This window comes from Globicephala melas, chromosome 10 (genome assembly GCF_963455315.2).
Source record: "Globicephala melas chromosome 10, mGloMel1.2, whole genome shotgun sequence".
Classification (NCBI taxonomy): Eukaryota; Metazoa; Chordata; class Mammalia; order Artiodactyla; family Delphinidae; genus Globicephala; species Globicephala melas.
Window position 1 is genome coordinate 9,785,913 of NC_083323.1, and position 247,856 is coordinate 10,033,768.

At 53.7% G+C, this 247,856-nt stretch overlaps 7 protein-coding genes and 2 long non-coding RNA genes across 29 annotated transcripts; 7 read left to right on the plus strand and 2 right to left on the minus strand.

Moving 5' to 3' along the window:
* Positions 1-5,891: 5,891 nt before the first annotated feature.
* Positions 5,892-8,312, plus strand: LOC132597915 (uncharacterized). The gene is made up of 3 exons (XR_009565415.1): positions 5,892-6,142; positions 7,620-7,789; positions 8,243-8,312. It is a non-coding gene; the product is annotated as an uncharacterized lncRNA (long non-coding RNA).
* Positions 8,313-25,183: 16,871 nt separating this feature from the next.
* Positions 25,184-49,487, plus strand: CSNK1E (casein kinase 1 epsilon). 6 transcript variants are annotated; one of them, XM_060305703.2, is made up of 11 exons: positions 25,186-25,436; positions 28,920-29,007; positions 37,570-37,680; positions 37,822-37,970; positions 39,304-39,532; positions 40,556-40,726; positions 42,024-42,172; positions 46,312-46,504; positions 46,604-46,743; positions 47,342-47,404; positions 48,451-49,487. In XM_060305703.2, the coding sequence occupies exons 2-10, from the start codon at positions 28,932-28,934 to the stop codon at positions 47,372-47,374; spliced, it is 1,251 nt and encodes a 416-aa protein (XP_060161686.1). In that variant the 5' UTR covers positions 25,186-25,436; positions 28,920-28,931; the 3' UTR covers positions 47,375-47,404; positions 48,451-49,487. The 6 variants fall into 6 exon arrangements, with proteins under 6 accessions (XP_030711831.1, XP_060161686.1, XP_060161687.1 ...); XM_060305704.2 differs by having other exon boundaries at positions 48,454-49,487; XM_030855970.3 differs by having other exon boundaries at positions 25,187-25,436; positions 48,295-49,487.
* Positions 49,488-63,100: 13,613 nt separating this feature from the next.
* Positions 63,101-110,891, plus strand: TMEM184B (transmembrane protein 184B). Of its 4 annotated transcripts, XM_060306117.1 has the most exons (11): positions 63,103-63,237; positions 77,734-77,896; positions 86,500-86,749; positions 88,271-88,436; positions 100,111-100,201; positions 100,719-100,794; positions 103,573-103,664; positions 104,639-104,808; positions 105,278-105,472; positions 107,499-107,519; positions 108,477-110,891. In XM_060306117.1, exons 3-11 carry the CDS (start codon positions 86,558-86,560, stop codon positions 108,716-108,718), a joined length of 1,245 nt encoding a protein of 414 aa, XP_060162100.1. In that variant the 5' UTR covers positions 63,103-63,237; positions 77,734-77,896; positions 86,500-86,557; the 3' UTR covers positions 108,719-110,891. The 4 variants fall into 4 exon arrangements, with proteins under 4 accessions (XP_060162099.1, XP_030711834.1, XP_060162100.1 ...); XM_060306116.1 differs by lacking the exon at positions 77,734-77,896 and having other exon boundaries at positions 63,101-63,237; XM_060306118.1 differs by lacking the exons at positions 63,103-63,237; positions 77,734-77,896 and adding an exon at positions 65,241-66,260.
* A 1,632-nt stretch (positions 110,892-112,523) lies between these two features.
* Positions 112,524-132,113, minus strand: MAFF (MAF bZIP transcription factor F). Of its 3 annotated transcripts, XM_070046420.1 has the most exons (4): positions 121,789-121,990; positions 120,706-120,772; positions 114,914-114,979; positions 112,524-114,339 (listed from the first exon to the last, which is right to left on the minus strand). In XM_070046420.1, exons 3-4 carry the CDS (start codon positions 114,947-114,949, stop codon positions 113,887-113,889), a joined length of 489 nt encoding a protein of 162 aa, XP_069902521.1. In that variant the 5' UTR covers positions 114,950-114,979; positions 120,706-120,772; positions 121,789-121,990; the 3' UTR covers positions 112,524-113,886. The 3 variants fall into 3 exon arrangements, with proteins under 3 accessions (XP_069902521.1, XP_060161780.1, XP_030711837.1); XM_060305797.1 differs by lacking the exons at positions 120,706-120,772; positions 121,789-121,990 and adding an exon at positions 132,062-132,113; XM_030855977.2 differs by lacking the exon at positions 120,706-120,772 and having other exon boundaries at positions 121,789-122,056.
* A 6,079-nt stretch (positions 132,114-138,192) lies between these two features.
* On the plus strand, positions 138,193-187,924 carry PLA2G6 (phospholipase A2 group VI). Of its 8 annotated transcripts, none has more exons than XM_030855982.2 (18): positions 138,199-138,278; positions 144,599-144,725; positions 146,627-147,015; positions 158,227-158,442; positions 159,465-159,648; positions 161,232-161,419; positions 163,621-163,717; positions 164,891-165,073; positions 168,649-168,757; positions 169,793-169,951; positions 171,747-171,825; positions 174,230-174,393; positions 176,123-176,273; positions 184,460-184,596; positions 184,968-185,122; positions 186,307-186,474; positions 187,006-187,079; positions 187,229-187,924. In XM_030855982.2, exons 3-18 carry the CDS (start codon positions 146,717-146,719, stop codon positions 187,371-187,373), a joined length of 2,508 nt encoding a protein of 835 aa, XP_030711842.1. In that variant the 5' UTR covers positions 138,199-138,278; positions 144,599-144,725; positions 146,627-146,716; the 3' UTR covers positions 187,374-187,924. The 8 variants fall into 8 exon arrangements, with proteins under 8 accessions (XP_060161921.1, XP_030711843.1, XP_030711842.1 ...); XM_060305939.1 differs by having other exon boundaries at positions 146,762-147,015; XM_030855984.2 differs by having other exon boundaries at positions 187,186-187,323.
* Positions 187,925-188,891: 967 nt separating this feature from the next.
* On the plus strand, positions 188,892-215,896 carry BAIAP2L2 (BAR/IMD domain containing adaptor protein 2 like 2). Its single transcript, XM_030856002.3, has 14 exons — positions 188,892-188,942; positions 190,038-190,113; positions 190,794-190,880; positions 191,363-191,424; positions 200,092-200,163; positions 200,387-200,503; positions 201,325-201,471; positions 210,910-211,062; positions 211,384-211,522; positions 211,690-211,912; positions 214,016-214,174; positions 214,506-214,713; positions 215,178-215,221; positions 215,422-215,896. The coding sequence occupies exons 1-14, from the start codon at positions 188,892-188,894 to the stop codon at positions 215,495-215,497; spliced, it is 1,614 nt and encodes a 537-aa protein (XP_030711862.1). The 3' UTR covers positions 215,498-215,896.
* A 2,024-nt stretch (positions 215,897-217,920) lies between these two features.
* SLC16A8 (solute carrier family 16 member 8) lies at positions 217,921-222,468 on the plus strand. 2 transcript variants are annotated; one of them, XM_030856001.2, is made up of 4 exons: positions 217,921-218,134; positions 218,869-219,012; positions 219,254-220,075; positions 222,041-222,468. In XM_030856001.2, exons 1-4 carry the CDS (start codon positions 217,921-217,923, stop codon positions 222,355-222,357), a joined length of 1,497 nt encoding a protein of 498 aa, XP_030711861.1. In that variant the 3' UTR covers positions 222,358-222,468. The 2 variants fall into 2 exon arrangements, with proteins under 2 accessions (XP_030711861.1, XP_060162497.1); XM_060306514.1 differs by lacking the exons at positions 217,921-218,134; positions 219,254-220,075 and having other exon boundaries at positions 218,885-219,012.
* Positions 222,469-224,523: 2,055 nt separating this feature from the next.
* On the minus strand, positions 224,524-241,410 carry PICK1 (protein interacting with PRKCA 1). 3 transcript variants are annotated; one of them, XM_030855999.3, is made up of 13 exons: positions 241,214-241,410; positions 240,813-240,910; positions 239,569-239,680; positions 235,969-236,097; positions 234,064-234,130; positions 232,673-232,762; positions 230,248-230,301; positions 229,431-229,493; positions 228,332-228,465; positions 227,847-227,939; positions 226,976-227,026; positions 225,827-225,971; positions 224,524-225,362 (listed from the first exon to the last, which is right to left on the minus strand). In XM_030855999.3, the coding sequence occupies exons 2-13, from the start codon at positions 240,851-240,853 to the stop codon at positions 225,088-225,090; spliced, it is 1,254 nt and encodes a 417-aa protein (XP_030711859.1). In that variant the 5' UTR covers positions 240,854-240,910; positions 241,214-241,410; the 3' UTR covers positions 224,524-225,087. The 3 variants fall into 3 exon arrangements, with proteins under 3 accessions (XP_030711859.1, XP_030711858.1, XP_030711857.1); XM_030855998.3 differs by having other exon boundaries at positions 241,161-241,409; XM_030855997.3 differs by having other exon boundaries at positions 241,063-241,409.
* LOC132597957 (uncharacterized) lies at positions 236,820-238,231 on the plus strand. The gene is made up of 3 exons (XR_009565469.2): positions 236,820-237,068; positions 237,159-237,324; positions 237,565-238,231. It is a non-coding gene; the product is annotated as an uncharacterized lncRNA (long non-coding RNA).
* Positions 241,411-247,856: the final 6,446 nt, after the last annotated feature.

Genomic DNA, 247,856 nt, shown 5'->3' on the forward strand with positions numbered 1-247,856 from the left:
CTGCTAAGTGCTCTTCACAGACATTATCCAGTCCAGCGTTGCTCCTGCTGTGGCCCCCGGGGAATCCAGACCAGGTCACCGGCTGCGCTGTCAGGTATAGTAGCCACGACCCACAGGGAGCCCTTGACTCGTGGCTGGTCGGAGTTGAGAATTGCTGTAAATGTAAAACACACAACCGATTTCGAGGTCTTAGTACTTAAAAAAAGAATACAAAATATCTCATTTATAATTTTTTATGATTGATTACATGTTAAAATTATACTTCAGATAAATTGGGTTAAATAAAATATGAAATTAAAATATTTTATTTATATATTAAATAAATTTTATTTTATGTATTAAAATATATAATTAAAATTTTCTGTAAGAGACTTTTCACCTGTTTCTTTTCACCTTGTTATGTAATTAGTACTAGAAAATCGAAATTGGCAAATGTGGCTTGTATTTGTGGCTCCAATTTCCACAGGACAGCACTTGACCAAAGGTGCCCATTCCTGGTTCCCACCCAAGACCCCTGACAGCCTGTCTGGGATGGGACCCTGGGACCTGCATTTTAACAGGGTCTCTTCAGGGATTCTGCAGACCACCAAAGTTTGAGATGAAGCTCCAGAAATATTTTTGGCTTGTTCACTATTATATTTTTCAGGATCTGACACATAGTAGGTGCTCATTAAATGTTTGTTGAGTGAATTAGCACATCCAATGCTCATAGTAGGTAAGTAGAAGAGATAAGACATTAAAAAAAAAAAAGTAACTATGGGACTTCCCTGGTGGTACAGTGGTGAAGAATCCGCCTGCCAATGCAGGGGACACGGGTTTGAGCCCTGGTGCAGGAAGATCCCACATGCCGTGGAGCAACTGAGCCTGTGCACTACAAGTACTGAGCCTGCCTGCTGCAACTACTGAAGGCTGCGTGCCTAGAGCCTGTGCTCCGCAACAAGAGAGGCCACCGCAATGAGAAGCCTGTGCACTGCAACGAAGAGTAGCCCCCGCTCGCCACAACTAGAGAAAGCCTGTGTACAGCAACGAAGACCTAACGCAGCCATAAATAAATAAATACATTTATTTTTTTTAAAAAAGCTTGCTGCTAAAATACGTCTAATTAAGAAAAAAAAATAGTAACTATGGAGTTCTGAATACCAGCTAAAAACCCAAAATTAACTTATATGTTCTGAGAGGAAATATGGCCAATATATATTGCTAAAGAACATTATCTACATAATCCCATCAAACAAAATATTTTTATATAAAGGACAAATGATCTGGTTTCTTCAACAAACAAATTGCAAGGAAAATAAAAGAGTTAGGGTAGGAACCTATAGATTGAATGAGATGTAGGAGACATTGACCAACTACATGCTTTCACAGGCCTTATTTAGATCCTGAATGAAACAAACGAATAAACAAACAAAATGACATTTGATGATGTTAGGAAATTATTGTTACAGGATGATAATGGGACTTGGGTTTTTTTTTTAAGTCCTTTCCTCTTAGAGATACATATTCAAATATTTAAGGAATAATTTATATGACATATGGGATTTGCTTTAAAATAATATGGGATGGGGGAGCTGGTGGGTATAAATTTGTTGATTTGGTATATGTCTAAGCTGGTTGATGGTTACATGGGAGGCCATTTATACAATTCTGTACTTTTGTATATGTTGAAAGGTTTCCATAATACAAATATTTTCAAAATAAGAAGTCAAGTCACTTCTCACTAAGGCCAACTGGTAGTTCAGAAGTGATTTGACCCAGATAAGAAGAATAGTCCTTCTTTACCTGGGAAAAGATCAAAATCAAAAGATGTATCATTATTTAAACAGACAAACCAAGCTTCAAGACAAAAGCATTATTAGAAACAAGGAATATGTAACTCCAGGAAGATATAACAATTCTAAACTCTTATGCACCTGATAACACAACTTCAAAACATACAAAGCAAAACAAGGAGACATAAACAAATCCATTATCCTAATCAGAGATTTTATCACAACTCTTTCAATTGCCGATATATCAAGAGGATAAAAGAATTGCTAAGGATATGGAAGACATAAACAAGAAGATATTAAATATCATTAGTAAACAGGAAAAGTAAATTAAAGCCACAATGAGTTGGAATTTTACTCCCACTAGCTTGGTAAAAATTACAAAGTTGAACAGTTCCACATTTGGCAAGGATGTGGCTCAGTGGGGACTCTCCTTCCCTCTGGGTGGGAGTAAAAATTGGTTCAATCTCCTTGGAAAATAGTTTAGCCTTGCCTAATAGAGTTGAACATGTTGCACACACAATAATTCAACAGTTCTCCTCCTAAATTTGTTATTTAAGAGTACATATATGTGACCAACCTATAAGGGAAGTCAGAAGAGGAAGGAGGGTGCAGCTGCGGAGGGGCACAAAGGTGTCCTTCTAAGATGCTGGCAAGTTTTATGAATGGTGAGGACATGGATGTCTGCACTGTTTTCCTTTGAATTGTATATTTTTTGCATGTACATGTTAACAATAAAAATGCTATGCCTATATATTTGCCTATATCACGTCTCTATGTAAATGCATAAGAGGTTGGAAGGAGACCCCAGACTGTTCACAGCAGCTCTTCCTAGAGAGTGTCATGCTGGGGGGGGGAGGGGCAATTCATATTTTATTCAAGTATTTCTTGATTGTTTGCATGATTTTACAGTAAGTGTGTATGACCCAGGTAATTTTTTTTTTTTTTTTTTTTTTTTTTGCGGTACACGGGCCTCTCACTGTTGTGGCCTCTCCCGTTGCGGAGCACAGGCTCCGGACGCACAGGCTCAGCGGCCATGGCTCATGGGCCCAGCCGCTCCGCGGCATGTGGGATCTTCCCGGACCAGGGCACGAACCCGTGTCCCCTGCGTCAGCAGGCGGACTCTCAACCACTGCGCCACCAGGGAAGCCCTGACCCAGGTAATTTTAAAGACCCAATTAGAGCAACGGAAGCAAGACAAAACCCAAATGCAATTAACATGAGAAGAGTGAATATGCCGAAAGGGCATTTTAGGAGGCAGGTCTGTGGAATGGAAAGAGCTGTCACTTTCTGGTAAGTCATGTGATTTCCCTAAGGCTCAGTTTTCTCATCTGTAAAATGGGCCTAATGGGGTCTGGTCTCATGGGGGTCTCTGGAGGACTGGGTGGGATGAGATGAGTGAAGGGCCTGGCTCAGCCCTGGGCCCACCGTGAGTGTTCAGTGCACAGAGATGCACGTGAGAGAGGTTCGAGTATTTTGGAGTTCAGAGGAGGGGGTAGAGAGTGTGAGATGGGGAGCAGACTCAGCTGACTCAGCTGGGGGAGGTGACATGTGTGTGCCAGCCTTGGGGAACTGGGAGAATGTGGAGATGGGGTAAAAGAGTGACATATTTAGCTGGTGGATAGGGGGTGAGGAGGAAGGGGCTTGTCCAGGCTGGCCAGGTCTGGGGATGGGGGCAGGGATGGGGGACGAGGTGGGGAGGGAAGAGGCTTCCCTCAGGATAAAGGCTGACACAGGCTTCATTTGGAACCAGAGACATCATGCAAATATATGCAAAAGACCATGCAAATTAACCCAGCTGGTGGCCAGTGGGAAGAGGACCCAGCTGGTGATTTTGTTTCTGTAGTGTGGCCCAGGGCCACCTGTAACAGAATCACCTGGGGAACTTATCCTAGTCCCCTGCCACCCCCAAACCCACTGCTTCCACCCTCTGGAGCTGCAGCCCGGGAGTCTGTATGTTTAAGGAGCTCCCCAGGTGATCATTTACTTCTGAACTCATTTATTAAACATGCACGTAATGTGTTATAATTATAACACATTATGATATATGCACGTTATGATATATAAGATAAACATTCAGACAGAAAAGTAAATCTCCTTCTCTCCTCATTCTCCACCCCTATGCCCAGAGGCAACCACCAGTACCAGTTCCTTTGTGTCGTTCTGGAAGCGACTCTGCACATTCCCAGGTGATTCTCTCTGACCTTTCAGATCCACAGCGTCTTGGAGTCCCAGGGTGATGTCTCTGGATCATTCACAGACCAAACTGTCATTCATTCATGCCTTTGTTCACTCACTCAAAATTCACTAAGAGCCTGCGGGACTCATGCCAGGCACAGCCCTGCCCCCAGGAGCTCACACAAGAGGGGGAGCCATTCGCAAAGGCAGCACTGCCCAGTGGCTAGCTCCCAGCTCTGCAGTCAAGATGCCCTTTTCAGCAAGACCCTCACTCCCTGAGCCTCCACATCCCCAAATGTATCAGGTAGTAATGGTACCTGGCTCTCAGGGCAGTGATGCTGTGGGTCAAGAGAAATGATGAGAGCAGAGCAGGCTCTTCAATAAATGCTTATTTCCTTCCAGAAGACAAGCCTTGCCTGGAGCAGAGACAATGAGAACAGGGAGATTTTTCCAACATAGGCTGGCTTGGCTCGGGGCCAAAAGGAATGAATTGAGGGTGGGAAGGGGCTTCGTTATCTCTCCCCTCTCTCAGGAAGAGATCTCTCCAGGGTGGAGTTTTGGGTGCTCTGGGGCCTGGGAGAGCAGCTGTGACTACAGCATCCCTTGGCCTGGTGCACAGGGACCCCAGGTGATAGAGGAGCCAAGCAGCTCCCTCTGGATCTCTCTGAATCAGCCCTTACCTTCAAGGCCTGCCTCCTTCAGGTAGCCTTCCTGACTGTTCCAGCCAGAAAGGGAAAGGGAAGGAGTGTTTATTACCTGCCGGGCTTACTAGGTGCTTGTCACTGGGCCTGGCACTTTCATACTTCTTAAAATCTAACTTAATCTTCCCAACCCCTCCTGGAGGGAGATAGTTCATACCATTGCACAGGTGAGGCAGCTGAGGCTTGGGGAGGTGAAGGGACTTACTCAAGGCCACACAGGGAATCAGTGGCTGGGTATTTGTCTCCATGGGGGCTCTGAGCCTCTCCTGTCCTCTCCTTGGGACTCCTCCCCTGAGGGCCTGAATCTCCCAACAGTAAAGTCCCAGGGCCTGTGGAGGGACTGGGATCGCTAGGTTCCTGTAGCTCAGACACTCAGAACTCAGTGACCCTGGCTGATCTGGCCTCTTTCCTCCTCTCTCTAAGCCTCGATGACCTCATCTGTCAAATAGGTAGATTACCTCACCTGTCATAGGGAAGGTGTCTGTGAGAACATCTACACACACAGTCCGTCCTCAGCTCCTCCCCCCGCCCTCTCCAGCTCCTCCAGCTCAGAAGGCCCCAACAAGCTCAGCACCCCCCAGGCACCATCCAGGTCCACGGCCCCCATCTCCTGGGCCAGAATCCTGAGCTCTCCCTTGAAGTCGCCCCTTCCTTGCCCCCCACACACAGTCACTGAGTCCTGTAGCTTTTCCCAGCAAAGAGCTCAGCAGGCTCCTACTCCCACAAAGATACAAGCTCCTCCCAGGGTGGGCCCAAGCCAGGGTCTTAGTTTGAGCCGCTGAACTCTAGGAAGCCCCTCTGTCAGGTTCCAAAGCCTCACTGTTTTCGGGCCAGCACATAATTCAGCTGTGGCCTGGACCCCTCCAAGGCAGAGCGATCACCAACACTCAGGGCCACCTGTTCAAGTGACATAGCCTCCCAGAATCATCCCAAGTTTCCCAATTGTAAGTGAACGCATTCAGGGCACTTCTAGGGGTCGCAGTCTCAGTCCTGAGAGTTTTGGGTAGTCAGGGCCCGTCTTCTCTCTGCCGGTGCCCCTCGCGTCGGCCCTGGGCTTGGCACCAAGGAGCACCTCCGCCCCGCGTGACCCGGACCCGGCCTGCAGCGCCCTCAGCGGCCACGTGGGGGCAGCAGGCGCGCGCCCTCCGCGCCGCCCGCCGTCAGAGTTCTAGCCCTGGGAGGCAGGCCAGGACGTTGCGGGAGGGAAAGCATCCGGGAAACGGGGGGGACCTGGGCCTGGGGCTGGCCGGGCGTTGACTCCCCGCTAGGGCCCCAGGCGGGTCGCCTCACCCCCGCAGCCTCACTTTCCCCATCTATCAAGTGGACACGGCAGTCTGCAAGGGCCTTTTTGACCCTGGCAATCCGGAAGCAAGATTTAGTAACAAACGGAGAGGGGCTTTTGTGCCAGGTGTCCCTGCTCACAAAGCAAGGTCCTGCCTTGGTCTGACCGAAACCTCTCATACCCAGGTGGGGAAAAGGAGCCAGGAGAAGGAGGTGAGTCCCCTGAGGTCACACCTGACTCCAAGCCCAGCTCCCTGCCCATGGAGATCCCCATCTGCAGACGGGGGAACCCGAGTCCCCAAAGGGGAGGGGATTTGCCGGTGCTCTCACACGAGGACAGGACAACGCTGAGCCTCTGTCTCTGCCCAGTGCGCCCTCCACTGCCTCCCTGGAGGTTTAAGGACTTAGCAATCCCACCTCCACCCCTTACTTTGACTTGGAAAATTAAACGGAACAGGAATTGGCAGCTCACTCTGCACGCAGCGGGAGGAGGGAGAGGCTCCACAGGCCCCGTGGGAGGTCCTGGACTCAGGGAATAGCCCCCTTCACAACCTCCGGAGTGTCTGCCATGTGGGCCCTGGCAGACCCTGAGGGCCAGGACCTGCTTCCCACTTGGCCCTCTTCCCACGTTGCCTCAGGGCCAGCCTAACACAGCCCCTTCCATCTCCCTCATGGAGAACCAAAGCTGGGGGTGGCCTTCACAGCCCCTGTGCGTGGCCTGTCACACGTGCACGACACAGCAGCTAGGAGAGGCAGATGAAGATACTGACGTTCAGAGTGGGTCAGAGGTGGGGCCAGGACTTGAACCTCCCTCTCTCCAGGCTGTCTATACCACTGAGCTGCCCACTACATACCTCAGAACAGGAAAGGAGGGCAGAGGGGATATTTGCTGAGGCTCTGCCTTGAGCCCGGCCTGGACCTGGCATGCTTGCCTCATGCAGAGCTCCAGCTGCTCTGAGAAGCAGCCCCATCATGTATTCCACTTACAGATGAGGACTGAGCCGTGGCCACCAGAAGGAGTGAGCAGACTGGGATTTGAAGCCAGGTCGGGTGGCTCCCACACCTTGGCACAGAGCCCAGGGTCTGACCTATCTCCTGCACAGGGGCCTGCAGGCTGCTTCCCCGTGTGGTCCCAGAGCCCAGAGACCAGCAAGGGGAGCAGGTTTCTAGGGTGGGTTGGGCAAGTCAGGGCACCTCCCTGTGCCTTGGTTTCCCCAGCCCTACCCACTCAGCACAAAAAAGTACTAAGGATGGGAATTCCCTGGCAGTCCAGTGGTTAGGACCCTGTGCTTCCATTGCAGGGGGCACGGGTTTAATCCCTGCTCAGGGAACTAAGATACCACAGGCTGCACGGTGTGGCCCAAAAAAAAGAAGAAAGAAAAAAATGTACTAAGGAGAGCCTTCCAGCCAACTGGGCTAGCGTGTTCCAGTCAGTGCCAGTGGTGGGGGAGAGCATCATGGGCCAGGCTTCCAGGACACCCCCGCCCAGGTTAAGGAGAGAGGGAAAGGCACAGCCAAGGGCAACCAGTGTCAGCATCATGGGCCATGATGGGAGTGGCAGGGCCAGAGGATGAGGGGCTGATGTCACGATGGTGACAGAGTTGCGGTCCTCCCCTGCCACCCAGTGCTCAGATCCAGGCAGTGCCCAGCCTTGGCACAGGGTGGTAATAGACACACTCTTGGCCTCCAGGACTGCCCTGGTCAGAGAAATATGTCAGCAGAAGGGCCAGAGGTTGCGCACCCTCTTCATCGTGGTTGTCATCGTCATCACCACCACCATAGTCATCAACGACTCCAAAGAAGTTCAGAGAATTTCCTCCTGACCCGAGTGAAGCCCACTGCATGGAAGCAGGAGGCTGGGTAAGAAGCCCTCTGGAGGCCTCCCCTGCTGGGGTAGGGAGAGCGGGCAGAGGCTTGAAGCCTATCGCATGAATTCTCTGCCTGGGAGTCCGGGAGACTTCTCAGAGGAGGTGGCCTCCTCTGAGCTTTAAGAGACAGGTTTACGGCTCCACTCGTATGCGGTACCTGAAGGAGTCAGGTTCACAGAGACAGAAAGTAGACTGGAGGTTGCCCCCAGCTGGGGGAGGGGGAGTGGGAGTTAGTGTTTAGTGGGCACCACGTTTCAATTTGGGAAGATGATGGTGGTGATGGTTACACGACAATGTGAATGTACTTAATAACACAGAACTGTGCTCTTAAAAAATGGCTAAAATGGTAACTTTAAGACATATATATTTACCACAATTTAAAACACACACAATTTTCATTAAAAATTTTTTCTTTTTTTTTTTTTTTTGGCCACACGTCCTGCAGGATCTTAGTTCCCTGACCAGGGATCGAACTGGTTCCCCCTGCAATGGAAGCGTGGAGTCTGGACCACCAGGTAATTCCTTAAAATTTCTCACTGAAAAAAATTTTTTGATTGAAAAAACCTTCCAAGAAAAAAAATGAAATTTACATTTTATTTAAAAAACAAGAACTGAGCTGGAATTGGGCAAGCAGAGCAGGGGAAAGGGGAGTCCTGCAAAACTGTAGAAGAGGAAAGAGAGTGTGTCCTCAAAAGGCAAAGGCACTGAAGTGGGAGCACAGAATGAAAAGGAGGAAGGAGGTGGGGCAGTGCTGGGGGCGGGGGGCGGGGTGAAGGCAGGCCCCGCCCCGGCCTGAGATCCCAACCTTCCCCACACAGACTCACACTGAACGAGACATTCCAGGCTCCCGAGACCTCTCGGTCATCATAACTCAGGGAGTCTTAGTGTCCTATGGTCCTCCCGCCCCTACCCCAGCTGTCACACACAGACCAGCCCTCTGAGAAGACCCTCAGGTCTGTCCTCTGCTGAAAACCTCCTGGGACCCCCGCAGTCTACAGGATAGGATCCAGAGGCTTTGGCCTGGCACTCAAGGCTCCTGGCCCCAGGTGACCTCTGCCATCACTCCTCGGGGGGTTGCACCAGACCCTGCACCCGCCCTCTGGGCACCAGCGCCACTTCAAGGAGTGGCCCTGTAGGAGGCTCTGCTCCTGGGGTCCTCGCCCTGCCCGCCCCCTCCCTCACTGGTGCCTTCGCTCTCCCTCCCTCTGGGAATGCCTTCTCCCGTGTCCTCCGGCGGCGTTGACCTTGCTTCCTCTTCTGAGTGCCTCCTGTACGTCGCGTCTCCACAGACTCCAGGTCCTTCCTGGTGGCAGCGCACAGTAGGAGCTCAGGCGGCATCTGCTGAAGCACTGGTTTAAAGAAACTTTCCCGTCCACCCTCTTAACTCAGTGGGTGCAGGTGGAGCTGGTAGAGAGTCAGGTGTCAGGAGCCCTGGGTTCCTGCCCTGTTGAGATTTGCTGTGTGACCTCAGGCAAGGGTTTCCCCTCTCTAGACTTTGCATACAACCTTCTAGGAAGTGTGGCCTCCTGGGAAGTCAATCCCGAGGACGTGCTCCATCAGAGAGCAGTAAAGGTGGGGCAGAGGGAGTCATCAAGTTCCATGACCTGAGGGCAGGGCACCCTCATTGACAGGGCCAAGGCCATAAGCCCACAGTGGAGTTTTCTGGGTGCTCACACTCCCACACCCCCAGAACTCTGCCCAGCACTTAGCTGAACCCGCCCTGGCCTGCCGGAATGCCAGGGAGAGGCCAGAGTTCCATCACCAGCGCCACTACCGCTGTCTTGCTCCATGTCACCGCCGTCATCCTCATCCCCACCATCATCAAGAAGCTAGAGGGCCCGCCTCTGGCCTGCTCTCTGTACACCCCGTGGGCTGGACAAGAAGGTCTTTCTAGGCCCCTGGGAGGGGGCTGGAGGGAAGCCCCCGTGATTCTGTCCCCGACCTTCTCAGGAGTGCAAGGGAGGGAAGGGACCCCACTTGACTGAGCACCTGCAGTGTGCCAGGTACAGGGCTCTATTCTCCATCAACTGCAAGGCGGGATTATTTCCCCATCTGAAGCAGTGGCTCAGAGAAGTCAGGGTTGCACAGTTGTGGGTGCACAAGGGGGGGCTTCAACCCAAGTCATCTCACCTTCAGTTTGCTCATCCCCCTGCCCGGTGACCCCGTGCGCTGTGGGGAGGTGCAGTGTAGTTAGCAGCCAGGCTTGGGAGCCTTCCCGCCGGGGTTCGAGGTCAGTTCTGCCTCTTACCAGCCACATGATCTTGGGCAAGCCACTGCCCTGTACACCAGAGTTCAGCTGTTAACCGGGGATGCTAATAGCACCGGCTGCCAGGTTGGCCCGAGGGCCGGGTCAGCCTGTGGAGAGCACGTGGAACAGAGCCAGGCACACGGTGGGCGGTGGGCGGTGCATAGGCCTGGGCCAGCAGGATTAACATTTCCCTGCCAGGTAAACTCCTCCTCCTTTAGTACCTTCCTGGCTACCCTCCCACGCCCAGCTGCCCTTCCTCCACGGGAGCGTTTCTCACCCTTCGAGGTGAGGGCCAGTGACACCCCTGCGCCCCGTGCCCCTCCTGAGAGCGGGCGGGCCTGAGTGTCCTGCCAGCCCCTCCCTGCATCTGGGGCCCAGCCCAGGGCTAGCCTCAGCTGATAACTGAATGGGTGAATCCGCATCCGTTTCCTCTTCCCACTACTGCCAGCCACCTCACCTCCCAGAACTTCGTGGAATCTCCCCTGACCTTCTGCTGCCCCATCTCACAGCTCAGGCCACAGGCTCTGTGGTCCTCCCCAGCCCTCATCTCTCCACTCCACCCTTCAAGTACAGGAGGGGGCTGTCCCTACAATCTCTCCACTGCCCTGCACAACTCCTGGCCTCAGTCCTGCCTTCCAGGAGCCTGGAGTCCTGACATTCCCCTACCCACTGGCTGTGTGATATTAAGCAAGGCCCTGCCCCTCTCTGAGCCCCAGGGATGTCAGCTGTAAAGGGAGGAGAAGAACCCACTTCTCAGTGCATTGCTCTGAGATTAAAGAGAGGAGGTGGGGAACTCTTTGTAAACTGTAAAGGGTCGTGCACTTTAGAGATCTGTATTAGTGGGTGCTACATGCTGGCTGGAATGGGAGTGGAGTGGTGGGAGCTTCAGGATATAACCCCAACACGAGCTGGGTTAGAAATCCCCTCCTTTCTCTCAGAAGAACTAAGTGGGAGGAGGCTTGTGTCCTGTGGCCTTGGAGTCAGAAGACTTGGGATCAGTTCAGTTGAATTCATTCCTGCCTGGCCTGAGTTCCTGCTTTGGGCCAAGACCTGTGCCAAGCACTGGGACCAGGTGAATCCACGGTCTCTGTCCCCAAAGGGCTGAGAGCCTGACGCGGAAACAGTTCTGGAAACCCTTTACCATCAACAGCGTGAACCAGGGAGCCAAACAAGGAAGCGTGACTGCTGTGAAGTGGGGGAGCTGGCGGGTCCTAGAGGGGTTCCCAGAGGAAGCAGATGCTGCATAGAGTGAACTGGAAGTGGCCGGAGTCTCCGTCTCCCCCAGAACTCCCTGGAAAGGTCTCGAAAAGCTGCAGAGAGGAGGCAAATTCAGTCTTGAAAGAAACTGGCGTAATTCAATCATAAAAATAATCCCATTAATTTAGTCAAAGAACCACTTAATTGAATTTCTTTCCAAACCCAGGCCTATTCAAAAAGCCAATGAATCCAAATGCTACTGAATTTAAAGTAAACTCCCAAATAATTTAGTGAACGGGCCAGTCCAGTCAAGTCCCTGATAAATCTAGCCTGAGTCATCCCAGTCCCATGACTGCTCATTCAATCAGCTTATCCTTTTTTTAAAAAAAATAAAGTGTAATTCAGGCAAACAATAGTCCACTTTGGTCAAATAACCAGAAAGTTCAGGATGAAGAGTTAACTGAGAAATCCATCACGCCTGCTGGCCAGCTGGGGTGGCATCACGTGGTGATGGCCAGCGGGAGGGCCAGGAGCCATGGATGTGAACTGGGTGTTGGCTGCCCCCTGCACCCCAGCCTTGTGCCTTCAGGGAGTCATTCTCCAGCTCTGAGCCTCAGTATCAACATCTGAAAAATGGGGAGGTGGCTGCGAGAATTAAAACAGGAAAGCAAGGAGAGGGCACCCTCCTTCCCTCGTGCCCTCCTTTACCCGGGGTGTTGTAGGAGAGGAACCTGCAAACTCTGTCGACCCGCGAGTTTCCCTTTCTGTAAGATGGGCTCTTAAACTTTTAATTTAATGTCGTTTTTGGAATGGAAAATATTTTCACATGGATCAAAATTCAAAAGTTACCAAGATGGTACAGTAAAAGTCTCCCTCCCATGACTTTCCCTCAGCCACCCATTTTGTCTCCTGGAGAAGACCCCAAATCATCAGCCTCTTATGTCGCCGGTCAGAGATATTCATAATATAGATAGAGGGACTTCCCTGGTGGTCCAGTGGTTAAGACTCCACGCTCCCAACGCAGGGGGCAAGGGTTTGATCCCTGGTCGGGAAACTAAGATCCTGCGTGCCACGTGGCGTGGTCAAAAAAGATAGATATTTTTTTTTCACTGAGCAATACTTCATGTAGATCTTTCCCCATTTGTACATAAAGTGCTTCCTCCTTCATTTCTATGACTTCATTAAGGTCCATTGGATGAATGTTCTATTCTATCAGCTCCTTATTGATGGACATGATTCCAACACATAACACACACACTGCTATGAACAGCCCTTTTCATAAGCCAGTTCCCTCCTGTGCATTGATACCTGTAAGATAAATACCTGGATTTGGACTGAGGTCAAAGGAAACGTGCAGTTCTCATTTCGATGGGTGTCGTCATTGCTCTCCTCCGGGGCTGTACACACTTACTCTCCCTGGGATGAAGGGGCCTGTTTCCCCGGAGCCTTGCCATCAGTGTGTTACCCAAATTCTGTATCTTTCCCAAGCTGATGGGTGAGAATGGAATCTTGGTGTAGCTGTCATTTGCACTTTTCTTAGTTTGAATGAGGCTGCCATCTTTTTTTCTTTTTAATATTTATTTATTTATATTTGGCTGCATTGGGTCTTCGTTGCTATGTGCAGGCTTTTCTCTAGTTGTGTCGAGTGGGGGCTACTCTTCGTTGCAGTGCGCGGGCTTCTCATTGCTGTGGCTTCTCTTGTTGCAGAGTATGGGCTCTAGGCGCATGGGCTTCAGTAGTTGTGGCACGTGGGCTCAGTAGTTGTGGCTCGAGGGCTCTAGGGCGCAGGCTCAGTAGCTGTGGCCCACGGGTTATCACTAACCCTGTGATTTGGGCAAACCACTTCTCTTCTCTTAGCATCAGTTTCCTTATCTGTAAACTGTAGGATAAAATAGCAGACCTAGTCCATGATCATCAGTGGATGCTAAGATCCCTGGGTAAAAGTTTGATGGGGAACTTTATAACAGAAGGATGCGGTCAACAACACCTAAGGCCACTGGTCAATCTCAGCATCGCTAAATGGTGGAACAACCCCATACTCTATGGCTCCTGCTCTGATGCACTGGGAGGGGCACAACATCACCCGTGAAATATCCTTGAGAAAATCATTGACTCCAAATCAAATCAAGCCTCCAGCCTTTAGAATCGACATCTAATTACCAGTTTATAGGAAATACGGGGGATAGTGGAGCATGTTAAGAGACACCACAGGGATGCAGTCAACCAGTTCTAGACTGTGGGAAACTCGATCTGGAATACTATTCAGCCAGAAAAAGTACTGCATCCCCGAAGTACTGATACATGTGACCACATGGTGGAACCTTGACAGCAAGATGCCAAGTGAAGCCACTTGCAAAAGGTTGCACATCATGTGATCCATTTACATGAAATAACTAGAATAGGCAAAAGACAAAAGTACATTACTGGTCACCAGGCGCTGGAGGAGGGCGGAAATGGGGAGTGACTGCTGGTGGGTATGGGGTTTCTTTTTCTGGGTGATCAAAATGTTAGGGAGTTAGATAGAGGTAATGGTTGCAAGACCCTGTGAATCTACTAAAAGCCACCAAGTTGTATACTTTTTTAAACGGTGAATTTTATGTTACGTGAATTATATCTCAATGAAAGACAGAGAGAGAGAGATTTAAAAGATATATCAACCCTATATAGGGTTGGAGGGAAGTTCAGAGAGTGGGGTATGAATTGAAGAAAACACTCGAGGAATCAGAGGTTCCCCCTGTCCCTCCGGAGATCATTCCTTACCCCAGGTGATTTGAACCTGGAATCCGAGGACCCAACTGTTCTGTGTAAGCGGGGGAGGGGGGTGGATGTGGGGTGGTGGGAATCCCAGCTCTTTCTCGGTTTCTCAAGGGGTCCCTCACTCTGGAAGAGTGGAACCTCCCCTCTCAGTCCGCCCACCCCCGGGGGTCGCACTTGGAGGCACAGCTGACGGCTGGGGGCCCGGTCCGAATGAGGCGTACGTGTCGGGGGAAGTGTCCCCATCACCTCACCCCGCAAGCAGGAGAACCACGAATCCCCGCGGGGCTGGAAGCCGGGGCGGGGCCGGGAAGCCGGGGGCGGGGCTGAAGCGGTGACGTCACAGCCCCGCCCCAGGCAGGCTACCTCCTTCCTGCGCGCTGCGCCCTAGCTGAATCCTCACCTGGAGAGACAGGTGTGCGCATCTTCCATCTCGGAGGCCAACACGCGAGTGTCAGGTAAGCGTCAGCAGGAGTTCCGACTGGGGGCTGGGAGGAGGGTCCGTGGTGAGACTCCTCACTGGACGCAGAGGAGAGCCTGGTCAAAGAACGGAGCGGGTCCTGGGTCTGTGAAGGTACTGGTTGCTCCCCAAACTCCTACCATATCTCTCGGTTATAGTCACGTTGTACAGAAAACGTAGGCTTTGGAGGGATCTGAAGGAGAGGAAGCTGAAGAGGAAACAGCAGGTTTCCAAATATTTCGACCACAAATTATTTTTTTACATGATATCTCTGCTTTGTTGTAAAAGTAATGTGCACTGATTGACTCTTTGGCAACCGGACAAAAATAGGAAGGAAATCACCCATGGTACTAACACATAAGCAAAACAACTGTGGATATTTTGATATATTTCCTTTCAATCTTTTTTCTATCCACAATCATTTTAATGTAATTTTATACTGTATTTACAATTTTTGTGTCTTGCTTTTCTCCTCTTAACATTGTGTCATAAGCATTTTCTCATGTTGTTATTAGTCATTCGTGTATGTGTAATCATTATTTTTAATGGCTGCATGATGTTGCATCTGAAGGATGGGCCATAGTTGGGTACCATTCTGAACCCTTGGAGGAAGGATTTGCGGGGGAGACAGGGAGGTGTAAGAGAAAAAACATGGGCTCCAGGTCAGGCAGGCCAAGACCTCTGCCTCCAACAGTGGGATCTTGGGAAAGATCTTTGCCCTCCCTAAGCATCAGTTTCCACATCTGGAAAATGGCTACATAAAGCTATTTCCCCAGAGTATTGTGAGGATTAAGTGAGCTAATTTATGTAGAAACCCCCCCACCCACCCACCCCACCGCATGGTTCTGACAGAAAAAGGTTCCATGTGTTAGTGAGTTTGGAGGAGGGATTTGGACCAGCGGAAGCTGCTGAGGGAGTGGAGTAGGGGAAGAGCTGGGGAGAGGGGGATGGGTTCTTGGGAAAAACCCTAGAGTGGAGAGGTCTCTGGGTCTGGGGCAGATGGGCATGAACCAGCATCCACTCTGTGTCGGCCAGGCACAGACAGGGCCCCTAAGGCAGGGCTGGTGACCTCCAGGCCCTCAAAGGCTTCAATTCCTTGGGACGAGCTTCTGAACGAGTTCAGAGTGAGGGGAGTGGACAAAAAGCAGAAACTGAGGCTCCGAGGACAGGTGATTTGTTCAGCATCCACATAGGCAGCAGTAACGAGTACATGTGGACTCCAGGGCTCCTGACTTCCCCAGGGGTCTCCACACCAGAGGCTACTCAAGGTAGGGGGAGGAGGAGATCAGGGGTGAGTCACCAGCTGCACTTAGACCAGGCCAAGTTGTGCTTAGAGAAGACAGAAGTCTCTGTTCTTTGAGCCTCCATTTTCTCATCTGTGAAATGGGGATAATAACTCTCCACCTACCTACTTAGTACCCACTGCCAGACCTGTCCATCCACAGGTAGCCAGGGCCTCCTCCACTTTTAGGGGCCCATTCAGTCATATACCCTCACCCTGAACTCCTCATCTTCTTGATCCCCTGGCCATCTTCAGAGGGGGTCTGGGAACCTGTCAGCTGAACCAGGCAGGTACCTGTGGCCACACCTCAGTTAGGGTGGGAAATCCACGCTCCCCTGAGCCATCTGTTTCTGGACCTGGGAGGTTTTGTTCTGTGTTTCTTTCTTTTTTTAAAACAATTTATTTATTTATTTATTTAGTTTTGGCTGCGTTGGGTCTTCATTGCTGCACGCAGGCTTTCCCTAGTCGCAGCGAGAGGGGGCTACTCTTCATTGCGGTGCGCAGGCTTCTCATTGCGGTGGCTTCTCTTGTTGCGGAGCATGGGCTCTAGGCGTGCAGGCTTCAGTAGTGGTGGCACGTGAGCTCAGTAGTTGTGGCTCACGGACTCTAGAGCGCAGGTTCAGTAGTTGTGGTGCATGGGCTTAGTTGCTTCGCTGCATGTGGGATCTTCCCAGACCAGGGCTTGAACCTCTGTCCCCTGCATTGGCAGGCAGATTCTTAACCACTGCACCACCAGGGAAGTCCCCTGTTCTGTGTTTCTAATTTGGCTCTCCTGTAACGTGCCCCTATAGCCTGCTCCCGCTGGATGAGAAAGGGCTCTGAGCCCTGGTGGGAACTCCTGAGTATTAAGAAAATCTTGTAGTGAGTGTCTACAGTCCTCTGAGGCTATCTCTTTCTGCCTGGACTGTCACTCCAGGACAGTAATGAGGGTGTCAGGTGCCCCTAGCAATTGGGTATCTGGGGTCTCTGATGTTCTGAAGCAGAATTGGGGAGGTCACTTTCCAATTCACGGAAAATTGGAGGTAGCCCGTTGCATGGTCACAGTTTTTAAGTCATTTAGAGTGACAGTCAGTCCCAGGACCAGAACCAAGTCCCTGCCTTGGGCCTGGGAAATGATACTTTCTGAAACATCCACACCTCTGTTGCCCCTAAGAACCAAATAACGAATACTTATTGAGAGCCTCATTTACCAGCCTCTTGTTCTAAGTGCTTTAGAGCAATACTATGAAACAGACACATTATTGTCCCTGTTTTACAGATGGTGAAACTGAGGCACAGAGAGGTTAAATAAGTTGCCCACGTGGAGCCAGGGTTCAACCCCAGGCATGCTGACTCGAGCGTGCATTCCCATTACTGCTGCCTCTTTAGCCTAAGGTGGTGTCTGATTTGACACACGTCTGTTTTTCCAAATACATCCCTTTGTTGTCATCTTCTGCGTGGACCATCAGGGCTTTCTGGGATTCCTCACACTCCGTTGGTGTCTGTTGATGTCTTGACCTATGTCTTAACCCTGGTCATACTGATTTCTAATGACTCATTCTGGGTCCTGGATCTCCCACAACAGACACACTCCACCAGAGCAGGGCCCACCCCAAGGCCCAGATGAGGTTTGGCCCTGCTTCCCGTAACTGAATTGGTAATTACTGCATCTGACACGCAGGTGTCAAGCTCCGGGCTACAGACTTTTTGTCCATCACCTCTTTTAATCCACCTGAGGTGAGTACTACTGCCACTCCCATTTCCGAGAGGAGGAAATGAGGCTTAGGAAGGTTCTGTAAACTCACCCAGCCACATAGCCCGGAAGTAACTGAGGACTTGAATCCAGCTGGTTGAAGCAGGGTCTCTACCACCAATGCCTCTCAAGTGAGAACTCATTGCAGGGGTCCTAAACACTAATGCAAACTTTGGCTGCACACCCAGTCTGTACAAATACTTTTGAACATGACTTTTGTTTTTAAATGTATGTATGTTACAACTTAGGTATATATATATATATATATATATATATATATATTCTCTGTGCTAATGTGTGTATTATAGCACAAACATTAGGGACTTCCCTGGCGGTCCAGTGGTTAAGACTCCACGCTTCCACTGCAGGGGGCACGTGTTCGATCCCTGGTCGGGGAACTAAGATCCTGCATGCCGTGCTGCACAGCCAAACAAACAAACAAACATTAACATAGAATATTCAGAAGACTAAGATGAACTAAGAATACAAATTCTGACTTCTTTCCTTCCCGCACCCCAGTGGATCACTGCATGAACTTCCTGGGGTTCTACAGGCATCTGCTTTGGAGATAGCTACCTTAGTGGACAAGAGAATCCCTGGATGTTTCCAGAGCAGGTGAGCAGACTCATTCAGCGGAGGCCTCAGATACACAGGCAGGTCTGGGTTGGCATGCACCGAGGGAGGCAACGGCAGATTGGGGCACAGTCCCTGAGGCAGGGTGAAGCTCCAGGGTGGGTCTGGGAGGGTAAATGGAGTCTTTCATAACCTTTATGAACATTGATTCTCCTCAACTCTCTCAGCCTCGGGCTTCTAGCTGTGAAACAGGTGGGGCGATCTCCAACGCACGGGATTGTTGTAGAATTAAACAAGATTCAATCCTAAGTGTCTAGTGCAGCGCGTGGCACACTGTCTGTCCAATAAGCTAGTTCAACTTCTCCGTCTTCTTCTCATCTGTGCGTAAAACTCGAAGCTGCTCTGAGCAAAACGAGTGGATAAATCCCATGTTTAGCTGTTTGGAATTGGAGACCCTGCCAACTTCCACCTTCCTTTTCAACCTTCTCCCCAGAGGAAGAGGGATCCCCGGTGCCATTGGACTGGTCTCCCCACAGTGGCTCCCGCCCCCAAATATCTGAGGTTCCCTCCATAGAACATTCACTTGGACTGTTCTTCCTTATCCTCTGTTTCCACTCCACCCTCCAAATCCCACCCATCTTCAAGTCCCCCCTCCCCCACCCTCCCCCACGGCAACTCCTGAATCACTGAAGGGGCTTGGGGGCAGTCTGGTCAGAAGGGGGCTCAGGGACTTGTCTGGATGCTGTATTTGTGTAGCATTTCACATGAAGTTAAGAAAACCCAGGTCATGTATCTTATAGAATGCCCCAGTGGAGGGTGAGGGGGCAGCTCACCAGACTTTGGTGCCTCCGCTGATCCCAGGTCCCGTGGATCTGTCCTCCTGCACTCACTGCTGGCATGTTCTCTCCAGCATTGGTTTTTTTTTTTCCCCACGCAGCATGCAGGATCTTGGTTCCCCAACCAGGGATCGAACACATGCCCCCTGCAGTGGAAGCGTGGAGTCTTAACCACCGGACCGCCAGGGAAGTCCCTCTCCGGCACTGTTAGTCCGTCTTTTTCCTGGGTATACCCAGCCTCCCCAGGCAGATTGTCACCTCTCGGCGAACAGGGTCCAGTGTGGCTCTCTCAGGCCCTGCAAGGAGTTGGCATCAGGAAATGTTTGTGGACAGACATGTGACATGCTGAGGAGACGATGAGTCGCAGCAACTATGCTGAGTTGAGAAGTGTTGTTGTGGGAATTGGGATTATTAGCCGTGGCAATCATCGTAGTTCCCGCAGCCCGGCTAATGAGTGGTTGTGTGTCCCGGGGATGGGATTCCTTGGATTCCCAAAGGATGGAAGGAGCAAGTTTTGGAGAGAATCGACAGCAGTGCGAATGAGGGAGATTGTGCCGGGCAGAGAGGTCAGGTGAGCCCAGAGGGGCAGCCAGGTGACAGGCTGAGTTGAAGGAAGGAGGTGGATGGAGGCATTGGGGGTGGGGGGGTGGGCTGGAGGCAGGCTGATGTGATCCTTCGGTGATGCTGGGTTATTGTTAGTGTTCACTGTGCCTTTGGACACGTGGCAGGCATTCCTAACTCCACTGGGAGCTGATTTCCCTTAAGAAGACAGCAGCCCAGGGATTGCTGAGAGAGGCTGTGTGCAACTGAGGGGGCGGGCCGACAGCCCACCACAAGAAGGCCAAGAAGGCTGGGAGGGGGTGGGGAGAAACCACAGGCCTGTCCCTGAGGGAAGGCTGTCAGGCAACATCTGACCCGGGGATGGGAAGTGCCAGGCCCTGCCTCCACCCCAGGGACCACATACCCGTGGCAGAGTTCGTGGCAGAGTTCGCTCATTGCACAAGTATTTATGGGGCACCCATTACCAGCTGAGCACCCACGGAGCAGCTATAGAAGGGCTTCTTTCTCTCGGAGCTTATGTTCACGGGCATTAAAAATAAACAAGCTAACGTTTTCAGCCTCTAGTAAGTTCCATAAAGACAATAAGTCAGGGTGATCCAGCAAAGAGGGACGGAAGACAAGGGGGACCACTTCAGATTGTGTGGTCAAGGAAGACCCCTGTGAGGAGGTAACATCTGAGTTGCCGTTTGAATCATGAGATGGAGGCAGCCATTGACGACCTGGGGAGATCATTCTAGGCAGAAGGAATGGTCAGTGCAAAGGCCCTGAGATGTGACAAAATGAAAGACCAAGGGGAGAAAGGTTCAAGGTGAGATCTGAAAGGCAGTTTGGGGCCAGATCATAGCAGACCTGGAAGAGAGCATGGATTTCACGCCGACAGAAGGGGCCATTAGTGTATTTTCAGTAGCAGAGGGACATGATCTCACCATTAACAGACCAGTGTGGTATCCAAGTAATCCAGCTGGGTTCAGCATGTAGTTGGGAGACAGAGCTGACGGGAAGTGCATGTGTTTTGAATATGGGGGTGATGGTGGGAAGAGAACCCTTTCCACTGAGCCCAGATGTGTGGGACCTCAGGAGCTCTCTCCACAGAGTGCCGGATGTGGAGCGTGTAGGCCGTTCCCCATCTGGTGCAGCCTTAAGTTTACAGACAGGGAGACTGAAGAAAGAGCCTTAGAAGTCTCTTGTCCAGCCTCCTGGGGGCTGTGAATTCTCCAAGGTCCCCCTGAAACTCAGTGGCTGAGCTGGCACTCGAACCTGGGCCTCCTGGGCCCTGGTCCAGGCCTGTTGCTAGCCCGCCCTGCTGCCTCTCAGCTGAAGATGGCAGAGGAGGGAGGAATCACTGCCGGGAATGACCTGACTAGTCACGACGATGTGGTGAGGTCACCCAGGAGAAGCGTCGAAAAGCAGTGGAGACTGGAGAGGGCAGGCCGAGGTGTCAGGACACTGCCGTGGAAGCAGCCAAAGGTTGGGGGAGGGCACCCTGGAAGGCTCTGGGGGCAAGGAGCCCAGGTGAATGGAGCAAGGCAGCATTTTCAGGCTGGCATGCCTGAGGAGGACCTCTTAGAGCAGAGCCTGTGTGGGCCACTGACCCTTGAGGGTCTTGGGAGAGACCCAAGTAGGAAGACCCCAGAGAAACTTCTTGCAGGGGCTTCCTAGAACCAAGACCACAGGTAGAGACAGAGAGTGGGCAAGGCCAGTGGCTCACTGGGCCCAGCTAGGACTGCATACCTCCAACCCACGCCCACCTCGAAGGGGCTGGTGGCGGACCCTCCAGGGGGAGGTGAGGCGAGGAAAGAAGCTGGAGATGTAGCCTGCACCGCTAGAGGGAATCCGAGACAGGCAGCTGCATTCACTCCCTGTCCACTCCTTACAGCAGTAACAGGATCAACATCTTCCTCGTACTCGGGGCTTCTCTGGACCAGGGTGTTTCTGCGCGTGATCATCTGCGTTAGCTCCATTTTACAAATGAGACTCAGAGAGTTTAAGGAGCTTCCTGGGGTCCCATAGTTAAAAGGTGGCAGAGTCAGCATCTGAAGGCCGCTTCTTAACCACGGTGGGCTGCTGTCTTGGATTCCCTCTGTGACCCTGAGCAAGGCTCCCTGAGTCTCTGCCTGTGAAATGATGGAGTTGGCATAGATGACCCCCACTAGCCCTGTGGCTCTCAACTGGGGCCCAGAGTTGCTTCTCTAGTAAAGGAGCTCAGGGGTCTGATGGAGGGAGCCAGGGCCCTGTCCCGGAGCTGTGTTCTCCACCAGCCTGGGCGAGGTGGTTAAGAGAGTGGGCTCTGCCAGGCCACTATCTCTGCTGAGGATAGATGTGAGGACCGAATGCAGGTATCGGGTCTCAGAGAGGGCCTGGCACACAGTAGGTGCTGAATAAGTGATAGCTCTTCATGTGTCCTCAGAGAGAGTGGAGGCTGTCCCTTTACCATCCAACCATTCACTCATTCAGCAAATATTTGTTAAATCCCTCCAGTGCGCCAGACACCAGTCTTGATACTGGTGACGCAGTGATGCCCCCAAAGATCTGTAACTCCCTGCTTTCATGCAACTGATATTCCAGTGGGGGAAGGAGACCAAGAAAAACAAAAGTCAAATAAGTACTATACAGAATAAGTTAGGTAGTGGTTAAGTGCCAGGAAAAAAAATGAAGCAGAGAAGGAGAGGCAGATCTTAAATCAGGATTGGAAGGCCTCCCTGTGAAAGGGACTCGAGAGTCCTGACCTGAGGGTGGTGAGGTGCACAGCTGAGGGAAAAGTGCCCCAGGCAGCGGGAGAGCCAGGTCTGAGGTCAGCCTCAGGGCACAGATTGTGTAGGGTCATTTTGGGGACCCTCCCCTGCTGCCTGGTAAATCCATGGTGACCTCCTCCTCCCCACACCCCACCCCCAAGACTCAGGTTGCAGGTCCCTTGGGGGTGGTGCTGAAATCTTTCTCGCCATCACTGGCCACCGCAAGGTCCCCAGTCCCGTGCTCTGGGGTGCCGGGGAAATAGGAACAAACTGTCTGGAACGGCTCCCCTGACCAGTGCAGAGCAGCTAAAACCCAGGGTGGGACCCAGTGATCAGCTCTTCACTGACACGTGTCCCAGGCCCAACTGCATCTTCTGGGTGGGTGGGTGGAGATGTACAGAGGGGGGCTAGGGGAACTCCAGCCAGACACACCCTTGGGCTTTAGAGTTGAGAGTTAAGTCCCAGGAGGAGTCATTGAGAATCCAGTCTGGAGAGAGAAGTCAGGCCCAGAGGCTGCTAGAACTCTGTTGTAAGTTTTCTTTCCCTTTGGAACTGCCTCCCCTCCTTGGCTAGGTTTTGTGTCCCCTCAGTTTCTCCTGAGAGTTGAGCTGCAAAGTGCTTCAGAAGGACCCATGGGTGGTCTCAGAGGGGAGTAGAGAGGAGGAGAACTTGGGTCCACAGAACAGCTAATCAGGGAGGGGGTGTGGGGAGCATTCTTCCAAGGCAGAGACTGGGGGGCGATGGGATGGGGGGTGTGTGTGTGTGTGTGTGGAGAGGCCGGGCGCAGGCCTTCAGGGGAAGAGTGGGTCTCAAGACTGGTTGACCAGGATCTTCAATAGTGGTGCAGAGGGGGGTCAGTTACAAGTTCTGGAATGGGAGGGGACATGTGACAAGATTGGGAGGGGAAGCTGGGACATCTGACTGTTAATGTGTACCTGAGGCAAAGGTGAGGAGCCTCAGATTCCTCTCTGAACCTGGGGAAAGGACAGAGTAGGATTTCATCTGTTGTTGAGAGGATTACATGAGATAACACCTTTCCCAGTGCCGGGTACTTCGTAGAGGCTGGAGGAGTATCAGTCCCTTCCTGGAGAGGGAGGGCCGGCAAGCAGGGCCAGGTTGGGAGGTTGGGGTGGTGAAGACAGAGGACACGGTGGTGTATCCACCCTGCTCAGTAGTGCTGGGGGGCCCTCTGCCTGGGACCCTAGGCCTGGCACCTTGTCTCATGTAGGAGAACCTGCAGGCACAGGGAGGGCCGGCTTCCCTGGACACTGGAAGCAGGACTCAGGGTCGGTGAGACTGGGACGGAAACAGATGGCGAAGGGAAGGGCATTGGGAGCCGAGCCTGGCGGCTGGCCTCTAGGGCAGGCCACATTTGGAGACCTCCAGGGGATGAGGGAGTCATAAAAATGGGTAAAACAAGTGGGGGCCCTCGGACTTTGATAAATGTGGGTGGCTGCCGCCCAGGCCTGCTGAGTATGGTCAGGGCCCAGGGCGCGTTTGGGCCCAGAGTGGCAGTTCTCCCAGTGCTTCGAGAGAAGTAGGGAATACAGACCTGTCATATGAAATCTTCCCATCTTCAAACACTGGGAATCAGTTAGCAGAACAAAAGAAATAACGAAAAACACCATGCAAGCCAAGCAAAGCCCACCACTTTTGCTGGTGACCCTCTTCTCGGCAAAAGTGGCTTTGAGGGCAGATCCCCAGCTGACTGCCCCAGGCCTCTCCTGGGAGGCTTGTCCTCACTCTCCTGCTTTTGGAAGTGAGATCATGATAGACTCATTTTCCCAGGGACCTATGAGAGAACAGAGCCATCTCGTGCTGTGTGGTCCCAGGCCAACCCCTTCCCGTCTCTGGTCTGCAGTTTCCTGGGCTCTGAAAGAAGAAACCAGTCTGTGGGGCTCCTGACAGTTTGGAGAGTGTGTGTGACTAAGTCCCTCAGGCTCGAAGGAAGGTGTGATTGTTCTTGAAGTGACTCTTCCCAGGAACCTTGCTTCTGGGACGGATGCAGTGCACTCCAGCATTTTGTGTGTCCACAGCCACAGTTGTGTGCGTGAATGGATATGTGTCATAATTTGGAGCTTTGCATGGTACAGTGTAAATATCATTTTAATAACTCTGCCCTGGAATCTTTCATCGCCTGCTCTGGAAGCCAGTAGGAAGCCTTAATTAATTCTCGGTGACCTGGGGAGGGACGGGTGTTCCCTCCCGATTTGCAGATAAGGAAACCCCAGCCCAGAGCTGGGCGGGGACTTGGCTGAATGTGCACCACTTGGGGGACCCTGGCTCAAGTGTTGGCTCCATGGCAGTGTGTGGGGTCTCTCATTAAACGAGTGAGGACAGGATTGGGTTGGAGGTCAGCTCTGTACCCATCAGTTTGAACTGCCGGAAGAGGAAGAAGGGTGAAGAAAAAGGTCTTTGCATTTGTTTTTTCCATGGGAGCAGAGCGCAGCATAGCCCCAGCTACCTCTCTGGGCCGTTTGTCAATATCCCTCCGTCTCTTGCTGTCCGGTCAAATCGCTGGCCCCTGAGTCAACCTGGCCTGTGTGCTCTGCAGCACTCAGAGTCCCGAGGCGGAGTGTCCCCCAACACTGTAAACATTCTCCTTTTGCAAACACCGGCCTTCAGAGGGGCCCACTACTAGGGTGTGAGAGGAGAGAGAACCGGGCAGAGGGGAGAGGAGTGTTTGGGTCTAGAAGAACCCAGCTTTTTGTGCGCCCTCCTCCTCCCCACCCCCTCCCAGGTTTTTCCACGTGTGCCCCCACTGGATCAGGGTGTCAGTGTCTGTGTGCGCTCCTCGGCCCCACACGTAAGGCCCCGTTCCTGCAAGGTGCTCCTCGTGAGGCTGGGGGGCCGTGTTTCCTGGCTGCGGGGCCCCCCAGCGTCCCCGGGAGCGGAGGGCGCGGGCCCTTTAAATCCTCCAGGGCGGCGGCGGCGGGCCCGGGATGACATCAGCGGGCGGGCCCGGGGCTCAATGGGAGCCGGCGGGCGCGCGCCAGGCGGGAGCGCGCGAGCCGGCGGCGGGGGCGGTCGGGCAGAAGGGCCGGGAGGAGGGAGGCGGCGTCGGCTGCGCTGAGATCCCAGAGCCTGAGCCCGGCCGGGACGAGCGGAGCGGAGCGCGGCGGCAGCGGCGGTGGCGGCGGCTGGGCCAGGAGAGGCTGGCGCGCCCGGCGGCTCTGCGAATCCTCCGGCATCCGCCCAGGCGGGCCGCCCCCGCCCGCGGCAGCTCCCCGAGCAGCGGCCCGGCACCGGCGCCTTCCCGGCGGGGTAAATATTGGGGGGCCGCGGGCCCGCGGAGGGGCGCAAACCTGGGGGGAAACAGGGCTCCCTCCGCCTCTTTGTTTTTGCGCGAGAGGGAGGGGAGGAGAGGGCGGACACACGCGCGTTCGCACTCGGGTATGGGGGGGCTGCCCGGGCGCCGCCCGCTCGGCCCGGCGAGGACAAAGGCGCGACTGGGGACGAGGAGGAGGAGGGTGACTATTATTTTGCAGACTTGCCCGGGGGAGGCCCCCCCAGTCCGGCCCGCCTCCCCCTCCCCCAGCTGGACCGTTCAAGGCCCCAGCCAGCCGGGGCGGCCACCCCAGGCTGCGATTTGGGGACGCTGAGGGAGGGGGTCCGGGACTGGGGTGCTGGGGTGCACCCGATACTGTTGATTCGGAATTCTCTCCCAAACCCTGGGGCTTCGGTAGGGTTCACCAGAGCATTAGCAGAGCCCCCAACCCCTTCGCTCCTGGCCTGGGTGCTCCAGACCTGGGGGTCAGCAAGGCTGCTCTCCCGCATGTTGGCTGGGGGCGCTTGGGGGGCCCTGGGGTGATGGGGTGTGTGGTCACCCAGCCACCGATTCTGTTTTCCTTTGTGGAGAGAAAGAAAGGGGTGGGGGTTATTTATCAGATCGGATTCTCCCGTTTCTGCGTGTGAGAAATCCATGTTTTGCAAGTCCCTGTGGAACATAAAACTATGTTTGTGCCCCGGTGTCCTTAGAGAGAGGATTCCCAAGCTCTTCACGCCCAAACTCAAAGTGGGGTGAGCCCCCTCCCCAACTTTTTCCCTTAGTTTTCTTGCATATTTTCTTTTTGGATCAGCCTTCGTCAGGGAGATAGATTTGGGAACAGGGGAAGGGGATCCTGAGTGTCTAAGTTGCACCCAATAAATGCCTGTTTGGGGCTCCTTTGCCTGGGTGTCTGGGATGTTCCTCCACTTTTTATTTTAATGGTCCAGGGACAAGGGCCCTGGCTGGGGAGGGGGGTGGGCAGGGAGTAAGAAAACTGCCCATGTGCCGTTCTGCTTGGTAGTTTGTCTAATTTTTTTTAACCAGTTGAAACTCCGGAATCTTCATGTCCGCCTTTTTTTTTTTTTCTTCGTTTATTCCAACGCCAACCCCCCACCCCGCCCCCCAAAGGAGAGAAGCAGCAAAGAACTGGAAAGCCTCTTCCATTCCTGACTCAAGCCTCTCTCCTCTCCTCTGGGAGGCTTTTGGGGAGACAGTGCTGGGACAGTCTAGGCTCTCCTTGGGGCCCTGGCCCCCGGGGTGTAGGAGGGACGCTGGCGGGTCTGGGTGGTAGCCCAGAAAAGTGGTGGTTGCCTGCAGGGCTGATTGCTCCCTCTCTTCTCTGCCCTTCTCTGCCGACAGCCCGGTGAGTGGGGAGGGGTTGGGGGGTCATGTGCAGTGTATTTATGTAAGACACCCAGACGGAGGGCACGGGTATTTATATAACCCGGCGTGGGTATTTATGTAATATAGGATGCGGGTGTATTTATGTTCCTTTCCTAACCTGCGGCTTTCCCGGCTGCCATGTGTGGTCTCTGAATTGGCCTTGGCGGAAGACGGACAGGGCCGGGGAGGGGGGGGGGTTGTTTGTGTGTGTACACACCCGCCCGCCCCCCACCCCCTTCCCCAAGCAGGGCTCACAGTGTATGTCTGCGTTTCTTTCTTCCTTTGGAGTGTACACACGGGACGATGTGTATGTGAGGTGTGTGGCATGTGAGTTTCCCGCATATGTGGAGTGTGTTCTGCTGGCAGCCCTGGCACCTCAGCTGGGACTGGCCAGGCGTGTGGGCAGAAGCCCTTGGTGGAGAGCCCGGAGTTTGGCTGGCGCCGGGTGGAGCTCCTTCCTTGTGACCATTGGTGAAGGGCTAGTGGCGGCTCCCTGGGAACTAGTGCTGGGGCTGGGTGTCTCTCCTGGGCAGGAGCTATTGGCTCCTTGCCTCCGCTGGGGTGGAGAGCTCCAGCCTGACCAACTGTGGAATAAAGCCCTCCCGTCTCCCCTCCTGGGTGGGTCTGGCTTTTGGGGTAGTACTTGGCATGGGGAAGGGGCAGAGCCTCTGTGCCGCACACAGCTGCTTTTCCACCTTCCTGTTTTGTTTGCCTCCTGGCCCTGGCATGAAATAGGTCCTGTTTGAGAGGGTGGAGGCTGCCAGGTAGGGCAGCAGGAACCCTGTCTGGGTCTTAGGGGAGGAAACTGTCACGAACTTGCTGCTGGGGTGGGGTGGGGAGCAGGTGGCGTGTCCTCCCTGGGCCTCAGTTCCCTGTCTGCAGGGAGCGGCACCTCTTTATAGTTTTCTGCACTTGCCCTCTCGTAGACCCTCTGAGATCTTAGGGATCCCCCATCCCTCTCCTTATTTCACAGGCCAACCCTCCCCATCCCCCAGAGCAAAAACCACCTCCTCCTGGCCTTTTGAGTTTCCTCCTCTGCTGCCCAGACCTTTGCCCCAGGCCAGAGCAGAGGCATCCCTACCAGGGTGGCCCCTGATGTTCCGTGAGCTTGGACACCCAGGGTGGGGCACAGGAAGGAGGGAAGTGCTCAGGTCAGCGCTTTCCCCCAGACCTCCTCCCACACCACAGAAGCTGGTCCTTCAGCTCAAAACCTGGCTTTGGTCCCCTCAGTTGCTCTGCAGGGCCCTCTTAGGAGACCCTCCTAATCTGGAAGAAAACCAGCCCCAAACTGTTCATCCAAAGAGATCCTTGCAGAGAGTCCTTTGTGAGGTTCTTGGTGTTGTGAGGTCGAGAGAGGGAGAGGACCAGAAGGTGGATGTTCTGGGGGCCCCTTTCTTGCCTTCCCCGTGAGTTGGGGAGGAGACCTCTCTGGCAGGGCACACTGCAGACTTGCAAGGTCTGCCTCTGGGAAGACCAGCCCAGGCTGTGAAGACCTGGCCTCCAATTCTTGGTGCTGGAAGCTGGAGGCCTGGGGTAAGGATGGGGGCACGGGGATCCTGTCAGTCCTGATGGGGCTGAGGAACTCCTTTGGTGACAGTTCAAGCTGTCCTATCCCTGGAGGTTGGAATTTGCTGGTGGTTGCCATGGCCGCACCCCCAGGGTGATCAGCTCCTGCATCCCACCTCCCCATCACCCCCTTTGTCCTTGATTTTCCTATCAGAGTCTTTGCCCATTGTGACTGGCCTGCCTCTGAGAGGCTCCTATCGGAGGGTCCCTGAACGAGTAACCCCCGAGGAGATGCTTGCTTTGCTCTTTTCCTCCTGGGCCTTGTCTCTAGTCCCCATTCTGCCTGGCTACACTGACACCTGTTCTAATAGCCTCAGCACAGGTGGAGGCTATTGGGCTTCCTGACACCTGGTTGCTCTTAGGCAAAGCAAGGCCAAATCCCTTCCTGGACGGTGGGAGGGAGGATGGTGGTGTCCTAAGTTTCTCGTGGCTTTTCCTGACCTTTGGTGGGGGAAGAGTGGGCTCCGGGGGCTAGGCCCCCTTCCCAGCTTCCCTCTTCTCTGACCCTGTGTCTCTGCTTACTTTTGCAGCAAGAGTGAACCATGGAGCTACGTGTGGGGAACAAGTACCGCCTGGGCCGGAAGATTGGGAGCGGGTCCTTCGGAGATATCTACCTAGGTGAGTGTTTCTGGCTCCAGCTCAGTGGCTCTGGAGCCCCTGGGACAGCCCTGGGCACTAGGAGGAAAGATGCCAACATTTCATGCTTTGAAGTCAGAACGTGGCTCTGGTGGCATGTTTTGGTCATTTTGTCCCCAGAACCATCCCAGGTGGGGAGGGAAGCAGCAGGCTGGGGGTGAGGCAGGCCGAGGGGCTCCTCAGTCAGGGCAGGATGGGGTTCCCACTTGCTGCAGTCTGGGCAGAGGAGTGTATTTTTAACTCTGGTTTCTAGCTGCAGATGAGCTGGGTCTCCAGCTGGGCGTGGGAAAACGCAAGCTGGGTTAGCACCCCTGTCTCTTGTCTCCTGGGGGAAGGATGCTGGTGGACAGAAGAGGCTTGAGCAAGCTGATTGCTCCCAGCTAGGCCCCCTCCCTGTGGTCCGGCCTCTTGGAATTCAGCCCAGGAAGGCTTCGGAATGACGCAGGCTCCCCCGTAACCTCAGGGCCAACCTCAGGGCTGGGGCGGGGGTCGGTCTTAGCTTTTAGGATCTCTCTCCCTGGATGCGCTTCCTGTTGAAAGTCTGAGTTTGCTCTCTTGTTGATTAAACAAATCACTGCCATCTCACCCCGTCCTTGACCCAGGAGAATGCCCCTTTCTCAGCTGCCCTGGGGGTGCGGGGGCACAGTCAGGGGGCGCGGCCCTTCCTTGGCAGTCGTTGGTCTGGAGGGGAGAGACTGTGTTGGTAATCGTGAATTGGAGTTGTTAGAGCAAGGTGGCAGCCCCTGGGGTTTCTCGCCATTCCTGTCCCTGTGCCCTTGGAAGCATCTGTGCCTCTGTTTCCCTCCTGGGAAAAGAACAATAAGTCAGTTCTGTCCTGGGCGGAGGGAACCGACAGGCCAGTGTGCCATGCTTGTTGCTTCAGAGCTCGGGGGTTCTCTTCCTCAGTGGTCTGGGTCCCTGCCCTCTTAGGGTATGAAATCTGCTTCTCGGTGAGCTGCCCCTTCCCCATCAGAGGGGAGGGGCACACGTATGCCCACACTCTCTGGACAGTACTCAGGCTGGGCTGGGCCCTGTTTGAATGCCGTCTTCCCTCACAACAGCCTCTAGAGATGGTGCCGAGCTGTCCCTGCTTCACACATTGAGACGGGGGCGGCACAATCAAGTTGGCCACCGAGGCTTCTCTCCAAAACTAGAAAAGACAGGGAATTCCCTGGTGGTCCAGTGGTTAGGACTCTGCACTTTCACTGCCAAGGGTGCGGGTTTGATCCCTGGTCGGAGAACTAAGATCCTGCAAGCCGTGTGGCGTGGCCAAAAAAGAAAAGAAAACAAACAAACAAACAAACTAGAAAAGGCAAACTTCCTACCCACAGGCCTCCACGGGAGTGAGAGTGTAGAGGACAAAACGTGGGAGAGAGCCGTCAGACCTGGCTTTGTGCGGTTGGTGAAGGTTGTGTGATACTGCTGCCTGGCCCACGAAGGACTTTCATGAGGCACAAGTGAAATGGGCGCGTGGGAAATCATCTTGTAAACTGTAAAGTGCCAGCCAGATGTGCAGGTCATTGTCAGACACCTAGTAGATCACCCTCCTGTGAGCACTGCAGAGCTCAGAACAGAGGGAAGGAACAGTGCAGGCTGGAGCTGTTTGAAAGGTTTGCTCTGTGACTCTGAGCTCCTCTGGGGGGAGGCGGGGAGGCGTTGGGTTGTGTCCACCTTCTCGCCCCAGCGCCCAGCACGTGGGGGCTCAGTGAAGGCCCTTCACATGAATGAATGAGGAAATGGGGGCTGTGACGTGCAGAGGCCTGTGAAGCGGCTTCACTTACGGCAGGAGAGAAGAAGGTGGGGATGTGGGGGCAAGTTCAGGTCCCCAGTCGATCTCTCATGTGCTGTGTGACCTGGGATCTGAGCCTCAGCCTCTCTCCCTGAGCCTCAGCATTCTCATCTGTGAAGGGGGTGCCCATCTCCTTACTGTTTGTGAAATTGGGGTGGGTATAAAGGACCCTCTTATCATGGAGGCTTTGGGCTCAGGACTGAAGCCTGGAGCCACTGGCTTGAGGGCAAAGGGCAGGGAGAGGCAGCTTTGGGCTGGTGCATACCTGCTGCTAGACAACACCCAGCCCCAGGCCTTCTCTTTGCAGAAGGGAAACTGAGGCCCATAGATGGAGGGGCAACCCAAGGTCATTCAGAAAGTCAGTGTCCCTGGTCCCTGTGGTGGGACCTTGCTGGGGACAGTACTTCCTGTTTATCCAGTAATCATCTAGTTCATTTTTAAAAAAATATATTTATTTGTTTATTTTTGGTTGCATTGGGTCTTAGTTGCTGCGCACGGGCTTTCTCTAGTTGCGGCGAGTGGGGGCTACTCCTCGTTGCGGTGAGTGGGCTTCTCATTGCGGTGGCTTCTCTTGTCGCGGAGCATGGGCTCTAGGTGCGCGGGCTTCAGTAGTTGTGGCACGAGGGCTCAGTAGTTGTGGCACGAGGGCTCAGTAGTTGTGGCACGCGGGCTCTAGAGCGCAGGCTTAGTAGCTGTGGCGCACGGGCTTAGTTGCTCTGCGGCATGTGGGATCTTCCCGGACCAGGGCTCGAACCCATGTCCCTTACATTGCCAGGCGGATTCTTAACCACTGCGCCACCAGAGAAGCCCCCATCTAGTTCATTTTAAAAACTAGGTCCGGGTTTACTCCCCTTTGTACAGGCTTTGGAGTAAATTCTACCAGGGTTTAGGTACTGGCGTTTCTTTTCCTCACTGTATGCCCTTGAGCAAGTGATGACCTCTGCCAGCCTTGGCTTCCGCATCTGTAAAATGGAGTTGCGAGGCCTCCAGGGTGGTGAGAAGTAGTGAGATCACAGCATGCAAAAACTGCACATGCTTGGCCCTGCAGTGGTGCTTTTATGTTGTGTCTGTCCCCCAACCCTCAGTCTTGGTTAGGGTTTGCTACTGTCAGGAACTGGGTCCTTTTGGGCCTGAGCTAGGGGGTAGGGAGCTGGTTCTCTGCTGGCTGCACAGGCCTCGGGGACCCTGGCCTGATGCAGTGTCCTCCCAGCTCCTTCCCGGGCCCCTCTCGCTGGTGTGGGGATGGTAGTGATTGTAGGGCCTCCCCGGCTGGCCTCACTGGCTCCCTTTGTTCAAAGCTCTGGCCACATTCTTGTCACTGGTGCCAGTGCCAGGGCCTGACTCCAGATGGCCTCTGCAGGTGGGGCTGGGTGCGGCCTGCAGGCCCTGCTTTCCAGGATCGACTGAAGGCGAGCACATTTGTGGATGTGGCCGCAAGGCCTATACTCCTCTTCCAGCGCCTCCTCCCTCTCCCCTCGGCATCGTGCGGGGCCAGCTCTGGTAGGGCCTCGCCTTGGCTGCATGGGGTCCGTCAGTGGCCGAGCCTGTGCCACCCACTCTACCAGCCGCTGGCCATGTGCCTCAGGAGCTCTCTAGACCTCTTAGTCTCTGGTCCTCAGTTGCAGATGGGGTGATGGTGTGGGTACTGCCCACCTGCAGTCCCGCCCGGCCCCCGATTGTACCGTCTGTGAGTGAGCCCCCGCCTCAGCTTGATCCTCCCCCTCCCCACCTAGAACTTGCCGAGCTCCCAGACCCTCTAGGGCTGGCCAGGTCTGAGCCCTTCTCTACGTCCAAGTTTGTTTTCCACACTGGCTCGTCCCCCGACAGGGCTGCTCGTTCTCCGAGGGGCCAGGGGCCACCTCTGCCGCCTTTGCCTGGCACTTTTCACTTAATCAAAGTTATCCTTTGTTGTTCCCACAGAAGGTGAGCTGAGCTCCTCCAGGGCAGGGCTGCCTCAGGTGGCCCAGGGCTCGGTATGCGTCTGGTGATTGAATGAATGAGATGCTAGGGAACTGGAGTAGAGAAAAAAGCAGGGGTTCTAGAGACTAAGTTTCAGATCCTGGCTCTGCCCCAGCCAGTTCTGTGTGACCTCAGGCCAGTTACATATCCTCTCTGAGCCTCAGGTCAGTGGTTGTGAGAAGTGAGGGAGGTCAGAGAGGACTGGCAGCTTCCTGGTAGAGTTCAGAGGCAGTGCAGGGGTCTGGTGGTGGTGGGACCCGTAGGCAGCTGTGACAGCTTTCCAGCAGTTGCTTGGGGTCAGAAGCCTTTGCCTAACAGCTTAGGTCCCTGTTCAGGGAAGTTGTGTGGCATTTGGTCATTGACCTTTGGTGTCTCCGTTTCCTCGTATGATACAAACAGTAGTACTGGCAGGATGGTGTAAGAGCTCAAGGGGACAAAGGGCTTTTCCCCTCCACCTCCCCATTTCGGGAAGGGGCGTTCTCCGGGCACCTCTGCTCCCTGGGCAATCTGCTGAGTCATAAGTGCTGAAGGCCCTGCATCATCCAGTGTCTCTTGGTCTCTTCCCCCTGCCTGGGCGGGGCCGCCATCGACTGGACAATTGCAGCAGCCTCCTTCCGGGTCCCACCCCCTCCACACCTCAAGTCCTCTCCAGTCCTTTCTAATACACCAGTGGGTCTCAACAAGGGGAGGGAGGCCAGATTTTGTCTCACAGGGGATGTTCGGCAAGGTCTGGAGACATTGTTGGTTGTTTCACCTCAGCGTGGGGGTGTGCTGCTGGCAGCGAGTGGGTAGAGTCAGGGATGCTGGTAAACACCCTGCGGTGCACAGGACTGCCCCAGAGCAGAGCGTCAGCAGTGCCCCTGGAGTCTCAGGCTCACGGCCAGGATCGTAGCTTGGCATCTGAGCCCCTTCCCATCTCCCCCGACTCACCTCTTCCACTGTCTTCTTCAGCCACCTCGAGCTCCAGCTGCACCAGACCACCCAGCGTTCACTGCACCCGCTCCTGTCGGGCCTTTGCACGTGCTGTGACCACAGTCTGGGATGGTCCTGCTCACACAGCAGGAGCCCTTGCAGCCTTTCCTCCCACTGCATGGCCACTGGACTGCAGTGAGCCCCAGCTCCCCCCCACCCCCATCCTCACTGTCGCCTGGAAACGTGTGAGGCTCTCCCCAGTGATGAGTTTTGACGTGTCAAAAGCACTTTACAGTTTGCAAAGCACTTTCTCTCCCATTGCTCACTGGATTTGGGAATCCACTTTTTTTTATTTTTAAGTGGTTCAGAAATGAAAACACAAAACCAAAAACCAAAACACAAAAACATGCTAAGTGAAAGAAGCCAGTCACAAAAGATCACATATTCTATGATTCTCTTTATATGAAATATCAGGAGTAGGCACGTCCATAGAGACAGAAAGTGGATTAGTGGTTGCCTAGAGCTGGGGCGTTGGGGGAGATGGGGAGCGACCACTAAGAGATGCAGGTGTTTTGGGGATGGTGAAAGTGTTCTAAAATTGATTGTGGTGTTGGTTACATGACCTTGTGAATATACCGAAAACCACTGAATTGTACACTTTAAAGAAGTAATTGTGTAGAACGTGAATTATGTCTCAACAAAGGTGTTGAAAAAAATGACAAGACGTAACATGGTATCAGAGAAGTGTCCTTTTCCCCTCCTGTCCTCATCCAACCCTGCCCCGTCTTGACTGGTTTCTCATGTTCCTTTTGAGTGTTTCTTTATGTTGATACAAACAAACACAGATACATATTGTTTCCGCACTTTTTTCTTTAACCACTGAAAGGAGAGCATATAATACATACTGTTCTGTACTTTGCTTTTTCACTTCCTGTATCTTTGAGATCTTTCCACTTCTGCACCGAGAGAGCTTCCTCTTTTCTTTCTCCATTGTGTTCCGTTTTATGCATGGGCCTTTCTTTATTTAACCAGTCCCCACTGCTGGACATTTGGGTTGTTTCCAAGCTTTTACTGTTGCAAACAGCCTAAGTGGACAGCCTCCTCCAGGCCTTATTTTGCACTGTGCGAGGGTATCGAGTAAAGTCCCCAGAGTGGGAGCTGGAGGGAGCCGAGAGGCCTTGCAGCCAGGCTTCCCCGGTTCACACGGCGACCGCTGGGGAGGAGCGACCCCTCCCACGGAGAGCGCAGGCCAGCTCGGGTGGACGTGGTCTGTTAATATTTATTTGTTCACTTACTGTGGCTGCTCTGGGTCTTGGTTGCGGTACTCGGGGTACTTAGTTGCAGCATGCCTGCAGTACCTAGTTCCCCGACCAGGATCGAAACCGGGCCGTCTGCATTGGGAACTCGGAGTCTCACCCGCTAGACAACCAGGGAAGTCCCTGAGTAAGCCATTTTTATACTAATGATTTCTTTCTCTCTCTGTGAAGTGTGTGCTTGAATCCTTTACCCTATTTCCTATGGAGTCACTGGTCCTTTTCCTACTGCTTTGTGGGTGCTCACTGTATATTAGTGTGATGTTAGCTCTTTGCTATTGATAAGCGTGTGCACTATTTCTTAGGACTTTGTTTCTGGTGTTTTTGCCGTGGAGAGGGATTCGTTTTTTTGGAGGAGGGAAGGGAGACTTTTTTTTTTTTTTTTTTTTCTTTAATGGCTTCTGGATTTTAAGTCAGGATAAAAAGCCTTGCCTACCCCCAAATTAAAAGGCAGTGCTCCTTTCTTCTAACATCTCGTTGTTTTACTTTTTTATTAAATGTATAAAACATGTCCATGGTATAAGGCATCCTTCCCAACACCCAGTTGGAGGGGGACATGCCTGTCACCTTGAAGGCCCCTGGTACCCCACCCCACCCCGTCCCGCCCTCTGCTTCCCCCAAACAGAGGTAAGCACTATCTTGACATTTTAAGTTATTCTCTTCTGTTAGTTTTATCGCATGTTTATATCCCTAAACTATATATATTTCAGTGTTGTGTGTTTTGAAATTGAGACAATTAGAACTGTGCTTGCATCCTTGTGTCTCTTCCTTCCTCTTTTTTTTTTTTCCTTAAATTGAGGTGAAATTCACACAACATAAAATTAACCATTTTAAAAGTACACAAGTTAGTGGTATTTAGTACAGCCCCAGTGTTGTGCGACCGCCATCCCTACCTAGTTCCAAGACGTTTTCATCACCCAGAAGAAAACCCTGCACCTATTAAGCAGGCCCGTCCTATCTCCCCCTGCCCCCAGCCTGTGGCAACCACCAGTCTACTCTTTGTCTCCATGGATTCAGCTGTTCTGGGCATTTCATATAATGGAATCAGACAGTATTTCTTTGCCCTTCGGTGTGTGACTTATTCACTGAGCGTAATTTTTTTTTGTTTGTTTTTTTTGTTTTTTTTTTTTGCGATACGCGGGCCTCTCACTGTTGTGGCCTCTCCCGTTGCGGAGCACAGGCTCCGGACACGCGGGCTCAGCGGCCATGGCTCACGGGCCCAGCCGCTCCGCGGCATGTGGGATCTTCCCGGACCGGGGCACGCACCCGTGTCCCCCGCATCGGCAGGCGGACTCTCAACCACTGCGCCACCAGGGAAGCCCGAGCGTAGTGTTTTTAAGGTTCACTGATGTCACAGCATGTGTCAGTGCGCCGTTCCTTCTCAGGGACAGGCAGAGTCTGCTGTCCACGCCTCTTTTGATGGACGTTCAGGTGTCTCCACCTTCTGGCTCTTGTGAACGGTGCTGCTCCTTGCTGTCTGCACTCAGGGTTCAGATGCTGCGAGCCACCCACTTAGCCATCGTGTATGCCTTCCACTGCCTGTGGCATCCCCGGGGCGCTTGCACCACCCTGTAGCCGTCCTTCTGGTGCTGGACTTTGTGGTCTTTGTTGCTGTGCAGGTCCTTCGTGTCGTCCCGGTGCTCACGGTTCTGAAGGGCGTACACTTGGGAGTGGACTGGCTTGGCCAAGGGTTTGTGTGTGTTCAGCTTTGCCAGGTAGAGGCCAACCTGGTTTCCGAAGTGGCTGAGCCAACTTACACTCCGATTTTTCCCCCCCATACTATATTTTGCTCCACTTCGGACTTCCGGTGCGTGCTGTGAGCTGGGCTGTTTTTTCCCAGATGCCAGTTATTCCAAGGACGTTTGTTGCATGGCCCCATCTCGTCCCCTGATTTGAGGTGCCAGCGTTATCCTGCCTGTCCTCAGTTCTTCCAGTCGTCGTGCCCTCCTCCGGACTTTCTCTGTTGTCTGTGTGCTAAGACTACACCGTTTAGTTGTGGCAGCTCAGTTCCGCTTGGCCCCAAGGAGCCAGCCTCTCAGCCTGGCCCCCAGCCCTCCAAGTCAGCCCACCCCTTACTGTAGCTGGGGAGACTGAGGCCAGGTGCGGCGGGGATTTGGGTCTTTCTTGAGACAGCCTTGCCCCCCTCCCTTCTCTCCTCCTCATCCCCACACCCCAGTGACCTTACCTGTCTTCAGCTCGGGAGTCCTCAGTAGCTCCCACGCTCCAGGATGAAGTTCCCCTTACTGGTCTGTGAGCGTTTTTCGGCTGTGCCCTGACCCCCCTCGCATCCAGCCTTCCTGCTGCCCCAGCCTCCGGTTCTCTGAATGGTCCATAGCCCTCACCTCCTTCCCCTGGCATGAGCTGCAGCTCTGGCTCTCCCCTCCCACCCAGGCTGGGTCGGGTGCCTGCTCTGTGTCCCACAGTCCCTCCGCTTCCCTTGGATACAGGGCCGGGCCCTCTGCACAGCCTCCCCCAAGGGGCGCTGAGCTGCTTGGGGGCAGACACTTAGTTGGTCCTGGTCTGACGCTGCCTGCCCAGCTGAGTGTGACCCCGGTCCCTTGCCCCTGGCAGGTGCCAACATCGCCTCTGGTGAAGAAGTTGCCATCAAGCTCGAGTGTGTGAAAACGAAGCACCCCCAGCTGCACATCGAGAGCAAGTTCTACAAGATGATGCAGGGGGGAGGTGAGGGCTGGAGGGGGCTGGAGGGGGCGGGGCCTGAGGAGCTCTGTGCCTGTGCAAGTGCTTGCGCACGCACGTGGGAGGGGCCCTGGGGCTGGGCGGGGTGGGGAGTGACCGACCCTGACAGCCCTGCGTCCCCCGCAGTGGGAATCCCGTCCATCAAGTGGTGCGGAGCCGAGGGAGACTACAACGTGATGGTCATGGAGCTGCTGGGGCCCAGCCTCGAGGACCTCTTCAACTTCTGCTCCCGCAAGTTCAGCCTCAAGACGGTGCTGCTCCTGGCCGACCAGATGGTGAGTCCCCCACCTACCCACTCGGGCTGGGGACTGGGCTCCCAGCTTCCCTTCCAACCTCCACTGCCCCGTCGTGCCAGTGGGTGCTGGGTACCCAGCTGGAGGATGCTGGAGCCAGGAGGCAGTGACAGCGACGTAGGACGGGCCTGGTTCCTGGACCAGGACCACGGGACCTTGACCATCAGCCGTGGTTGGGGGGTAGGTAGGGAGGAGGTATTAAAATGCAGGTTCCCAGTTTCCACTCCAGACCTGCTCGGTTGGGCTTCCGGGCAAGGCCTGGGACCCTGCCCTCAGGTGAGCGTAAAGCCTGTGATCACACAGACCTGGGTCCTGTCCCTGTGGGGTGACCGTAGGTGAGCTGCTGGGCTTCAGTCTCCTCAGGAGCGTCTTCCCTTTGCTGGGTTGTTGTGCGGTCACCTGGGACGCCACACGGTGCCTGGACCAGAGCAGGAGCCCACGGACAAGCAACGCTTAGGTCCTCAATCCCTTTATAGGTTCAAGGGAGGAAAATTTTAGGAAAAGAAAATTTAAAAAGCATAGAATTCTAGCCCTGGAATGATACGTGGAGATCTTGTTACACAGGGGTCTGTAGCTGTGGCTGCCCTCCAGAACGTCTGCAGACATCCTCCAGTTTTAGGCTAGATGTGTGTGTGCAGAGGAGGGTTGTCAGATTCTCATAGGACGGGAGACTCAAAAAGGGTTTAGGAGATACTCAGAAGCCTGAGGCCCAGGGAGGGCACCAACCTGCCAGAGGACCTATTGTGTGCCTATATGTTAATTTAAGTTTCTAACACATTGTTTAAAGGAAGACGAGGGCCTGTGTGTCCGCCTTACTTTGGTGTCCTCTGGAAGCCAGGGGACAGATCCTGTCGGTGTGCTCCCTGTCGGTGTGCTCCATCTCTGTCACCCCTGCCAAGTTTAGGGTTCACTGGTCCTCCTGTTCCCCCCAGTCTGGTTGCCAGAACAGCCTTCGAGATGCCTCTTTGGTCCCTTGAGGGCCTCTCATGTCCTCTGTGGTGTAGAGCCAGGCAGGTGAGGCCTGAATGCCTTTCTGGGCTTCATTTCTAGATCTTGCCATTCGCTTCCCTGCCTTGCTCTCTTTCCTTTGTCACAGCGAACTTGATGAACTCTTCCTTCAGAGTTCCTCTCTACTGTCACTTCTTCCAGGAAGCCTTCCGTGACCCGACCCTTGAAATCATCATACATGGTGATTGCAGACTGATCTGGCCCTCCCCCCCGGCCCGTGGCAGGGACCACGGATGTGTTTTCCATCTGTACAGCCCCAGCCCCTCTGTGGAACATGTGCTGAACGACTTGCTCTCCCCTCCCCCAGATCAGCCGCATTGAGTACATCCACTCCAAGAACTTCATACACCGGGACGTCAAGCCCGACAACTTCCTCATGGGGCTGGGGAAGAAGGGCAACCTGGTGTACATCATTGACTTCGGCCTGGCCAAGAAGTACCGGGACGCCCGCACCCACCAGCACATCCCCTACCGGGAAAACAAGAACCTGACTGGCACTGCCCGCTACGCCTCCATCAACACCCACCTGGGCATCGGTGAGTGAGCGAGGCCCGGGAGCAGAGTACACCTGCGGGCTGCTGGCCAGGACCCTGGCTTTCCTTCTGCAGCCTGGGTTTATTCCCCTGGCTGGCCGCACAGGCAGGTCTTCTCTTTCACAGGAAGAGCTGTGGGGTGCTGAGCACCCGCCCTCTCGTGCCTTACTCATCCCCGCAGCAGCCTTGGTGCGCAAGGCTGTTTCCCCATTTTTTTTTTTTTTATAAATTTATTTATTTACTTTTGGCTGCCTTGGGTCTTCGTTGCTGTGCACAGCCCTTCTTTAGTTGCAGCAAGCGGGGGCTACTCTTCGTTGTGGTGCACGGGCTTCTCACTGTGGTGGCTTCTCTTGTTGCAGAGCACAGGCTCTAGGCGCGCGGGCTTCAGTAGTTGCGGCACGAGGGCTCAGTAGTTGTGGCTCGCAGGCTCTAGAGCGCAGGCTCAGTAGTTGTGGCGCAAGGGCTTAGTTGCTCTGTGGCATGTGGGATCTTCCCGGACAAGGGCTCGAACCCGTGTACCCTGCATTGGCAGGCGGATTCTTAACCACTGCACCACCAGGGAAGCCCTGTTTCCTCATTTTTACGTGTGGGGAATGCTGGCTCACCGTGTGACACAGGTCGCTTAAGGTCATACAGCTTAGCAAGTGCCAAAGTCAGAACTGACCCCAGCCCTGTCTGATGCCACTGCTCGAGCCTTATCCGCAGGGTGGGCCAGGCAAGAAGGCCCCGGGGTGCCTACTGCATAGTTGCTGAATGAATGAGAGCCTGAGCTGGAAAAACTAGGCCTAGGTTGTGTTGGAAAAGCTCAGCCTCGGGCCCCTTCTCTGTAGAAGGGGGTGATAACAGTGCCTGTTCGTAGTGGGGCTGCAGCAAGCCAGCATGTGACAAGGGGGGGGCTCGTGCTGGGTGCACGGGGGGGGGTCGTTCCCCTCAATCAAGGAGCATGTCCTGGAGAAAGGGGTCCTGACTCCCGCCAGCCGGGAGCCCGAGTGGACCCTGCCCCTCACCTCGTCCTTGACTCTGCAGAGCAAAGCCGTCGAGATGACCTGGAGAGTCTGGGCTACGTGCTCATGTACTTCAACCTGGGCTCCCTGCCCTGGCAGGGCCTCAAAGCGGCCACCAAGCGCCAGAAGTACGAGCGGATCAGCGAGAAGAAGATGTCGACGCCCATTGAGGTCCTCTGCAAAGGCTACCCCTGTGAGTAGCCCAGTGGGGCAGGTGGTTAGCCTGGGACCCCTGAGGCCCCTTCTGAGGGGCAGACGAGCCTGTCCTGGGCTACCACTGCCTGGCACCAGAACGTCAATCACAGGCTCTGCCACTGTTCAGGCACAGCTAGGAGGCCTGGCTGGTAAATAGCGAGTGTCCCCAACCCACACTCCGACCTCACCTCGTAAGGGCTGAATGTCAGGAAGAACTCCGGACCTTCCTCTTCCTGGGAGTCTCCTTCACTACTCTCACGGAACACCTCACTTCTGACACTTCTGGTCACCAAAGGTCTGGGGTTCTTTTCCCCTCAGCAAGCCATTCTCTGACACCAGCTGGGTGTCCTAGAGTTTAACTCAGTTCCGACACTATCTCCCTGGAGGTAGTGTCAGATCCCACAGGGTAAGGGCTCCGTCCCACAAGGCTGTCCCCACCACACTTCAGATGCCGGTCACGAGTCCAGGTTGCCACCTGTGTGTCTGGTTGATGGGCTATAAATAAACCTGAGGTTCCCATGACTCCCTCCTTGGGTTTGATTAATTGGGCTCACAGAAGTCAGGGAAGCACTTACTTGTTTACCAGTTTATTAAAGGATGTGGTAAAGGATACAGATGAACAGCCAGTGGAAGAGATAGGTAGGGTGAGGTTTGGGAGGGTCCCGAAAGCAGGAGCTTCTGTGCGTGGAGTTGGGGGGTGTCACCCTCCTGATGTGGATGTGTTCACCAACTGGGAAGCTCTCCAAACCCCATGCTATTGGGATATTTATGGAGGCTTCATCACGTCGGCACGGGTGATCATTGACTCCATTGCCAGCCCCTCTCCCTTCTCTAGAGAAGTGGGTGGGGCTGAGGGCTGGAAATTCCAAGCTTCTGATCATGGATTGGTCTTTCTGCTGACCTGCCCCCATCCGGGAGCCCTAACCCAGAGTCTCCTCCTTAGAGCAAAAGGTGCTCCTACTGCTCTTACCACCTAGGCAGGTACAAGGGCTTTAGGGGCCCAGGGGCAGGAACCAATATATATATTTCCTGTTGTCTCACAAGGGTCCTCTCTTGCCTCTGATTTTCAGAGGAGGAAATGGAAGTTCTCCTCCTGTGGCCTAGAGTTCCCATCGGGCTCTTGACAGTCTGAAGTTCATAGATTGTTGTAGGGAGGACGGCCTCTTGGACCTTGTCTTGACCCCTCTTAGACCAGCAGTATCTGTAGGGACGGTGGCTGGGTGGGACTGCGCCGGCTGTTGGGGGCCCTGGGGGCACACGGGCCTCATGGTGACACCTTCTGTCCCCTCCACCAGCTGAGTTCTCAACATACCTCAACTTCTGCCGTTCGCTGCGGTTCGACGACAAGCCCGACTACTCCTACCTGCGCCAGCTCTTCCGCAACCTCTTCCACCGTCAGGGCTTCTCCTATGATTATGTCTTCGACTGGAACATGCTCAAATTCGTGAGTCACCTGGAGGCCGAGGCGGGCTTGGGGGACTGGATTGGGAAAGCCAACGTGACCCCGTAGCGGGTGGGGCTCCCGGAAGATGGGAGCTATGAGCCGGACAGTGCAGGTGACGTCACCGGGGTCCCGGAGCCCCCTTTCTCCTCCCACTCCAGCGTCATCTGTGCTGACGGCACGTGCTGCTGCGGTCAGCGGGGCCCAGGCGGGCACCACCTCCCACCACACCCAAGAGGGCCTGTTTGGGCCTTGAGTCCATCTTGGGTGCCTGGATGGGTGGGGCCCAGATGGTGCTGGTGGGCCCCCCTGCTGTCTTGATCGTGGCCTACACCATCCTGCTTTTGTTGCTCTGTACCTCCCAGGTGGCGGCCTTCACTGAGTCCCCCTTGGCCTGCCTGGACCCCTTCATTGTGGTTTCCTTCTTCCTGGTCATGGGACCCTGGGTCTTGCTAGGCGCCTCCTCTCTCTGTCTCTGTCTCTGTCTCTGTCTCTGTCTCTCTCTCTCTCTCTCTCTCAAGAGTCTTGCGGGTGGGGTGGGGAGAACTGTTGTAGTCAGCTGGGCCTAGAGCTCCGGAATCTGTGAAATCCTATGTCTTGTTTCCCGTCTCTTCTGGAAAAGGGGGCTTCCTCGAGCCAGGCTCAGCCCCGTGACAGCGACGCTATTGCACTGCCCAGGCCCCGCCCCTGTGCCTGTGCCGGGTCCATGTACCCACCCACGTACTGGTAAGGACCCTCCAAGACCTGGCCTCCAAGACGTACTGCTCAGCGGGGTGAGCACAAGAGGCTGAGCCCCTGCTGTGCTCTCTCTGTCCCTTCCAGGTGCCTGGCACCCCTGGGCACCCAGGACCCTCCAGATAGGCCCATGGAGGAGCTGCCCGCCCCACACTCCTGGCCTGTGGTCTGGACCTCAGGGCCCCAGTTCTGACATCCCCAGGTGTGCCTGAGCCCACCGGGGCTAGGCCCAAGGAGACATCCCTTGGCATGGTGGGAGTACAGTGGAGAGGCATGATGGAGAAGGCCCTGCTGCAAGATTCTTGGGGACAGATCGGCTGCCTGATGAACAGAGCCTGAAGGAGGGACGATGTTCACTGCCCTGGAGGGGCCTGGTGGCAATGGGCCCCAGGAGCAGCCTCAACCGGACCCTGTCGGTGGCCTCTGTATCGAACCTGAACTCATTAAACGCCGCTACCTGTACTGCGTTCCATCGTGGCGTGCCTCTTGGTGGGTGCCCTCGGCCTGCCCCACCAGATGCTCAGGACCGAGGCCTTGTTCTCCAGGACGCTGGGATCGGCACTTGGTCTTGTGCCCCTCCTCCCTCTGGCTCTCAAACTGTGGCCTGGTACTGTTCCCTAAGGAGTGGGGCAGAGGTTGGGGGTCCCACAGGCCGAAGGGCCCCAGGGGTGAGAGATGGGCAGTGGGGCACCTTTCACCCCAGACCTTCCGGCTGGGAGCACAGCTGAGGGCCCGGGGCCAGCTCTTCTTGCCCCAGGGCACTGCTCAGGGCACTGGGCACCCGCTCATCCATGTAGAAAGCCATTCCTGAGCCTGGTTCTGGGCTGAGTTTGGCCCTTTTCTCGGTATAGCTCCAGGAATGGATTTTGCATCGTCCAGGCCTGTGCCCTCCAACGTGGTAGCCACTGGCTACGTGTGGCTAATTTTTAATTAAAATTAATTAAAGCTGAAAACGTACTTCCTCAGTTGCATTTGGCACATTTAAAGTCCTCAGGAGCCACAAGCGGCTGGCTAGCGGCTGCCATGCCCAGCAAGGCGGATGTGAACATACCCATCATCACAGAAAGGTCTGTGGGACCTGCTACTCCAGATGGCTCCTCACACAGCTGCTCGTGGGACCATCCAGCCGACAAGATCTCGCCTCAAACCAGGCCGGGAGCACGCTCTCCACCCATTGCTGGCACGCTGACCCCTTCCTGGGATTCCCTTAGAGACAGGCCCTGGACTCAGAAGCTGAGCAAAGGCGCCAACAGCCTTATCCTGCCCCGATCTCTGACTTGAGGGCCATCATACTGGATAATCGGGCACCTTTGACCCCATCACCACTGGAGTGAGCTCAACCGCCTCCGCTGCCCCTGGCAGAAGTATCTGCAGACACGTGATGGAGACCTTCCACACTTTCACCTCGAGACCAAGCCCCTCCCACATCACCCCTTCCCCGCTGCAAGAAACCTTCATCAGCACCTACCAGCAGACTGGACACCATGCTGGACGCCGTGGGCCGCAGACTCTTCCATGGGAAGGATCCTGCCCTTGACTGAGAACTTCCCTCCTTGGAGTGGCCGCCTCGTATCGTTTGGCATCAGGGCCCTGGAATCCCCGGATACCTGGAGCCTGGGATGTTGCTCTCAGCACACAGAGCCACTGTGTTCCGAGGTCTAACTAGCTGGCCAGGGGGAAACTTGACACAGCCAAGGACAGGGGTCCATACGACACTGGTGAATGCTTGTGTGACTCTGATGTTGACCTTTTTGTGTTTTCACATGGGCAAATAAAAAGCCGAGAGACCTCCCTGGTGTGCGTTTCTTGAGGCATCACTTGGGTTGGTTGGAAATGGAGAGAGTAGCTCACCTCAGCCTGCCGCAGGCCTGAGCCTGCCGTTGGCCTGAGCCTCCTGAGGCCACAAAGGGCAGGGGCTCCAGCCCTCCGCTCATCCACGGCCCCTGGGCTGTGCACCTCTGAGTGAATCCCTTGGCTTCACTGAGCCCGAGTTTCTCCCACCAGGGAGTGAGTTCATACCTGCCTTGTGGGGTTGATGTGCCCTCTGCCCATGGGATGGGATGTTCAACAAGTGGCTGCTGCAGCTCATATCATAGGTTTTGCTGTGCTTCTGGCCGGACATTCTCTTTGCCAGTCTGTAATTGAGTGGGTGGGAACCCGGGGTGAGGAGTGGAGGTCGGGAGATGCTGCCCTGGTGCTTCCATCTTCCAGGCTTGTGGGTGGGAGGGCTGGGAATGTGCATCCCTAGAATGTTCTGCTAGGTCCTCTGGGGGTGCGGAGAGCAGAGCGGGACTGGGTGGCGGAAGCCTGGGTTCACACCCCAGCTCTGCTCTGAGCTGTGTGGCCCCAGGAGGGTCCTGAGGCCTCTCTGGGCCTCGGTTCTTCAGTAGGATTCAGGGATCATTCTGATTCCCAGCCGCTATCTCCCGGAATTGCTTCAAGTCAAAGGGCCACCCCTACCCCATCTCCCAAGGACAGCAGGGCCTTCTCCGCCAGTTCTCTGGGAGAGACAGGGTTGCAGGAGCCCGCACCCCGTGGCCCGTGAGCAGGCCCCCAACTCAGCCTGCAGGTCTCTCCGCAGATGCGGCCCCCCTCATGCCAGCCCCCGCCCTTCCCTGTGGACGACCCCAGGACCAACTAGGTGACGCGGCCAGGCGCCGCTCCCATGCCGCACTCCTCTCTGGGCCTTCCTCCTTTCCTCCTGCACTGGGGGTGGCCGTGGCCAGACGGCAGAGCCCCCAGGGGCTCAGGCACCCCTTCTGCCACAGCCTGCCTGCTGGGCCTCTTTTTCTTCCATGGGGCATCTAGCCCATTCCTTCTCCAGCTCCCATCCCAAGGCAGGCAGCATCTGTGCGGGTCCCCTGGGCCTCTTGGTTGTGGTCCCCACAGCACCTGCCAGAAGCCATTGCCAGGTCCAGGGGCAGGGGAAGAACAGCCCTTTGAAAAGATCTCCTTGCTAGGCACTGGGAAGCCTGGTTTGAGCCTGGCCCCACCTCCAGCCAGCCTTGTAACTCTCTCTCTGCGCCTCTGAACACCTGCCCTGCTGTATTTGGAAACCTTGAGGAGCGGGGGCCCCTCTGTATACGGAGGGGACCCAGGTTGGGGGGGCCACGGAGTACCCTTGGTTGTCTTGGGGCACGCGACCTCCCTCTGCCCCTCGGGCCCAGCTTCCTCCTTCCGGGCAGTTGTGTGGCTTTGTTTCTCTGTGCGGTGTGATCATGGGTCATTTCCAGGTCTCTTGGGCTTCCTGCTTTGTGGGGAGGAGGTCGGACCAGAGGGTTTCTGAGATGCCACTTCCCCAAGACGCCCACCTGGCCTGCCTCCCCCCGCTCTGACCCCGAGGGAGTGCCAGATCCCGGAGCACGCTGACCTCGCAGGGCTGACCAGGTCTCATGTCACACCCACAGGGTGCAGCCCGGAACCCCGAGGACGTGGACCGGGAGCGGCGAGAGCACGAGCGCGAGGAGAGGATGGGGCAGCTCCGGGGGTCCGCCACCCGGGCCCTGCCCCCTGGCCCGCCCACTGGGGCCACCGCCAGTCGGCTCCGCAGTGCGGCCGAGCCTGTAGCTTCCACCCCTGCCTCCCGCATCCAGCAAGCTGGTGAGCAGACACCTTGGGCAGCGCACGGGGCCCGGCGGGGGCGCGGGGCGGCCGGGGCCCCAGGTGCTGAGGGCAGCTTCCCCCCTCTTTGCCCTCCAGGCAATACTTCTCCCAGAGCGATCTCACGGGTCGACAGAGAGAGGAAGGTGAGCATGAGGCTACACAGGGGCGCACCCGCCAACGTCTCGTCCTCCGACCTCACTGGGCGGCAAGAGGTCTCCCGGATTTCAGCCTCACAGGTGAGCTGCCCTCACGCCAGCCCTTCTGTGCCTCACAGCCGAGCCAGGAGAGGTAACCGCCCCAGCAGGCGGTAGAGCTGGAACCCAGCCCTCTGCCAGGGGCCCAGACTGCGTGGGTGGCGGGGCGCTCACAGAGGAGGGGCTCGTGGTCCCTGCCATCAGCGAGCCCCCGCCGTCCCGGTCAGCACAGGATGGAGGGATGGGTGGACCCTGTCGGCTGGCCCCACTTAGGGGCCATGTTTGGGCTAGGGAAGTTGGGAAGGGGGAATCCGGGGTTGCCCAGGGAAGGGGTCCGGCAGAGGTAGGCAGGAGACCTGCTCTGGGCCTGCTGCCTATGGTGGAGGAGTCTCAGCAGGACAGGCTACAGGCTGGGAGTCCAGCGGCTCCATTCACGTGTGGCCTTGAGCAGCTGCTTTGCCGCTGGGGGCAGGGTTCTTGTCTTACAAAACAGAGACATCCTGGGTCCTTGAGATCACGTACCCCTGCCCTTGGCTTGAGGGGCTTGGGTTGGGGGTGGGGCTCCACGGTGGGGAGAGACTTGCCGAAGTGCCGTGGCCAGCAGCTCACCCCTCCCACCTTTCTGCCTCCCTTCCCAAAGACGAGCGTGCCATTTGACCACCTCGGGAAGTGAGGAGCCACCAGCGGACCAGTATTTGCTTAGGTGAGCCGATGTCTGCTGCGGACATAGCCCCGTCAGGTCTGGAAACGCCCACGGCCCCCTGGAGGAGCCCAGTGTGTGCGCTGAGCGGGCCCGGCCCACGCCAGCTAACTTCTGCTGGAAAACTCCCTCTTGCGTGGGGCAGTCCTCCATCCCCGCTTTGCCTTAACTATTCTGGAAGGTTGGTAGCAGGGACTGAGCCCGGGGCCCCACACCGCCACCTTCCCCAGGGCTCTAGCCTTGTCCCAGCCTCTGGGCCGTTAAACGCTTCGTTCATGCAGAGCACGTAAGACAGGGCCCTGTACTCAGGAGTTTATCTGCTGTCAGAGAAGGCCCTTGGCGGCTCCGCAAGCCCAGGAGAGGCCCTCTGGCTAGTGTGGGCCTCCATGGAACTTGTGGTTGCCCGAGGCCTTGAGGTGGGATGTCGCAGCTCTGCACTCGGGCCCCGCTTGGGAACCCGCTTGGGGCTCCTCTGGCGGTACGTAGGGGGATGTCGGAGCTCCCTGGGGAACATGTACATGGCCGGCAGCGGCTTACATTTCACAGGCTTGACCTCGCACCAGGACATCTTGAGTACGATCTGCTTTTTGGAAATGTATTCCACAGGTAGCTCTGGGGCATAAATCGGAGTTGACCTTCGTCAGACCCCAGGCCCAGGAACCAGTCCATCCGTGGCAGGGTGGGGCAGATGTGTGGCTGGGGGTTGGCTGCTCACCGAAAGGAGGGAGGGAGGCTCTGTGTCTTTTCTGTGAAAGTGGAGCACCTACTCTGTGCCCCAGAGAGGGACCAGCTCAAAGCCTCGGGGGCAGGAAGACAGGAGCTGAAGGCCGCTGGCAGATGGGTGGCCAGAGGCAGATGTGCACCTGATCTGTCTTCTCTCTCCCCCTTTCTAGTGTCTTCACTGTATTTTCTTTTAAAAAAACAACAAAAAGATGGGGAAAAAAAAACCACTCGAACAAAAAGAAACAAAACCCAGCACAAAACCAACGATGGATTCTATTTCGAGTCTTTTTTTTTTCTTTTTTTTTTCTTTTTTTGCCAATGGCAAGAAGATGGGATGCCCTCGGCATAGAGGATCCTCGTCCCTTCGCACTTCCCGCTGCCCACAGCCTTCAGGCTGCCAAACGCTCCCAGACATCAGGCTCCACTTGGCGGACGCCACGGCCCTGCCACGGCCGCCGCCTGACATGGCTGGGAGGGGGACACTTCTGCACTGGAGCTGCAGCAGGTCCTCACGGGCCCTCAGGAGGTGGCCTGAGGAGCTGGGGGAATGGATTGGTTGGTCAGAGGCAGGTCCCACTGGGTATCCATGAGCCTTGGGACCACGGGAGACGTGTGCAGCCCCACCCCCCTGAGATGACGGCCGCCGACTTTCTGTGTTGGGCTTTTGCCAGTGCCCCCCTCAGCGTTTGGGTCCCTTCTTTGCCTGTCCACAGAGACCTTGAGGAGGGGGTGGTGAGGCAGGGGGGCCAGGAGTCCTTGTGGGCGTGTGTGTATGTATCTGACCTGTATCTCCCAGGACAGCAGATGTGCCGCCCACCTGCCAGGCCGACTTTGTGTTCTCATGCCCCTGACGAGGACATGGGGGTGGGCGGTGACCTCCATGCCCCTCAAGGAGGGCACAGAGGGTCTTTGACACCACCGACCCCTGAGACTGTCATCAGCCTGTGGTCCCCCTTTTCTGGTCTTAGGGCAGAATCTGTGGAGACTCCTGCCAGAAGGCATCTGGCTCCTGGGTTATACATTAATTCCCTGGTCCTGACACTCACCTGGGGTCAGGCCTGGGCACTGGATTTATCCATCCTGCCTAGTTAACACTCGTTTTTACTTTATTTTTGTTTGTTTTTTTCCATGTGTGTATTTCCTAATTTATTTACCTCTGTTTCCCCTTTATTTTCTTTTTCTTTTTTTTTAATTAAAGAGCAAAGCTTTTTATTACTTTGTAATTTAAAAAACAAAAAAAATACTGATGAACTTTGGGGGGAATTTTGTACTTTTTTCCTGTGTAAATATTGGACTTTTTTGAGCTTTATTGTGGTTGTTAATTTGAAGTAATAAAGTAGAAAAGGATAAAGTGACATGGGCAGCCCTTGGTCCACCCACCTCTTTGCTCTGGGGGCTTCTGTCCAGCAGACCTGGGAGCCGGGGACGGCTGAGGACACCGGGGAGTACTTGGTACCTCCCTGGGACTGTTTTAACCCTGTGCTTCAAAGACCACACACAAACCACCTGGGGACCTCGTTAAAAAAAGCAGCTTCTGACTCAGGAGGGCTGGAGTGGGGCCTGAGAGTCCGCATCCGAACAAGTTCCAGGTGATGTCCACAGCCCAGGACCACACTGAATAGGAAAGTTCAAAACGCTCTTCACATGATCTTATCCACAATTCTGAGTTATCTTAGCCATTAATTCTGAGTTAGGTGTTAATCTCCCTGCCTTCAGATGAAGAAACAGTGTGAACGTAAAATAACTTGCCCAAGACCACAGCTCTCCTGGGTCCAATGGCACCTGTGCCACAGATGAGCCTGGGCAGTTCCTTCAGCCAAGCTTTGATAAAGGAACAGCCCTCAGCCTTGGCTGCCTTTGTCTGGCCAGCTTACACAAGAATTTGTCTAGCAGCCCATGTTTATCCAGCACACATTACTTTCCTGCTTCTCATTCATTAACCCAGAAGCCACTGTTGCCACGATCTCCACTCACAGGCAACAGCTCAGCCTGGGGAGGGGGTGGAGGGCTCAGAGAGACCGCTTGTAAGTCCTGGGCATCGCTCAAAACCCTCATGATTCAGGTCCCTTCCAGTGCTGGCGTTCGAAGACCCTATGACCCCACAGCCTGGCTCAGGCCTGGTCAAGGGTCTCCTTCTGGCCCTCCTTGTGAGGCTGAGGCAAAGGTGGGTCCTTATTCTTAACCACCAGGAGATGCCAGAGGGCCCTGCATTGTAGGCAGTGAACCACAGGGAGACCTGCGTTGGAGCAGGGTGACAGTGTAGTTGGTGATTCCTAGCCCCTCCCATCTGACACCAAACAGTGTGATGTTACCAACTGTGGGCGCTAAGGGGAAATACAAGGAGTTAATCTTTTTTTAAAAAAAATTTTAATTTATATATCTTTTGCAGGGAAAATCTTAGGTCCTATTAATACTAATGTGCTTATTTGCTGTATCCTATAATATACGTAAGTTCCAAAATTACAATTTTAATGTTACTACTAAAAGTATACCTATGGATGGGAATTCCCTGGCTGTCCAGTGGTTAGGACTCCAAGCTCTCACTGCCGAGGGCCCAGGTTCAGCCCCTGGTCAGGAAACTAAGATCCCACAAGCCTTGTGGCCAAAAACAAACAACAACAACAAAAAGTATACCTATGGAGTAAAAAGTTTTTTACAGGTTTTTTTTCCCCCTTAGAATGTATCTAAGGAAATACTGTCAGAGTATAGTGCCCAGAAGTAACTTGAAATTACTCTTTTCTCTGTGCTCTGTGTGGTTATTTTATTCATTTAAATAATGAATGGGTGGGGCTTCCCTGGTGGCACAGTGGTTAAGAATCCACCTGCCAAGGCAGGGGACACAGGTTTGAGCCCTGATCCGGGAAGTTCCCACGTGCCATAGAGCAGCTAAGCCCCTGCAGCACAACTACTAAGCCTGAGTGCTGCAACTACTGAAGCCTACGTGCCTAGAGGCCGTGCTCCGCAACAAGAGAAGCCACTGCAATGAGAAGCCCGCGCACTGCAACGAAGAGTAGCCCCACTCGCCGCAACTAAAGAAAGTCTGCACACAGCAACGAAGACCCAACGCAGCCAAAAATAAACAGATAAATAAATAAATTTAATTAAGAAGAAAAAAATGAGTGGGCTTCCCTGGTGGCGCAGTCGTTAAGAATCCGCCTGCCAATGCAGGGGACGCGGGTTTGAGCCCTGGTCTGGGAAGATCCCACATGCTGTGGGGCAACTACGCCCGTGCGCCACAACTTCTGAGCCCACGTGCCTAGAGCCCATGCTCTGCAATAAGAGGAGCCACCGCGATGAGAAGCCCACGCACTGCAACGAAGAGTACCCCCGTTCGCCGCAACTAGAGAAAGCCCGGGTGCCACAACTAGGAAGACCCAATGCAGCCAAAAATATATATATATATATATATATATATATATATATATATAATGAGTTAGTGTGTCCCTCCCCTTTTGGTTTAATTCTGTTTTTTTGGAGGTATTACATATATGAACGTCAAGCTATATAAAAGTCAAGTAGCAATTAGAATCACTCCCATCCCTGCCCCCTCCACTGTGTTCCTACCCACGATCCTCATTGGTTTCTGGTTTGTCCTTCCTGTGTTTCTTATTCAGGGAGCTAATGTATAAGAGAGGGGGTGGTGGCTGACAGCCTCTGAGGAAGTGATATTTAAGCCAGAGGAGTGACCAGGATGCGTCAACCATGCAAACAATTTATTTTTATCGAGTATGCCAAACAACTGCCCAGAAATTTTGCCCAGACTGGAGGGGGCAAGCATGCCACTTGGTGAATCATTTTTATTCATGCAACAAACATTGACTGGGCTTGTGGATGCCAGGTGCTGGGCTGAGGTGGAGTGGAGTGCAGGGGTGAGGGGTGGAGAGCACAGGGTTGGAATCCAGAGGGCTGGCTCCATCTCTCTGTGATCTTGGGCACTGTCTGGGTCTCGGTTTTCTCTGTAAAGTGGAGGTGGCAATACCTACTTCAGAGGTTATGGGATTAAATAAAACCACAGGTGCACGTAAGGGCTGAGGAGGCTCCTTGTGCCAGGCTCTTTTCCCACCCTCTGCTCATAACGGTCCTATGAGGCGGGTGTATTATGATGCCTGAGGTGCAGTGTCCCATCCTCCTAACCTTCACTACAGTCGGGCGCCTCTTAAGTGCTCAGTAATGGTAAATACACATTTCAGACACAAGGTGTGACTTTGGCTGCCAGGGGCCACAGTTAAGACTCAGGTTAGCAAGTGGTTCATCCCAATCCAAGATCCAGTTTGAGACACCCAGTGTGAACTAGGGACAAAAGAGGGAGGAATGTGTCTGACGTCATCAGGAAGGTGTTTCAAAGATGCTTGAACTGGGACTTCCCTGGTGGCCCAGTGGGTAGGACTCTGCGCTCCCAATGCAGGGGGCCCGGGTTTGATCCCTGCTCAGGGAACTAGATCCCGCATGCATGCCGCAACTAAGAGTTCGCATGCCACAACTAAGGAGCCGGTGAGCCACAACTAAGGAGCCTGCCCGCCACAACTAAAGGAGCCCTGCTGCAACTAAGACCTGGCACAACCAAATAAATAAATAAATTTCTTTTTTTTTAAAAAAAGATATTTGACCTGAGCCTTGAAATGTGAGTTTACTGGGTGGTGGCGGCCGGGTTTGGGGAAGGTGGTGAGGTGGAGACAGTCATTACCAACCAAGGAAACAGCGTGTGCAAAGGACCAGCTTGATACAGAGTTTCCAAGCTCAGAGGGGGAAGAAGATCTACAGCAGCCAAGGCTGGAAGAGGCAGAGGCCAGATCCCAATGGCCTGCTTTCCATCCGCCAGCACCTGCACTGCGGGGGACCGCTGATTAGAGAAGAGGACACCGTGGATGTGAACTTGAGGAGTATGATTCTGGGACATCCGCCAGCACCTGCCCTGTGGGGGACCGCTGATTAGAGAAGAGGACACCATGGATGTGAACTTGAGGAATGTGCATCTGGGAACAGTGGATAGGGAGATTGGAGGATGGAGAAAGGGGACAGGGAGAGTTGTTAGGGAGCTATGGTCACAATCCAGGCAGGAGGCAACCAGAAGGCAGGGGTGACTGAACCGTCTCAGAACGCTGTGTGCTTAGCCAGCTGAGAGAGGGAGTCGGAGGCTCTGAGGTTCCCTGCCTGGGAGCACGGCAGGACCACTGATAGAAAGCTAGAACACGGATGGGGGACGTGCATTCTCAGCTCGAAACTAAGGGGGCGCGGCCAGGGAGGGAGGAGCAGGGCTGGGGGCGGGGCAAGAAGGAGGAGGGTGTGGTCAGCGGGCTCAAAGCCACCGGGCAGAGGAAAGGGAGGCTGGCAAAAAAACAAGCTTCCTACTGATCATTTTCCCCTAGTTCTTTTCCTTTTTCTTTTCTCTTTTTTAAATTGAAGTATAATTCGTGTACGAAAAGCGCACACATCTTTAGTGTACACGGATCCATAGCTTTTTACCTGTTTCTGTATACCCGCGTAATCACCACCTGATGCAGATGTGGGCGATTGTCAATACCCCAGCAAGTTCGCCCATGCCCCTTCCCGTGCAATACTCCCCCTCACAGACACACAGGTGACCACTCTTCTAAAAATCAACAGGTGACCTTTCGACTGGGGTGGGTGGGAAGTGGGGGGAAGAGGCAGCTGAGGGTGAGGCGTGGAAGGGGGTGGTTTTGAGACTCCAAGAGATCTGCTCTCGTTTGGAGGCCAAAGAACCCTGGAGAAGGGGGATTGACGACTGGATGGCAGAAGGTTTGGAGGAGGAAGGAGGGGAGGAGACACCGGGAGAACTAGGTCTGGGACAAAAGGAGGGACTAGGCTTCCTCTGAACTTGGTTCATTCACGCTCCCCCACGCCCCGTAAAACACGAGCCATCCACGCCCCGCGGCTGCTGCCTCCTAGGTGGTGGCATCCCCTCTCCTTTCCTACCTACCTTTTGATGCCTTCCCCCTCCCTCCGCAAGCCAGGGCCTCCCATGGAGGAGTGGATGGGGCAGACCACTGCCGTCAGCTCCAGTCGGGGGCGGGGTCACTCCAGCGTAGCTTTAGAACCTTCCACTCCTGTGTTCCGTCTCATTCCCTTGCCTCCCCCTCCCCCACCCACACTCTATTTCAGAAACAGATACAGGAATAGTTACAGCCAAAATGCTGTGCCCCCATGTCACATCCTCTCCCAGAGCCTGCAACACAGGTTCCCGCAGGAACCCATCTAATCCTTCCAAGGAGTAAACCCATTCCAAGCTCCAACCTCAAGCTGCCCAATCACCAAACATCTACCCTCGCTCAAGCCACACTTCTCTGGGGCCTGCTTTCCGGGCTGCACGTGAACTGGTGAGGGAGAAGGGGTCTGGCGAGCCGGATAAATGTTGCCATGGTGACACGGAGCCACCTTCCTCCTCTTCCTCTGGCCTGCTCCCTGCCATCCTTCTTTTCACCCTAGCCTTGAGGCACCAACAGCATCTCCCTGTCCTCCCAACTGTCCCATGTGAGGCCATGTCCCGTAGCCTATTGAGGTTCAGGAAGCTGCACATCTGGAGCCTGGCTTCACTGAGGCTGCGCTACCCATGCAGGAGACACTGATGGGATGGGAGAGCAGTCCAGCCAGCAGCCAGGGTGAGGGGAGCAAAGGGCCGAGTCCTGGGGTACTGCCCGTTTAAGAAGGCCCCACTGGGGACCTCTACAACAGATCTCTGCAGATAGTAACTTGGGCTCCTGCAGGCTCCTGGGAGAATAGCATCTCAGGTAATTATGCCTCTCAAAGCCTTTCATCTCAACATCTTCAAAGCACCTATGGTCAAGGTGCAGCCCCTCCGAAGTCATGCCCTCCAGGTCACTGCAGCTCTGAGGCTGGGACACCAGGCCTCTTGCTCCTCCTCTTCTCTCCTCTTTTTTTTTTTTTTTTTTCTTTGTGCAGTACGCGGGCCTCTCACTGTCGTGGTCTCTCCCGTTGCAGAGCACAGGTTCCGGACGCGCAGGCTCAGCAGCCATGGCTCACGGGCCCAGCCGCTCCGCGGCATGTGGGATCTTCCCGGACCGGGGAGCGAACCCATGTTCCCTGCATCGGCAGGCAGACTCTCAACCACTGCACCGCCAGGGAAGCCCCTCTCCTCCCTCTTATTAAAAGCTTTCTCAGGAGACCCTGGACCGAGCTTCCCCAGCTCCTGCATGTCCCTGACCGGTGGGAGGACCTCCCTTTTCTGATGGCAGTGCTCAGGATAGTTGGTTGCAACCTGGGGTTTTGTAGAGAAGCTGAAACAAGTTCCTAGTGATTCCAAGGAAACTGGCAGTAAATCTTTCTCTTTGGCCTGTTTTCTTTTGCTTGTCTTGGCTAGGTGAGTTTGAAGTGGGACTCACCTCACCTCTGTTGGAGGTACAGGTGAGCACGTTTGTGTGTGTGTGACTGACAGGCAGAAAGAGGAAGCTCCTTCTCTCTGTGTCTCCAACTCAGGGTCTTTTCACAGCAACCTGTAAATTATCACCAGCCACATCCCTGATTCACACACACACACACACACACACATACACACGACCTAGACGGTGTCCCCAGGAACGGCCTTGTTCTGCTTGCTGATGGCCACTGATGCCCTGAAGATCACCACCCTAAGAGGAAAGGCTTTGTGAAGTCAGAAGCATTTTCTCTCACTGGCTGATTTTCCTAGTTCCCTGTGGGGGCTACTGTGGGTTCCGGGTTCATTTAACAAACATTCACGAGGGCTCCCTGTGTGCCGGGTTGCTCAGGTGTGACCTTGGCCAAGTAATGATGCCAAGGTCTGTGCCTCAGTTTTCTCATCTGCCAAATGGCCGTCACTGCTGCTTGTTGAGATAATGAAGAGCTTAGTATATTGCCTGCCACATAGCAACTGCTCAATGAAAAGTAGCTGTGATGAAGATGATGACCCTGTGCATCAGGTTCTGAACAAAGATGACTAAGACCTAGTTCTTGTTTGCCCTCTGTTCATGTGAGGGTCCATTCTCATGAATTCCAGAAAATTACTATGCATTTTATTTCTTTTTTAATTTTTTAAATCTTTTGGCCACACTGCACAGCTTGTGGGATCTTAGTTCCCCGACCAGGGATTGAACCCACACCCTCACAGTGAAAGAACAGAGTCCAAACCACTGGACTCCCAGGGAATTCCCTACTATGCATTTTATTTATTATTTTTAAAAATATTTATTTTTATTTTAATTAATTTTTCTTTTAATTTTTGGCCGCGTTGGGTTTTCGTTGCTGCGCACGGGCTTTCGCTAGTCGCAGCAAGCAGGGGATTCTGTTGTGGTGCGTATGCTACTCATTGCGGTGGCTTCTCTTGCTGCGGAGCACGGTCTCTAGGCGTGCAGGCATCAGTAGTTGTGGCTCACAGGCTCTAGAGTGCAGGCTCAGTAGCTGTGGTGCATGGGCTTAGTTGCTCCGCGGCATGTGGGATCCTCCTGGACTAGGGACCGAACCCGTGTCCCCTGCATTGGCAGGTGGAGTCTTAACCACTGCGCCACCAGGGAAGTCCCTATTTATTTATTTATTTGGCTGCACTGGGTCTTAGTTGCGGCTTGCGGGATCTAGTTCCCTGAGCAGGGATCAAACGCAGGCCACCTGCATTGGGAGCGTGGAGTCTTAACCACTGGACCACCAGGGAAGTCCCCCCTACTATGCATTTTAAATCATACACACACACAAATAGACATACACACATATATTTCCATAAATGATACACCTAATACTGTTCTGTATGATATTTTCTTTTTTCCACTTAATGACATACCCGGGGGAACCAACGTTTTATCAGGGACCTGAGGGAGGGGCAGGAATTAACTAGGGAAAGGAAAGGGTGTGAGTAGAAATGTGTTCCAGGTGATGGGAACAGCAGCAGCAAGACCCGGACACCAGACACAAAGTGGCTGCTGGGGATAGACTCACTGATGGCAGAGTTTCAGGCAAGTTCATCAAAATCATCTCAGTTGGGCCTGTTTATGTTTTCAGTTGCAAACAGGAATTTCAAAAAAGGCCTTCTTACTGTTTATATATATTAAAAACAGCACTTCCAGGACTTCCTTGGTGGTCCAGTGGTTAAGACTCCGCAATTCCAATGCAGGGGGCGCAGGTTCGATCCCTGGTCAGAGAACTAAGGTCCCACATGCCATGCGGCGAGGCCAAAAATAAAAAAACAAAACAACCCCCCCCCCCAGCACTTCCTGAGTGCTTATAGCATGCCAGGCCCTGTGCTAACAGCCTTACTTGTGTTATTTCATCTTCACATCAGCCCTGAAATGATGGTGTGGTTATTAACCCCATTTTACAGATGAAGAAACTGAAGTTCAGAGAAGCTTAGTGATTTGCCCAAAGTCTCACAGACTGTCAGTGGTGGAGTCGGATCTGAACCAGGCAGTCTGGCCACAGTACAGGCTAAAGGCTTCCAAAAAGCCACCCCATCCAGATGGCTCTCGTAGTTCCCTCCATCTCTGCTCTGGTTGAGGTTACACTTCTGCCTGTCCCTGATCTTCCTTTCTGGGTCACCTGGGAGAGCCACTTAAACTCCCTGAGCTGCTAAACATCTGAGGTTTTTTCCTCCCCAGCACTCTTTCTTGGTTCTTTTGGTCACGGCATCCCATTTTCCTTAAGGGGCCCACCCTCCGTCTCAGTGCTTTTGGTTCGGTAGGAACTGACTCCTCCCACTGGCTCCAGGGGCGGAGCCATTGACCTAGGTCTGGCCAATTGGAGCACTGCAGTTCCTGGCTACAGTGATTGGCTCAGAGATAGGAAAGAGATCCAAGATGGGCCAATCCGAGGCAAGTATGGCACAGAACTTTCGGAATTCTTAGGAAAGACGTATTCTCTGTGCCTTTGCGGGGTAAAGACTACCTGGGAATGAGGCCGAGACACACACACACGCACACACACACCCAACAGAATGAGAGAAATAGTGTCCTAATGACGGTGTGTGAGGCCTCAAATCCAGCTCTGCCTGGCACTTCCTAATTAAGTGAGCCCTTAAATTCCCTTCCTTTGTTTAACTTAGTTTGAATTGGATTTTAGTCCGTTGCAACCAAAAGGGTCTGATTCAGGTAAAAAGTTAGCTGGGCCTTCAGCAGCCCCATGCTATAGACTGCAGCATGACTGTCAGCTGCGTGCAAAATACCGTGTCGACATCTTCATACATATTGATGGGGAAACGGAGCCTCAGAGAGGCAAAGCCACATGCCTAAGATCATACTGCTAGGAAGTAAATGGAGCTGGCCCTGTGCTCTGCCCTCCACACCACACTGCCTCTCCAGGACACCTGGCCAGGGCTCCCACAGCATCCTTGGGGAAACGTGGGAGACGCAGAGACTGCAGGTAAATGGATTCAGAGTGCTCTGGGCTCTGGGCCACTCATTAGCTAGCACCAGTGAAACTGGAGGGAAGGGGGGCAGGGCACAACCTTTGAAAGAATGACATAGCCTGAGGACATGACATAAACTGATTAGAACCGAATGGGTTCACTATGGCAGACAAGTCACTTCCACTAAACCTTGAGCCTCAGTATTCGATCACATCAGCAAGCTAAATGACACACCCACAGGCACCGTGACAGCTCCAAGACAGGTCATAAAGATCAAAGGTGGATGGCGGCCCAATTCCTGGAAATCCCCGCCCCTTCCTAAAATAGCTGGAATACCCCTCCCAATCATTAGCCTACGAAATTACCCACCCCCATAAAAATTGACAACCCCATACCCTGGTGCCTTTCTCATGCTCTGAGATGGCCCACACCCTGTGGAGTGCATTTCTCTCTAAATAAATCCACTTCTTACCTATCACTTTATCTCTCACTGAATTCTTTCTGCCATGAGACATCAAGAACCTGAGCTTCATAAAGTCGAGAAACCAGGTGTGTTATCTCAGCTGGAAAACTGGGTTTTGGCCAGGTTCGAGTCCCAGCCACGTGGGTTCAAGTCCGAATCTGAGGTGCACGGTTTCACCAGCACGGCTGAGGCCCTGGCTCTTTCCTCTGCACTCCCCTACAGATGCTAGGAGTGGATTTTGGATGCAGAGATAATCCAACTTGATCCCTATTAACCTTGAGAGGCCCTTAGTCTGGTGGGGGAGACAGATGCATTCAGATGAATTATGATGCACAGAGAGAAGAAAACAGAAGGGAACAACACACCATTTCTTCTTCTTTTTTTTTAATAAATTTATTTCTGGCTGTGTTGGGGCTTCGTTGCTGCGCACGGGCTTTCTCTAGTTTCGGTAGGCTGTGGCTACTCTTCCTTGCGGTGTGGTGGCTTCTCTAGTTGCGGAGCACGCGCTCTAGGTGTGCAGGCTTCAGTAGTTGTGGCATGCAGGCTTTAGAGCGCAGGCTCAGTGGTTGTGGCGTACGGACTCAGTTGCTCCGTGGCATGTGGGTTCTTCCCGGACCAGGGATTGAACCTGTGTCCCCTTCATTGGCGGGCAGATTTTTAACCACTGTGCCACCAGGGAAGTCCCAGACCATTTCTTTAAATAACTTTTTTCTTATTTTGAAGAGATTGCATGCTTTTTGCAAACATTTTGGAAAATACAGAGAAACAAAAATTAAATAAGGGAGAGAGAGAGAGAAGGTAACCAATATTCATAATTCTGCCACTTAGGAGAACCCACTGGTAACATTTTGTTATACTTCCTTCCAATCTTTCTTCTAAGCCTAAAAAAAAAAAAGGTTTGTTTTAAACAGTTCAGTGGGCTTCCCTGGTGGCGCAGTGGTTGAGAGTCCGCCTGCCGATGCAGGGGACACGGGTTCGTGCCCCGGTCCGGGAAGATCCCACATGCCACGGAGCGGCTAGGCCCGTGAGCCATGGCTGCTGAGCCTGCCCGTCCGGAGCCTGTGCTCCACAATGGGAGAGGCCACAACAGTGAGAGGCCTGTGTACCGCAAAAAAAAAAAAAAAAAAAAAAGAAGTAAACAGTTCAGATCAGGCTATCATGCAAAGTTATTACTACCTTTTCCAGTCAGTATTATTCCTAATCATTTCCCCTTCTTATTTGAAATGTGTAAAGTGGCTGTTTCAGTATCTACACAATATACCATTGTATGGATCTGCCATAATTTACTTAACTATTCTTTGATGAATTTCAGCTTATTTGCGATTTTTTTGTTGGGGAGAAACTAATTAGACCAGAATGGAGGAGAGGAGAGTGAGGGAGGTGAGAATCAAGAAAGAACCAAAAGATGACATCGGATTTGGCCTTTGAAGGAAGAGTAGTTGGTTGCTGGAGGTGGAGAAAAGCTCCTTCAGTAGCCAGTGAGCAGGGGTAAAGGTGACTAGTGGGTTGGGGAACTGTTATAATTGTCCAGAAATAAGGGGACCTGAACCAGGATAGTGGCCCCAGCATGGAAGGGAGAGGGGCCGAACTGAGTGGCATCTTTGAGCCAGGGTGAATGGGCATTTGCATGGAGTGGGATGGTGACAGAGGGGTAAATTTTTACTTCTAAATTAGACAGCCTGGGGAGAGGATGAGGAAAGCCAGGGAGCAACAAACTAGGGCTCACAGTGCCACCTGCTGCTGACCTGCCATGTCACTCAGGCCAGGTGACTTTCTGTCTTTGAGCCCCTTTCTGGCAACCCAAGCCTAAAAATACCCACCACCTGCCCCTGCCCCTGTCAGCCTAGGGCCTCTGTAAACTGAGACTCAGAGCGCCCTTAATGAACAGGGGCTAACAACTTGAGTCAGGGTGTGGTTTGGCCTGACCACTCTGGATGTCAAATCGTGTCTGGTTTCTATGCTAAGCATAAGATATGGTGGTAATTAAGACAAGGACTTTGCCCTGGGCTGGGGGTGGTGGTGGTGGTGGTGGTTCATGTGCAGGGAGGAAGAGCTGGGAAGTCATGAACAAATGATGATGATGCAATTGATGATAAGCCTTGTTTGTGTGCTGGAAAGCCCTGAGCAACTTCCTACCTGGGGGCTGGGAAGGACTTTTCCTAGAGAACTCTTCATGCTACAGAACGTTTTGAAGCATGTTCTCTATACCAACACCTGTACTAAGTACTGGCATTAGATCAGGACACAAAAAGGACAAAAATCTTTGTCCTTGTAGCGCTTACGTTTTACTGGTGGAAGACAAACAGTAAAACAGGCAAACTATGTCACGATAGAAATTAAGTGATGTGGGAAAAACTAGAGCATGGAAAGGGGGAATCGGGACCGCATGTAAGGGGTTTGGCAAGTTTACTAGGGTGGTTAGGGCAGGCCTTACTGAGTGGGGAACACGTGAGCAACCCCTTGAAGAAAGTGAAGGAGGGGGCATTCAGGTGTCTGAGGGAACAGCAATCCCAGCAGAGGGAACAGCCAGTGCCAAGGATTTGAGGTCAAGTGTGCTTCATTTGTTCTAGGAACAGCAAGGGGTCAGTGTGGAGGGAAGCAAGAGGAGGAGATGAGGTCGGACACTGCTGGGTGGATGGAATGTTAGATGAAGCAAAGCTCTGCAGGGATTTGTAAGGACTTCGGCTTTTATTCAGAGTGAAATGCACAGCCAATGGCAGGCTTTGGGCAAAGAAGTGCGGTGTTCTGACTTAGGTTTTAAAAGAATCCCTCTGGCTCCTGCAATGGAGTAGACTGGGACACAGGGCAGGGCTGGAAAAAGGGAAACAGGTTAGGAAAATGTTGCAATAACCCTGATCAGCTTGGGCTGCTATAACAAATTACCATAGATTGGGTGGCTAATCAACAACAGACATTTATTTCTCATAGTTCTGGAGGCTGGAAGTCCGAGATCAGGGTGCCTGCTAGCGTGATAGATTCTGGTGAGGGCCCTCTTCTGGATTATAGACTGCTAACTTCTTACCGTATTCTCACATGGCAGAAAGAAGGCTAGAAAGTTCTCTGGGGTCTCTTTTTTAAGGGCATTAATACCATTCATGAAGGCTCCATCCATATGACCTAATCACCTCCCAAGGCCCCAGCTCCTAATACCATCACATTGGGGGTTAGGATTTCAGCATATGAATTTTGAGGGGATAAAAACATTCAGTCCATCACAAGAATATTGCAATAATCCTGGACAGAAAGTGGGTGGGGTGGTGGCAGTAGAGATGGGGTGGAAGAGGTCAGAGTCTAGATATATTTTGCAGGTACAGCCAACATAATTTCCTGCTCCAGTGGGTAAAGGGGTGAGAGGAGGGATTCAAGGATGATTCCAGGAGTTCTAGGCTGGGGGCTGGAAGGATGGAGCTGCTAACCGTTCTGGTGGGGAGGCTGTGACAGTGCAGGTCTCTGCGTTTGAGAGGAAATGGTTCTGTTGTGCGTATGTTGACTTTGAGATCCTGTTGGAACCTCGGGTATGAGATGGTGAGTACACAGTTCACGGGGGGAGCCTGGGCTGGGGATAGAAATACATTTGGGGATGTTGAACACACCAAAGCCGGAACTTGATTGGATTTTATGTTTTTTAGTTAAACTGAGTTGGGTGTGAACCTGGCAAACAGAAATGGGCTAGGCGGTTTGAATGATATCTGAAGAAATTTGCTAGTTAGGCCACCTAGAGCTCGGTGGGGCAGGAAGGAAGCGCTGCTAGGTGGAGTGGGAAGAAAAACCTCTTTCTCTGTTTTGCAATTTCATTTCGCGTTATTGCACACAGCACCTCAGTATGCATTCATTCCACAATTCCACATGCATCCTTCACTCGACAAATAGCCGTTAGATATTGTTTCATCTTCAAACAGGCCCAAATGGAGGAAAAGAGGTGAAGCTCCATGCAGCCAGCGAGTGCCAGGGACAGAGCTTGGAGCCCAAGACTCTGTCCCTGCACCCCAAGAAGCTCACTGGTGGGCAGGGATCGGAGTGGGATGGAGGTTGGGGAGGCGACTCATGACTGGTTTACGATCGGCTGGAGGAGAGCGGGATCGCTCCCACCACCTGGGGTTTGGGACGGCGGCTCCTTTAAGGCCGGGAGGGTGATCTCAGCCTCGCGCTCGCTGCCCCGCCCTCTCCGGCGGCGCGCTCGGTGCGCAGGCGCGCCGCGGCGGCACTCTGCTGGGCCCGGGACGAGCCGACGGCGGCGAGATACTAACGCTGCGGTGCCGTCAGCCTGCCTCGCTCTCACAGTCCGGCTGCCGCGCGTCGCCCGCACACGCGCCGCCATGGGCTCCTGAGGTACCCTACCCACCGGCCCTGAGCAGGAGGCCCCGAGGGGTCGGCCGAGGGCTTCCGGGGGCGGCGGGGCTGCCCCGTTCTGGAGAGGCCCGCTCGGGGGGCGCCCCGCGGGTCGCACTGGCCGCGGGTCCCCGGGCGGGGAGCGGACGAAGGTGGCCGGCCTGGCGGGGAGGGAGGGGGCGTCTGCGGCCCCGCCCGTCTCGCCCTGCGCTCTCTCCCCACCTTGCGAGGTCGCGGGCCGCCCGTGGGTGTGCGCTGCCCCCTCCTCGCCAGCGTGGCGGGGCCCGCGCCTGGAGTGTAATCGGACCTGCCCGTGGGGGTGGCCGGGAGAGAGGGGAAGCGGATGGACAGGCCCTTTGCAAGTGGGATGGTGTGCGCCCGGTGGGTGTGCTGGCGCCTGGCACAGCCTAGTGAGTGGGGGAGTCGGCCTTGCCCTGTGCGGGTAGCTGTGATCTGGGCTGGTGGCTAGCCTGGCGAGGCCTCTGGGGATGCGTGCATGAAGGTGTACACGCGTTGCATACAGGTCAGCAGTTTGGAGGGGCACCGGCAGGAACCTGGGGCTCCAAGGATATGTGCTTGGAAAAGGAGCACAGAGACTGGTTTAGGGTGTGTGCATCCGTCCCAGACATTTCTTCTCTGGGCACACTGCTTGGGTCTAGTGCTAGTTGACTCTAGGCCAAGGCAAGGAGATGGGGTTGAGAGGTGGGCGTGAGTATCTGTTCCCAACCCGTATCCCCTCTGGGGTTGTGCAAGGCCAGACATTACACACCCACACACACGCACACGCCCACACCCAGGGCACTGTGGGGCAAAGCAGGTGTTTGCACGTCTGATACCTGCGTGTGAGGAGAAGGGCGTGTATTATTTATCTGACTGCTGGGTGCTTTATGTAAGGAAGGAAGCAGCAGTCTGTGCCCTGGAGGCCCTTGCGCTGTGGAGGCAGCCAGGCAAATAAGCTCACGCACCTGCAAAGGCGGCGCAGGTCTCAGAGGTGTGACTCCCGCACAGCTTGTGGGTGCAGCATCCCTTCCTATCTCCCTTCCTTTCCAGCGTGCTTGGTGGGCCCCCTAGGCTCTGCACATCGGGACATCTTGCTGGAGGGTGCCGTGTGTATCAGAGCTGGGACCGTGGGGTGGGAAGGCCCCAGCGGTCAGGTCTGTGTGCCCATTTTATTAGGCTTTGAACAGAAACACATGATGCCCCTGGGATCCAGGACCTCTCAGGTCGGTCGGGGAATCAAACTTAGAATCAAGTAGTCACAATGATGTGAAAAATATAAAACAATAGAGGGGATGCAGAGTGGGTTCAGTGCTGGGGGAGGGGAAACGTGGCCAGCAGAAAAGGTTCCAACATGGGGTGGAGGGGGCGAGGGGAGCTGAGCTGAAACTGGAAGGCTGACTAGCATTCGTCTGATGCTTTGGTGCTTTCCACGTATATTTCCCCACTTAATTCTCTCGGAGGCTGTGCGTGGACAGAACTGTTTGTTATCCCTCTTTACAAATGAGGAAACTGAGACCCAGAGGGAGCACGTGACTCCTTGTCCATGTACGTGGCAGGCCTGGATGGAGTCATCCATGAACCAGGACCTCTCTTGCTGCCAGGTGTGCTGCCTTGTAACTTACTGAGCATCTACGACATGCCAGGTACTATGCTAGGGGCACAGGGGTCTAAAGATGAATGGGACCTGGTGCCTGGCCGCTACGGGCTTCCAGTCTGCTGGGGAGATGGACGTAGACAGTGACCCCAATCCAGACACAAGGCCCCCATAGCCAGTGTGCATGGAGAAGTCACCATCAATTCCCCCCAAGAATTGGCCACAGGCAACCTGGCTCCTTTGTGCAGCCTCTGGGATCCTGGATGTGTTTTAAGTTGCTCCCATGTGGTAGTGGGTTACCCCAGGAACCCCTTCTAAAGGCCTCCAAGTGGGTGGGAAGAAGAGCTTCAGGGCAGAATGGGTGCAGGTGATCTTGTCCTAGTTCACTGGTGTTGGCCGAGTTCTGTGGAGCTCGGGCTTCTGTCTGGAGGCTGTTTTCTCCTCCTCTGCCTTTGAGGTTTTGCTCCTGGTTTCTGGCGGGCCGGCCGAGCGCTCTTCCCCAAGAGGGGCTCCATGCTATTTCCAGTCCCTCCTGTGCTCATTTCTCCCTGTGAATTCCCTGGAGTGGGAAGGCAGAGTACGGTCCTTTATTGTTTTGAAACCAAGTAACTGTGAATACCTTTCTCACTCTGCTGGGCCTTGAGACTGGGGATTTGGTGTGTGAGTTGTGGAAGGCCAGCTGCTGGGCCCTGGGAGAACTCTGGGGGGGGTCTACCACTGGACCTTCACAGGCAGTGAGCACTTGCTGAAGACCTACTGTGTGCCCAGCACCGTGCTGAGTCGTGGGTTGTGTCTTTTAAGAGGCTGTGGTTGGCTGAGGCTGTCCACCGTGTAACAGATATGCGACAGAGAGTGCTCTGCTTGTGGTGGAAACAGAGGGCCCTAGTGGGGCCGGAGGACAGTAGGAACAACAGCCTGTTCATTAAGCACTTACTGTGTGCCAGGCACAGTTCAAAGTGCTTTCATGACCGACTGAGTTTCATCCTCCCACCACAGTGAGGTGGGAACAGTTACCTTCACGTTTTGCAGAGGAGGCAGCCTAGGAGGGTAAAGCCGCGCTGGGCTGTGGAGCTGACCTTGGAGCCCACGCTCTTCCCCCACTAACCCTGGGGTGTGCCCGACATCATCGTAGAAGCGAAACCTCCTGCACCTTGAAGGACGACGGGGAGTGCTCTGCCTGTGGAGGGAGAGGGCATTCTAGGCAGAGGAAGCCCCCCTGCGCAGAGGTGCGGAGGCCTGAAATACCTCGCCCAGACATGGCTATGGTGGGCCCAGGGCGTGAAGACCTTTGAAGGCCCCACTAAGGAGTTTGAGCTTGACCCCGGTGTGGTCACCAGGGAGCCCTGAAGTTTTCCAAAAGGAAGCGACAGCCTCAGCCGCGTGTTCCGGGACAGTGTGCCCGCGGCTCCTTCTTCCTTCGTTCCTGCAGGTAACTCCAAGGAGACTGGGCCTTTCCCTCCTTTGCTTTCCCTCGGGTCACTGGCATCCTTTTCGGTCCCTGCTGCCTTGCGCTTCTATCCTTCCAGCAGCTTCTGGTCCCGACAGCCCTGTGTGACTCAGGACAGGCCTCTGGAGCTCACTGCTGTAATGCTGGCTCTACCCTGGCCTCCGTGGCTGGCGGTAGGGTGGCCCCCTGAACTGGAACCGGGTTCTTCCTGGCCCTCCCGGGTCTGGCAGGTCCTTGCTGACCTCTCACACTGTGGCTGTGGACAGGGTGGGCCGCTCCTTTTCCCCCATCTTCCATCCTCCAGACCCCCATGCTCATCAGTGCTATAAATACAGGCAAAGGGGGGTGGGGATGTGTGGGTTCACTGAGGGGATGCCTGCCCTCCCCGCCTGCTTTGCTGGGTGTTGAGCGACCAGCTGAGCGCCCCAGTTTGTCCCTCCCTCCAGGGCTGAAAGACTAGGGGTCTTCGCACAGGATGTCTGCTGAAGCACAGCTTTGGCTCTGGGAGCCCATGGGTGTAGGACGTGAGGGGAGGAATCAAGGAAAACTTCTGAATTGGGTGCCTGGGGAGAGGAGGCGGAGAATTCAGGAAGGGGACAAAAATGGTCACTGGGAGCATAGGAGAAAGAAGCACCCCTTTGGGCTCCGGGGAGAGAGGGAGGTAAGCTGAGCCTTCTGGAGGAAGAATTGGGAGCTGCGGCTCTCTTGTTAGCTCCATGGCCTTGGACAAGTTGCTTACCAGGTTCTGATTCCCATTCTTAAAGAATAGCGGGAGATGATGCAACTTCCTTCATTTGTAAAAGAGGAGTAATAATAGTGGAGCCGTGATATGGCTGTGACGCTCTGATGTCTGCGCGGAGCTCAGCACAGCATCCGGCTGTACGTGGTACGTGCTCAGTAAACACTGGCTTTCATTGTTACCTTACAGGCTGTTTAATTTATTCAAGAAAGAGGTGTTGCACGCCTGTATGCCAGTGCAGGGAGCTGAGTCCAGCTGGGGAGAACCGTTCCAGTTGTCATAGGTGCTCTGAGGGAACACTGAGGCATTCCCGCCTGGGCAGGCACCTCTCTGACCAGGTGACGTTTACGCTGTCACCATGTATAAGGAAGCAGGTTCCAGGCAGAGGGAACAGCATGTGCAAAGCAAAGGTCTGAGTCCTTTGTCTGCAAAATTGTTTGGCATTGGGGCTCAGCACGTAGTAGGCCCTCAGTAAATGTTAATTGAATGTGATCTTCTTGGCCTCAAAGAGGACAGGAAGGGGAAGAAGTAAAGTGTGAGGGGCCCTGGAGAGAAGATTTGGAAGGTCCCCCAGTTTCGGATTGTCTCCCGTTTCCTGCCCATTTTGTCTACCTCTGCCGGGTGGCATGTGGTGCAGGTACCTTAATGCAGTGCAGCTAAGCTGCCAGTGTTCTCATCAGGGACTCGTGCTAGGCCCCTGCTTTGTCCAAGTCCTGGGAGGGGCGGTGCTGGAATTAGGCTGCGTTTGTTCACATTCCTGTTTGCTGCTGTTTAGTGCATCTGAAACCCTATGCTTGGGCAGAACTTAGAAGGATGACATGGGGCCTCGGTCTGGTTGGTTGTTTTTCCCGTCTTGGATTAATGGTGGCTCAGTGTGTGGCACGATGCCTTGCACAGAGTAGGTGCTGAAATCGCTTTGACTAACAAACCAACAGTTGGATGGGTTAGTATCATTGCCACACAGGATAAAGCTGGAATTATTCTTGAGAAGTGATAGGTCCGAACAGGCTTGTTTACTAGAACTGAGTTATACCAGGAGCTGACAGGTACATTAAACAACCTTGGGTGTGTTCAAGGACAGGCTCCGTCCAATGGTCTGGAGGTCTCAGGCCTGGGCTGAGAGGCAGGAAGCCCCACAGTCACCTCCTTTTCCTTCTCCTCTGGGGCGGAAACCAGAGAGGGAAGATCCCACCCAGAAAACTTTTGTTCCTAACCTACTAATCACTTCCAGTTCTACCATGTTTTTAAAAGATCACACACAGCAAAATGAGTATTTCATGGAAGGTTTGCAGTGTTTCAGCCTGTGAAAAACAATGGGGTTCTCTGCTTTTGAAAATAGTACTTGTTGATTATAGTAAATTTAGAACCCAGAAAAGATTGGAGGATAAGAATAGAAATCACCCCAAATTTCTAAAACCAAGAAATAATCACTGTTGAAGAGTGGGCATATTTTCCTTCTAGGCGTCATTCCTGCATTAGCTCATTGTTCACATAACACCGAGCTGCAAGCGTTTACCCATGACATGAAAGTTAGCCGTAGATATGAAAGAATCAGAGAAGTTCTAAAACAGAGCCCCTTGGTGCTTTATTTCAAGGTCTGTAGGAAAGACGAGGTCTCCACCCTTCTTGCTGGATGGCACGATGATGTGAGGAGCAGGTGGGGCACTGCACAGAGTCAGAGAACCTGGTGATGACCTTGGGCCAGTCACTTGCCCTCCAGTGGGGTTATTCATCCTCCTCTGCCCACCTCCTGGCTGCCACAGGGCTCACTCAGATGAGGTCCCAGGTTAGAAAACCTTGAAATCCACCCCGCCCACAAGAGGAGGGCCTGGTTTCTGTCTTGGAGGGAGAGCCGGTCTTCACCGTCAAGTGAAGATGGATAGAGAAGGGATCCCCCTGAAGACTTCAGTATCCTTGTTCGGGAGCCACGATCTGAGGACCCTGTAGCTTCAGGCCATGGGTGGTCCCAGGACGGCTGTCCCCAGCCCTCACCTCAACGAAGCGGGTGGAATGAGACCTCTGGAAGTTACTACATCTGCCGCCCTGAAAGTGATTTTCAGATAAGACAGCCTCCCCACCCTGGGAGAAGTGTGTGGAGTTTGGTGCCTTTATTTTTCTCCTGCTACAACCCCTGTGGGCAGCATGCTCGCAGGGAGGCCCCGTCCTGTTGGCAGGTGGCTGAACACCTCCACTCTGCTGGATGGGGCTGTTTCCCAAAGCCCTCTGGGTTATCTCTTACAGGAAAGCTCCAGGGGAAAAATAACTAACCCCACAGCTGCTGCTGCTGTAGCCACTGGCAGAGGCTCCTGGTCTCCATCTCTAGCAGCCGTGGTTTTAGTTCTGTCTGGAATGAACAGAGAACCGGGGATTCCATCAGCAGTCATTTCGGGTGCCTGCAGGCACAATGATAGGTGTTGGTGAACGGATGTGTGTGAGGAAATTAATATTAATTAATGTTAACATACTGTTTAGTACTAATGTTACTCTTTTTTTGTTTTTAATCTAGTTTTTAAAAATTTTTATTGGAGTATAGTCACTTTACAATGTTGTGTTAGTTTCTACTGTACAGCAAAGTGAATCAGCCATACGTATACATATATCCCCTCTTTTTTGGATTTCCTTCCCGTTTAGGTCACCACAGAGCACTGAGTAGAGTTTCCTGTGCTAAACAGTAGGTTCTCATTAGTTATCTATTTTATACATAGTATCAATAGTGTATATACGTCAATCCTAATCTCCCAATTCATCCCACTCCACCCCACCCCTTCCCCCTTGGTATCCATACATTTGTTCTCTACGTCTGTGTCTCTATTTCTGCTTTTTATTTATTTATTTTTTAATTAATTTATTTTTGGCTGTGTTGGGTCTTTGTTACTGCACATGGGCTTTCTCTAGTTGCGGCGAGCGGGGGCTACTCTTCCTTGCAGTACGCGGGCTTCTCATTGCGGTGGCTTCTCTTGTTGTGGAGCCCGGGCTCTAGGAGCATGGGCTCAGTAGTTGTGGTGCATGGGCTCTAGAGCACAGGCTCAGTAGTTGTGGCCCACAGGCTTAGTTGCTCTGCGGCATGTGGGATCTTCCCGAACCAGGGGTTGAACCCGTGTTCCCTGCATTGGCAAACGGATTCTTAACCACTGTGCCACCAGGGAAGTCCTCTGCTTTGTAAGTAAGATTATCTGTACCAGTTTTTTCAGATTCCACGTATATGCATTAATATATATTTGTTTTTCTCTTTCTGACTTACTTCACTCTGTATGACAGTCTCTCCGTCCATCCACGTCTCTACAAATGACCCAATTTCGTTCCTTTTTATGGCTGAGTAAGATTCCATTGTATATGTACCACATCTTCTTTATCCATTCCTCTGTTGATGGACATTTAGGTTGCTTCCATGTCCTGGCTATTGTAAATAGTGCTGCAGTGAACATTGGGGTGCATATGTCGTTTTGAATTATGGTTTTCTCTGGATATATGCCCAGTAGTGGGATTGCTGGGTCACATGTTAGTTCTATTTTTAGGTTTTTAAGAAACCTCTGTACTGTTCTCCATAGAGGCTGTATCAGTTTACATTCCCACCAACAATGTATGAGGGTTCCCTTTTCTCCACACTCTCTCTAGCATTTATTGTTTGTAGATTTTGTGATGATGGCCATTCTGACCGGTGTGAGGTGATATCTCATTGTAGTTTTGATTTGCATTTCTCTAATAATTAGTGATGTTGAGCATTTTTTCATGTGTTTGTTGGCCATCTGTATGTCTTCTTTAGAGAAATGTCTACGTCTTTTGCCCATTTTTTGATTGGGTTGTTTGGTTTTTTTTGGTATTGAGCTGCATGAGCCGTTTGTATATTTTGGAGATTAATCCTTTGTCAGTTGCTTCGTTTGCAAATATTTTCTCCCATTCTGAGGGTTGTCTTTTCATCTTGTTTATGGTTTCTTTTGGTGTGCAGAAGCTTTTAAGTTTCATTAGGTCCCATTTGTTTATTTTTGTTTTTGTTCTCATTACTCTAGGAGGTGGGTCAAAAAAGATCTTGCTGCGATTAGTACTAATATTACTAATCCTCACTGGAATTGGTGTAGGGCTTTGCAGTTTGCAAATTGCTTTTCACATATATCATCTCATTTAATCCTCCCACTGGCCCTGGCCCCTTGGAATTATTGTGCCTACTTTGTAGACGGATAGACTGAGGCTCAGAGGGGTGAATTTGCCTAAGATCCTGTGGAAGGAAGCACCCAGGTTTTTGATTTCGAATCCTGTGTGCCCTTGCTCCTCTGAGTGACCCCTTCAGCACAGCCGTGGCCCCCAGAGAGCCTGTATTCCCACTGGGAAGGCCAGCAGGTGGAACTGCTGCTTAGACTTGGAAAGAGCGTTCATAGAGGATCCGGTCAAAGCTGTGGGGGCCCCAGGAGACAGCAGTCTGCTCTGCCTGCTGGTGTGCGGGGGGCCCAGGCTCCCTGGGGGAAGGGCAGTTGAGCTGGGGGCTCTGATGGACAGTGGAGGTGGGCAGGTGGAGAAGCAGGGGAGGGCTTTCCAGGTAGCAGGACCACCTGGAGCACAGGTACTGGCAGGTGAGTGGAGGAGTGGAGGGAGGGAGCTCTCCCAGAGCAGTTGGCGTCAAGGCCTCACCTCCTGGAACAGAAGTACATCTCTACATGTTTGTCGGTAGGTTTTAAACAAATAAGGCCTGTGAAAATCTAGATTTAGCAAAACAGTACATACTTGCTTTACAAAGAAAGCTTGATGCCCTGGGCAGTGGTTAGAAAAATGTTAATGGCGATATAACCTCGGTGCATTTAAGTATGATTCGATTTACAGGCGTTCCTGGCTGTCCAGTCTGTTGGAGCAGAGCACGGGCTGGGAAACGGGAAGGCTGGCGAGGGTTCTGCCTCTCAAATGCTGGCTTTGCTTTGCCAAGAGGTGTCTCCCGCTTGGTTGGGGGCGGAAGACCATTTCTTCCATTTGCAGTTCTCAGTAGTTGAGCCAGATTCGTGCGGGTGGGAGGAAGCCCTGCCCTGCCCGCTGCATTTACCCAGCTGTCCTCACTCACAGGGAGGACACTAGGTATCCAGAGGCCCTCCTCCATCCTCTGCCAGCCACCGCTTGATGAGTGAGGTTTAGGTGGCCATGGCTGTTACCTAACAGGTCCGTGATGGACACAGCAGTAAATGTCGTGGAGCCTGAGTGTGTCTCGCATGGCTGTGGTGTCCCTACAGCTCACGCATGGGAAGTGGCCAGAGGTGCTTGTCACTCGTTCAGGATAGCTAGACTGGAAGCACCCCGCCGTCTCGGGCTCTGCACTCCCACCTGTCCCCTCCAGACCTGCTTCTGGTGCACGCTCCGTGGCCTGCCTGCTCTTCCCATGGCGCCTTTGCCCAGGGAGACCAATTAGGGTCAGGTGTCGAGGTGACTCCAGTCATCTCCCACACTTCCCCCTGACCTGGGACCAGGGCACCAGAGCCTGTCCGTTCTGGGGACGGCCGAGGGGCTGAGCGGGTCTGGCCCTTCACTCACAGGTGAGGAAATGCGAGTCCATGGACCAGGACCCTGGGCGAGTTGGGGCTGATTTGGGTCCAGAGCCATCTCCCGACCTAGTGCTCTCTCTGTGTCTACTGTGTCTTCATCTGGGCATCCTTGGAACTACATGTTGTCAGTATTTTCCCCAATAATTAGGCTTATTTTTTGGATGAGCAATTAAGATGTATCCTGCCTCTCTAGCAACATTTTCAAAATTACAGATCCTTGAAGGCTTTCACCCAGCAGTTGCACTTCTAGGAATTTATCCTACAGATGAGTTACCACGTGTGCAAGGTTAGTCATGGCTGCCTCATTTTTAATAGCAAAAGGTTGGAAGCAACCTGAAAGTCCATCAGCAGGGGCCAGGGACAAATTATGGTCCATCCAAACCATGGACAACTGTGCAGCCATAAAAAATAAGATGGAGACTCCATGCACGGGTACAGAACAGTCACCAAGATAGATTGCTGTGAAGGTAGCGGGTACAGGACGTGTGTCTGGTGTGCTTCCATCTGCGTGAAAGTGAAGGCAAACAGAAAGTGCATTTGCTTATGTATGTGCTCAGGGTCTCTGGGGATTCACACGAAGTCGGTGACTGCAGTGTCTCTGGGGTGGTGGCTGGTGCCGGGAGACTGTTCACTGGAGACCCTTCGTACGCTTTGAGTGCCGATTCATGTGAATATGTGACTTTTTCAAAAAGTTAAACTGAATACAATTAAATAAACAAGAACCATAAGAAATGTATCCTCACCCTCTTGCCCAGTGCAGGAAGGTCAAGGCTACCCCCTCAAGGACCAGCCATCCTCATTCAGGCCCCTGACCATCAGCTAATCAAGAATGCAAGCTTGGGTCTCAGGAAGGGGACCAGGTGTATCTCGGGAAATCTGACCCGTGGCCCCAGCCCTGGAGAAATGTAACCACCTCCCTGTTGTCTTGCTTGTCATCTAAATCCCTGCTCTGATATGCTTATTTCCTCTGAAACCTTCAGGGGCTTCCCCACTGACACATAAATAAAGACCCTGTCCCAGGCCCTGTTTACTGGGTCCCCTGTTGTTGAGCCACCCTTGACTGGTCGCTCTTTTCTCCACGTGCCTCCTCGCCTTCCCGCCTCCGTGCCTTTGCTCATCCTGTTCCCTCTGCCTGCTTGCCTTTCCCTCTCTAGCAGTCTCCACGTGCCCAAATCCTCTCTGCCTCTCAAGGCCCAGCTCAGACCTCCCCTGCTTCTTTATCTGTTCCTCTCCATTGGCACTTAAGCCTTTTACATTGTGTCCTGGGTATCTTGATTCCCCACTGGCTGTGGGCTCCTTTAGGGCAAAGTCCACATCACAGCCCCTGTTTTGTTAGATGTTTGCCGAGTGGGTGAATGGTGGCTGCTCTCTTCGTGGTGGGATCGGGAGCCATGGGGGGCGGGGCCCGTTTCACATCTGTGGACGGTGGTGCCTGGCACAGGGCAGGCCCCCCCTGCAACAGGAATAACAAGTCGTATGCCCCAGGGCTTTGTGTACATTCTTTCCCTCATCCTCACAAGGACCCATGAAGTGCTGTGGTTCAACTGTGGTTCCCCCGTAGCATGAAGAAGCAGAGCAAACATCTCGTCCAGGTCACACAGTTAGAAATAAGATTTGGACACAGGTCTGGCTGCCTCCAAAATGCCTGCCTTTGATCAGCTTATTCTACCACTTCCCCTGACTCATGAGTAATACTGATCCCTTGGCCCACTCTTATTAACTGCCCCACTGGCCACGGGCAATCTTATATTGTTATTTGAGTGTATTTTCTTCCCCACTGGACTGTAAGCTCTTAAGCAGTTAGAGTCTTGCCGGAGATACGCTTTGGACTTAGCACATAGAGGGTGCTTGAAAGTGTATGTTTATTAACCGACTCCAATAAAGTATACAACTAGACGCACAGTGCGATGGATTTTTACCTCTGTAAATACCCGTGTAAACCACTGTCCAGATCAAGCTGTGGAACATTCCCAGCCTCTCCCTGGGGGCTCCCTGGGGCCTCCTCCATCCAGGTCGTGAACCTCTGAGGTAACCACTGTTCACACCTCGTCACTACTGACTGTTTTTGACCTTTTTGCAAATAGAGTCTCATACAGGAAAACCTGTAGTGAGTCACCCAGGTTGTGTAGAGCAGTCCTTGCTCACTGTGCCACGGAAGTTCACGCTGTTTAAATATACAGTTGACCCTTGACCAGCATGGCTTTGAACTGTGTGGGTCCACTTACACATGGCTTTTTTTCAATAAATACATACCGTGCTACGTGATCCACAGTTGGTTGAATCCGAGGGTGTGGAACCACGGATACAAAGGGCTGGACTCTAAGTTATACGTGGATGTTTGAGGGCCGGCGCCCCTGACCCATTGTTGTTCAAGGTTCAGCCATCCCTGTTCATTCTGAGGATAGGCATTTGGGTTGTGTCCAGGCTTTTTCTGTTATAAACAGGCCTGCAGTGAAGTTTCTTGTTCTTGTCTGTGTGGCGCACATGGACTCCTGTGGGGTGTGCACCTGGGGTGGAACGCTGACTCGCCCAACTTAGTACACGTTGGCATGGATGAAGTTCAGGCTAGGATTTCTCACTGGGGTGGAGCTGGGCTGCTTTTTTTGAGTTTTATTTTATTTATTTTTTTATACAGCAGGCTCTTATTAGTTATCCATTTTATACGCATCAGTGTATACATGTCAATCCCAATCTCCCAATTCATCCCACCACCCCTACCACCCCCACCACCCCGCCACTTCCCCCCTTGGTGTCCATATATTTGTTCTCTACATCTGTGTCTCTATTTCTGTCCTTGGAGCTGGGCTTCTTACCAAAGGGGTCCCAGGGGTCAGGGCAGGTTCAGGGATCTCAGTTTAGACAGCCTGCACCCAAGGGCTAGCGGGACTGTTGAGGGTTCCGCATCCAAAGGGGACCCGTTTGCTTAGGGCTGGGTGGGGTTTAGCTGGATGAAAAGGTGGTCTCATTAGAGGGACACAGAGTCTAGCTAGAGAGACCGAGCACTGGCCCATCCGTTCTCAGTTTGAGAGAAAACCGTAAAGATCAAAATTTGGCCTGGTATGTGTTGAAAAAAAAAAAAAAAGACTTAATTACAAGGCTGAATTAAGTAAGTGTTTGCTGAAGGATTTTGGATTACTTTGTTGTTCTCTTTTATTTCTGCACCTACCCCCCCTGCCCCCAACACCAAGTGAAGGACAGATACATGATTGGATGGTTTTTCTTTCCTGTTGAGAGATTCGTGGGAACTTGACCGCAGGAGAACAGGGACAGATGTGGAACCACTAGCGTGGCCTCAGCTTGTCCGTGTTGATCGAAGGGGCGTGGAACTGAGAGATGGGACCCTGCCCCCTCGTGAGGGCATGTGATCCTTTTTCCAAAGCCTAACCAGGCAGCACCGCCCAGCCCTTGGCTACGCTTTCCCTCTAATCTCCTCTGGAGAAGGGCCAGGCTGTGGGTTGCTGACCTGCTCTGATGTGGGTCAGCCTCCCCCAAAAGACAGCCACCCAGAAGTCCACAGAACAAACAGCCCCCAGAGACCAGAGGGCCCGTCATCCCCAGGCAACTGAAGTGAGAGCAGTGGCCAGTTCAGATTAACCGTGCTCAGGTCAAGTGCTGCTAGTGAGCTCTGCGAAGGTGGAGATTCCTCCGTGTATCTTAAATAAAAGAACCGAAACCCCTCCCAGGCTGCGTTCGTATTCCGTATTCTGGAGATGTGCGTGCGAGCGTGTTGCCAGCCCAGTTTGGCCCGTGGGTGTGTAGCAACTGCCCGAGCGAGCACTTCATGGGTGCAGCTCAAAAGGCTTTGAATCTGAAACTGATGAATGAAACTATGACCTCAGAAGATTTAAAAAAAAGAGCCAACTACCAGAGACAGGACTGGCCCGGGTCTCAGAGACCATTGGGAGTGTGCTCGCTCAGCCTGGCTGAAGGATGCAATGATTGAAACGGGAGTGAATCATCACAGGTCACGTCGTACGGTGCCGGGCCCTGTTCGCAGTGCTTTCCTTATAGTGACTTGTTTCTTCCCTACGGCTCCCTCGGAGCTAAGTGTGGCTGCAGCCAGGGTCTGCCCGACCCTGTTCCCTTGATCCCCTGAAGCCTGGCTTTCTGCACCCACAAGGTGCACTCTGTCCAACCTTGCGGCTTGGTGCTCCCCAAGGCCCTCTCTGGGGACCTTGATACCCCTGCCAGGATGTTCTGACTGCAATAAAACCTACTCCACACGGCTGTCAGGAGCACTTTGTCAACTGTAGAGTGCCACAGGCCTGCTCTGGGTACACCCCTGGCCGAGTGTCTGTCAACATATCCCCAAAGCAGTCATTCAGCAAATACTTTTTCATCACAGTACTTGGTCCCTGCCCTCATGGAGCCCCACTTACAGGATGTTAAGGGAACACATCTAATCACAATTATGGTCAATACCAGGGAAGACATGCCACGTGCAAACTGTAATAGGCCGTAGAAGGGGATAGCTACAAAGGCAGGTGGGAATAAAGATCTGGGGGTGTGAGGGGGGAGCAGGATAACATGCCATTCCTGGGACTTGGTACAAGGATGGTGGAGGGTGTCAAGGAGTTTTAGAGTTGGAAGGAACTGCAAAGCCCAAACATTCATTCGCTTGCCCCCTTATCCAGCCAAAGCCTGTTGAGTGCTAACCATATCCAGGCTCTGAGGTAGGTGCCGGGGATCAGAGCTACACATAAGACATGACCTCTGACCTCCACAAGCTTGCAGGCTGGTTGGGGAGAAGACAGGGATGAGTGGTCACCCTTCAGAGGTTCCTTGATCAGTGTTCCTGCCAGGAGACTCCTAGCCCTGTTTGACTGGGAGCTTCCTTATTCTGGCAGGACATTGCTAGATCGTGCCAGCTGGTACAAATGTGTCTACCTTGGCAGATTCTCACCTTCCTGTTGCTCGCACCAGGTGGACTGGGCTGTGTCCTGACGGAGGCACGTAGGACAAGTTCTTTGCCCTCGTTGGTGTGGCTCTCCACGATGGAAGATGTGTGTGAGATGGTGTGACTCAGCCTCCATCCTTTGCCCTCACCCAGCCCATCCCTCCCTCCAGCCAAAGGTCCAGGTCCTTAGCTGAGCTCTGGATGGTGGGGAGGGGACCAAGTGACGGAGAGCCGGCAGCATGCAGCACGTGGCTTAATGCCGGACATTCATCAGTCATCTGATTGATTCTTCTCTTCCAGGTCCCTGCTGTGTGTCTGGCACTGTGCCAGGCCTACAGAGAATTGACTCAGGTGTGGGGAGACAGGAACACTGTCAGAACAAACCTCACGGAGCGAGCACGGTGCGGCTGGGCGGGAGTGAGTGGGCCGGCCCTCGGTGAGGCCGTGACGTTGAGGATGACCTGTGAGTGAAAGTTGTCACCCGCCACGAGGACCAGGGCAGAGGGGAGGGTGCGTTGGCACAGGGGCCAGAGCTACATGTGGAGGGACCCGGTATTGCCAGCACTTAGGGAGGGAGGCTGGGACCCAGCTGGCAGGACCCTGGGCTCTGCAGAGGAGTCAGGACTGCATCCCACCTTCAGAGCCTCACATGTTCTCAAAGGATTTCAGGTCAGGAGGCGGGATGGGGTCATGTTTGAAAATAAGTGAAAAAATAAACCACACTGGATTCCTGCTTCCTTGAGCATCTGCCTCCCCGGAGCTCTGGAGGATGGGCCACGCCCAAGTCCCTTCTCCACCTTTCTGGAATCCAGAGCGCTCGAAATCCCAGGGGTTCTTCCTAAGTCTGCAGCAAGCTAATTTCGTGGCAAAATTCTGACCTGAATTGATGCGAGACTAATTAGGGTCTTTAAAAATATCTCACCTTTCTCTGTGGAAGTACTGTGTGTTTGATTTTGGGGTGCCACCCAGACCCCTCTGGGGGGTGTTACTGCCTAAGCACCATATACAGCACCGTAATCCTTCCTAAAGTCTGAAAAGCTCTGAATTCCTAAGCTCATTTGGCCCAAGGGTCCTGGTTATAGCACAATGCACCCAGGAAACAAATTTGGAGACATCCAGTCCCGGCTGGGTGGTGGCGCTGAGATTCCAGCTCAGTTTCCCCAACTCAGAGCCTAGGATTGCAAGGGAGGCGGGTGAGTGAGGGCCTGGGTGTGGAGCCACCTTGCCAGTAGGTGGGCCACTGGGAGAGAGAGGCAGGACTGGGCCTTGACTGGGCTTTTGGTCTGATTCAGCCTGGGACTGAGGGCGGCGGGAGGGCAGAGGCAGAGACATTGCAGAGAAAGTTAAGAGCCATGTCATCGACTGGCTTTTTCCACTGCTTACAGCACCACTCTTTAGACCTTCTCTACCCACACATCCCTATGAGTAGAAGAACTTTGGGGGCATGCACCCCCAATATATGGAGAGTGATGAAGTTATTCTATACTTGTATTACGTTAGTTATACTTTGTATATCATAAAACCTACACCAAAAATGGAAATCAAAGGATGAGTTAAAGATGTAATAATTTTTAAAAATTAAAAAAAAAAAAGTTTTGTTGGTGGTACAAAAACCTTTTGACTTCATGTACTTATTTTTGGAAACTGTCCTCTGATGCTCTGGGAAAGAGCCGTTTGTTTAGATACTTGGTTTTAATGGCCGCCGTCCCTGAAAAAGATCCCTGCCCAGGACATGTAGCTGCACACAGAGGAAATGCATCATTGGCTTTTTTTCTAAATCGGGTTACTCATTTTTCCATCCCATCCACTGTGTACGCAGAGGATTTGTTGAAATTTGGCTAGTACATTTCCATCCTCCCTGATGCCAATCAGATGTTCTTGTGAACTAAATGGAAGGTATTTTAAAGTTCTTAACACATGAGTCCAAAACCCACTCAAATGCTTTGGAAATTTTTAAACAGATTAGAAAATTCTGTTACGTAGGCTTTTAGGAGCTCAGATATGAGCGTTTTTGTAAGTTACAGACATACTCTTTTTGGTAATAAAATCCTACAACAGGAGAAGCATTTTCACATATACTTTTCCAGAAAGCTCTGCCCTAACTGAGGTTTCTTTCGAAGAGCAGTTCCTTTCTCATTCATTGTGATAACATGCCTTTCCTGTGAAGGGACATATTAAATATGCCTTAAGATGTTTTTGAAACATCCCTGGGAAGCATCTCTCTGATAACCAGTGGTCATAGGAAAAAATGGGGAATTGGAACTTTTTTTTTTGGTAAAAGAAAGATGTGTTGGGCTTCCCTGGTGGCGCAGTGGTTGAGAGTCAGCCTGCCGATGCAGGGGACACGGGTTCGTGCCCCGGTCCGGGAAGATCCCACATGCCGCGGAGCGGCTGGGCCCGTGAGCCATGGCCGCTGAGCCTGCGCGTCCGGAGCCTGTGCTCCGCAATGGGAGAGGCCGCGGCAGTGAGAGGCCTGCGTACTGCAAAAAAAAAAAAAAAGATGTGTTGCGCTCCGCTGTTAGGTTTGAGAAATCTTTCTGATTGCATTTCTACAAGATAACCAGTAAATCTCTGATACAATTTCCTGAGTGACTGCCCATCTCTTTACAAATTTGGTGGAAAATTCTACTGTTCTACAGTCTAAAGCTTTTTATTGTGGAAAATTTCTAACACAAGTAGAGTGCATAGTTTTGATAGAATGCATTTCTACCCGTCAGTCACTCAGCTGCAACAGTTAGCAACATCTGGCAATCTTGTTGCATCTGTCCCTCTCCCCCTTTTCAAAGAGCAAAAACCCAGATGTCATGTTCTTTTTTGCCCTTAAGTAGTTCATTGTACATCTCTTCTTAATAAGAACCCTTTAAAAACTTTTAAATTTTGAATAATTATAGGCTCACAGGAAGTGGCAAAAATAGTATGTAGAGTCCCATGTACCTTTTTTCCCCCCAATGGTGACATCTCAAATTACTGTAGGACAGTATCAAAACCAGGACATGGACATTAGTACAGTACTGTTAACTAGACGAGAGACCTTATTCAGTTTTCACTGTTCTTATGTGTGTGTAGTTCTATGCAGTTTTGTCTCCTGTAGACCCCTGTAGCCGCCACCACTATCAAGATACAAAGTATCTCACCGCCTGGAGGGAACTCCCTGTGTTACCCTCTGGGTATCTGTGTGCCCACTTTCCTTGCTGCCTCCGCCAACCACTAATCTGTTTTCCATCTTTATAGATCTCTCATCTTGAGAATGTTATATAAACGGAATCGGGCAGTATGTGATCTTTTGAGATTGGCTATTTTCACTAAACATAGTGCCCTGAGATCTGTTTGGACTGTTGCCTGTGTCAATAGTTTGTTCCTTTTTGTTGCTGGGTAGTATTCCATGGTCTGGATAGAGCAGAGTTTAACCTTTCACCCGTTGAGGGACGTTTGGACTGTTTCCATGTTTTGAGGATTACAAACACAGCTGCTGTGAACATTTGTGTATACGTTTTTGGGTGAATTTACAATCATATCTCTAGGATAAATGTCTAAAAGTGATTACTGGGTTGTATGGTAGGTGCATGTTAGTTTTACAAGAAACTGCTAAACTCTCTTCCAGAGCCGCTCAGCCATTTTATACTCCCACCAGGAACGTATGTGAGAACCAGTTTCTCTGCATCCTCACCAGCATTTGATGTCACTGTTTCGTATTTATATGTGGGTAGTGATATCTCATTGTGGTTTTAGTTTGCATTTCCCTAATTGCTAACGTTGAACAGCTATTTATGTGTTGGCCACGATCCTTCTTGAGTGAAATGTCTGTTCATGTCTTTTGCGCATTTTCTGATTGGATTGTTTGGGGTTTTTTTGGTTTGTTTTCTTTTTTTACTGTTGAGCTTTGAGCATTCTTCCTATACTCTGTGTTCTAGGTGCTGGTGTGTTGGGTATGTGGCTGGAAGATATTTTCTTCCACTATGTGGCTTGTCTTTTCATCCTCTTCACAGAGCCACAGCATGAAAGTTGTTACTTTTAGTGAAGTCCAGTCAATTTTTCCTTTTACAGGGTCATGCTTTTGGTGTCAAGTCTAAGAACACTTCGCCTAGCCCTAGGTTTCAAAGATTTTCTCCTGGGTCTTCTAAAAGTTTTGTAGCCTTACACTTTACATTTAAATCCATGATGCGTTTTTGAATTAATTTTTGTATATGGTATAGGGTTTAGGTTAAGGTTCTTTTTCTTTTTTGCTTCTGGATATCCAGTTGTTCCAGCACTATTTATTAAAAAGATTATTCTTCCTCCATTGATAAGGACTTTTATTTTTACATACCCACCATGCACCTAACAAAATCGGCAAGAATTCCTGTGTGCTGTGTATTTCAAAGAGGTCTTCTTTCAATCATTGGTTTGTTCGCACCAGGACCCAACAGGGTCTAGTAGACATTGCATTTAGTTGTAATGTCTCCTTGGCTTTGTTCCATAACAGCCCCTCAGCCACCTTTGTTTATAAGCCCCTAACTCCTGGGAGAAACCAGGTCATTTGTCCTATAGACCGTCCCGTGGTCTGGCTTTGACTGCTACTTCCTGGCGGTATCATCTGTTTGGTACCCTCTGTATTTCCTGGATACCGGTGGTTAGTTCTAGCGACTTGTTTTGATTCCAGTTCACTTCTGGGGTGAGGGTCCTTCCTAGGTGGTGCTGTGTGCTGCCTGTGCACCTCACTAGGGGGCTCAACACTTCTGGCTGCCCCTCTTTAGTGACGTTGACCTTGACTGTGGGTTTGGAGGGTGCTGCCTGTTCCATCCCTTATCAGGTTCCCCATCCGCCTCTCACTTAGCGGTTTCATCGTCCGCTGATGATCTGTATCTATGCCCATTATTTGTGTTAGGAGTTGCAAAATGGTCATTTTTTTGGTCGCATTCTGTCTCCATTTACTAATGGGCTTGTGTAAAGCGGAACACTCCCCCGACAATGACGTCGTTACCCTCAAATGTTATAGACGAAGCAGCTGAAGCTCTGAGAGATGAAGTCAAGCCAGCAGGCGGTGGAGTCCGGCAGGAGCTCGGCTTGGTGACTTCACAGCTGGAGCTCGGTTATGCCCCATAGAGACTCTGCCCCAAAGTCCCTGCCACTTCAGAGCCTACCCCACCCCTCTCCCCAGCCTTGGCCAAGGCAGTTGGTGCTTCCTCGGGGTTCCCTGGGTGCTCGGCACTCACCCTTGTGCAGTGCGGTGGGGTAAGTAAGGCCTCTGGGTACCCCTGTTGCATCGAGCAGGCGTGTAGAGGAGCCGTGAGTCCTTGAGGCCGAGGCCGGGTCTTCCGTGCCCAGCACAGCACCCAGAGGCCTCCGGATGTGTTTGTTGGAAAGATGACTCCAGTGTCTCCCCTCAGGCTCTCTGCCTGACCCTGGCAGAAGTTTAACGTTCAGTCAATTAAGAAAATACAGGGGACCTGCCAGAGCATCTGGGGTTCTGAGCTGCATCCGTGTATCCCCACCTCTGGCATGTGTGTGCCGCATTGAAGAAAGGCAGCCGGGGGGGTGGGGGAGGCTTTTCCCTGGGGAGCAAACTCCCACTTCTCCCAGGTCCGGGGCTCCACCGGACCAGTGTCCTGCTCACCTGTGGGACCCAGGCAGGCAGAGATCCTTTCCGGGTAGGTGCCCGTCCCGAGTGTGAAAGGATGGGACCCCAGTGTACATCCTCTGCCACCAGCACCCACACTCTGTGAACTTTGCGGGGTCTAGTGCCGTGAGCTGCCTGGGGTCCTGGGAACAGGGTGAGCTCTGGGAGACAGCCTTCCAGGAGCTGCCTTCACCTGCCTCTCTGGGTGCCGGGGACCCTGCATCTGTAAGTCAGAGCATTGTCTGAAGTATTTTGGGGGGTGATTATGAAAACCCTCAAGTCATTTGGTGCTACCCCAGGAAGCTGTAAAACCCAGTTTCACATCATTTTTCTCATCTCTAAGATGTAGATAGTGTTGCTTTACTTCAGAATTGCTGTGAGAGAAAGCATGAGATCACGCTGGGGAAAATGGTTTGCAAACAGCGAGGGCCACCCGAGAGTGAAGTAAACGGTTTGTATATCACAGGGCCCCCAGTACGAAACATGGCCAGCGTGGGTCGGGCCGCCGGAGTGCTCCCCCAGGTTGTGGCTTCCCCTCCTGGGAAGTACCTCCCTCCCCTTCCTGCAAGAAGAAGTCAGGGCCCTGGTGAGATGGCCGTGACCCCTGTCCTGGAAGGGGGCTCTGGAGCCCGAGGGCAGCTCATCCACGGCCCGGGTTGGTAGACAGTAGGCACCTAAAACGTGTTATAGGACCTGGGTTTAAGTCCAGCGTCTAATTTGGGGGCAAGTCACCTGCCCTCTCTTGAGTGGGCTTCTTGGGAACCATATGACCTACATAAGGAGGGCACTTGAGTGTGAGGAAGCAGAGTCCCAGCAAGAAACGGGGCGGAGCCTTCATCAGCTCCCACAAGCTACATAGATGCCCTGGAGGGTTACCTGTGGTGCGGGTTAGGGTGGGGTCAGAGCTCAGCCGTCTCCCCTCTGGGGAGTCTGTACAGGGCCTTCTCAACACTGTCATTTGTAGAGGACAAAACAGCCTTTGACACACCCAGCCCTTGCTCAGAAGGAGAAGATTGGGGAGTATTTGTACTTCCTGAAGCCCCCCCTCCCATTTCCTTGTGTTTGTTCATTTAATTTGGGATGACAGACAAAGATGATGATTTACAACCCAAATCTTCTTTTTCTGGAAATATTTCTGGCACTGCTTTTCAGTTTTGCAACCATACTTACAGGAGCTATTCTTAGACTTGTCACTGTGTCTCTTTTTCAAAGCACCACCAGTCTTTATATAGGCACCTTCTCCAGTTTTGAGTTTCTTTATATAGATGACGTCTCCAGTTTTGAGTTTTTAATCTAGATTCTTCTCTTGGTTGGTGTGTTATAGATCATTTATTTTTATAGGAAAATAGCAATATAGAGGGCTCTCCTGGGGTAATAACTTACAGCTAATAGCAGACATGGCTCAGATGGGGGCAGAAGGGTGGGGAGATGGTGGGCAAAGAACCTCTTCTTCATTGCGGGGTCATGGTGCACCCCAAGAAGGCCCAGGGAAACCTCCCGTTGGTGTCAGAATGTTTTGGCTGAGAATATCAGCTCAGACTGGGAAGGCACTGGGAGAGGTCATCTGGGCTGACCTCAGGGTTCAGGCTGAGATGGTTGGGTTTGGGGGTTTGGCCATTTTCTGGGTCAGGCAGTGGGGACCCTCTGGGCCCAGTGAGCCCGTGCGGACACACGGCTGGTTGGGGTGGAGCTGAGACATGAGCCCCGGCCAGGGCTCTTTCGACTCTCACCTTTGCATCTGTTTGCATCAGTGGTTGGTTGGTCCCCTGGTCCATTGCAGGCTAGTCTTCCAGGGCCTCTGTTGCCAGGAGGCTCCGTGGCCCCAGGACGGCGTGCCTAACCTGTCAACAGGTGGCAGCACTGAAAGGCGCTTCCGTCAGGGCCTTGGGTCTCGGAAGCTCGCGGATGCAGGAGTGGCCAGCCCGCCCAAGAGCAGTTCCGGGTGGTTCTGACAGAATGGCTTTGCTCTTTGAGAGCGGTTCTAGCCCCGGGCCAGCATTGGTCCCTGTTTGTAAACTTGCCAGGAGATCCCTCACAACAGCTCTTCCCATAACATCTGGGTTGCCATCCAGCGTGAAACCATTAATTTGTTGCCACCAGGAAGTGCAGGGCTGACATGACAGCCCGCCTGGGGTAACTGCCTGGGATCCTGGAGTGCCATCCTGTGTCCCGCCCACTCCCATCTCTCCCACCCAGAATCTTCCTTTAGGCCAGCTTCCTCAACTCTGTTCTTTGCTTCTCTCTGAAGTATCTCAAAGTCCTTTTGGAATAAGTTGTGAAAATCAATAGATAATAAAATAAATGTTACAAGTGGCCTTGGTGCTCAGCCCGGTGCTGGGGATTTAAAGATGGAAAAGTGGTCTTGCCTCGAAGAGTAGGCAGACTTAGGAGGATAAACGCGAGCCAATGACAGAGCGGCGTGTTACGTAGAACAACAGAGGCGGGTGAGATGCGTGGAAGTACCTGACTGGGGAAGGTGAACGGGACAGGCTTTTAGGAAGAGTGATACATGAGCTAAGTTAAAAGGTGAGCAGTTTGTTGGTGGGGAAGGGCCGCGAAGTCTCCAGAACGGCACAGCTGGTTGGGGAGGAGTGGATGCTAGCCATCAGGGAAACTGGGGAGAAATGGCAAAGAAGAGACACGTACCCGTAGAGGGGATGCCTCAGTGCTGAAGTGATCTTGCTAGACCCGGAGGTGTAAAGATGGGCGGAGCCAGCAGGTAATTACTGAGCACCTGCTGTGTGCCCACCCTGTTCCAAGTGCCAGAGATCCAGCCGTGAGCAGAGCGGGGCCCCTGCCCTCAGGGAGCTTGTGTCTGCTGCAGGAGGTAGTTAATGAACATGTGAGTAAGGTACAGTTTGTCAGATGGAGTCGGATGGTAACGAGTGCTCTGGAGAGAAATCAAGCAAAGCAAAGTGGTCAGGAGCGCCTGGGGTGAGGGAGGGTTTGCCACATTTGAGCAGGTGGTCAGGGCAGAGGCCTAAAGGAAGTGCGGGAGTGAGTTGTGTGGCTGGGCAGAGACAGCCAGTGCAAAGGCCCTGTGGCAGGAGCAGGCTTGGCGTGTCCAAGAAACAGCAGGAGGCCAGTGTGGCTGGAGGGAAGGATCGAGATGGGAATTGTGATGAGATCAGAGAGCACGGAGGGCCCGTGTGCTCTGTAAGGACAGCAGCTTATACTCCGACGGAGATGGGAGCTGTCGGAGGGTTTTGAGCAGAGGAGGGACCCAATCTGGCTAACATCTTAGAAGGTTCACACGGCTGCCGTGTGGGGATGGTGTGGGCAAGGGCAGAAGCAGAGAGATCGGTCAGGAGCCTGTTCCATTAATCCAGGGGAGACATGCTGGGGGCTGGAGTGAGACGTGGTCAGGGTCTGGTCACATTTTGAAAGTGGAAGTAGAGACCTGGAGGGTTCTTTCCAACACCGCCACTGACGCTTGGAAGGAGGCTAACGTTGCGCTTCCCTCTCTCTAGGCCAGCTCATCGCTTACCCCGAGGGTTTCTCTCAGGAAGCCCCCTGCTGCCGGGCACCATGACTGTGAGGGGGGCCGCACTGGCCCCAGATCCAGCGTCGCCCACAACAGCAGCAGCCTCGCCCAGTGTCTCCGTGATGCCCGAAGGCAGCCCCACAGCTATGGAGCAGCCTGTGTTCCTGATGACAACCGCCGCTCAGGCCATCTCTGGCTTCTTCGTTTGGACGGCCCTGCTCATCACCTGCCACCAGGTACCCAGGCCGGGCAGGAGCCCCTGAGCCAGTGAGCCCCAGCCCTCTAGGGAGGTCCTGAAAGGTTTGTTGTCCAACAGAGTGTTAGTTAGGCCAGGCCAGGCTACACTGCAGTAAAAAATAAGCCCGGAATCTCAGGGGCTTCACCCGGGGGAGTCAGGTTCCCACTCAGTCAGCCCAGTGCAGGTCAGTTTTCGTTCTGTGGCTCCAGCATCTTGCAGCTTTTAAGACATCATCCATCTGACAACTGTGGGGAGGGGCGTGTGCAGAAAGCACTCTGGGTGTTTAACTTTCTCAACCAGAAATGGCCCACTTCCAAGGGCCAGAACTGGTCATGTGTCTAGCCTAAACTGCAGGGGAGCCTGGGAACTGTTCAGGGGCACAGGATGGCAGTGACCCCTTCGCAGATGAGAAAATTGACACCCAGAGAGGGAGGAGGGAGGGGAACCAGCCTAGTCACGTACAGGTTGGTGGTGGAGCTGGGATAGAAGTCAAGTCTCACGTCCCCCTGTGCTCGCTGTCCCCGGGGAGGCTGCCATGGGCTGGGATGTGCCTTGGCTGTCCCAAGAAGAAGGTTTGAAGGTTGCCAAGCGAAGAGGGGAGGCTGAGCCTGTTCGGGTCCCAGTGTTCCCTGTCCCTTCTAGAACTCGACTGCTTCCAAGGTGGTTGGCTCACAGCAGATGGGGAATACTTTGTTCTCTTCCTCCCAAGCCCAGGGCTCGGCTGGGCCAAGCATGAAGTCATGGGAGCGGAGACGAGAGACTCTGGCTGCTGGGACTGTGCATCGTGGTTAGAGCAGTTCTTGGCACTTGTATGCAGCTTTTTTTTTTTTCTCCTGCTTTCTAAAAACCACATTGCATTCTCCCAACTTCCCAGCAAGGCAGGCAGCACTGCACCTGTTCAACAGATGGGAAAATGAGACAGGCCATCACTGCAGCCATTCAGCCAGGAAGTGCTCCCACCTTCTGCGAAAGTGAGGGTCCCGTCCCTCCCGCCCTCTACACCATAAGTTAGTTAAGGGACGGGCTGGGGTGGGCGACCACCTGGACGCCTGTGTGTTAGCTCCATGCCCCAGGGGCCAGGTGTTTAGAAAGGCCAGGCGGCGGAGGGACACGCACACGCGTGTTAATAGCCTCCTCTGCACCAGGCACCCAGTTCCCAAACCTGGCCGTGCACACGGGTCCCCAGGGAGCTTGTCACAGCTGTGGATGCCGGCACGTCCCTGGCTGATGTGCACGGTCTTGGGCGTGGCCTCGTGGCCGGTGTCTGTGTGGTGGCCCTGGCGCCACCACGCGCAGCCTGCAAGCTTCACGCGCCCTGTGGTTGATGCTCCCACAGCCTCACGACGGAAGTTTTGTGTCATCACACTTTACAGAGGAGGACGCCAAGCCTCAGGGTTGAGTAACTTGGTCCCAGCGCTCGTGAGGACGGAGCTAGACACGGGCTGGCCTCCTCCTTCTGTGGAGCAGGCGGGCCAAGGCGGGCCGCGGGCCCTGACTGACCCGGCCCCTCTGCCCCCAGATCTATATGCACCTGCGCTGCTATAGCTGCCCCAACGAGCAGCGCTACATCGTCCGCATCCTCTTCATCGTGCCCATCTACGCCTTCGACTCCTGGCTCAGCCTCCTCTTCTTCACCAACGACCAGTACTATGTGTACTTCGGCACCGTGCGCGACTGCTACGAGGGTGAGGACAGCGCGAGTGGCGCCGGGAGGGCCAGGGGAGGGGGGTGCAGAGCTGGGCCGGGGGCTGTGCACCCACCTTGTCTGGGTGTCCCAGCTTCCTCCCTGAGGGGCCAGCCGTCACTTCTTGAACCCCTTCACGGTTTCCATCCAGGTACCAGCACACATGTAGCCAGCGTCTCATCTGCTGAGGCGCTTTTGATGTGGCCCCCAAACACCTCCACAGATACCTGGGAGCAGGGACCCTCCACCTGTGTCTCATTTCTCAGTGCCGGCATCTCTGATGGGGGAGTGGGCAGCAAATAAGTGGTCCATTTGTAGGTAGAAGCCCCAGGTACAGACAGGTAAGGGGCTTATCCAGGGGTCCGTGGTAAGGTGGTAGCAGGACTGGACCTCCCTCCCCACGTGTCTTAACTCTGAGGGCTTTGTCCCTGGAGGAGCCTGTGCTACTGGGACAGGTGACTCGCTGCCTTTCAGGGGGCAGTTCTCGTGTGTGGTGTGAAAGCACCACCCGCTCCTATACCGCGTTGCGAGCACCGGCCAGGCCCTGTGCTGGGCCCTGGGCAAGCCCGCCCTCAACCCGCCTGCTCTCCGGACATCTGTGCCACCTAAACTGTCAGCACAAGGAGACAGGGACGCTCTCTCCCAGTGGCCCTGGCCTGGGGTGGGCAGGGAGCAGCGTCTTAGAGAATGAGTCAGCGTCCGCCATGTCGTACCGTGGATGAGCGTTCATTCTGGGCAGAGAGGAGTCCCAGCATGCTGGGCTGGGAGGTGCTGGGAGCTGTGCAGGGGGCCGGCCGCGGCCAGAGGAGAGACCAACAGCTGGAGGGCATTGCCATGGGAGCAGGGACGGGGACATACAAAGCCTTGTGGGACATAGAGGGAAACTTAGATTTTCTTTTTACTGGTGATACACAAATATACGATGTGATTGGAAACTGCAGTTTAGAAAATCTCCAGGTGGTGGGGGGGTGAAGGGGAGGGGCTGGCCAGAGGCCCCAAGACAAGTCACAGGCCAGCGATGCTTTGGCCTGTACCCAAAGAGGCCAGCAGGGATGGGAAGGAGGGCCCTTGAATTCAAGACCCCTGCTCTGATGCCCACCCTCCTCTCATGGTCCTGCGTTTTCCCGTTTTCTCCCCATACCTGCACTGTTGGTTTCGGGTAGAGTGACCAGACCTGGTATTCCTTATGCCGAGGCCCGGCAGCTCTGACCACGACTGGTTATTTGCTTCCCAGACCCCAGAGGGCTTTGCCCCAGCCCTGGGCTCAGTGGATATTGGGGTGCAGCATGCTCATCCCCAAAGAAGCTAGAGTCTCTCTTCTTGTCCCACTTTGAACCTGAGGACTCGCAGGGCACAGGAAATGCCTTTGGACTTGGCGGGGGAATGCAGGCACCTGGCAGGCACAGACTGAGCCCCACCAGCCGTGCGGTCACGTTGACCCCTTTTCCCGCCCACCCGGCACATCAGTTTCCCCAGTGGCTGCAGAGCCTCCTCCTTCATCTTGCCTCCAGCATCTCCTCGGAAAGGCCTCCCCGTCGCTCCCGCTCCCAGCCCCCTGTCCGAGTCCTCTCGGCCTCACCGTGGTTTGCAGTTAAGCTCAGACAGCCTGCGAGCCCGGTTTGCTCCGTCTCCCTCGTGGACTGTCAGCTCCATGAGAGCAGGAATGGGCGGAGAGCCTGTGCGACAGAGCCAGGCACGTGATGGGTGCTCACTCCTTCTGCATTTTTCGAATGAATAAGGGACTTTATTGAACACCTGCTGCATGCCTTGCGTTCGCCCACGTGGGGCCTCATTGAATCCCCAGGCTGGCCCGGCTCTGTCAGGTGAGAACACTGCGGCCAGGCGGGGACCTGCTCAGGGCATAAGTGGGGCTCTAGCGCCTGGTGTTCCTGGAAGCAGTGGAGTCCCCAGGGAGACCTTTGGGCACCTGGGGAGCTGTAAAGGGGAAGGTGGGACTGAGAACCCTTTTCCGTTCAGCTGCCAGCCTTGCCCGGTGCTCAGGAGCAGCCAATGCCGACTGGTTTCTTGAGAAGCAAAGAGCTGATCCCTGCTGGGGGCGGAGGTGGGGGGTGTCTCCTATGTGATGGGGGGCAAGTATAGGCTCCTTTCTCTCCTGGGCCCTGAAGTCTGGGGCGCATGGCAGAAGGGGGGCACCGCCGGGGCCTCCGCACCATCCTCACTCCAGGCCTCAGAGGCAGCAGCAGATGGTTGGTAACTCCCCCCACCCCAGAAGCCCTTTTGTTCAGGCCCTGCCTGTCCCAACTTTCCTCCCAGCCACGTAAAGGTCCTCCCGGGAAGCCTGCTGCCCTGCGAAGCACATCTCCTAGCAACGCTATTATCCGCTTGGCCTCTCCGAGGGAGTTTACAAACAGCACAGCAGCTGCTGTGAAGTTCAGACTGCACCCCCCCCCCCCCCCCCCCCCGAGTTCACCAGCTTGCAGTGTCTGAGTCAGTGGGCTTGGCCCTGGCCTGGCCAGCTCGAGCACCTCTGCTCTGTCTCGGACCCTCCGCTTTTGTGGTCTTATCTGCAGCTGCCAGCAAGAGCTTCCCCTGTAGAGTTGGTGATGGGGTGTGTTCCTTACACTTCAAAAAGAAGCCCCTCCCCGTTCATTCCTCCTCCCACCCTTCCTCCTCAGTGTCCCAACGCCTGGAGCCAGCCCGTCCCGCAGGCCAGGTCAGAGCCAGACTCTCTGCCGGGCATCGCAGGGACATTTGCTTTTCTTTTTAACAAAATTAAAACAACTAAAATTTTACTTTTATTAAGGTAATACATGCATATGTTTGAAACACAGAACTGCCCCAACTCCTCCTCACTCCCAAAGTCATCCTGCTTTAAACTCTTTAAACCGGTTTCTTTTTCTAGAATAACCTAAAAATATGATTATACTGTTGTTTCTTGATTTTTCAATTTTATGTAGTGTTCTATAGTGACTTCCTGCTGTGGAAGGTCTTGATTTAGGTCTGTTACCTCCAACTACACACACACACACACACACACGCACACACACACACACACGCACACGTTTTCTTTCCTTCATCTTTTTAATGTGACCCTATCATGATTTTTCTTAGTCTGTGTTCAGCGTATACATCATTACACGTCTGTAAATGTTGTTCAAAGCTGAGCCTTACAGTGTCCCAAGACGACGTTTCCTCGTTTGACTTCATTTTTCCTCTGGTTACTACTTGTCTTGCTTTTTGGTTTGCTCTGTTTTCTGTGTCTCTATCATTACTTTATTCCGCAAATGCTTCAGGCAAGTGAAAAAAGAAGCCCTCCTGTCAGTGACGCCAGACACATCAGCTCGCCTCCTAGCTCTAGGGTTTCCGGGTGGTGGTGCTCCTGGAGCCCTGCCCTTCTTGCTCCCGTCTGCACTGCTTGCCCTTGAGGCCTCCTTCTGCTCAGCTGTTGTCCTGGGTCTTTCCTTCACCGTCATCCCGGGAATCCTGTCGCCTCTCCTGTCGTGAATCACCTGCTCCTTGGATGCCATCTTTTCCACTTTTGACGTCTGCTCTCTTCTTAGTTCGCGCACGTCTAGGAGCTCCCTGAGAAAAAAAGTTGCATGGGAGTTTTGTTTTTTGAAATCTGAAAATTATCTGCAAATATCTTTATTATATTGTTTATTCGATTGGTGTTCAGTGGGAATATGATTCTAAATTGGAAATCATTTTCCCTCTGAATTTTGAAGGCATGTTTTTCACATTCTCTTAGTTTCCAGTGTTGTTTTTGGAAAGTCTGCTGGATTCTGATCCTTAATGATTGTATGTGACCTTTTTTTCCCCCCCCTGGCTTTTAGGCTCTTGCCTTTATCCCCATTGTCCTGAAACCTCACAAGCGGTGGGATGTTCATTGTGCCGGGCCCCTGATGGGCCCTTTCAGTTCAGTGTGGAAGCAACCCCCGTCCTGTGGTTCTGGGAAGTTTTCCTGAATGTGTTTTGATCATGTCTTCCCCTCCGCTTTATTAGCCCTTTTTCTGGGATTCCTGTTAAGCAGAATGTTGCACTTCTGGATTGAGCCTCAAATTTCCTTTACAATTTCCTGGGATTTTCCATCTCTTTTTTGTTCTGCTTTTCAGGAGGTGTTTTTTTTGTTTGTTTGTTTTGTTTTTTAATCGTTACCTTTGAGCTTTTCTGTTGAAGTTTTTTTCTCTCTCTCTCTCTTTTTTTGGCTGCATTGGGTCCTCCTTGCTCCATGCAGGCTTTCTCTAGTTGTGGCGAGCAGGGGGCTGCTCTTCGTTGCTATGTGTGGGCTTCTCATTGCGGTGGCTTCTCTTGTTGCGGAGCACGGGTTCTAGGCACACGGGCTTCAGTAGTTGTGGCACACGTGCTCGGTAGTTGCGGCTCGCGGGCTCTAGAGTGCAGACTCAGTAGTTGTGGTGCACGGGCTTAGTTGCTCCACGGCATGTGGGGGTCTTCCCAGACCAGGGATCGAACCCATGTCCTCTGCTTTGGCAGGTGGATTCTTAACCACTGTGCCACCAGGGAAGTCCCTCTGTTGAGGTTTTATTTCCTTTATCATGTTGTAAAATGTCAGGAGCTCATCCCTGCTCTCTTTTTCCTAGCCTTGTTCTTGGTATTGGTTCTTCTTTTTCTGGGGATGCTAATTACAGTTTTCTTCTGTTCCCTGCATTATCTCTGTCTCCTGAATTCCTTCCATCTGTTTGTTTGCTTTGCTCTTTGACCTTTGGGTAAGAAGCTTTCCTCAAATGTCTCAGGTCCTTGGCTATTTTTTATATTTAAGAATGGGGGTTTCCCTGGTGGCGCAGTGGTTGAGAGTCTGCCTGCCGATGCAGGGGACACGGGTTCGTGCCCCGGTCCGGGAAGATCCCACATGCTGTGGAGCGGCTGGGCCCGTGAGCCATGGCCACTGAGCCTGTGCGTCCGGAGCCTGTGCTCCGCAACGGGAGAGGCCACAACAGTGAGAGGCCCGCGTACCGCAAAAAATAAAAATAAAAAAAGGATGGGGCTTAAAACTGCTGGGCCTCCTCCCAGTTGGGTGATAGGACACGGGGCGTTTCCTCTTCCATTTTCGTGTGGTGGCGGGGCAGACACCAAATGAAGGCTTTGATTCTGGACCTGTTTCCCCAGAGAATAATGTTCTCATCTCCTGCCTGGGAGGAAGGAGCTGAGGGGCTGAGCTACAGGTGCAGCCCGGGAAAGGCCTTGGACATCTCCCCTTGGTATTTAGACTTCCTCTCTCTATTTTCTGCAAGTCTTCGCGTTGCTGTCCTGAGCTGGGCCAGGTTCTGTGAGGACAGAACCATCACAACCTGTCTTGAAAGTAAAAAGCCCAGAGCTCCACGTGGACACTTGTAGGCCAGCGTTTCCGTTTGCACCCCTACCCACAGCCATCAGAGCTGCGTGGTGCGCCCCGTCTTCGGGTTCCTGGGGTTCTCACTGGCTCCCTCCTGCCCCTGGGGTTAGTGACCGTGCCGCATCTTCCAGAGCTTTGGTCGACATCCCTTGTTTGCTGCCTCTGGTGCCATGTCCTTGTCCTTGAAGGTTTGTACCTTCCCCCCATTCGTTCTCACTTCAGGGGCATTTCAGGGGAGAGTGGAGGTAAACCCTGCGAATTTGGAGGTGGTGTTTCCATTTTCCAGGGAGAAGTGAATGCTTGTCCACGGTGCCCCTGCTCTGCAGCTACTGCCTGGTAAGGGCCGGAATTCACAGAGCCTAAGGAACGTGCCACCAGGGTGTAGGGGGCAGGCAGGGTGGAGGGGTAGAATCCAACCCCCTTACCTACATTTAGTGTTTGATTGTGTTTGGGGTGAGAGGTAGCCCCTAAAGTTGACTCTGAGACAGCCTGGGGAGCTCTGTGGGCAGACATGTGGGTGGCCAGAGCTCAGACGAGGGAGACGCCCTCCACAGGTGTTTCGCGCGGCACTGTTTTCTCAGTAACGTTCGTGTGGCACGTCACAGTTTACCATGCAGTTTTCATTACTGTTAGCTCATTCTCACCTCTCAATTACCTGGTGGGGTATATATTATCACCCCCGTTTTACAGATGTGAAAAAAAAATTCACGTAGGCTAAGAAACTTGCCCAAGTTACCCAGAGAGTGATTGCCAGAGGCTGGACTCAGCCCTGGGTCTCTGAGGCCTAGGAATTGCTCCGTGCCGGCTTGGTGAAGGAATACAGGACAAGTTTCTCCCCTGCAAAAGTGTGAACTCTTGTTAAGGGAAGAGATTTTACATGCATGAAAGAAGCAAAGGATGACGCCTCATTTTCTGAAAGCTGTCCCGGTTTCAGATTTGGGACAAAACTTAGCTTCCTGGAATCTGGCCCAAGTAAAACGTCTTCCCAGGTAGGGAGCACACAGCCTGGATGAATACCGCTGAGGACCACAGAAGACCCAGAGGCCAGTGTGCTGCCAGGAGGACTCACGGGCTGGTGGTGGCCCTTGTTGGCCATGGCTCTGAGAGAGCCAGGAATCAGAAGAGCTCAACCAATCAGAATAAAGGCAGACATCCGGAAGAAACAAATAGAAAGAGGGACCAGAATCAGTGTTTCGGGTGGCAAGAAGCATCAATGAGCAGGAACGGCAAAGGACAGGAAAGCTATGAGGAAGGAAGAGCAAAGTGCCGTCGGAGCAGCTCAGTGTCTGGGGACAGGTGCTTAAGGAGGACCCCGCCCACCTGGCTGTAGCACGTCGCATCCGTCGTTGTCAGCGGTGATCACCAGTCACAGAAAAAGCAGGAAAGAATGTTTGGGTGCCCCTGTTTACTGAGCAGAGAAGGTTTCTGTCCAAAGTGGTCAAAATTAAGTTTTCCGGGCTCATCCACAAGGTACTCTGAAATATATCTTTCCAAATAACCAAAGTATTTCTGTGCAGCGAAAAGGGCTAGGCCCTGAGGCCGGCTTTAGGGGCTGCAGGTGTGTGGAGGAGGTGAACTTGGGATCGTCAGTGACCTGGAGCCAGTGTCACTTGCAGTGGGGGACTCACGAGGACAGTCCTCTGCAGCTGGCAGGGACAGTCAGAGTGTGCTTCTTAGCGGGTCCTCTCTTGAAGTCCCTCGGGCCCCTGAGGGCTGTGTGGTTGCAGTTGTCAGGCCAGGGGGGATGCTGGATGGGAGGCTGGGTGGAGAGTAACCTCTTGGTCTGCAGCTTCCTGTCCAGACAGCTCTTGGTAGGAGAAGTTGCCAGTGAGGAAAGAAAGCCTTGCATCTCAGGGTCGGAAGGGACCCTAGCTTCCGACCTAGCTGCTTGGAACCCCTTTAATGTCTCAGCTCAGAGGCTGCCTAGCCTCTGATTGCATGCTTCCACTGGCAGGGAGCTCACTACCTTTCATCTCTGAAGACTACCTGCCAGAAATCGTTTCTTATACTAAGCTGAAGTCCTAGGATCTGCCCCTGGGATGAGTGGGTCCTGTCTGACCGTCTGGACGAAGGTGGTCCTCACTTATATGAAAGTGATCCCTAATGTCTTTTCTCCAGGCCTCAAGTCTCCAGTGCCATCCTCCTTTCATCTCCATTCTGGTCCTTTGCTCCTGATTGTGTGCATTTGTCTCTAGTTCCTTTAAGATTTGGTATCTAGAATGGAGCTGAAAGTTCCAGGTACCTGATTTTCCAGGGTGAGAAAGAGAGAGGCCGGGGTGGGGTGGGCGGGAACCCATCCCTTCCCTCATGCTGGATGCTCCCTGTGGGCCCCTTGGTCACTTGTGTGTCTGGGGCCTCTCCAGGGGACCAGAACTGGAGCTGTGGTCAGAAGTGTGGTCAGGCGACAGTGCTGCTGGTCGAGAACCCCACTCATAATCTTTTTTGCTCTTCTGATGTCCAGAGCCAGCATATCACTGTGTTTGTTCCTGGGGTGTGTGTTGAGTTGTCCAGCTGGGGTGGGGGGTGGGGGTATTTTGCATGGCTCGGAAGGGCATTGATTTGTCCAGATGGTCAATGGGTCTTGGTGTGGGCTGGTTGAGGAGATCGCGAGGAGATTCTGTCTTGTCTCCCTTCTCCGAGATGCAATATTGACTCACTAATGACTCTTTAACAGACACCGTCAGCAAACTGGTATTTGGCCAGACTGTCTGGCCCCATAGCACTGTGAAAAGGTCAAAAGTCCTGAACTGAGAGATGGATGAAATTTGATGATCTGACCAGTTGAGTGCAGAGCTGCATATGGACAGACAGGTGGACCACGTAATCAGGAGCGTGCCGCGTGTGCTGTGGCACAGGAAAGGATGTGAGCTCGGGCACCAAGCTCTTCCCAGGAGTGGATTGCAGGACAGCCTAGCCTGGTGGTTCTGGACAGAGAGACTGATGAACCTTGGCCCCCTGTGGCCTCGCCTGAGGGTTTTGTCTTTGGGGACTGGAAGTCTGGTCACCTTGGGGAAGGTGCAGCTTCCCAGGCTGTGACAGGGTGAGCTCCTTGAGTGCAAGACTGAGTGTTGGCCATACCTGCCTGCCCCGCCTCTCTGAGCCTCACCTGGAGCTGTGGCCTGTGTCCATCCATTCGTTTCGTTTGTTCCTTCCGTGTTGATTGAGTATGGAAGTGTCAAGCCCTTTGGTGGTTGTTGTGGGTGGGCCTCGGTTCCTGCCAGCAAGGTGTTTACAGTGTTTACAGAAGACAGTGGGTGACACTATGGACTGTTCATCGTGAGCACAGCCTTATAGATAAGGCATCACACTCCCATCCCTACGGCCCATCCTCACAGCAGCCTCACCAGGAAGAAGCTGTTGTTATCCCCGGCTTAGAGATGAGGAAACCGACGCACAGAGCACTTAAGAAACTTGCCTGAGCTCACACAGCTCCTAAGTGGTGGAACCATGATTCACACCCAGGCAGTCTGGCTCCGGGATCCATGGCTTTCTGGCTGCTTTATGCTGCCTCTTGTACTGGAAGGATCAGACAGATCAGCAGACAGATTGTGGGGTGTGATGTGAGCATGGCGACAGGACGGGGGAGGCCGCCAAAGACAAGGTGGCATCTGAGCTGGGTCTGCCTCTGGGGTTTAGCAGAGAGATCGGGATGTGCCGCCGAGGGGAGGTGTGAGAGATCACGGCGCGTCCTGGGAACTCCGGAAGTGGTTTTACGTACATTCCACTTACTGTAGCTGTGTCCATAACTACCCCCAAACAGACTAGTGTAAAACAGCCATGTACTGTGTTCATGGATACTGCACGTCAGGAATTTGGACAGGGCACGCTGCAGACAGTTTGGTCCTGCTCCGTGGTACCTGGGCCTCAGCTGGAGACCTGAAGGCTGGGGGAGGGGCCATCTGATGTCTGGTTTACTTACGTGTCTGGCAGTTGACGCTGATGTCAGCTGGGGGCCTCACTTCCTCCCCCACATGAGCCTCTCCATGTGGACTCTCCACGTGGGCCAGCATGGGCTTCCTCACCGCATGGTGGCTGGGTCCAAGGGCAAGCGTCTCAAGAGAGGAAGAGCCGGAAGAAAGAGGCCTTTTCTAAGCCCAGCATCAGATGTCACTTCGCTTCCGCCATGGTCACCCCAGTTCACCCAGATGCAAAAAGAGGGAAGAAGACCCCATCTTCTGAGAGGAGTGTCGTTGTCATGGGATGTGGCTGCCTTTGGAAGATACCGTCAACCACAAGACAGCTGGACCCAGACTGGAATGGGCACATCCACCCTACTTGGCCTTATATGGTTCTGGACGAAGGTTATTAGCAGCCTGACATCAGATTGGGCGTGATGCCCCCCGCCCCTCACCCCCGTGCCGTCAGATACCCCGAAGTTTCTGTCAGTGGAGAGTGATCTGGAGCCCAGTCAGTGGAGACTCCTGCAGCCACCAAGCATCCCGAGCTGCTTCCGTGTCGGACAGGCAGCTCACAGGGCCCTCAGCCCCGTCAGGGGACAGATAAACAGTAGTGGCCGTGACAGCCAACACTGAGAGTGCTGGCCACTCTCCTGAGCGCTTTGCATACTCACTGAAATCCTGCCACCTCCTAACTCCGTAGGGGCTCTTTCTGTCTCCATTTTAACAGGTGAGGAAACTGAGCCACAGAGAGGCTCCCAGCAGAGTCACACTGCAAACCCTCTGCTGTGTGTCTCTAGGGGGACGGTTGCAGCACAGGTGACAGATGCTGTGGGTCATGTTTATGCAGGGTGCCACTTGGGCCCCTGTTCCCCAGCCCCAGACGTGCAACCTTACTAGGTTAGAGCAACTGAGGGGCGTACAGCCCGCAAATATATTCCTTTCCACGTTGCTGAAGGCCAACTTCTACCTCCAAACGTACGGCCAGGATTTCCTGTGTTCCAGTTTCAGGCAGTCGAGCGTTTGTGGTGTGGTTAGTATGTGCCGAGGGCTGGGCCCACGCTCGAGGGAGAAGCAGGCTCCCAGTCGGTAATCACACTCCGGGGGTGGGCCGGGCAGGGGCACAGCGTCCGTCCGCAAACCGGTAGGTTCCGTGGGTGGGGACGCATGAGCCCCCATGGTGGTGGCCGAGGACTTCTCATGGTGGGTGGTGTCTGACAGGTTGATGGTACCAGGAGGTCAGAGGACAGGGCGTCCAGGCCGTAGGATCTGCAAAGACAGAAACACGGAGGGCACGAGACCCTGCCGAGGGGAAGGGGGCACCTAGTGTTGCTGGGAAGGAAGTGTGACGGGTGGGCAGGGACCAAGCCACCTGGCGAGAGATCTTGAGCTGAGCTAGGGGGCTGCACCGGGGGCCCTTGAAGGCCCTTCTGCTGCACCGGGGTTGGCCGGTCAGATAAGAAGGAGCCCGCTGGCTGCAGGGCTGCTGGTGCCTCTCCCTTGATCTTATTATCCCCTGACCCCACCTTGACCCTCCCCTTGGCCTCACTCCTGCGCTGGACACGTCTCCTGTTCCCCTGCGCTAGGTCCCTGATCTGCCTCCTGCATCCTCTCCTCCGTGGCGTCCTCCGCTGTGCACCTTGTCCTCCCCTCCACGCCCTGGCTCCCGGCACTTCTGTGTGCTTGTAGCACCCTGCAGGCAGCAGCCTGCCTTTGCTGACCCCGCAGAAGTCCTCTGAGCAGGAGACCGGTTACAACATAGCGCTGTATTTGCGGCATTTACAGCGTGCTTCTACTGTGCCCTAGGTCGCTGTTGTAAATTTCGGATCTCTGTGGGTGATGTCAAGCTGTGTCATGATTCAGGATGAGCTGGCCCAGCTTCCTAAGGAATTTGCACTCTATTTTGTGCACCTCTCATAGGTTTTGTTACAGCTTGTCATGCTGTGCTCACTGAGATGCCGCTACACGCTGCTGAATGCATAAGGGGTTCTATCTCATTCTTGCTGAGCATTTCTCCTGAGATCCCTCTGGAGAAAGTTTTATTGTTGCTTTGTCATAAAATTGTGATCTGTGACACACAAACAGAAAAGTGCTTAAAGCTAATAACTAACTGTAAAGCCGAAACCCAGACCACGCACACTGCCAGCTCCTCAAGCCCGCAGCACCCCGTCCCGAGCTCCCCTCCCACAGCTCCCCACACGGCCCTGGATTTGGAGCTAATCACTTTCTTGCCTTTCTTTGTGGTGTGACCAGCAGTGTGTGTGCGCCTCCCTGAACAGCATGATTTAGCCGTGACTGATTTTGATTACAAATGGAATATTCACTGCGGATTCTTATGTCCCTGAGGTTCCCTCCCCGTTGCTGCCTGTGACTGTGGTTCTTTCACTTTCGTTGCTGTTTAGAATTCCACCATCTGTTTATCCGTCCTGTTGATTTGAGTGCTTTTTCTCTGGCCATTGTTTTCACAGCCTTGGTCATCTATAATTTCCTGAGCCTGTGCTATGAATACCTTGGGGGGGAAAGTTCCATCATGTCAGAGATCAGAGGGAAGCCCATCGAGTGAGTATGAAGTCCCCCCGGCGCCCCCCCACACCACCCTGTTTCCTGGGCCTGACGTTCTCCGAGCTCTCCTGGCGTCAGCTGGTCACACAGACCATCTCTGCCCGTGACCTTGACCTCTGCCTCTCCCACACTTCCTGAGCGAGGCCATTCATTGGAACTCTTGGGAGGGCCTGTCTGGCTCTTTCTCCTCTCTCTTCCTGTCCTTTGCTGTTTGCCTGTTTCTCCCTCTTGTAGTTTTTACGTTCAGTGCCTTTTAAGTTGGTTTGTTACCCCAAGGTCAGTGTCTCCCTGCTCCTGCATATACCCTACTGCATATGCAAACACTCTCCTGCTTCTCTCCCTGTGCTTGGCCTTGTGCTCAAAGACTGCCCAGGATCCAAGCCCCATCCTCGCCCTACCCCGCCCTACCCCAGCTTGTCTGGATCTGCAGGAGGGTGAGGGCGGCCTCCCGCAGCCCTGCCTTCCTGAGTCCGGCTCTTTGCTCACCAGCCCCTTCTCTGCTCGCCTCTTCCAGGTCCAGCTGCATGTATGGCACGTGCTGCCTCTGGGGAAAGACTTACTCCATCGGATTTCTGCGGTTCTGCAAGCAGGTGGGTACCCCCAGCAACTGCCCTGGTCAGGAGTTGCAGGCCAGGCACCAGGAGCCTGGGTCTGTGCCCTGGAGTAGCCGCTGCAGGGGCCGTGCTGCCCCTGGTTGACATAGGGACAAAGACGGGTATAGGGCCCACCTGCAGGGTTCCCGTTTCCTGTGAGGCACCCCAAGCCCCAGCACCCACTCCCTGAGCAGTTAGGGGTGCACCTGCATGGGTGGGGTGTGCTCAGAGGGGAAGCAACAGGCCTCCCAGGAGTGCCTGACGCAGCCCTGGGCAGGAAGTGGTCCCAGACTCCTGCTCGCTTTGACCAAGTTGTGGCGTGTGAGTGTCTGAGGAAGTGCATGGCGAGTCTAGAATCTGTTTGAAAACTTCTGATTAGCTGCGGCTAGAGGCCAGGAGGGTTTCTGCATTAAAGAACATGACAGAACAGGCCTGAGCAGCCTCTGGTCCCTTCCCCCATTTCCCACTTGTCAGGCAGTCTAGCAGCTTCCAGTTTCCAGAGCTGCCGCCCCAGTGGCCTCGAGTGGCCTGGGTGGAGGCAGTGTGGTGTTGTGCGTAAGTGCACGGGTCTGGGTGTCTGACCATCTGAGTTTGAATTCCAGCCTCTCCTGTGACTGTGTGACTTTGGATAAAGTACGAAACCTCTCTGAGCCTTGGTTTCCTCTTCTGTGAGATGAGTGTAATGATACTTACCTCAAGGGATGGTTTGAGGAACAGGTGAGGGAAAGCCCTTAACACAGCCCTGGCTCAGAGCCCGCTGTCCCTTGCCCGGGAGGCAGGCAGGCACCACGCCCAGCTGGCATGACCTCGATTTAGTCTCCTCTGGGGCTCCACAGGGCCTGTCAGCCCGTCCAGCATCATGCAGCGTCGTCACGAGGGGAAATGAAACCCACGGCGCATCACCGTGACCTGCGGGAGGACTGGCCTTTCTGCTCCCTTTTGGGCGGGGCCGTGCCTGCAGTGCAGACGCACCCACAAAGCACTGCCTGGGCGGCCCAGTCTGCAGTTCTGCTTCCAGATCCTCCTTCCCTAGGGTGTTTCTAAATTCAAAACCTCCCCGCAGGACCTGCAGGGAAGGAGTTCAGACTGTCTTGGGTTCAGGGTGGGGCCTGTCAGAGCCATTGTTTACCAGCGCTGGCCCAGCTGTGACTCACCGCCTTCTTTGATGGTGATGTTGTGTATGAAGTTTTGACCCCAGATCACTAGCTGGGTTGCCTTGTTGCAAATTATTCCCCAGCCCTGTGGGCTTTGATGTTCCACTGCTGTTCCTGGAAGTGGCAGGGTCAGGTAGTAAAAGGAAAGAGCTGAAGAAGCCTCCTCCCCCCTTTCCCACGTGACAGAGGACACCGCAGCTTTGTCACCAGTGCCGGTGCCTGGGTCTGAGTCTCCTGGAGAGTTTGCCTCTTCTGCCACTTCAGCTTCTCTGTGCCTCAGTTTCCTCATCTGTACCCTGAGGACGCTGACAGTACTTAGAAGTCACGGGGCTGTCGTGGGCCCCAAGTGAGCTGACCCGGGGCAGCAGCAGCCTATTGGCAGGCTCGCAGGGCTCGCCTGGGACACGCTGCTGACCCTCCCTTTCCCCAAAGCGTGCTGGTCCCGCTTCCCCTAGGGGGCGGGGGGCAGGGGAGTTCTGTGGGTTTGCTGACAGCAGCATCGCCCCTCTAGCCCCCGTCACACGCACCTCTCCTCCTGGCAGCCACGCGGCTCAGGCCGCCCCGGGCTCCCCTGCAAACTGCACTCGAGCCTCTCTCGGGACAGAGACTGTGGGTTCCACGGGTTACTGTCTCTGCTCCGGGCCCTTGTCCCATTTGGAGGCACGCTAGCTTGGCCTTGTTAGATGGCTCCCGTCTCCACAGAAGGGGCCTCGTGGCTTCGACTTACTTGGTTTCTAGAGAATCGCGCTTCTGGTGATCTTATGGGCACCGAGGGTGCCTCTGGCGTTTACTGGCGCCTCTGTAGGGACGTGTGGAAACCTGGCTGAGGGATTCTTCCCGTGGCAGAGGCCTCTGCTGAGCGCTCAGAAGTGGGAGACCTCCAAGGACGCCCCGTGCGGTCTTGTTCTCCAGTCCCCGCACAGCGACCGTGCAACACGGGGCTGGTTACAACCATCTACCGTGAGCAACCGCTTGGAGGCCGGGTGACCGCCCCCTTGGGCTTCGGCAGCGGTAGTTGGCAAAAGGCCAGAATTCAGACGCCTGCCGCTGCCGGGACTCCGGACCTTGGGCTTCAGGCTGCCTCCTATTTTATGCTCCTGTGGGGTCATCTCCATCCCCAGTAAGACCCCAGCTTGACAGAAACCCTGGACCCAGGCCTAGAGCATGGGGCAGGGAGCCAGACCCGGGGCAGACAAGGAGACCCTCACCTGCCTCTGCTATCTGGGGCTACCTCCCTGCTGCCGCCCCTCACCAGCACTTAACCCCTTGCACTTATCCGCTCTCTGCCCCCGGGCCGAGCTCATGCCCCTGGCATGAGCTGCTCGCTCTGCCCGTTCCCGCGTCCCTGGCACATTCACGGTGGCCCCTCCTCTGGTGGAATCTCTGTCTCCTGCGTCTCCGCCATTCTTCCTTCACCCCATCCTGTCTTCTCACGCAGCTGCATCGCCCTGTTACTGTCTCGTGTGTTTTGCCTTCCCCTCCTGACAGCAGTTCCCCCAGGGGCAAGAGGTTGGGCCGCCCCCATCCCCTGGCATCCAGCCCAGGCCCAGCTGGCCAGAGGAGCTGCTGCTTCCGTGGTTTCTGTGCTTATCCTTGACTCTTGACCTTCTCTCTGCAACAGGCCACCCTGCAGTTCTGCGTGGTGAAGCCGCTCATGGCCGTCAGCACCGTGGTCCTCCAGGCCTTCGGCAAGTACCGAGACGGTGACTTTGAGTAAGCAGCGGGTCCCCCCACAGCGCGTGTGGGGAGGAGTGGGCGGCCCTGCCCTGAGGCTCGTGCCCTGGCCTCCGATTGCCCCACCCCCGTGTCCATCCTCTGAGTGGAGGCCAAGCCTGACCCCGGCCTTCCTCCCGCCTGCCGCACCCCTGAATCTTGGGGCCGGAGCCTGGCAGTGGTACCATCGCACTCGGCCCCGCCTCTGGCACCAGAGTGAGCGCTCAGCGTCTGTCACCTTCAGGCTGCAGAGTGGTGCTGGGTGGGGGCCGGGGAGAGCAAGAAGGGACAGTGACCATCCCAGGGCAGGGGGCGAGAGGGCCAGGGCCCTGAGGGCCCCGTCTCGAGTCTCCTCTCCTGTGTGAATTGACGCACACACAAGACTGGGGGTGGTTAGGGGAAGTGACCACGTGGCCCACGTGGCCCTGAGCTTGCACGCACTTCAGACACACTCCCTGTACACTACACGACAGCCCCCAAGGGCCGGTGAGCAAACAGAGGCTCACTGGGGACGTCCCTTGGCTCAGACGCAAAGAGCAAAGCTGAGCTTCGGAGGGAAGACATATGGGAACATATGTATATGTATAGCTGATTCACTTTGCTATAAAGCAGAAACTAACACACCATTGTAAAGCAATTATACCCCAATAAAGATGTTAAAAAAAAAAAGCTGAGCTTCGTGTCCCTCTGACCATCAGTCTGAGGCCCCGCCCCCGAGGACACCTGGAGTCCTCCACCAGGAGCGTGGGCACCGGAGCTGCAGGTGGCAGGGCTGGCCTGTTCTGCAGGTGCTCACCCGTGCACTCCCCGCAGTGTTTAGACCGCTTTGATCACCCGTCCCCTCCCTTTGATGGCTCGGGGAGCATTGCTGAGAGCTGTGCAGAGTGGCATGTGGGCAGGGCAAAGGGGGGAAGGAGGCCCCTTGTCCCGCAGAAGGGTCAGTTCAAGCCAGAGAATGCTCCCTGTTCCCACAGCGTCACCAGTGGCTACCTCTACGTGACCATCATCTACAACATCTCTGTCAGCCTGGCCCTCTACGCCCTCTTCCTCTTCTACTTTGCCACTCGGGAGCTGCTCAGCCCTTACAGCCCCGTCCTCAAGTTCTTCATGGTCAAGTCTGTCATCTTTCTCTCCTTCTGGCAAGGTGAGCCTCCTCCCAGCCCCTGTGAGGCTGGCCTGTGCCCCTCTGTCCCCTAAGCCTTGTCCTCTTCCTCCTGCCCACTGTCCCCAGTGCCCCGAGGGCCCAGGCCATGGGGCTGTCCCTAGGCGATCCTGGCCTGGAGCTCAAAGGGACCTCTGTCCACTGAGCACCTGTGGGATGTGATGTCTGGGCCCTCAGGGGCCTTTCACAGGAGCCATGACTGTGGGCGGGACTGCTTCCTGGACAGGGGGAGCCAATCCAGGTGGTGTCCAGCCAGGACCTGGGGAGTGTGGTTTCCCTGAGGCCTTGGCCTGTGTCAGCATCCCTGCCCAACAGGAGTAACCGTGGACCCTGCTTCCAACCTCCCTGGGGAGTGTGGCATTTGGGGGGCTATAAGGAGGAAGGGAGATGGGGAAGGGGTCCAGTCTGGGACCAGACGCCCATGCCTCCCCTTCCACACCTCCCCTTCCAGGCATGCTCCTGGCCATCCTGGAGAAGTGCGGGGCCATCCCCAAGATCCACTCGGCCCGTGTGTCGGTGGGTGAGGGCACCGTGGCTGCTGGCTACCAGGACTTCATCATCTGCGTGGAGATGTTCTTTGCAGCTCTGGCCCTGCGGCACGCCTTCACCTACAAGGTCTACGCTGACAAGAGGCTGGACGCACAAGGTATGAGCCAGGGTCTTGGAGTCGACCCCCCTAGTAGGAAGGGTGCTTCCCGGCCCCGCCCCAGGGCCCCTCCTGCCTCCCAGGGTCCTTCAGGTGTTGATGGGTCAGGTCAGGGATCCCAGGTGTAGGAAAGGGGCCACAGAGGTCCAGGCTCCCCTGTCCCCCGTCACAAGGTGTCAGGGTCAGGGACTGGTCCTGGAAGCTACACCCACCTGTCTCTTGCAGCAGATCTGGAGTATGGAGACGATATAGCACAATATCCCCATGGGAAGGTCAGGACAGAGACCCGAGAATAAGCAAGTTCCTGAGGGTTCCTGACATCGAACACTGTTATCCATTTTGTCCTGTAATTCCCTTGTCTCTAAAGCTCTTTTTTTTTTTTTTAACCTGATCCCTTCTAAGAAACAGACTCAGATGGTAATAGCTTTTAACAGCTTTCTTTTTACACCTGCTAATCTTCGCTTTGTTAGAACAGCAGTTGGCAAGCCCGGTTGTATATTAAGGTGCCCTGGAGAGTCTTAGAAGTCCATGCTGTCCAGGCCCCACCCTCGGAGCTTCTGCATAGTTGGCCTGGGTTTGGGCCTGGCAGGATGTGCTGACAGATCCCCAGGTGATTCTAACTTGCTGGCTGGAGAATCAGGGGCTGGGGGCTACCTCTGGCTGCTGCCGGGCAGAGAGGGGATGCTCATGGGGGCGGAGGAAGAGGAGGCTCGGGATGCCTGAACTGACTCACCCCGTGGGGGGGCGGGGCCTGGGGAGGAGGAAGCCTCCTGGTCTAACACATCCACCCCGGGGTTTGGCTGCTGCCAGCTCCCTGCCTGTGGGGCTGAAAGCAGGACCCACTTGCCCAGGCCCACCACCTGTGCCCGCCTCGGGCCCCGGGAGCGGCATGCTGAGAGGAGTGTAGAAACGCTGGCCTGGCCTGGCCTGGGCAGGGCTCCTCGGGCCCCCCACCTCTCGCCCTACCTTCCTTGTTCTTTCCCTGGTTGGGAAGAGGCCTTAAGATACCCGAGGCCGCTGGAAGCATGTGGACTGAGTCACCCTCCAGGCCCCGCGACTCGGGCACCTGACGCTTGCAGCCTGGGCACTCTAGGTACCTTTTCCGGATTGCATTCTACACTTAGTGCTGGGCGCTGTGCTGGCCAGGGCTCACCGCTGCCGGCCGGCATCCCACCTGCTGGCTGACACCCTCCCAGTGTTGAGGGCGATGTCCCTTCGACCTGGTCCTGACACCCTCTGCCCTTGGGAAAGTCACCCTTATGCCAGGACTCTGAGGCCGTGGCCAAGAACCCTTTCTACACCCTTGAGGTTTACCATGGTTCAAGCTGGCGCTTCTGCACTAGTGGCCCTGCAGAGGCTCTCCGCGGTTGCCTGGGCTGTCTTCCCGTCCACCGCCCCCAGACACATCCAGCTCCAGCCAGAAACAGCGTTGTCAGGCATCCAGCTGTAGTGGGGATGCCAGCTCAGCCCAGCCCAGCCAAGGTGCTGAGAGCCCTTGTCCACCACTGTGCTGGTCCCAGGCTGGTTGTCCACCCACTAACCGCGGCGCCCGGCCCCTCTCAGCCCGTCAGGGTTGGGTGCAAAGCCGTGGTGTGGTCAGTACACGTCACCTGCCCCCTCCTCCATGTCGCGTCTGTGGAGTGTTGTGAGGTTTGTAAAGCAGGCGACACGGGCTCAGCAGTTCTAGCTAAGCCTGAGGAGAAGTGGGGTGGGCGGTCCCTACTTCAGTGCGGAGGTGGAACTCCGACCAGCGTTCTGGGGGTCCACTCTTTGTCCCCCACCAGAAGAAAGCGTGAGCCTCGGAGGAGGAGTCTCCTAGGTGGACACGCCCCGCAGGCCCCCAGGGGGCAGCGGGCTGCCTGGGTGCGGGCAGGGCCTGGGGCGGGGCGGGCAGGGTGCGTGGTGCGGTGCCGGCCTCGGTGGTGGGCACGAGGCGTTCACTCAGCTGTCTCTTGTCTTCTCTGTTTCTCTGACTCCTCTCCCCCTCCCCCTGCCCCGCTTTTGCCCCGGGTTTGGCCGCGGGCAGTGCCGACATACGGCCCTTACGGTAGGTTCTGCTCTCAGTCTGCACGTCTGTCCTGCACGTCAGTCCTGGTCCCTGTCACCAGCATGTGTGTCTCCCAAGCTCCTTCGCTGTGTCCCCGCCTCCTCCCCCCCAGGCACCCCTGGGCGGCAGAGCCCAGAGCACGCGCCTCCAAGGGGTGCCCTCCGTAGAGCTTTCCTGTTTCCGTCCTGGTCTCTCATTGTCCTGGAACATGCCCTGCACTGTCTGGGGGCACGGTGCCTGTTAGTGGGGAACTGGGGAGTTAGTTCTGTTCCGTGGCAGAGAGCGTGAAGGGGAAAAGAGCATGCACGTTTGAGTCTCAAGACCTGGGACCAGAGTCGGGCTCACCCCTTCCATCTCGGTTTGGGGGCCTGGGCCATTTCTGCCCCCCCAGAGCCCTTGGGGATGATTTGTTAGGGAATTACGAGGACGTACCTCGAGGCAGGTGGCCCCTGTCCTGTCAAGAGCCAAGGTGTCTGCTCCGCTGTGGGTCCAGGCCCCTGTCGGCCTGTCCTGATGGAGCGGGTCCCTGGTCCACTCCCCAGAGTGGAGGGGAGCACCCCGCAGGCGAGAGGGGCCTGGGCCAGTGCTGTGGAGGCTGGGCCCCTCCCCTCCACTCCCTGTCTCCAGTTGGCGCGGAGCTTGTCTTGGCCTCCCTAGGGTGCTCGGGCTCGCGCCTGCAGCACACCAGTCTCCACCCCAGCTCCCTTCCCGCCTGCCAGACTTTCCCAAGTGGCTGCTTACCTTCTCCCCGGGGGTGCGTTCCACTCTGCACCCCGCCAAAGGAGCCATTTCTTTGCTTGTCCCTTCTCATGTCCGGGACCCCATTCTCTGTCCCAGGAGGGGTTGGTTAGATGACACAGCCTTGGGGCAGGGGTTCGGTCCTGGGACCAGGGGCAGGGGGCCAGCTGCCTTGCCTCCCGCTGCCCGGACCCCTCACCCCCGCCTCCCGCCCTGCAGGCCGCTGCGCCCCCATGAAGAGCATCTCCAGCAGCCTCAAGGAGACCATGAACCCGCACGACATCGTGCAGGATGCCATCCACAACTTCTCGCCCGCCTACCAGCAGTACACACAGCAGTCCACCCTGGAGCCCGGGCCCACCTGGCGCGGGGGTGCCCACAGCCTCTCGCGCTCCCACAGCCTCACTGGCACCCGGGACAACGAGAAGACTCTCCTGCTCAGCTCTGATGACGAGTTCTAGGTGCGGCTGCTGGCGGGGAAGGACTGGGACCTTGGCCCAGGGCAGGGTGTGCCCCTCCTCCAGCCTCACATCCAGGCTGGGAGGCAGGCTGCCACAGCTTCGGCAGTGCCCTTTAATTTATTGGACCAGAAACACATATCGCTTCAAGAGGAACAGCCAGATGCTGTCTGCCCAGAGGATGGCCCAGGCTCACCCAGGAGCCTTCAGGAATGTTTATACAAGGCCAAGGCTCTACTGCCTGGACGACGGGCACAGGACAGTGGGAGCGACTCCCATGCCCCTGCAGCTCGTCCTTTGGCGGCAGCATGTTGGGACCAGCCGTGCCCAGGCCCAGACGCTTGTGTTGTGGACCAGCGGCTGCAGCCTTCTCTGCCCCTCCCCCAAACACCGTGCAATACTCTGACCCGGGCTCTCCCTCCCGCCTGCTCCCTCCCCTGTCCCCCTGTCTGATGCTAGATTAGCCTCACCCTGGGCAGGAGGAGGGAGGAGGGAACGGATGCTCTCTGTGGACCTTCCTCCTGACCCAGGCCTAGCTGGCATGCTGCAGGGGTCAGAGCCAGACACCAAGAGCCATGGGTCCCACCTCAGAAGGGTGCTCAGGTGCATCTGGGCTCCTGAGTGATCTCTCTGTGGCTGCACCTCTGCCTGCCTCGTGCCCCTTCCTCCTGGCCTGCTGAAGACAGCCAGCCGCCCACACTGCTCTCCCACTTGCGGTCTTTCCTCTTGAGAGCATTTTGGGTAGAGCCCTTGCTTCCCAGCTATTCAAAGGGTCAGGGGTTCCCAGCCCTCCTTCCCAGGCTGAGCAGTCAGCACCTCCGCTGGATCCTGGTCTCTCTCCCTGGGGCTGCTCCCTCCTGTTTCCTGGGGAGGGTCTGGTCTCCGCATTTCAGACCAGCTTCCAGCTTCCGGAGGAGCACCGTTCTCCGGGAGGGAGGAGGGAGGGATGGGGCATGTGGCGGGGAGCCAGGAGATGGGAGACTCCTCTCTGGCCCCGTATCCAAACAGGGCCCGGTGTCCTGCCTCATCTGGCCCCAAGGCCCATCTCTTCTGTGCCTTAGTCACATATGAAAGCTCCCCCTCACTGGGCCCTCAGCCTGTCCCAGACACTCCCTGGGGGCCCCCTGTTAAGCTGCTGGCGCTCAGAGGATCCTGCAGTGCTGGGCCAAGCGCCCTTGGACAGGCCTCGGGTGGCCAGGACCACCAGTCCCCTCCCCCTCCCCCACCTCCACGCCCATATCATGGAGCCTCCCGGGGCCACAGCCCCCAGGCAGGCCGGGCTTACGCTGGCCACTGTCTTCGGAAGAGCCTTGTGATGGGACACAATGCACGTTCATACAGGCAGAGTGTTCTGTCACTTGAAACCCAGAGAGCACATGGGTTTGGGCTGCAACAGCCTGGAGGAGGGGGCAGAGCGGGGGAGAAGGGCCTTGCCCTGTGGGCGCAGAACTTCGCTGTGGCATCTCTCCTTCTGGCCACTCTTGGACTGAACTGTGCCGAGGTCGGGAGGGGGGTTCCATCACAGTAGTGTCCCCCGGCCTCCTTCAGTGACCAAGCCAGCTCTGCAGGTGGCAGGCGCAGAGGCCTGCATGTCTGGTACCGGAGACCAGCTCTCAGGCCCCTGGTGGGCCTGGCCGGTGGCGGCAGGCTACGCAGGAGGCAGCCCGTCCCAGGAGGACCTCTATCCACCCCCACCATCTGCTTTCATGAATCTGTTTCTCTGATTCTCTTTCCAGGCCAAAGTGTGCTGCTGACTCCCTGCCCCACTGGTCTTTGCCTACCCTGCTACCTGCCCGCTGGCATGGTGGATGCAGGGCTCCGTGGCAGGGAGCTAGCAGCCCCTGGGGGGCTGGGGGCTGGGAACGCGTGCCCGACCACTCCACCCCTCCTTCCTAGGATGTGTAATCTGCCTTGTCTTTTTATTTTTTATTTTTTTGTTAATTTTTTTCCCCAATAGAGTAGCTCTTTGTACATAAAAAATACTTGAAAAATTAATTGTATGATGTATGAGAAGACAGAGTCCCCTAGTTTTGTATCTCGTGTGTGACTGCCATGAGTTCCACCAGAAAGCCGCTCTATTTTGGTCTCTGTGACATTTTAAATGCGTGACAGAAGTGAGCAAATACAGTGAGAAAGAAATATATATATGAGATAATATAGATTGTATTGAATTCTCCTCTGCCTGTGGGTAAGGCTTTTTCCTTCCTCTTCTTCGTCTCCCTTGTATGTGTTTGGGGGTGAGTTTAGTGGTTGTGGACAAGGGTGTCCTAGGAAACCCCCTTCCTTCCGGGTGTAGGTGTAGGTAATGGGGCGATTCCCATTGCCAGAGACTGAAGTTGGGGTCCAGGCCCCTGTTGGACAAAGTGTCTCCCCCTCCCCTGGCCAGTGGGACATGGTGGCAGCCTTGGTCACTAGGGGTCCACCCTCCTCAACACCCCACAGGGCTGACGTGCACAGTGGGTTGATAGCTCGTACCCAGTTTGGTCAACCAGATGGGGGGCCCATACTCTGGCAGCCCCATTCCTGCAGGTGTCTCCCAGGGGTTGGAAGAGATTTCCCAGTCCTCATGCCTCCCAGGCTATCTTCCTGCCTCCCTGGGCCCACCCTCCACCCTGGGACCCAAGGCGCCTTCCCCCAGGGGTAAGGAGGCCTGGAGCAGGGCCTGTGGGGCAGTGGGCATGCGCCAGACACCTGGCACCTTCCTACCACCGCCGCATGCCTTCCTGGGGCCTGGCCTGGCTGACGGGGGCACTCAGGAATGCAGCGTGGGTGGGGGCAATTCCCAGCCCAGCCAACCTCCACTCGTCCCCCTGACAGCTTCCTGCTGCCCTTTCTGCCGGCCTGAGCGCAGCGTCTCTGGATCAGGATCCTGGGCCCCAACCTGTGAGGGGAGAAAGGCCTGTGGACCAACCCAAACCGTGTGGTTTGGCCCTTCCCCAGCTCTCAGATCCTGCACCTTCGACAGGAGCAGCCTTCTCCCAGCCCCGCCATCCCTCCGTACCCAGCCACGCAGAAATCCTCCTCACCGCTGTCAGGTGCGCTGGGTAAACTTTCACTCTGCGTGTTAAAGCTTGCAGCCCCTCAGGTTCCCAGTGCTTGTCACACCTACGCCCTTAGAGTACCTTAGTTGTACACATGGGTAAACCGAGGCTGCAAGAAGCGAAATAAGTCATCAAAGGTCATACAGCTAGAGAAAAACACACCTCGATTTCCCTGACCCACAGACCACAGAACACCCCATTGGGCTAGCAGATTGGGTTGAATTACAGGGAGTTTGGGGCCTAGGATGAGACACAGGGTTGTGCTTCAGGCCCGCAGGCGGGGGTTGAGGAAGCTACTTCTCTCCCTGCTTCTCAGTGCCTTTTGGAACACGAGAATATTTTTTACTTGGCTGTAGAAAATCTGACCTCAATGTGAAAGGCTGGAAAGATTACTCTTCAATCGGGGAATTTTCCTCCCTGGGCGGGGCTGTTTATTTGCTGAAGGGATGCCCAGGGAATTTAACCCCCCATATCATTATCCTCCTGGCTCTGCCTTCCCCAGGGAAGCTCCTTGGCCCCAGGCAACCAGATGGAAGGACAGATGTTTGGGCACCACCCTGCCCGGTTCCACCTCCGCCTAACCTGCCCCCGCACCAAGCCTGGGTGCAAGAGCTAGTGATGGGGCACAATTCTTTCCTCTGCAAATTGGGGCTAACCTTCCCACCCAGCAGAGGGGCCTGTCTGGGGTTGAAAGCAGAACCCCCTCTTGGGCCCCTCATTCAGAACCCCCCCCAAAAAAACATAGACCAGGACATACACTTCTAAACTGTGGAAAAAGAGAACTTGACTTTATTCAGAAAGTCTACAAAATACAGAAGGCGGATAACTCGCTTACTGTAAGTCAGAAAAATAAATAAATTCCGGGGGCTGGGCAATTGTTTTTAAAAAACATTTTTTGGTTGTTTTTGCCATCCGGCTTCTCCTAAGTATAAGATAAAATGTGATTTATTTGCAGATATAAAATATAAAGTCCAGCTCAGGGCCACACACCACTTTTCCCGGGCAGTGGGCGCTGGGCTCTGGCTGGGGAGAATAACTTAGATTTGTGCAATAAATAAACAGCAGGGAGGAGCAGCTGTATAGTTGGGGGCGGGCAGGCGGGGGAAGGCTCGGGCTGGGCTTCCCAAGAGAATGGCGATCAATGGCAGTGGTCAGCCCCCATCCCACAGGGTGGACAGGTGGGACCCTTCCCTTTAAGGACCCCTATCCCAGGCTGCAGAACCATAGGATCTGTCTTCTCATCTCCCCACCGCCACAGTGGTCACCTCCTTGGTCCCCTTTCTCTTTGGCTGGCCAGCTCCCTGGCTGCAGGGAGAGCCCAGGGTTGAGCCTGGCCAGCTCCTTCCCTCTCTTCCATCTGTGTCACCTTCTCTCTCCCTCTACTTCTTTTCACCTGACTCACAGAGAGCCATCTCCCAGGCCACGGAGGCCCTTTCACCACCTGTTCAGGCCCTGGCCGCTGTCCCCCTGACAACCATGGCTGGAATCTCAGGGCAGCGTGGGAAGACAGGGTTCCAGCTCCACCACTAAGCATATGTGGCCTTGGGCACGTCCGATAGAGGCCTGTTTTCTCATCTGTTAAGTGGGCTTCACTAGGTGATTTCTAATGAGTCTTCCAGCTTTGGAAGGCCAGGCATCCGGGTGCAAGGCGGAGGCGGGAGCATCAGCTTCCCAGCTAGACAGCCCCACAAGACCCATACCGGGCCGAGCCTAGTCCTGTATCCCTGGCGGGTGGGGAGGGGCTGATGGCACAAGCTGAGCTGTTACAGAATGAGGGGTGGCCGTCTTCCCCTCGATGGCCCTTCTCTAATCCGCTCTGTATCCCCTCCTCCCAAACTAAGAAGTCTGAAATTTTCTACCAGAGGAAACCCCAGACCCCGACCCCACCTACCTCCTATCTCATCACCGTTGCCCCTCCCCAGGGCCATTAGGTCCCAGTTTCAGGGGCCGCAGGAGGAAGACAGGCTCTGGGGAGGGAACGTGTGTGTTCACCACGGGGGCTGGTGGCTGCAGAGATATGGCACTTGGAGACAGAGACTGCGCTTAGGCACTTAGGGAAGGCAGCTGGGGTCAGAGGGGCCTGTGGTTTGGAGAATGGGCGTGGGCTGAGCGAGCTTGGCTCGGCGGCCACTAGGAGCAGGCGGCGGGGCCGGGGGCGGGGCCCGGGCCGGGGGCGGGGCCGGGGCTCGGGGCTGACTTGACGATGGTGATGACGCTGGCCGGAGCCACCAACGCGGCGGGCCCGCGGGCGGCGGCCACGGAGCGGGCGAAGCCCTGCAGCGCCTCGCACTTGCCGCGCAGCGCGTCGAGCTCCAAGCGCATGGCGGCGTTCTCGCGCGCCAGCTTGTCCACCTCGCGCTCCAGCTCCGACTTCTGCTTCTGCAGCTCCTCTTTCTGGCACACGCGCTTCACGCGGCAGCTGGCTGCGTAGCCGCGGTTCTTGAGTGTGCGGCGCCGCTGCTTGAGCCGCGTCACCTCCTCGGCTGAGAGCCCGCGCAGGTGCCGGTTCAGCTCGCGCACCGACAGCCCCATCAGCGCCTCGTCGGACAGGTGCGGCGTGTTCTCGCTCAGCTCGCGCTTGATCTGCGGGCAGCAGGTCGGGCGCATGGGGAAACTGAGGCCCAGGGTCACAGTGCGACCTGCGGGCCCAGAGCTCTGGACCTGGCGCGCAGCAGGTGCTGGGGACGGCTCCCCCTCCACCGCTAGTGTTCCCCCTTCACCGCCAGGGGCACTGAGGTGGTGGCTGGACTTGCTCCAAGACTCGGAAGGGGAGCAGTAATCCCGAAAGGGGAAACCGGGCCAAACCGGGATCTGAACACAAAAGGAGCCACCCCAGAGCTCAGCCCGGATTCTAACCCAGCGACCGGGCCTGGACTCAGCTGGAGAAACCCAGGAAAGCACCTTTGAAGTCCTACAGCCCAGGGAACGTTGTTCCGATGGGGAAGCAGGTCCAGAGAGGGAAGTGACCTGCCTCGGGGCACACAGCCTGTGGCCAGAGCCCTGGCCTCTTGGTTCCCAGCCCGGGGCCCTTTCAGTGGCTTCACGAGTGCTGAGCCACTCCTGGGGATTCCAGGAACTGAAGGGGAAGTTGGGATGGGAGCTCAGCGGGGGCAGGGAGGGAGGGGAGGACCAGAGACAATAAGGGCTGCCTTCTCACCTTCAGGGCTTTGCTGGATAGGGGATCCACAGACATGTTTGCAGAAGGTGCCCTCTGGGCTGAGACCTAGGGGAGACAGGAGGCCAAGGTCAGTTTTTTTTCCCACTTGGAATAAAACCCAAACACACTACCTTGGCATTCAAGGCCCCCGCTGTCTTAGAACTCATCTCATACCACTTTCCTCTGGCCCAGTGGTCCAGCCACAGTGGCCTCACTGAGTGGTTCATTCCAGCCTCAGGGCCTTTGCTGTTCTCTTTACTGTTCTCTTCCCTGTTATCTCCCCATAGACTCTTCATCATTTAGGTCTTTGCTCAGTGCCACCTGTTCAAAGAGGTCTAGCTATCCAGCTAAACCACTCCTTGTGCCATATCACATAACCCCATCTACTAACCCACAGGCACCCCAGACTCATTTCCCACTACCGCCCGCCTCCATTCTGCACTCCAGCCACAAGGAATTTCTTTTTTTTTTTTAAATATTTATTTAATTTATTCATTTGGTTGTGCTGGGTCTTAGTTGCGGCAGGCAGGCTCCTTAGTTGAGGCACGTGGGCTCCTTAGTTGTGGCATGCATGTGGGATCTAGTTCCATGACCAGGGATTGAACCTGGGCTCCTTGCATTGGGAGCACGGAGTCTTAACCACTGCGCCACTAGGGAAGTCCCAGAATTGCTTACACTTCCTCTCACCCTATGCTTTCTTGCCTTTGGGCCACCCCAAACCTTGTGACACTTCTCCCCCCACCCCCACTTTATCTGGCAGACTCCTACTATTCAGCCTTCTGCCCTGGACGTAGACATCTCCTCCTCCAGGAAGCCCTCCCAGGCTCCTAGGACTTGTTCAACACCGCCCACCCCAGCAGTTCTCCCCTACGTTGTAATGGTCTGTTTCCTGGACTCCCTACCAGACAGGGAGCTCCACAAGCAAGAACCAGGCCCAGGCAGCTTTGGGTGCTGAGGCTGCCAGCACAGAGGCTGGCAGGGAGCAGGCACCGGTGAAGTGTGAATGGGTCTGTGACACTGTCCGTCACCCAGCTTGTCAGAGTCTGAACCGAGTGCCAAGCCCAAGCCCCGCTGAATACCATCGAGAGACAAACCTCCTGGCCCTACCTCCGATTCTTCCTGCTTTCCATCTGCCTCCTGGCTTCTGCATGGCAGGGATGGTACACAGACACCAGGAGGATGGGAAGGGAGCAGAAGGGATTCTATCCTCATGACTGGCTCCCAGGTGGGGTATGGGAGAGGAACATGGGATTAAGGGTAAAGCCTGGGTTTGAGTCCCATCTCTCTTTGCTCCAGGCTGTGTGACCCTGGGCAAGCCACTCCACCTCTCTGGGTCTCCACTTTCCCATCTGTAGGATGCAAACAATACCTGCCTCGCAGGGTTTTGGTGGAACTAAGTGGTACAAACCGGAGAGGTCAGTGAGCACCTGGGTGGTTATTAGAATTGCTGAGTCTGTCCAGGAGGGGTTGGGCCTGTCGCAGTTCCTGGGACCTCGCTTTGATTTGGCAGCTCCGGCTGGCCAGAGCCACACAGGAAAGGTCCTGAGAGACCGTCTGGCCCCTGCCTCCTCACTTCACCCAGGGGGAGGTGGAGACAAGAGAGGGGCATCTCTTGCCTGAAGTCACACAGCCGGTGAATGGCTGCCTCCCCCCAAATCAGGAGGAATTCTGAACACCTGTAAAGGCCCCAGGACTGAATCCTGATCCCTTTCACACCATCATCACCCCAGTTCTCCCAACAACCCTGTGAGGCCAGAGATGTCAATAGAGTAGTCCAGGGTCACACAGCTAACAGGGGGTGGATCCTGGGACTGAGGCCACATTGAGCCACGTGTCTCCTCCCAGTGTGGCCCTTACAGGGCACCCTCTCTGGGCCCTGTTTCTCCAACCCTGTGAAGCGGAGGACTTGCCAGTCTACGAGGCTGCCCAGCTCTGATGTGCTAGGATTTGTATCTGGTCTGCTAGGGATATGCAAATGACATACAGATATCCAGGCCCCCTGGCCGGTTGTTCAGGGAGCGGGGGTGTTAGGTGACACCCAGGCAGTCTGGGCTACACGGAGAGCCTAATGGGAGAGGGGAAGCCTCTCCTGACGTAGGTTAACTGAGAGCCTGCTGGCCGCTGAGCACAGGGTGCTAGGGCTGATGCAGAACTTGGGAGGAACGTCCCCTCGGATACGTCATTTTTCCTCTCTGGACCTTGGCTTCCTCACTTATAAAGTGGGGACAATCATCATAGTATTAGCGTGTAAAATACAAGAGGCTTAGACAAGATCAGAAGTGGCAGATGGTTGGTTTATCTCACCATCGCCCCTCCCTCCACTCCTAACACAGACGTCAGTAATCAATCACAGCACTTTTTCCCACTGAGGTTGGACACAGCCCCTGAATCTTTCTCAGCATAGCACTGTTTTCCACTGAGCTTGGACACAACCTCAGAATCCTCGTCAACACAGCCCTCCAGATTAGGCCCAAGAGGAAATTGTTGGCCATGCCCTCTTCTGTCTAATGGCTGAAGGCCCCACCCCCTCTGCTGGCTGTGATTCTAAGTACTTTGGGGCCCTAGGGAAGCTTTGAACCTGTTCTTCCCTCCTTTCATCTTCCTCCTCCTGACCTGGCCTCAGTAGCCTCAAGCACATGCTGGATGTCAGCTGAGGCACCTATGTTCGCGCAGGAATGTCCTAGCTCAGCAAAGTCAGGCAACCACAGAGGGCGAGTCACAAGAAGGGGGACCTTTCTGATAACCTCAGGCTTTCAGCCTCCAACTCCAGGCCAGGGGCTGCTGGGCTGTCAGCCAAGGGGCCAGGGTCCTCCACCAGGCTGCCTCGGCCAGTCCGGTAGACCTGGGACCTGAGACAGCAGCTGTTCCAACCTCCTTGTTCTGTAACTGAAGCAACAGGGCAGCTGTTTGGCGGCAGTGGTGGGTTGGAACCCAGGAGTCCCGACCCCCAGCTCAGGGCTCTTTCTTCATTGCCAGTCACCGCACTTCCCCCACTCCCCCAGCCCTGCTTCTTCCCTTTTTCTTCTTGAGGCCGGCAGAGCTGACCTCTGGGGTCTGCAGGTTCCTAACATTCCCTTGGAGGCCTGGAGAATGAACTTACCCTTGGGGGATTGACAGCTGCCCTGCCCAGTCAGCAGCCACATCCCAGGCCCCCTAGTAGACGGCCCACCCGCTGGCATGGGCTCCTCGCTGACTGCTGAGCCACTTTGCTTCCTCTGTGAGGACAGAGGGGAAAAATGTGTTTTCCTGGGCCTTGGCAGCCAGCACGGGTGGAGCCTCCTCCCTGCTGGAAGGGGAGCAAAGCTGGGAGGACCCAGCTGGGAAGTGGGAGCCTGGGGGTCCAGCGCAGGTTCTGCCACCTGCTCACACCCGCTGTGTGACTTCAGGTATGCCACTTCCTCTCTCTGGGCCCAACACGCCAAACCACCAAGCCTAGGGTACCTCCTAGCACTGACAGTCTCAGAGTTTAGAGTGTCAGATTCTGGCCCAGAATGGAGCTCCAAGACCACTAGCAGAGTAGAGACCCTGGAGGAAGGGAAAGGAAATCAGGGAAGGCTTCTTGGGGGCAGGGGCATGAGAACACAAACTCAGAGACTATCAGCCTCAACCCTCCCTCTGCTCCACTTGCATAGCCAGGGACCGCTTCCTCTTTCAGCTGAACCATGACCAAAGCCACCTCCTCACTGGCCTCTAGTTGTGCCTGCCTCCACCTCTGACCCCACCATCCATCCTCCCCCAAGAGCTGTCAGAGGGAGCATTACTGACACAAACCTATAAACCTGATCATGTTCGGCCCATTTCAAAACCCTAGGACGCCAGCCTCCCTTCCAGCCCTTTGGGCCTCCACTATGTTCTCTCCCCACTCTCTTCCAGGATCCTCAGGCTGACAATAAACGAATGAGCACCCAGTAAACTCAACCATCTCTGCACTTTTCCCAGAGGGTCGCACGGGGTGTGTGTGGAGGGGGGTGGGGGGAGGATGTCACCCGGACCCTGAAGTATCTGCTCGCTTTGGAGAAACTGCTTCAAGAATCCTACAGCCCATGCCCAGGCTTCTTGCTTCCCTGGGGTTCCCAGGCCTTTTTCTCTAGGTGTTGTGGAGTTCTACCAGAATACTGACCCAGTGCTCGTTCATTCATTCAATCAGCAAACACCCAAGAAGCACCTACCCTGTAGGTGCCAGGCTCAGTGCTGGGCTTCCTTAGACCCAAAGTTGAATCAAAGCCCCTGCCCTCAAGGCATTCATAGATGATCATCACTTGAACTGACAGCCTGGCTGACTGGTCACCTCCTCAGGGAAGCCTTCCTTGATTGCCCTGGCTAAGTCAGAGCTCTGTTATATACTTTCTAACCACAGTGACTTCCCCCTCATACCACCCATCTCAGCTGTGGTTTTACATTTAGGTTAGTGGCTCTTCCTTCAACTTCATCTCCCTTCCTTGACTGTAAGCTCCCAGAGGGCAGGCTTTGGATCTGATTTGTTCACCATGTTATCCCCAGCATCTAGGCCTTGGTGGGCTCCATGGCAATGCAGGCTAAAAGTGTTAGGACTGAGGGAGGCATAGAGGCCAAGGGAGCCGACATTGGGTCCTGGACCCTACTGAAGGCCCAGGGGTGGTTCCATGGGAGGTTAAACCTCTCAGTACTAGCTTTCCATTTATGACTGAGTCAACCAGCCATTCCCTCTTGCCCCCCACCCCCCTGGTCCCTAGCCCTACGCAGGGATGTTTCTTGCCCAGCTTTGAGGATGGGCCTGCTTGACTCCTGTGCTCCTGGCAGCCGCCCCCCTTACTTGGACTCCACATACTTCTGGACACCCTTGGCCTCAGCCTGGGGTGGTCGGCTCTGCTTTCTCTCCCACAGTTCCCCTGGAAATTAGTCTGTGTGTGCAGGCTGCCATACCTCCCCCATTCTACTCCCATCCTACCACCTTGGATGTTACCTAGTTCCTGTTGCAGATGGGGACATGGAAGTTCCCAGCTGTGGTAGCTGCTCAAAGATTCAAAGTTAAAAGTTTATCTGATCGGACTTCCCTGGTGGCTCAGTGGTTAAGAATCCACCTGCCAATGCAGGGGACACAGGTTTGATCCCTGGTCCGGGAAGATCCTACATGCCGCGGAGCAACTAAGCCCGTGCACCACAACTACTGAGCCTGCGCTCTAGAGCCTGGGAGCCACAACTACTGAGCCCATGTGCCTTGAGCCTGTGCTCTGCAACAAGAGAAGCCACTGCAATGAGAAACCCACGCACGGCAACGAAGAGCAGCCCCCCTCGCTGCAACTAGAGAAAGCCCACATGCAGCAACGAAGACCCAGTGCAGCCGAAAATAAATAAATAAAGTAAATTTATTTTTTTAAAAAAGGTAATCTAATGAAGCTCAATGCCCTCCTCCCAACCCCCATGATTCTGTAGCCTTGTGGGTGGGAGGACAGGGAGGGCAGAATAGGACCAAGGAATCCCTAACCCCCAGCCCACCCCTCAGCCTCCCTCAGCAGGGGGCTGATGGGGAGGGGGCAGGGTGAGGTTGGGGGCCCCACCCCTCTCGCACTACCCCCTCATGCGCCAAGACCAGCAGTCCCACTGCTTGTTTTCCATGCCTGGCCCAGGCCCTCAACTATCTCCTCAGGTCCAGTCATCCATAGGTCTGTCTGACTAGTCCCACCTGTGAACTGAAACCACCAGGAGTGCAGAAACCAGCTCCACCCCAACCTTGGGTTCTCACCCTCCCTGACCCAGCAGGTACAACCTCTAGAACCCAGACCACCCAGAGGAAGCGTGGTATCCCTTCCTACCTCCGACTTTTGCCGTGGGTTTTTCTGGCTCTTCCTGTTTCTCCTGAGACTGAAGGGTTGGGCAACCCTGGGGATGAAGGAGAGTCCTGAGGGGAGAGTCTGTCTTCCCCCAGCTAGCCAGAAAACCTGGGGACAAGGACCTGGACCCCAGCCTACTTTGTTGCCAGACCCACTAGGGTGCTGGGGCCAGGGGTGGCCCCCTCACCTCGTCGCCCAGACGAGCCCGGTGGGATCTTTGATATTTCGCCCCACCCTGTGGCTGAAGGCGCCGGCCCTGGGCGGGGGACAAACACCGCGGGTCACATGGCTGCGGTCCTGGGAAACTCCGGGGAGAGCAAGGGCCTGAACGCCGCCGGCTGGTGGAGAGGAGACAACCCGGGAGAGAATTCCCGGACCCCTTGTGACTATGGACTGGGGCGCTTCTCTAGCTGCGTCCCTATTCCGTGTTTATTCCTGTGGTCACTCTCTCTCCGAGGTACGCTCCGCTGGTACACAGGCGCCAGGATCCTTATCCTCCTGGGAGCGCGCGGACACACACACACACACACACACACACACACACACGCACACACACACACACACACGCACACTCCCCAAGGTACACGGCGCAAGCACGCACCTGACGGCATACCCAGGAAGGTGGCCAGGGAACACACACGCACCGCCGCCCTCGGACGTAAACAAACCGCGCACGCACGGCCCGCGGGCACCGGTCCAGGGACTGTTCTCACCGAGTCACGTACTTTCACACACCGCTCCCGGCCCCGCCTGGGCGGACGCTGACGCTCGCCAGCCCGCGCTGTCCCTTCCTGCCTGGCTTCGCCGCCTCTCGGCCTGCGCCCCCCAAATGGGGCCCCTAACCCCCGCACCTCGCCAAGCTTGCTTCGGCCGCGTCTCGGCCCCGCCGGACCTCTGCCCTTCCCCCCCCACCAGTCGTCAAGCCAGTCGTCCCGGCGAGGGATCCACGGGAGCACCGACTGAGTGAGCCCCGGCGCCCTGCCCCAGGCACGTTCCCGGGGTGCGGAGACTCTGCCGCCTCCGGGTCCCGCGCGCCCGTCCCGGTCCGGGACCAGCGACCCTCACCCGCCTCTCGGCCTGCTTCGCCTGGCGTCCCTGGCACTCGCGGGTCCCGCTGCCTTCCGAGCTGCTGTCCCGGCCCGCGCCCTGGTCAGTCTCCCCTCAGGTCCCGACCGCGGGTCGCTCCGAGCCCAGCTCCCGGGAGCGACGCGCCGAGTTTTGTTGTGGGGCGGGAAGCGCAGGGGGCCGCGCGGAGTTGTAAGGCGAGCTTCCCGGAATTACTCACTCACAGGATTCCTTTCATTCATAAAAACTCAGTCATGCGGTGACGTCACCTCCCCGGCCGCCCCCCGGCCCCGCAGCGTCCTCCCAGCTCCTCAGCCCCGCCCCCTTCCAACTCCGCCCCGGAAGACCCCGCCCACATCGAGGCCACGCCCCCAGAATTTTCAATCCCAGTTAGAGCGCGGCTAGGGGCGTTCACGTGACACCTCACTAGAGTCGCTCGGATGAAGGTGTCATTTGTCTCATTTTACAGTCGACAGTTCTGGGCCTCCTTTCGACCTACACCCTCTGCCTTGATGATCTCATCTAGTCTCGTGGTTTTAAATGCCATCTATAGGCTCAGGAGCTCCAAATTTGTATTTCCAGAGCGAACAGCTTCTCTGAGTTTCAGACTGTATCCAACTGCCCACTCAATGCCTCCACGTTGGTACCAGATGGGGCCTGCATACCCTGCACGGCCAAAATCCAACTCCTGAGCATTAACCCTACCTCAGCAACCCACACCTCCAGTCTCTCCCACATCAGCTGTTCAAGCCCAGACCTAGGAGCCTTGCCGCATCCCTTTCTCCTTCCTCTTCACTTCATGAGTCAGGCTGGCTCCACCTCCAACCCTACCCTGCATCTGACCACTTCTGGCCACCCCCAGTCCTACCACCTGATCCAGGGACCATCAACTCACCTGGACAATGGCGGAGGGCTCCTGATAACTTCTTCACTTTGCCCCTAAAGGCTTTCTTTGCACACCAATGTTCTTCTCGAAACAAAGATCAGATTGTTTCACACTCTCCCACCCTCTGGCTTAACGCCCTCAAAGGTTTCCCTTTGCATTTAGAATATAAACTGTACTCCTCTCTTTGGCGTACAGGGCCCTAAGCCATCTGGCCTCTACCCAGCGCTGCAGCCTCACCTCCCGTCTCTCTCCCCTCACCATTACTCTTCAGCCACACTGCCCTTCTTACTGTTCCTCAAACACACTAAGCTCATTCCTGCCACAGGTCCTTTGCACTTGCTGTTTCCTCTTCTGTTCACTGCCTGGCTCTTTCTCATCTTTAGAGGAGCTCAGATGTCCCTGCCTCAGAGACGTCTTTCCTGACAGCCCTGGCTAAAGGAGCCCCCACCTCTGAAATTCGTTTTTATACTACCTTAATATTCCCATAGGGTATTATCTTGCTTATGTATTTGCTTATTATTCAGTGTCTGTCTTCAACCAGAATGTAAATTTCATGAAGGTAGAACCTTGTCTATCTTGCTGACCACTTCACGTCCTGTACCTAGAGCAGTGCTCTGTACATAGTAAGCCTTCAATAAACGCACGTTGAAGAAATAAATGAGTGAAGGCTCAGAGAGGTAAAGTGACTTTCCAAAGTCACCCAGCCAGGAAGTATAAGAACTTGAGTCTGAATCCAGACCTAACTAATTCCTGATCCAGACGTTTGGGGCTCTGTCCAACTGGGTGGGGCCCAGCATAAACGTGGGGATGTATTCAGGGCCTGGAGCTCCACCCAAAAGAGGCGGCTCTGGGGGCAAAACGGGAGAGTGTCCCAGTTCCTTCTTTTCTTTGCTCATGGTGTTTCCATTGCCTGAAGTGCCTGCTGTCACTCCAAGAGCCATGTCTTTTTTTTTTGAAACTGACATCACAGCACCTACCTTATCTTACTGAGTAGGGCCTAGGACCTCCCCAACTGGGAGGTCTTTGTGTGGAGCCCTGGTCACCAGCAAGGCTCCCTCTTCCTTTGATGTAGTGTACTTTGATTTCAGAGCCCTTGCTACGCTTCCTTGCCTCTGGGCTGTGGGCCTTTGTCCACCTGGGATTGTGACATCTATCCCTTACCTCCCAAAGGCCTTGGGTTTCATATGCAGAATGGCCCACTAGCTTCCCAAGTGACCAAATATTGCAGCAGTTATGTCTGGCACTCAAACAATTCCCCTTACCTTATATTTACATATCAAGGAGAGCCACTCATGTTACCTCTTGGGGTAAAAAGTTCTCAGTTTTAGAAACTGCACAATTGCGATTGTTTTCTTTACCCTCCATTTTCAATGAGCTTTTCAAAAGCTGAGGTCATAGTAGGTGCTCAGCTAGTGAATGAATCCCCAGTGGGTCTGCACAACGCCCCTGGACACCAGGCTGCCTAAACCCTCTCCCATCCCCTGCCTGCCTGCACTAGGGGGTCAGGGCTTCAGTATCCACCCAGCAGGGACTGCTCCCCACGGATGTGTCTCCCTTTCTGGTCAAGGTCAAGGGACATGGTGCAATGTCATATTTAAAAGTGGGAGCTCTCTGGCTTGAAGGGGGTTCCTAATGGCCAAATCTGGGACAATTTGAACATCAAAAGAAGTAACAGTAACCATGGATTATAACCTACTGAATAAGAGAGGAATCCAAACTGATATGAATAAATAAATGAGAAAACTCCTCCTTCAAGTAAAAAGAAGGACAGAATTAGAAAATGACAATTAAGACCACAAAGTCATAATCGATTCCTCAAAGAATCACCAGTGGACACAAAAATTTGATGAGGAACATGATATTACATGGGTCCAAAGTATTTCTCCATGGACAATTATTAATTACGAATAGAATGATTGTAACTTTACAGTGGAGAAACCTGGCAGGTAGCATCTTCACTAAGTGACCAAAGTTAATATCACCAGGAATGGGACAAATTGACATGCGTAGCTCCTAAACGATTCATGGAGAAGGAGACAGCATCACTTCTGTGGTGTTCCTGCCAAAAATTCATACAATCGCTCTCCTCATGAGGAAACATCAGACAAACCTAAACTGAGAGAAGTTCTATAAAATAACTGGAACTGTATGCTTAGAAAAAATGACAGGATCATGAAAGATAAAGAAAGGGGAACTGTTCCAGATTAAAGGAGCCAAAGGAGATGATCGAATGCAACGTGTGACCCAGAATTTTCTTTTGTCATAAAGGACGTTATTAAGATAATTAGTAAAATCGGAATAAGGTCTGATAATAGTATCGTATCGATGTTAATTTCCTGGTTTTGATCATTGTCCTATGGTCATGGTAGAGAATGTCCTTGATTTTAGGTAACACACACTGAAGTGCTTAGAGGTAAGGGGCATCTATCTGCAATTTACTCTCAAATGGTTCAAAACGAGATTGAGAGAGAACAGATTATTGAGAAAATGTGATAAAATATTTACAATTGGGGAATCTGGGTGAAGTGCATATAGAAATTCTCTACCATTCCTGCAATTTTTGGCTTAATAAAGAAGTAGGTTTTTGTTTGGTTGGTTCTTTTTTCGGCCGTGCCACGCGGCATGCGGGATCTTAGTTCCCCCATCGAACCTGTGCCACCTGCAGTGGAAGTGTGGAGTCCTAACGACTGGACCACCAGGGAAGTCCCTGTTTGTTAGTTTAAGGTAGGGGCTGTCAGGAATTCCCTGGCGATTCAGTGGTTAGGACTCCAAGGTTTCACTACTGAGGGCCTGAGTTCAATCGCTGGTGGGGGAACTAAGATCCCGCAAGCCACTCGGCCCGGCCAAAAAAAAAAAGAAAAATTAAGTAGGGGCTCTCAAGTTAGCCTGTGGGCTCAAATCCCAGCCTCACCCACCACCAGCTGAGTGACTTAACCTCTCCCTGCCTCCTTTGTAACCTGGGTTTACTAAAAGCGCCTGCTTCATAGATTGTGAAACAATTTCTTGGGTTCACACTTAGAAGCATTGGGCACAGTGTCTCGTATGGAATACTGGGTTAGAGAGAGATGAGTCCTCTGGAGTCCCCTAGAACACTCCCTCTGAGAACCTGCGTCTTCCCCAGGTGAGTGACTCGAAGCCAGTGAAGACCTCACCCTGCCCAGAGACCCCACCTCCTGTCAATAGGGAGTGGCCTTGTTGCCAGTTTCTAGGGATAGAGCCACCCTCTGCCAGCACAGTCCAGCAGACTTCTAACCGGCCCAGCTAGTCCCTGTTCACCTGCTCGAGGGTCCAAAACACCAAACAGCACCCAAGCAGATCCCTGTGGGACCCTGGTGCACAGTAGGCACCTTGCCCAATAGTAGCAGCTCAGTAACCAGGCTTGACCCAAGCCAGGATCTGCAGCTCAGATCGCACCCCTGGCTGACCCCAGAGTGGGGCATTCCTTGCTCCGAGCCTCAGTTTTCCACCTGCAGAGTGAGAGTGTAGAATTAGGGCAGTGGTCTTTAAACAATCTCAAACCACAGTAAACTTTCTTCACATGAAAGTTGACTCTGCAGAATGTCCCTCCTCGTAAAACAGCTAGAAGCTGGGCTGCTACGGAGGAGACCGGGTTTGGCTTCAAGGTTCCCCTGTTGAGGGTTCTCTGGAGGCCCTTCCTGCCCTGAGATTTGATTTCCAGGCCCCCATGAATGTCTGTCCCTGGACCCTGGGGCAGCTCCATCAGCTGGGCTGGGTCCCACATTTCCTGCAGGGCCCTCTACTAGGTGGGAGTGATAATCAGAGGCACCCCTTTCGGCACCTTCAGGCACCTTATATTGTCCCAGTTCTTCCACCCACCGCATGGCCCACATCAGTTTCTTCTTACAGCTTATTACTTCTGACTATACTTATTCCTATTACGTTTATGAGATGCTTCCTTTGAGCCAAGCACAGCGCTAAATGCCTAAACCTGTTTGCATAGTATATATTTTCCCATAGTGTATCTTTTCTCCCACTGCTAAACAAAACAATCATCCGAAACAAAAATTACCTGTACTTTTTATCACATTTCAATATCTTTATAAATTCAACTTTTCCTTCTTACCATAGCCCTCCCCAGTGAGGCGGGACGGTGGTGCAGAGACAATCATCCTCATTTTAAAGCGGACGTTCTGGGGATGACCTTGAGCCTTCAGGAGCGACGTGGGGACTCTCTGGAGGCTGAGTGTCCTCTGTGGTGCCGGAGGAGGGCGAGCTCTGTTCCTCTAAATCCCAGTGGTCAGACTGGCTCAGGTCTCAGCATTTCTCTGGGACCGACCTACCCCAGGATGGTGTGGAATACAGCATATTCACCTGTCACCCAACCACCATTCTGCTTCCAAGGCTGCATCTCTCCACTGGATTGGTGAGAGGATTGTCAGTGTTTTGCTCCTGGGCCTACTTCCAGCTGCTTATTTGTGTTTTGTTGGTTTGTTTTGTTTTTAATATTTATTTATTTGGTTGCACTGGGTCTTAGGTGCGGCAGGCGGGCTCCTTAGTTGCGGCATGCGAACTCTTAGTTGCGGCATGTATGTGGGATCTAGTTCCCGGACCAGGGATCGAACCTGGGCCCCCTGCATTGGGAGCTCAGAGTCTTATCCCTGGACCACCAGGGAAGTCCCCCAGCTGCTTATTTGAATCCTTGCTCTGCGATGCACTGCTTCCTGGCGGCAGTCCTCACTCTTCATAGTCACTGAGGCATTGGACCAGCTGTATGTTCGCGGGGATGCATGGCAGAAAGCTGTCAAGGCAGGCCTTTTGGTGCCCTCGGCTTTCACCTTTGCTGGGTGGGCTTTGTTATTTCAACTCTCATGATGCGGGCATCTGCAAAGCTGTGGCTATTCTGTGGAAGTTCTGACCCTTTAGACATAATACCTTGAGAATTGATTGTAGACCAGCTCGCCTTTGCTCCGTCATGCCATTCAACTCACAATAACAAGGAAATAACAGATAAGTCCACTGGTGAGACAAACCTCTTCTCCTAATCACCTGGTTATTTTTTTAAATTTTTTAAATTTTTAAAATATTTAATTAATTAATTTATTTTTTGGCTGCGTCGGGTCTTAGTTGCGCACGCGGGATCTTTCCTTGTGGTGCGCGGGCTTCTCTCTAGTTGTGGCGTGCGGGATCAATAGTTGTGGTGCAAGGGCTTAGTTGCCCCACGGCATGTGGGATCCCCTGCACTGGAAAGCGGATTCTTAACCACTGGACCACCAGGGAAGTCCCCTCCTGGTTATTTTTAGAATGTAATCTTTGAGGAAAGATGTAAGAGGAGTTGCATCCAAAAAGCTGTCAGACTGAGTTCTGTATGCTGGGGAGTTAATGGGGTGTCTCTCAGCTTCTCACAAGACTCACAGTATAACTAAACATTATATATGAGCTTTTGCCTTTTAATTTATCAAACTCTTACAGGGAATTCAGCTTTATTACTCTCAATATCCGATCAAGCATCTATATTTGTCCTAGGATGATGGAGAAAGGGAAAGACTGTTATTTCGTAAGTAAAGGCTTGGCAGAAAATTAGGCAGTGTTCAGTTTTTGCAAACATCCCCTCTCTGTTCAGTTGATACCAGTTACCAATGGTTCTGTGTCCCAGGGAAATTTGAAAATTAGAAATGCTGATATTTCACATTACTGATTTCTAAATCCTAGGAAGAAGAGCCTGGAGAGTTTCTGAATATAGAGAAGTTCCATGGAGGGAAGAGGTCCCTTTATAGACGTTTCAAATTGTTACAGATTCTAAACTGAGACTTAATCCTCAAATGTGTTTGTTTTACTGGTCCTAAAATAATCTGTCCACAAATATAAAATTATAAGTAGTAAGTTGTTTTTTTTCCCACTGTGGGAATCTCTAATGTGAAAATGTCTTCTATGAAGGTAAAGTTTTTTAAAAATCAAATGCTATATAATAAAAAGTAAATAAATAAGGCAAGCTGAGGTTCTGACTGATTTATGGGTTCACTAACTGTCCAGGGAGTACCCTCCTGTTGCTGGGTGTGCCTGATGCCCTTAATCCTCTTCCCACATCTTAGGAGTTAGATGTTGCAGGTGAGGAAATTGAGACTCTGAGTGGTGAGGAAACTTGCCCAATATCACACAGCTAGTCCCCAGCAGAGGAGGACTTGAACCCAGGTGGTCTGACTCAAGGGCCATGCTCTCCCACTGCCCAGGGCCAGGCATAACCATGGGCTTTGTTGGAGAGAGATATCCCCTGTCACGTGGCCATTCCTCCCCCTCTTCTCCCTTCCTACTTTTAAATCATAAGGCAAACTAGGGAGGGGCTGGCAAAGGGTGTCCCTGCACTGGGCTGCTGTCTGCAAGGGTCCTGGGTCTGGGCTAGAGATGGTCCAGCAGGGAGAAAAATGAGTTTGAACAAATCCAGACAACCGTAGTAACTACTGTTGTCCCGTTTATGAGACACTTCCCTTGTGAACCTTTTATCTCACAAAACGCTGTGAGATGAGTGTCTTTCTTGTCCCCACTGTGCAGATGAGGAAACTGAGGCTCGGAGAGGCAATGCCATTTGCTCAGGACACCCCAGTGAATAAAGGCCCTCACGACCTCTGTGTGAATATGAGCGTTTCACTGCCACTTCACCAGCTTTGGGTGTTCCCTTTTTTTTTTTCTCATGGCCACGCCACATGGCATGTGGGATCTTAGTTCCTCTTCCAGGGATCGAACCCATGCCCACTGCAATGGAAGCACGGAGTCTTAACCACTGGACCACCGGGGAGGTCCCTGTTCCCATTTCTTAAGTTCTGCTAATTTTCTAGGCAAATAACATTGTCTTTTTTAAATTTACATTTCTCTGAATATGAATGGGCTTGGACACATTCCCTTACTTTTGCTCATCAGTTGAGTTTCTTCTCTGCAAACTGACATTTCAGGGTACTGAAAAGTACAGGTACATTTCTCTGTACTCTGCAAACTGACATTTCAGGGCCCTGAGACTTAGAACTGTACAGATGCCCTTTTTTCTCCCACCCCTCCATCATATTTTCCCTCTAAAAACTTTTTCCTCCTGACAGCTTCAGTGTACTTGGAAATCTGCCACTCCTAGTCTGAGTCCTTTCCATGCCCCGAGCCTGTAAACCCATAACCTTGGGCACCTCGTTTGTCTGCTACTCTTCTGCCCTGCCAGCTGCTCTGGGCTTCGGAGAGAAACTACCACCGTGAACACGACACCCACAGCAACAAGACTCCACTGCGAAGTCCTCCTCCAGTCACAGCCAGGCACTCGGGGTCCCTGATCACCGCCTCCCTTCTCCAAACCCCATTCTCGCTGGCCTCGTCCTCGCCCCCACCTGCGAGGCCCGGCCTCAGCTCCCTGCACTGTTCATCCCCTCCCTCTCAGTCCCGGCACAAGCTGCTCCTCCTCCGGCCCCAAAGCTACCTCCCTCTCTTCTTTCCTGGACCCTCAGACTCACCCTCCGGCTCCTGTCCTCTCAGCCCCGAAATTTCCCCAAGCGGCTGCCATCTGTAACACCCACTCCCCTACATTTCGCTCCTCCACCCACCCAACCTTTGCCTTTTCTTCCCTTTTATGGCCAGACGCTCGAGTCGTCTCTGCCTCTGAGCCCTCCCTGCCCCCTCCCCTCCCAGCCTCGCTCCAGTACCCACAGTCCTCTGAAGGGACTCTTGCTGAGGTCCACGTGACCTCTCTGTTGCTAAATCCGGGGCCCATGTTCCGTCCTAATCTGTCTTGTCCTTTGACAGCCCTGGACCTTGTTGCTCCCTCCCCTCCTCCTTTTGATACACTCTGGCCCCTGGTGTTCCAAGGCGTGGGTTTCTCTCCTCCTTTTTCAGTCTCCGTCTCTGGTTCCTCTTGACCTCTCGGTGATCAGTGATGCTCAGAGCTTCCGCCTTTGCCCGCAGTCTCTTCTCCCAGGGGAATCTTATTAACCCTCAAGAGTCCAGGCAGCATCTGATGCTGATGACTCCCTAATCTCTCACTTGCGCGCCTCTGTGTCTCAGGGCCAGATCTTCTTAAACAGCTACACAGTAGATGTGGATTTCCCCCTGCCCTCCCCCCATCCCTCCACCCCCCCGACCCCCCCCACCCTCGCTTCCAGTACGTCCAGCCCACCACAGTCACAGCGCCACTCAGCGTCACCCTCCCAGCCTGCACCCCTGCTCCCCACACATTTCTCAGATGGGTTGGTGACACCACCTTCCAATCAATCACCTTAGAGAGAAACCAGGCCACCATCCTTGCCTCACCCCCGTCCCTCAATCCCACAGCTAACCCGTCACCAAGTCCCCGTGGTCTCCTTAGCTTCCCTCCATGCTCCGCTCTCTTCGCTCAGCCATGGTCTCAGTTCAAATCACAGCATCTCTCCTCCTGGACATGGCAACGGCCTCCTGCCTGGCCTCCCTGCCTCCAGCACCTTCTAATCCAGCCTCCAGGGGGAAAGTAGAGAGAGCTTTCTAAAACCTAAATTGGACCCGGACACTCCTGGGCTCAGAAACTTCCACGGCTCCCCACTGCCTTCAGAACAAAGTTGACACTCTCTCCACAGACCTTCTAGGTCTGGCCTCTGCCTCCTCTGACTGCCCAGCTCTCACCCCTCCCTCTGGGCTCTTCCATACCGCCACGCTTTGGCTCCTGTAGACCCCTCGACCGGAAACTCCCTCCCCAGGTGCAGCTTGTCCTTCAATATCCAGCGCACAGGTCACGTTCCTCAGCGAGCTTCCCGAGTAACCCCCGGGCGGACCCAGGCTCCTGCCCTCACGGTAGGGATGGGCCCCCTGCACAATGGCACTTTTCCCTCCGAGTTCGTGTTCCGTGTTTTTGTGGCTGTCTTCTCCTCTTAATCCACAAGTTCCTTAAGGACTAGAAATACATCTTTTCATTTTTGTGTCCCCAGTGCCTAGCCCCGGCCGTCATGCAGTTGTGGCACAGTAACTATTTGCTGGATGAATGGAGGAGTTGCCCTTGCTCCGCAGGGGCTGGGCCGTGTCCTAGGCTGGAGCAGTGGGGCAGGCTGGGCAGGGGAGGGAGGCAGGGAGGGAGGGAGGGAGGGAGGGAGGGAGGGAGAGGGTATGGTTAATTTCCTAAAAGGTCCTTCTGCCCTGATAGTGGAGGCTGTGTCCACTCGCCGGCTGTCCGCTGTGCCCTGCCTGATGGGATCCTCGGGGAGTCCCTGCCATGCCCCCTGATGACTACTGCGTCCCAGAGACCATTCGATTCAGCCTGCTCACAAATGTGTGATTTGCAGCAGAGTTTCGGGAGCCCCTGGGACATAAACAAGGGCCACCAGGACAGAATGTAGATCATCCAGGATAATTCAAACATGCATGGTTGCCCAGTGGGTTCTGCCCATGTTCTTCCTTCGGGACCTCACCTCCTCTCCCTGCCATTTAACTCACCGTGCCTGGCCCCTGTCATCACCCAAGGCTTCAGACCCCCTCTCTGCTCTTGGCCTCTGGTGGTCTTCTCTATCTTGGAATCACCTCCTTGAGGGCTGAAAGGGCCTCTGTAGGATGCTGTGTGCCCAGCACCCTCTTTTCTCCTGATAATTCTGTGCATGCCCAGCTAGAGTGGGAGCTGCCAGAGCTGATGGGCTCGGGGGTGGGCACACAGCCCAAGCTGACTCAGTGAGAGTCATTTCCAGGAACTAAGGGAAGAAGCTCAGTCCATCTCCAGTGCTGAGAGCTGTAGGTGGTGCGGGGGCTACGTTCCTCGCTCCTGGGCAGAAGAAGCCAGAGAAGAGAGTGAGATGGCTGTGCTGAAAGACAGAGGCCGTGGAGGGCCTGTTTAAGGCTCACCGTGAGGTCCCTCCAGCATTTGGCCGGTCACCTCTTTCTTGGATTCTGGGAGATTCTCTGGTTACTTTCCAGTCTTTTTGCCTGTTTGCCGGTGCTAATTTGAGTCGGGTTTCTGAGGCTTCCCATCAAGAGAGTCCTGACTCATTCTGGTCTCTTTCTTCTTAATCCCATAGAACGCTGTGCCTCTTACTCAGTCCTCTCTTCCAAAAGCTCTAAAATTATGGTGGTATTGCCATATTAAATTAATTTATATACATTTTAGAAAACTTTAGGCTGAAGACTGACTGGGAATATGATTTACAGTTGCTTAAGCAGGGAGGTTTCTGTCATCACAAACAAAACCGGAAGCTCATTGCCTTGTCAATCGGTGTAGTCATCTGGGATATTTGCAACTATCCTAGCTCCTCTTCTTCCGGCCGCCTGGTAGGACTGCATTTCCCAGCTCCCTTGAGGTTGGGCGTGGCCACGTGATGCGCTTCGGCCAGTGAAATGTGAGCAGAAGACTCAAGCGTCACTTCTGAGCGGCGGCTTTAAGACCCAGGGCCTGATTCACCGCATCCCCAGCCCCGTGTAGAGCAGAGGCCCCTTCAGCCTGGGTTCCCGAGTGATTTTGATAAACAGGACGCCCCGCCCACCACCCTCCCACATCAGACACACAGTGTGAACAAAGATGTTAACTCAGTTAAGCCAGCGAGACTGTGGGGTTGCTCGTTACTGCAGCATCCCCTAGCCTATCCTGCCTGACGGAGTCTGGAACATCATCTGCTGTCAGTTCGTGATCTCCTCAGGAAGACCGGATTTGCCTTTATTCCAGTGCCTTTTCACAACAAACAATTATCTCTGTATTTGAGGCAACTTTGTATTCAATTGTGAACTTTAAGGACAGGAATGGATATCTTTTTTTGTTTTTCTTTTTTGCGGTACGCGGGCCTCTCACTGCCGTGGTCTCTCCCGTTGCGGAGCACAGGCTCCGGACGCGCAGGCTCAGCGGCCATGGCTCACGGGCCCAGCCGCTCCACGGCATGTGGGATCTTCCCAGACCGGGGCACGAACCCGTGTCCCCTGCATCGGCAGGCGGACTCTCAACCACTGCGCCACCAGGGAAGCCCAAGAATGGATATCTTTCGTGTGACCCCACACCACCAGGAGTGAGGCCGTGCAGACAGTAGTAGGCACTTCATAATTGCTGGCTGAGGACTTCCCTGGTGGTACAGTGGTTAAGACTCTGCGCTTCCACTGCAGGGGACACGGGTTCAATCCCTGGTCGGGGAAGATCCCGCATGCTGCACGGCTCAGGGGGAAATAAATCATAATTGCTGACTGAAGAAGCTTAAGTGAGGATGAGAAGCCCAGGAGGAAGAAGACAGGGATGAAGGCTTTGCACACTCTGACCCTCATGAACCCCCCGTTGGACCTCGTCCTGAGAAGCCACATCCTGCATGATCCCCAGCGCACGGCCTGCATCTTTGTCTGAAATACCGTCTGCTCAGCAGGCTCTCCAAACCCTCCCCATCCTTCAGAACCCAGGCTCAGGCCAGCTTCTTGGCCAAGCTTCCCTGGCCTGCTGGCCCTGAGAACCAGCCTCCCCTCAGCCCACAGTCTGTCCTGTGAGCCCCTGAGCTGGGCTGAGGGACCCCCAAGTGGGGAAATCCTGCCTTTGTTGGCCAGGACTGGCTGTCCCCCTTAGGCTGGGAGCGCACGTGGCCGCAGCCTCACAGCTCAAGGTCACCTGTGCTCGTTTCCCCCCTGAGGAAGGCACAAGCCCCGATGGCCCCCTCCTCAAAACAGAGCCACCTCGTTACTGTAATCATTACACAGCTGCCTTGTGGCCTCTGGGCCCTTCAGTCAACTCTTCCACTGCAGCAGAATGATTTTTTTTTCTAGTCACTTCCCTGCCTGTAACCATTCTGGGGCCCCCATCGCCCGCAGGGCAAGGTCCTCAGGCTCAGCCTGGCACTCGTGACCCTTCGTGCCTTGCCTCTGGGGCTCACCTGCCCATTCACCTACTCACACAGCAGGTTCCAGCAACACCTGACCTGTTGCCGTTCCCCAAACAATCCACACAGTCTCACGATGTTGCCCTTTGCCCATACGGCTCTTTCCACCGGGCTTTCTTACTTTCCTAATCCAGCTGGCAAACTCCCATTCAACCTTTGAAACCCAACTTAAGATCAAGGGTTGGTGTTTTTTTTTTTTTTTTTTCTGTAAAGGTCCAGATAGAAATATTTCAGGCTTTGTGGGCCATACAGCTTCTGTCACGATGACTCAACTCCGCCACTGTAGAAAGTATGTTCATACATAAACGAATGGTGCTGTGTTCCAATAAAATTTTATTTCCAGGAACAGGTGGCAGGTGGGATAGTTTGCCCACCCCTGTTCAAGAGTCATCTCACAGATCTCCCCAGAAGACAGAGTTCAACCATGACTTCTCGCAAAGCCCTCTGTACCTTCCACATTTTGTCATAATACAAACCCCGATTGTAATGATTCTACAGTTGTGATGATTAAATGGGATGGTGGTCACACCATCATCTCTCACCTCACCTGGGTTGCTGCAAGAGCCTCCTCATTGGTCTCCCAAGCCTCTGCCTTGCCCTTACAGTCTATTCCTACAGAACAGACACAGTTTGTTAAAAGGTAAGTCTGACAGGCCACTCCTGTGCTCAAAAACTTCCCGTGGCTCCCCATTTCCCTCAGAGTAAAAGCTAAAGTTTAGAAATTGTCCACAGTGTACTACAGGCCCTGATTTCCCTTCAGCCTCACTGCCAACTACGGAGCACAGGCTCCGGACGCGCAGGCCCAGCGGCCATGGCTCACGGGCCCAGCTGCTCCGCGGCACGTGGGATCTTCCCGCACCGGGGCACGAACCCATGTCCCCTGCATCGGCAGGCGGACTCTCAACCACTGCACCACCAGGGAAGTCCTAACACACTGTATTTCTTCCCAGTTTTTTTTTTTTTTTTTTTTGCGGTACACGGGCCTCTCCCTGTCGTGGCCTCTCCCGTTGCGGAGCACAGGCTCCGGACGCGCAGGCTCAGCGGCCATGGCTCACGGGCCCAGCCGCTCCACGGCATGCGGGATCCTCCGGGACCGGGGCACGAACCCATGTCCCCTGCATCGGCAGGCAGACTCTTAACCACTGCGCCACCAGGGAAGCCCTTCCCAACTTTTTAATTATAAAAATGTTCAAACACACAGAAAATGGAAGGATGAATACAAAGGCACTCATATACACAACCCCAGATTCAACACACTAGGTTTTTTGAAAGTAAGATGGTAATATCATGACACTTCACCCAAAGACTTTAGCAAAACACACTCTATGTCTGACCTCTCTGTCTTATTGTCTGTCTTTCCCAACAAGACTGTGAACACTGTGACGGCAAGGATTTTGTCTATTTTCTTTGCTGTGGTTTCCTCAGCACCAAGAACACTGCCTGACACATAGTAGGTCCTCCTGCCGTGTAGGGAAAGAAAAGTCAAGACAGGTCTTGATTCTGGTTCTGCCTCTCACTGACATGTGACTGTGAATCATTTCCCCTGACGGAATCTTGGTTTCTCCATCTCTAAGGTGGAGATAATAGTACTACTTCTCAGGATCGTCGTGAGGATCAAACAAGGTAAAAGTGTAAAATTCACCGTGAGCATGTGTGTTAATTTCCATCTAACTCTTTGAGGAGGGGACTTGGGTCGACTTTGGGCTCTGGGATGATTGTAGCTGCAGGGAGCACAGCCCCTCAAGAGAAGCTCTTTGGCTTGAACTGCTCCAAAGCAAAATCTAGCAGAAACTGAAAGGAGTACCTTCTCGGTGCTCACTTGCCCCCTCCCTTTCCACTGCTTGCTCATTCAGTGCTTCCTACCGACTCCGGATTCTTCATCTCTTGCTTTACCCACTCATTTAATAGTTTTCACCAGAAACACACAAGGGAGGGGCACTCAACTTCATCAGGCCTTGAATCTATTGTATTATTTTCTTCTATTTATTACTTTCTTTCTACTCTATTTTATTAATTTCCTCTATGGTTCTTTTAGTGTTTCTGAAGATTGATCCAGATGATTGATCTCTCTTCCTTGGCCTTTTCTGCATTTCAGATTCAGTTGTGTGTCTGTGTTGCCAGACCTGCCTTGTAGACTCACCTTGAATATGGGAGAGTATTTGCTGAAGAATGGGACTCATCCTGTTGAACCTCTGAGGTTTCCCAGGTCAGATTGCTCAGCAGTGGGTGGAATACCCGACCTTTTGCAAGCTCCCTGATAACCATTGCCCTAATTTCAATTGTTTGGGGGTGCGGAGGGCAAGATACATTTCACTGAGAATTCTGAGTCTTCTTCCCATTCTCTCAACTCAAAGCTGAAACTCCGAACAAAATTTTAATCTTAGTTAAAGGAACAGTTTCTTCACCCGTAAAATATGAACAAGAGTAACTACAATCCCCAGATGATGGATGTGAAGTCAAGTTACTTTGTAACTGGCAAAGCTCTGTACAAATAGTACTTACTGTGGTTAGTTTTCTTAACTTGTCTAGATTCTTAACTAAATCTTGTCCCAGTTACATTGGCTGCCCCCAGTCTGGGCACTAATATCTTGGGACAGACAGGCAGAAATATTCTTCTATTCACAGGAATAACAAACAGAAACTACCCTTCCCATGCCAACAGAGAGCAGTTTGGACAATTTATCTAGATCTAGGGCTGGGGAATGATTAGGGGGAAGAAAATGCGTCTAACCAAGCCTGGCAGGCTGGACAGGGGACATGATCTGTTCAGGGAGAAGCAGATTTGTGACTAAAACCCAGCCTCCTCCCTTCTATTTAATGCATTCTCAGCATTACTAATGATAACAACTGTCATTTATTTTTTAATATTTTTATTTATTTATTTGGCTGTCTCCAGTCTTCGTTGCAGCACGCGGGATCTTTAGTTGCAGCATGCGAACTCTTAGCTGTGGCATGTGAGATCTAGATCCCTGATCAGGGATGCAACCCAGGCCCCCTGCACAGGGAGCGCTGAGTCTTAACCACTGGACCAACCACCAGGGAAGTCCCACAACTGTCATTTATTGAAATCCCACTATGTGCAGGCAGGGGGACTAATTTATCTCTAGTCATCATAACAACCCCGTGAGGTATTACTGTGCTCACTCTCAGATGAGGAGTTCACAGAGACCAAGTCCTTTGCCCAAGTTTCTACTAAAAGTGCTGCAATATTTCCTGAGATCGGCTTGGGGAAGGGCTGCCAGAAACCAAGGAATAATTTTTTTTTTTTTACCATAACTAAGTATTTTTTGCTTATACTAAAAAATCATTGTTCAGCTGAAATCGAAATTTAATCCCGTATTTTTATTTGCTAAATCTGGCAACCTTAGCTTGGAGGTACCCGGCAAAATCAAAGCAGGTTCCTGCTTGTTATGCCCTAACAGATCTTTGTTGGTTTTGTTTTTGTCTTTACGAGCCGTTGTAAAAGGCAGGTTCAGACTTCAGGCCTCTGACCGTTTTAGTGGGCTGAGGGCGGAGAACGGTGAGACCCCTGCCCCCCATTAACATGTCTGCCAAGGAGCGGTAACGCGAACCTTCCGCCCCGCACAGACGTGGCCGCGCCCCGCCGCCGAGGATTGGCTCAGCCCAAAGCCCGGCCTCCCTCGGCCATGGGAGCCCCTTCCATTGGGCAGTTATAGAAGATGGCGGAGCCCCGCCCCTGCCTTCCTCTCGCGAAGCACAGACTTCGGTGACTGGCGGAGAGCCGTGGCCGGGTTGTCACGTGGCCCGGGGCGCGTCTGTTTGCGGAAGTAGAAGGAAGTAGAAGTGCTGAGTTAGTCGAGGTGAGTGACGGCGCGGGGAAGGCGGGGCCGGGGGCACCTTTCCCAAACCTTCTTCGTGTCCCAGACTCCTTGGACTTCACCCCGACCGTCCCGCAGGCCTCCCTCTTGTTCCCCGATTCCGAGGCACGTCCTCCATTAACCCTTTTTTGACCCCTAAATGCCCCCAGCTTCCACCCTTTGATCCCCAAGCGTCCCCAGCTCCCATCCTGTGACCGCTCTTGTCTCATCTCTAACTTGTGTTCCCTCAGGGACCCCAGCTGCGACCCTGGGTTCCCCCTCTTTCTTCCCTGTGCGTCTCTCCTCTATCCCGTGCCTCACGTTCTGAGTCAACCCCTTCCCGTCGTCCCCCAGCTCTCAGTGCCTCTTAGTGCCCCCAGCTTTCAGTCTGGTTCCCAATCATTGTTCCCAGCTTTCTTTCTGTGCCTTTCTAAGTGCTCCCGATTTTTCCGCCTCTGTGTGTTCCCACCCGATCCCCCACTGCATCTCTGTCTTCTGTGTCCCTCCATCTGTCTGCCCTGTTCTCCATCACTCTTCCGCATTTCTAACTCCCTGCTTCTCCCTGCTTATTGTCTCCCAGGTGCCTCCACATTTCATCTGTGCCTACGCCCCCCATGCTCCCTCCACTCCCATAGCCTAGTCACCCCAGAGTCTCCCAATCCCCCAGTCCTGTGTCCACCTCCTGCTCCCACCGATGACCTGGAAGCTGGTGACAGGAAGTATGTGACCCTTGTGACCATGTGACTGGAACAGGCAGGCCGGTGGGTGTGGGACAGGGAGGGCACAGGGCTCAGGGACCTGTGCACATGTTTTGTATGGACTACTCACACGACCTCAAATACCTTCCCTTCCCCTAAACTTCTGAGTCTTTCCCTTCACCTGCTCTCTTACCCACCCAACAGGATGTCAGGCAAGTTTTGTTTGGCACCACAGATGCTCCACCCTTGGGCTGAATGCAGTGTTTTTGTTATTGTCTCTGCCTTAAAATTTTCCTGGAGTTTGTAGGCCATTTCCTGTCTGAGTCTCAGTTTCCTCATCTGTGACAGGGGGATTGTTATTTCCTGCCCTCCTCAGGCTGCCATGAGGTTCAAAATTTGAGAAAATGTAGAAGGCAAAGCTTTGTAACCAGCATGGCCCTGTGCAAATGCATGGGTTTGCTATTGTGTCATTGGCAGAAAAGGAAAAGGAACAGAATGAAAAATCAAGGAGGGAAAGACAAGTCTTGCATTTAGCATGTACAGATTTATTGACCATCTGCTATGAGTCAGGCTCTTTTCTGTGTTATTCTTACCGTTTATTCATTCATTCCTCATTTATTTCACAAATATTAGTGGACTGTTTGCTATGTTCTAGGCTACCTTCATAGCCAATGTTACTCCCATTTAAATCAATAAGGAAGAGAGGGCAATTGAGTTGCCTGAGTTCACACCAACTGATGCGGTTGGAGCTAGAATCTGAAGAGAGCACTTTGTAACACCAGAGCCTGTGGTGGGATTGCTCTGCCCTGTAAGGGTCACTACTGTTGTCTAAGTGCCCAGGGCACTTTTTCCCTTCCGTGGGTTACTTTCTTATTAAATGACAGTATCCTCAAAAGGGAATTTCCTTCTCACTCAGCAGAATGACATCACCGAGAGATAAAGGAAGGAGAAATTTAAATGCGGTGTGTGTGTGTGTGTCTGCGCGTATGTACTGGGTGTGTGTGGGAAGAGGTAGGGGCTGTAGTGAAGGGGAGGTCTTGTGTTACAAGCTTCACTTTATAGAATGTGGCTCCTGGGAGAGCATTTTAATAGGTCCGTGCCTTAAATGCCTCTTCTCTTTTTTTGTCCATCCTCATTTTTTTTGGTGATCTCATCCAGTGACATAGCTTTAAGTACCATCTCTACTCTGACTCCAACTTCCAAATTTATATCTCCAGTCCGGTCCAGACATTTTCGCTGAATGATAGACACACACATATTTGCTCCCTCAACATCTCAAACTTAGGAATTTCAAACTTAAAGTACTTAGACTTAAGCACCTGTATCCATCCCCTTCATCCCTTCCCTCACCCTCTACCAAAATCTGTCCCTCACACGCACTTCCCCATCTTTAGGAAATGGCAGTATTCTTTTGGTTGCTCTGGCTCAAGCTGTGAGATTATCCTTTTTTTAAAAAATGCATTTATTTATTTAGTTACGGCTGCATTGGGTCTTCGTTGCTGCGTGTGGGCTTTCTCTAGTTGTGGCGAGCAGGGGCTACTTATCGCGATGGCTTCTCTTGTTGCAGAGCATGGGCTGTAGGCATACAGGCTTCAGTAGTTGTGGCACACGGGCTCAGTTGCTCCGTGGCATGTGGGATCTTCCCGGAACAGGGCTCAAACCCGTGTCCTCTGCATTGGCAGGTGGATTCTTAACCACTGCGCCACCAGGGAAGACCTGTGAGATTATCCTTGATGCCTCTCTACACCCCGCATCCAGCCAGAGTTAAGATCACTCCTTTGCTCTAAGCCCTGTAATAGCTTCTCCTCTCAATGTACCTGCCTGGCTCCCTGTTAACCTCTCTGACCTTACTGGCTTCCTTGCTGTTCCTGGAACTCACCAGGCATGGTCCAGCCCCAGGGCCTTTGCACATGCTCTTCCCTCTGCTTGGAAAACTCTCCACCTACGTACCCATTTGACTTTTGCCCTCATTTCTTTTAAGTCTTTATTCAAGGTCAAGTTCTTGGTGAGGACTTGTTCACCCTATCTAAAATTTTAATCTCCACATGGACACTTCCTGTCTCCCTTCTTTCATTTATTTTTCTCCTTGGCATCTAATCAGCATTCTGAAACTCTGTCTTTATTTTGCCTATTTGTCTTCTTTGTTACAGCCCCCTCTAAAATAGAAGTTCTAGGAGGGCAGGGATTTAATCTGTTTTGTTCACTAGTGTGTTCTCAGCAGTTGTAACAGTGCCTTCCACAGGATTGGTCCTTGATAAATATTTCTAGAGTGAATCGTAAAACGGTCACCCTGTATCATGCCACCAGCCCCAAAATGTCCTAAAGTCATTGGGGTCTCCCATGCTGGGGAACTCCAGCAGCAGTTCTGGGCAGTTTGCTTCCAGCTGTGGTCCAGCTAAACAAAGTGGGTGAAAGAGACACTTTTCCTTTTCGGAAAGGCCGTTTTGCTCTGGCCCATGTGAACAGCGGTGCACTGTTCCACGAGGGCCTTGGCTTTCGGCACACGGGGGTCTGCACATCAGGCCTCACTCAGCCACATTCCATGCGGGATTCCTCCTGAAGGCCGCTTGGGGATTACGAGCTGGGGCTCTGGATTCCAACTAATTGGGTTCAGATCCTGGCAAGTTACATCACCTCCTGTGCCTCAGTTCCCTGTGTGTAACATGGGAAGAAGTATGCCTTCTTTTGTGAGTGTTCTGAGGAATAAATATGATTGTTACCCCCAAACTTGGTGAGGCATCTGGTGCTCAGTGGGCGCTGGATGAATGGGGCAGTGTTGTTGGGTGCGAGGTGACAGGAGCCAGCCCTCCCCCATTCCTCGATGGCTTAGGGAAGAGTCTGGGAAGAGCTGGGGTCAGGGTGAGCATTTGGAGGGATGTTTTGTTTGGAGGCAGCCTTGGAGGCCCAGACGCTCGGACGAGAGGTAGAAATGCCGTTTCACCTGATGCCTACATTCATCCTGTCTTTCCTCGTGCACTAATTGAGCGCCTGCGTGCTCCGTGCAGGCTCTCTGCTAGTGCTGTCAGGAGTCCGAGGAAGAAGGCGTGAGTCCAGTCGCCAGGCAACGCCTCCCATTTCCTCTCTCTGGGCCTTGTTGCCCCGTATGCCAAACAGGGATAGCGATCGCACTGCCCCTGTCTCATGGGCATTTGTGAGCTTTGAGGCAGCTAACAGACGTGAAAACCCCCTGCCAGCCATAAAGCGAGGTGGCCTTGTGAGAGGATGTGCCGTGGGCCAGCATGCAGTGATGCGCTCGTGGGCTGGGAGGTGCAGATGGCAAGCGCTGCAGGAAGGAAGTCCGCGGGGGTCAGGGGAGGCGGAGTGCTCTGATCTGACCCTGTGTTCTCAGCCCGTCCTGCCAGGGCAGGGCACGGGGGTGACGTCGGCTGCACCGGAGGCTGTCCTGTGCCAGTCGTTCCAATCATGGGACATCCTGTCATAAGCAGCTGGGGCTCACAAAGCCTGATTTCCAACTCAAGCAGTTCTGTGTGTGCTTCCAGAATCCCCATGTGGCCCGTCCCGTGAGGTCAGCCACCTGGCCCGGCTGTCCTGGCACGCACCTCCTGAGCGGCCACCCTGCCCCTCTGGTCCAGCAGTGAGCTTGACGAGTTTCCCTGTCTGGAGTATGAATGAGCTCAGCTTCAAGCACGGAATTTTCCAGATCAAAGCCCAGCAGGTGCCCCGTAAGGGATGCCCTGTGCTGGGGTGAGCTCCTGGGCATTTCTGTTGTGGTCAGAGTGGCTGAGGAATGGGACGTGTGGTGTGTTACCACCGCACAGGGTGAAGAGAGGAGGGAGGGAGGGAGGGGTGCCTCAGAGGTGCTGGCCCCCCGGGGCCTCCAGCTGGTTTATTCATTTGTTCTCATTCATTCACCAAACATTTACGTTATGCCCACTGTGAGACGGGAACAGCATGCCAGGTGCTTGGATAAACCCATAAAGGGGGGATGGGCCCCCCCCCCCCAGCCAGCAGATACGGCATCACCATCCCAGGCTAAGTGGTCAGTGGGCGTGCACTGGGCGGGGTGGGGCACGGAGGACGGCACACGTGCGCCTGGGGCTGGCAGGAGGGGAGGCGCAGGGTGTGATTCTTGAAGGAGGTGGCACGTAAACTGAATCCTGAAGGATGAGAAGGGGTTTATTCATCTGTCTGACAGCCCTTTCTTGAAAGCAGGCTCTGGGGCAGGTGAGGACGGCAGGGAGGACAGTCCAGGCAGGGGACGGGGATGGGTAGGGGGTGGGGGGAGGGGTGCAGGTGGGGTCGTGTGCGCAGGGACCCTCCACGCTCCGAGTGGCAGCTGCCCCCCAGCCCAGCGCCCATCCCTGCAGCTATGCCGGAAAGAACTTGGGCTCCAGGGTCAGAGGTGGCGGGGACAGGAGGAAGGGGACAGAAACGAGGCCAGCCTGTTACAGTCGGTCCAGGATGTGGCCCAGGGTTTTCATTTCCTTTCTTCCACCTCGTGATGACAGTGGCCACTGTTTGTGTGCCCAAAGTGGCCAGCGTCCCACTTTCCCTCCACTGTGTCATTTCATCCTCACGCCTACCCTGGAAGGCTGGAGGAGGGCCAGGCCTGTCCTTTCTGGGGCCAGGCTGCTGTCGGTGTGTGTGGGGGGCACCCTTGCCACCAGCCCTGGGGACCCTGAGGAGGGAGGCTCTCCTCTGGGGCGGGGCATCTGCCTTCCATCCAGCTGGACCCTCATGGTGACTCTCCTCCTTAACCCAGGTGGGCCGTGGGCGCTGGTTGCTCCCGACTCCCCAGCTCCCTGTGAGCGCCTCTCCTGGTGCTGCGGCCTGCCCTCTGGGAAGCCTCTGTGCTGCTTTTCTAAGCCAGGCCTGACCCGCCCACGCCCCCCGACTCCCCACATGCAGGCCCCAGAGGCTCAGCCTACACTCCCACTTTCTTTTTTTCTTTTTTTAAATTTATTTTTATTTTTGGCTGCGTTGGGTCTTCATTGCTGTGCGCAGCTTTCTCTAGTTGTAGCGAGCGGGGGATGCTCTTCCTTGCTGTGCGTGGGCTTCTCATTGCGGTGGCTTCTCTTTGCTGCGGAGCACGGGCTCTAGGCGCCCGGGTTTCAGTAGTTGTGGCACCTGGGCTCAGTAGTTGTGGCTTGTGGGCTCTAGAGCACAGGCTCAGTAGTTGTGGTGCACGGGCTTAGTTGCTCCACGGCATGTGGGATCTTCCCGGACCAGGGCTCAAACCTGCGTCCCCTGCGTTGGCTGGCGGATTCTTAACCACTGCGCCACCAGGGAAGCCCACTCCCACTTTCTTTAAAAAATATAATAGGGCTTGGGCTTCCCTGGTGGCACAGTGGTTGAGAGTCCGCCTGCCGATGCAGGGGACACGGGTTCGTGCCCCGGTCCAGGAAGATCCCACATGCCGCGGAGCGGCTGGGCCTGTGAGCCATGGCCGCTGGGCCTGCGCGTCCGGAGCCTGTGCTCTGCAACGGAAGAGGCCACAACAGTGAGAGGCCCGCGCACCACAAAAAATAAATAAATAATATAATAATTTTCTATACCATTTGGAAAATAGGGGAAAGAAAAGGAAATTGCCCATAAACCTAATACTCTCATCTACCCTTAGTATTTTGGCATGTTTTCTATCAGGTTTTTTTTTTTTTTTTGCAGTGGCTTTGCAGGCCGAGCTCGCAGCTCAGAACAGCACAGGGAGCATCATGGACTCATTGCCACCGAGCCTATAACGACGCCACGTGCTTTCCCTGAGTTGTTACCGCCTTCTGAGCAGCGGCCTTTAGTGAGCACACGGTGTCTGGGGGGTAACGTGTCGTAACTTACAATTCCCCTAATGCTGGCTATTGAAGCTGCTTCCATTTCTGTGTCAAAACAGAAATTGTTGTAAAGCATATTGCCGTGCATGCCATGTGTTCTGTTTTGGGGGAATTCTTTTCCGGATACCAAGTCCCATGCCTTCTCTTGGGGTCCCAGCCCCTCTCCCCTGGCTGTGGGGAAAGGCGCAGGTACCCAGCTCCTCTGTCCTTTCAGCTCCCAAGTGTGGAAGAAAGAAGGACCTTGACATAGGTCTAAGCATCCTCATGAACGTTCTCATTTAATCCTCACCGCACGTGAGAGGCGAGCGTTGTCCTCGTTTTAAAGGAGGAGAAACTGACTCTCACAATCTGCTCACACCACATCAAAAAAGGAAAGACATTACAAAGCTTCACAGCGTTTTCAAAGCTCTTCAATCATGGTCTCTAAGCCTCAGTTTCCTTATCTGTAAAAGGGGGTGATGGAACTAAAGAGGGCTAATGTTTGTTGAAAGTTACTATCTGCCAGGTACTGTTATTAGGCACTGTTGTGATCCCCATGTTACAGTTGAGGAAACTGACTCAGAGAGGTTAAGTAACTTGCCCAAGGTCACACAGCTGGTCAGTGGTGAGGCTGGGATTTGAATGCAGTTTTTTTTTTTTTTTTTTTGCGGTACGTGGGCCTCTCACTGTTGTGGCTTCTCCCGTTGCGGAGCACAGGCTCCGGACACGCAGGCTCAGCAGCCATGGCTCATGGGCCCAGCCGCTCCGCGGCATGTGGGATCTTCCCGGACCGGGGCACGAACCCTTGTCCCCTGCATTGGCAGACGGACTCGCAACCACTGCGCCACCAGGGAAGCCCTTGAATGCAGTTTTGCTCCCAAGCTGCATGGTGTGCTTTGGCCATCTGCCTCCTACAGTTTGTGAGAATTAAATGAGACAGTTACGTGCAGTGCTTAGCTCAGGGCCTGCTGCCTAGTAAGTGCTTAGTAAACGTCTCCTGGTGTGATGATGACTGTTGACCCTGACTGCCTTTTTAGATGATCCTTTGTAGGCTTCTTGCTTTTCCTTTCATCCCTAACGTCGCTCCTCCCTCCACCCACAGGCCAGGGTTTGACTAGTATCCACTCACATGTCCACGCTCTCCCACGCTGCCCACACTCGCACGCTCTGGCCTGCAGCTGACCTGCTCTTTTGGCAGGTGACATCCTGGCACCGAGGCAGGGGTGGCCTCCAGCCAGTTGTCATGCAGCTTTGGTGGCACTGCCTGAGGAAGGTAGTGTGCTTTCTGGGAACCCAGGAAATAACGAGGCATCTGATTCTGTTACCCAAACTGGGGACAGTTTCCATAGCAGAAACTGTGACCCTGTGGGTAGGAAACAAAATTTCCACCCAAACCTATGGCAGTGTTTCTAAGTCTTTACGTTCATGTTCATTTCCGAGGGGCTGCTCTGGCGTTCTCTCAGAGCTCTTTGGGAAGCCCGTGGTAGCAGGCGCCAAAGGTTTTAGACAAATGCCCCCGATGGAGTGTGAGATGACCCTGGTCCCTTTGTGGCGTCCAGTAGAGAGGGGACACTGGTTTTGTTTGTGGAATTCAAATGACCAGTGCTAAGCTCTTTGAGTTCCCAAAAGTTAACTCCATACTTTACAGAGTGAGAACACCCCGTTTGCACAGGGCAGTGTCACCCATCACGTGCGTTCATGTCTGCCATCTCCTTTGATCACAGCAGCCCCGCACTGCAGATGAGGAAACGGAGTCTTTTTTGGGGAAACTGCGTCAGGGGGCAGGACAGTGCTGGTCACCTGTGCACAGTGGCAGCCCTGGAACTTCTCATCAACCCTTCTTCCCTCCCACTCAGTGCTGTTTCTCTCTCTTTCCCCTCCTTTCCAGGTCCCTCCAGGCCCAGAATCTGGGGAGCAGCGCTGGTGGGGAGCCACCTGGGTGCCCGTGCAGGAAACCGCCGTGTGAGGTGAGGTGCGCATGGGAGACCGAGCCCGGCTGACCAGAGACCCCGTTTTCTTCCAGACTGAGGGGGAAGGTGGCGGGGCCTCCCCGCCGGCCCCACGGAGGATGCAGTTCTTTGGCCGCCTGGTCAGCACCCTCAGCGGCGTCACCAACTTGTTCTCCAACCCATTCCGGGTGAAGGAGGTGGACGTGGCGGACTACAGCTCGAGCGGCCGGGTCCGGGAAGAAAGGCAGCTGTGTCTGTTCCAGAACGCTCCCAGTCGCACGTGGGACTGCATCCTGGTCAACCCCAGGAACCCCCAGAGTGGATTCCGGTGGGTGATGGTCCGTTGCCCCACACACACTTCTGTCCTTTGACTCCTCCCAGGTCTCAGCCTGGAGGTCCCTTGGCCGAGAGCAGCTTCTTCAGGTTGACATCTGAGGGGTCTGTTGGGGGTGGGGCTGCTTTTAAAACGGAGGGAGGGGCTTCCTGGACTCGACACCTTCCGGCCCATCAGGGTCCCGGCAGCAGGGGCTGGGGCTGGAGGACTGTTGCCTCCCTCGAGGCTTGACCCATACAGATGGAGGGAGGGAGGAAGGATGGGGAAGCCGAGAAGGTCAAGTCGGGGAAGGCCCAGGGATCACCTGTAGCCCTGGGTCCTTAAGGCGTGACTGTCCTTGTAGGGGCTGGTTGGCTGACGTTTGTTCAGGGGAGCCTGCAAGGGGTGGACAGCTGCTCTTCTCAGGGCATGCTGGGCCCCCCTCCGTGGGCTAGAGGAACGTGTAGGAATCCAGGACAGGGCTGAGGAAACTGAGCAGCTGCAGGGCCGGTTGGGAAAAGGGGAGAGGAGTGACCAAGGACCCCAAATGCAGGATCCAGGGAGCTTGGCAGACCGGGGCTGAGTTGGGCTACGGCTGATGGTCCTGCTTCATTCGTTCACCCATCTGGCTGTCCTGTCGTCCAGGGAGTGAGCTGGGAGGTGCGGATGGAGGATGGAGGGTGGGAGGCTGGAGCAGAGGTTCTGAAGAGCTGCAGAAATGGTGATGCCAAGGCCTGGGAGTCGCTGGGAGTGAGGGCTGTTGGGGGGATGGGGGCACTGTGCCAGAGCCCTGGGCTTTTCACTGGGGGTAGTCATCGTGGGGGGTTCTCCACTGCTCCGAACACCCTGCGCTTTGTGGAGAGAAGGCTTGGTGTACTGGACTTCCTCTTCAGGGGGCCGAGGTTCTGTCTTTTAAGTCTCCTCCTTTACTTGCCTGGAGGGCTTTGTCCCCAAAGTACTTAAGTGTGTTGGACGGAGGTGTGAGGGTCCTGCTTCCAGCCTCCAGGTAGAGGTGCTCCTGTCCTGTAACTGCAGAGCTTCCGGCTGGGGGAGGGGATCAGGGTCTTCCAAATCCTCAGGTTTTATTCCCTAAGGCCTGGGAGTCCCACAACACCCCTGTGGGTGGAGAGTTGGACGCCGGCTGATACAGACGGCATCAATGATAGTATCGCGTTATATTAGTGCATGTGTGAGGTGCTGGTCTAACTGTTAGCTCCCTCTGTCTCACCACAGTCCCCAGAGGTAGGGCTATTATTGACCCCTTCTTACAGAGGAGGAAACAAAGCTCAAAGAAGTTAAGTAACTTGCCTGAGGTCACAAAGCCACTCATAGCAGAGCTGGGGTACAGACATCCTGGCTCCAGAGCCCACCTCTTCCTTTTCCTCCAGGCGGGCCGCTTTGCAGTGTGATGAGCTGGGCCCATCCTGGGCCCCCAGCCTGACATATGGTCCGGGCGCCTGGCTCTTCTGGGGTGAGCCCCGTGGTGGTCACTTGTAGCACCGCCGTGTACATTGTGATAACATCCATACTTCTCTTCCTGGTACGAGTTAATCATTTACTGCTGACATTGATTTGTGACATATGCTGTTTGATGAAGCCCGCCAGCCCCTCGCTGGTATCTCAGCAGAAGCAGGGCTGCACTTCCCAGGAATCCTGGGAGGAATGATCAAAGCGTGTGTGACACGTGATCTTTACTTCTCGAAAGGCGACTGACTGTTGAGGCCCTCTGTGCTGGGACTTTGCCTGGACACACACCCTAAGGTTTGCCCGTTCACTGTTTATCCAGCCCACAGCCCATCTCCACCAGTGGCAGGTCTCTGCCCTCGAGGGGCTCAGGCAGTAGCCAGAAAAGGTGGATCAGGACCCGGCATTCAGTGGGGTCAATGTGGGGTACATGGGCTTGTGTCAGACTCATGTTCCCCGGACAGACCTGCACTCTTTACACGTTTTCTTTGCCTTTGTTTTTCCATCTGCTAAGAATGCTCTTCCTGCACTCCTTGGCCTGCGACTCATGAGTCCCTGCTCTGTGAGCCTGTGCTCACCCCTCTGTTCTCCCTCAGCAGTGTCTGTACCTTTGTCCGCCCCTCTTGCCACGGATTGCCACATGTCTGTTTGCACATCTGTCTCCCCCACCAGACCACAGAGCTCTGGAAGGACAGGGCCTGGGTCTGAGTCAGTATTCCATCGTATGGAATGTACCACATCTTCATCCATTCATCTGTTGATGGACGCTTAGGTTGCTTCCATATCTTAGCAATTGTAAATAATGTTGCCATGAACATTGGGGTGCATGTATCCTTCTATTTACTTATTTATTTATTTGGCTGTGTTGGGTCTTTCTTGCTGTGCGTGGGCTTTCTCTAGTTGCAGCAAGTGGGGGCTACTCTTCCTTGTGGTGCACAGGCTTCTCGTTGCAGTGGCTTCTCTTGTTGCGGAGCATGGGCTCTAGGTGCACGGGCTCAGTAGTTGTGGTTCGCGGGCTCTAGAGTGCAGGCTCAGTAGTTGTGGCGCACAGGCTTAGTTGCATGCGGCATGTGGGATCTTCCCGGACCAGGGCTCGAACCCGTGTCCCCTGCATTAGCAGGCGGATTCCTAACCACTGTGCCAGCAGGGAAGTCGGATATTTTTCTATATTATCTTCTAGAAGCTTTATTGTTTTGCTTTTACAACTAGGTTGATAATCTACCTGGAATATTTTTTTTTTTAATGTATGGTGTGAAATAGGACTCAAGTTTCTTTTTCTTGTTTTTCAGCTGGAGATTCAGTTTTCCCAGGACCTTTTATCACAAACTGTTCTTTTCCACTGCTCTAGAATGCCATTGGACATAAATCCAGGCATCCCTCCCTGTAGGAATGAATTTGTTTCTAGTCACTGTTCTATTTTTCTTTTCTTGCACCAATACAATGCTGCCTTGTAACTTCATAATAAATCTTGATATCTGGTAGAACAAGTTCTCACTTCCTTCTTCTTCAAGATTATCTTGGCTATTCTCAACTCTTTGCATTTTTATGGGACAAAGAAGTTCCACGCACAAAACAAACAAGCAAAGAAAGAAAGAAGCAAAGCCTCTGCTCTTGAGAGTTAAGATTGGTGTTGCACTGACTCTATAGATCAGTTCAGTAAGAATTGACAACTTGGTGGCACAGTGGTTGAGAGTCCGCCTACCGATGCAGGGGACATGGGTTCGTGCCCCGGTCCGGGAAGATCCCACATGCCGCGGAGGGGCTGGGCCCGTGAAACATGGCCGCTGAGCCTGCGCGTCCAGAGCCTGTGCTCCACAATGGGAGAGGCCACAACAGTGAGAGGCCGCGTACCGCAAAAAAAAAAAAAAAAAAAAGAATTGACAACTTAATACTGTCTAGTCTTCCAGACTATAAAACCTGAAATACCCTCCCACTTATTTAGGTTTTCTTTAATTTCTCTCAATAATTCTTTGTAGTTTTCTGCACATTCGTTTTGGACATATTTTGTTAGATTTATTCCTAGTGTTTGACATGTTTTGATGTTCTAATAAATGATATTTATTAAAGTTTAATTTTCTACCTGTTTGTTGTTGTATAGCCAGGCAGTTGATCTTTTGTACATTCATCTTGTGTTCAGCAACCTTGCTAAACTCATTTATTAGTTCTAATAATTTATCTGTAGGACTTTTTGGGTTTTCTGAGAACATAATCATATCATCATGAACATAATCATATCATCATGAACATAATGACAGTTTTTGCTTCTTCCTTTCCAGTCCTTATACTTATTATTTATTTTTCTTGCCGTACTGCACTGGTAAGAATGATGAGTAAAATGGTGACGCAAGCATCCTTATCTCATTCCTGTCTCAAGAGGGAAAGCTTCAACATCATACCATTAAGCATGATGTTTGTTCTAAGTTTTTTGCAGATCCTGTCTGTTGCATTAAGGATATTCCTTTTTATTCTCGGTTTTCTAAGAGCTTCCTTTTTTAAAAATTCACGAATGGGTGTTGTATATTATCAAATGCTCATACTGAAACAATTGAGATTTGCATGTATTAGCTCATTAGTTTCTCCTTTATTTTGTCAGTGTGGTGAATTATACATTGATTGGGTGATTGGTTGGTTTTGAAACGTTAATGCAGCCATACATTCTGGGAATAAATCTCTCCTTGTCATGATGTAACATCCCTTTTGTATATTACTAGATCAAATCAAATATTTGTTTAGGATTTTCAGCACTGTGTTTATGAGAGATATTATCCTGTAATTTTCTTTTTAAAAAACATTCTTATCAGGTTTTGGTGTCAGCTTTAACTGGCTGATAAAAAAAGTTGAGAAGTAATCCTTCTCCTATTTTCTGAAAATTGTTTAAGATTGATATTACTACTTTCTTAAATGTCTGGAAGAATTCATGGGTGAAGCCATCTGAGCCTGGAGTTTCCTTTGTGTGAAGCTTTTCAATATGTATTCAATTCTTTAATAGATACCAGACTACCAGATTTTCTCCTTCTTCTTGTGTCAGTTTTGGTATGTTGTGTTTTCAAGAAATGTCAAATTCATTGACATAAAGTTGTTCATAATGTCCTCTTTTATTCTTTTTAACATCTGAAGAATCTGAAAAGATGGTACTTCGGGTTTTCTGTATTTCTCATTGAGTTTTGTTAGGGGTTTATTGATTTTTTAAAGTCTTTTCAAAGAACCAACTTTTGACCATGTTTAAGCCAAATGCTGCTGTATGTATACTAATGCCATTTCCCCTGTCCATGAGCTGTTTTATTCATGTTTAAGTAGTTAAAAATTGCAACATGCACCCTTGACTTATTACAGTCTAACCTTTTTAAAAAATATTTTAATTTAATTTATTTATTTGGCTGCTTTGGGTCTTGGTTGCAGCCTGTGGAATCTTCGTTGCCCTGTGTGGGATCTTTTTTTTTTTTAGTTGCGGCACGAGGGATCTTTAGCTGCGGCATGTGAACTCTTAGTTGCAGCATGTGGGATCTAGTTCCCTGACCAGGGATGGAACCCAGCCCCCCTGCACTGGGAACGCAGAGTCTTAGCCCTGGACCACCAAGGAAGTCCCACAGTCTACCTTAAATTGGTACTTTGACACTTCCCTGACAATGCAGAAACCTTTGAATATTTCAATTCCATTTATCCATCTCATCAACTTTTTGTGATGTATTTTCATTTTAATTAAATACATATGTAAATATTTCTATCTATATACCCCCAAACATTTTTATTGTTCTTAGAAACAGTCAATTCAGGGAATTCCCTGGCCGTCCACTGGATAGGACTCCATGCTTTCACTGCTGAGGGCCCAGGTTCAATCCCTGGTCAGGGAACTAAGATCCCACAAGCTGTGTGGCATGGCCAAAAAAAAAACCCCAAAACACAGTCAGTTTAGATTTGCCCACGTAATACCCTTTCCAGTGTTCTTTATTCTTTCCTGCATTATGTTGCTTCCATCTGAGATAGTTTTCTTTCTGCTTAAGTCTCTTAGTGCAAGTCTGCTGACAGTGGATTCTCTGTTTTTCTGTCTCTAAAAATGACTATATTTTACCTTTATTCTTTTATTTTAAACTGAATAAAAACGTGGGGCTTCCCTCAGTTCCCTGAGTAAAAATGTGGGGCATACCTCAGTGTGCTTCCCTTTTCTCAAAATCCTGGCCCGCTATGCCTTGCCTGCGTTTGGTTCTCTCCAGAACCTTCAAATATTTGTTTGAATTTAATCCTGCCTTTATATTTGTTTTCACCAGGAAGGCTAGTCTGGTACAAACTCCTCTGTCATAGCCAGAAGTGGAAGTTCATCTCACAAAGTTGATATGTGATGTTTGCATTGTCATCGAGTCAAGGTAGTTCCCAAATTTTACCGTGACTTCTTGTTTGAACCGTAGATAATTTGTATGTATCTTGGTTAATTTGTAAACATATGGGAAATTTTTCGTTATCTTTTTGTTATCGATTTCTAGCTTAATTGCATCATGGTTGGAGAACATAGTCTAAATAGTTTCAGGTCTTTGAAATTTGTTTAGATTTGCTTTATGGCCCAGCATGGGACCAATATTTATAATTTTGTGTGTGTGTTTCAGAAGCATGTGTATTCTGTACTTGATGGGAATAGTGCTTTATATATGTCTGTTAGGTCAAGTTTATTAATTGTTCTATATCCAATAGGGATTTTTTTTTTTTTTGGTCTGCTTTTTGTGTAAGAAACTAGTAGAATATGTTAAAATCTATCAGTGTGACTGTGGATTTGTCTAGTTCTCTTAATTCTGTCAAGTTTGACTTTATTTTGGAGTTTTATTATTAGATACATAATTATCATATTTTCCTAGTGAATTGAAACTGTTATCATTACAAATTGTCCCTCTTTGTGTCCAGCAATGCTTTTTACCTTAAGCTTTACTTTTTCTAATATTAATATAGCTTCACCAGGTTTCTCTTGGTTAGTATTTATATATTTCCTTATAATTTTAATCTTGTAAAGAGTATGTAGTTGTCTTTTCTTTTCCCTGTTATCCAGTCTGTTATTTCTTATATTTATTTGGAACATTTAGTCTATTTATACTTCATGTAATTCTGATATATTTGGGTTTAAATCTACTGTCTTACTGTTTGCTTTTTTTTTGGTTATTCTTCCACCTATTTTCTTTTCTTTATTCCTTTCTTTCTTGTCTTCTTTTTATTTTTTGGTTTTTGTTTTGTTTTAGCTTTATTGAGATAAAATTTACAAAAAATAAAATTTACCAATTTTAAGTGTATCATTCAATGGATTTTGATAAAGGTACACACTCATGTAACCATCACCACAATACAGATGCACAACTTTTTGTTATCCCCCAAATTTCCTCCGTGCTCCTTTGTAGTAATGCCTCTGCACCCACCACAGCCCTTAGCAAACACTGATCTACTTTTTTTTAAAAAATAAATTTATTTATTTTATTTATTTTTATTTTTGGCTGTGTTGTGTCTTCATTGCTGCGCACAGGCCTTCTCTAGTTGTAGCGAATGGGTGCTACTCTTAGTTGCGGTGCGTGGGTTTCTCACTGCGGGGGCTTCTCTTCTTGTGGAGCACAGGCTCTAGGCACGTGGGCCTCAGTAATTGTGGCTCACGGGCTCCAGGGCACAGGCTCGGTAGTCGTGGCGCATGGACTTAGTTGCTCCACGGCATGTGGAATCTTCCCGGACCAGGGCTTGAACCCGTGTCCCCTGCATTGGCAGGCGGATTCCCAACCACTTTGCCACCAAGGAAGCCCCAACACTGATCTACTTTCTATCCCTATAGTTTTACCTTTTAATCATACAGCATGTAGTCTTATGAATCAGAGTTTTTTCCCTTGGCATAATGCTTTTGCAATTTATGATTAAATGTTTTCTTATTATTCTATTTTTCCGTCTCTATTAGTTTGGAAATTTATACTCTATTATTATCTTTTAATGATAGCTTTTGGGAGGTAGTTCTCCTTGGGTCTCTTGTGTTTCTGTACATCTTACAAGCAGAGGCTCTGACTAGTTTTGTTTCGTACTGTCTTTACAAGCATGTTTGTATTGTGAACAGCCTTGGAAGATAGAGGTAGAGTCTATCTCTAGAGCAAAGGGTAGGTTTGCTTACTCTTCTATGTAATAAAGATAATATTTTCCTCCAGAGCAAAGATTAGACAGATTTTCTCACTGATGATTATAACAGATTCAAGTTCCCTACACTCAGGGTTTCTGTCTTCTAATGCAACATGAGCAGGTGTCACCTGACCCTCTTCATGTCACCCTCTGGGAAATGGATCCCAGGGAATAGGCGCAAATGCTGATACTCTGGCACAAATGCTACTGCTGTGAGTAATAAATTGCCCTTTGTCCTTCATCCAGGAACCTTGTGTCTTCTGCCAGCATCCATGAAACTGTGTCAGGCTAACTTGTTAGTTTGCAAGTAGGGTAAAATCTGAAACCCTTCACAGTTCTTTTATTTATTTATTTAACATCTTTATTGGAGTATAATTGCTTTACAATGGTGTGTTAGTTTCTGCTTTATAACAAAGTGAATCAGTTATACATATACTTATGTTCCCGTATCTCTTCCCTCTTGCATATCCCTCCCTCCCACCCTCCCTATCCCACCCCTCTAGGTGGTCACAAAGCACCGAGCTGATCTCCCTGTGCTATGTGGCTGCTTCCCACTAGCTATCTATTTTATGTTTGGTAGTGGATATATGCCCATGCCACTCTCTGACTTTGTCACAGCTTACCCTTCCCCCTTCCCATATCCTCAAGTCCATTCTCTAGTAGTTCTGTGTCTTTATTCCCATCTTACCCCTAGGTTCTTCATGACCTTTTTTTTTTTTTCCCTTAGATTCCATATATATGTGTTAGCGTACGGTATTTGTTTTTCTCTTTCTGACTTACTTCACTCTGTATGACAGACTCTAGGTCCATCCACCTCACTACAAATAACTCAATTTCGTTTCTTTTTATGGCTGAGTAATATACCATTGTATATATGTGCCACATCTTCTTTATCCATTCATCTGTTGATGGACACTTAGGTTGCTTCCATGTCCTGGCTATTGTAAATAGTGCTGCAATGAACATTGTGGTACATGACTCTTTTTGAATTATGGTTTTCTCAGGGTATATGCCCAGTAGTGGGATTGCTGGGTCGTATGGTACCCTTCACAGTTCTTGATAGAACCCTAGAGATTGTAACACACATCCTTGGCCTTACTGAAGTATAATTGGTACTTTGGCCTCTTCCAGAACAATACAAGGGTCTCAGAACCCTTTAACTCCATTTATCCCACTCCAGACTTCTATGCCATATATTGTTTTTTATTAATATTTTTATTTTAAACCCAACAAGGCATTATACTGTCAATATTTATTTAGATTCACTCACATATTTACCATTTTCATGGTGCTTAATTTTTTTCCTGCATCTTTGACCATCCATCTAGGATCAACTTTCTTCTACCAGAAGAAAATCCTTTTGTATTTCCTTTTATTTGGGTCTGCTAATGTCACAGTCAGTCTGTCTCTCTGGTGCATTTGTTTGTTTGACTAGTGAAATATTTTAATTTCAACGTCATACTTGAAGTTTGTTTTTTTTATTCTGGGTGTAGAATTCTCCACGGCATTTATTTTCTTTTAGCCCTTTAAGGATGTCATCTCATTATCTCTGGCTTCCATTGTTGAGTTTCATTGTTGAGTTTGATGGTTGCCCTCTGAAAACATTTTTTCTCTTCGCTTTTTTTTTTTTTGCGGTACGCGGGCCTCTCACTGTTGTGGCCTCTCCCGTTGCGGAGCACAGGCTCCGGACGCGCAGGCTCAGCAGCCACGGCTCACAGGCCCAGCCGCTCCGCGGCCTGTGGGATCTTCCCGGACCGGGGCACGAACCCGCGTCCCCTGCATCGGCAGGCGGACTCCCAACCACTGCGCCACCAGGGAAGCCCTCTCTTTGCTATTTTTAATGTTTTCTCTTTGCGTTTTGTTTTCAGCAGTTGTTACATGGCACATGTGTCAGTTATTGCTACGTTACAATATGTTGACCAACATGTGTCATTTTCAGTTGTTGCTATGCAACAAACTCCCCCAAAATTTAGTGGCTTAAAACAGTATCAGTTATTTAGCCCACAAATCTGCCATTTGAGCAGAGCTTAGTGGGAAAGGCTCAGTTTGATTCTACATAGTATTAGCTGGGGTGGCTTGACTGCACGATCCACTTTTAAGATGACTCATAACTGGCAAGTTGGTACTGGCTGTTGGCTGGGAGTTTATCCAGGGTTAAGGGTCCAGGAGTTAAGTTTATCCAGGGTTAAGGGTCCAAGAGTCATCTCCATGATGCTTCAGCTTCCCTGTGGTATGATGGCCGGGTCCCAAGAAAAAAGAGATAGAGGCTTCCAGTCTCTTAAATCCTTGCTCTAGAAACTAGGACGGCATCACTTCTGCCATATTCTTGGTAAAGCAGTTACAAAGCCAGGTTAAAGGGTAAAGACACATAAATTCCCACTGCTCAGTGGCTCAGTGGGAGGAATGTAAGTGTGGATTTGGCAGGAGGGGGTAGAGGAGGATTTATAGAATATTTTAAATTAATGGAATAATGTTTTCCATCAATTTTGGAAAGTTCATAGTCATTAACTCTTCAAATATGGCTTCTGTACAATTCTTTTTCTATTCTGTTTTTGTATCTCCACTTATATGTATGTTAGATCTTTTCATTATATATTCTATGTCTTTTATCTAGTTTCCTGTATTTTCCAAGCTTTTGTCTCTCCATGCTTTATTCTGTTTACTTTTTTCTTACCTATCTTCCTTTTCACAATTTTCTATTCAGCGTTGTCCAATCTGCTATTATACCTAACCACTGAGCTCTTAATTTTGGCAATTGTATCTTTAAATTCTGCAATATCCACTTGGTTCTTTTTTTTTATATAGTTTAAAATGTTTTGCCAAAATTGTAGATCTTCTATTTTATCCTAATATTGTCATAGTTATTTTAAAGTCTGTGTCAGGTAACTTCAGTATTTGTAGACCCCCCAGTTATAGATCTGTTTCTCTTGTATATTGTCTCTGTTGGTTTTCTTTCATATTTTCTTTTTTTAAAATATTTATTTATTTATGGCTGCACTGGGTCTTAGTTGTGGCATGTGTGATCTTCTGTCGTGGCGCACGGGCTCTTCGTTGTGGTGTGCGGGCTTCTCTCTAGTTGTGGCACGCTGGCTCCTCTCTAGTTGTGGTGTGCAGTCTCCAGAGTGCGGGGGCTCAGTAGTTCCAGCGCACAAGCTGTCTAGTTGTGGCATGCAGGCTCAGTAGTTGCGGCATGTGGGCTTAGTTGCCCTGCGGCATGTGGGATCTTAGTTCCTCGACCGGTGCGTCCCCTGCATTGGAAGGCGGATTCTTAACCATTGGACCACCAAGGAAGTCCCATCTTTCATGTTTTCTTATCTCTTCATGTGCCTGGGGAGTTTTGCTTTCATGCTGGACCATGGATTTGCAACAATGCTTGTGGAAATATACGTGATGATATTTTTTGAAAAAGAAAGAAAGGAAAGGAAATCTTTTCAAAAAAAAAGAAAGCCCCAACTCCATTTAGGGGTGTGTGTGTGGGGGGGGGAAGGGAGTCCAGCTGGAGCAGGTCAGTCCACAGCAGGAAGCAGGCAGGCACCTGTTTGCAGGGACACAAGTCTTCAGATTCCATCAAGGGCACAGGCCAAGGGTTCCTCCCGGCTCACTTCTGTGTCTTCCTCCTCTACCCTGGCTCCTCAGGCTCTTCCAGCTGGAGACAGAGGCCGATGCCCTGGTGAACTTCCAGCAGTATTCTTCCCAGTTGCCGCCCTTCTACGAGAGCTCCAACCACATCCTGCATGTTGAGGTCCTGCAGCAGCTGACCGACCTCATCCGCAACCACCCCAGCTGGTCGGTGGCCCACCTGGCGGTGGAGCTGGGGATCCGAGAGTGCTTCCATCACAGCCGCATCATCAGGTGGGCGGGGGGCTTGGCCAGGTGGGGCAGGAGGGCAGGACCCTGGGGATACTGGGTGTGGATGGGGAGTCTCAGTCCAGCCTCAGTTCCCCTCCATAAACTCAAAGGTTGCCCAGAACGTTTGACTTCAAAAGGGGCAGCATTGCCTCTGGGTTAGAGCAGGGGAATGCTGACTAAAGTCAGAAGGAACAATGTAACATTTCTGGGGTGCCTGCCAGGTGCCAGGCCCCTGGTAGCTGTTTTATACCCACCATGAACTTGAATCCTCTCAACATGCCCATGAAGTAGTGTCATCCCAGTGAGAGGTTATGTGACTTGTGCAAGGTCACTCAGCTGCAGAGGGCTGAAGAGGCTTCAGATCCCTGGTGTCTCCTTCCAAAGGCCTGGTTGCCCTTCTGGAAGCCGGAACGCTTAGTCTCGTATGTCTATTCGGCCAACGTGCCCCTGGGGAGGGCCCTGTGCCAGCCAGAGGACTCGAGCTCCCCATCCTGCCCTGAGGTAGCCACGCCTCCCGTTCTCTGCTTCAGGCAGCTTGGTGCAGCTCCCGGGCCCAAAGCTCAGAACTCTTCACTGCCTTTTACAGTTTACCGGCACGATCTTGGACAGAATGGTGTTTGATCTCACAGTAGTTCTATCGATTTCCTAGGGCAGGCGTGGCAGGTATTATTTTTATTTTTTTGTAGACAAGGATATTGAACCCTAGAAAAGTTCAGTGAATTGCCCGAGGTTGGTGAGATTTCTGCCTTCTGCGATTCTTCCTATGCCAGCCCACTGCCCACTTAAGGCTGGTGTGGCCCTAGGGCACATCCCTCATACAGGTGTGCAAACTGAACTAAAAACCGATACAGATCACATCAGTTACAGGTAAATTGTGACTCAGCCCTGAGTTTGAACCAGCCAGCTTGAGCAGGGCACGAATGCTCTTGGGCTTCTCCCCCACCTCCCCTGCGTCTGCACTTGGCTTTCTCAGTGCCCCGCCCACCTCGTGCCACACCCCTCACCTCCCCGGCCCTCCCCTGCAGCTGCGCCAACAACAGGGAGAATGAGGAGGGTTGCACTCCCCTGCACCTGGCCTGCCGCAAGGGCGACTGGGAGATCCTGGTGGAGCTGGTGCAGTACTGCCACGCCCAGATGGACGTCACCGACAACAACGGAGAGACCGCCTTCCATTACGCTGTCCAGAGTGACAATTCCCAAGTGCTGCAGGTGAGCAGGGGTGGAGACAGGGCGACTGTTTCTGGCCGCTCCTTACCACGGCCGCAGCTGTCTTTGGGCCTCTGGGCTCAGGTGTCCCTCCGGGCCTCTCACTGTCCCCACCTTGATCCTTGAGGCCTGAGCCCCTTCCTGGAGGGTGTAGCCCCACCTGGCACTTGCCTCCCCATGCTTGTCAAGGAGACACATCCTCGGCCACTTTGCTCCTACAACCCTGGGAAAGTCCTCCAACCCAGCAAACTGAGCTCAAGGTCTAGTCCCGTCAGTCAGTTTAGTTCAGCTTCTCCTGATCACTCACTGTAGGCTGGGCCCCTGGGCCGGGTGAATTTCAGCCCCTGCCTGGAGGCGCCCGTGGTCCAGCAGGACCTGAGCTTAACTTTTTACAGTAACTCAAAACAAACAAAACTCCATCTGGCTCCTGTAGGCGTGTGCACCAAAGGCACTCCTTCCGTTAAATTTTTGATTAGCTGGGCAGAAAAATAAAAAATAAAAATTGTAGGCAAGTAGATCAAATGATGAAAAGGCCGCCTTATATATCAGATAGAAAAGGCAGAGTACTGGGCAGTATTTTACTGCCTAGAATTAGAAGATTCTTCTAAAGGTTCTATCCTTCTCTGTGCCTTGGCATCAGAATGGGACCACATTATTCCAGAAAATTTGGATTCCTGCCTCATGATTAATGCTCTCAGGGAAGGGAATTCTATGCCCACTGTTGAACTCTGCCCTTACTGAGACCCCACTGTGTGCTCAGCACAGCAGCACGTAGAACCTGCCTCGATTCAGAGGGCGGGTACACATTCTTATCAATAGCTGTCCTTTACCGCTGGGCCTGTGCCTGACCCTGTACTCAGTGTTTTATGTGTTCTAGTTAATTCTCAAGATAACCTCTGTGGGCGGGGGCCGTTATCTTCTTCTCTTCGCCAAAGAGACTGAGGTTCAGCGAAGTTTTGTGCCCGGGGAGGGGTGCCACGGAGCTGTGAGCGGTGGGGCTGGCCCTTGAATCGGGCCTGGATGCCAGCACCTCGGCCAGCACCTGCTGTGTCCCTAGCCTGTCCACAGACCCAGCCGGTCACAGGGGTGCACAGGGGTCATAATTAACCTCAGGGAAACAGCTTTCAACCACAGTCGAGGAAATAAAATCCTCATGGCTGTTTTATTAATACTGGTGTTTTGTTTTGTTTTGTTTAATGAAAAAATAATACCTACACGTAGCTGAAAAATTCAGGCAGGACAGAAGGGTATGCAATGGAAAGCAAGTCTCATTCCCACCCAGGCCCCCAGTGCCCATCCTAGGTACAACCTCTTTTACATTTCCTGACTGAGAAATTTATCACACACGCCACAGTCATGCCAGACCAGCAGCCCAGCCAATACTGGCACAGTCAGCTTCTCTCTCTCCCCAAAGCCTCCTTTCCTGGTGGCTTCTCTTGAAGTTCTTGTCAGTGTTCTCGTGGAGTCCAGCTTCCCTCCCCCTGAGGCCCCAGAGAGGGACGGCCACAGCGGTGGATGTTAGCAGAGGGACAGGCCAGGGGCCTCACTGTGTTTGGCGCCTGCCCACCCCGAGGTCTTGCTGTCAGCTCCTAGGGAAGAACGCATCGGCTGGTGTGAACCAGGTGAATAACCAAGGGCTGACCCCGCTGCACCTGGCCTGCCAGCTGGGGAAGCAGGAGATGGTCCGTGTGCTGCTGCTGTGCAACGCTCGCTGCAACATCATGGGACCCAGCGGCTACCCCATCCACATGGCCATGAAGTTCTCCCAGAAGGGGTAAGACCCTGCCCTGCCCCACGTGATCCGAGGGGCCTCCCGTCTGCGCGGCCAGTCCCCCTGCCCAGGCGAGCAGTGGCCTCCACAGGCTCATTAGGTGCCAAGGGCTGCCCTGGTACAAAGAAAGTATTGATAAATGTGTGGGAGTGTCACTCTCGGTCCATGAGCTCTGCTGTGCAGAGAATAGAACTTTGAAAGTTGCTCAGTCATGCACCTTAATTTCTGACCGTGAGCCTCCCTCTACCAAACTGGAGATAAACAGTCTTAAACTTCCCACCACATCAGATCTGAACAGCCCCTTCACGGCTGCTGTGCTGGTGCAGCTTCTGTGCCCAACTCGAAACCTAGGAATGCTTAGCAAGGTGGCCCAGGGCCCCATCCGCCTGAGGCATCCCTCCTTCCTGGGGGGTGGCCCTGCTGGGACTCAGGTGCCAGGCCCATGTCCTGGGGAGCTCTAGACCACTCATTTCTTCCTTTCTCCCCAGCCCTGGGAAACCTGGTCTCAGGATAATTCTTCTCCACGTGCAGTGTGTGCACGTGCGTGCGTGCGTGCGTGTGTGTGTGTGTGTATGTAGGAGGGATAAAAGAGATGACTATCCCAAAATACTGCCCAGCAGGTACAGTAACTAGAATGAATGAGTGAGTGAATGAGTCAGGTGGTCCCTCAGTCCCGGGCACTGTGCCTTACAGAGGTGGTTGAGAGAAAGCCCGGAACAGGGGATACAGAAGTCGCCCAGTACTTTCCAGAGCCATGTGGTAGACGGGCAGCAAGAAATGAGCTCAGAGGGGCTGCCCTCGGGTTGGGGGCAGGCACGCTCCCCCTCCCTCAGGGTTTTCCTTCCTCTGGGGTCTGCACCCACCTTTCGGCCCCTGGAGGGCATTGATGTCCCCTTGAAGTCTGGTCCAAGCTTGGACAAACCCTCCTTTCCTTGATTCTTCCTCGTACAGCCAAGATGAACTAGAACTTTCGGGAAGATTTGACCAAATGGTGGGAGACAATCCCAGCGCTCCCACCCCCAATCACCCCCAGTTACCGAGTTGCAGGTTGTAACCTGAATGGACACACGTGATGAGCGATGCTCTCCCATACCCAAGGGCTGGCACGGTGGCCCTGCTCCAGCTTGGCTCCAGCCACCCTACTGGCTTCAGTCACCTTCTTGGTACAGGTTACTTCCAAGATCCCGATGTGGCCCAGGTTGCTCCCTCCTCAGACACCTGCAACCACATCCCAGGCCTCCCGTGTGGATCGTTGCAGATGAGACAACACGAGTCGTCTCATACCTCGGGTGTGCCCTGCACACAGCCACGCTCCTCTCAGGGCTCCAAGGGGGCACATCTCTCTGTCACCACGTGGCAGCCCGCACATTCATACTCCAAGGATCACAAGTGTTAGGGTTACTGGGACCGGTTCCATCCCAGCCCTAATCTGGGGGCCCCTCTGCTGTTGGTATTGGCTCAGCCGAGCTTCACCGAGAGCTGGGTTGGGCCCAGGACCCCGCTTTGACTTAGCATAATGTCTTCACGGTTCGTTTGTGTCGTAGCCTGTATCAAAAGGTCCTTCCCTTTTAGGGCAGAATTACTCCATTTCATATACCACACTCTGCTTATCCATTCATGTCCGTGGAGACTTAGGTTGTTTCCATCTTTTGGCTATTGTGGGTAACGCTGCAGTAAACACTGGCATACAAATATCTTCTTGAGCCCCTGCTTTCAGTTCTTTTGGTTGTCGATCTAGGAGTGGAAAGCAACTGCACTTGTAACCACCCTGCCTACTGCCTCCTACAGGACGCAGTCACTACTTGCAACACCAGTCGTTTGGGAAGCAGGGGAGGATAGAGGGTGGCTGTGTGCTAGCCACAGGCACCCACGTTACAGACAGGCCCAGCCACTTTCCAGAGGTCACCAGTGGGAAGCTGGGGCTTAACCTCAAGCCTGTCTGACGCTGCAGCCAGCACCAGTGAGCGTGATCATTGCTGACCGAAGTCAGCAAGGAAGGCTTCCTGGAGGAGGGGGCTTGAGATGTGACTTGAGGGGCTCAGGATACCGTTGCCGTATCACCGTATGCATGCTGGTTGGTTCTGTTGCAACTGTATTTGCAGGAGCTCTCCCTCACCAGTAGATGAAGCCTTGATTCGTGGCCTCTTCAGTGTCAGGCTGCCCCGCCAGCCTTCCTCACTCCCACGTGGCTTCTCTCTCCCCAGGTGTGCTGAGATGATTGTCAGCATGGACAGCAGCCAGATCCACAGCAAAGACCCTCGCTACGGAGCCAGCCCCCTCCACTGGGCCAAGACCGCAGAGGTAGGCAGGTCTGAGGGTGAGTCGGGGCAGGGGGAGGGTCCCAGAGCCCTTTGTTCCTTAGCTACCTATAGGAAGGAGGTTCCTGAGAGGTCTCTGCAGGTGGCACTTGGGGGCCCAGGAGATAAGCCCAAGGAGGGATGGTGTCCTGGCATTGCAGGTGAGTGTCCCCTCTGCAGTTTCCTCATGTGTGAATTGGGGATCTGTGGCCCGCCTGTGGAGGTATCGTGAAGTCAGCAAAGCAGTGCGTGAGAAAATTCTTCACAAATTGTCAAGCACCTCATCGCAAATAGAAGGTGACGGATGGTGATGATGCCGATGGTGATGAAGATGGTGGCTCTGGTTTCGTCTGTAGAGAGCCTGGCCGGCATCTCCTCTGAGGCCTCTCCCTGAGCTAAGCTCTGAGCCCCTGGGAGGATGGAGGTCTCTGATCACTTATCTCCAGGAAGCACAGCTATCCGTGCACTGGATGCCCTCAAAGATGATGGGATACTCGTAAATGTGACAGGCCAGGAGGGAAGAGACTGACAACCACTGTGGATACCTTCCCACCAGGAGCTAGACACCAAGTCAGGCCCTCCTGTATGTTTTCATGTTCCTTGTCAGCACACTCTGTGACGTGGGAACTTGCATTCCCATTTTCACAGCAGAGAAAACTGAGGTGCACAGGGGTACAGTGACCCTTCCAAGCTCAGACAATGGGGATGAAGTGGGGCTCAGCTTTGGGCTCAGGTCTGTCAGGGTCCAAAGTCCAGGCTCTCCGGGGCTGTTGGGTGAGCAAGTGTGTGTGTTGCCAAGGCCCAGATGGGGTCATACCTTGGCAGGGTCCTGGACAGGGTGGCAGGGAGTGGGGCATTTCTGGGGCAGGGCCCAGAGGAACCTTTGCAGGGAGGGATGGGGTCCTGTGAGCTCCAGGAAAGAACCCTGAAGCCCTTTGAAAAAGTCACCACAGCTTCAGCTTTTTGTCCCCTAGTTCCTGGGGTGTGGCCGGTGTGGGAGGCAAGATCTGGGGCCACCCCCAGAACTGGGGCCTACCACCTTGGCTCCTCCCATTGCTGGAGCTTTCCAGAGGCCCGAGACCTGAAGGAAGCGGCCCTGCCCAGGTGCCACCAGGTGCCACAGGCCGCAGCTGCTCTGAGCACCCTGCTGACTCGGGCCGGAACCCTGTCTCCGCAGATGGCCCGCCTGCTGCTGAAACGGGGCTGTGACGTGAACAGCACCAGCTCCGTGGGGAACACAGCCCTGCACGTGGCCGTCATGCGCAACCGCTTCGACTGCGTCATGGTGCTGCTGACCCACGGGGCCAACGCCGAAGCCCGCGGCGAGCACGGCAACACGCCGCTGCACTTGGCCGTGTCGGTGAGCCCCGGGCTTACTGCCTACTCGGCAGGGGTGCAGGCGACCAGCAGGGCTGGGGCATGTGCCGCTCTGAGCCCAGAATACGAGCCCCTTCCTCTGCTCTCCAGGGCCTCTCATTCCCATGCCCCCATGTGACATCTGGATGCTGTGAGAGGGGAAAATACAGCTCTGGCTACTGACCGTGGCCTTGGGCAACTCACATCACCTCTGCCAGCCTTGACTTCCATCTGGAGAATGGAGGTGTTGGTACCCACCCGACAGAGTGGTTGAGTGGATTCAGTGATAGACATCCGGTAACTCTATGAGGGATGTCTAAGTAGCACATGTAAGACCTGGCATGGAGTAAGCATCCCCTAGACGTTCGTTCTCCTTCCCTGCATCATCAGGGAAAACCATTCATCTGCATGTTGCCCTTATCTCCCTGGTAGACGCCAAGCTCCTGGAAGGCCGGGCCTGCTTACACATCTTGGTGGCCCATGGTAGCTGCTGGTCACCTTTGCTGGTTCATTAGAGAGCACAGTTCCTGCCCTTAAAGCCCCTACAGAATGGTTAGACAACTACAGCATGAACATACTAAATGCAGGGGAGGGAGTGTTATTTGTTACAGACGTGTGTGTGTGTGTGTGTATAACTGTAGCAAACCATATGTACCCATAATTCTGTTCAACATGTCTCGGAGTGATAGAATAGGAGATTCCCCTGGAACTCTAAAAGAAGGAGATTTAGGACAAAGTAAAAGACATCCTGTTTTATACCAAAGGTCATAATTGTAGAGGGGATGTTGCCCAAGAGACTGAAACTATAAATAAAACTGTGGACATTTTTAGCACCGAATGGGCCCTTTGAATTATGTAGTTGAACAGTTCTTAAACTTTTTGGTCTGTTTGATCCTTTTATGCTTTTCAAAATTATTGAGAATCTCAAAGACTGTTTATTTGAATGTTATCTATCCATATTTACCATATTAGAAATTAGAAGTGAGGGATTTTCAAGGTACTTATTAATTCATTTAAAAAAACAATAATTTACCAAGCCCATGCTAACATAAGTAACATTTTTATGGAAGATCGACTTTATTTTCCAAAACAAAAAATAATTGAAAAGAGTTGGCATCGTTTTACATTTTTGTGAATCTTTTTAATGCCTGGCTTCAGAGAAGGCATGGATTTTCCTATCTTCTGCTACATTTATTCAGTATGTTGTTGCATATGTTAAAAATATGAAGAAACTCTGGCCTCACATAGATATGTCCATAGTTGGAAAAGATATGTAGTTGTACCTTTGCAGATAATTGTGGGTATTCTTTCTTTCTTTCTTTTTTCTTTTTCTTTTTTTTTTTTGGCCACGCTGCGTGGCTCTCGAGATCTTAGTTCCCCAACCAGGGATTGAATCTTAGTTCCCCAACCAGGGATTGAACCCGGGCCCCGGCAGTGAAAGCGTGGAGTCCTAACCACCGGACCGCCAGGGAATTCCCCCTGGATAGTCTTTCGTATTGCACCAAAACTGACAAGGGGTAGTTTCTGACAAGTTGGTTGCAGTGGACACTCTGAAATCATCTCCTCGGACTTTTCACTCTGTTACCGTGAAAACCATTGGCATCTTTTGCACTTTGCCTGGCTCTTTACCCCCGCACAGCTTCGTGTCATTCTTGGAAAACATTGGTTTGCTGAGTGTGCCTAGCTACCAAATGTTGACCCATTTTGTTACACAGTCTCAAAACCCCACAGTTGTAAGTATCACCACAATTTCATCAGAAAAGTCTTTAAATTTGGGGAAGCTGTCAAGCCCATCATGACATAGAGCAGTGTTGTAGAATTCCAGTTCTTTTTTTTTTTTTTTCGGTACGCAGGCCTCTCACTGTTGTGGCCTCTCCCGTTGCGGAGCACAGTCTCCGGACGCGCAGACCCAGCGGCCATGGCTCCTGGGCCCAGCCGCTCCGCGGCATGGGGGATCTTCCCGGACCGGGGCACGAACCCGCGTCCCCTGCATCGGCAGGCGGACTCTCAACCACTGCGCCACCAGGGAAGCCCACAGAATTCCAGTTATTCTTTGAAAGCTTGAGTTCTATCACTGGCACAAAATACTGCCAGCTGTTTTTCTTGAAGTGATAGGCTCACCGCATTCATTTTTGAGAAAATACCTCCTAGATGCCCAACGCTGAACAACTGTAGTTTGTCTGCCAGTTGTTTCTCGACTAAAAACAGTTTCTCTTGCAAAAAAAGCAGCTCGTTCTGCTTGCAGCTGAAGCAGTCACGCAGTGCTTTTCCCGAGACAACCATCATACGTGGTTAGGCCACAGAAATGCCTTGTGCATACTGTGTATTTTATGACAACGAATACACCAGTGTCGAAACTTAATGAGATTAACATTTCTTACGGCTTCATCAAGCGCCTTCTTAAGTGAAGCTGGCTGTTTAATGCATGAATTTACTTTTTACGATGAGTGCGTGGCAGAGGAGAAAAGCATGATGACTGTTAGTTTGGTGCCACTGCCTTGCTTCATGCTAAGGCACCAGCAGTTTTATCCACAGTTGTTTTTACACCATCGGTGCAAAAGTTAACACAGTGCAAATGCAGACAACACCTTGATGTTTTCATGAATATGGTTCTAACCTCTTGAACCCTCCAAGGGGTCTCCGTATTCATAGGGGTCCACAGTGCTTACTTTGAGAACTGCTGACGTAGGCCATTGCTTCCATACTGCAGTCACCTGCGTACCATGTGTGCAGTTTTTGGCGGACTCACGAACCACTTTTACAATTTTGTACTGAATCATTGCTTTAATTTGGCTTGCTTTTAAGCTTAAATTTATTTTGAAGGAACTGTTATATTACACTGGTAAACCAGTGCCACAAATAAAAGGTAACCAAAGAAGAAATACATAACTAATGGTTAAAACACACGTTTACCTGTGCCCATATACATCCTAATGGTACACGAACAGCAGTTTGGAAAACGGCTTTCTAGACACACCTCTTCATTCTCTAGGCAAGGAAATGAGGCCCCGAGAGAGGGAGGTGATAAGCCCAGCACTCAGGTCTCCTGGCAGCCAGTCTGTTGGTTTGTGCTGGGAAAACACACCCAGCCCGGCCCCTCCAGACGTTCACTGCGCATTCTCTGGGGAGGGGGTTGCCGTCAGGGAGGATGTGTGCTCGGTTTCCCCCTCGGAACCGGGGCCCTGGACTTGATGGGGGCCTTTCCTCACTTACCCTCTCCTGCTGGTCTTGCGAGCGACCAGCAGCTGACTCTTCAGTGGCCCCACGGCTCCTGGGTCGGAGGTCACAGATGTTTTGCTTCTTTAGAGAAGGAGCTGGTGGGGCTGGGGGCTGGGTGAATCACTTCCATTTTCTACCTGGGTTATTAAATTCTCACCTGGGGATACTTGTAAGCCTGTTTGTCAGGGCAGTGGCAATATGGGATTGACTGCGGGTGGGGGTCAGAGGGGTTCCAGTGTCTCTCCCCATGCTGGTGAGAGGTCCGCCAAGTTGAAGGATTGGAGGGGAAGAGGCTGGGGTCCTTTCTGTCCTCATTTCCCTGAGCTGTTGCATATTCCCCCCGCACTCCATCACCTACAGAAAGACAACATGGAGATGGTCAAGGCCCTCATTGTGTTTGGGGCAGAAGTGGACATCCCGAATGACTTTGGAGAAACTCCTGCGTTCATAGCCTCCAAGAATAGCAAACGTATGTACTCTACACTCTGGGACCAGAGTTGGGCAGGGGTGGGTGCGGGGTGCAGGGACTGGGGGGCAGGGAAGTCCCAGCCATCAGTTGCCCGCGTCCCGTCCATACCCGCCCCCAGTTGCTCCCTGCACAGAGTGGCTAGGAGCAGTGGGAGTCCCAGAGGGCAAGTTTCCTTTTCCCAAGAACAGGGCCCCTGACCACTAGATGGGGGCCCCAGGGGGCTTGCCAAAGCAGTGTCCTCTTCTGTGCGGCCACCATCCTGCCTCAGGGTGCCAGGACTCTGGGGGGTGGGGGGCAGGGTAGGCAGCGGCAGCAGCCCTCTTCCCCACTCTTGGGGGACTCACTGACGGAACCACTTGCAAGAACAGCCACTAGCCGATGCATGTGCTGCATGACACGTTACCCCCGGTGCACACAGGCATGTGCTGCATGACACGCGTGCACCCCTCGTGCACACGGGCACCATGCATGTGCTGCACGCTAGCTCAGTGAGCCTTGGCTTCAGGGCTGGAAAGAGCAGATCCTCCTCACCAGAAGGTTGGCGCCCTCTGGAAGGTTCCGGGGAACTGTGGAGGTTGCTGTGGGTGTGTACCTGATAGCGTTTGCAAGCAAGCGTGTGCGCATGTGCATGCATGTGCGTTTTCAGTTATCCCATCCGTTAGATGGGAGTAAATGCCCACTGGCTGGTTCATTCCTGCTGAGCTCTGAAAGCCTCAAGAATTGCTGAACGTGGAGGTGGGAGTCCTGCTTTCTTGACTGGTGTAGAAGGGAAAGCGGGGGTTCCTCAAATACTCGGGCCAGGCAACACCGACCTCCTCCTTCCATGTTCCGAGTCCGACTCCCAGGACCCGCCCCAGCCCCCGGCAGCTGCTTTGGATATAACAGACTAGAGCCAGCACTCCCTGGGGCACCCCCGACCCCCCACATACCCAGGTGGCCTGGGAGAGGGGACCGTGTGTGGAAGGGAGGGACCTCTCACTTGCTCATCGACAGTTTCTGATCCTGTGCGATCTCCCCCTCCCCAAACATGACAAGTCGTCACCAGGAAGGCGCTCCTAACTCTGCTGAGAACCGTGGGGGCCGACTACCACTCCCCACTCGTCCAGGGGGTCTCGGCGGAGCAGTGCTCCCCAGCAGCGCGCTCCTTCTCCCTGGAAAGATCTCCGCCCCCACCGATCAACTTCAACAACCTAGGTAGGCAGCTCCCCTCCTCTCTACCTGGCTCCCAGGCCCTTAGGTCAGAGCAGTCCCTGTGGGAAGGAAACGGGGCCGCATGGGAGAAGTTGTTGAAGGAAGCAAAGGAGGGTGGGCAGCACTTGTCAGCCTCGGGTGCAGCCAGCAACCCGTAGCGCCCAGAGGCTGCTGGGGTCCCTGGCTGATGGCCCGCGGTCCATTTCCCCCAGAGGGTACCCTGGACACCCATGAGGTGGGGACTTTCTTGGCCTCTCTGTGTCCTGGGAGCTCGGGTGGGCAGTGAGGAGTGCTGGTGGTGGCTCAGAGCCCTCGGCCCTCTGGCTGTGACCGGGAGCATTTCGGCCACGGTGCTGAATCTCTGTCAGATCTCTGTGTGCTCCTCTTCCGGCCCCTTTGGTGACCTACTGGCCAGGCAACCAGGATCTGCCCCATGCATCCTTGGTGTCCGTGGAGACAGCCCCTGAGGAGGCGGAGACCTTCTCTGGGCTTCTGTGGGCTGGCCCACCCAGGGCCCCCGATTGTTTGGGAGTGGGCTTCCCCGAACAGGGCAGTCAGAGACCGATCCTTGGCACGCTGGCGCTTTTTTTTTTTTTAACTCTTGGCGAATCAGACGCCAGCATCTTCAGCCAGGATACCCCGGCCAGCCCTGGAGCTCAGGACGGGCAGAGCTGGCAGCCACAGTTAGTCCTTCTGGCTCCGCCTTTCTCCTCCCCCTGCCCCTCCCCACCCAGGACCTGCCCCCCATCGTTATCTCTCGATTTTACAGGCAATCAGCCACCTAAGCCAGGCTGGATGGTGGGCCTGGGGCGCGGCGTCAGATGGGTAATGCCCTGGGCCTAGAGGGGCCGCAGAGCCCGCGGTGCCCCAGGTTAGCTGCGGCTCTAGTCCCCGCTGCTCCTTTCTCTCAGCTGCACGTCCCTCTCCCTGGTGCTCTGTCCACACCTCTCGTGGCCAGTCTCCCACTTACCTTGTCCTCTCTGGCCACTTGCCCTGGTGAGGGGGAGACACACTGCCTGCCAGCCTGCCGTCCTGCTTTGCTGCTTCTAGACTCCATGCACAGCTGTGGGAAGGGCCCGTCAGAATCGGGATGACGTGACACTGCTGGGCCAGGCGACCTGGGGCCGGGCTGCTTGTCCGGAGGGCAGCTAATCCATTTGGTGGGCGTGGGATGGGCCTTGGGCACGGGGGCAAACGTGGATGCTACGGGTGGGTGCATCTGATCTGAGGCCGCTGAGGAAGTTTCCAGACCTGGGATCAGGGCAAGAGGCATCTGGAAGATGGTCGGGATATCTCCATTCCTTCATGGAGTTAAACCCCGAGGAGTGTCCTAACTCTGCCCTTTTGGCTAAATGACCTTGGACGAGCTGTATAACCTCTTTGAGTCTCATCTGTAAATTGGGGGCCATGATTCTGTGACGGTGGCTGTCAGCAGCACCGGCTCCTGTGCAGGAAGAAGTGCTTTGTGAACTGCACACGCAGGGCACGTGGGGGGTGCTTGTGCTTCGGGGCTTTGCGAGGAAGACACAGGAAATCCGGAGCTGGCCAGGCAGGGCAGGGCGCCATTCCCAGAGCAGCGGGCTCCCCTCTGCATTCCAGCCCATCGCTCCCTGAGGGGCCTGTGGCCTCTGGCCCTGCTGTATCCTGGGATGAAGAGCCCTTCCAGGGGGTGGGAGGCGGATGCTCCTGCTAGGGACAGTGGGGTAAGGGCACAGCTCCAGATTTGCCCTCAGGACCCATGGGGGGGCGGGGAGCGGCACGTGCCTGGCCCCAGCCCCCCCTGCCCTGTGCCTCACAGAACTGCAGGACCTCATGCACATCTCCCGGGCCCGGAAGCCGGCCTTCATCCTGAGCTCCATGAGGGATGAGAAGCGGACGTAAGTGTCGGGGGCAGGCTCATGGGCAGGGCCTCTGCCGGGTGCCATGCAGCAGGTGTGGGACTTTTTCTAGTCTGTCTCTGGCTCTGCAGGGTAGCTCGCACTCTCTGTAGTTCACAGCAAAGAGACTGAGTCTTTAGGGAGGCTGGGCCTGCTTCTCCGTCAATCACTGTGCCAGCTCCGGGCCACACAGTGGAGCTGGCTGCGGCCCTGTCCCTTCTCTCTCCGACCCTGTCATGGACTGTCGAGGGAGATGGCCCCGCTCTCCTCTGGAGGGAGCCCCCAGCTGCCCTGATGCTGACATTGCCTCCCTCCAAGAGCTAGTGGGTGGGTTGGTTCCCCAAGTATCTGCCGTATACCCAGGCCCATTCTAGGAGGCAGGCTGGGGTGATGGGCACAAAGGGAAGAAACCCAAGCCCTGTCCCTGAGGACAGTCCCTGGTGACAGTGGTTGTCAGAATCAGTGCCCACCAGCTCGGCGAGTTACCAGGACAAACGTGTTTCCTGTCAGCTGTGCTCTCTCCACCCTTCCCTGTAATGCTGGAGGTGGTTTATCAGTTCTCTGTTTTTTACTATCCTGTGTGCCTAACAGCCTTCCTAGGGAGGCATTAGTAACCTTGTTTTGCAAATGCAGAACTTGAGGTTAAGTGACTTGTTTAAGGTCAGAGCAGACTCAGCCCAGGGCTTCCGAGTCCATGCCCTTTCTGCTCCTGCAGGCTCTCTCCTGGCTGCACCCCTAGTGCCCTCCCCTGCAGGGAAAGCTCTCTTCTCCCAGAAGCAGCTCCCAGGACCAGGCAGCCACATCGGTGGCTGGGCCTCTCCTCGTCAGAAGGCTCGGCCTCCCCTTGCTGTAGCCCACTCGTTTCCTCGGCCACCCTGTGCCATGTGCCCTAAGGGTGCACCTGCCCTATTGGCCGTCTCCCCCTTCCCTCCCACTGCGCCCCCCCTCCCACACACACCCCTGCGCAGGGGCCGAGCAGGGTACCAGAGGGAGGACTGACAGGTCCCCACCAGTAAGAGGAAGGAGGCGGCAGATTCTCCAGCAGGGCTGGGGAGTCTGCACAGCCTGAGCGCCCTCCCTAGAGGTGGGGCTGAGACAAGAGTCAGGATACCCCTGTGAGGACCTCCCCACGCAGGTGTGTGAGGACCTCCCCACGCAGGTCTCTGAGCCACACAGCTCAGCCCTGCTCCCTCCATTGCCAGCCCCACATCTTCAGAAAGGTCTCTTGCCTCTTTGCTCCAGCCTCCCTGGCCAGGGGCCCTGCAGGCCTCCGGCGACAGCACCGCCTCCTCTGACACGCTCTGGGCTTGCTGCAGGGCTGGGCAGCTTGTCCAGGAAAAGACGAGGGACCCCGCAGGCGGGCGGCGCAGGCTCCTTCATCTACCAGCTGTGTGTCCGTGGGACGCCTCCCACCCGCAGAGCCGGGCCTTGCCCTCATGGGGGGAAGAAAGGCAGCAAACAAGTGACCAAAAGCAATTGCGGATGGAAGCGAGAAGGGCTCTGCACCACAGAAGTGGGTGGGGCAGGGGCGGGCTGAGCGGGAGCATCCCGATGGCATTGGGCAGGCTTCTCTCAGTGGTGACATTTAAGCTGGGATAGAAAGAAGAGGAGGAGACCGGAAGGAAGGTTCCAGGTCTGAGCACAGACGATAGAGGCCTTCTTCCCCGGGGCAGGGGCTGGGCGTGGCGGGCCGTAGGGAAACGGGTCAGGATGTGTTGGAGAGTGTGTGACCCGGGAGTCCACAGACCCCGGTCCAGATCCACCTGTGTGACTCCGAGCTTCGTGTCCTCACAGATATGCACAGGGTGACAGGGAGTATGCACCTGGAAGGGGTTTGGAGCATTTAAGTGAGTTCATGCTGGTGGAAGCTCCTTATGGCTCCTGACGCACAGACGGTCCTTCCCCCGTGCTGCTCCCACCTGACTGGAGGGGCCTGACCTTCTTGGACGCCTGTTCCTTGTGGCCGCGGGAGAGCAGCCCTTCCCCCAGCCTTGTTTAATTCAAACAGACTTTTATCAGGCACCTGCTTCGGGTCAGGTCCGGGACTGGGGATCTGGATCTGACCAAAACCAAGTGGCCTTGGGGAGCCCCTGTTCAAAGTGTGGGAGACAGACCCAGGCGTCTGCCGAGGTGGCACATGGCCAGGGTAGTCTTCCCTGCCCCCTGCTGCCCTCACCTTCCTGTGTCTGTCTCTCTATTGCACCTTTCGCCTCCTGAAGTCCTGTGTTTATTCCTGTACTGACTTCGCTACCGCCTCCCCAAAGCCCCGGTAGCACACGAGCTCTGCAGGGCTTGGTCTCCACGCGCTCAAGCGGCTACCGCGGGGCAGGTGCTCAGGGACACGGCATGCAAAGTGCCAGCTGTAATGGGACCCTCTTCTCTCCCACTGCTGTCCCCACCACAGCCGCGACCACCTGCTCTGCCTGGACGGAGGGGGCGTGAAAGGCCTCGTCATCATCCAGCTCCTCATTGCCATTGAGAAGGCCTCGGGCGTCGCCACCAAGGACCTCTTCGACTGGGTGGCGGGGACCAGCACGGGGGGCATCCTGGCCCTGGCCATCCTGCACGGTGAGGGCAACCCCTGGGCTGCTGAGGCAGGACGGGCTGGGGCCGAGACCTGCCCTCAAATGGGGCCGAGTTTGTTCTCCGAGCTTTGCGGAGAACGTCATGGGGGAGGGGAGGGCCCATACGCCCTTCGGGGGGTGGCTGGGGTGTTGGGGTCTGAGGCTGGAAGGAGGAAAGGCTGGGGGGTGGGCTAGGGTGATGCCCACCCAGCGACAGAGGACAGAACTGGTTTCACTCTCAGCGTTGGGAGCATTTTTATACCGGTTGCCATGCCCCTGCAAGGCAGACACAGAAGGGCCTCAGAACTGCTGGAAATGAGGAAAAGCATTCTGAGGGTGGGTGGAGTTGGTGGCCTCAGGAATGAGGAATGTGACTTGGTGGGGTCACAAATGCCAGGGCCCTAGTCTGCACACTTCATTTTACCCGCACAGGGTAATGGAGGCCCTGGGGGGAGAGGTGACCCAAAGTCACACGGCCCACTGGAGGGCTTGCTGGGGCTAGGAGTCCCAAGGACGCCCATCCCAGCACTCCCCAGCGACACAGACAACCCACGCAGTTTGCTGTCACTACAACCTCCCAGAGGTGACGGGGCATTTTGCTTATTGGACAGACTGCCGGGTAGGCCTTGTCTCGGCTCGAGCAGTGTCTCCTTTATGGAGCTGTCTGGGCTGTGTGATGCTGCGTGTGGGGGGCCCCCTCCGACCGAGCTACCGCCCGGCGGGAATTGTCTCAGCATCCCTGACTGGAGATCCCTGCCTGGGTTGGGTTCCATGCCCTCCAACTCGTCCTGCAGATCTGAAGGCACCAGGAGAGGACCCTCCCCCTCCAGGACATCAAGGCCTTCGGGCCAGGCCTGTGCTGGGTGCTAGGCGTGCAGGGCTGAGTCAGGTGCACGCCCCGCCTCAAGGAGCCCCGGGTCCCATGGGGGAGACATAGGCATCCGGGTGTTCCCAGTGTGAGGAGGCCATGGCCCGGCACCCAGGGTGTGCGTGGGAGGGACATGGGGCACAGCCAGCCCAGGAGGTGACCTAGAGCAGCGTCCCGTGGGGCCCTGGGAGGAGGAGGATTATGTCGGCAAAGCTGCTGGGACTTCTGTCCCCTGGCCTCTGGGGCCCCGTGTCCCCTCTCTGGTCTTCCCTGAGAGAAGGGCCAGCTCAGGGCTGGCTTCCGCCCGGCTGGGCATGAGATCTGGGCGTGGAGCAGAGTGGGCGGAGGTTCTAGTTTCTCCTCCAGAAAGGGTCACTTCCTTCTTCAGGGGACATTTATCCCCCATGCAGGGTCTTCAGGCGCCCGGGGGCTATGGAAGGGATCTGAGAAGCCCTCCCCTCCGCAGCCCCCCGCTTGCACCCCTGGGCCGGCTGGGGCGTGCTGGGCAGCTTCTCCATACTGTGAGGTGCACCCTGCCCCTTGGAAGCTGTCTGTTCTCGCGGGACAGGGCTGGCCTTTCTACTCCACGGCAAATGGGGTGGATCTAGATTTATAAGCTTTTACACGTTCAGGACCCCTTCTTTAAAGAAAACATACAAATTACGAGTACAAGGTTAAGTGCCGAGCCTTGGAGCTGCTGAAGGGGGTTTCTGCCTGTGGGGGAAGTTGCGAGGACGGTCCCAGGAGCCCCAGCTTGGTTGGTGCTTTGGTAAATCTTCCCCCCCGCACCCCGCTGGTTCCTGTGCTCAGGCCCCGTCAGGGCAGCCCTCGCATCTCTCCCCACCTCCGACCCCCTTGTTCCTAGGCAAGTCCATGGCCTACATGCGTGGTGTGTACTTTCGCATGAAGGATGAGGTGTTCCAGGGCTCTCGGCCCTACGAGTCAGGGCCCCTGGAGGAGTTCCTGAAGCGGGAGTTTGGAGAGCACACCAAGATGACGGATGTCAAGAAACCCAAGTAAGCCTCCTCCCCCTCCTTTTCGGGAGCACAGCGGCTTTGGCCCCAGCCATGCACCCCGTCGGCTCTTCCTTGGAGCAGAGGACTCCCTGCCCTGGTGTGATTAAAGCTGAATGGGGGGCGGGGGGGCGGCTGGGGAACACAGGTGCAGAACACCCTCGACCCATGTCTGATGTTTTTCCACCCAGACAGCACATCCCTGGGTCAAAGGGGGTTGGTTCTCGTCCCTCACACACACACTTGCTGAGCACAGCTCTGCCCCCGGCACTGCCTGTGTGTGTGTGTGATGGGGTGATGCAACCATCAGGTGGGAAGGCTTACGATCTGGTTAGGAGATAAGTGACCTAAAAAAATGGCAGCCACGCAAGGCAGCATGTGCTTATTAAGAGGTCCCAGAAGAACCTTCAGCACCACCACTTCTTTGTAGTATTTATTTTCCATCCTGGAATTACATTATTGTCTGCCTAATGCCTGGCTCGCCTGCCAGACTGTGAGCTCCGTGAAGCAGGAACGTGACTGCCTTGTTTTTCTGTTGCCCCGGCATCTAGCACAGTGCCTGCCCCAGAGCAGACCCTTAAAAAGTGTTCAGCAACTGACTATCTGTGGAAGCAAGGGGGAGAAAGGACTGAGAACAAGGTGGTCAGGGAGGGCTTCCTGGAGGAAGTGAGGTGTAAGCGAACCCTGGAGAGTTGGGAGGATTTCTTTTCATAGTAAAGCTTTTTTTTTTTCCATTTAATAATAACACATAGTCTTTTAAGAAAATTTGGAAGTTTTGGAAAGTAAAAAGAAGAGGAAAATATCCATGATTTATTAACCAAAAGTTAATGTTTTGAAAAATATTTTTTGTATATTTTATCCTAGACATTTTTTTTCTTTTCTATGGTGAAATAGAACATATATTTAGAAAAGGACATTAAACAGTTTCATGAATAATTCTAAAGCAGACACCCAGATATGACCACCAGCCAAGTCCAAAAGCCCCTTGAGTGTGTGCTGGCCCCCATCATAGCTCCTGCTTCCCTCCACCTCCCACGGAGGTAACCATTCTCCTGTGACCTGGATTTCCTGGACTTTCTGTCTAGTTTCGGCACCTGAATGCAGCCCTGAGCACGGTTCCGGTCCTGCCTGTCTCTGGGCTTGGACGGAATCCTTTTGTGTGTTATCCTTCCTTCTGTCAATGCCGCATTAGTCAGCATGGTCCCTACTGTTGGGTGAAGCTGTACTTCATTCATTCTCACGGCTCATATGACTGTGCCCCCACGGTTTATTTCTCCAGATACCTTCAACGGGCACTTGGGTCGTTCCGTTTGGGCCTCTTGAGTCTGCAGTGGACATCTTGGGACTTATCAGAAGACCCCGTGGGGCACATGCCTAGGAGTAGAGCTGCCAAGTCTGCTTGGCCTCAACCCTTAGATTCTGCCCAGCTGTTTTCCAAAGTGGTGGTTTCTATTTCCACTCCCATTAGCCATGTTTGAGAGTTCCTGGCACTCTGCATTCTTGCTAACATTGGTTATTGTCAAACCAATTTAGCTTTATAACGTTTTTGTCTTTATAAATCTGGGGTGAAAGATACTGTCTCTGTTGATTGGAATTTTCATCTTCCTGATTACTAGTGAGGTTGAACACCTTTTCATATGTTTAGAGACCATCTGCATTTCCTCTTTTATAAAGTTCCTATTCAAGTGTTTTACCCATTTTGGGCACAATTGGGTTGTGTGTTGGGGGTTATGAGGCTTCTTATTTCTTCTCCCACTCTAGGCTTGTCTTTTCACTCTCCTTACGGTGTTTTGTTGATGAGCAGATGTTCTTTTTTTTTTTTTTTTCCGGTACACGGGCCTCTCACTGCTGTGGCCTCTCCCGTTGCGGAGCACAGGTTCCCAGACCGGGGCACGAACCCACGTCCCCTGCATCGGCAGGTGGACTCTCAACCACTGCGCCACCAGGGAAGCCCGAGCGGATGTTCTTAATGCAGCAGAATTTCGAAATGTTTTCCTTATTATGATTTGTGCTTCCTTAACTGGAGACACGGAGCTGCCTTCCTGGGTCTCAGGTCCGGAAGCTCCCTCCGTCTGCCTATCACGTTTAGGTCTTTTATCAACCTGGAGTTGATTTTTGTATCAGGAGAAATCCAATTTCCTGTTTTCCCCATGAATAACCAGTTTCCCCAGCCTCATCTGTGAAAAGTCTGTCTTTCCCTCCACATTGCAGGCCTTGCTTCCTAGTGGATCCAGGGTCCTTCTTGGGTCTGTTTTTGACCACGGAGCCCTTACTCTGCAGTGTTTATAGCAAGTTTATAGCAGGGCTTCCCACCTTGTCTTTCTTCAGGACTATTGTTGGAGGCCCTTTAGAGAAGTAGTTAAGAGCATGTACCCTGAAGTTTCCTTTTCTCGAAAATGAGAATAATATACTGCCTGCTTCCTGGGGCTTACACGAGAAGTAAAAAAGTTGTGTTTATAAAGCACGTAAAAAGCACCTAGCACGTAGAAGTGCCGCATAAGATGTGGGTTACTTGTTGCTATTTGCGCTTCCATAGAGATTGTAGAATCAGACTGTCAGATTCTACAGAAAAGCAAATCCTGTTGGGATTTTGATTGTGATTATATTGAATCTGTATGCTTTATTTTTTTCTTATTGAAGTATACTTGATTTACAATATTGTGTTTCTGGTGTACAGCAAAGTGATTCAGTTATACACACACACATGTATTCTTTTTCATATTCTTTTCCATTACGGTTTATTACAGGATATTGAATATAGTTCCTTGTGCTATACAGTAGGACCTTGTTGTTTATCTATTATATATATAGGAGTTTTCTGTGAGCTTATTTAGGGGAGAATTGACATCTTAAAACACCAAGTCTTCCAATTAGGGAACATAGCAAAACATTCCATTTGTTGAAAGTTTGTCAGTACAGTTTTATAATTTTATCTATAGCAGTCTTACACACCTGTTATTTTTATTCTTTTTTTTTTTTTTTTTTTTTTGCTGTACACGGGCCTCTCACTGTTGCGGCCTCTCCCGTTGCGGAGCACAGGCTCCGGACGCACAGGCTCAGCGGCCATGGCTCACGGGCCCAGCCGCTCCGCGGCATGTGGGATCTTCCCGGACCGGGGCACGAACCCGTGTCCCCTGCATCGGCAGGCGGACTCTCAACCACTGCGCCACCAGGGAAGCCCTCTCAGAATACTTTTTGCCTTGACTTTGTCTGATATTAATATAGTTATCCTAGCCTTCACTGGTTGTATCTGCATGTGGTGTGTCTGTGCTCGTGCTTTCATTCAGCCTTCTTGATCCCTGTGTTTCACGCGTCTCTCTTGTAAATAGCCTGTAGCTGGACTTGTTCTTTATCTGATCCGTGCATGTAGTGTATTTACAGATTTTTATTGCATAGTAATATATTTAAGTTATTTAATTAGTTAAGTCTGTTTTAGCTGATTGGTTTGGCTATCAGAGCCTTCATATAGTTAATCTAATAGTTTATGTGGCTGGTCCATTTATACTTACATAATTACTCATATTTGGGGGACGACATATGCGATCCTATTTTGTTCCGTGTTTCTTGCCTTCTTTGGGATTTACTGAATAGTTTTAATCATTACATTCCACCCCCAACCCAATAGTTTGAAATTTATGCACTCATTTCTGTTGTCTTTTTTTTTAGTGCGTATTATAGAAGTCTAAATTTAACTGATACCATTATCCCCCCTCAGATAATCAAGGATTTTTTTTTTTAAAGAAAATTGCAGAAGAATTTGGATGGCACAAATCATTCTTTTTATTTTTTGAATTTTATTTTATTTATTTTTTATACTGCAGGTTCTTATTAGTTATCCATTTTATACATTACATATCTTAGTAGTTATCCATTTTATACATATCAGTGATTGTCAATCTCAATCTCCCAGTTCATCCCACCACCACCACCCACCCCCCGCTTTCCCCCCTTGGTGTACATACATTTGTTCTCTACATCTGTATCTATATTCTGCTTTGCAAACCGGTTCATCTGTACCATTTTTCTAGATTCCACATATATGCGTTAATATACGTTATTTGTTTTCCTCTTTCTGAGTTACTTCACTTGTATGACAGTCTCTAGGTCCACGCCATCTTATGGGAAAACCCAAACGAACTTTTTGGCCAACCCAATAATTACTTTTCTGAATTTTAAATCTATCTTGTTTTTTTAAAACCTCACAAGATATTGTTTTTTGAAGTTGATGTTTATTTATATTTATCTAGTGGTGAGCTGGGAAACCAGATCTCTAGGGGGATAAAACCCTGGTTTTTAGTGTTTGCCAATTCCCATGGCGTAAATACCCCCACCGTGGCTGATTTCAAGCTACCAACAGTTTAACAACCAGCTCGTGAGATTTAGCAATAGGTTCTCACAAGCCAGTGTGAGCTGGCTCCAGCTCACGCATGTGTGTATGTGTATGAGTATGCGCATGTGTGTGTGTATGTATACATGTGTATCACTTCTTTGCTTTACAGTCTTTCCTGTGACCACCTTCCTCCTGCCTAAAGTACCTTCTTTTGCCTTTCCCATAGAGATGGTCTGCTGGTAGTGAATTCTCCACTAGCAGAGTTGTTTGAAAATAAGTTTATTTCACTCTCATCATTTGAAACTAGTTGTATTTCACCCTTATCAGTTGAACATTCTTTTATTTCTCTCTTATTCTTGTTGAGTATAGAATTCTAGGCTGGTGATTTTCTTGTAGAACAAGAAAGATATCATTCTATGCCTTTTAGCATCCATTGTTACACTTGCAGTCAATTTCAATTTAACTCTTACTCCTTTGAAAGTAAGTAGTCTTTTTTCCTCCGGCTGCTTTTATTGATGTGTTGGTTTATTTGTTTTTGGTGCTCTGCAGCTGCACTAAGATATATCTAGTTATGAATTCCTTCTAATTTATCCTGCATGGGATTTGTTGGCCTTCTTAAATCTTTGGATTCATGTCTTTCTTCAGTTCTGGAAGCCTGAGTCATTATCGGTTCAACCTTGCCTCTGCCTGATTTTCTCTTGCCTCTCCTTCTGGAACTCCAGTTGAAAATGTTAGAGCTTTTCTGTCTTTCATGTCTTTTAACTTCTCCTGTATATTCTTTCATTTTATCTCTCTGCATTGCATTCTGGATAATTTCTTCTTACCTATTTTCCAATTCACTAATTCTGTCTTTAACTTTATCTGATTTTCCATTTAACCTATTCATTGAGTTTTTATTTATTTATTTATTTAAATTTCTAGAAGTACTCTTTGTTTTTTTCTTCAGATCTTCTAGGTCATTACTTATAGTTTTCTATTCCCTGAAAATATTATCAAGCTTGTGTTTGATGTCTTTCAACATTGTAAGCATAGCTGGGTTTTTTTTTTATATAATTTTATTTTATTTATTTATTTTTGGCTGCATTGGGTCTTCATTGCTGCACGTGGGCGTTCTCTAGTTGCTGCGAGCGGGGGCTACTCTTCATTGCAGTGCATGGGCTTCTTGGCACGCGGGCTCAGTAGCTGTGGTTCGCAGGCTCTAGAGCGCAGGCTCAGTAGTTGTGGTGCATGGGCTTAATTGCTCCACAGCATGTGGGATCTTCCTGGACCAGGGCTCAAACCCGTGTCCCCTGCATTGGCAGGCGGATTCTTAACCACTGTGCCACCAGGGAAGTCCCAAGCATAGCTGTTTTACAGTCTTTGTTTGAGGATTCAAATAACTGCTGTCTATGTAGGTATGTGTTGTTTCTGCTTATTTTTACTCATGGTGTTTTATTTCTTGGCGCCCCCCCACCTGTTTTGGAACTGTGTGGTGCTCCTTAGTGCTGAGGAATATGTGCAGATTCTGTGAAGCCTAGAGTGAGGGTGTCTTCTCCAGAGTGTCTTATGTTGTATCCTCCAGGTACCCATGTACAGTAGCATCTGGGGTCACTGTAACTAAATTCTTGGCATGAAGGTTTTGGAACTTCCCCCCAGGTGATGAGAATTTAGACTGCAGATCTGCAGGAGGGTTAGTTTGTGGTTATACATTTTCAGGGATTTTTTTTTTCTCCTTTCTTTGTTTAATGCCAGCCAACTTTACTCACAGCCTCCAGGCGTGGGAAAGGGGCAGGTTTATTTCTGGTTTAACCCTTATCCAAGAGGGTAGCCCTTTGGGATTACAATCTAATGTGGGGAGGGTCTCCCATTAGATCCCTAACCTTCAGTGAACCCTGGGCTTTGACTTCTGTCCCTCTGGCCCCATGAGGCCATCAGCATGGAAGTTCAAATTGATAGTTTGGTGTCTGCCTTCAGGTCAGAGATGAGTCTGTGCTCCATTTACCTCTGTGAGTTCTTGCTTATCCTCACAGTTTACCCTCATCTTTCCTTTCTATCTTATCAGATCTTCTATACTTTTTTTTTTGAATTTTATTTAATTTATTTTTTTATACAGCACGTTCTTATTAGTCATCAATTTTATACACATCAGTGTATACATGTCAATCCCAATCACCCAATCTTCTGTGCTTTTAAAAAAATTTTTTTTGCGGTACACGGGCCTCTCACTGCTGTGGCCTCTCCCATTGCAGAGCACAGGCTCTGGACGCGCAGGCTCAGCGGCCATGGCTCACGGGCCCAGCCGCTCCGCAGCACGTGGGATCTTCCCGGACCGGGGCACGAACCCGCGTCGCCTGCATCGGCAGGCAGACTCTCAACCACCGCGCCACCAGGGAAGCCCCTTCTGTGCTTTGAAGGTCAAAAAAAATTTTTTTTCCAGCATTTAGTTTTTTGTTCATTGAGAGGTATGTTCAAATAACCTTTCCACAAGATTCTTAGAGGTGGAAAACTAATCTTTTTCTCCCATGCGTAGTTTTTGTTCCCTTTTCTTTATATTTTTCATTGTAACAAACACCTTTCTGTGTTAGTCTCAACTCCTTGCTAGTGTAATTTGAAATGGCTGCAAAACATTCCATTGTTTAGGCACTCCCTCCTATTATTTCCATGTAGAGCATTCACTTTTCACTGTAATAAATTACACTGCATGAATAGCCTTAAACAAAAAGCTTTCATTGTAACCAAGATTATTCCCTTAGGCTGGACTTTCCAAAACGGAATTCCCAGATCAAAGAGCCAGGACAGGTCTTCCCTGGTAGCGTAGTGGTTAAGAATCTGCCTGCCAGTGCAGGGGACACGGGTTCGAGCCCTGGTCCAGGAAGATCGCACATGCCGCAGAGCGGCTGGGACTGTGCGCCACAACTACTGAGCCTGTGCTCTAGAGCCCACAAGCCACAACTACTGAACCCGCATGCCACAACTACTGAAGCCCGCGCGTGCCTAGAGCCCATGCTCCGGAACAAGAGAAGCCACCGCAATAAGAAGCCTGCGCACCTCAACGAAGAGTAGCCCCCACTCGCCGCAAATAGAGAAAGCCCTCATGCAGCAACAAAGACCCAACACAGCCAAAAATAAAGAAAGAAAATAAATTTTTAAAAAAAGAGCCAGGACATTTGTAAAGGTCTGAATACATATTAGTTTCCAAGGGGGCTGTGTCAGTCTACACTCCCCTCAGTATTTAAGGATGTCTGAGTCTCTTGAGACAGTCAGGAGTCTTCTTTAATGGGTTGTAGACTCATATGGTAGAACACTGATTAGGTATCAGAGATGACATGCTGAAAAGTCTCCCCCGACTCCTGTCCTGGAGCTGCAGCCCCCAAGCAGTCCCCTGTCCCAGAGGCAGCTCACTGTTGCCAGGTTCTGCACATGGGTCCTTCCAGAGTTACCCTCTGACCAAGCAAATAGGTACATAGGGTCTTTGGGGGTTTCTTTTTAAATAAATGGTGGCATATTATACACACTGTCCTGAACCTTGCTTTTTCCACTTAAATATAAATCTTGGCGCTCACCATCCAGCAGTACATGAAGCAATACCTCAGCCGTTCTCCAGCAACACAGACCCCGCTGCGCAGAGGAGCCACGGAGCATGAACCGTCCCACTGGTGGACATTTAGTTGTTTCCAGTCGTTTGATTTAATGCCATTAATAGCCTAGTGTGTGCCTATCTCCCCGCACATGTGGGAGTGTCTTAGGATGGGTTCCCAGAAGTAGGAATGCTGAGTTTAAGAATTAGCGCGTCGGTGGTTTGGACAAAAATTGCCAAAGGTGGATTGTCCAGGGCGGATGGGTCAGTGGCTTCAGTGTCCTGCTCCTTGTTTCTCTCCAGGGTGATGCTGACAGGGACACTGTCCGACCGGCAGCCGGCTGAGCTCCACCTCTTCCGGAATTATGAGGCTCCGGAGTGTGTACGGGAGCCTCGTATTGGCCAGAACGTTAACCTAAAGCCTCCACCTCAACCCTCAGGTTAAAACCATGTTCGATGCATCTGTGGGAAGCGATTGGCCCAAGAGGCTGCAGGTTGGTGGGTGGGAGTCGCAAGCTTGCTGCCAGGCACCCCCAGCCCACCACCATCCCACCCATTGCCCTGGTCTTCCCTCCCAAGGGTATCAGCTGAGGGTCGGCAGAGCCAGGGAGCCATCAGGCCTCGGGCAGCCTGCACCCTGCCTTCCACCAGGATGGCGGGGCCAGACAGCATGGCCTGTCGGTCCTGCTTCTGAAGAGTCCCCAGCCTCGCCCTCTTCCCACAGTGCCATGTGCACACGTACACACACACACCCTTAGATCTGAAACGCACATCTCTCGTGCCACTGGGCCCCCTCCTCCCCCACCCGCAGAGCAGCTGGTGTGGCGGGCAGCCCGGAGCAGTGGGGCAGCCCCCACCTACTTCCGGCCCAACGGGCGCTTCCTGGATGGCGGGCTGCTGGCCAACAACCCCACGCTGGACGCCATGACGGAGATCCATGAGTACAACCAGGACTTGATCCGCAAGGTGAGAGCCACCTCGGGTTGGAGGGGCTGGAACTGACCGCGCACAGCGGCCTCTCCCGTTTCTGCAAACCTTGACTGTACTCTGGGCTGACTCCTGGGAGAGCAAATGGCTTTTCTTCATGCATTCATTCATTTGTGCACTTAACAGCAATTTTATGTCGCACTCGAACCTGCCTGATTGGTGGTGTCTGCCCAAAGCACTGTGCTAAGAGGGATTCTGAGGCCCAGTCCGGACTAGGTGGGGAAGGGTGTTATGATCAATTAACAGCATCTGCTATTTGTGGGGAGGACAGCATGCATACCAGTATGTGCCAGTTTACAGGCCTAGCCACACTGCCCGGCCTGGAGACACACGCTTGGGGAGCTCACATTCAGGGGAGACAGTCCATAAACAAGGACACATCCATCCGAGTGTTTTAGGTGCTGTGACAGAGAACTGTGCAGGGGCCCAGGAGCATCACCCCTGCTGAGAGACATGAGGGCTCAGAAAGGGCTCACAGAGGAGGGGAGCCCATGCTGAGGCCTTTGGGGATGGGGCAGTGCAGAGTCAGTGACCGTGAGGAAGAGAAGCGGCCCTCAGCCCGAGGAGCTTCCTGCAGAGGTGGGCGAGGCCCACTCAGGTTAGGAGAAGCAGTGTGGTGTGGGGGCCTCTGGGTCTGGGGCCTGTCTCTGCCCGTGCTTCACTTCAACCACTGCCTAGGACTGTTGATAGTACCTGCCTGGGGACTGTCGTGAGGCTTCCGTGGCCTCTTATCTGTGAAGTATTCAGAACAGCGCCTGACCTTGAGTGTGCCGCATCCTTGTTGGCTGTAGTTGTCACTGCGGTCATCACTAAGCCCCTGGTGAAACCGCAGGTGGCAGGGAGGTGAGCGCTCTCTAGGGGCCAGATGTGGAAGGGCAGGCTTCCTGGAGGAAGAAGGAATCAGTGAGAGACTGTGGGATGGGGAAGGGTGCTCAAACATCACTCGTCTGAGTGCATGGGGAGCCTGGGTAGGTGGGTTGCCAAGGTCGCCCAGAAGATTGGCAGGAGAACTTGTTCTGAAGCAAAATAGAGGCAGCACAGGCTGTGCTTCTGCCACAGGAGGCCTGTACTCCTCTTCACAATCCCCCAGGGAGCCTCTCTCTTACCCCTGGGTGCCCCCGATCTGTGGGGCAGGCCTCCTCTCACCTGTCCTGTCCCAACAGGGTCAGGGCAACAAGGTGAAGAAACTCTCCGTTGTCGTCTCCTTGGGGACAGGGAGGTCCCCGCAGATGCCTGTGACCTGTGTGGACGTCTTCCGTCCCAGCAGCCCCTGGGAACTGGCCAAGACTGTTTTTGGGGCCAAGGAACTGGGCAAGATGGTGGTGGAATGTGTGAGTATGGGCCCCTCCCCAGGCACGCTTCCCTCGGGATCTCAGCCCCAGGATGAGGCTTCCCGTGGGACCCTGGGTGTCATGGGGATGGCAGGGATCTGTTGACCCTCCTCAGCCAGCTCGGGGCAGGGGCGTTCCCCTTCCCCTGTAGCGTCTCAATGCTGGCAGGGACCTTCGGTGACCACCTCCAGTGGGATTTTCAAGCATTTTTAGCTGTGGATTTCTTCCTTCAAACACAGCCCATGTGGAAGCCCAGAATGTCAGATGGACAAAAGCTAAGGGGGCAGGGAGCTGGAGGCCTGTCCACTCAGCCCCTCCACGCTCACTGACCCTGAACGCTGCCGAGCCACCCGTCAAAGCCACAGACCGTGCCCCCTGCATGGCTGGGACAGTCACTGCAGCCCAGGAAGGGGGATTTGCCTTAGGTCACTCTGCTGATAGGGGGCTAAGCCAACCTGGAACCTGGGGACCCCAGGCAGGGGCTGTGTGTGCGGTGTGCGCTGGGCGCTCACAGAGGCTGCTTCTCACCAGTGCACAGATCCGGACGGGCGGGCCGTGGACCGGGCCCGGGCCTGGTGCGAGATGGTTGGCATCCAGTACTTCAGGTGAGGGCTCTGCTGGCCCCAGTCCCCAGCCTGGACTTTCCCTTTCCCCAAGGAGGTGCTGTGTGTCCCGAGTCCGCCCCAGTCCTAGCCCTTGTCCCCTACCCAGGCCGAGTGTCCTGGGGGTGACCCCTCCTCCTTGATCCGGACAGACTGAGTCCCCAGCTGGGGACAGACATCATGCTGGACGAGGTCAATGACACGGTGCTGGTCAACGCCCTCTGGCAGACTGAGGTCTACATCTACGAGCACCGGGAGCAGTTCCAGGAGCTCATCCAGCTGCTGCTCTCCCCGTGAGGCCGCCGGGCCCCCAGCTGTCCCCAGGCCCAGCTGGGAGGCGGGGCAGAGCCAGGCCCAGGCGGCTCTGTGTCCACAGCCCCGGCCTAGCGGGGCACGGGGCTTCCTGCGTAAGGCTGGTCCTCAGGCCTCTCTCCCGCTCTGTCCCCGCCTGCTGGCTCTTTGTGTCTTTCCAGCTTAGGAAGCCTCAGGCCTCACTCAGGCTGCTCCCTGACCCCCAAGGTGGCTCAAACACTAAGGCCTCCCAGAGGGCCCCAGGTTCTTCCCGGGCCCCTGGAGCTGCAGAGACCCCTTCTACCCTCTGCCCTCTCCGCTGGGGGTGGAGCCAGAGAAGCGGGCCATCACCACCCCATTGGGAGGGAAAACCTAGGAGTGGGGTGTCCCATTCGACTTTGCCCCTCCGCGCACCCCAGCCGCCCGCCCACGAGCTCTCCTCAGCTCTCAAAGGTCGCTCCTGTGACTTAAGTTATTCTTCCCGACAGAAAGTGGTTTATGCCTGGAGAGGGGCTCCAGGGACTGCCCCAAACTGTGAAATAAATGCTTCAATTCTGGTTTGCCTGTGTTGTGTGCACTGTGGTGTGAGTGCCCCGCCCCCCGCCAGCCCCCCTCAGCCTTGACCTTCAGCCTTGGCTGTCACCTGCCTGTGCCCACGCAGACGGATGGAAGCTCTGGTCCCCAGGCTCCGCGGGCCAGGGACACCTCTCCTCTTCAGGCCTCCGCAAATCAGGGCCTGAGGGTGTGCAGAGGCGGCCGCCAGGCCCACCTGCCCCACGGTGGAGGGCGAGGGAGAGCCCCACTTGCCAGAGGAGGGGATGAGACCCAGAGAGGGCAGGGGGCTCGGGCACCGTCACACAGCAAGCGACCAGGGCCAGAGCGTGCCCGCAGGTCTGTGCGACTCCAGGGTTTGTGCTGTCCCGTCTCTGGGTGGGCGGCAGCGGGCGTAGGAGCCTCAGCCCCTGGGCTGCAGGTCTGAGGGGCTCAGGGTAGAGAGGGGGCCTGAGAACAGTGACGAGCCGTGGGTGACTTCCGCCTGCAGGGACGGACTTCCAGGGAGGGTCCAGGGGTGGTCACTGCACAGCTCGAGCCCAGTAGGGTGGGCACTGTCCAGTGTAGGCAGGTGGGAGGGCAGGGGTCCCCCAGAGCTAGGGGTCCCTGCTGGCCTGGGAAAGGCTCTTCCTTGAAGAGGAGGTGACCCAGGAGAGTGGCCATCCACGCGTGCCCACCGGTCCGCGGCTCAGAGGGGTAAATAATTGAAGCGCAGGTCACACGAACCCGCCCGCGTCACAGAATGCCTTCCCCGCCGGGTCTGGTTACGCCCCAGATCGCATTCTGACATCCCTGGCTGGTGAATAATTAAGCTGCCACCTCCTCCTTGGCCAGCCCTCCATCTCCGGGTCCCACTCTGCAGCCTCCTTCACAGCCCGCTGAGCAGTGGGCATTGGAGGGTACCGACCGCCGGTGCTCCCAGGCCTGCTAGTGCCACCAGCCTTCTACTCAGTGCCCGGGTGCGCCCACTCCATGGCCCCCGAGATGGACCAGTTCTACAGGTCCACCATGGCCATCTACAAGGTGAGTGTGTGCATGGCCCAGGCCCCGGCTGCCGCCCCCGCTCCCAGGGCTTGAAGGTCGGCCAGCTCTGGAGGACAGAGAGTGAGCATAGCAGCAGCGTGTTCCAGGAAAGAAGGCCTAGAACCAGGCTGGGCTGAGCAGTGGGCATGGGGGTGGGGGTCCCTGGGGGCAGTCGGCCACTCCAGCCCCAACCTGAGGCTCCCAGAGCACGGGTTCAGCCAGTGAGTGACAGGACTGCTGAGACAGACTCGCAAACACTGGATGAGGCAGGACAGCACCCAAGGTGGCCTTAGCTGGGAGCAGGGGGCCCGCCCGAAGAGCCACCTGGCTGCCCCAGGGTAGGGGAGTCTCTCTTTGTCTCTTTCTCTCTGTGTCTCCCTGTCTGTCTCTCTCTGGTTTCTGAGCCCCTCACTCAAACTTCCTACTCGACTCCAGGGGGGTTGCTGCCGTCTCCATAGACATTTGCTGAGCACCTACTGTGTGCAGGACACTTTCAACATGTAAACCTCACAACACCCTATCTTTGAGGTAAAAAATAATCACCTCATTTGATAGATAAGAAAACTGAGGCCAGAGAGGCTGAACAGCTAGTTCAAAGTCACCAAGGGAAGAAGAGGGACTGCTGAGATTTGAATCAAGACCCAAGTCTAAGTCCTCTACACAGGGTGCTCTCCAGCTGGCCATGGCCTGCAGCGGCCCAAGGGCCTCGGCCACAGCCTTGCTCCCCAGGGGCTCTTCTTTGAGCAGGGCAAGGTCTGCCCTTGCCCCTGAGGTGGCTGAACTCAAGGCAGCGCTGAGCCACGCCCAGCTGGGCGCTGTGACAGACCACAGGCTTCAGCCAGTGGGAGGAGAACCTTCCAGGCACGAGTTCCTGCTGGGCAGGTGGTGATCTGGAGCCGGCCAAGGGGACCCCGGTCTGGATCCTGGCCTCTGAGGTCCTTGCAGCCGAGAGCCAGAATTCTGGGTGACTCCAGGTTTCTAGGCGGGCTCCCCTGAGTCAGGCTTCTCACGGGGGTTGGGGGTGCCCTGATCCTGAGGCCCATCATTCCGTCTTCCTCTCCCCATCTCTACCCTCCCACCACCCTTGGACTCCAGAGCATCATGGAGCAGTTCAACCCCGCCCTGGAGAACCTGGTGTACCTGGGGAACAACTACCTCCGGGCCTTCCACGGTGAGTGCCAGGCCCTGCAGGCTCTCAAAACCCCAACGACACACACGTCTCTATGTCACCCTGATGCTGCCACTGAGCCCACTGCCATACCCAGGCCACCTCTGCACCCCCAGCCTGGCACCCTGACCTGCCCCACTTCCAGCCACCTACAGCCAGACCTCACCACTCGCTCAGCGCCTGTGCAAACAGCTCCCATCTCCCCCATTTCCCAGCAACTGCCCCACCCCCAGAGCTAATCAGCAGAGGGTTGTGAGCCACCTGCCGGGTGGACAGGCCAGGGACACACCCAGAGCTGAGTGTCACCCAATCCCTCCCCGCCCTTTAGGACTTCAGAGTCCTCACAGCAGTGACCTCAGCCCGTGCCACCCCCAGACCCACTTGATGCCTCACAACACACCTGCCCACGCCCTCCCGGGCACACACAGATGCCTGCACCCCGCCCCCTCCCAGACAGAAACAGGCCGAGGCCCTGCGCCCTGCCCCGCAGGGAGAGCCCATTCCCCGCTTTTTCACCCCCCCTCCTCTGGCCGATGCCCCCTCTCCACACACGCTGCCCAGGGCACCCCATCCCTGTCACTCACACCTACGCCAGAGCCCGAGGCATCCCCTCCACACCCAGAAGTGGGGAGGGGCACACGGAGGAGGGCTCCGGGGCTGGACGCATTCCTCTCTCCACGCAGCTCTGTCTGAGGCGGCAGAGGTGTACTTCAACGCCATCCAGAAGATCGGGGAGCAGGCCCTGCAGAGCTCCACCTCGCAGATTCTGGGTGAGGCACGCCTCTTCCCCTCCATCTCCCCCACTCATCTTCTTAGGCCTGGGGGACACTCCTCCTAGCCCCCCTCCCCCCACCGGCCTCCTCCTGTGTTCCAGGCTCCGGGCCCCCCTCTGCCTGCCTCCCTGGTGCCTCCCCTCAGGCCCGGGACCGGCCTTGGCCCCCATTCTCAGGTCCCAGAGAGGGTTCCTTTTACAGTCTGGCCCTTCCAGGAAGTCCCCCCCAAAGACACAGGTCTTGCAGCGCAAGGCCCAGAGCCCAGACTCTCGTCTGGAGCCAGGGCCCCTCCGCTCCCCTCCCTGCAGGACTTTGCCATGGCTGGGACAGGTGCTGCCAGAGGCCCTGAGTCGTATGGGGAACCCCTGGAATTTGGTCCCCAAATCCAGCCTTGGGCAGGCCCTTCTGACAGCTGCTGGTGGGAAGAGGGTGGGCAGGGTAGGTCCCCGCACTGAAGCTGCTGCTCTCTGTGCCTCCAGGTGAGATCTTGGTGCAGATGTCCGACACCCAGCGGCACTTGAACTCTGACCTGGAGGTGGTGGTGAGTCCCAGAACCCACAGCCTGGAGGGGTCACTTGGGAGAGTGGGCTGCGTTCTATGGGGGACGAGGGTCTCCACACCCTTCCTCAGAGAGGACTTTGGTGACATGACAACTGCGGCTGCCCTTTTGGGCACCTGCCAGGGCCCAGCTCTGCTGGGCACACTTACCTGCACATCTTGTTCAAGCTCCAGCAACCTGGGAGGCAGGTGCCATTTCTATCCCCATTTGACAGAGGAGGAAACTGAGTCTCAGGGATCTAGCCACTCGCCCAAGATTCCAGAGTGAGTGGAGGAGCCAGGAAGCGAAAGGACCGTCACCCACGTGCATCAGGCCCTGCCCCTACCTGCCTCCCCAGGGAGCAGCCAGTGATCTGACCTTACACACCTAGGAGAAAACCCTTCCACGGCCCTGCCACCTGCAGAACTAAACCCAGCCCCTCGCTAAGGGGTTCCAGGTCCTGCTGAGCCAGCAGCCTCCCTGGCGCCTCCAGTCACAGCCCAGCCAGCCGGAAGAGCTGCCCTCTGCAGACACGCCTGGCGTCCCCACCATGGGCTGCTGTCACGCTGTTCTCTCAGCCTAGGATCCACCCACCCCCACCCCTGCTGGCCAGTACAGTCACCCCCTCCTCCAGGAAGCCTCCCCTGACTCCTGGGCAAGTTCAGTCTCTCCTCCCTCTGGACTTCAACAGATGCTTCTATCCATTCTTAGCAAGTGTGTGGTGAAGAAAACCAGCTCTGCAGCCAGAGCACCTGGGTTCAAAGCCCAGCTCCACCAGTTACTGGCTTTGTGACCTTGGACAAGCTACTTAACCTCTATGGCTCAGTGTATCTGTCTGTGAAATGGACATAATCATAATAACTGCCTTGCGGGATTCTTGTGAGCATTAATTGTATTAATAAGTATAAACTATTGACCTTGGCAGCTGTAGCCTTCTATGTACCTTAGCTATGATCATTAGAAGCAGAATTTACCCCCATCTCTATCCCTGCCAAGACTGGAAGCTGTGCCAGGGCTGGGACGTGGTCTTCTCTGTAACTCCAGGGCCTGGGACAGGGACCTGGGACCAAGCAGGGCTTCACTGACTGGGAAGGAAAGAATAAGCTTTGAAAAGGGAGCGGGGCTGGGCCAGAGGGAGAGGGCCTTCCAGAGGTTGCCGGGGGCTGAGCAGGTGCAGAGATGGCATCGGGCAGAAGAGAGCTGGGGATGGGAGGCAGGCAGAGAGGGAAAGGTGGGCGGGGCTGGGTGTGAGGAACCTTGGAAAGTCCGGAAGGAAATTTCAACTAATCGTGGAAGTGCACGGTTCTCAAACGTGTGTGTGGGAGACCACTAGAGGTCTGGATACTCTTTGGGGACACCATAAAGTACTCATCAGTTTGGTAACCATGTTGAAATGGGGAACAAATTCACCAGCAGAAAACATGCATCCACTACACTCGATAAAACCAGGACCCTTGGTCCCTCTCCTAGGCACTTTGAGGCTTAGCGCTAAGCCCGTGCCACCTCCTGGGGCTTGGGCGGGGAGTTACAGAGCAAGGGTCACGCTGGCAGCCTGCAACTTCCTGTCCTTGTGTCTGATGGCTCTCCATGTCACCTGTGGCACACCTGGGCTGGACGCGGACGAGTGTCACCCAGGCCTACTCTGTAAGGAGAGCTGCCTTCTTTGGGTACCAGCGTCTTGGCTGTGACAAAAGGGCAGGGCCCTTGGCCAGAGCCATACTGGGCCGAACACGCCAGAGGCCACCTCCCCCTTGGGCTCATTCATTCGACAACTATTTACTGCCCTGTGCCAGGTACTGCTATGGGTACTGGGGATACAGCAGACAAAACCCCCTGCTCTCCCCAAGGGGGAACCAGACAAAACCCAGGACAAGTAAGTGAGTACAGATGTGATGGGTTAGATGCACAATAAGCTGTGGAGAAAAACAGACCAGGGAAGGGGCGTAGCAAGTATTGGAGGGATGCAGTTTTTAACAGATGCTCGAGGTGAAAGGCACTAGAAGGGTGACATTGAGAAGAGGCCTGATGGAGGTGGGGAGAGAGTGGGAGACACCTGCAAAAAGCGTGTCCTGGGCAGAGGGATCGGCACATGGGAAGGCTTGAGGAGGCCCACGTGGCCGGAGTGGAGGCAGTGAAGGCCAGCGTGGAGATGACCAGCCGCTAAAGGGGCTGGGCCTTGAGGGCATTGTCGGAACTCCGGCCATGCCTCTGCGTGTATTGAGCAAAGGAATGACAGGATCTGACTCAAGTTAGGTTTTCCAAAACCAAACCTTTTTTATTGTAAACTAAAATACAGGCATAGAAAGTGTCACTGAACAAATTCGAGCTTAATGTATCATTATAAGGCAAACCACCTTTGAAACCCCCACCCCGGTCAGGAGCTTTGCCAGCCTTTCCTGGAGCCCTTCTACATGCCCCCATCAAATCACAGACCCCCTCTTCCTCCACAAGGGACCACTGGTCCAACACTGCCTTGTGTTTCTTCGTAATTGATCACCCAGTTGTATGTCCCTGGATGCTAGAATTTGTCTTGCTCTCTTTTTTTAAATATGTCTTTGAGTCTCTTTTAATCTACTGGCTCCCCCTCCATCCCTTTCTTTTCCTTACCATTTATCTGTGAAGGGCCTGGGACCTTTTGACCTGTTGGTTTTCCAAACACTCCTCATGCAGCTCAGCTTGTTCCTCTGTCCTCTGGACCCAGAAGCTTGATCAGACTCAGGTTCCATCCGTTTGGCAAGACTAGAGTGGGTGCTGGCTTCTTCCATCAGGAGGCATGTGGCTCCTGCCGCCTTGTGACGGTAACAGCAATGGAGGCTGTGTGTCCGCACCCACTCGTACGTGGAGTTACGAGATGCTGCTATTCTGCTCTTTCACTTATGAACTGGAATATTTCTCTAAAGAGACGTTTCTTCTTATGTGCTATTTCTTACCCAGTGGCACGCTTCTTATGGGAAAGACAGGACAAAGGCTTATTCCCGCCTTGTCAGCTTCCAAGATCATGAATTTTCTCCCTGTCATCCTCTGAAGGTGACCAGTTAGCTTTATTGTTTTACTAGCACCATCATTATCATATTTTTTAGTATCTAGTCAGTCTCATAGATCTAAACATATTTGTTGTGTTTTACTCCTTTGCAATCATTATTTCACTGAAGTTGAAAATGTCCCCGCTTTGACCAGCAGAAGCCTCTTCAGTCTGGCGCACGAGCCCTTTGGCATAACTCTCATGGTTCGGACAGTCTCCTTGCTATCCAGCCTGACGAGATGTTCTGCCCTCATCTGGTACTTTGCTGCTCTACACGTAGAATCAGCCATCTCTCCACGAAGCCCTGTTTTTATTTTTTGCTTTTAGTGGAAAGTGGTATTTCAAGACCATAATCTGGGCACTAGGGGTGTCCATTGGGTTGATCGTTGCTCCTAGGCTTTTTCAGTGGCCAGTGCTATACAGACATACATACATACACATGTGCATATAATAGATATGCTACAGGTGCCTAGATACATGATATATGCCTAGATACATACCTAGATACATACACACATAGATACATACATACATTTGTACAAACATATATATACACATACATACGTGACAATATATATAGTTAAAGATAGAACACTTCATAAATTCATACTGATACTTCCAATTCAGATTCAGCACTAGATTTTTACTTAACCTCTTCCCTATTCCACCAGTATCTCTTTTGTTTCACATCAAGAATCCTGATTCTTGGGAATTCCCTAGTGGTCCAATGGTTAGGACTCCATGCTTTCACTGCCAAGGGTGCGGGTTCAATCCCTGGTCGGGGAACTAAGATCCTGCAAGCCGTGCGGCGCAGCCCAAAAAAAAAAAAAAAAAGTCCTGATTCTTAAGGATACAGAGAATGAAAGAATAAGAATATCCCATAGTTACCGTTTGCTTTATCTCATGTTACATATACACAACAGTCTCTGAATAATGACAGTAATTCTACCACCACCAATATGATTTCTGAGAACTGTTAAAATCTGTTTTGCATTTGCTCTCCCCAGCATCTCCCCACTTTCAAAATACAGGCATGCTTTGGAGATATTGTGGGTTCTGTTCCAGACCATCGCAAAAAAGCAAATATCACAATAAAGAGAGTCACACAAATTTTTTGGTTTCCCTGTGCATATAAGTTATGTCTACACTATACTGCAGTCTATTAAGTGTACAATAACATTATGTCAAAAAAACAATGTTCATACCTTAATTTAAAAGTACCTTATTGCCAAAAAATGCTAACCATCATATAAGCCTTCTGCAAGTCGTAATGTTTTGCAATAGTAACATCAAAGATCACTGATCACAGATCACCGTAACAGATTATGACAATAATAAAAAAGTCTGAGCTACTGCGAGAATTACTACAATGTGACACAGACACAAAGTAAGCAAATGCTGTTGGAAAAATGGCACCGATAGACTTGCTCGACGTAAAGTTGCCACAAATCTTCAACGTGTGAAAAACGCAGTATGTGCAGCTGCGCTTGTCCACACTGTCAGGACCCAGAGCTGCTGCGCCTTGCTTGCTCCCCTTTCACCCTCATTGATCTTTGTTTACAAGTAACTACATATTTAATGTTCGCCTCAAACCACGTGTCCATGTCTTGCTCGTCGTTTTGGCCTTGTTCTGACTGTCCCCACAGGAAGGGCTCGTGTGAACAATGTTCTCTGAGTTCTGACACCAAGATAACAGCTTGTTCTCCTTATACTTGAAAGTCAGATTTGCTGGATATAAAATTCTTGGCTCACATTTCATTCCTTCCTCCCTCTCTTCCTTCCTTCCTTCTTTCTCTTTCTTTCTTTCTTTCTTTCTTTCTTTCTTTCTTTCTTTCTTTCTTTCTTTCTCTTTTTTCTTTCTTTTTCTTTCATCTTGAATGTTGCTGTTGAAAAGTCTGATAATCTATTTCTTCCATTGTAAATCACTTGCTTTTTCTGCCTTAGATGCCCAATTTTTTTCTTTTTCTGAAATCTAGTAACTTTTCCAGACTATTTCTTGATATTGGTTAGTCTGGGACAATATTCTTAGTTATGTGGTATACTCTTTCAATATGTAGTTTGAAATCGTTCTCTTTTTTTTTTAATTTCAGGAAACTTGTCTGGAATTACAATTTTTAGACTTTTTTTTTTTGTTCTCTTTCTCTGCGTTTCTTCTTCAGGGACTCCTATTATCTGTGTGTTAGACCTTCATAGCCTGTCTTCAGTATTTGTCTCTTCCTCTTGGCTGAATGGACCCCATATTGTCATATGGATGAGACTGGAGTTTGGGGGAGGATCTGGGCTGGGACATACATCTGGGAGGCATCAGCCAGTGGACTGCATGAGCTCACCAAGGGAGTGGTGTAGATCGAGAAGGGAAGAGGCCCATGGCTGAGCCCCGGGGCAACTCAACCTTCGGGGACCAGGGAGATGAGGGACACTGAGCAAAGGACAGAGAAGAGGCAGCTGGGGCGTGTGAGGAAAACAAGGAGAGGGTGGTGGGCTGGAAGCTGAGGGAGGAACTTGTCTCAGGAGGAGCGAGTGGCCAACTGTGTCCAATGATGATGAAGGGGCAAGTTGGGTGAGTCCTGAGAATTGATCATGGGGCTTAGCGAGGTCATGTCTCGGGGATTTTGAGAACAACACTCTTTCTGGCGTGGTGGGGCAGGAGCCTGATGGAGGGTGTTCAAGAGCAAATGGGAAGAAAGGAGCTGGGGTCAGCCCACAGAGACAATTCTTTCAAAGGGATTTTCCTGAATCAAAAGCAAAAGGATTTCTCAAGTTACTGGAATAACTCGATACATAGAACTTACAGTGCATGTTCTCAGCAGTGGGTCTGCTCTCAGCTTCTGTACTGAGGGGCTCACAGGACCCCGCTAATGGAGCGTGTCCCAGGGGGAGGGGAGCAGGGCACGGCAGCCTCTGTTCTCACTTGCTGGGAATTCCTCAGCCTGCCCTGGGTTTGGTGACTTCATTGTTTCAGAAGCCACCGGCTAATTATAGGCAGTCCTGTGGTTCCCCCACAGCAAGAGTTCAAAGTTCTCTTCAAGTATCAACATCTTATTAGATCAATTTCTTCGAGAGCTTGACAATGACTTTCCATTAAACCACTGATGCCTGGGCCCCGTCTGATTGGGGCATCCTGGGTCTGTGTCCTCTATGCTGTTGGCGATCACAGCCAAGCCCTGGTAATGAGAAGAATTACAATCCACCTGCTTTAATCCTGTCCTGCTCTAATGCATGTTTCCGTGGCGTGACATAGTCCCTACGCGACTAGAAGCAGGAGCCATACCCTATGACATGGAAGGTGGCTTGTTCATAAGTGAGGTTTCCTAGGCGAGGGGAGGGGAAAGCTAGGAATTAGGAAGAAGGGTAAAGCCCCCAGCTTGTCTGCTGCACTGAGAGCAATAGCCCTTCAGGCTGTTTTTTTTTTTTTTTTTTTTGGTACGCGGGCCTCTCACCGTTGTGGCCTCTCCCGTTGCGGAGCACAGGCTCCGGACGTGCAGGCTCAGCGGCCATGGCTCACGGGCCCAGCCGCTCCGCAGCATGTGGGATCTTCCCGGACCGGGGCACGAACCCGCGTCCCCTGCATCGGCAGGCGGATTCTCAACCACTGCGCCACCTGGGAAGCCCCAGGCTGTATTTTAAGAACATTTTAAAAGAGCTCCTGCACCCAGGCCTCCCTGGGGAGGACAAGCACCCCCCCAGCCTCCTGGGTCTCTCAGCTGGGGTTGGGTGTCGCAGCCTCCCATTTCCACCATCATGACAGCCCCACCTCCTCCTGAATCACTTCAACAAGCCAGCTCTGCAGTAATTCAGGTGTTGCCAGTGTGTCCATTCTATTGGTTTTGTGCATTTTAAATATTTTCCACGGCCTTAGGCGTGGTTCAAGTTCATGTCTCCAGGTACCATTCACCGTCTCTATTAATGCTCTGGTTGCCACGTTTGCCTGGGTTTTGAGCATCAGTCCCAACCCTGCATCTTCCATAAGCCCTGTTGTTTAATTGGGCGATCTGGCAGGATGTGGCAGTTTTCAGGAACATATGTCCTGTGTTGGAGCAGAACCTTGAACCGGGAGGTCCTGCAGGTATAGGTCAGGAAGGCTCACTTCCTTACTGCCTGGATCCAGCAGAAAAGGGCCCCCATGGGGCAGAAATGGGGACTCAGAGAGGCGTGTAACACTGATCCCGTGCCAGCCCCCAAAACACACACTGGCAGCCACACTCAGGGGTTTAAGGCCCGGCTCGTCCTGAGGGGGCCACATCCAAGCTCCCTTATAGACCAGCAGTTAGCAAGGTTTCAGAAACAACTGTGGAAGAAAAACTGAGAACTTTTATAATTTACTGGTCTTTCCTGACGACCAGCATTCCTTTTCCTGAGGGACAGAGCTCCCACAGCACAGCTTGGGGACGCCCGTGGCAGGAGGCAGGATCCACCCAGGGTTCTTTTTTTTGTTTTTAAAGTCTTTATTGAATTTGTTACAATATTGCTTCTGTTTTATGCTTTGGTTTTTTGGCTGCGAGGCATGTGGGATCTTAGCTCCCCGACCAGGGACCGAACCTGCACACCCTGCATTGGAAGGCGAAGTCTTAACGACTGGACAGCCAGGGAAGTCCCCCACCGAGGGTTCTTGAGCCGGGACTCCTGAGGGGAAAGGCCAGGCAGACAGAGAAGGCTGAGCAGAGTTGGAAGTGTCCCCAGAGGCGGCAGCAGGATGGGAGATGCTCCTCTTTGCAAAGAGTACAGATGGAAGGATTTAGGTCTGATGTCCTAACAACACGGAGTGACCCAGGGAGCACTGATGGGGGACACAGGGGAACATGCCAGCTGGCCACCAAGGCCCACAGAATCAAGCTCATTGGGTTCTAGGGCTGGACCTTAGGGACCATCTGGGCAAAACTTTCCTATTACAGATGGGGAAACTGAGGCCCAGGGAGGGGCAGCAACTCATCCAAAGTTACAGGGCAAATTGGAGGCAGAACCAAAACGGCTAGAACGAAGATTTTCTGAGCCTGAGCCCCAAAGCCTTCCTGGTCCTCCTGGTCACCCAAGTGGTCAGCCACCTCCTTCTCACCTGTCACGGGAACCTGCCACCCCAGTGAAGCCCTCAACAGTTGTGAGCTCTTTTGCTGGGCCAGGCCCAGCCCACGGTGCCGGGGCCACAGAGATGGGACAGATCTTGTTCATGCTGCCCATACAAACAGGCTATGACCAGGGGCCCAGCAAGAAATTCCATCTTATGGCTGGAGGAACGAACAGTGAACAAACAAGTTGTACACATGCCAGAAACAAAATGAGAGAGTGATGAATTCTGCCTGAGGAGTCGGGGGGCCTCCCAGCAGAGGGGGCAGTGAAGCTGGTATTTGAAGACTGGTAGGAAATTCCAGGCATAATCAAGGCACAGACTGAGACTAAGAACCGGAAGATGTCGACACATTTATGGAGGATGTGTTTCAAGCCAGGGACTGCACTAAATGTTTTGTATGTTTAACCATTTAATCCTCCATCCAAATAGGTGCTCTTGTTTTACCCATTTCTCTGATGATTGGCGAGGTGCCTGGTGTGTTAGGAATGCAGTGGGCAATGTATTGGAGTGAGCAGTGCAAGGAACTCTGGGGCCTGGGGATGATAGGGCCGCCCTGATCACCCCCACCCTGCACTCCACACAGGTGCAGACATTCCATGGAGACCTGCTGCAGCACATGGAGAAGAACACCAAGCTGGACATGCAGTTCATCAAAGTGAGTCTGGCCACGCATCCTGGCCCCACAGCCCATCACCAGCAGGACCGTCTCTCCCCTTTTGAGGGATGGGCACACTGAGGCCAGCGCTGGGCATTGACTGGCCCCAGGTTATACACGTTCCCAGCTGAGTCCCTGCCCCTGTCCAGTACTCTGGCCCATAAGCCAGGTGCCTTGAGCTCTTTGACACGGGGGTCTCCCTCCTCTCTCCACCCCATCCAAGGACAGCCGCCAGCACTACGAGATGGAGTACCGCCACCGAGCCGCCAACCTGGAGAAGTGCATGTCCCAGCTGTGGCGTATGGAGCGCAAGAGGGACAAGAATGCGCGGGAGATGAAGGTGCAGGGGCTGGGGGCGACACGGGGCTCCGAGGGGACCCCCAACACCCGCTGGAGCTCTCCCACCCAGCACTGGCCCACCTCCAGGAGCGTGTCCCGCCCCACCCTGTGTGGCAAGCATAGCTGGAGAGGTCAGCCAGCCCCTGGCGCGTAGGCATCACTGTCTCAGGGACACCCTCAGCGCCGCTCCTTGTCCTGTCACTGCCTGGCCCTCCCCACACTCCCCTGGCCTCCTTGCTTCTCCTACTTCATTGAGAAAACCTGAGGCCCTCAGCACGCTGCTCCTGATCAAGGTAGCAAAGGCAGAATCCACCAGCAGCCCCGCCACCCTCCCCCTCCCTCCTGCCCCCCCGGCTAAGGCCAGCCCCTCCTCCCGAGCTCAGGGCCCCATCCTTGGCCTCTGCCTTCAAGACCTCTATCTCCTTTCCTGCCTCCTCTTCTGGCTCCTTTAATAAGCTCATGTCTCTCCTCTTTGAAATCTTCGCTCCCAAGTAGGGGGTTATTAATCAATTAATTTGCATTTTCATTAAACCAACTCTCTCACTTCTGTGCTTGGCCCTGTGCCAGAAGGATGGCTCAGACACCAGTCCTACCTGGGAGAAGTGCCCGGGCCAGAGGGCAGGCAGAACCCAGGCTCGTGAGGATGAGGATACACCTGAGAGGGCAGGCGCAGAAGCGAGGGCAGGCTGGGTGCTCAGGGGAGGCTTCCGAGAGGAGGTGGCTGGTTCAGGAAGGAGAGAGAGGCTTCAGACAGCTGGCACTCGTGGGAGTGGGATGAGGGACACACCCCCTGCCTCCAGCCAGAATCCCCTTTTCCCCCAGGAGAGCGTGAACCGGCTGCATGCGCAGATGCAGGCCTTCGTGTCTGAGAGTCAGCGGGCAGCTGAACTGGAAGAGAAGCGGCGCTACCGCTTCCTGGCTGAGAAGCACCTTCTGCTTTCCAACACCTTCCTGCAGTTTTTTGGCCGGGTGAGCTGGGGCTGGGGGACAGCTACATGAAGCCTTCTGGGGGCTGTGCACTCTGTGAGCTGGCTGTGCATGGGAATTCCCCTCCCTTCCTCCCCATTCCCTTCTTTCCTTCCACCCTGGAGATATTTATTTTATTTACTCTCTCCATCTATTTCTTTATTCGTATCATCACATATTCATTCATTTATTGTCATGATTTTTTAAAATTCTCACATTCAGTAACTAATTCCTGCATTTATTCATTCATGTATGGACCATTTATTTTTTTCATTCCTGTTTACATACACTCACTATTCACAAAATCATTAACTTATAGGTTTATTCAATTACTGTCTATGAATTTTCTCATGGTATTTAAATCTTCTATGGTCTTGCTTTGTCTGATCTGCTAGACTATTGTATTTCTAGTAGATTTTGCTTTCTGCATTTAGCTGCCATGTTGTTTAGTGCTGTGGGGTTTATGACTTGACTATTATACCTTCTCTGTAAATATTGCCATTTATGTATATAATATATCTCATAATCCAGTCTGATACTTTTAATTCCACTTTGACATTAATATTGCCCTTCCTACTTTCTCTTTTCTTATCTTTAAGTGTTTTATGTTACAAAGATATAGCTCAGTTTTGACTTTTGACCAGTCTGACTATCTATGTCTTCCAGTAGGAGAATTCAGTTCATTCCCGTTTAACCGAACAACTGGTATACCTGCCCTATTCTTTCTGGATAACTTGAGTTAACTCTATTTACTTTGTCGTTTCCTCTTTTTCTCCCATTCTTGTTCTCGTCAGTTTGATAAAATATACATTCCTCTGTCAACTTTAACAATACAATAGCCAGTTATTTTACCAGCAAAAGCAAGCTTATTCAGGAACAGTCAGAGGAACTGCAATTCACGTTATGTGAAGTATGGCAGACCACGCGCAAATCCAGAGAACAGGGACTGACAGCTTGTTTTATGGGGAAAAGAGAGGAGTTGGGAGGGGCTGTAATAACCAAAGAGTCCATTGGAGGAAGCTGGGAGTCCAAAGTATGGAGGTTTCTCATTGGTTGGGCTGCTACAGTCTGATTGGCTGGGCTGTCACAGGGGTGGGGGTTGGGGGAGAAGTTTTCTTCTGCTGCTGGATAACAAAGTAGGCACCAACTTCCTGTGGGAGATGTGGGCTTGCTTCTCTTACTGCTTGGAATAATTGAGGCCACGTAGCAGGGTATGTGAGCTCCCCCTACAGGCCTGCCCCTACCCCAGTTTTAGCTGAGATTCATTTAATTTATTTAATTCCACATCCCTCTCCCCTTTATTATTTTGGAAAGCCTATTGTTCTTTTCATCTCTGCTCATGATGACCTCACTCTGTGACCCTCATAATCATATATATTTGTCTATTATGTTTTTCAAAAAATAATGCCCACCCCCCCAAACACACTACTTGGTCCTTTGCTCCCCTCACCCCATAAGGGGAGACGTTGCGAAGGATTTTCCTGCCCTCCCTGATGCTCTAAGACGAGGCTTGTAAGGTCTGTGCTCCTCTTCTAATCCTTCCAAACCACCACCTCTTGGTTTTGCCAAGAAACTTCAGGACTTTTAGTTCCAGACCCTCACTAGTCATTTCTTTGCAGCATGGCCCTTCTATTTCAAGAATCTGTACTTATTACATATATTACCATGGCCAGTGCACCACCATCGTCCACTAACATTTCACCACACATAGGATCAGATACAATGCTTACCACTGTTTTCAATCCTTTTCACCTCCCACTGTCTTGAGGTTTCTGTTTTGATGAATTGGCATGGCTGGAGAACTTGCATGAGTATTTTCTGCATATACACTGTCGGAATCCTTGCATCTCTGCAAATGTCTCACTTTTACCCTGCTGGTGAGGGCACATCGGCTGGTTGAAGGAGCGGCAGCCTTTTTTTTTCTCATGGTCCAAGATGATTTGCCCCTGTTTTCTAGTGCTCGGTGTTGTAGGTGCTAAGTCAGGTGCTGGTCTGTCTCCTTTCCCTTTTAAGTAACAGGCTCTTTCTCTGTGGATGCTTGGAGATTTTCTTTGTATGCTTGGAGATTTTCTTTGTGTCCTTGCAACTCGGAGCTTGTCCCGGTACCACCTAGATGAGTGCCTGTCAGTGGCCCTTCAGCCTGCAGGCTCAAGTCTTTCTTCAGGTCTGGGGAGCTATTTCCTCTTCTGTTTCTTTAATTATTATCTCTCTGCCATCATTACCTTTTCTCTTGCTGGAACTCCAATCATTTGAGCCTCCACATCTATGACCATCTTCTCCCCCACTATGTCTATTTCATTTCTTCTTGCTCAGTATTTTGAGATATTTCTCCTCCTTGATCTGCAAGCGACTGATTCTGCTCTCAACAGGACTGTCCTCTCTCTCTTTTTTTTTTTTAACATCTTTATTGGAGTATAATTGCTTTACAATGGTGTGTTAGGTTCTGCTTTATAACAAAGTGAATCAGCTATATATATACATATATCCCCATATCTCCTCCCTCTTGCGTCTCCCTCCCACCCTCCCTATCCCACCCCGGACTGTTCATCTGTTCAATTTTAAATCTTAACATCATGCTTTGTCTGGGTAAGAAGGTCTTTGTTTTGCAGTAAGTACCCTTATCAAGTCCTTGTTAAGCTTGTCACTCCCTCCTCTCAGCTGCCAGGGTGGTTTGCTGTGTTCTCCTCGCTGACCACTGGGTCCTCCACTAGATGCCTTGTTTCTTTCCTTTGCCTCCTCATGGTCCTGTTCCCACTCTGGGTTGAGCTGAACTGCGAGGGCTCAGGCAGTGGTGCTGGCAAATGTGGGGGGGGCAAGAGAATGGAGCAATCTCTACCCAGTGGGACCCCACTCTGCCCCAGGTCTTCCTTTTGCAAGCATCAGCTGTCACTCAGCCTCTCATGTGGAGAACCACAGCAGACAGGGCTTCTAGGGAAGGTTGTACAGGTTGTGTACTGCACAAGGAAGCCTGGCTGAGACTAGAGCTATGTTCTGCTCTCCAAGCTGAACATACTGGTGCAGACTGTGTTTGCCTGAAGAAAGGAGCATCATTACCTTTGCCATCCTCTAAAGAAGCCATCCTCTAAAGAAGATGTGATACACACACACACACACACACACACACACACACACACACTGGAATATTACTCAGCCATAAAAAATGAAATAATGCCATTTGCAGCAACATGGATGGACCTAGAGATTATTATATTAAGTGAAATAAGTCAAAGACAAATATCATATGTTCGTTTGTATCATTTTTTAGATTCCACATATATATGTCATATGATATATATGTCATATCATATATGTGGAATCTAAAAAATGATACAAATGAACTTATTTACAAAGCAGAAATAAACTCACAGACATAGAAACAAACTTATAGTTACCAAAGGCGATAGCAGAGGGTGGGGGGAGAGTTAAATTAGGAGTTTGGGATTAACATATGCACACTGCTATATATAAAAAAGGTAAACAACAAGGACCTAATGTATAGCACAGGGAACTATACTCAATATCTTGTAATAACCTATAATGGAAAAGAATCTGAAAAAGAATGTATATGTGTGTGTGTGTGTGTGTGTGTGCGCGCGTGTGTGAATCACTTTGCTAACACAACATTGTAAATTAACTATACTTCAATTTTTAAAAATTTATCAAGAAGGGCTTCCCTGGTGGCACAGTGGTTGAGAGTCTGCCTGCCGATTCAGGGGACACAGGTTCGTGCCCTGGTCCGGGAAGATCCCACATGCCGCGGAGCGGCTGGGCCCGTGAGCCATGGCCGCTGAGCCTGCGCGTCCAGAGCCTGTGCTCCGCAACGGGAGAGGCCACAACAGTGAGAGGCCCGCGTACCGCAAAAAAAAAAAAAAAAAAATCAAGAAAATTAAAAAAAAAAAGAGGCCATTCTCTCACCAAATGTGTACCCACCAGGCTGTGTCCATCCAGACAGAACATCTGTTTCTAAATTACAAAGAAGTACCTTAGGGGCTAGCAGCTGCCCAAGCCTATGGATGGCTAGAACTCAGGAAAGCCAGCAGCCCCTCTCAGCGCACACTCAGGAGGGACACTTGATGTTGCCCTACCCAAGTGTCTCTGTGACTGCACTGCTCAGGCCCCTGAGCCCTGTTGCCTGGCCTCTCACTTGCAGATCCTCAGGCCCCGGCCAGCCCACTGGTGGTCAAAGTTCTGTCCTGCCTTCTGTGAAAGTCCAACAGGGGCCACATCCTCCCAGTCACCCTTCTTGCATGTGGACTTGCCCACCTCCCTGGCCTGGCCCAGCTGTTGACCCCTCTGGGGAGGGGGATGATGGAATCTGCAGGAGGGGAGGGGCCAGGGCTGTTGGGAAACCATCCTTCCATCATTCCCTAAAAATCCTTGCATTTTTCCAATGTCATTTGTTCATTCATTCATTTATTGAACACATAGTCTTTGAGCCCAGATGACATATCAGGCTCTGGTTCTATTTGGTATCTGAGAGAGACCCAGCCAGCCAGCCAGCCAGCCTCTCTTTCCTGATGCCACAAACATGGGCTCCGCTGCCCCTCCCCCAGCCTCATTGCTCTTTCCATTACTTTCTATTTCTTTGTATTCTTGTTCAGTTTCCCAAATACTGTGCCCTGGCTGCAAATTCTGGCAAGTGATTTCATTTCTGAGTCTCGTTTTCTTATCTGGAAAAGGAGGGAAATAATCGCCCCAGCAGAAGGTTGGTGCGATGGTGGAGCCTGGCCTATGCGGGAGCCCAGCGGGATTAGGTCCTCCTGCCCCTGCTCTCTCCCCTCCAAAGATGAAAACAAAGGCTCCCATTCAGGAGACCCGAGTGCTTGCGGTCAGCCGCCCCCAACAGCCGGCAGCCGACTCCCGCCTCCCCACCTCGGGGTCCTTACCTTGCCAGGTCCTCCCTGAGTCTCTGTTTCTGATCCCAGGGACCCTCTGGTGCTGAGCAGAGGTGGGAGACGTGGCTGGATCCAGTGACTGATCCCAGCCCCGGCTGACATTCTCCCACTCTCACCACCGCACCCAGCCCCGGGCTCAGGGCTCCGCCTTCTCCCACCCTACCCCACCCCCACTGAGTGATCCTTCAGGGAGGAGCTGCTGCTTCTTCCTTTAAACAGTTGTATTGAGATATAATTCACACACCATGAAATTCACCCATTTAAAGTGTGCAATTCAACGGTGTAGTATAGGAACTTCCGTGGTAGTCCGGTGGGTAAGACTCCATTCTCCCAGTGCAGGGGGCCCGTGTTCCATTCCTGGTCAGGGAACTAGATCCCACATGCTGCAACTAAAAGGTCCCACATGCTGCAAGTAAGACCCGGCACAGCCAAAATAAATAAATATTTTTTAAAAAGTGGTGTGGTATATTCACATCCATTGCCTCAAGTCAACTTAGAACATTTCATTACTGCTAAAAAAAAAAAAATCAGTACTCCTTAGCGGTCATTCCTTGATCCTCCCATTCCCCCTTGCTCTAAGCCACCACTAATCTACTTTCTGTCTCTATAGATTTGCCTCTTCTGGCAATTTCATACGAAAGGAATCATACAATATGTGGTCCTTTGTGACTGGTTTCTTTCACTGAACGTCATGTTTTTCAAGTTCATCAGTGTTGGAGCATGTGTCCATACACCATTCCTTTTTATTGCCAGATAGGATTCCATCATCGGGATGTGCCACATGTACTTACCCATTCATCAGCTGATGGACACCTGGCTTGTTTCTACCGTTTGGCTATTACGAATGGTGCTGCTATGGATATCCACGTAAAAGTTTTTCCGTGGACGTGTATTTTCATTTCTCATGGGTATATAGGAGTGGAATTGCCGGACTGTATGGTAACTCTATGTTTAACTGTTTGAGGAACTTCCACACTCTTTCACCATTTTACAGTCCCACTACCAGTTTATGAGGTTTCCAATTTCTCCACATCCTTGCCAATACTTGTGACTGTCTTTTTGATTCTAGCCATCTGAGTGAGTGTGGAGTGGTATCTCATTATGGTTTTGATTTGCATTTCCCTGATGGCTGTTGATGCTGAGTATCTTTTCCTGTACCCACTGGCCGTGTGTACATCTTCTTTTGGAAGGAAACTGCTTTCCGCCTGTGTCTTGAACAGTTAGCCTCCAACATTAAGAGGAGAGCTGACTCCTCCGTTGGCTGCCTCCTGCTGAGTGATCGCCCCCTCAGGAGGGAGCTGTGGTTTGAATGAACCAGACTTCCCCTAGGTACAGGGGAATAGGTAGCATGTTGTCTGACCCAGCTGGGCTTTAGGACATACACGATCTAACTCCTAAGACAGTGAAGCATAAATATTTACCTGTTAAGTATATCTGTACGCAGAATGCACAAGATTTAAAGAACTCTTCACAGGAAGGTGTCTTTCTCATCTGCCTCCAATAATCGGTCCTTGCTTAGTCCAAGTCTAGTCAATAACACGCCTTTCTACCTCACCGTCAGCTTCTCTGGGTTTATCGCAGTTGTGTAAGTATACCTCTAGGATAAATGCCTAGAAATGGGATTGGTGAGTCCAGGGATATAAGCATTGGCTGTACCAATTTACACTTTCACCAGCAATGGCGGAGATTCCCTGTTTCCTTGACAACAGTATGCAAGCAAACTTTTTGATTTTTGGTAATCAAAAAGATAAAAATGGTATCTCAGTGTAGTTTTACACTTGTTACGCTTGTCTTATAAATGAGATTGACATCTTTTCGCGTTTCAGAGCCATTTGATTTTCTTTACTGTGACATGTCAGTATCTTTTCCTCCATTTTTCTTATGAATTTGTACGAGCTCTTTATATGTTACTGAAATTAGCCCTTTCATAGTGATGAGTTGCAAATTATTTTCCCAGTTTGTTCTTTATCATTTGATTTTGCTTATTGTGAGTTTTGCCGTGGTAAAAAAAGTTATTTTTATTTAGTCAAATTTATCAGTCTTTTATAGTTTAGGGGGTTTGTATCATACTTAGAATGGCTTTTCTTTTTTTTAATATTTTTCTTACATGATTAATTTAATTTTTAAATTTTTGACTGCGTTGGGTCTTCATTGCTGCATGCAGGCTTTCTCTAGTTGCGCCGAGCAGGGGCTACTCTTCGTTGCGGTGCGCGGGCTTCTCATTGCGGTGGCTTCTCTTGTTGCAGAGCACGGGCTCTAGGCGCACAGGCTTCAGTAGTTGCGGCACGCAGGCTCAGTAGTTGTGGTGCACAGGCTTAGTTGTTCCACGGCACGTGGGATCTACCCAGACCAGGGATCAAACCCGTGTCCCCTGCATTAGTAGGCAGGTTTTTAACCACTGAACCACCAGGGAAGTCCCAGAATGGCTTTTCCACTCTGTAAATACTTTTAACATTCTCCCCTGGTCTCCTCTATGTTTCTTCCCAACCACTGGCTAAACTGCCTAAAGGCAGGGCTGAGGGGAGCCAGTGAAGTTGAGTGCCGTCCAGGCCAAGACTCAGTGCTGAGGCCATTACTCCGAGAACCCCCTAGCACCCTGGCAGGCACTTTCAAATTGGACAAAAACCCTTTTTTAAATACAATAAGCAAAACTTAATGGTCTCACTTTGCTTACTGCCTCTGAAACAAGCGCACGAAGGCCTTTGGAGTTTTGTCTTTGTGCTGTTTTGCTAATTAACTATGCAAGGCAACAGAGGGGGCGGCCACCTAGCCACCAACTGAACTAGTTCCTCCTGCGACTTGAGGCACTGAGGCTTTCTGTTTTGCTGCCTGAGATCAAATTTTCAGCAGCTGGGCCAGACTGAAGGGAAAAATCATGGAAATGTAGTCACAGGAAGCTTCCTCAAGACAGATGAGTACAGGCCATTCCATTGCTTACTGGTTGAGAGACCTCGAGCCAGTCATTAACTGCTCTGACCCTCAGCATCTTCTTCTATGAAATGGGGATAATAATGGCACCTACCTCGCAGGGCTCCTGGGAGAATCGAATAGGATAACGGAGGTAAAGTCTTTAACACTGGGCCTGGCACAGAGTAAATGCTCAGCAAAGGGAAGCTTTTATTATTCCTAAGGTGACAGTCCTGAACTTGGCCTTGAGGGATCGAGTATTGGAGTAGAAAATGGAGAGACACTGATAACTGGAGAGCAGAGTGTTTTGATTGTACCTAGGATGACCTGAGCGACAACACAGAGAGGTCAATGCCACTGAAAGAAGTTTTATTACATATCACACTTCCCAAGAGAAAGGGTCATGACACACTACGCAGGGCCACATGGGAGTCGTACTGGGGGATGGTCAAGAGGCAGAAGGAGCCAGGGGAAAGCATGGCCCAGAACCTTTGTTATGGTTTCCCTGGGAAGGAATGGGCAAAGAAGGGTAAGCAAGTTTAAGTAAGTTTAGGATTGGATGGTTTGAATAATTTCAGTGGGCTCTGGGCTATAGGGGTTATTCTAATTGTCTGGTACCTGGCTTGGGTGATTTAGGGCAGGGGAAACTTTGGTTTGGTGTGTGAATTAGAAGGAGGTGATTGGGGATATGGGTTTTGGGTTGGTTGGTTTGCATATGAAAGGTGTGCTCCAAGCAAACTGTTTACTATCTCTAGGAATTATCTGGCCCTGTGAGGTGCAGTCTTTTCAGACTGACAAGGCCCCACGATGTCAAAGCATCATGAAGTACAGAAAATTAAAAACATGATTAATACACACAGCAGGTCTAACATTTAAAACCTTCCCACCCCAAGTCGTTATGGACTATGTGGTCAGCGGCTGAGTTTCCTGTCCTTGAAGGTATTCAGGCAGAGTTAGATGCCCGTGTATTGGGGATACTAGAAAAGGGATGCTTATGTAAACTAAACGGACTGGAAAAACTATTTGGATGTCTTCTTTTAGAAAACTACTCAAACTGGCTTAAACAGAAAAGATGTTTATTATTTTAGTCACTGGGAAGTTCAAGGGTTTCAGGTACAGTTGGATCCAGGAGCACACAAGATGTCATCAGAAATTTGCCACTGTCTGTTGCTTAGTTGAAGTGTCCTATGCCGGCTTCGCTCTATCCATTTAGCAAACCCCGTGAGGTGAGAGAATATATTTTTCCAGATTGTTCCAGGGTAAGTTCCGGGACTGGGTTCTTTGGTAACAGTTTTTGGGTAGGTGCACATACCTGACTCCCTCTCTGTGGCCAAGCCTGGACTGCACCCTTACCCCTGCATCAGACAGTGGGAGAGCCCCCGTCAAAGCACAAGACTGAGAGACGGGTCAGGGGAAACTCCTCCAGGAAAAGTGAGGGGCATTTGACAAAAGACCGGGAGGGCTGGCCAGTGGGTGAACCCAAAGTGACCACAGCGATCTTTGGTTCCTTCCAGCTGGAAAGTCCGGTCATCCTCAGCTTGCAGGGCCCGAGTTCCCGGGTCTAGGATGCCAGTTTTGAGTCCCCGGGATTCTGGGGTCTGCTTGGATCTCGCTGACCCCCGTGTCCCCACCCGGCCAGGCCCGGGGGATGCTGCAGAACCGCGTGCTGCTGTGGAAGGAGCAGTCAGAGGCCAGCCGCAGTCCGTCGCGCGCCCACTCCCCGGGCCTGCTGGGCCCCTTGCTGGGGCCGCCCTACCCCTCGGGCCGCCTGACGCCCACCCGCCTGGACATGGTGAGGCCCTGGGCGCCCCCGCCGCCGCCGTTCGCGCCCCCGCCGCCGTTCGCGCCCCCGCCGCCCCCGGCACCCTCCGCGGGGCCCTGGGGCCTGAGGCCCTCCGCCTGGAGCCTCCTCCCCCCGAGGGTCCCGTCCTTCGAAGCGCCCCTCGGCCGGCCCTTCCGCTCCAGCGTGACCTCGGCGCCCCCGTGGTTGCTCGGCCGCAGGCCAGAGAACCCCTACGCCGCCGACGCCTGGGACTGGGGGTGGGGGCTGGACTAGGGCGCCGCGGCCCCGCCCCTCCCCGCCCCACCCTCCCCTGCCCGTCTCCCCTCGCAGCCCCAGAGGCCTCTGGGAGAGTTCGGCTCCCCACGCAGCCGGCACGGCTCCGGCTCCCACGGCCCCGAGCCCACTGAGGCGAGATACGCGTCCCAGCTGGAGCCAGACCGCCGGTCCCTGCCCCGGACGCCGTCCGCCTGTGAGTACCCCCGGCGCCCGAAGCGCAGAGGGAGGGCCAGGTACCCAGGTTGGGGACCCGGGGCCGGGAAGAGGAACCGAGATTGCGCTGCAGCAGGAGGGATCGAGGGTAGACGCCAGGGAGAACTTCCCACCCACGTGCCGCGGCGCTCTCCTGCCCCTCGGCAGCCTCGCTCTACAGCATCAGCACTGAGCGCTCGCGCTCCAACTCTTTCGGCGAGCGCCCGGGCTGCAGGGGCGGCGGCGGCGCCCGGCGAGTCCGCGCCCTGGTCTCCCATTCGGAGGGCGCCAACCACACGCTGCTGCGTTTCTCGGCCGGAGACGTTGTGGAGGTGCTGGTACCGGAGGCCCAGAACGGCTGGCTCTATGGCAAGCTGGAGGGCTCATCCACGTGAGTAGGAGCCTCGGGGCGCAGGGTGGGTTGGAAGGAGGACCGGAAAGCCTGGACTTCAGCTGCAACTGAGTCTTCCAGGATGGAGGCTGTCCCTGGGCCTTCGAACAACCCATCCCCCATCCCCCATCCCCTCCTCGTCCCACACCAGTTTCCTCATCCATTCAACGAGGGTAGGAAGAGTCTCTTTATCAAGTTCAGGGTGGTGTTCCTTGAGAGGGTGGTAGAGGATGGGGAATGGGAAGGTTCTCTCACAAGTGGGAACAATACAGAAACCCTATTGCTTGAGCACTTACTTTGCGCTTTACACTAAGAGAGGGGGCAGCTTGCCTTCTACCCTGAGGGAGTCCGCCAAGCTCTGACGGAGGGAATGGACAGAGAGGGGGGCCAGGCGCAGGGGCGGTGCTGGGACCTTGCAAGCTGAGTGTGCTCACCTCCTTGCAGTCAGGCGCAGTGGAAATCCTTAAAGAACATAAACGGGCTGCTTTTGACACCATGAGTAGAAGGGGGAGGCTAGGGAGTACACTGCAGTCGCGGTAAGCCTGGAGGAAAGCAGGGATCACTCTTTCTGCCAAAGAAAAAGGGGAAGGTGAGAGCTTGCTGGAGCCGGGCAATGCCCCCCACAGGGCTTTATGGGCAAGAGACTGTGTGGTGCCCACGCCCACTCACGCTAAGGAGAGAGGAATGAATGAGGACAAGAAGAGGGGATGAATGAATGGAGCGTCGACAGGGGAGTCAGCAAGTGCATGTGAGGGCGCTTGCCGAGATGGTCATGTGATTAGTAGATGGACAGGTGGAGGATGGATGAGGGCGTAATGGGGTGAGCAGGTGGATGCATGCTCCTGTGAGCAGATGGGTAGATGGAAGGGGGCATGGGAGGATGCACAATGTGGGGTGCATGATAGAGAGGCGGGCAGGTGGGCAAGTGCTGATGGATGGGTTAGTGGATTGGTGGTCCTTGGGTGGTTGCCCACATGGATCATGGATGGGTGATGCATGGATGGGATGACGTGTAGATAGATGGGTGGATGGCAGGTGACCGCATGGATCAGGAATGGAAAGAGGAGCCGGTGGGTAGAGACGCGACTAAGAACACGAGTAGTGGAAAAAACACCTGCTTTGCAGACCCGCATCAGAGGGCAGCAGGGTGCCTCCCTGAAAGTCCCCAAAACAGGTGTGTAGCAAAGCTTCTGGGGACCTGATTATAAAACCACCCAGATCTGAGCTCTCAAACCGCGTTCCTGGGACATCATTATTCTTTCTGTGACTCAGGTTAGGGAAAACAATGGCAGGTTTCCTCAGTAGGCACTTTATGGTGAAGACAGAAGTAAAACGATCTGAAATGGTTTTACTCTGTCAGTTTGACTTGAAATAGCTTCCAGTTACCTACAGGTGAGAATGTTATTGATCGGGTTTGGGGATGTAAGGTGGCTGTTTGGAGAACACTTTCCCAGATGTTCTGCAAGAATCTAATGGGTTCCATGGAGTCTGAAAAGGCTAAGGAACATGGATCATAGTGCCTCTCCCTCATCCCTGGCTGCTCTGAAGATGCAGTAATGAGCCTCCAGCCAGACAAAGACTCCAAGAGCAGGGTGGCTGGGGTCACCGGGACCAGAGGGCCTATGGTGGAGGGTTGGTAGCCAGGCATCCCCGACTCTGGTTCCCCATCCTCTGGGCTCCTACAGCTGCCTTTCGTCCCCCCAACCGGTCCCCTTTGCCTCACCCTTGTAATCATCTGTCTGTGGGTCTGTCTGCCCCCCGCCCCCGGGCTGGCTGGGAGCCCCTGGGGAACAGGGACTGCATCTGGCTCTCCGTGGACCCTCGTGTGGTGGGTACTCAGCAAGTAGGGAATGAAGCTGTCACCACATGTCCTTGGATACAATGCTTTCCTTCTCGGATCTCCAGTTCCTCCTCGCTAAGGCGCCCCAGCCCCTGGTGGGACATGAGGCTGGATGAGTGACTTTGAATGTCAGGAAAGACCTCCTTCAGAGGATGAAATGAGTTACTCTTAGAGCCAGGCCTGGCACACAGCAGTGCCCGGTAATCGTCTGCTCCTCTTAGAAACCTGACACCATTGTCAGGCTTTTTGCTTCCACCCCACAGGAGCGGCTGGTTCCCCGAGGCCTATGTGAAGCCTCTGGAGGAGCTGCCCATGAATCCCTTGAATGCCTTGAACCCCGTGACCTCCATGAATCCCACGAACCCCTTGAACCCAGTGACATCCATGAACCCCATGAGCCCTATGAATGAGCTGCCTTCCAGGTACCGCTGTGGTCAGAGATGGGGCAGGGGCGGGGACTCCAGGGGGGGGTGGCCCCAGCCACCAGGAAGGGCATCTCTGAGCTGCAGTCCGGAGTTAGCCCAACCTCCTTCAGCTCCTGGAGAAAGGGCACCCCCATCTCTCTACGTGTGAAGGTCATGTGTCCATCCCTCTGCCTCCTCTCAGGACTGCCTTCAAGCCAAGTCTCCTCTCACCCAGGGGCAAGGGAGGAGGATGTAGGGTGCTCAGGGGCCCAGCAGATGGGGTGGGGGTGGGGTTGCAGCAGGGCCTGACCCCTGACCCCCTTCCCGTCCCTCCTTTCTCTGGGCTCAGGTCCTACCCACTCCGGGGCAGCCACAGCCTTGATGACCTCCTGGACCGGCCAGGCAACTCCACAGCATCCTCAGACTACTGGGATGGCCAGTCCCGCTCCCGAACCCCGAGCCGGGTCCCGAGCCGCACCCCCAGCCCCGCATCTACACCCTTGCCTGGCAGCCGCCGAAGTAGCATGGGCAGCATGGGGGTGGCCAGTGACATCAAGGTGAGCCCCCTCCCCCAGTCTGCCCTCAACCCTGGGGTGGTCCGGTGGGCAGGAAGACTGGAGACCAGGTAACCCTCCCTGCCCTGCCATTGGCTCTGTCCAGCCTCAGTCTGCCCATCTGTGCCGGGAGGGGTGGGATGGGCTTCTGAGTGTGGGGTGGAGGGTGGGGTGAATGCATTCCTCTAGTGGCTGGGAGCCCTGGGCCCCTGCTGGGAGCACTGGAAAGGCCTCCCCTGGGGGCGGTGTTGGCCCTGGGAGGTGGCACTTTGGCCCAGAGGCTCGTCAAGTCTGAAACTCACAGCATCTTGGGTTTCGGAAGGCTGGGCCTCATTTCCCAGAAGCCTGGCGCTGCAGGGGCCTCTGGTCCAGTGCTCTGCCCTGCTGGATTGGGGAGTGGGGGGTGGGGCAGGGGCTCTCTTGCTCCTTCCCACCCAAACCTGGCCCTCCCTCCCCGCTCACTGCAGAAACTCATGTCCTGGGAGCAGCAACCCCCAGAGCTCTTCCCTCGGTGAGTCCTTGAGTGAGGGTCAGAGGGGGCCGGGCTCAGCAGAGGGCTGTGGAGGGGAGACAAAGGTGGGCGTGAGTGGAGGTGAACCGACGGGGACAGGAGGTAGGGGGGACACCTGGCTCAGATGCCCAGCTGCCTTCCCTGGATCCACAGCCAGCTGGGGACCTGGGCCCCTCTCACCCCCTCCTCTCCCCCAACAGGGGCACAAACCCCTTTGCCACCGTAAAGCTGCGTCCCACTGTCACCAATGATCGCTCAGCGCCCCTCATCCACTGAGGTGCCTTCCTCCACCAGGGGTCTGAGGTCGTGCCCCCGACACCTGCCTGGGGGCTGCCCAGAGCTGGCAGCAGCAGAAGCAGCAGCAGTGGATCCAAGGAGCCAGGGCCCTGGTACCGGGGGCAGCTGCCCTTCCCCAGACCACGCCCCAGCCTGAGCAGTTCCAAAGGCACCGGCCTGGGGTCTGGGGACTTCAAAATAAAGCAGCCGGAAGTGGGGGACAGAACCATTTCTTCCCCTCCAGGGGCCCCGGACTCTCCCTGGGGGCCTGCCTCATGCCCCCCAACCTCTTTCCCCCTTCTCTGTCCCACTGGGGAGGAGCCCCTCGCACACCCCCTCCCCTGCCCCACGCACCTCCCCTGTTTAACTTGTGTAAACGGTGAGAAATAAAGCAAGTGAGACACGGCAGCGGGACTGGTGGAGTCTGACTTGGGGTACAGGGTGGGACAGGGTGGGGATGGAGACCTCCCACTGAGAAGGGAGTCCAGAAGGTTCTAAATGTCACTGGCAGTTCCCTGGGAGGCCTCACTCCCTCCCAGCCCTTCACATCCCTCATTTTAAGTTAAGTCTTTAGGTCTGGCCTAACTCCTGCAAGCTGGATCCCCCCCTCTCTGGCCCAGGCTCATTTCTGCTGTGGGTTCCCTAGAGCCGGACGGATGGCAGTAGTTGAGGCCTGGGACCATCAGCAAGTCACCCTCGGGTGCCCTGGGACACAGCACCCTTTGTTCCGGCCCATCCCCACCCCCCTCAGTCCCAGGCTCTGGCTTGGATTAGCCTTATCCAGGGGAAAGCCATGGAGGCCCCTCCTGGAATGTGGCCTGGGGGCGGAGGGCGGGCGAGGAGTTGAGGTGATTAGGGCTGGTGGGGTCTCTCCAGGGCAGGGCTGTGCCCTTTGTACCACTCGGACCCCCCAGGGCAGGGCTCTCTGTGTTCTCTGCCCGAAACTCCAGGCGGTGAAGGGGCCCCCCTATCTCTAGCTCTCCCTGGATGGGCCTGGGACGGGGGGCCCCACCACGCGGCCCAGCCTGGCCCTGTGCTGCGGTGGCTGCCTGGCCCTTCTCCCCTCCCAGCGGAAAGCCTCTTAGAGGGGATGGGGGTGGGGAACACTAAGCCCCAGGCTTGGGGGAGCGAGCTGTTGAGTGGCTGATCTGCGGGAAGCCTGGGAGTCTTCAGCTGCGGCCCCCATCGGGCTACGCTTTCACAGGGGAGCCAGTGGGGCGGCCCCTCCCCGCAGGCCTCAGGAGATGCGAGGCTGGACACCCAAACCCACGGGACGGCTCAGGTAAGTGTGCAGCGACGGCTGTCAGGGACCACCTGTTGTCCTGGTCCTCAGGTGGCTGCAGCTGTGGTGACCAAGCCAGAACTTGGTCCTGGTGGGGCAGGGGCAGAGTCCCACGGGGCCCTTGGCATTGCCCAAGGCCAGGCGGGAGACCCCAGCGCAGAGGAGTTGCAGGAGGGAGGGAGGCTCCAGCTGTGGGCTGGTCTATCCTGCCTGTGAGGCCCCCCTCCTGGTCTGTTATGGGGGCAATAGGGGTGCTGTGTGAACCCCTGGGTGGAGCTCTGGAAATGTGGAGGTGTTGGGGGCTGCTAAGGGTTTGGAGGGCAGAGGGTCTCTCTCCCAGTGCCCCCTCAAAGGTCTGCATCTGTCCAGTGGAGCCAGAGATCTGACCCTCCCCACACCAAGATCCCCAGCTGGTCTGGGGTGTTCAGTCACCCACCTTACAGGTGGGAAAACTGAGGCTCAGCAAGGGGAGGGGAGCTGCCCAAGTCACGGAGCAAATCCATGGCTAAGCTGGGATGAATTGGAACTCAGCTCCCTTGGCTTCTGGGACGAGGCTAACATTGTTACAACATGTTTTGGTTTTCCTTTCATAATTTTCTAAATGACAATAGACATTCCTGATCACTGAGAAAAACCAGGTACCAAAAATCAAGGCCAAGGAGGAAAACGAACTCCACCCATTTTGCCACCGGCACTTGTCTCCCCCTCCACCCCACTCCTTGTTTGTTCCGTTGCCCTGAGACCCTCACATGTACACCCTGGGGACATTGCCGGTGCCCACACATGCCTCCGGTCACACACTGGCTGTCGGCTTTCCCACTCATCCGAACCCCCTCTCCTGACACTACTAGGTCCTGAGGGGCAAGGAGTATCCTCCAGAGGGAGTCTTCCTGAAGTTAAGACTCAGGTGGGAACGACTCTATTACCCACCCCTCATCCTTCACGCCCCTTGGAGGAGGGGAGATTCGGGGTGAGGTCCTACCTCGGTTTCCCCTCCTGGCTCCATTCCCCGAGCAGGGCTCCCGTGGGTAGCCCTGTGCCTCAGTTTTCCCACACCGGGGTCTCCATCCCCCTTTCTTGTCTGGGCTACAGACCCTCGCCGCTTCCTCTTGTCCCCTCTCCTCCAGCAGAGGCGGTGACGATGGGCACTAGAGGCCCCCGGCGGGGCCCTGGCCCCCCAGACGGCGGCTGGGGCTGGGCCGTGCTGGGCGCCTGCTTCGTGGTCACCGGTTTCGCCTATGGCTTCCCCAAGGCCGTGAGCGTCTTCTTCCGGGCGCTTATGCGCGACTTCGGCGCGGGCTACAGCGACACGGCCTGGGTATCCTCCATCATGCTCGCCATGCTCTACGGGACAGGTCAGCGCCCCCTCGCGGATCCCTCCCCCCTCCCCCAGGCCCAGGATTGAGAATCGGGATCAGGGACCAGGAGACACCCGACCCCTTGAGCATCTTCCCCCAGGCCCCTCGGGGTGGGCATGGAAACCCCTTCCTTCCTGTGGAAACATTAGCACCGGAGAGGGGAGCAGAGGGCAGGAGGGTGGCAGCGGCCAGAGGTGGAGCCCGCACCCAGGTGGCTGACCTGTCAAGCTTGGCCACCTGGAAGGGCCCCTCCATTTCTGTCAAAAGACCCACACCCGCCTGTGTTACAGGTGGGAAAACTAAGATCTAATTAAGATTCCCACTCCCAAAGCTCTAACCACCTGTGGAGTGGGGGAGATGCTGGAGATATCCTGGCCAGGCAGCGTGGAGGGGTGGAGGAGAGGGATGGGGGAAGCCTGGGGAGGAAGGCGGCTCAAGCTGTGATTCCAGCTGTGAAGCTAATAAAGCGAATGGGGTCCGCCCCTTCTGCTTTATGTTCCGTGTTCTCAGGAGGGCTGGGGACCAGTATAGAGGCTCCTCCCCTGCATCCCCCCATATGGCTCTCTTTGGTCTGTCCCAGCCAAGCTAGTGACCTTGGCCACAACACTGCCCTCTATGAACCGGGGGTGACCTCATTCCTTCAAGCCGTCTTTCAAGGCTGGGAGGTACAAAGCCTGGAGTGTCTGCCACAGAGGGGTCCAGCCTGATTGGTGATCCTGCCCTGCCCACAGGCCCGGTGTCCAGCATCCTCGTGACCCGCTTTGGCTGTCGCCCGGTGATGCTGGTGGGTGGACTGTTGGCCTCGGCCGGCATGGTCCTAGCATCCTTTGCCACGCGCCTCCTGGAGCTATACCTGACAGCTGGGGTGCTCACAGGTGAGGGCGCCCACTGCTCTCCTCCTCGTGGGGGTCGGGGTGCAGGTGGGGGTCAGCAGCCCTTGCTGCAAGACCTCCTGTCCTCAGTTTCCCCATGAGGGGCGGTCCTCATCCTTCGGCCCCGTTCCCACCCCCCACCCCGGGGTCTGCACACCCTGTCGGGACCTCGCCCCTCCCTCCCGCCGGGGCCTGGGGTGGGGGCACCCTCGGGGAGCCCGCCACAGCACCGCCTCGCCCACAGGCCTGGGCCTGGCCCTCAACTTCCAGCCGTCGCTCATCATGCTGGGGTTGTATTTCGAGCGGCGGCGGCCTCTGGCCAACGGGCTGGCGGCGGCCGGCAGCCCCGTGTTCCTGTCGGCGCTGTCGCCGCTCGGCCAGCAGCTGCTCGAGCACTTCGGCTGGCGCGGCGGCTTCCTGCTGCTCGGCGGCCTCCTGCTGCATTGCTGCGCGTGCGGCGCCGTCATGCGGCCGCCACCCGGGCCGCGGCCGCGCAGGAACAGCGCGGGCGACGCTCCCGGGGAGGCGGCGGCGGACAGTGCGGGACTGCGCTTGCGCGAGGCGCCCTCTGGTGGCCGGACCCGCCGGCGCCTGCTGGACGTGACCGTGTGCACCGACCGCGCCTTCGCGGTGTACGCCGTCACCAAGTTCCTGATGGCGCTCGGGCTCTTCGTGCCCGCCATCCTGTTGGTGAACTACGCCAAGGACGCGGGCGTGCCTGACTCCGAGGCTGCCTTCCTGCTCTCCATCGTGGGCTTCGTAGACATCGTGGCGCGGCCGGCGTGCGGCGCCCTGGCCGGCCTGGCGCGCCTGCGGCCGCATGTCGCCTACCTCTTCAGCCTGGCCCTGATGGCCAACGGGCTCACGGACCTGAGCAGCGCGCGCGCGCGCACCTACGGCGCCCTTGTCTCCTTCTGCGTCGCCTTCGGCCTCTCCTACGGCATGGTGGGCGCCCTGCAGTTCGAGGTGCTCATGGCGGCTGTGGGTGCGGCCCGATTCCCCAGTGCGCTGGGCCTAGTGCTACTCCTCGAGGCTGTGGCTGTGCTCATCGGACCGCCCTCTGCCGGTGCGCGCCACAGGAGGAGAGGGTGACGCGGCCTAGTGCCCCTAAGCCCAAGGGAAGCCCCTCCCTATCCCAGATGGAACGTCCAGGGATGAGAGAGGGGAAGGGACCCATGGTGGGTGGGGAGGGGGGAGAGACAGCCCGGTGGGGTAGATTCCCCTTACCATGGCCAGTTAGCCTCCCTCCCCTCCAGGCGGTGCCAACAGAGGCCCAGTACAGGTTGCAGTCCCAGAATCAGAGCGGGGCCCTGCCCAGTGCTCAGTGCCCATACCTTTGAAACACTGTATCTGAGTGCTTTAGTGTCCCCAGCCTCTAAGGGTGACTGGAGTAGGGAGAGTCCTTGGGGAACCAGGAGCAGAGTGGGAGGGCTCATTACGCTCACAGAGAGGCGGGCACGGGAGGCTTCCACCGTGCACACCGCCTGCTGGGTGCTCTACACATCATAGGAAATCCTCATGACAAGGTGGTAGGGGAAGGCTTCCTGCAGGGGCTGGCATAAAGGCAGTCTCACAGGGCAGGGCAGGACCCCCCAGGAGAGGGCACAGGGAGTGTTTGGGGGACACTGTTCCTATACAAGTAAGGCAGGAGCTAGGATCAGAAAGGTGGGGGTGGGGGACATTAGGGTCTTGCTGGGTTGTCAAGTTATCCCTGAAACAGCAGGAAGCTTGCCTGTGAGCAGGAGAGAGCTGAGGTGAGGCTGTAGGATGGAGCAAAGATGGGGGCCGCCTTTGCTAGGGCCCAGGCTGCACCCGAGATGAGGTGAGCTGCCCATTCTTCCAGGGCTGGGCTAGCTGAGTGCCGTCAAGCTTTGTCACCTCACCTGACCTTGAATTTCCACTTCAGTGCAGTGGGAATTGCACTGAACCTGAACCTCTGTGTGAGCAGCCCCCAAACCCAACCACCAAAAGCTATAAAACCAGCCAGAGGCTCAGGGACCCATCTTCCATTTTCTTGGGTGACCCTGGGGTGGATCTAATAGGCAGAGAAGGCACGTGGGGTGAGAAGAAGGTGAGGGACACCACAGGGCTGTGTGTGGAAGGGGCGGGACTGGCTGGCTGGGCAGGGGTCAGGAAGGCAAGTTTGGGGTACTGCTCAGAGGGGCTCAGGCGGGCAGCTGGCTTGGAGGACTCCAGGGAACCTCCCCAAGGCCTCAGAGATACAGACTGAGAGGTCACAGCCTGGTGTGGACAGCCACAAGGATGCCTCCGAGAGAGGGGGGAGCCCACTGAGGAACCACACTTTAGGGGAAATATTTGCAATTAAAAGATTTTGCCGAGTATGAAAGTAACATGTACCTGTGATAGAAAACTTGGAAAATACACAGAAGGAAACAAGAGTTCTACAAGCCCTGTCCCCAGCCCCCATGCTAATGATAGTTCAGTCCTGGGTACACGGGGCCTCCTGGGAGGGGGGAGGCCTGGGGGTTGCGGGGAGAGCTGAGCCAGGCTCCTGAAGACCAAGGAGGCTGAGTGGAAAGGACAAGAGTTGGGGGCCCCCAGGAGAGCAGGGCTAAGCCCAGTGCTGTCCCCACTCCCAGGTCAAATACCCCCAGCTGGGCAAGTCCCAGGGTACATGTGGGGCTGGAATCCCGAGGACAGGAGGTCCCTTGTAAACTGTGAAGTGCTGCCTCACCAAAGGCCCCATATCACTTAAGAAATTGAGGTCCAGGGAGGTGAAGTGACAGTTTTAAGATCTCAAATGGCAGAATCCTCATGGATTTTTGCATCTGTAAAATGGGAACAAAGACTGGTCTCCGTGTGTGTGTGTGTGTGTGTGTGTGTGTGTGTGTGTGTGTGTGTGTGTGTGTGTGTGTGTGTGTGTGTGTGTGTGTGTGTGTGTGTGTGTGTGTGTGTGTGTGTGTGTGTGTGTCCCGTGAGCTCCGCCAAGAGCACTGCCCTTATCTGACGGTGTGGGTGTGAAGGGTGGGCTCCCCGCAGGCCCTCACCTCCCCATCCGCCCTCCCCGCAGGCCGCCTGGTGGACGCGCTGAAGAACTACGAGATCATCTTCTACCTGGCAGGCTCTGAGGTGGCCCTGGCCGGGGTCTTCATGGCTGTCGCCACCAAGTGTTGCCTGCGCCGCTCTCAGGACGCCACGCCCAGCCCAGGCACCAAGGGCGGGGCCAGCGACACGGAGGATGCTGAGGCCGAAGTGGACTCTGAGCCCCTGCCTACCAGCGCCGAGGAGCCCGGTGGCCTCGAAGCCCTGGCGGTGCCGAGCCCAGGGACTGGGCCCTCGGAACCCGAGATGGAGGCAGAGCCGGGGCTAGACTCCGAGTCTGTGTAGCGCGGGGGCACTAGGTGGGGTGGCCAGGGACTTCAGGAATGGGGCTTCCCCTCTCAGAGCCCCGGCTGTCCCCACAGGGCCTGGCACATGGGAGGCTGCTCCGGTGGTCACCGCCAGGGTCCATGCAGGGAGCTGCCCCCCTCATCTGCCCACTGGCCCTGGCACGGCAGGGTGTGGGCCTGTGTCGATCTTAAGTCCATAAAGCTGAGCTGAAAGAGCTTCTGTTCCTGCGCCTCTGGCTGCTACCTGGGGGATGGGCTAGCAGGGAGTCTGAGAGGCTCCCCCTGGGGCCCTCCGACCCCCCACCCCGTGGGTGTTGGGGAGGAAGTGGCAGAGGTGGAGGATGGCAGGGGAAAGTGTCCCAGCTCCAGCCCCGCTGCTCGGCGCTGTACACTGAAGCCCTCGCTGGCAGCACCTGCCGCTGGAGCAGCCCAGAGCAGAGAAAGAGCGCAGGTCCGAGTGGCGGGCTGGGGCTGGATCCTGGCCCTGAGCCCCGGGCTCCTCTCGCACACTGGAGGTGGAGAGCACCTGACTCTATGACTCCATCCTGTGGACAGCAGGGGGGTGGCGGAGGGGAGACCGGCACCTGCCCTGCCCCCTCACCTTCCTAAGAGGGACCCTCCTCCAGCCCGGCTCTGGGTCTCCTCTCTCTAGGGGATAAACTCGGGTGTCCTGGGACCTTTGCTCTGGACACGTGTCCCTACGGACGCCACTGCGGACCCTGGCATCTGCTCCGCCGCCCACCAGTGGAGTCCCAGGGGTAGCTCCTCAATGGCACTTTGAGTCAAGTGCAGGGAGCTCCAGGTCTCACCCTGGCTGGAAGGTTTAGGGATCTGTTAAGTATTCATTCTCTTCCCACAAACTAGACACCCCTTTCCTTGCCTCCCTCCCTCCAAATCACCAGCTTGGTGACCCGGGCCCAGTGGAGGAAGCAGCCTTCCCACCGCAGACCCTGACTCCATTCATCCGTACTCCTCAGGGGAGCCCATTCCACTGGTGACCCCCTCCCCACTAGTCTCATTTTCCATCCATGCCCCAGGAAGGTGTGGGGAGCCCCTGCAGATGCCCGGCCAACTTACACCGTGTCTGTGCTTTCCCCTGAGCCACTACAACAGTGACTACATCTTATTTTAACAAATCCTCACAGCCTGACTGTGCCAGGCACCGTGCTAAGCCCGTCACAAATGTTAACTCATCTAATCCTCAGTAAGGACCCAAGGTAGGTACCCTCATTAGCCACACTCAGATAGGGAAACTGAGGCACAGGAAGTGAGGAGGTAGCTCAGGGTCACAGAAGCTATGACTGGAACCTAGGCTGTCGGTTCCAGTCTGTGCCCTTGGCCTCCACACTGGCTGCCCCTTCAGGGAGGTGGTATAGTCTGACAGTTCTAGGGGATCTACGTGGTGACAGCCCATCCCTCTCTCCACACTCCCAATCCTGCCTGAGGATCCCATTCAGGTCTCTTGCCCGGGACCCCCGCCCCGGCCATCGCGGGCCCTGCCCGCCTCCCACACCCTCTTGCACCCTCCCATTCTCAGGACGAGCATACATTTCATTGTCCAAACAGGGACACTTTGAGAATGAGAAGGGCCACTATTAATAATTACACTAGGACCACAGGTGTGCACTGGGACTGTCCAGGTGAAGCTGGACACCTGGGATACTAGCGTGGTACCACCCACTGGGCTTCTCCCCTTGGCCCTGGCAGAACAGGCGACCTGGAATGGCCGGGGCCCCCTTAACACTCTCCCCAGTTTGGGGCCTTGGGTCCTCCTGACCCAGTATCTGCCCTGCCCTTCCCCAGATAAAGGTTGAGTTCATGGCCAGAAGCACTGAAGGATCAAAGACGAGGGAGGACGTAAGAGGCTCCACAGAGCAGAAAGCCTGGGAGGCAGGGGGAAAAGTGCAGTCTTCTGAATTTCATGGATCCGAGTCCAGATCCCATTCTGTCCCTGTACACCATGTGGCCCTGGGCAAGCCTCTTCTGAGCCTCAGTTTCCCATCTGTAAATGGGGACAGTAGTGCTAATCCACAGAATTGCTGTGAGGAGTCAGTGCTATAAAGGGAATGTCAGTAAACCTTGTTGCCCTGCCTTGGTGATCAGGGGGCAGAAGAGGGGGACGTCGAGGGGAGAGAGGGTCTGAGGCCACTGCAAAGAGCCCGGCTCCATCTGGGTTTGTGTTTATTCAGTACAGGCCCAGCGCCCAGCCCCTCCCCAGGGAAGTGGCTGAGCGAGGGAATAAAACTAATCAAGGCCGCCGAGGTGAGTGTGGACTGGGGCGGGGCCAGCCTAGGGCAAGGTGAGGGTGCGCGTGAAACCCTGGTCCCAAGCTCAGCGGTCCACCCGCGCCCCCTCCTGGCAGGTCTCCGGGGGGCCAGTGGAGGTGCCCACAAGGAACGGCTCCTGGACTCCCCGCCACCTCCAGCCCCTCTTCCTTTCTGCCCTCTTTCTCCTTCCTATGGCAGGTCCAGAGACCAAGCTCTCCAGCTGGCCGGGGAGGTGGGGAGGGAAGGTGGAGGGGCCAGCGTCCAGGTCCCAGGCCACGGCCCGGTGCCTTTCCTGGGCGGGTGCTGGGGTTCGCTGTGCTGGGACAGAGGAGCAGGGAGGCAGGCGCCCCAAGCCAGCAGGCCTTTATGCGCCACCCTGTTGTGTGGCAGTCCTGCCCCCACTCCCATGCTGCCATCCTCCCACTCGCCCTACCCCCCAGATCCGCACCCCAAGGGGGCACTCAGGAGTCACACCAGCTTCCGCCCTTGTCCAGGGGCCCGGCAGCCCCTCGCGCATCCCTGGACGGCTCCCCGGCTGCTGTGTCCTCCTCGTCTTCCTCCCCCTCATCCTCGCCGTCAGTGAACTCATCCTGGCTGAAGCCGTAGGCCAGCGTGGTGTGGGCCAGGTCCACCTCGATGGGGAAGACGTCGGCGTCACGCAGCACTGAGTAGCAGTCGTTGTAGTACTTGGACATGGTGGACACAAAGCGTTGCAGCTGGAACACGATGTCCTGGACTGGGGCAGGAGGGCGGGCAGACGGGCGCCAGTGGGCCAGGGCTGCCTGCGCATGGAGAAGACCCTCCCTGCCCTCCTGGGCATCCCATCATGCACCTCACTGACCCCTCGTGCCCCGGGAGGGGGCAAGGCCAGGGCTGCCCAGCCCTGCACAGAACCCAGGCCGCCTCCCAGCTCCCAGTCAGGCGGTGGAGGAGGCCTGCCAGGGTGGGGGGATGGTGGACTACACCCCAAGGAGCCCACGGGGCACGGCCAGTCCCACCCAGGCCAGGCTCCGGGAAGCCCCCATCTTGGGTCTGACTCAGAGCTCTGCCATGCGCTGGCCCTGGGAGCTCAGGTAAGTACTGTACCTCTCTGGGCCACAGTTTTCCCAGCTGTGAAATGGGGAGAGGATGGTGTAGGGGTTGCCCGAGGCAGGGTGTGGCCCGTGGGCCGGGCGCCTGCCCACAGCCCACACCCCTCACCATGTTTCTGGTCCAGCAGCTCCATCTTCTCCAGCACGTCCTTGCGCATCTGGGAGAAGCGAGCGCGGGCCTCCTGGCGGCAGCGCAGGATCAGGCGGTACTCGTAGTTGCCTGTGCTCACGCGGTACAGGGGCTCCCCTAGAGCCTGGGGCAGGGGAAGCACGTCAGGGACCCTGGGCGGGGTGGGGAGCCTGCTCTGGAGCAGAGCGGGGTGGGGGCAGGGAGGCTGCAGAGCCGACCCATGGGTTCACACCCCTGCACGGCACGGCACTCTTCAAAGCTACCATGGCTCCCCATTGCTGAGGCGCCAGGACTGCTAGAAGCGCTTAGTGATAGCTTTGTTGAAAAAAACAACCTAAAACCCAAACCCTTGCCATATTAAATAAATGAATATTTAGTCCTAGATGGACCCTGATACCAAAAATATTTAAAACGGGCTTCCCTGAAGGCGCAGTGGTTAAGAATCCGCCGGCCAATGCAAGGGACACGGGTATGAGCCCTGGTCCAGGAGGATCCCACATGCCGCGGAGCAACTAAGCCCGTGAGCCACAACTACTGAGCCTGCGCTCTAGAGCCCACGAGCCACAACTACTGAGCCCACACGCCACAACTACTGAAGCCCATGTGCCTAGAGCCTGTGCTCTGCAACAAGAGAAACCACTGTCATGAGAAGCAACGAAGAGTAGCCCCGCTCGCTGCAACTAGAGAAAGCCCACGCGTAACAACAAAGACCCAACACGGCCAAAAATTAATACATAAAAATAAAATTAAAAATTTTAAAAAATCTATAAAAAAAAATTAAAAAGAAGTAAAACACCACCTCTCAGGAGTGAGGAAAGTCAGTTTTTCCCTGCAAGAGCCCCACAAAGTCTGACGGGCAGCTGGTCTGGGAGCAGGCACTGGGAGTGTCCCACAGCAAGCTGGCCAGCACTCCGAGGCCTGGAGGGGCCAGGGGTGGGGGGATCACCCCAAACCTCCAGAAACAAGAGCCTGGCCAACCCCCAGGCCTCTCCTGGGTTGGCCTGGCCCACCTGGTGTCCCTGGCAGACCCAGCCCGTTCCTGGGGCTCTGTGAGGTAGGCAGGAGACGATTGTGCACCCCGAGCCTTTCCAATAGCACAGCCACGCCCCCTCCCCCCGTGGCACTCACAATGCAGCTGTATTCCTCGTCGTCCATCTCCTTCACCTTCAAGCAGTACGACTGTGGGACAGGTGAGGCCAGGTTGTCAGAGGGGCTGCACCACCTGGGTGCCCACCCTGATGTCCCCAGTTCCTCCCATGCCATGCTGTACCCCTCGGCCACCCAGAGGAGCCGGTGTGCCAGGCCTCATGGGCCCTGTGCACCCTCAGCTGGGATGGGCCGAGACGTGTCAGGCAGAGGCTGGCCCCTCAGTCAGACTGGCCTTTGCCTGGGAGGCTCAGGACAGGGCACTCATCTAGGAGGGTGGAAAGGGCCTGAGAGACAGCCCAGCATTTACCACACTCAAGTCCCAAGAGGTGCTCTGGGAAAAAAGGCTCCACGGTCCAAAGAGCTTGGGAAGGCCCCTGAAGACCCGTGGTGCGTATGCGTCTACCAAAGGCTCTGACAAGTCCTCAAGCAAAGGACCTTGGCCTCTTTGATGGAGTATTTTCCCTCACCTCCTTTCACCACAGAATTATTATTTGAACATAAAACTCATTAACATCCCTTGGTACCCACTTTATAACCACTGACCTAGTCTAATCCATTGTTAAAAGTGACCAAAAGGATTCCCATGGGGTCAGAGTGCTCCAGAGTGAGGGCTCTACCCACCCCAGGCTCCCAGGGGCTCCTCCAAACAGCTGAAGCAGGGCCTAGGCTGCTGCCTGATTCCCCAGCACCCCCTAGGCCCCTGGTCCCACCTCCTCAATCAGATGTGACCGAGGCTCTGGCCCTGCCCTGCTGGCCACCGTGTAGCTGACCGAGGAGGGGCAAATCTCCAGGTGGGCTCTGACCCCAGCAGGCCAGGCCCACACCCCCACAGAGGCTGGAGACCACTTACCAGGTACTCAAACTTCACGTCCAGGTACTTCTTGATGGTGAGGCGAGTGTCTGGGATGGCTTTGTTGAGGTACGTGTTCAGGTCCGTCAGCATCTGGAAGGGGAGGATGGGGCGGACGCTTAAGCCCCCTTGGGCAGAGGGCTCAGGCTGGCCAGGGTGGCAAGGAATGGCACTGATGTGTCAATGCTTCTAGTGGCCTCAGGTGTCACAGCCAGAGGCTCCTGGACAGCCTTGTACGTTTCAAGGACAAGAAGACAGACCAGGTCACGGGCAAGCTGTAACTCCGGAGGAGCCAAGGCCAGAAAAGAGCCTGGAGGTCGATGCTGAGGCCGCGGAGGAGGAGTGCCTCACGCATGGTCAGCTGTGTAGGACACCAAGCCAGAGCCGGCCCCCCGGTGCTCCGAGTCCAGAACGGGACCCCTTCCGCTCGCCACACCGCCCCTCCCCCATCACGTGCTGACACACACACGCTCCACGGGACCCACCGGCTTGATGGTCTTCAGCAGCCGGATGCCGAACTTCTCAATGCTGCGGTGGGCGTCGGCGAACTTCACGAAAGCCTCGCTCGCAGCTGGCTGGGGCTCCCGCACCCCAATCACGGAGAACACGTCCCCAAAGGCTGCGTGACAAGTTTGTCCTGAAGGCTGCCCCTACTTGACCCCTTAACGGAGAAGCCAGGGATTTGTTGGGGAGAAGCAAGGCAGGGGGTGTGGCAGGCTGGAGGCCAAGGTCTGCCCGAGGTCCACGTCCCAAGGGAGATGGTCTACACCTCAAGAAAGGTGAATCTATACCCCCAAGGGAGTCGGACCTACACCCCCAAGGAGCGCAGACTCCGGCGTAGACACCCGAGTCTACACGTTGAGGAAGCTGGGCCTACCTCCAAGGGAGCCGGCCCTCACTCCCCACAGCGACCAGACCGTGCAGAAGGCTGGGTCAAGGTTGAAGGAGGGGAAGTTGTCTGGGGGCAGACTACTAGTCTGGGAATCTGGGCCTTAGGTCAACTCCGCCCCTAAGGAGCTGCACGACCACTTTTTCTATCTGGGCTTTGTTTTCCCAACTGCAAAACGGGGTTAACTGTAGCTGCCCTGCCCAACTAATAACAAACTTGTAGGAAACGAGATCACGAATGAGGAAGGGCCTCGTACATTGTAAGCGGCAGTACAGATAGATGGGACAGGGCCCGGAGGAGTAACTGTGCCCCACACAAGACAAGCTGGTCTAGGGGACTTCCCTAGTGGTCCAGTGGCTGGGACTCTGCGCTTCCACTGCAGGGGGCCCAGGTTCAATCCCCGGCCGGGGAACTAAGATCCCATAAGCCGTGCGGTGCGGCCAAAAAAAAAAAGACTAGCTGGTCTACATGCTCCCCGCTGGCCCCATTATTGCTACACCCCAGCATCTAGACAGTGCCCAGCCCAAACCTGGCCCGAGGTCAGATGCTGCGGTGTCTGCCTGAGCATGGGCACGAGAAAGGCCCCAGGGAGGAGCTTGGCCGCACCCTCACTGTATGGGTGTAGGGGAGGTGCTGAGCCCAGAGGGTAACAAGGGTTTTTCCAGGGTCACGCAGCAGGTTTGGGGCATCCTTACCCCGGTGCGTCTGCGACAGCTCATAGAAGGCCCGTAGGAGGTTCTTGGTGTGTTCTGTCATCCCTGTGGGAGAGACCCAACCGAGGGGGCTGGGGGCACATGGTGGGGACCACACTGGCCGAGGACACGGCCTCCAAACGCCCACCCCACCCCACCCCGAGGCCCTCACTGTTCCTGGGTTTCAGACTCTTCTCGCTAGGTTTACATGTGCCATTATTTGATTTTTATGGGCATGTATTACTTTTACAATCAGAAAAAGTATGTCTTGGGCTTCCCTGGTGGCACAGTGGTTAAGAATCCGCCTGCCAATGCAGGGGACATGGGTTCGATCCCTGGTCTGGGAAGATCCCACATGCCGCGGAGCAACTGAGCCTGTGCGCCACAACTACTGAGCCTGTGCTCTAGAGCCCACGAGCCACAACTACTGAGCCCGCGTGATACAACTACTGAAGCCCGCAAGCCTAGAGCCTGTGCTCCACAACAAGAGAAGCCACGGTGACAAGCCCACGCACCGCAACAAAGAGTAGCCCCCGCTCGCTGCAACTAGAGAAAGCCTGCGAGCAGCAACGAAGACCCAACACAGCCAAAAATAAATTTATTTTTTAAAAAAAGAAGTATGTCTTAAGACTTTTTTCCTTAAGAATATTTAACGGCCATGGTCCCAGAATTGCACAGGCTCGCACTCTGCCCCCACTGCCATCATCCTTAGAGCAGGGCTCCAGAGCTCCACCCCAGGGCAGAGCCAGTGCCAGGCACTTTCCAGACTGGGATACCCCACCCACCATGGGGCTGCCAGCCAGAGGGTGCGCCTGCCCACCTTTATACAGCTCGGCGGTCCGCTCCAGCTCCTCAAGCCTCTTGACAAGCCCATCTGTGGGGATCAGAGAGCCACAGGGTCAGGGGAGAGACCCACAGGTCACCTGAGCCAGGCTTGGGAGGGGCAAGGTCGCCCCCAGAGGAGCAGCACAGGACGTGGTCCCAGGGAGGGGGACTTGGCACCTCAGGGTCAGCTGGGCTCACTGGTGCTTTGCAGAGAGCCTGGCACACCCAGACAAGTGGAGGTAGGCAGGGCAGCCCTCAGGATGCTCCTGAGATAAGCGCCACCCCAGCAGGCTGGGACACAGCAAAGGGGCAGAAAGGTGAAGAGGATGCGGGTACTTCCGGAAATCGGGAGTGAAAACCAGTTGGGCCGTTCCCAAGGCCAAGCCCGCGGGTGGCTCCCCATGGCCGGCAGAAGGCAGGCCCATGGCTGGCAGTCAAGGCCCTGGGACTTCTAACAACTCCCTGCTGATGGCCGAGGAGCAAGGCAGTCAGGGACAAGCAGCAGAGACGGGACGCCTCGACAATAACTCTAAGGTGGGCTCCAAGGCAGCCCCCCGCCACCGGCTCAGAGGCGAGAGCAACCGGGGAGGGGAGAGAAACTCAGCGAGGGCTTCGAGGAGGACCTTGCACGGGAGCGGCCCTGGTGATCATCTTCGCTGGCTTCACAGGTAGTTTACTGAGCACCCGCTGTGCGCCGGACCCCGTCAGGCCCAGGAATGACCGCGGTGAATGAAATCTGAGTTGTGCCCTCAAGGCTTACAGTCCAGCAGCGACAGTGGCCAGGCCACGACGGGCAGGGGCAGTAAGGGCTGTAAGCTGAGGGGCAGGGGCAGTTGCCTCACCTCAAGGGCTCAAAACGAGAGCACGTGGATTGCCAGGGAGGGGGCCGCATTCCAGATCGGGGTGGGTGGGACTCCCACCAGCAGCGAGTGGCACCCTCCTCCACTCCAACAGGGCTGAGGTCCACCCCCAACTCCCCACCGGGGGCACCGGCAGCAAATGCAGGGCAGGGCCCATGTCGGTGGCTTCCTTGCCCGGCACCTCCTAGACGGGGCCTGGCCTTACTGAGTGCCCTCCCCGCAGCTCAGTCCTTCCACATGAGCCTTGGAGGCAGAGACTACTTTGCTCATCTTATAGAGAAAATCGAGGGACAGAGAGGTAAAGCAACTTGCCTAAAGGCACACAGCGAGGGCTGTGCAGGTTGGGGTGCCCTCTGCCCCCCAGGCTCCTGTGCTGACCTGGGCCAGGGTTTTCAGAGTGGCAGGAGAGAAGGGGAGTAGCAGAAGCCGGGCCTTGGCCTTTCTCTGGGCAGAGAAGGCGGCTGTGTGTTGGGCTGTCAGGGAGGAAGGCCCGGGCTCTGGGGGCTGGAAGGGAGCGCCTCGGAGGTCTTCAGGAGGCTTCGGCCACTGGGCTGGCCTCCAGGCCCTGGCTCCCCAGAGCCTTGGCCCCTGGCCAGCCTGGCAGGGAAGGAGCCACGTAAGCGCCATGCTGTTGTTTTTAGCTGGGTCATGGGACATCATGACAGCTTCAATTTTAGAAACCCTATTTAAGGCTCGGGAAATTGCAAGGTCTGGGGGGAAAAACACAACAACCAGTTCTAATTTCATCCCAACGCATGGTAACTACAGTAACAGGGATTTATAGACACCAAGAAGCTGGAAATAGCAGCCGCCACTTTTGTACCCCATTTGGAACAAGCTCAGACCCCCCTCCCCTGCATCCCCGCCAATAAAGCCCAGTGTGCCCAGCTGAGCCTACAATGTACGCAGGTATTTATATCTGTCCCCGCACGTACACAGCAGAGCTGCTGCTATTTATAAACTCAGGCTGGTGACAGCAGGAGCAGGACCGAGTGCTTCGCTGGCCCCCTGGGGAGAGAGCGCGTGTGTGTGTTTGTGTGTGTGTGTGTGTGTGTGTGTGTGTGTGTGCGCGCGCGCGCATGTGCGTGTACGCGGTTTTCCCCCAGCCCTAGGCGGGCAGCCACCTCCAGCCCTGGGATGCGGGCAGCAGCGCCACCTCCTGGAGAGAGGCGGGGCAGAGCGGGCAGTGTGGGAGCAGCGCAGTGCATGCTGGGGTGACAAGAGGGCACAGGGTGGAACTGGGCTGGCGTGGGGCGGTGGGGGGAGGCCTTGGCTGCGTGAGAGCAGCTGGGGGCAGTGGCGAAGGCACCAGCTTGGGGAGCTGGAGGGAGGCACCTCCCCACCATGAATTTGTCTCATCTGTGACCTGGGCCTGTGAACCCTTGCTGGGGAATGGAAGACACTGGCTGTAAGATGCCTACGCTGACTACTGTGAATGCTCTGGGAGCGGGAGAGGCCTCCAAGGATGCAGCCGGTGGGCAGCCATGGTGCCCCCGCCCCTGAGGCCTGGGCCTGAGCCCCCCGGGACCGAGGGTCAGGGGGTGGAAGGAGGGGACTCACCATTGCACAGGATGGCCCGGCTCAGGCCCAGGGCATCTGCGGTCCCCGAACTCATGTTCTCAACCAGCCGATGCTTCACCTTCTTCAACACTGGGACCAGGTGAGAAAGGGACTCAGTGAGGTAGAGTCTGGGCCCCCAGGCCATCCCCGCCCCATCGCGACTCACTGGGAGCGACACTAGGGGCAGAAGAGGCTGAACCGGGGTTTGGTGTGTGCGTGACTGTGAAGTAGGGAGGGTCCCAGTGAGGGGTTCTGGGCCCCCGCCCTGTTCACTCTCTACCTGAGGGAGGCGCTGGGAGCCTGGAAGGGTAAATATGGAAAGCGCTTAACCAAGGGCCTGGCACTCACAGTGGCTACTGGCTACCACTGAGAGCCCAGAGCTGCCCAGGCTTGATACCAGCTGACAGGCCGACCGCAGAGAACCTCTCCTCCGCCTCTCCTCCACTTCCGGGAGCAGAGGCACCATCAGTGACAACCGGCCTCAGGCCCCAGACTCGGTTGCTGCACATGTGGTCACATACTCGGTCCCTGGAAGGGGACTAGGATGATATGTGGTCACATACTCGGTCCCTGGAAGGGGACTAGGATGATATGTGGTCACATACTCGGTCCTTGGAAGGGGACTAGGATGGGACCAGAGGGTTTTAGAGGAAGAACCTCCAGGACAGACTTGATCTGCCCTTAGCCTCTTTCCTTAAAAACCAGGAGGAGGCTGTGGCCCAAGGGTGTAGGAAAAGGGTGCTGGACCCCAGAGCCAGGAGATCTGGGTGTGCCTTCACCCAGGGACACAGCGTCTCTCTGGATCTCGGGCCTTGATCTGGAATGAAGTGTCTGGCCCAGAGGACCCTGAAGCTTCTGTCCAGCTCTTGAGCCTTGAAGCTTCCACAGAACCAAGGCCCAGAACCCCTAGCAGGAGGCGACATGTCCCAGGGCATGCTATGGGCAGAAGGGCTGGCTTCTGCCCCAAAGCTGAGGTCCAGTTCAGACCCTGAGCCTTTCTGGGAGCAGGTGCGTAGAAAGGGCCAGGGCTGAGGAGGGGTATGCAAGTGGGCATGAGATACCAGGCCAGGGCTGGGCTGCCCTCCCTTTCAGAAGGGTGAGGGACTGGGCCTGGTGAGCTGGAGGGCTGCCGTACAAAGGACAACCCTAGGGCGGCAAGGTCCTCGAGGAGGTGGCTGGGGGAAGGGGGTAAACACAGGGCAGGGAGAAACCAGGGACAGGCTCCTGGGACCAGCTGCAGGGGGAGCACCCCTGGGTCCTCCCAGGCCCTTTGCATCGGCTTGGTCAGAAGAGTCAGAGACCACATCCATGTGAGTGCTGACGCATGGTCGTCAGAAGGCAGAACAGGGGCTTATGGGGCCACTGGACGCCACTGCCCCAGCTCAGCTTACCAATGTCCAGGGACATGCCCTGCTTGGGGTCCGCCTGCAGCTTGTTGTAGTGGATAGTCACCTCCCCCTGGAAAAGCAGGACGAGCAGAGTGGTGACGGAGTCCCCCAGACCCCAAGCCCCTTCCCGGGAGAGGCCTGTTTTCACTGGAGTTTGTGGTCATGAAAAAGTCCTGAGCCCTGGAAAAAGGTCCCTCCTTCTCTCACCACCCGCCAGGCCCTGGAGAATCAGCAGGGACAGGGGCAGACAAGGTCCCTGTTGACACTGAGCTCGCAGCCTGGCGATCTCTGATGTCCTGTGCCCCTGCCACCCCCATGCCACGGCCACACTCCAAAGCTCTGCGACATCATTCTTCCTGACACGCAGAGGATCTTCTCCCGTGCTCTAAACCATCCCCATCCTCCCTCCATTCGCTCCACAAACCATCCCAGCACATTCTCTGTGCCTGGTGCTGGGATGGAGGAAGCAGGTGCAGGGGCAGCCCCAGCCCCCAAGGGCCTGAGGCCAGCAAGGGAGGCCGCAGCAATTCAGGGAAATTACATGAATTGCAGTCTAGTGACTGGAAGAGAGGTGGCGCTCCTCCTGAGAAGCTGCCCCTGACCACGTCACTCGTCACTCTCTTTCGTTCTCGAAATCCTAAGACCTCTGAACTTGGGACAGAATCCATTCAAATGCAAAATGCACAGGATTTCAAGATCGCCTCCTAAGTGACCCCGTGCAGTGAATCAGGCGTAGATGCAAAAGGCTCTCGGGCTGCAGCACAGTGTGTGGAGAGCAGCTGTGGGGAAAGGAAGGAGCGCTGCGGCAGCAGTCAGACCTGGGCTCTGGTCCAGCTGTGCGACCACGAGCAAATCCTTCCCCCCACTCTGGGCACCAGTAAAGTAGGGGCCGTATCTCTGCGTGGCACCCAGACGTGGGAGCTGCGGAGTCCCTGCGCAGTGGCAAGGCTGTGCTCACACACCGAAAGCTGTTCTCGTGGGCAACGGGAGGGGCTGGCGCGACACAGGCCTGGGAGGACGAGGAGGGTTCTGCTGAGTAGGGATGAGGGAGGGGATCCAGAGGGGGCACATGCACCCCACTTCTGCACCAGAATGAAACACGGTACAGAGGACACGGAGGACGGATGGGAGGTGAGGAGAGGTTTGGATGGATAGGGTGAGGGAGCTCAAACTCTCGGCCAAGCTCAACACACAGCTGGGACGCTTGACTCTCAGACTTTTAAGTCATCCTGTGGCTTTGCACCTCCTTCACTGTTTTGGTTTCCCAAGAGCTACTAGCAGCAAAAATCTCTAGGAAATGACAAAAGGGCTGCATGCTTCCAGGACTGGCCAGAATGCTCCCTGCCATTCAGGGAGAGAGGGGCCCTGTGGGGAGAGGCCTTAGCCTGGAGCAGCGGGGGCAGGGAGGGGGAAGCCGGGAACAGGCAGAGTGCAGTGTGGTCTGCAGAACAGGAGACCATCCGCTGGACCAGGAGCTGCCCCAGGGCCCAGGGGACTGAAAGTTCCTACAGGGACGGGGGTTGTAGGGAGGGGCCCCTCTTTCCCTCTTACAACTTCCTGGGCCCAGCATGGCCCAGTGGACATTTACTGGATGTCTACTGACCCAGGTAGCTTCACCTCAGACTTCCAGCTTCGGCTCCAGCCCTGACTGGGGACACACTGGCCCGCCCTGAGGAGTGATTCCGTCTGACAGCTCCCCTGGGAGCTCGAGGACGGGGACCTTTCAGTCCTGGTGCCCACTCTCTCACCAAGGCCCAGCACAAGTCCTGGATCATGAATAGTATCTACTGAATGAACACGGAGCCGGGATGTGACCCAGACCCTGCTGCACTGAGGAGGGAGCTGTGAAAGGGCCGGTCCCCCCTTCCAGGCCCTCGGGCAGGCTGGAGGGCCCGCAGCAGCCCTTACCTTCACCTCCTGAATCATCTTGGCCACCTCCACCTTAGTTTTTCCTTTGATTGACCTGCCATTGACCCCGGTGATCTCATCGCCAGCTGCCACGGTGCCGTCCAGCGCGGCTGGGGTGTTGTCAAACACCTGTGGGTGCATAAGGGGGGGCGGGTGGGGGAGAAAAGGAAAGCTGGGAAGAAACCTGGTGGGGGACAGTCATTCCCTCCACTCCAACCGGCACCCGGCTCTGTCCTGGTCTCTGCCCTCCATCCCTTAAATGGTGCTGGAGAAGGGCAAGGGGAGACAGCACCCTAACAGCCAGAAACGAGTGACCCACATTCTTGGGGGAGGGGAAGGGGGAACTGGAGGTAAATGCGACTGATGAGACTCTCCTCTTCTGGTATCAAATACACAAAACCTTACACGACCACAGGAGTGTTTGCTCCTCCCAAGCCATTTCTTGAGATTTTTTTCCAACAACACTGCACTGAGCTGACTCAGAGCCTCAACGCACCACTTATCAGTTCCTGCACTTCATCTCTGTCTCCAAGGAGCAAGGGCCCCGCCACACGTGTGAGCCCCTTCTCCCAAGATGACCCCTAACACAGGGTCTGCACTCACTGGCTGAGTGCAGCTGAATGTGTCTGTTAAAGGACAGATGTATGGGGGACGTTCAGGGCGAGGGGCGAGCAGGCTACACAAGTGTATGCAGAGACGGACCCAAGAATACAAAAGTCACATCAGGCAAAAACCACCAGGAGAGACGCCAAAATTATTAGCTGTCTCCCCTATAACTTATCTTTAGTTTCCAAGTTTTCTATGCAAAGCACGTAGAAAGAATATTTCATGATGTTTCATATACGTTAATATTATAAGAAAAAAATGAAATAATTAAGACAAATGTTTCTTTCTGCTACCTTCCAGAATCACAATAAAAACATCACAATTATTTGAAAAAGAATGGTAAAGGAGATCACAACAATAAAAGATATACAGCCATTTCCGGAAGATGCAACAGCGGGGATCCAAGGGCCTGCACAGGGGGTTGATGAAAGAGAGCTAGTCTTTGCTGGAAAGTGCCGGCAGGCCAGGAAACAGACCTCTGGAAACATCTGTAGGTGGGTGGAAGGCAAGGCAGAAAGTAGGGGGACAGACTCAACTCCAGGCTCCCTCCCCACTGACACAACCCTCCACGACCCCTTCTCTAGGGAACACGGAGGACACGGAACGCCACCACCTCAGCGCCGGCCACTGGCCTCCCTGCCCACATCCTGCTGGAGCTTCAGCAGCAGACGTTTCCCAGACCGTTGCGGGTTTTGGCAGACGATCTGCAATGAAGCCTCTGGGCCCCCCGAAGCAGCCGCAGGGATTAAGGTGGGCAGGGGCGGGGGGGGGGCGGGCAGGGACCAGCATTTCTAGAGTCTTCAGGCGGTGCCATCTGGTACAGCAGGAGAGCACGCGGATGCTTTGCAGCCTGTCAGATCTGCTTTCTAACTTGGTCTCTACCACTCAGCCGGCTAGGGACCTGGGCCAGGAGCCTGAGTCTGCTCACCTATAAAACTACACGAGGGCTTCCCTCATGGCGCAGTGGTTAAGAATCCCCTGCCAATGCAGGGCACACAGGTTCGAGCCCTGGTCCGGGAAGATCCCACATGCTGCAGAGCAACTAAGCCCGTGTACCACAACTACTGAGCCCACGTGCCACAACTGCTGAAGCTGGCGCGCCTAAAGCCCGTGCTCCGCAACAAGAGAAGTCACCACAATGAGAGGCCCGTGCACCGCCACGAAGAGTAGCCCCCGCTCGCCACAACTAGAGAAAGCCCGTGTGCAGCAGCGAAGACCAAACAGAGCCAAAAATAAATAAGTAAATAAATACATTTATTTTTTAAAAAATAATAATAATAAACTATACGGGAGGATGTGCAGAGGTCATATGCAAACACTATGCCATTTAAAAAGAAAGACAAAAAAACGGCATGTTACTATGCTCCGAGCTCTCTGAGGGCAGGGTCTCCGTTTTCTTGCTTTCTTATCTCTAGTGGCTACGAAAGAGCCTGGCCAGGCCCTCAGAAAATATTTCCCGAACATAATATGTTGTACTGATACTGATTTAACCAAAATTGACATGATAACTATGTTGGGAAGATAGATAGATAGGTTTTGGAAGAAAGCTAAATTTTTAGCTCCTAGACTGAGAGAAGCTGACAGATGTTTATAAGCAATAGACCAAAAACTAACAGGCTAAGCATCTTACTGAGAAAAATGGGACCTCATACCTGAATCAACAGCTAAAAGGGTGGGGAGCGGCGTTGCTTCCGGGATTGGGGTGGGGGAAGGGCGGTGAGAAGGCGGCGAGCAGAAAGGATTGCTTATTTGACACTAGCCTTTTAGTACTCTTGACTTGTTCAAAGCAAGTCAGATAGCCTTTGATTAAAAATAAAATTGACTTTTGAAAAAAATCAATTCTATTATTTTATAATCACAGTTCATATTAAGAACAAACCTGGCCCCCCACAGGTGGTGAGGGGGAGGTGGCAGGGGAGGCTGAGCAGGGAGATGGCAAGGAGGCCAGGCCTGGGGGAGGCCTCCCTAACACCTCCTGGGCCAGAGGAAGCCAAAGCGCTCGTAAAGGCCACACCCTAAGCAGGCAAGACCAGATCCAGGGAATCTCCATCTTCTAGGCCTTAGGAGTGACTCTTTTCAAGATCCTCAGAGAAACTGCAGTTTCCCATCTGCCACCAATGGCTACCTAGCTGAGAAGGTTAAAACATAGCTGGAATCCAGGTCAAGTTTATGTCTGAGGGGGGCAAGCTTCCTTCCAAGGCTACAGAAAGATCACTGACTCTGACCAGCCACATAATAAACGAGGCCTGTCCCCATTCCTGCGTCCCAGCTGACAGAATATCACCAGGGCAGCCCTTCTTATAAGGACCACAGAATTGTTCAGTATCGCTGGCAGATCACCTGGGAAAGTGAACTGTCATAAAAATAATCGCAGCTGCTATCGAGGGAGTGCTGCTTAAGGGCCGGACATTGTGTGATGTCATTTTGTTTAATCTTCACAACAACCCAGATCTACATATTTTATATCCCCATTTTCCAGGTGAGGAAACTGAGGCCCAGAGAGCTTAAGTAACTAGTTAATAAGCAGGGAAGCTTGCACTTGGACTCAGGCCATTATTATTTCATAGTCTTAGTCTTTCCATTATGCTGCACTTGTGTTAGTACCAAAGGCTGATGATTTTATTGATTCACTGATGACATTTTTATTGAAGGTCCGCTATTTGCCAGGCATTGTACAAGGTGCTGACTGCAGTGAAAAAGCAAACTGGGATCCTGACCTCATAGTGCAAAGAGTCTGGAAAAGAAGTTAGATACAGAACTAATGAGCAAATCCATGAGTACAGATGGTGATAAGTGCTGAGAAGGAAAAGAACAGACTGAAATGATAGAAGAAAACAAGGGCGGACCTACTGACAGTGGGTGTTCGGGGAAGCCCCTCTGAAGAGAATGAGGAGTCAGCTGTGCAGAGGGGAGAAATGAACCTTTGTCACGCCCAAGTAGGGAGGTGGCTCGCCCCCTCCAGCACCTCCCTTCCACCTCCAAAGCACTCAATACCTGGACAATATACAGGCAGGGACAGTACTGGGCTCCTCCTCCAATGCTGATCCCAATCAGGTTCTGAGCATCCTTCTGCAAGGTCACCTTCCCAGGTACGGTAGGGATTCCGCTGGAGAGAGAAGCACGTGCAGCTGAGTCCCCTGGAGAAAGGATGACTGGAGGGGACGGGGACAGACAGACCTTCTAAAACTCCCAAGAGCCTCCAAGTGCTGCACAGCCTTTTCTCTTTCTCACTTGGCCAAAAAGACAGCACTTTGTGCTGGAACGTCACAGAGCTCTTGGAGCCATGCTGATGGGGGATCAATCCCAATGCAGCCATTTATCAGCTGTGGGACTTGGGTAAGTAAGTCACCCTCTCTGCATCTCAGTTTCCTCATCCATAAAGTGGTATGGATTAAAAATGGCCACTTTACCAAAGTTCTTGGAAGAAAGTACATGGAAGGCACTTAAATACCACCCCAGCCCAGAGCAGGCACTCCGTAAAAATAGGTCCCCCTTCCCTTTCCTTCATTCTCTCTCTAAGATTTGAGTCAGACTCTATCCTTGTCACCTTCTCAGGCACATATGGAACATAACAGCCAGCTCCTCCAGGAAGCCTTCTCCTGTTAAGCGATCCATCACCCATCTGTCAATTGCTGTACTCAATTACCTCTCAGTTTTCACTATACATTAGCACTGATTTATGTTTTGTGGTAAATATTCTCATTTATTCTCTTATTCACTTGATAAACATTTGCTAACAACCTATTGATGCTGAGCACCGTACTAAGTGCTGAGGACACAGAAAGGCATTGGACCCAGTCCCTGCTCTGCGGGAGTATATATTCTATTAAGGAAACTAACTTAATTTTTGAAAATCTGCCCCACTGATCATCTATGCTGGGGAGGAAAGTATGTTTATGATATTCCTGTTCATCCTTCAAAATGTGGCTCAACTGTCACCTCCTCTATGAAGCCTTCCCTGAACACCCCAGAAAAGGCACTGCTTGGCCTGCTCGGTTCTCCTCGTGTAGCCAGGTCACTCTCCATTAGCACCCTTATGGCCCTGAACTGTATTTATCCATCAATGTGTCCACAGCCCCCTACAGATGGTGAGCTCCTGGAAGGGCAGGATTCATTTCTGCTACAGTACGAGACCTAATCTTCTGCTGAGAAGCAAGGTCTGTGGAACTGGTAAGTCCAGGCACCTGAGAGACCTGGGGCTCCTGCACTAGTGGGACTTGGGGTAACAACATACTCACAGTTTATCCTCCTCGATGTCATAATCCAAGTCTGCAAACATGGTTCCGAGAGTTTCAGTGTGCTGGCTAACTGCCCAGCTCGGCAGGGGAATGGGGAACTGGATCCGGGAAAGAAAAGAGCTTAGAGCTTAGGGAACCAGTGCCTAAATGCCAACCCCAACCCCGGCGATCTGGGAGAGTCGGGCCCTCCCACTCCCCTCCGGACGATGGGGGTAGTCCCCGGGGTGGGGGGTGGGTAGGTGATTCTTACTAGGTACAGGGGGGAACTCCAGGCCAGGGCGGAGCCTCAGATTCCAGAGCCCGCCCCACGGGTCTCCAGGCCCTTGGGAGCTCGCCTCTGTCGCTCACCGGAAGCGTCAGTACCACAGCCGGGTCCGGGCCAGGCTGGCACCTGAACCCACCTGCCGTTCCACCTGTCGGCGGCCGCGACTGTCGCGTCACTTCCGGGGGGACGCGGAAGTCCCGTCTTCCCGCACTGGATATTTGCCTGGGTCCCTACAGGCAACCCTTCCCTCCCTGCCTCCCGGCGTTCCCAGAACGAGGAAGGAGAACAAGTATTGACGGAAGGTCCCCTTTAGCATGAAAAAGCGGAAAGAGAGGAAACGTCCGGACGGGCCGACGGCGCTCAACCCCGCCCCTTGCCCTGTGGCCGCCGCCATCTTGGTAAGGTCAGGGTTCTTCCCAGCTTCCTCAGCGGGACGCCGGGGGACCAAGCCGCCTGGTTGGTTGCCGTGGCAACGGAAGCATCCGTAGGCGGGGAGACCTCCAGAGAAGTTCAGTGGACTACAAACCCCGACACTTTCCCTTTCACATTTTCAGCACCCCGTCCTAGGGTGCCGTCACTCCTCTACTAGAATGACAGTGTCCGAGCTGGAAGGATACTTCGAGATGCCAGCCTAAGAGGAGTTTTGCAGGCCAGGAAACTAAGCGCCAGAGAGGGGAAGAGAGTCCAGAGCCACTCACAGTTAATATAAGATCCAGATCTCGACCCTGAGACTCCTGCCACCTAGTTCAGTGCCCGTCTTAACACCTGCACACCTGTGGTCAGCGGCTCTGCTATTGACAGATTGGATTCCCTTCCCTTTCCTTTACGAGCCTCCTTTCTCCCAATGCAAACTAAGAGCACTGAGGCAGATGCTTTCTGTGATATTTAGTGAAAGACTCCTCACACCCCCGCTTAGTCTTGAGCAGCTCCCCTGGGGTCCCCTTGAGAGTAACAGCCCCTGTGTACTTGAGGCTCAGGGAAAGCCATCAGTGCTTCCCAGCCGAAGGGTCCAAACCTCATCTCCCCAACAACCTCTGCTGCCACTGGTATTGTGTAAAGTAAGTTTCCCGGAGCGGGTTGGTACTCCCAGGGACCCAGCGCTGGCATCTGCCTCATCCAGGCAGCATAGGCCCAGGCCTGTCCAGCTTCCTCCCAGGGGCAGCAGAGGAAGGAGAAATGCAGAAGGATGATTATCCACATATCCCATGGCCTGATGGGAGCTGCACCCCACCCCCTCCTTAGGGAACTATCTGAGTTTCAGCAGTTGTGCAGAACGCCACAACAGCGACAACTTTCCCATGTACCCACTGCTCCGCTGTTCAGATCACTTTCACAGGATTTCAAAGTTCACCTCGACCCTGTGAGAGAAGAACAAGTATTGTCAGCCACATTGTGCAGGTAAGGAAACTGAGGCTCAGAGAGGCACTTCCCCTTGTCTCTCACGTGGTCAGCGGCAGAGCTAGGGCTGGGACCTCCAAGCCCTGTTTGCAGGCCAGAATTTCGACTCTAAAAAATCAGCAGTCTCCAAACCCAGATAATTTAACATGGACTGTGGTTCTTCCACCTCACAGTAGCCCTAGATCAAGCCCAGATGCTGCCATCTTGTAGCTAGGGGATCTTGGGCAAGTCACTACCTGACTCTGAGCTTCAGATATCTGTAGACTGGGGAAAATGACTCTCCCAAAGATCAAGATAAAAAGGAGAAACAGGTATGAGTGCTTGTAAACAATGCACATGACACAGATGTCCCTCAAGCCTCCTGACCAGCCCCCACCCAGCCCACTCCAGTCCCTCTCCCCAGGTGAGGGCAAGACGCCCAGCCTCCTCTTTTCTTCCTTGTTCTCCCCATCCCCCAGGCCCGGCTCTAATCCACCTCTCGCAGGCAGAAGTAGTGCTGCTATGAACATAGGGGTACATGTATCTTTTTGGATTATAGTTTTGTCTGGATATATGCCCAGGAGTAGGATTGCTGGGTCATATGGTAGTTCTATTTTTAGTTTTCTGAGGAACCTCCATACTGTTCTCCATAGTGGCTGCACCAACTTACATTCCCACCAAGAGTGCAGGAGAGTTCCCTTTACTCCACACCCTCTCCAGCATTTGTTATTTGCAGACTTTTTAATGACATCAGAGGTTTGTATTGTCATTCCTCATTATAGTCATTTTGCCCAACCACTTCAGAGGGCAGGGCTGATGGCACACTTCGGGGGCCTCAGGATGCTCGGGCCGCTGCTTCAGACTCGCCTGGGAAGTAGCTCACATGGAGGCTCCTGGGCTCTGTCTCAGACCTATTGGATCAGAGTCTCCGGGGAAAGGGGGAATCTTGGAGGCTGCATTTTCACAAAGCTCCGTGGGTGGCTTCAATGTCTCCTGCAGCTTGAGGACCACTGTGTCACAGGCTCAGAATGTACAGTGTCTGTGCATCCTCAGGGTGGGCCTGTTCAGCTACACCAACGATCCCTGCCCTGGGGGCCTCACCACCTAGGAGGAGCCCAGGATGTTTTGTGGGCCCATAGGAGGGGCTTCTGCCCAGGACAAAGGCCAGGGAAGGGTTCCTGGAGGAACTGACATCTTAGCTGAGTCTTGAAGGAGGTGCTGGTGGGACCCGGGTCAAGAAGAGGGGCAGGGTGACCCAGGCAGAGGACATAGCTGGTGCAGGCGACAGTGGGTACAAAGCACAGTCCCCTGTCCTCAGAGAATCACAGTGTGGCAGGAGAGACAGACAGTGGGGCCAGTGACAGGCATGATCAGGCTACCAAGTCCTGGCCAGAGCACAGGGAGAACTACCCCTCCCCCTCCTGCTGCTCCAGAGTCCATCCAGGCAGGAGGGTGACCCCTGGCCTGGCCCGGCCACTGAAAGCTGTGTGACCCCAGGCAAGTCCTCTCTGGGCCTAGGTCTCCTCCAAGATTCTAACCTTTGGGTTCTGAGCCTCAGATTCAATCAGAAAAAGCTTGCGCCCCCACAATCCCATATTCCTGGGGAAGTGCTGCCACCCAGTGGCCATTGGGAGAAAAACCTCCTGGGGCACCGGAGTCCCCCCACCCCCACCCCCCACCATTCCTGTCACTATTACTGCCCCGCCTATTTCAGGGCTGGCTGGGGAGTCTTTGGAGTCTGTGGGCAATGGGTGCTGAGCTGTGCCTGACGTGCCCACCCCTCAGTGTTGCCATGGCCCCAGAACAAGGCCTGACTCCTTACTGACTCACCCCTGGCCTCCTGGGCCCTTGTAAAGGTCAAGGAACCAGGGGTGGGTGGGTGGAATTCAGTTCAATTCATCATCAGCATAGAGATTTAGAGCATGGGTTGTTTTTTAATTTTTTTTTATTTATTTATTTTATTTATTTATTTTTGGTTGCGTTGGGTCTTCCTTGCTGCATGCGTGCTTTCTCTTGTTGCGGCAAGCGGGGGCTACTCTTCGTTGCGGAGCACAGGCTCTAGGCACGCGGGCTTCTGTAGTTGTGGCTCGTGGGCTCTAGAGCACAGGCTCAGTAGTTGTGGCACACGGGCTTCGCTGCTCCACGGCATGTGGGAACTTTCCGGACCAGGGCTTGAACCCTTGTGCCCTGCATTGGCAGGCGGATTCTTAACCACTGCGCCACCAGGGAAGCCCAGAGCATGGGGTTTTTAAAGCAAACAGATAATAGCAGTAATACTAGAAGCTAACACGTATTGGTCATTTCCACATCAGGGGGCAAGAGAAGCAAGGTCCTGCCCTGCCAGAGGTCACATGAGTGGGAGTGGCAGGCATTGACCCAGGTAACATTCCCCATTTCAGAGCACTGGGCAAGACCCCAAAATAAAAGGGGAGCCCAATGGGAAAGGGTGTAACTGGACTCGTGGGAGCTGGTGGATGGGCTGGACAGAGCACTGGCTCCATGGCAGCTGTGTGACCCCAGAAATGTCCCTTGACCTCTCTGAGCCTTAGTCTCCATGGGTAAAATGGGTAACATAAGAGCCTGAGTGCTGATTTTAAATTTAAGTCAGACCATGACACCCCCTGCCCAAACCCCACTAATGTCTTTCCGTCACAGGCAGAATGAAGTTCAGGTCCTTAGCTAGAGATCTGGGCCTGGCTGCTTCTCCCTGTTCATTCTGTTCAGGGCCTCTGGCGGCTTGCTGTTCGTGGAACATGCTGGAATGTTTCCACCTGAGGGCCTTTACTGTTGTAGCTTCCTCTGCCTGGAACATTCTTCCCCCGGGTATGCTACTCCCTCACTTCATCCTCATCTCTACTTCCACGTTACCTTGTCGCTTTCTCCAGGAAGCCCTCGATGAGCACCAGCTAAAGCACAGCCCTTGGCTAGTCTCTTTCAGAACATCCATCTCCCACCTGACATGGAGCACAGTTTGGGTTATGCATTTGTTTGCTTGTTAACTGGCTTCTTGTCTTTCTCTCCAAATTGCAAGTTCCCTGAGGGCAGGAACCTGGCCTGTTTCGGTCACACCTCTATCGCCAGCACTCAGCATGGCGCCTGCCAAGTAGTACGTTCAATGCATCCCTGATGATGAATGAATGAATGAAAAACTGTGTCACTAGGATCCCAGAGACCAGGCAGTGGTCAGAGGTAGTGGAGGTCTCCAATTTCAGAATCAGAACCCCAGACCCTATCAGCCTGGCACTGAGGTGCCGCAGGAGACTAGCAGAGGAGGGATAGAACAGTCAGATCTGTGCGTTGGCTGGAGTGCACAGGCCACTAGCGGCAGCTTGAGGGAGCCAGAGACGCCTGTCGTGGAGGCGGGGGCATCGCCTCCCCCTCCCGGAGTCTGAAGTGAGGTGGGGAATCAGACTGCAGGGGTGGCCTGACTGGTAAGCTGGGCTGGGGAGGCAGAAGGGAGTCCTGGTCTGGTGGGGGCCTGATCCCCTTAGGGACAAGGAAACCTCTCCCACAAGGGCAGCAGTGGGTGGAAAGGGGGTTAGATTGCATCCTTCCAGAGGCCCGTTCCCAGCTTTGAGGGAGCCATGGCCCTCACTCCATGGGCAGCTCTCACCTTTCTTCCCGACCTGCCTCCTCCAATCGGCTGCCTCTGGCCAGAGGTGGGATGTGGGCTCCCGTGGGGCCCCGAGTTCCCCCAGCCACCCCCAAAGCAGCTCTATTCCTAGTTCTGCTTGGCATGTAATGGGCTGACCCCTGACCTTCCCCTCTCGCCCCCGCCTAGTGCTCTGCCCCCCCCGGGTTAGGTCAGTGATGAAAGCCAGTGGGAGCCCGGGGGGCAGAGGGAGGCGGACAGTGCCTGATTGTTCCCCGCCCCTGGCAGCGCAGCCATGCTGGCTGCTGAGGGACTGACTTTTGCTCTCTCACTCTTTCTCTCCCCCTCTCTCCCCCTCTCTCTCTCCCTCTGTCATTCTCTCTCTTTCTCTTTCTCCAGGTCAGGGATTCTCAGTCTCAAGCGGGAAGTTAATACCTATGTAGTTCCAGGAACACCCGCCAGAGATTATATGAATCATCAGGTTCAGCACGGGGGCCCGTGATTCAGACACGGGGCTGGGAGGTCTGGTAGGACCCCACTTTGGAAAGAGACTGGGACCAGAGCCAGAAGACCTTGGGCATCCCTGGCCCTCTTTGAGTTCCACCAAGTGTGAAATGGCATCTTGGGATGCTAAGAGCAAAGCCAGCCCCACAGGAAGGTGTGGGGATGGCATGTGACACAGCTGTGACTCTGTCTTCTCCTTCTTTCCCCTCTGACCTGACCCCCACCCCGCCCTCAGGATCCATACGTGTCAGGTCTGTGTCAGGCTCTCTGTTCTGTCCCATTGGTCTAGCTGTCCATCTTTCTCCAATAAATACCACACTGGCCAAATTACTAGAGCTTTATAATAAGCCTGGCTAGCTGGCAAGTGCCCCTACCTCATTCTTCAGGAGTATCTCAGCTATTCTTTTTTTTTTTTTTTGCGGCACGCGGGCGTCTCACTGTTGTGGCCTCTCCCGTTGCAGAGCACAGGCTCCGGACGCGCAGGCTCAGCGGCCATGGCTCACGGGCGCAGCCGCTCCGCGACGTGGGATTTTCCCGAACCGGGGTGCGAACCCGTGTCCCCTGCATCGGCAGGCGGACTCTCAACCACTGCGCCACTAGGGAAGCCCCTCTCAGCTATTCTTAGTGCTCTGCCCTTTCTTACTGCTTTTAGAATCAGCTTGACAAGCACTACCAAAACCCTGTTGGGGTTTGATCAGGACTGAACTGAATCTAGACATTAATTTGGGAAGAGCTGACATCCTTAATATATTGAATCTCCTTATGCAAGTTAGTGGCTGTCTCTCTGCATTTATTTTAGTTTCTTTATTTTACTTCTTATTAAGGAAAATTTCAAATGCACAAGATTAGACAAAAAAAAAGGATAACGAAGCTCTTTTTACCCAGCACCAAGCTTTACCAATTAAACCTCTCAACCACTGCATCTTCAGCCATAATCCTGCCCACTCCCATCCCAGCATTCATTTTTTTTCCAGCCAGTCTTTGAGGTCTTCATTAATGTCTGCCAGTAATTTTTTTGTCTTACTTTTTGTTTTCAAAGAATTATAGATTGACAGGAAGTTGCAAAAATAGTACAGTTTCCCCCAATGGTGACATCTTACATAACCATGGCACTCTACCCAAACCAGGAAATTGACGTTGGTACCATCCACAGACCTTGTTCAGATTTCACTAGTTTTCCATGCATTCCTCTGTGTGTGAGTGTGTGTGTGTGCGTGTAGGTCCATATGCAATTTCATCAACTGCGTGAATTCATATAATCACCCCCAAAATCAAGACACAGGACTCTGTCCCACAAGACCCCTCG

Coding starts and splice junctions, on each gene's coding strand:
- CSNK1E (XM_060305703.2), top strand. CDS start 28,932: ATGGAGCTACGTGTGGGGAACAAGTACCGCCTGGGCCGGAAGATTGGG. Junction 37,971..39,303: donor TGCTCCTGGCCGACCAGATG/GTGAGTCCCCCA, acceptor CCCCTCCCCCAG/ATCAGCCGCATTGAGTACAT. Junction 42,173..46,311: donor ACTGGAACATGCTCAAATTC/GTGAGTCACCTG, acceptor TCACACCCACAG/GGTGCAGCCCGGAACCCCGA.
- TMEM184B (XM_060306116.1), top strand. CDS start 86,558: ATGACTGTGAGGGGGGCCGCACTGGCCCCAGATCCAGCGTCGCCCACA. Junction 88,437..100,110: donor CGTGCGCGACTGCTACGAGG/GTGAGGACAGCG, acceptor TTGTTTTCACAG/CCTTGGTCATCTATAATTTC. Junction 100,202..100,718: donor ATCAGAGGGAAGCCCATCGA/GTGAGTATGAAG, acceptor CGCCTCTTCCAG/GTCCAGCTGCATGTATGGCA.
- MAFF (XM_060305797.1), bottom strand. CDS start 114,949: ATGTCTGTGGATCCCCTATCCAGCAAAGCCCTGAAG. Junction 114,340..114,913: donor TATCCAGCAAAGCCCTGAAG/GTGAGAAGGCAG, acceptor TGCTGCCCGCAG/ATCAAGCGCGAGCTGAGCGA.
- PLA2G6 (XM_060305938.1), top strand. CDS start 146,717: ATGGGAGACCGAGCCCGGCTGACCAGAGACCCCGTTTTCTTCCAGACT. Junction 169,952..171,746: donor GATCAACTTCAACAACCTAG/GTAGGCAGCTCC, acceptor TGTGCCTCACAG/AACTGCAGGACCTCATGCAC. Junction 184,597..184,967: donor GCCTCCACCTCAACCCTCAG/GTTAAAACCATG, acceptor CCCCACCCGCAG/AGCAGCTGGTGTGGCGGGCA.
- BAIAP2L2 (XM_030856002.3), top strand. CDS start 188,892: ATGGCCCCCGAGATGGACCAGTTCTACAGGTCCACCATGGCCATCTAC. Junction 190,114..190,793: donor CTACCTCCGGGCCTTCCACG/GTGAGTGCCAGG, acceptor CTCTCCACGCAG/CTCTGTCTGAGGCGGCAGAG. Junction 200,164..200,386: donor TGGACATGCAGTTCATCAAA/GTGAGTCTGGCC, acceptor ACCCCATCCAAG/GACAGCCGCCAGCACTACGA.
- SLC16A8 (XM_030856001.2), top strand. CDS start 217,921: ATGGGCACTAGAGGCCCCCGGCGGGGCCCTGGCCCCCCAGACGGCGGC. Junction 218,135..218,868: donor CGCCATGCTCTACGGGACAG/GTCAGCGCCCCC, acceptor CCCTGCCCACAG/GCCCGGTGTCCAGCATCCTC. Junction 219,013..219,253: donor GACAGCTGGGGTGCTCACAG/GTGAGGGCGCCC, acceptor CCTCGCCCACAG/GCCTGGGCCTGGCCCTCAAC.
- PICK1 (XM_030855999.3), bottom strand. CDS start 240,853: ATGTTTGCAGACTTGGATTATGACATCGAGGAGGATAAACT. Junction 236,098..239,568: donor CCTGCCTGTATATTGTCCAG/GTATTGAGTGCT, acceptor ATGCACCCACAG/GTGTTTGACAACACCCCAGC. Junction 228,466..229,430: donor GCTGTCGCAGACGCACCGGG/GTAAGGATGCCC, acceptor CTTGTCACGCAG/CCTTTGGGGACGTGTTCTCC.